At 45.4% G+C, this 288,358-nt stretch overlaps 2 protein-coding genes, 2 long non-coding RNA genes and 4 gene segments (V, D, J or C); 4 read left to right on the forward strand and 4 right to left on the reverse strand.

Moving 5' to 3' along the window:
* Positions 1-12,566: 12,566 nt before the first annotated feature.
* Positions 12,567-18,557, forward strand: LOC127047299 (uncharacterized). The gene is made up of 3 exons (XR_007773381.1): positions 12,567-12,743; positions 12,837-12,968; positions 18,511-18,557. It is a non-coding gene; the product is annotated as an uncharacterized LOC127047299 (long non-coding RNA).
* A 28,624-nt stretch (positions 18,558-47,181) lies between these two features.
* Positions 47,182-198,468, forward strand: LOC127046890 (T-cell receptor beta-2 chain C region-like). The segment is given in 7 exon segments: positions 47,182-47,269; positions 47,582-47,880; positions 189,462-189,513; positions 194,792-195,124; positions 195,560-195,577; positions 196,348-196,454; positions 198,156-198,468. Coding segments are annotated over 7 exon segments (894 nt in total).
* Positions 60,699-70,009, reverse strand: LOC127038678 (trypsin I-P1-like). The gene is made up of 6 exons (XM_050931452.1): positions 69,989-70,009; positions 68,584-68,653; positions 65,273-65,438; positions 63,314-63,567; positions 61,999-62,135; positions 60,699-60,892 (listed from the first exon to the last, which is right to left on the reverse strand). The coding sequence occupies exons 1-6, from the start codon at positions 70,007-70,009 to the stop codon at positions 60,743-60,745; spliced, it is 798 nt and encodes a 265-aa protein (XP_050787409.1). The 3' UTR covers positions 60,699-60,742.
* On the reverse strand, positions 166,464-185,220 carry LOC127047251 (uncharacterized). 2 transcript variants are annotated; one of them, XR_007773360.1, is made up of 4 exons: positions 185,136-185,220; positions 183,003-183,162; positions 168,197-168,298; positions 166,464-167,015 (listed from the first exon to the last, which is right to left on the reverse strand). It is a non-coding gene; the product is annotated as an uncharacterized LOC127047251 (long non-coding RNA). The 2 variants fall into 2 exon arrangements; XR_007773361.1 differs by lacking the exon at positions 168,197-168,298.
* On the forward strand, positions 178,529-183,858 carry LOC127047188 (anionic trypsin-like). Its single transcript, XM_050945229.1, has 5 exons — positions 178,529-178,580; positions 180,533-180,683; positions 181,957-182,210; positions 182,932-183,068; positions 183,655-183,858. The coding sequence occupies exons 1-5, from the start codon at positions 178,529-178,531 to the stop codon at positions 183,802-183,804; spliced, it is 744 nt and encodes a 247-aa protein (XP_050801186.1). The 3' UTR covers positions 183,805-183,858.
* Positions 198,469-208,194: 9,726 nt separating the features above from the next.
* On the forward strand, positions 208,195-222,079 carry LOC127046838 (T-cell receptor beta-2 chain C region-like). The segment is given in 5 exon segments: positions 208,195-208,743; positions 218,350-218,685; positions 219,116-219,133; positions 219,883-219,989; positions 221,857-222,079. Coding segments are annotated over 5 exon segments (732 nt in total).
* A 16,117-nt stretch (positions 222,080-238,196) lies between these two features.
* LOC127047124 (T cell receptor beta variable 6-6-like) lies at positions 238,197-239,575 on the reverse strand. The segment is given in 2 exon segments: positions 238,197-239,390; positions 239,488-239,575. Coding segments are annotated over 2 exon segments (429 nt in total).
* Positions 239,576-269,057: 29,482 nt separating this feature from the next.
* LOC127043111 (T cell receptor beta variable 19-like) lies at positions 269,058-269,728 on the reverse strand. The segment is given in 2 exon segments: positions 269,058-269,560; positions 269,658-269,728. Coding segments are annotated over 2 exon segments (555 nt in total).
* Between the last annotated feature and the right edge of the window lie 18,630 nt (positions 269,729-288,358).

The raw sequence follows: 288,358 nt of genomic DNA on the forward strand, positions 1-288,358 counted from the left end.
CTGGGTCTGCACAGGGACCTGGGCCATAGGCAGGGCGAGGGGCCTCACCCCAGGGAACTTTACCCAGGTCCCACAGTCCCTCAGCATCTGGGGCTGCACCACCACAGTTCTCTCTGTCCCAGGGTCTCGCCCCCGCAGGCGTGTTTCCCCACTGACCCTTGGGCAGCCCCCTATGTCTCTCTGCTCCACCATCACCAGTCCACGCGGCTGCTGCTTCTCCTGCAGCTTTTCCTCGGGCTCTTGCTTTCTCTCACGGTCCTCTCGCTCTCTTTGGCTCTGCTCCCATCCCATCCGTCTCCAATCTCCTGATGGGGAACCCAATTGTGAAGACCCTTGTCTGATTGGGGACCAGACTCCCGGGGATGCCTGGCTGATGCTCCAGCTGCTCTCAGATCCTCTTGTAGCCCCATCTGGGCCAGGAATCTGCTCCTCAGAGCGGTCCTTCTCCTCCAACTGCACGATTAACTGTGCCTTGGTGAATTTCCCCATGCGTAACCCTCTCTTTGTGCACAGGATCACAATGTCCTTCTCAAGGAGATGGTAATAGGCCATCACTTCATCATTCCCAAGTGGCTCTGGACTCACAGGCCTGTGTGCTCTTGGCTCCCCCATGGTTTCCAGGAAGAACCCCTGGTGTGCCAGCCCTTCTCGTGATCACCACCTCTTTGCCACGGTCGAGCTGCAGACTCCTCTGCCCCTGGGACTGCTCCTGCAATCCCCAGGGGAACCCTGCTACTGCAAAAATCCTTCTCTCTCCCAGGGTCGAGCGGCAAGCTCCTCTGCCCCTGAGACTGCTCACTGCAGTCCTCAGGAGGACCCCGTTACTCCAACAGTCCTTCTCGCTGGTCACACACTCCCAGAGGTTAACCGCCCCCTGAAACCATCCCTCTCTGAGCCTTCAGCACGCCTGGTCCTCATTATCCCTCCTTTGTTTTACTGCTCCCCAGTCAGTTACTGCAAGCAGCGCCATTCACGGGGTGCAGTACATCCCACCTCTGCCACCAGTTGTCACGGAGTCACCGGGCGATGCTCTGGAACTGCTCCCCACCAAGCCAGTCAGGCTCTGGGGAGCCTCCTCTCCCTTGGAGCAGACTTGTTCAGGGCAAGAAGCTCACACGTCTTCACCTCCTGGGTCTCTCCTTGGAGCATTCAGCATCCTCTGCCCCTCCGTGCGCTTCCCACAGAGAGCCCACCCAGGCGGGGTCCTGGGGAAGCCACAGGGTCCTGCACCCCCACTTTGCAGTCAGACGTGAATCTCAGCCAGCCAGTAAAACAGAGGTTTATTCAATGACAGGAACAGGGTCTAAAACAGAGCTTGTAGGTACCACGAACCGGACCCCTCGGCCGGGTCCATTCTGGGGGTCAGTGAGCCAGACCCCCACGTCTGCCCTCAGCCAGCTCCAGACTAACAACCCCTCCCAGCCCCTCTTCTCTGCTCAGCTCCTTTCCCGGGCCAGGAGGTCACCTGATCCCTTTGTCTCCAACACCTTCAGCTGGCACCTTTGCAGAGGAAGGACCCAGGCCATCAGCTGCTAGGAGACAAAGTGTCAGGCATTTAGGTGCACTGGCCCTTTGCTCTGCCAGATACTTAAGAACTGCCTAGGGTACACTGAGGCACCAATACAGTATTCAGAGAAAACATTAAGAACATTCCCAGTTCATCACAGGGAGATTCCCAAACCTGAGCTATTCTTTTTAGATGACAGATCTGAGGAACTGTCCCAGATTGAGGTATCATTAGAAGAGGTTTTGATACAAATCAATAAATTGAAAAGAAATAAGTCAGCAGTACCAGCTGGTATTTACCCAAGAGGAACTCAAATGTGAAATTGCAGAACTACTAATTGTAGTATGTAAGCTATCATTTAAATCAGCTTCTCTACCGGATGACTGGAGGATAGCTAATGTGATGCCAATTTTTAAAACGGGCTCCAGAGGTGGTCCTGAAAATCACAGGCCTGTAAGTCTGACTTCAATACTGAGCAAATGGGTTGAAACTATAATAAAGAACAATATTGTCAGACATATAGATGAAAATAATTTGTTGAGGCAGTCAACATGGTTTAAGTAAAGGGATATCATGCCTCACCAATCTACTAGAATTATTTGAGGTGGTCAATAAGCATGTGGACCAAGGGGATCCAGTGGATATAGTATACTTAGATTTTCAGAAAGCCTTTGACAAGATCAAAGGCTCTTATACAAAGTAAGCTGCCACTGAATCTGAACACAATGGAAGTTTAGGGAAGTTCCGATCCAAACGTAGATCCAAACTCTGCAGGGCTGGTCCCTTTCTAGGTTAAACCATGATGGAAGAACTATTTCTCATTTCGTGTTGCACATCCACAACAAATTATGTTCATCACAGCAGTTAGCTCTGGGTGTTAAGAACTGGGCCATGCAACATTTCACATCTCAGGCTCTGCTTACATTAAGAAAGTACATACAGGAGTAACCAAGTTAAATATATTACAGTAAGATGTATCACTGTAAGACCTGTTTTGCATCAGCACAGTACCTTGTATTAGGGTGTGCATCAGTGTCATTATATCAGTGTAACAACACCCCTGAAAATTGCTCTCACGCAGAGAGATCCTAGGACACAGGTGTGTGGAGCAGCAGCTACTGTTGTGGTAGGGTGTGGAATGAGGTTAGACAGTTCACAGAGTCACTTTCATTTAGCAATGCAAGGCTTGGAATTTTGCTGTGATCCAAGAGCTCCCTCACAGGCTCCCCACACAGGACATTAGCCAGGTGTGCTCTCTCCTATCTCCCTCATCCTCTCATCAGCTCTGCCAGCCAGTCGCTAGAGGGAGCCATGATCACATGCACTAACCGTGTGTTACACTGACGTGCCCCAGACTTCTTAGTATTCTCATCACTTCATGTGGAATTTGCTCAGAGCAGGGGTGGCCAACCTAAGCCTGAGAAGGAGTCAGAATTTACTAATGTACATTGCAAAGAGTGACAGTAATTCATCAGCAGCTCCCCATCAGCTCCCACCCCCCCAGCTCCCAGCGCCTCCCACTCCCGCCAGCCTTGCTGATCAGCACCTCCCCCTCACGTCCTGATTAGCTGTTTTGTGGTGTGCAAGAGGCTCTGGAGAAGAAGCGAGGAATGAGGACACTGTCGACTCAGGGTAGAGGGTGGGAAGCGGTGGAGTGAGGGCAGGGCCTGTGGCAGAGCCAGGGGTTGAGCAGTGAGCAACCCCCAGCACATTGGAAAGTTGGCGCCTGTAGCTCCAGCCCTAGAGTCGGTGCCTATACAAGGAGACACATATTAACTTCTGAAGAGCTGCATGTGGCTCCGGAGCCACAGTTTGGTCACTCCTGGCTCAGAGCAATAACCTTGAACAAGCTTGGTTTTCATTTAGGGATTCTGGGAAACTGATTGGAATAGCTATTCCAGAATAGCTCCCTGTGTGGATACTCTTATTCCAGGATAGCTATTGCCCTTCAAATTCACACTCTACTTTATTCTGGAATAACTTCTGACAAAACCTCAGAGATGATCATCTTCTTCATGCTTTATGCTAATTTCAAGAAAACAGACTGATGGGTTCTAGTACTAACACACATTCACAGAGAGATAATATAAACCTATCCTTCTGATTATAGCAATATTGTATTAAACAATAAATATAATCCATGTTCTGTCATTCTGTGAATAATCCAGCCTCAGTACCTGAAACCCATTGAGCCTCAAGGGGTCACTCTAGTCTCCTGTCAGGAGCTCCTGTCCATACCTTCTAGGTTATGTACCTTGCTACATGGCAAAAGTCGTCTCCTGTGATAGCATCTTCTCCCTCATCATTCCTGAGGAGAAATTCTCATCTCTGTGTTAGTGGCAAGAAGGCATAATCCAGGCAAAGGGGACAATAGTCTCCAAGGGATTCATGAAACTGGCTGTGGAGGAAGCAGAGAGAGAAGAAGAAATAGGCAGTCATAACTCTCTCCATAAAGGGGTACCACCTTGTTTCTCCTCCCACTGAGGAGTATATTTGCTCTTCAACTTGCTTTCGACTTGAGGCGCAGAGAGGAGGAAACCCACAGTGCGGTGGAGACAAAGCAGGGGAAAGTTGCCAGCATGTGGCAAAATCTTATGCTTTCAGCACTGCTCCTCTGGGTCCCAGGTACAGTCTGAGTGACCATAGGAATAGGTTGAGGCAGGGTGGCCCAGAATTCCAAGTTGATCCCAAGTTAAGGGACACATTCTCCTCACTGAGACTGAGGTATAAGGGGATATTTGAAAACCACTTCTCCTCTTCTTTGAGACGCTGGGAGGAATGGAGAGAAACACCAAGGACCAGAGATTTATGGGTTAAAATACGCCCACCTGAGACTGTCAGAACCAAGAGTGAATACCATATGTGAGACTCCTAATGCCTGTTCAGTCAATTCAATCCACGGGGAAGGCAAATCTCAGTCAAGAATTTTGCACAAGGATCCCTATTTGTTTGTCTTTTCCATTTTCTGTCTTCTTCTCCTTCTCATTTTTCTCTGTGTTTCTCTCTTTCAAAGTTTTTTTCTCTCCCTCCCCAACTTCCTCATTTTCTGCATTCATTCGTCCCTCATATTTCTGTCAAGTTTTTTTTAATGCTTCTTTTCCAGGTATGGGGTCAGTCTATGTGGAGCAACCGCCCTTTGTCACAGCGGCTCTGGAGAATCCTAAAACCCTGGAGTGTACATTGAAACAAAGCAGCTGCAACTGGATGTTCTGGTATAGGCAACGGGAAGGAAGGGAGCTGGAGGGACTCTTCAACTCTTTAGGAGATGGACCAGGCACCAACTTCACAGCTGAGCCCATGACAGCCCAGAGGAGAAACACAAAATGGGACCTAACATGGAGAAGCCTTTCACTGTCAGACTCGGCTGTGTATTACTGTGCATGCAGCACTGCACAGTGACACAGAGCCCTGACACAGCCAGCACAAAGCCAGAGAGATGGGAGGAAACAGAGGAAGTGCATGTGCCTATGAGTCAGAAGATTATTGCTGGGCCATGGTTCCTAGATGAATTGTCTAGGATACATTTGGTATCTCCAGATGGGCTGTAAAGATCCCCAAGAACTGTCATGCCATACATGTCAGGATATGGCTCTTTCTCTCTCCTGCCATCCTTTTTCTTTCCAAATGATTTTCTCTTAGAATAGTAGAGAGGACAAGGACTTTCTTTCTTTCTTTCTTTCTTTCTTTCTTTCTTTCTTTCTTTCTTTCTATTCCTCAATCCAGTCATTAAGCCCATTCCTACTTCCCTGCAATGCTATCATGTTCTGGCCCTCCCTGACCTCCTGTCCTGTCTACAGTGGTTGAGACAAGTGCTCTAGTGTGTTGTATAATAAGATAAGGCTCTGAAACACAAACCCTTATCAGAGGACCAGTATGATGCCTAAGGCCTGAACTAAAGTAATGGTCAAGACTTTGCTAACATAAAGCAAAGTTAAGCATGGGGGCCAGAGGGAGGTCCTGCTCACAGAAGCTTGCAAGAAAAGGGCTAATATTGCAAAAAGATACATACCTAAAAGGTCCTGGACACTGGAGATACCAGAACTCTTTGATACTTTCACATTCCACACAGATAACAAGGAACAGGCTGACCCATCCTAAAGACAGGGCAAAAGGGTAATATGATGGATGGGGTTCTTTTGTTCTAACCAACATGTACAAGGTCAGAGGTAGTACCTTGCTACGTAGAGGGGTTGCACCTCAATACGTCAGGAATGATGTGTAACTTCTTTGCACCTGTGTATAAGAATACATTCCTGGGCTGGTCTCTCTGTCCAGCCTAGAGGGCAGTAGAGAGTCCTGCCACTGACTGAGCTGTGTCCATTGTCAGGGAGCACTTATTCGTAGTATGTCCTGTAGAGCCTGCTGGAAACTATTACTGTGTTTCGTTTGACAATATACCTGGCTGGGTGCCTTCGTACCTTACTAGAGTCTGTGGTCTTTGGGGGTTCTCTCGGGGTCTGCTGTGTCAGCGATCTGCAGAGCCAGGGCAGCACACAGAGGAAACACACACACACAGCCGACTGTTATCAACATTGAATAGAGCGGAGCACCACACCAGTGGTGTCTGACAACAGGGGGATGGTTACAGTCTGTGGAGCTGCCTTCGCATCTCCATGGGTTTCTGGGTGTCCCCTCTCTTCCTATGGACAGTATGTTTGACTTCATATACTAGAAGAGTCAGGCAGTGGAAGGAATGCTGGAAGTCCTCTTCATTCCCTAAGAGGTGCAGTCAACACATCACATCTGACCCCAGATAACTACATAATCAAGAGGAACATCACAAAGCCTTTCATTCTGGTGATTCCTAGCTGCACTCACATCACACAGCCCTGTGTTGCTGGCCTGCAGCCGACAAGGGCAGTGAATGAGAGCTCCAGAGAGGTGCAGCAAAAGGAAATGGAGAGAAAGAGAGGGAGAGATATATATATAGAGAGAGCAGCTCCCCATCCCAGTCCCTGGCAGGTGCCTTTTCCTCCTGCTGGGCATCGCTGTAGGGGGAGAGGAACAGATTTGGTGGCCCCCTTCTTCTATGCCCTAATGAGAGCACTGACCGTCTAACAAATCTGCAATGTGACCAGAAGCAAATGAGGGTGGTGTCAGTGGGAAGGAAGTTCCATATGAGGGAGTGTGAGTGTGGATAACGAGCCTGCAAAAATACCTTCATCAAGGGCATCAGGAGACCGTAACACATCAAACTGTCCATGTCACAGCCACCAGCTCATGTGTGTAAACTCCATTATGCATAGCGCTGAAAAGAGGCAGAGGGTGTTATTGGAAAGTTCAGAGTCTCACTGTCACATAGAAATGTCGAGATAACTTGGAACTGGAAGGCGGCTGTGATCAGAAAGTTGCCTGCTGCAGCTGAGAGCAGGCACTGTGCTGTTAGGTGAATGTAAAGTTATAAATAAAGGCATTTATTTGTTTAACACAAGTTCTTATTGAGTTCATGTGGAGAATAACACAACAGGTTCCAGTCCAGCTCTGGTACAGAACGAAGCCATTCCTAGCTGCTGACTGTTCAGATCTCATGTGATATGAATGGGCAGATCTCAAGGGTATGAAAAATTTGATGAGCCCATTCAAAAAACTCGAAGGTATGTTGTGTGATCTCTCTGTAGCTTGCATGTTTAGTGGGAGTCTTGAGAGGAGAGAAAAAATAGTTTTGCTCTCATGGTGGCTCTTTCCTCCAGCTCCTAGTTCTGTTACTGAACTGAAGACAAATAAACACCCCAAATGCCCCTACTCTTCCACACAAATACCCTCACAGTAACAATTAGGATCATACATACAGCTATGTAAGGCTCATATCTCCTGCTAACGTGTATTACAGTGATTCAACTGCTGTCTCATTTAATATTCTCACTCTGCCTCCCCACCCCCTCCCTGAACAAAACTCTCTCGCTGTCTCATCACTTCCTGTCTCACAGTCTCTGCTAGCTCTGCGAGAGGTCGGAAGTTCTGACTCATGCTCAGGCTGTGTGCGTCTATGCAGCTGTCTCAGATCCGCAGCCAGACGAGCAGGTACCCAATGGTTCCCTGTTTGCTCTGCATTGTTGTCCTGTCCCCTTTGGGTAAGTGAACACCATTGAAACCCATTAAATTAACCAACAGCTCCTAAAGGAGTGGGCAGACCTGTTCGCTCTTATCAAAGACAATAGAGATGGGACAACTTTTAGAGGGCATTTTTCCCATTGTGCACAGTCCCCAGTCCCTGTGGGGTGGATTCCAATGTTATATTCTCTAAGGATGTCTACAGTGAGGTTATAAAATGAAGGTGTTATGAAGCTTCCACCCCCTAGTAGACCCCTCACCTTTGGAAATGTTATCTGATCTCTAGCCAGAATGCCATCCCTCACCCATGTCCCCAATTTCATCACACTAAACCCTCATCTAATTTCATTTCCATTTCCTCACAGGATTGGCCATCCATCAGCCGCCAGACATGGTGGTCATTCTGGGAAAGCCACTGACACTGAACTGCTCTCTATCAAAAACAACCCAAATCATGACCATGTACTGGTACAAGCAGGCCGTGGGGAAGGACGCAAGGCTGCAGCTGGTCGTGTTTTCTACGGAAGGCTCTGATGCAAATGTTGAGAAGCCATTTGAAGGTCACTTCCAGAGCAATGGGACAAAAAACTATGTCCTGTCTTTGTATGCAGAGAGTGCCCAGATGCAAGATTCAGGCACATATTACTGTGCTAAGCAAGATCACACAGTGACTCAACTGCCAAAAGCACTTAGCATAAACCTCCCAGCAAAGGGAAAGAACTTCGCTTCTCCCACACCCATGCACAGCCCTGCCTCCTGCATAAGATGCACTCCATCTAGCTCTAACACCTCTCTCCCCATCCCTATGTATCCTCCTCTCCCTTCCCTAACTTCTCTTCTGCCTCTGTTTTCCACTTTTCCTGAACTTTTCCTTTTTCCTTCTTCTCTCCTACTAAGGCTAGGTCTATACTATAGCTTATGTCAGCATAAATTATGTCTCTTGGAGGGCTGAGTAAATCACCTCCCTGAGCAACATGAGTTACACTGCCGCTAGCGCCGGTGTGGACAACCGCTCTCTGGGACTTGAGTAGTTAAGCTGATGGGAGAGCTCTCTCCAGGTTGGCTTAGAGTGGTTACATTAGAGACCTTAAGGTGGCACAGGGGAATCGGTGCAGCTGCGCTGCTGTAAACTCTCTAGCGGAGCCATGTGTGACAAAATTGGGGATTTTTGTGAAGTTTTACATGGATAGTGTGTGTGCCTCAGTTTCCCTGTGTGCTATATGTTTAACAAGGTGGTGGGAGAGGGTTTGTTGTGGCAGAGGACTAGGTGTGACCTCACCTAGCAGCTGGGACCCCTGGACAACAGCCTGGAGAAGGGAACCCTAACAACCGGTGACCTCGAGACTAAGAGGCCCACCCTAGCTTGGCCGTCAGCTGGTTCTGGCCAGTGGGAGGACAATGGGCTGAGGAAAGAGGACGCTGGTGACCTGACCAACCAGTTCAAGCCAGACGGGAACAAAGCCTGAGCCAGAACTTCCGACCTCTGGGAGAGCTGGCAGAGACTGTGAGACAGGAAGTGATGAGACAGCAACCTTTTTACCTGGGATGGAAGTCAAAGGACAGGGGATAAGCTGTTGGGGATGGTGATCTCGGATGCCCAGCTAGAAAGTGCAGGGTCCCTGGACTTGAGAGAGAGAGAGCAGGCAGAGCCCACCTGGATGCAGAAGAGACTTAGATGTACTGTGCTGAGGGAGGCCAGGCCTGAGGGCCCTGAGAATTTCCTATGTTGTGTTCAGATACTCAATAAACCCTCCTGTTTTATGCTGGCTCTGAGTTACACTGGTCTAGAGAACAGGGTTACATTATTCCCACTGGGAGTGGAGACCCCAGAGGTCCAGAGCAAGTGGACTCCCTGAGGGGGCCCATAGTGAGAGACAGGCATACTAAGGCTCAGAGAGTTGCGGTTCCAGGAGGTGGAGGGGCTTAACTCCCAAAAGAGAGAGTGGACCCGCGAGAAGGGCTCTCACACTTGAAGGGGTTTCCCCTCAGGGACCGTAAGGGCCAAGAATGGGCACGACCTGTGAGTCTGTGACACCGTGCCCTTAATCTTGTTCTGGTCCTCTCTCCTTTTCTCTCTTCACCCTCCTGGTGTTCTTTTCTCCTTCTTGTCTCTATTCCATACACTCACTTTTCATTTCTTACTCTTTCCCCCTTTTCTCTCCTCTTCTCCCACACCTTCTCTTCCCCATTCTCCCTGTTGCCTCAGTCACTCCTCCCTCTTTTTCTCCTCCTTTCAATGGAATGAAATTGGGCAATGGGAGCCATTTCAAGCTGGATGTAGGAGATCTTTCCGTCCTTCTAAGCTCTTCTGCTTTCTCCCCTCTCTTCCCTCCCCTCATTTCCCCTCCTTTATCCCATTTCTCCCTTCCCCTCCTTATTTCTACACCTCTCCTCTTTCATTCCCCATAGTCTCTCCCCCATTACAAATTAAGGGCCTGGCCTCAAGGCTGTTTCCCTGTGACATCTGTGAACCTCAAAGTCAATTTTTCCCTGGAGTACAACAATTCCAGCCCCAGGGACAGCACAAATGACTTCTGCCTTGCAGGGAGCCATAGTGCAGGAGACAACAGGGCCACAGTATGACCCCCAGCCTGTCAGCCTGCTTGGTCAGAGACTTCTCCTTTCAATCCTGTCTCTCTTCATTATGGCCAATACTGAGCTGGGGACATGTATTTCAGATTAGAAGCAGGATAATTTTCTAACAATGAGCTTGTTAGGCTATTGGATTGTGCCGCTCCACCATTAGAAGCCAGCAGAGGAAGATAGTACAGACCTTAGCAGCTCTGACATATTCCTCCCAGCAGGGGGCAGTGGTGTATAGACACACAAGCCAGAACATGACCAAATGGATTCTGCAGGGTTCAGTAATAAAAAATAACCTCCCTGTACTCTCTGCTGACACTGGTGGGTTTATGGGGACCAATAATAGGACATGTAGCCTTTCATCCCAGGTCAAAGGTTTGATTTCACTCAGCCACAAATGGAAACCCAAGTGGGTGGGGCTGTAGGGTTTGTAGCCCTGTTGGCAGCAGGAGATCACTTCTTGTGTGTATTAGGCCATCCCCTTCACTCCCCCTAAGAGACAGACAGATGAGGAAGCAGAACTGGGAGACACTACTGCAGGGATGTGGAGACATCTCTTCCCTGTACTGCTCATCTGGGTCACAGGTATGTGCTGAGAAACACAAGGAATGGGGTTAGCATGGAGGGGATGTCTGCTCCCCCGATTTTATCTGCTCTGAGACCCTGGGAGGAATACAGAGCATAACTAAGGAGTGGGGGAACTAAAGCAAAAATATCCCTCCCATTTGGAACACCCTTAGCATAGCCCCTACTGAGTCAGTGCATGAGAGCCTGAACTCCATTTGTTTGCTCATAGAAGTCACTGGTTTTGTTTCCTTTTCATTTTCTCCACTCGTCACTCTCTCTGGGTTTCCCTTCATTCTTCTCTCTCTCTCTCTCGTTCTGTCCTCTCACTCTCTGCCCTCGGGGTTCTGTCATGTAGTTTCCCATTTTCTTCCAGGTGTGGGCTCAGAGTATGTGGAGCAGCTGCCCTTCCTTACTGGGTGCCAAGGACACTCCATGGCTCTGCAGTGTACACTCAAACAGTCCAACTGTGACAGGATGTTCTGGTACCGGCAGCGGGAAGGCAGGGAGTTGGAGGGGCTCTTCTACTCTTATGGAGACCAACTGGTGAATTTCACCGCTTAGCTCTTGACAGCCCAGAGGAGCAACAGAAACTGGGACCTAAAATGGAACAAACTTTCACAGTCGGAGTCAGCTGTGTATTTCTGTGCCTGCAGCACTGCACAGTGAGACAGAGCCCTGAGACAGCCAGCAAAATCCCACAGAGACAGAGAGAGGGGAGGAAATAGAGGCAGCTGTGTGTGCCTAGACATTGGAAGGACAATGCAGGGTGCACTTCCAAGGTGAAGTGTCTGAAACATACATTGTCTTCAGAAGAAGCGTAAGGATCATCAGGAGCACCCACACCAGATCAGTGACCATGTTGCACCCTTGAGATGTAATTGGCTCTATTAATAGCAATGGAGTTTTGCCCTCATGGGACCAGGATTTCGCTCTTGGTCTCTTGAAATTTGACATTGATCACTATTACGAACACTTTTCTCTCTTCCTTGACATTTTCTTCCATTTCTTTCTTATTCTCTCTTATTCTCTCTCACTATTCCCTTTGCTCCAGTTCTCTCACTTTTCATTTCTTTCTCTTCATTTTTTCTATTTCTTTAAATTAAATCCCCAAATCCATTTGCTGACCCAGCCCTCACCCTGTGGTTTGGTCTCACTGTGTCTCTGGGGACTGTTCTGACCTGACTGTGATGCCTTATTCACATGATTGCTGAGCCATGGATGTCTAAGCAGGGGACTATAGAGTAAGAGCAGGAAGGTGGTATTACCGATGATGTGCAGAGAGATGAGACCATTACTGGAATTACCTGCCTAGTCTGGTGCCCACAATTGAACAAGGATGATGATAAATTGGTGAGGGTTCAGAGAAGAGCCATGAGAATGACTAAAGAATTAGAAAACCTGGTTTATAATGATAGGCTCAAGGAGCTCAATCTTAACAAAATAAGGTTAAGCTTTGACTTGATTACAGTCTATGAGTACCTATAATGGGGAAAATATTTGATAATGGGCTCTTCAATCTAGCAGAGAGAGGCATAACCTGATCCAGTGGCTGGAAGTTGAAGTTACATAAATTCTGATTGAAATTGAGGCATTTTTTTTTAACAGTGAGAGTAATTAACCACTGGAACAATTTACCAGGGTCATGGTGGATACTTCAGTGCAGAACTGCAAGACTGGATAGACTGGACAAAGTGCATCTGTGTACTGTGTTCACATGAAATTCTCACTGTATTCTAGGAGATGGCATGTGCCTGAGTTCCTTAAGCTTTAGCAATTCCCTGTACTGTCCAGGAGGGCAGAGCGGTTCATGTCAGTACGGGAGTGTCACACACAAACAGCAGGCATGCTGAGCTAGCACATTTATCAGTAGTGTTACCTCTGGCAATGCTATTTACTACTGGACTCCTCCCCTCTCCTCCCCTAGGCTCTGCAACCCCCTTCCTCCCAGACATCTCCCAGTGCAGATACTGACGGGACATGGAGCTGCTGCAGCTCCTGTCTCTGCTAATAGGGCTGTTGGCCACTGCCCTCTCAGGTGAGGCCTGGGCTCCTTACAGTAGCCATCCAGTAGGATCAGGTTCCCTGGGGAGGTTTCTCACCTATTGGTTGTGACCCCTTTGTCTTCCAGGTGCAAAGGGCAGATTAGTGAAGGAGTCACCCCCCTATTTCATGGTGAGGACAGAAGTGTCACAGTCAGTGACCTGCATCTTGAAGAACACAACCTACCCCTGGATGAGCTGGTACCGGCAGGATATCCAAGGTCATCTGCATTTTCTGGTGCAATCAGGAACCAAGGGTGACCAGGAGAAAATAATCCAGGAGGGAACATCCTATCGGTCTGAGCGGGTCAGTAGCACAGAGCTCAGTTTGGAGATGCAGAATGTGACTGAGTCCCAGACCATCTACTGCACCTGCAGTAAGGGCACAGTGAGAGATTAGAGTGGAGATGGTGACAAAAACCTCCCCTAGTTCAGAAACAAAGAGGCTGTAAGGAAACTGCACAGTTATCCAGCAGGAAGGAGATGGAATAACACCAACTGTGCAGACTCTTCAAGGGAGACCCCGTCTCAATGTCAGGGGCAGGACTGGCTCTAGGCACTAGCAAACTAAGCACATGGTTGAGGTGGCACAATTCCAGGGCCAGAACTTGCGCTCTCTGAGATTTTTTGTTTTTTTTTTGGCTTGGGGCAGCAAAACACTTAGAGCCAGCCCTGGTCTGGGCACTGTAATCCTTTAAATCAACAGCAGCCTGCTTTGAACATCCTGCTAATTCTCTCCTTTAGGTCCCCTCAGGGTGCTGGAACAGTTTGCACAGTCGGGGTGCTAAGAGCCACGGAACCTAACTTTAAACCCTGTATATGATTTAAACCACTTCAATCCAGGAGGTGCAGCAGCACCCCCAGTTCCAGCACCTATGGTTCCCCACACACAGGACACACCTGCACTTTGGTTATGTGTACTCTCTTCTGTTTCCCACACACTTTCATGCATTAACTGGTGTGTTACACTGACACTCCCCAGATTGCTATCCGCAAATGAGGGGTAACATGCTCAGAGCTGTAACCTTAAACCAGCTACAGTTTTAATTTAGAAACTGTGTTTTTTCTGCTTTCTTTTTCTTGTTCAGGAAAGAGCCAGACATATACCTGCACTCACATAGATACGTACAGGGAGAGAGATAACACAACAGTGAACTGCAGTAGGGAAATGTAGTTTAAATAACAGATATAGTATCCACCCTGTTCAAACCTAAGATCTGTAGTGTGCTATGTAAATACAAGTGTCCTCTCCTCTGATGCTGTCTTCCCCATCATCATTCCTCAGGAGGAATTCTCATTCCTGTGTTAATTCAGGAAGGTTTCATCCAGGAGATGGGGGCACAAACACCAGTGTCATGGACATTCATGAAACTGGCCAGTAAGAAAATACAGTGTGGGTTGATGTGGGAAATGAGTAAGTCTCTCCTGTGAAATAACACCACAGAGTTTCTCCTCCTGCTGAGAAGTGTATTTGCTCTTCCCTCTCACTCCTCTTGAAGCAGAGAGAGAAGAAAACATAGAGCATAGAGGAGCCAGAGCAGGGGAAAGCTGCCACCATGTGGAGACATCTCCTGCTCTCAGCACTGCTCCTCTGGACCACAGGTACTGTCTGAATGACCATGGGGATGGGGTGGGGCAGGCAGGCTCAGAATCCCAAGCTGAGAAAGCACACACACCTCACCAAGACTGAGATGTGAGGGTATCTCTGGAGACCAAGTCTCATCAGCTCTGAGTCTCTGAGATGGACAGAGAGAACCAGTGATGAGCAAGTTCTGGTCTCCCATTTTTAAGAAGGATGAATTCAAACTGGAACAGGTACAGAGACGGGTTACTAGGATGATCCGAGGAATGGAAAACCTGTCTTATGAAAGGAGACTCAAAGAGCTTGGCTTGTTTAGCTTAACCAAAAGAAGCTAACGGGAGATATGATTGCTTTTTATAAATATATCAAAGGAATAAATATTAGGGAGGGAGAGGAATTATTTAAGCTTAGTACCATTGTGGACACAAGAACAAATGGATATAAACTGGACACTAGGAAGTTTAGACTTGAAGTTAGACGAAGGTTTCTAACCATTAGAGGAGGGAAGTTCTGGAACAGCCTTCCAACAGGAGTAGTGGGGGAAAAAGACATATCTGGCTTCAAGACTAAGCTTGATAAGTTTATGGAAGGGATGGTATGATGGGATAGCCTAATTTTGGCAATTAATTTGGCGATTGATCTTTGATTATCAGCAGGTAAGTATGCCCAGTGGTCTGTGATGGGATGTTAGATGGGGTGGGATCTGAGTTACTACAGATAATTCTTTTCTGGGTGCTGGCTGGTGAGTTTTGCTCACATGCTCAGGGTTTAACTGATCGCCATATTTGGGGTCGGGAAGGAATTTTCCTCCAGGAAAGAGTGGCAGAGGCCCTGGAGGTTTTTCACCTTCCTCTGCAGCATGGGGCACAGGTCACTTGCTGGAGGATTCTCTGCAGCTTGAGGTCTTCGAACCACGATTTGAGGACTTCAGTAACTCAGATATAGGTTAGGGGTTTGTTTCAGGAGCGGGTGGGTGAGATTCAGTGGCCTGCATTGTGCAGGAGGTCAGATGATCATAATGGTCCCTTCTGACCTTAAAGTCTATGAGTCTATAAGCACTTATGGATAAAAATGTCTCCACCTGAGATTGTTGGATCTTGAACGATAGCAGTGTTGATGTTCAGGGTCTGGCTGGATTTTGGACTCCAGGTTCCAACCTGAGCGGGAACATCTGCACTGAAGTTTTTAGCCCTATGGCACTAACCCTACAAGTCTGAGTCAGTTGGACCAGGCTCTGAGACTCACTGCCAATGTTATTTATTTATTTATGTATTTATTTGCTGTGTAGATGTAGCCATACTGTTTCTTGTTTCCTTTCTGGTGTGGGTTCCACCTACGTAGACCAGCCACCCTTCTTCACAAGGTTTCCATGAGACTCCATTTTAAGAAGTCTGAATATTACCAAATGTACTGATACTGGCAGCAGGAAGGCTGGAGGGGCTCTTCTACTCTGGAGTGAATGGACATGGGAACATGGGAACAACCTCACACTGAAGAGGAACAACAATTGGTAGCAAACATGGAAAAACCTTTCACGGTCAGACTTAGCTGATTATTACTGTACTGCACAGTGACACAGAGCCCTGAGACAGCCAGCAGAAACCCACGGACAAAGACAGGGGAGGAGATGTAGGGAGCTGTGTGCGCTTATGAGTCAGAAGGACACTTAGGGAGTGACTCTGGCTCTATTAATAACAATCTGAGTTAAGACATTGATTCCAGTGGTTCTAGGATTTCACTGTTGGTCTCTCAAAATTGGACACATCTTTCTACTACTTGTACTTTTCTTTCTTGCTTCCCCACTTCCTTCTGTTCCTTTCCTATTCTCTCTCATTCTATTTCCTTTTCTCCATCTCCTCACTTTCCCTTTCTTTCCTCTTCATTTTTTTCCTATTTGTTTAGATTAAACACACAACTCCAATCAGTGACCCAGCCCTTGCTCCTCTGTAGTTTGGTCTGACTTTGTTTCTGGGACTGTCTTTATATGACTCTAATGGCCTTATTCTCATGATTGCTGAGCCATGGATGTCTAAGCAGGGGAATATGGGGTAGGAGCAGCAAGATGCACACAGCATTGGATAAACCATTACTGGAATACTGAGTCTGGTTCTGGTGTCCACTTTTCAAAAAAAGTGTTGGAATATAACAAAAGTTCCGGAAAAAACCTACAAAAAGAATTCAGGGTCTGGAAAATCTGCCTTAAAAGAGAGACTAATGCTGTGTCTACACTATGAGCTAGTGGTGTGATTCTCCTGCTTGGCTACTCATACTTGCACTCATTCCCGTTGTACTACAGTGAGTATAAATAGCTGTGTAGCTGCAGTATTAAGGATAGTGGGACCGGAGTCATAGCTTAGCTAGCTGTGCCGAGTATGTACCCATGAGGTTCAGGTGGGTTTGTACTGCCAGAACTCTGGCACCTGTGCTACCACAGCTACACTGCTATTTACACCCATGCTAGATTGAGGAAAGCTAGCCCAAGTATGTGTATGTGAGTGGGGGAATCACACCCCTATCTCATAATGTAGATGTAGCCTAAAGCTCATTCTATTTAATTTATCCAAGGGAAAGTGAAGGAGTAATTTGATCACAGTCAATAAATACCTACATAGAGAGAAGATTTCTGAGGAATCTTTGTGAGGAATGTCAGGAATGGTGTCTTCCCACTAGTGCTCAGGATGCTGGAAATGAAGTGAACAATAACAGTTGATCAAGAACCTTTAGTAAAACATTTAATGAACAGAAACCATTTTCATAGCAGAGAGTCGACCATTCAGAGGCAAACCTGTAATGACGGCAGTCTCCAAGGTTCAGACAGATTATTCTGTCAGCCTAGGGTGAGTGTGACAAATATAAGGAATCCACATGTTATATTACTGTTATGGTCATAGCCTAAACACAGGGAAATTAAATAAATACAATAAATATTCTTGATGGCTGATTGGACATAACAGTGCTTTATTTCTTAGAATTCAGAACAACACCACACAAGAACTTGAAAACAGAGAGAGATAAAACAGGCTGCTCCCTAAAGACAGAGAGGTACAACCTCATCCACTTTACTCTAGGCTGGCTGGCTGCAGCTTGACTGTTGCTAGGCCCAAATCACATGCTTCCCTACAGAGCACCATAGCATGCAAGCAGGACCAGGAACAACCCCTGAAATTTAAAATGATAGCTTATAATTTTAAACACAGTTTAAATATACCACAATTACAGGAATCACGGATAGTCCTGTGACAGTCAACATCACCACCAATATCTGCTGTGGTCTCATGTACCAAGCAACTATGAACCAAGGAAAGCTGCATGTTCCCTTTTGTTTACAGGTTCTATAGGCTATCATTTTCAGTTCAGCCAAACCCATACCACATTCTGGTGGGCCATTACCAAACTTATACAAGATGTTAAAAAATAACAATTTTTGTGCACAGCATTATGTCCTAGCTCTGCTATGGCAGAATAATAACACGGTCTCTTTTCTTTGTGTAACTCATGTCCTTCCCAAATGCTCATATCTACACACCTTGCATGATTTTGCCAAGTATAGCACATGCACTGCACACGATGGGATAATGGGACTATGTACAAAAAGGCTTCCTGTGACCTCTTAGTGCAGCAATGCCTGGTAGGACAGACTGCATAAGGTAGCCTGTGGGAACACAGGAGTGTGTGCGTGTGTGTGTGTGTGTGGTATGTGCACAAGAAATTGGCACTGTCCTCTAGGAGTTGGATTGTGCCTGAGTTCCTCAAGGTTTAGCAATTCCATCTACTGTCCAGGTGGGCAGAGATCCCCCTCTCAATACGAGAGTGTTACACACAAACATCAGGCACACTCAGCTTAATACATTTATTAACACTGTTACGTCTGGCAAAAACCTATTTTCTACATACAAGGAATATGTGAGTCTCATTTTCTCCCTTGGACTCTGCAACCCACCTACAGACACCTCCCTGTGCAGACGTGGAGAGGGACATGGGGATGCTGCAGCTCCTCTCTCTGCTTATGGGGCTGCTGGTCACTGCCTTCAGCAGCCACCCGGGTGGACTCAGGATCCTTGAAGAAGTTCATCATCTCATGGGGCATCCCCCTTTTGTTTTTCAGGTACATGGGGCAGATTTGTGAAGTAGTTACCTCCATATTTCATGGTAAGGCTGGGAGTGCCTGCAGAATGTCCAAGGCCCTCTGCACTTCCTGGTGCAATCAGGAACCAAGGGTAACTAGGAGGAAATACCTTGTGTGGGAACATCCTACAGGTCTGAGTGGGTTAGTAGCACAGAACTCAGACTGGAGATGAAGAATGTGACAGTCCCAAACCATCTACTGCACCTGCAACACAGGACACAGTGAGAAAGCAGAGTGGATATAGCAACTGTTGTCAGACGCCAACGGTGTGGTGCTCTGCTCTATCCAAGGTTGATAAGAGTTGGCTGCATGCGTGTGTTCCCTCTGTGTGCTGCCCAGATAGCTGACACAGCAGACCCCGAGAGAACCCCCAATGACCACAGATTCCGGTAAGGTATGAAGGCCCCTGGCCATGTTTATTGTCAAACGAAACACAGTCTCTAGCTTCCCTGATCAGATGTCTACAGTTCTGCAAGTACATATGTGCTCCCTGACAATGGACACAGCTCAGTCAGTGGCAGGACACTACACTGCCCCCAGGCCAACAGAGACACTGCCCCAGGAATGTATTCTTATACACAGGTACAAACAAGTTACACATCACTCTTGATGTATTGAGGTGCAACCCCTCTACGTAGCAAGGTGCCACCTCTCACTTTGTACATGTTGGTTTGAACAGAACAACTCTTTCCATCATATTACCCTTCTGCCCCTGTCCTTAGGATTGGTCAGCTTGTTCCTTGTTATGTGTGTGGGATGTGCAAGTATTGGAGTGTTCTGGTATCGCTATTGTCCAGTACCTTTTAAGTATGTATCTTTTTGCAGCATCAGCTCTTTCCTTGCCAGCTTCTGTGAGCAGGACCCACCTCTGGCTCACACATTCACTTTGCTTTATGTTAGCAAAGTCTTGACCACTACTTTCGTTCAGCCTCAAACCAGGCCTCGGATAAGGGTTTATGTTTTAGGGCTTCATCTTACTACACTCCCCAATTTTTAATCTTTTTATGGGTAGGATGTTTACCCATCTGTGGTGTTTAGATGTGCTTGTAATTATTAGAACTGGGAGCACTGGATGTTGGGAGTCTGAAAGGACAGGAAACAGAAAGGAGGGAGGAGGAGTTGAGGAGGCTGAGTGAGAGTTACAGAATGTGCAGCAGCAGCTTGGTAAAGAGGTTTCCACTGTAAAAATAAAGTGCTGTTGAAGCTCGTTAGTACCTTGCCTGCTTGCTACAACATTTTGGCAACGAGGATGGATCTTGTGCCTCTGAACCTACCAGCACCCTTTCTGCAAAGCCCAGGTGAGCCTCCAATTGCTTTTACTCTCTGGATCCATATGTTTGAGACTTATTTACTTTCAGTCAGTGCCACAGAGATTTCTGAAGTAAGAAAGCGTGCTCTGCTAATCCATTGCCTTGGAGCAGAGGGGAAGATGATAAATATGAGATTGCACTCACTGCATTAAAGAACTTTTTTGTGCCAAAAGTGAATGTAGTAGCTAATCGCTACAGATTTCGCCAGCATGAGCAGAAACCAGGGGACACTATAATGCAGTATATTGCTTCTCTCAGGAGTCTGATTGTAACTTGTGACTTTGGGAATATGGCAAATGAGATGATTAGAGACCAGCTCATTGAGAAAACAACCATGCTTAGTGTAAGAGAATGCTTACTTCTAGAACCACAACTTACACTAGAAAAAGCAATAACCATTGCTACTCAGATTGAGTCAGCTACAGTTGAAGCCAAAATAATAAGCAAAGATACAGAAGGCACAGTCCACGCTGTGAATCCTTTGCAGAAAAGTTCACTATCGCTGCTGAGAAACAATTGCAAGAGGAAAACTAATAAAAAGCCACTGAATCAGCAAATGCAAAATACAGTAAAAGTGTGCTTTCACTGTGGATCCCCACAACATCTTGCAAGCTACACAGGATGTCCAGCAAAAATAGCTCAGTGCAATCATTGCAAAAAAATTGGGCATTTTGCTAAAGTATGTTGCAATGGCCAGTTCAATCAACAGGTGCATGCAGTTACAATACCAGATGTTACTGTGCTGAGTGTGGACAAAATCACTACTGCACATATCCAGAACAGATAAAAGCAGCAAAGAGTCCTGTGGCACCTTATAGACTAACAGACGTATTGGAGCATGAGCTTTCGTGGGTGAATACCCACTTCGTCGGATGCACGAAAGCTCATGCTCCAATACATCTGTTAGTCTATAAGGTGCCACTGGACTCTTTGCTGCTTTTACAGATCCAGACTAACATGGCTACCCCTCTCATACAGAACAGATAAAGTGCACTGTAAACATTTCCACCATACCCTCAGGCAAATCACACTCTATTCAGCTAATGTTGGACACTGGCTCATCAGTATCTATACTACCTGATTCCATTTATTTGCATTACTTTAAAGATGTGCCTCTTACTGATCCCAAACTTCAGGTGGTGTACTGTTTGAAAAACCATATTCCAGTACATGGCTGCCTGCCAGCAATAGTTACTTTTGGTGATTGCTGTGTAACTGCAGAGTTCTACATTGTCCACAAAGGCACTCCTATCCTTGGCAGAGATTTATTGGCTGCTTTAAATCTCAGTGTAGTTAATGGATGAATTGATCTTCCTCAGCAAAGCTCTCTTGCGGTACACACACCAGTTTCAGCTGGGACCCAACACCAAGTTGAGGAGAAACTCGGCTGTGCTTATGGGTTTCTGCATAAAGTTAAAATGCGGAATAATGGGATGCCTGTACAACAGAAATTACGGCGCTTACCATTTTCAGTCAGGGAAGCTATTTCAGAGGAATTTAGAAAACTTGTCCAAAATTACATTATTGAAGAGATTAATTCCTTGGAATGGGTTTCACCTATAGGAGTGACGCAGAAGAAGGGTGGAGGCATTTGCCTTTGTGTGGACTTAAGGGAGCCAAATAAAGCTAATGGGATTGACAGCCATCCTCTTCCTCGCATAGAAGAAGAATTTGCAGAACTCTGTGGAGCAAAGATATTTTCTACTCTTGAGTTTCAGAGTGCATACCACCAGGTTATGTTGCATTAAGACAGCAGAGACCTCACAGCATTTGTTACACATGAGGGACTATTTCATTTTAAATGTGTTCTATACGGTCTCGCATCAGCCCCAAATGCCTCCAAAAGATGATGTATTGATTCTGAAGAATCAACATGGAGTTCAGTGATATTTGGATGATATTATCGTGTTTGGAAATACTACTGAGGAGCATGACAGTAACCTGCAGTCTGTACTAAACTGTATCAGCAAAGCATGCCAGTGCTGCCCAGAGGATTCAGGGACCCTGGGGCAAAGCAATTTCGGGGGCCCCTCCCATAAAAAAATTGCAATACTATACAATACTATATTCTCATGGGGGCCCCTGCAGGGCCCGGCACAAATTGCCCCACTTGCCTCTCCCCCCGCCCCACGGGCAGCCCTGGGAAAAATAAACCTTCTGCATCTTGGCACAAAGAAGTTTTGGGAAAACTTCTTTACAAGGTATCACTGGTTCTCAGCATCAGCTAGTGCTAAAAGGCACTAAAGCTCATTAAAAGGGTTGGACAAATATTTTCTGTCAAAACTTTTTCTGGATCGAAAACTAGGGGTTTTTAAAAAGCAGAAAAAAATCACGAACAATGTCTGCTTTCCTTCAAAATTTGTTGTGGTTTTTTTAATTGAAAAGCTGAAATTAGTCTGCCAAAACCTGAAGATGGTTTGGGGTTTCAGAAGTGTGTGGCCAAATATTTGCTGCTTGCTGTGTTTGATTGTTTAAAGAAACAATACAAAAATTTTGCTTAAAGAAAATCCGAAACTTCTGAACCACCTCAGCTTGTGCCCAAATGCCTGAGCCCATCCAGTCAGAGATTTTTGCAGGTTTCTGATACTCTGCTAGCTTCCTTGACTCATATCTGTCTGCATAACTTTGGGTTCATTTAGGTTAGAACATAAGAACAGCCATACTGGGTCAAACCAAAGGTCCATCCAGCCCAGTATCCTGTCTATCAACAATGAGCAATGTCAAGTGCCCCAGAGAGAGTAAACCCAACAGGTAATGATCAAATGATCTCTTTCCTGCCATCCATCTCCACCTTCTGATAAACAGAGGCTAGGGACACCATTCCTTACCTGTCCTGGCTAATAGCCATTAATGGACTTAACCCCCATGCATTTATCTGTTTCCTAGAGACTGGCTCCATGGGGTCCCTCACAAACTGGAGACGGTCACTGTGGGTTAGTCTTTAGTTCAGCTTATGTACATACTCCACAAACTGAGCATTTGAGCTTGTTCCAGAATCTAGGATAAGCCTATGTTGTGAAAACTGAAATGCTCAAAATAGCACATGCATGTGAATGGACACAGGGTGCTAAAATTAAATTAACCCAGGGGTTCTCAAACTCGGGGTCAGGACCCCTTAGGGGGTCACGAGGCTATTACTGGGGGTTGCGAGCTGTCAGCCTCCATCTCAAACCCCGCTTTGCCTCCAGCATTTATAACAGTGTTAAATATATTAAAAAAGTGTTTTTAATTTATAAGGGGGGGTTGCACTCAGAGGTTTGCTATGTGAAGGGGTCACCAGTATAAAAGTTTGAGAACCACTGAATTAACCCCTCTGGAGCATCAGGGAATGCAGGGGAGGGGGGTCTCCCTTGGTAGGGTTGGGAAGGATATTGCTCTTCTCATGTGATCCCTCCCCCAGTGGCTAATTTTAAATGAAGCTACCTTCCCCTGACATGAATCTCCCTATGGCACTGAAATTAAATATAGACTATAATTTGGCATTTGAGAAGTGAAAGGGATGGTAGCCGTAATGGAAAAGCTAACAGCTTGGCTCTTCTGCAAGCCACAAACTGCTGAATAAGCTTTAGGGTAGGGAAGGCTGTGCCTTCCAAACAGCCTGGCCCTGCCCCCTATCCAACTCCCACCCACTTTCTGCCCCCCGACTGCACCCTAAGAATCCTGGACCCATCCTGTTCCTTTTCCCCTTACCATCCCCTAGAGACCCCATCACCACCATCCCGGGACACCACCCCTACTCCCTGTCCCCTGACTGCCCTAATCCCTATCCAACTCCCCGCTGAGTCCTGACAGACCCCCAGAATGCCCACGTTCCAACCCCCCCATTCCCTGTCCCCTGACCGCCTCCCACAGCCTCTGCCCCCTCCCTGTGCCCTGACTGTCCCTGGGACTTCCTGCCCCTTAGCCAACACCCCAGCACTGGCCCCTTACCCCCAGCTCCCCCCTCACCCGGAGCCTCAGCGCATCCAGGAGCTTCCCTCAACAGTGGCAGCATGGCTCCAGCGGGGCCTGAGCCCCTCCTCGCTCAGAGTGGCATGGTAAGGGGGTGGGGCTGCGAGTTCCAGGGTGAGCTCAGCTTCCTCCACTCAGCTGGACCTCGCAGCCCCACCCCCTTACCATGCTGCTCTGAGCGGGAGGGACTCAGGCCCTGCCGAAGCCATGCTGCAGCGTGGTTCAGGGATGCTCCTGGATGCGCTGAGGCTCCAGGAGAGGGGCAGAGATGGGGTTGGGTCGGGTCGGGCTGGGGCCAGGGAAGGAGCCTCAGCCATTCTAGTGGGGGCCCCTGCGGAGCCCGGGGCCTGGGGCAAATTGCCCCACTTGCCCCCCCACCCCTGGGCGGCCCTGAAGCAGGCCTCAAGCTCAATAGGTCCAAATGCAAATTTGGACAAACTGAACTCTCCTTTCTGGAGCATACAATTTCACAGGCTGGACTAAAACCTGATCCAGATCATATCCTGGCAATTTCAAATGCTCCTTCTCCAACAGATTTGCAAACCTTACTTTCCTTCTTGGGTCTTACCTCCTCATATGCAAAATTCATTCCCAGTTATGCTTCTGTCATTGAACCATTACAAGAATTACTACAGAGAAGTTCAACCTTAATGTGGACAACGGATGCACAAGCTAGTTTCGAAACGGTGAAAGACTTGATTGTACATAGTCCAGTACTTGCACTATTCAGTCCCGCATTGTCCACAGCTGTAACTACTGATGCTTCTGATTATGGACTGGGGCCGTCCTCACACAACTTCATGAGGACAACACAGAAAGGACTGTTGCATTTGCTTCAAGGACACTACGTAATGCTAAGAGAAAATATTCTACAGTCGAAAAAGAAGCACTTGCTTGTTTCTGGGCTACTGAAAAATGGAGAACTTATCTGTGTGGCCGCAAGTTCAAGTTGCGCACAGACCACAGCCCTTTGATGACATTGCTCACCACGAAAGGACCGGGAAGAGCAGGATATCATATTGCTAGATGGTCTGCAAGACTACTCTCTTTCAATTATGAACTGGAATATAAGCCTGGAAACAAAAAAGTGGTAGCTGATTGCCTCTCTCGCCTGCCTTTGCCTTCACCAGATGGTCCACCGGAAGATGAGGATGTAGTAGTTGCGCTTATTACAAGCACCCTTACTGCAGTTACAAGAGAACAATTTCAAGCTGCTTGTTCAGCATGTCCAATTCAACCAAACTAAGGGAATTTCTGACAAAGAGAGGCCCCAGTAACCCTAAAAACCTTGATCCAGTTTTGCTGCCCTATTTTAGAGTTCAGGATGAACTTTCTTTGCTCGATGGCTGTGTGCTAGGAGGTACACACCGGCTACTTGTTCCAGAAGAATTACAGTCAAAACTCATACATCTGGCACACGATACTCATCAAGGAATTATCAGAACCAAACAATGACTATGGGATCTGTATTGGTAGCCAGGGATGGACTCTCAAACTGAAAGCACTCATAAAATCCTGTGTCACTTGCCAAATGCATGATAAGACAGCAGTGACATGTACCCCTCCATTATAGCCTGTTCCTCTTCCTGAATCTGTAAGAGAAAAAGTGGCGATTGACATTGTAGGATCCTTTGATACTGCTCCAATTGACTGTCATTATGCCATCACTTTAATAGACTATTTCAGTAAATGGCCTGAGGTAGCATTTACATTGCAAATTTCTTCTGCTACAGTAATTGAGTTCCTCTCTTCAGTTTTTAGCAGGAAAGATAACCCCAAAGAACTGGTTTCTGATAATGGTAGTCAATTTACTTCCCTGGCGTTTGAAACCTTTCTAGCAGAGAGGAACATTCTAGCAGTAAGTCATCCATATATTACCCTCAAGCCAATGGGGAAATTGAACGGTTTAACGGAAGTTTGAAAGAGAGTTTGCAAACAGCTAAACTGGAAGGGTGATTGCGGATACCCTTCACTACTGATTTCTTGTAAGCATACTGGGCTACACGACATGCCACAATGCAAAGATCACCTGCAGAGTTACTGCATGGAAAACAGATGAATACTAAACTGAACATTGCTGGATTGTTAAAGGCACGACCTGATGCCCCAAACGAGGATGATGTGAGAAAAACAGTTGAACAGAAACAAGCAAAGTATAAGGCTTCCACAGACAAGCGGTGGAAGTTTGACTGTGGTTCCTTCGTTAGAATACAAAAACCTGGAATTTTACGCAAAAGGGACCATAAATTCACAGCTCCTCTTAAAATCATAGAGAAGAAGGGACTTTACACCTATTGACCTTCTGATGGGTGGGTATGGAATGCTTCTTATCTTGCACCTGCCTATGCACCGAAAGGAGATTATGCCAACACCCAGTCTGCATTGAATGACTTCACCATAGAACCAATGCAATAAGACATTGCACTGGAACTGCGGCTTGAGAGAAGGCCTATCAGACCCAGACGACCACCTGTCTGGACTAAAGACTGTGTTATGTAGTATCGAAAGTGTTTCCAGTGTAATATTTCTGCCTATAGTATAGTGTCTTGTTTCCTATTTGTTCCTGTGGTTAAAACAACATTTATTTTAATTGGGAGAGGTTTTTAAGAGAGGAGGGAATGTGGTGTTTAAATGTGCTTGTAATTATTAGAACTGGGAGCACTGGCTGTTGGGAGTCTGAAAGGACAGGAAACAGGAAGGAGGGGGGAGGAGCTGAGGAGGCTGTGTGAGAGTTACAGAGTGTGCAGCAGCAGCTTGGTAAAGAGGTTTCCACTGTAAAAATAAAGTCCTGTCGAAGCTTGTTAGTACCTTGCCTGCTTGATACAACACCATCATACCGGAAAAGCATAATGTTTGGACTGAGGATAACCCCGTGGGCTATCTACTGTTATGTGGTTACCTCATTTTACCATCCATACACTCATGCCCCATCTGTCTTTTTAGTCTGGACGTTCCCTTGTACAACTGATAGACAGATTTTATTATCCTATCATTTTTAGTCCCTTATGGTGGGCCTGGGAATGTTAGGTCCGGGACCATGACTGAGGAATTTAGTATTATAATTGAGCCTTAGAGGCACTCCCAAATAATTAATATATGTAAATACTATGGATGTGGCATATATATTTGTATTCTATATGGGCATATATGTATAGTATGTATGTATATATATAACAGCACTTTATATCCAAGCATAACAATTCTTTTCCAATCTGTTGTTGTAGTTTGGCCCTTGTGGTACTGCAGATAGCAACCCACTTTTATTATGGCAATTACAGTTACCATTATTAGTAGTAGGCTGAGTGTTTTGAAATACTGGGACAGGGATTGTGATAATATGCCCCACAGTGCTATGTATATGAGAAGTAAAACAAAAATTTGGAGTAATGACACTACCACTGAGGCCTTTATATATAAATATATTGTAATAAGTTACTACATAGTACTGTCCATTCATGTTATAGATTACCCTTATTGATCGTTGTCACCCTCTGGTAAGTTTCACTGTGCAGGAAACAGGAACTGCTAGCTTCTCTGTTCCATGGATTGCATTGCCCCGTGATACACCATTAGTTGACAAAGATCCAGTTGTTTTTATGGATGTTGTTTTTCAGAAAACATACTGAACTGATAGTAACCAATTTCTCAAATATTGCTGTGTCAGGATTAGTACTGGTACGCAGACACTGAACAAAATGCTTTGAATAACATGTGCCTTAGTTAGGATGCAGTGTCAGTAACCCAAATTATGACTGGTACTAACAGGGTATTTGTTTACCCAATTTGTAGTTGCTGTGCAACTTAATTTCTGTACTAATTTGTTTTTTCCTTGCCTTCCTTCATGTTGTTTGCTGCCATTCATTTGTTGATTTTTACCTGGGTGTTGGTTAAACAGTTTAGCAAGGTTAGGCACATTGTAAATGTTGTACAGCAATAATACAGCAGTACTGCAATAATACAGTTGTTTTTACAAAATAACCAAGTTGAAATTAAATGACAATTTATCCTGGTTCAGCTAGTGGTTTTTAGCTGATTGTTAACTTAATTCTCCATATATGGTAGATAGTGATGTATTTGACCAGACTCTTATTTATAAAGCATTTCATTTTTCTTTTCCTGATGCTTGGGGGTTTCTTCACTTTATACTGATATCATCTGGTATTTTTGTGGTGTGATATCTTCTGGTGTCTTTAGTCTGTGGGATGCAACTTAAATAGCTAGTTAGTTAACATAATAAAGATGGTTTTTTTTTTTACATTTCTCTTGTTTTTAGTAACCCAAATTTAATACATAGATTAATTTAGTGTGTTTATAATGTAATAGGGACCATATCTTCAAGAAAGTTAGGAATAATTCCAGCTGTTGCATTCCTGAAAGTTAAAATAATTAATTTACTGGATTTATGTAAAGTAAAGTTTTTACCTTGTTTTCTCTGTTTGTTGTTTTGTCCTGTTTTCAATTGCTTTATCCTTTGGAGGTTTCTGTGAAAACTATAACTTTTAACTTTTAAAACAAAGAGAGAAAGCTGAAGTGAGGAGAGGTGGGGTGAAGAGCAACCTAGGAAGGTAGCGAGATTGGAGCCAAGAGAGATTAACTCTATCAAAGTGTTTGAAAGTACAGGCAGCAGCAGCGAGTGTAGCAAACTGAGAAAGCATATAAAGGACAAAACTTAACTGATATGTAAAAATATTTGAGAAAGAAGGTTATATTTGTAGATATCAGTGTGAAGTGTGGTTCTGTGGGTCAAAGAAGTTGGGAACTGTGCCCCTGGTTTTCACTCTGGCTTTGAGAGGAGAGTGGGGGTAGTTACCTGCTATTGTAAAACCTGAATTTGTTCCCTCAGCATCTGTTGCTCTTGTGTGCATGCCAAATGAATGGCGGGAATGTTCTTTTTTGCTGTAGTTAACTGGTTTTGGGCAACTCCATGTGTTAATGCATCATACAGCAAAACAGAGACAATGGATTTCAGGAAGGCGGATTTTGGTAAGCTCAGAGAGCTGATAGGTAAGGTCCCATGGGAATCAAGACTGAGGGGAAAAACAACTGAGGAGAGTTGGCAGTTTTTCAAAGGGACACTATTAAGGGCCCAAAAGCAAGCTATTCCGATGGGTAGGAAAGATAGAAAATGTGGCAAAAGACCACCTTGGCTTAACCATGAGATCTTGCATGACCTACAAAAAAAAAAGGAGTCATATAAAAAATGGAAACTAGGTCAGATTACAAAGGATGAATATATGCAAACAACACAGGCTTGCAGGGGCAAGATTAGAAAGGCAAAGGCACAAAATGAGCTCAAACTAGCTATGAGAATAAAGGGAAACAAGAAGACTTTTTTTATCAATTCATTAGAAGCAAGAGGAAGACCAAGGGCAGGGTAGGCCCATTGCTCAGTGAGGAGGGAGAAACAGTAACAGGAAACTTGGAAATGGCAGAGATGCTTAATGACTTCTTTGTTTCGGTCTTCACTGAGAAGTCTGAATGAATGTTTAACGTAGTGAATGCTTATGGGAAGCGGGTAGGTTTAGAAGATAAAATTAAAAAAGAGCAAGTTAAAAATCACTTAGAAAAGTTAGATGCCTGCAAGTCACCAGGGCCTGATGAAATGCATCCTAGAATACTCAAGGAGTTAATAGAGGAGGTATCTGAGCCTCTAGCTATTATCTTTGGAAAGTCATGGGAGACGGGAGAGATTCCAGAAGACTGGAAAAGGGCAAATATAGTGCTCATCTATAAAAAGGGAAATAAAAACAACCCAGGAAACTACAGACCAGTTAATTTAACTTCTGTGCCTGGGAAGATAATGGAGCAAGTAATTAAAGAAATCATCTGCAAACACTTGGAAGGTGGTAAGGTGATAGGGAATAACAGCATGGATTTGTAAAGAACAAATCGTGTCAAATCAATCTGATAGTTTTCTTTGATAGGATAAGGAGTCTTGTGGATAAGGGAGAAGCAGTGGATGTGGTATACCTAGACTTTAGTAAGGCATTTGATACGATCTTTCATGATATCCTTATAGATAAACTAGGCAAATACAATTTAGATGGGGCTACTATAAGGTGGGTGCATAACTGGCTGGATACCCGTACTCAGAGAGTAGTTATTAATGGCTCGCAATCCTGCTGGAAAGGTATAACAAGTGGGGTTCCGCAGGGGTCTGTTTTGGGACCGGCTCTGTTCAATATCTTCATCAACCACTTAGATGTTGGCATAGAAAGTATGCTTATTAAGTTTGCAGACGATACCAAACTGGGAGGGATTGCAACTGCTCTGGAGGACAGGGTCAAAATTCAAAATGATCTGGACAAATTGGAGAAATGGTCAGAGGTAAACCGGATGAAGTTCAATAAAGACAAATGCAAAGTGCTCCACTTAGGAAGGAACAATCAGTTTCACACATACAGAATGGGAAGAGACTGTCTAGGAAGGAGTATGGCAGAAAGAGATCTAAGGGTGATAGTGAACCACAAGCTTAATATGAGTCAACAGTGTGATACTGTTGCAAAAAAAGCAAACGTGATTCTGGGATGCATTAACAGGTGTGTTGTAAACAAGACACGAGAAGTCATTCTTCCACTCTACTCTGCGCTGGTTAGGCCTCAGCTGGAGTATTGTGTCCAGTTCTGGGCACTGCATTTCAAGAAGGATGTGGAAAAATTGGAGAGGGTCCAGAGAAAAGCAACAAGAATGATTAAAGGTCTTGAGAACATGACCTATGAAGGAAGGCTGAAAGAATTGGGTTTATTTAGTTTGGAAAAGAGAAAACTGAGAGGGGCCATGATAGCAGTTTTCAGGTATCTAAAAGGGTGTCATCAGGAGGAGGGAGAAAACTTGTTCACCTTAGCCTCTAATGATAGAACAAGAAGGAATGGGCTTAAACTGCAGCAAGGGAGATTTAGGTTGGACATTAGGAAAAAGTTCCTAACTGTCAGGGTAGTTAAACACTGGAATAAATTGCCTAGAGAGGTTGTGGAATCTCCATCTCTGGAGATATTTAAGAGTAGGTTAGATAAATGTCTATTAGGGATGGTCTAGACAGTATTTGGTCCTGCCATGAGGGCAGGGGCCTGGACTCGATGACCTCTCGAGGTCCCTTCTAGTCCTAGAGTCTATGAATATATGAATTCTAGGTGTTAACCCACTTAATTTTGTATTTTTACTTCGAAATTCTTTTTTATTCACTCCCCTGCAATCAAGTCATAGCTCCTGTCTTTTAATGTGCTCTGTGAACTGTTCCATTTTTTCCTTCATTTGATTTATCAATTCAGTGACAGTATTGTGTGCTACTTTTTCCATTTGTGCACTTGTGCCATTTTAACAGGCACCAGTCCAAGTCTCAGTTTAAGTTTAACTGGAACTTGGCTTTTATTATAAGGTGATGGTTGCAATGCAGTGGACCCAGTTTCATCTTAATTTTGCAAGGGCTACCTTTTACCATTTCTGTCCCCATTCTTCAGGCACAGGATAGCTACCTGAAGCCTGTTGTTTACCAAAAACATTTATAACAGGGGACAGTCCAAGTATATTTTGTAGGTTCCTTGCAGCTGTTTCCAATGTTTTATTCTGTTCCTGTGCTGGTTGTCTCTGGGCTGCTTGCCACCTGCAAGGGGTGTGGGAGTATTCCAGGGCTATGTAGCTTCTTTTGATTTTTTTAACTCCTTCTTTGTTACTGTTACTCAACCGCCAATTTTGTGGCATGTTGTCAACCATTTAGCAGCCATGGTTATAGTTTGTAGTATTTTACATTTTAAAGCTACAGTCTCCGCCCTAGTCTTACAAATTTCATTCCATGTTTCTTCTCCATTATATTTTTTAAACTCTGTGGGTATTTGCAGGGAGGAGTTAAGGGGGTTCCCTAGTTCATGATTTTCTGTCATGTTAGATCACAATTCCTACAGTAAACAGCTTGCTTACTCACCAGATCAGCAGTTGGGGTCACCAATGTTGTCAGATGCCACCGGTGTGGTGCTCTGCTCTATCCAATGTTGATAACAGTTGGATGAGTGCGTGTGTTCCCTCTATGTGCTTCCTCGGCTCTGCACAGATAGCTGACACAGCAGACCCCGAGAGAAGTCCCAAAGACCACACACCCCGATAAGGTATGAAGGCATCCGGCCAGGTGTATTGACAAACGAAACACAGTCTCTAGCTCCCTAAATCAGATGTCTACAGTTCTGCTAGTACATATGTGTTCCCTGACAATGGACACAGTTCAGTCAGTGGCGGGACACCACTCCTCCTAGGCTGGACAGAGATGTTGCCCCAGGGATGTATTCTTATACACAGGTACAAACAAGTTACTCATCACTCTTGACATATTAAGGTGCAACCTATCTACGTAGCAAGGTGCCTTCTCTCACCTTGTACATGTTGATTCGAACATAACAACTCTATCCACCATATTCCCCTTTTGCCCATCTTTAGGATAGGTCAGCTTGTTTCTTGTTATCTGTGTGGAATGTGCAAGCATTGGAGTGTTCTGGTATCTCTAGTGTCCAGTACCTTTTAGGTATGTATCTTTTTGCAGCATCAGCCCTTTCCTTGCCAGCTTTTGTGAGCAGGGCCTGCCTCTGGCTCAAAGCTCAACTTTGCCTTATGTTAGCAAAGCTTTCACCATTACTTTAATTCAGGCTTTAGGCCTTATACCAGGCCTTGGATAAGGGTTTATGTTTCAGGGCCTCATCTTACTACAAGAGCTAGCCCTCCTTTCCCTCCTACTGTCGTTTCTCCTGGTTCAGCACTGCTCTTACTGAGGCAGCCTCAGTGCTTAATTTGTGCAGGGGCTTGCCAGGACTGAGCCCCGGCACCTCTAGCCCTGGCAGTTCATAGCTCTGGCACCTCTGCACTTGCCATGTTTCCTAATATCCAACCTAGACCTCTCCCACTGCAAACTGAGACCATTACTCCTTGTTCTGTCATCAGGTATCACTGAGAACACTCTAGATCCATCCTCTTTGGAACCCCCTTTCAGGTAGTTGAAAGCAGCTATCAAATCCATTCTTTATGTCCTGCACCACCCATAGCCTGCCTCCCTCCCTCTCTCCCATTTCTTCTAATTTGCTGTCCTGCATTCCACGGTTGCCAGTCTTTTCACTCTGGAGGCCACATGGGGCTTTGGTTATATGAATCCCTGTGTGGTTTTCTGAGCACACTATAATGAATCACTTTCTTAAATGTTTTTTTCTGATGTACACCAGGGGATGGACACATATAGATCTAGAAACTGAGACACATTGCACATGGCTCTGCTTTCACTTGCACTGGCTGTACACCTGCGGAACTGACCTCAGTAGGGCTACTCCTGATTTACAGCAGAGACACAAAGTCCCATAAAGAGAGAAAAACAGAAACATGCAGACAGAAACTCACAAATGGAAATGCAAGTGGGTGGGTCTCCAGGGTTTGCAGCCCCTCTCCTTGTGGAATGTATAAGCCCATCTCCTGCACTCCCCCTAAAGCACAAACAGATGGCAACTCACAGCATGGAGAAAACAGAACTGGTGGAAACTAATTCTGGATGTGGAGACAACTCCTCCTCCCTGTGCTGATCATCTGGGTCCCAGGTTCGAGCTGAGTGATGCAAGGACTGGGGATGGGAAAAGTAGGTGCAGAGTCCCTTGTCCAGGAGACGCACTCATCTCTGAGACTGAGAAGAAGGGGAGGTTTGGAACTCATGTCTCATCTGCTTTGAAATCTTGGGAGACTTGGTGACTGGGCAATCAAATGGCAGATTAAATTTAATGTTGTTCATCTCTCCCTAGACTGTGAGATCTGTGGGGAGTGATTCCCAGACAAGACATGCTTAGCGCAACTCCCACTAGTTTAGTGCATGGCAGACTCAACTCAACTCACAGACAGGACTCACTCAGGAGAAATGAAAAGGTTCTCTGAGAGAAGGCAACTTTTTTCCTTTCCTTTCACATTTTATTTGCTTCTGACTTTGTGTTTCCTTCTTTTCACACTCCCTAGAACTCTACCTCTGGCCTCTCATTTTCCTCATGTTGTTTCCCATTTCCTGCCAGATGTCAACTCAGCCTATGTGGAGCAGCCCGCTTTCCTCCCAGGGTACTCAGGAAACTACCCAACCCTGCAATGTACACTGACACAATCCAACTGTGACAAGATATACTGGCATAGGCAACAGGGAGACAGGCAGCTGGAGGGGCTCTTCTATTCTTATGAAGATTGTTTGGTGAACTTCACAGCTGAGCCCATGACAGCCCTGAAGAGGAACAAAAAATGGAACCTAAACTGAACAAACTTTTTATGGTCTGACTCAGCTGTGTATTACTGCACCTGCAGCACTGCACGGTGACACCGAGCCCCGAGACAGCCAGCAAAACCCCTGAGACAGAGCATGAGATTGAGACACTTTGATGACTTGCAGCATTTCACATCTCAGGCCCTGCCTGCATTAAGGAAGTAAACACCGGAGTAGCCACATTGAAGATACCAGAGTAAGAATCACCACTATAAGCCCTGATTTGCATCAGCGCAGCACTTTTGTATTAGGGCTGTGTAGCAACACCGCAGCAAATTACTCTCATGCTGAGAAAGCCTAGGCCACAGGTTAGGCTCAGCAGCTGTGGTTATGGCAGAGTTTGGATTGTGGTTGGAAAGTTCATATAGAGTAACCTTCACTAGCAAAGCAGAGCTTGGAATGCTGCTGTGATCAGCCCCCTCACAGGCACACACAGGACACTAGCCAGGTGTGCTCTCCCCTATCTCCCTCATCCTCTCATCAGCTCTGCCAGCCAGTCGCTAGAGGGACTCCTGATCACATGCACTAACTAGAGTGTTACACTGACATGCCCCAGACTTCTTAGTATTCTCATCACTTGATGTATAATTTGCTCAGAGCAGGGGTGGCCAACCTGTGTCTGAGAAGGAGTCAGAATTTACTAATGTACATTGCTCAGTAGACTGTAACCCTGGCCCTAGAGAGAAGGGCTACATGGAGGGTCACAGTGAGCCACTGAGGCTAGCAAAAGCCGCCTGGAAGTGCAGAATCCACGGGGGCAATGTCAGAGCTCTGCCACAGCTTATATACCAGTGCTAGAAGTCTAAATAATAAAATGGGTGAACTAGAGTGCTTTGTATAAAATGAGCCTATTGATATAATAATCATCACAGAAGCTTGATGGAATGAGGATAATCAATGGGATACAGAAATACCAGGGTACAAAGTATATCTGAAGGACAGAACAGGTTGTGCTGATGAGGGAGTGGCATTATATGTGAAAGAAAGCGTAGAATCAAATGAAGTAAAAATTGTAAATGAATCAAACTGTACCATAGAATCTCTGTGAATAGGAATTCCATACTCTAATAATAAGAATATAACAGTAGGGATACATTACAGACCACCTGACCAGGATGATAATAGTGACGGTGAAATTCTCAGGGAGGTTAGAGAGGCTATTAAAATAAAAAAAAACCTCAATAATAATAATGGGAGATTTCAGTTATTCCCATAGGAATGGGACTAGGTACATGTCACCTCAGGATGGGATGCACAGATAAACTTTCTTGACACCTTAAATAACTGCTTCTTGGAGCAGCTGGTCCTGGAACCCACCAGAGGAGATGCAATTCTTGATTTAGTCCTAAATGGAGCACAGGATCTGATCCAAGAGGTGAGTATAGCTGGACCGCTTTGTATTAGTCACCATACTATAACTTAATTTAATATCCCTGTAGCGGGAAAAACTCCACAGTGGTCCAACACTGTAGCATTTAATTTCAGAAAGGAGAAGTACACAACAATGTGGTTAGTTAAACAGAAATTAAAGGGTGCAGTGCCAAAAGTGAAATCTCTGCAAGCTGCTTGGAAACTTTTTAAAGACACCAAAATAGAGGCTCAACTTAAATATGTACCCCAAATTAAAAAGCATAGTAAGAGAACTAAAAAAGAGCCACTGTGGCAAAACAATAACGTAAAAGAAGCAGTGAGAGGCAAAAAGGCATCCTTTAAAAAGTGGAAGTTAAATTCTAGTGAGGAAAATAGAAAGGAGCATAAACACTGGCAAATGAAGTGTAAAAATACAAGTAGGAAGGCCAAAAAAGAATTTGAGGAATAGATAACCAAAGACTCAAAAAGTAATACCATTTTTTTTAACGTACATCAGAAGCAAGAAGCCTGCAAGACAACCTGTGGGGCACTGGATGACTGAGGTGCTAACAGAACACTCAAGGACGATAAGGCCATTGTGGAGAAACTAAAAGAATTCTTTGCATCAGTCTTCACGGCTGAGGATGTGAGGGAGATTCCCAAACCTGAGCCATTCTTTTTAGGTGACAGATCTGAGGAACTGTCCCAGATTGAGATATCATTAGAGGAGGTTCTGGAACAAAATGATAAATTAAGCAGCAATAGGTCAGCAGGACCAGCTGGTATTCACCCAAGAGTTCTGAAGGAACTCAAATGTGAAATTGCAGAACTACTAACGGTAGTCTGTAAGCTATCATTTAAATCAGCTTCTGTACTGGATAACTAGAGGATAGCTAATGCAACATCAATTTTAAAAAGGGCTCCAGAGGTGATCCCGGCAATTACAGGCCTGTAAGCCTGACTTCAATACCAGGCAAACTGGTTGAAATTATAATAAACAGCAATATTGTCAGACATATAGATGAACACGATTTGTTAAGGAAGAGTCAACATGGTTTTAGTAAAGGGAAATCATGCCTCACTAATCTACTAGAATTATTTGAGGGGGTCAACAAGCATGTGGACCAAGGGGATCCAGTGGATATAGTATACTTAGATTTTCAGAAAGCCTTTGACAAGGTACCTCATCAAAGGCTCTTACACAAAGTAAGCTGCCACAGGATAAGAGGGAAGAGACTCTCATGGATTGGTAACTGGTTAAAAGATAGGAAACAAAGGGTAGGTCAGTTTTCAGAATGCAGAGAGGTAAATAGTGGTATCCCCCAGGTGTCCGTTCTGGGACCAGTCCTATTCAACATATTCATAAATGATCCTGAAAAAAGAGATAAACAGTGAGGTGGCAAAATTTGCAGATGATACAAAATTACTAAAGATAGTTAAGACCCAGGCATACTGCAAAGAGCTGCAAAAGGATCTCTCAAAACTTGGTGACTGGGCAATCAAATGGCAGATTAAATTTAATGTTGATTAATGTAAAGTAACGCACATTGGAAAGCATAATCCTAAATTTATGTATAAAATTATGGGGTCTAAAATAGCTGTTAGCACTCAAGAAAGAGATCTTGGAGTCATTGTAGATAGTTCTCTGAAAACATCCATTCAATGTGCAGTGGCAGTCAAAAAAGTGAACAGAATGCTGGGAATAATTAAGAAAGGGATAGATAATAGGATCGAAAATATCATGTTGCCTCTATATAAATCCATGGTATGCCCACATCTTGAATACATGTGTGCAGATGTGGTCACCCCATCTCAGAAAAGATATGCTGGAATTGGAAAAGGTTCAGAAAAGAGCAACAAAAATGATTAGGGATATGGAATGACTTCTGTATGAGGACAGATTAATAAAACTGGGACCTTTCAGCTTGGAAAAGAGATGGCTAAGGGGAGATATTATTGAGGTCTATAAAATCATGACTGATGTAGAGAAAGTAGATCAAGAAGTGTTGTTTACTATTTCTCATAACACAAGAACTAGAGGTCACTCAATGAAATTAATAGGCAGCAGGTTTAAAACAAATAAAAGGAAGTATTTCTTCACACAATGCACAACCTGTGGAGCTCCTTGCCAGAGAATGTTGTGAAGGCCAAGACCATAAAAGGGTTCAAAAAAGAGCTAAATAAATTCATGGAGGGTAGGTCCATCAATTGCTATTAGCCAGGATGGGCAGGGACGATGTTCCTAGCCTCCGTTTGCCAGAAACTGGGCATGAGCAACAGGGGATGGATCATTTGATGATTACCTGTTCTGCTCATTCCCTCTGAGGCACCTGGCATTGGCCATTGTCGGAAGACAGGATCCTGAGCTACATGACCTTTGGTTTGACCCTGTAAGGCCATTCTTATGTTCTTATGCCCCCCCCTCAGTATCTCTCCTTTATTTCTTTGTTCGGGGAGGAGGACAGTTATCCAGGGGAAGGAAGACTCCTGCTGCAAATGGCTTAATGCACTGGAGATGGGCCCCAACCGCTCGCCCAGACTCAAGTCAGCACACGAGTAGCAAATCCCCCCACCTTCCTGTGTCAGGTCTGCCTCTATGAAAGACCCAAACTACATCACTGAATCTGAACACAATGGAAGATTAGGGAAGTTCCAATCCAAATGTAGATCCAAACTCTGCAGGGTTGGTCCCATTTCTAGGTTAAACCAAGATGGAAGAACTATTTCTCATTTCATGTTGCACATCCACAACAAATTATGTTCAGCACAGCAATTAGCTCTGGGAGTTAAGAATTGGGCCATGCAACATTTCACATCTTAGGCTCTGCTTACATTAAGAAAGTACATACTGGAGTAATCAAGTTAAATATATTACAATAAGATGTATCACTGTAAGCCCTGTTTTGCATCAGCACAGCACTCTGTATTAGAGGTGTGCATCAGTGTCATTATATCAGAGTTGCAACACCTCTGCAAATTGCTCTCATGCAGAGAAAGCCTAGGACACAGGTGTGTGGAGCAGCAGCTACTGTTGTGGTAGGATGTGGAATGAGGTTAGACAGTTCACAGAGTCACCTTCATTTAGCAATGCAAGGCTTGGAATATTGCTGTGATCTGAGAGCTCCCTCACAGGCTCTCCACACAGGACATTAGCCAGGTGTGCTCTCTCCTATCTCCCTCATCCTCTCATCAGCTCTGCCAGCCAGTCACTAGAGGGAGCAATGATCACATGCACTAACCAGAGTGTTACACTGACATGCCCCAGACTTCTTAGTATTCTCATCACTTGATGTATAATTTGCTCAGAGCAGGAGTGGTCAACCTGAGCCTGAGAAGGAGTCAGAATTTATTAATGTACATTGTAAAGAGCCACAGTAATACGCCAGCAGCCCCACATCAACTCCACAGCCGCCACCCCCCACACACTGCCAGCGCCTCCCACCCACCGACAGCCCCGCTGATCAGCACCTCCCCCTCACATCCCGATCAGCAGTTTCGTGGTGTGCAGGAGGTTCTGGGGGAGAAGTGAGGAGCAAGGACACTGTTGACTCAGGGTAGAAGGTGGGATGGGGTGGAGTGGGGACAGGGCCTGTGGCAGAGCCAGGGGTTGAGCAGTGAGCACCCCCCAGCACATTGGAAAGTTGGCGCCTGTAGCTCCAGCCCTGGAGTCGGTGCCTATACAAGGAGACACATATTAACTTCTGAAGAGCTGCATGTGGCTCCGGAGCCACAGTCTGGTCACTCCTGGCTCAGAGCAATAACCTTGAACCAGCTTGGTTTTCTTTTAGGGATTCTGGGAAGCTGATTGGAATAGCTATTCCAGAATAGCTCCCTGTGTGGATATTCTTATTCCAAATAGCTATTGCCTTTCAAATTCACACTCTACTTTATTCTGGAATAACTTCTGACAAAACCTCAGAGATGATCATCTTCTTCATGCTTTATGCTAATTTCCAGAAAACAGACTGATGGGTTCTAGTACTAACACACATTCACAGAGAGATAATATAAACCTATCCTTCTGATTATAGCAATATTGTATTAAGCAATAAATATAATCCATGTTCTGTCATTCTGTGAATAATCCAGCCTCAGTACCTGAAACCCATTAAGCCTCAAGGAGTCACTCTAGTCACCTGTCAGGAGCTCCTGTCCATACCTTCTAGGTTATGTACCTTGCTACATGACATAAGTCGTCTCCTGTGATAGCATCTTCTCCCTCATTATTCCTGAGGAGAAATTCTCATCTCTGTGTTAGTGGCAAGAAGGCATAATCCAGGCAAAGGGCACAAGAGTCTCCAAGGGATTCATGAAACTGGCTGTCCAGGAAGCAGAGAGAGAAGAGGACATAGGCAGCCATAACTCTCTCCATAAGGGGGCACCACCTTGTTTCTCCTCCCACTGAGGAGCATATTTGCTCTTCAACTTGCTTTCAACTTGAGGCGCAGAGAGGAGGAAACCCACAGTGCGGTGGAGACAAAGCAGGGGAAAGTTGCCAGCATGTGGCAAAATCTCATGCTTTCAGCACTGCTCCTCTGGGTCCCAGGTACAGTCTGAGTGACCATAGGAATGGGGTGAGGCAGGCTGTCCCAGAATCCCAAGTTGAGAGACACATTCTCCTCACTGAGACTGAGGTATAAGGGGATATTTGAAAACCACTTCTCTTCTTTGAGACGCTGGGAGGAATGGAGAGAAACACCAAGGACCAGAGATTTATGGGTTAAAATACACCCACCTGAGACTGTCAGAACCAAGCATGAATCCCATTTGGGAGACTTTTAATGCCAGTTCAGTCCCTTCAGTCCACAGGGAAGGCAAATCTCAGTCAAGAATATTGCACAAGGATCCCTGTTTGTCTTTTCAATTTTCTGTCTTTTTCTCCTTCTCATTTTTCTCTCTGTGTTTCTCTCTTTCAAAGTTTTTTCTCTCCCTCCCCCATCTCACCATTTTCTGCATTCACTCGTCCCTCATGTTTTTGTCAAGTTTTTAATGCTTGTTTTCCAGGTATGGGGTCAGTCTATGTGGAGCAACCGCCCTTTGTCACAGGGGCTCAGAAGAATCCTAAAACCCTGGAGTGTACATTGAAACAAAGCAGCTACAACTGGATGTATTGGTATAGGCAACGGGAAGGAAGAGAGCTGGAGGGACTCTTCAACTCTGTAGGAGATGGACCAGGCACCAACTTCACAGCTGAGCCCATGACAGCACTGAGGAGCAACACAAAATGGGACCTAACATGGAGAAGCCTTTCACTGTCAGACTCGGCTGTGTATTACTGTGCATGCAGCACTGCACAGTGACACAGAGCCCTGAGACAGCCAGCAAAAACCCAGAGAGATGGGAGGAAACAGAGGGAGTGCATGTGCCTATGAGTCAGAAGGTTATTGCTGGGCCATGGTTCCTAGACGAATTGTCTAGGATACATTTGGTGTCTCCAGATGGGCTGTAAAGATCCCCAGGAACTGTCATGCCATACATGTCAGGATATGGTTCTTTCTCTCTCCTGCCATCTTTTTTCTTTCCAAAAGTATTTCTTTTAGTCCCTGTCCTCTCTACTATTCTCTTTCTTTCTTTTCCCCAATCCAGTCATTAAGCCCATTCCTACTTCCCTGCAATGCTATCATGTTCTTGCGCTCCCATACCTCCTGTCCTGGCTACAGTGGTTGAGACAAATGCTCTAGTGTGTTGTAAGGGGTATAGTAAGATAAGGCATGGGCCTGCCATGGGGTCCCCTGTCATTGAGGGGCCCCAAGCCAGGGAACCCTATGTTTTACTGTAAATCCACCTCTGCTCCTAAGGTCTCTTCCAACTCTAGTTTTCTATGATTCTATGGTTCTATGAAATGCTCAGGTGAGTTGGGGATAAGTGCACACAAACACCACTGCTGTGTACCATGTCTGAGAAGCTGCCCATACAGTGTTATTTCTGCTAGAACAGTATGTCCTTGTGAGCTCACGAATGATGTCTTTGCATTGAGGTACATGGTGCTGGAAATACAATGACCAGTTACAGACAATCAAATGTCTTGCAAACCTAGGCCATGGGTGCGTGGAGCAGCAGCTATAGTTGTGTCAGGTGTGGCAAAGTACCTTCTTTTCCTCAGCTGGCTCGGCTTTTTTTAGCCTTGGAGACACAGGCTTGGGCAAGGCAAATCCTTACAGGTAGCACAGCTATTCCTTTCCTCAGTCAGTCTCTTGTGCTTGTTTTCCTTCCTGTCTGGGGAGGGAGTGCAGCCTTCCTTCCTGGAAGGGTTTGGTCTCTTGCTGTACTCAGCCTACTGGCAGCTTCCCTGCTTCTCTCACTCTCTCGCCCCCCCCACTCCTTCTGTGCAGGGGAGGGTTTAAAAAGGTCTCAAGCAGTTGGAGCCAGCTGAACCTAATTAGTTCCCTAGTAACCCCTTTTCCTGCTGAACCTTATTTCCCTGTGGTTATCTCTCCTCAGTGGATAGAGAGAGACTTTTTAACCCCTTGGGACTAATTACTACCCCACCCCCACTTGTAGCTCTTTGTCCTGGGTTTACCACATATCTTCCCCCTCCCCCGCCCTCCACACCCCACTCAACACTACGGGGTTGGCCTAGTTGGGTTGGAAAGCAGTGCACTCTTGATAGGTCATTCGCATTGACATGTTGGATTCCAGTCTTATGGTGTACTGTGAAGTGGAAGGTCTGAAGCCACAAGAACCATCTTGTTACTCTCGCATTTTTGTCTTTGTTTTGGTGCATCCACTGCAGAGGGGTATGGTCCATGACAAGGGTAAACCTCCGTCCCAGTAGATAGTAGCGGAGGCTTTCTAAGGCCCATTTTACCACCAAGCATTCCTTTTCCACTATGGCGTATTTCCGTTCCCTAGGCAGGAGTTTCCTACTGAGGAAGAGGACAGAGTGTTCGTTGTCTCCAACCATTTGTGAAAGTATCGCCCCTAACTCTACATCAGAAGCGCTGGTTTGTAGGATAGACTCCTTCCCCTATTTTGGGGCTACTAGTACAGAGCCTGTGCAGAGGCCGTCCTCAGATCTTTAAAAGCGACTTTGGCCACAGTAGACCTTTTTCACTATGTTTGGACCCTGAGCTTTTGTTAGGTCCATTAATGGGCATGCCCTGGTGGTGAAGTGGGGAATGAACCGTCTATAGTACCCCACTAGTTCCAGGAATGCTCTGACTTGTTTTTTCAGAGTGGTCGGGGCCACTTCTGTAAAGCTTCTAACTTGTTGAGTTGGGGCTTCACCATGCCCCTCCCCACTAAATACCCGAGGTACTTGGCCTCAGCTACCCTGATAGAACATTTGGAGGCATTTGCAGTCAGTCCCGCCTTCCTCAGGGTGTCCAGGACCACTTCCACCTTCTCCAAGTGCATCTCCCAGTCAGGGCTATATATAATGATGTTGTCAAGATAGGCTGCTGCGTACTTGCCATATGGTCATAATAGTTTGTCCGTGAGCCGCTGGAAGCCCGATGCAACCCAAAGGGGAGGATGGTGTACTGATACAGACCTTCTGGAGTGGCAAAGGCTGTCTTCTCTTTGTTGGCCTTGGCCAAGGGGATCTGCAAATAGCCGTTGGTCAGAGCAAGGGTAGATATAAACCAGTATCTCAGTTAGATCATCTATCTGAGGTATAGGGTACGCATCAAATTGGAACACCTCATTCAGCTTGCGGAAGTTGTTGCAGAACCTCATACTGCCGTCAGGCTTAGGCACTAAAACCATGGGACTTGACCTTTGGCTATGAGATTCTTCGATGACTTCTAAGGTCAGCATTTTCCTGACTTCTGTCCTGATCTCTTCTCTTTTGGCCTCTGGGATCCGGTATGGCTTAACGTTCACCTTCGCTCCAGGCTCTGTGAGGATGTGATGGTGAACCTCAGTAGTCCTGCCTGGTTTTTCCGAGAACACATTCTGGTTGCATTTGATCAGGCTGATAACTTCCGATCGTTGTTCTGGAGTCAACTCCAGGGATATTCTCACCCGGTTTAGCTGGTTGCTTTTAGGGAGTGGTGCCCCTAGTGCAACCATAGGAGCTTCTCTATCCTGCCATGGTTTCAGCAGATTTATACGGTAGATCTGCTCCAGCTTCCGGCGACCCGGCTGTTGGACTTTATAGTCAACTTTTCCTATAGCTTCTATTATCTCATATGGCCCCTGCCACCTGGCCAGGAGCTTGCTCTCTGCCATGGGTATGAGCACCATCACCTGGTCCCCTACCTGGAACTTCCGAGTTGTTGCTTGGCAATTGTAGTATGTCTGTTGTGCCCCTTGTGCCTTCTTCATGCTTTAGCACACAACAGGGGCTACTTGGGATATCCTGTCTTTCATCTGCAACACATGTTCAACGATGTTTCTCTTTGGGTTCAGCTGTTCTTCCCAGCCTTCTTTGGCCAGGTTCATTATGCACCTGGGGTGGCGACCATTTAATAGCTTGAAGGGGGAGAATCCGGTGGAAGCCAGAGGAACCTCCCATACGTCAAACAGCACATAAGGTAGCAGGGCATCCCAGTCTTTCCCTTCATGACTAATCACTTTCCGTAACATGTTTTTCAAAGTCCTATTAAAACGTTTGACAAAGCCATCAGTCTGGAGATGGTAGACCGATGTCCTGAGGGTCCGTATGTGGAGCATTGTATACAGGTCCTTCATCAGCTTAGACACAAAGGGGGTCCCTTGGTCCGTCAAGATCTCCTTAGGTATCCCTACTCTGGAAAAAATCTGGACTAATTCTTTGGCTATGATCTTGGACATGGTGTTCCATAGGGGTATGGCCTTGGGGTATCAGGTGGCATAATCTAGTACTATCAGAATGTACTGATGGCCCCAGGCTGACTTCTCCAATGGCCCTATTAGGTCCATAGCTATTCGCTCAAATGGGATCCCAATAATTGGCAGAGGTACCAAAGGGGCCCTTAAATGTGGTCGGGGCCCATGTATCTGGCATTCAGGATAGGATGTATAATATCGCCGGACTGCCACATAAATGCAGGGCCAAAAAAACCTCTGCAGAATCCGATCCTAGATGGCCCCCAAACAGATGGCTGTTGGCCAGATCCATCACAACCCACTGATGCTGCTGTGGGACCAAGAGTTGTTATACGACTTGCTCTTGGACCCAAACTATTCTGTATAGCAGATTGTTCTTAATCACATAATATGGCCCTGGGCCCTTAACTATCCCTTCCAGAGGGACCCCATTTACCTCAACTACTTCTTTATGAATATTGTTGTATATGGGATCATTGGCCTGATCCCAAAATTTCCCAGTGTGGTCTCCATTTGTCCAAACTCAAGGGGGTCTACCTCCGTCTCCCCCTCAGGGAAAGCCCCCTGGGAACCAGGTCTGGCGATAGGGTTGTTGATTGCTGGCCTAGTACCACTGTCCGTTGAGCCACCTCTTTCTCCTACAAGCGCAGACTACTGGTACTGGTTCACGATCCTCGTCCCCGTCCTTTTATTAGCCCTCCATTCCCTCCAAGTCTTCCTGGAATTCCCCAGCGGGGAGAACAAATCCTGGCCAAATTCATGGTAGGGCGGGAGAGGGGGTTAACTATCTGGGTCATCCCCTGGGTCCTGGGGTCATTATTTTCTTTTACCTCCTCCCCGGGGAGTAGGCTATCAAATCCTGGGAAGTCTCGTCCGATAAGGACTGGGTAGGGGAGTTTCAGAACTACTCCCACCATCACCTTAGTGGGGTTTCTGAGAACTTCTATTTTTATGGGGATGGTTGGATAATAGTTGATATCCCCATGCACACAGGATATTCCTGAGCACTTGGCCCATGATAGTTGATCCTGCCCAACCAGCTTCACCGAGACCAACATGATCACACTTCCCCAGTCTACTAATGCGGTGGTCTCTATACCATTCATCTTAACGGGCCTAGTATATCTATGAGGGATCATCATAACCCTGACTAGACGTATTAGATCATATGGTTCCCCTATATCTCCCAGTTCACATTGCATGGGCTCTTCTAGATTTGGGCATTGGGCAGCGATATGCCCCAATTCACCACAGGTATAACATCGGTACCCCGCTCGGGGCAGCCCTCTATTTTTCAGGCTGCTGGGCTTTATCTCCCAAGTCTTTCTCCCTGAGCCCTCCAATCTCACCAGGACCGCCAGCTGCTCTTCTGCCTCCTTCCTCCCCTCCATAGTGCAGCCTGCACTAGGGCAAACAGGGGCCTCAGAGCAGAGACTTGTCTCCAATTCTGGCGCCTTCCTTCCCTGGGGGTCCAAGAAAGTTCTTGGTTTGCTAAGTGTCTCTCTACAAAGGCAACTAATTCATCATAGGAGGAGGGATCATTTTGGTGGACCCACCCTCATATGTCTGGCAGCAACCTCTTTATGTACCTGTCCAACACTAGGATTTCCACTACTTTCTCCGGCCCATGGGTCTTGGGGTGGAGCCACTTCCAGGTGAGGTGAATTAAGTCAAATAGCTGGGACTTCGGCGCTTTGTTGTCCCAGTATTTCCACTCATGGAAGTTCTAGGCCCTTATGGCTGGTGTCACGCCTGACCTCGCTAGGATTTCCCCCTTCAACTGGGGGTAATCCATAGCTGTTTCTGTGGTCATGTCGAAATAGGCCTTCTGGGCCTCCCCGCACAGACATGGAGCCAGGATACCTGCCCACTGGTCTTGAGGCCAGGCCTCCCGCAGACCTGTCCTCTCAAAAGTGGGGAGATATGCCTCTATATGGTCCTTCTTTGTCATCTTCTGTAAATAGTTGCTTGCCCGCAGCGGCAAGATCCCCTGGGGCCCGTGCGTCAGCTTGGTCAGGGCTTTCAACTGGTTCATTACTTCATTCAGGGTGGCTCGATCCTGGGCCACCTGGTTCATTAGTAATTGTTTTGTCTCCTGTTGGACGTGTACTGACTCTTGCTGGGCAGCCATCTGTATACTGATAGCCTCCTGCTGGGCTGCAGTGTCCTGTATCAACGTCTTTACTATGTCCTCCATTTAAAATTTATTATTATATATTTTTTCCCGATATACCCTGCCTTGAGATGGCTTGCCACAGATCCTCACTCACTCACCAATCGTTACAGGTAGCACAGTTATTCCTTTCCTCAGTCAGTCCCTTGTGCTTGTTTTCCTTCCCTTCTGGGGAGGGAGTGCAGCCTTCCTTCCTGGAAGGGTTTGGTGTCTTGCTGCACTCAGGCTACTGGCAGCTTCCCTGCTTCTCTCTCTCTCTCTCTCTCTCTCTCTCACTCTCACTCTCACTCTCACTCTCACTCTCTTCCATGCAGAGGAGGGTTTAAAAAGGTCTGGTGCAGCTGGAGCCAGCTGAACCTAATTAGTTCCCTAGTAACCCCTGTTCCAGCTGTACCTTATTTCCCTGTGGTTATCTCTCCTCAGTGGATAGGGAGAGGCCATTTAACCTCCTGGGACTAATTACTACCCCCCACCCCCTTGTAGCTGTTTGTCCTGGGTTTACCACACAAGGTTTGGTATGTGGTTGGAGAATTCAAAGAGTCACCTTCATATAGCAATGCAGGGCTTGAAATACTCCTGTGATCAGAAAGCTGTCTGCTGCAGCTAAGAGCAGGCCCTGGTCTGTGCTGTCAGGTGAATGTAAAGTTATCAGTGAAGAAACATATTTGTTTAGCACAAGTTTTTCTTGTGTTCATGTGGAGAACAACAGAACAGGTTCCAGCCCAGCTCAACTGTTGTGCCATTTAATATCCTCATTCTGCCTAGCTCCCCTCAGTACAAAATTCTCTCACATTCTTTTTTCCTCTTTCAATGCAGATTTGTTTTTTTTGGCTTCTTGCTCTCTCATATCATTTCCTGTCTCACATGTCTCTGCCCCCTGGTTGGCCAGTGGCTGGAAGTTCTGGCTCAGGCTCAGGCTGTGTGGGTCTATGCAGCTATCTCAGACAGATCCCCAGCCAGATGAGCAGCTACCTAATGATTCCTCATTTGCTCTTTATTGTTGGCCTGCCCCCCTTGGGTAAGTGAAATATTTTAAATTAAGGAAAAGCACACGAAGGAGTCTATGGATCTGTTTATTTTTAGAGACAGTAGAGATGGTACAGACCATCTTTCCCATTTCCCCCATCCCTAGCCCCTGCGGGGTGGTTTCCAGTGTTATATTCGCCAACACTTTCTTCAGTGAGATTATAAAATGAAATTGGCAATAAGGCTCCCACCTCTTCTCATGAAGAGATTAGGAATGTTTCCTGATCATGAGCCAGAAATTTCCCCATTTCTACAATATAATCCCATTAAACCCTCATCTCATTTTATTTCTGTTTCCTCACAGGATGGGCCATCCGTCAGCCCCCAGACATGGTGGTCAGTCAGGGACAGCAGCTGACACTGAACTGCTCCCAAAAATCAACCCGTTTAATCAACATGTACTGGTACAAGCAGGCCGTGGGGAAGGACATAAGGCTGCACCTGGTCGTGTTTTCTACGGAAGGCTCTGGTGCAAATGTTGAGAAGCCATTTGAAGGTCACTTCCAGAGCAATGGGACAAAAAACTATGTCCTGTCTCTGACTGCAGAGAGTGCACAGGTGCAAGACTCAGGCACATATTACTGTGCTAAGCAAGATCACACAGTGACTCATCTGCCGAAAGTGCTTAGCATAAACCACCCAGCAAAGGGAAAGGATTTCCCTTCCCCCATACCCATGCACAGCCCTGTCTCCTGCATAAGATGCACTCCATCTTGCTTTAACACCTACCTCCCCTGACCCTATGTATCCTCCTCTCCCTTCCCTAACTTCTCTTCTGCCTCTTTCCTCCTCTTTTTTTGAACCTTTTCTTTTTCCTTCTTCTCTCCTACTAAGGCTATGTCTACACTATAACTTATGTCAGCGTAAATTATGTCTCTCAGGGGGCTGAGTAAATCACCTCCCTGAGCAACATAAGTTACACTGCCGTGAGTGCAGGCCTGGACAACCTCTCTCTGGGAATAGAGTAGTTAAGCTGATGGGAGAACTCTCTCCAGGTCGGCTTAGAGAGGCTACATTAGAGAGCAGCAAAGAATCCTGTGGCACCTTATAGACTAAGGTGTTTTGGAGCATGAGCTTTCGTGGGTGAATACCCACTTCGTCAGATGCATGTAGTGGAAATTTCCAGGGGTAGGTATATATATGCAGGCAAGCTAGAGATAATGAGGTTAGTTCAATCAGGGAGGATAAAGCCCTGTTCTAGCAGTTGAGATGTGAAAACCAAGGGAAAAGAAACTGGTTTTGTAATTGGCAAGCCATTCACAGTCTTTGTTTAATCCTGAGCTGATGGTGTCAAGTTTACAGATGAACTAAAGCTCAGCAGTTTCTCTTTGAAGTCTGGTCCTGAAGTTTTTTTGCTGCAGGATGGCCACCTTTAGGTCTGCTATAGTGTGTTCAGGGAGGTTGAAGTGTTCTTCTACAGGTTTTTGTATATTGCCATTCCTAATATCTGATTTGTGTCTGTTTATCCTTTTCCGTAGTGATGTCCAGTTTGGCAGATGTACATAGCAGAGGGGCATTGCTGGCATATGATGGCATATATTACATTGGTGGACGTGCAGGTGAATGAACCGGTGACGGTATGGCTGATCCGGTTAGGTCCTGTGATGGTGTCGCTGGTGTAGATATGTGGGCAGAGTTGGCATCGATGTTTGTTGCATGGATTGGTTCCTGAGCTAGAGTTACTATGGTGCGGTGTGCAGTTACTGGTGAGAATATGTTTCAGGTGGCAGGTTGCCTGTGGGCGAGGACTGGCCTGCCACCCAAGGCCTGTGAAAGTGTGGGATCATTGTCCAGGATGGGTTGTAGATCCCTGATGATGCATTGGAGGGGTTTTAGCTGGGGACTGTATGTGATGGCCAGTGGAGTCCTGTTGGTTTATTTCTTGGGTTTGTCTTGCAGTAGGAGGCTTCTGGGTACACATCTGGCTCTGTTGATCTGTTTCCTTATTTCCTCTTGCGGGTATTGTAGTTTTGAGAATGCTTGGTGGAGATTTTGTAGGTGTTGGTCTCTGTCTGAGGGGTTAGAGCGGATGCGATTGTACCTCAGTGCTTGGCTGTAGACAATGGATCATGTGATGTGCCCGGGATGGAAGCTGGAGGCATGAAGGTAGGCATAGCAGTCGGTAGGTTTTCGGTATAGGGTGGTGTTAATGTGACCATCACTTATTTGCACCGTAGTGTCTAGGAAGTGGACCTCCCATGTAGATTGGTCCAGGCTGAGGTTGATGGTGGAGTGGAAGCTGTTGAAATCGTGGTGGAATTTTTCCAGAGTCTCCTTCCCATGAGTTCAGATGATGAAGATGTCATCAATGTAGCACAGGTAGAGAAGGAGCGTGAGTGGACGAGAGCCGAGGAAGCGTTGTTCCAGGTCGGCCATAAAAATATTGTCATATTGTGGGGCCATGAGGGTGCCCATAGCGGTGCCACTGATCTGGAGATATATATTGTTATCAAATTTGAAATAGTTGTGTGTGAGGATAAAGGCACAGAGCTCAGCAGCCAGTAGTGCTGTGGCATCATCAGGGATACTGTTCCTGACAGCTTGTATTCCATCTGTGTGTGGGATGTTCGTGTAGAGAGCCTCTACGTCCATGGTGGCTAGGATGGTGTTTTCTGGAAGGTCACCAATGCATTGTAGTTTCCTCAGGAAATCAGTGGTGTCACGGAGATAGCTGGGAGTGCTGATGGCATAGGGTCTGAGTAGAGAGTCCACATATCCAGACAGTCCTTCAGTGAGAGTGCCAATGCTCGAGATGATGGGGAATCCAGGATTTCCGGGTTTGTGGATCTTGGGTAGTAGATAGAATAACCCTGGTCGGGGCTCTAAGGGTATGTTGGTTTGTTCTGGTGTTAGTGTAGGGAGTGTCCTGAGTAGATGTTGCAGTTTCTTAGTGTATTCCTCAGTGGGATCTGAGGGAAGTGGCCTGTAGAATTTGGTGTTGGAGAGTTGTCTGGCGGCCTCCTTTTGGTAGTCAGACCTGTTCATGATGACAACAGCACCTCCTTTATCAGCCTCTTTGATGATAATGTCAGGGTGGTTTCTGAGGCTGTGGATGGCATTGCGTTCTGCACGACTTAGATTATGAGGCAAGCGATGTTGTTTTTCCACAATTTCTGCCTGTGCACGTCAGTGGAAGCATTCAATGTATAGGTCCAGACTGTCATTTCAACCCTCAGGAGGAGTCCATGTGGAGTTCTTCTTCTTGTGCCGTTGGTGGGAGGGTACCTGTGTATCAGTGCGCTGTTCAGTGTTGTCCTGAAAGTATTCTTTGAGTCGGAGACGACGAAAGTAGGCTTCCAGATCGCCGCAGAACTGTATCATGTTGGTGGAGGTGGCAGGGCAGAAAGATAGTCCCCGAGATAGGACAGACTTTTCTTCTGGGCTGAGTGTGTAGTTGGATAGATTGACGATATTGCTGGGTGGGTTGGGGGTACCACGGTTGTGGCCCCATGAGGCAAGTAGGAGTTTAGACAGCTTACAGTCCTTTTTCCTTTGTAGAGAGGTGAAGTGAGTAATGTAGATCTCCTGTCTTATTTTAGTGAAGTCCATTTGTATGGAAGTTTGGTTATTAATGATAGTCTCCAGGTTGGAGAGCTCTTTTTTGATGTTTTCCTGTTTGCTGTATAGGATGCTGATCAGGTGGTTCCTCAGTTTCTTTGATAGAGTATGGCATAATCTCTCACTGTGGTCTGTGTAGTATGTAGATAGCAGTGGATTTTTTACCTTTAGTCCATTTGGTATGATGTCTGTCCATTAGAGAGCTTGCCGTGGCACAGGTGCATCGGTGAAGCTGTACCACTGTAAACTCTCTAGTGTAGCCATGTGTGACAAAGTTGGGGATTTTGGTAGTGTTCTACATGGATAGCAAGTATGTACCTCAGTTTCCCTTTGTGCTGCATGTTTAACAAGGTGGTGGGAGAGGGTTTGTTGTTGCAGAGGACCATTTATGACCTTGCCTAGCAGCCGGAACCCCAGAAAACAACCTGGAGAAGGGGTATCCTAACAACTGGTGACCTGGTGACTAAGAGGCCTACTCTAGCTTGGTCGTCAGCTGGGTTTTGGCCAGTGGGAGTGTCATAGTATGATTCCCCTCTCTGAACCTTAGCGTCCAAAGGATGGGGTACCAGCATGAATTCCTCTAAGCTCAATTACCAGCTTAGTACTTGTAGCACTGCCACCAACCAGGAATTCCAGTGCCTGGTACACTCCGGTCCCCCCCAAAACCTTGCCCGGGGACCCCCAAGACCCAGTCCCTCTGGATCTTAACACAAGGAAAGTAAACCCTTTCCCTCACTGTTGCCTCTCCCAGACTTCCCCTCCCTGAGTTACCCTGGAAGATCACTGTGATTCAAACTCCTTGAATCTCAAAACAGAGAGGAAAATTCACCTTCCCCCCTCCTTCTCTCTCCCTCTCCCAGACTCTCCCTGAGAGAGAAAGTAATCCTAACACAGAGAGAAAATTAACCTCTCTCTCCCTCTTCCCTCCTTTCTCCACATCAATTCCCTGGTGGATCCAGACTCAGTCCCCTGGGATCTCACCAGAATAAAAAAACAATCAGCTCTTAAACAAGAAAAGCTTTCAATTAAAGAAAGAAAAAACAGTAAAAAATTATCTTTGTAAATTTAAGATGGAATATGTGACAGGGTCTTTCAGCTATGGACACTGGGAATACCCTCCCAGCCTAAGTATACAAGTACAAATTAAAATCCTTTCAGCAAAATACAAATTTGAACTCCTTCCAGCCAAATACACATTTGCAAATAAAGAAAACAAACACAGGCCTAACTTGCCTTATCTACCTAGTACTCACTATTCTGGACATATAAGAGACTGTAACAGAGAGATTGGAGAGAAACCTGGTTGCACGTCTGGTCACTCTCAGAACCCAGAGAGAACAACAACCAAATTATAACAGCACACGCACAAACTTCCCTCCCCCAAGATTTGAAAGTATCCTGTCCCCTGATTGGTCCTCTGGTCAGGAGACAGCCAGGCTCACTGATCTTGTTAACCCTTTACAGCCAAAAGAGATATGAAGTACTTCTGTTCTATTAACTCTTACTTATCTGTTTATGACAGGGAGGACATAGGGATGAGTAGAGAGGACTCCGGCGACCTGACCAATCAGTTCCAGCCACTGGGGAACAAAAGATGGAAGAGAGAGGGCCCCAGCAACCTGTTTACCTGGGATGAAAGACAAAGGACAGGGGAGAAGCTGTTGGGGACGATGATATTGGATGCCCAGCTAGAAAGCACAGGGCCCCAGGACTGGAGAGAGAGAGCAGGCAGAGCCCACCTGGATGCAGGGGAGACTTAGATGTTCTGTGCTGAGGAAGGCCAGGCCTGAGGGCCCTGAGAATTTCCTATGCTGTGTTCAGATGCTCAATAAACCCTCTTGTTTTACGCTGGCTGAGAGTTGCACCAGTCTAGAGAACAGGGTTGCATTATTCCTTCTGGGAGTGGAGACCCCGGGGGTCCAGAGTGAGTGGACTCCCTGAAGGGGCCCATAGTGAGAGACAGGCATGCTAAGGCTCAGAGAGTTGCAGTTCCAGGAGGTGGAGGGGCTTAAACCAAAAAAGAGAGTGGACTCGCGAGAAGGGCTGTCACACTTGAAGGGGGTTCCCCCCAGGGACCATACGGGGCCAAGAGTGGGCACGACCTGTGAGTCTGTGACACCGTGTGTCATAGTATAATTCCCAAATCTGGACCTTAGCGTCCAGGATATGGGTACTAGCATAAAGTCCTCTAAGCTTAATTACCAGCTTAGATTCTGTAGCGCTGCCACCAATCAGGAATTTCCAGGGCCTGATACCCTCTGGTCCCACAAAAAACTTCCCTGGGGACCCCCAAGACCCAGATTCCTTGAGTCTCACAACAGAGGGGAAAAAACCATTTCCCTTCTCCCTCCTTTCCTCCTCCCAGATTATCCCCGCCCTGGGTACTCTAGGAGAGATAGACAGATTCCAGGTTCGTGAATCTAAACAAAGGGATTCCACCCTTCTCCCCTCCCTTCCCTCTCTCCTGGAGAGAGACACAGAGACGCAGAGAGCAGGTTTTTCTTCCCTCCTCCCTTTCCTTTTTCCCACCAATTCCCTGGTGAGTGCAGACTCCCTTCCCTGGAGTCTTACAGAAGATAACCCCCAAAAAATCAATTAGGTTCTAAAAAAGAGGAAAACTTTGATAAAGAAGGAAAAAACATAAAAATTTGTCTCTGTAATCAAGATGGTAAATATACAGGGTTTTTTAGCTTATAGACAATAGAAAGAAGCTTTCTCCAGCAGAAACACAATTTAAGCTACTTCCAGCAAGTACACATCTGCAAATGAAAAAAAACAAGTTAAAAGACTATAACCACCTTTGGTACTTACTTACTGTTCTGAATAGATAAGAGACTGTAGCAGGGAGATTGGCAGATACCTGGTTGCACCTCTAGTCCCGTCCAGGACCCTGAGAAAACAACGCACAAACCCAAAACCCACAAACAAAGGTTTCCCTCCATCCAGATTTGAAAGTATCTTGTCTCCTGATTGGTCCTCTGGTCAGGTGTTGCAGGTCACTGTTTGTTAACCCTTTACAGGTGAAAGAGACATTAACCCTTAGCTATCTGTTTATGACACCGTGCCTTAAATCTTCTTCTGTTCTTCTGGACCTCTCTCCTCCTTCTCTCTCTTCACCCTCCTGGTGTTCTTTTCTCCTTCTTTTCTCTATTCTATACACTCACTTTTCATTTCTTTCTTTTTCCCTCTTTTCTCTCCTCATCTCTCACACCTTCCCTTCCCCATTCTCTCTGTCGCCTCAGTCACTCCTCCCTCTTTTTCTCCTCCTTTCAATGTAATTAAATTGGCAATCGGAGCCATTTCAAGCTGGATGTAGGAGACCTTTCCATCCTTTTGAGCTCTTCTGCTTTCTCCCCTCTGCTCCCTCCCCTCACTTCCCCTCCTTTATCCCATTCCTCCCTTCCCCTCCTTATTTCTACACCTCTCCTCTCTCATTCTCCATAGTCTCTCCCCCATTACAAATTAAGGGCCTGGCCTCAAGGCTGTTTCCCAGTGACATCTGTGAACGCCAAAGTCAGTTTTTCTCTGAAGTAAAATAATTCCAGCCCCAGGACAGTACCACTGACTTCTGCCTTTCAGGGAGCCATAGTGCAGGAGACAACAGGGCCAAAGATGGACCCTTGGCTTGCCTGTCTGCTTGGTCAGAGACTCCTCCTCCTTTCAATCCTGTCTCTCTTCATTATGGGCAATACTGAGCTGGGGACACGTATTTCAGATTAGAAAGCAGGATAATTTTCTAACAATGAGCTTGTTAGGCTGTTGGATTGTGGCACTCCACCAGTAGCAGCCAGCAGAGGAAGCTAGTACATGCTTTAGCACCTGTGACATATTCCTCCCAGCAGGGGGCAGCGATGTATAGACACACAAGCCAGACCATGACCAGATTGGTTCTGCAGGGTTCAGTAATAAAAATAACCTCCCTGTACTCTCTGCTGACACTGGCGGGCTTATGGGGACCAAGAATAAGACATGCAGCCTTTCATCCCAGGTCACAGGTTTGATTTCACCCAGGCTGGAAGTTAATGACTCTGGGGGCTATTCAGGGCTTTGGTCATATTCCATGTGTAGGTTTCTGAGTGCAGTGCAGTGAATCGCTCTCTAAAAAACTGTGTTATTTCTGATCCAGGCTTGGTGATGGACACAAAGAGCCTTAGAAACAGAGACACACAATGCACTCTGCTTTCACTTGACTGGCTGTACTTATGTAGAATTGATTTGACTTCAGTGAGGTTACTCCTCACTTACATCAGGAACAGTGAGAACAGAATAAGACCTAAAGAGAAAGAACACCAGAAACATGCAGAGAGAGAGAGACACACACACACACAAATGGAAACCCAAGTGGGTGGGGTTGCGGGGTTTGTAGCCCTGTTGGCAGCTAGAGATCACTTGTTGTGTGTATTAGCCCATCCCCTTCACTCTCCCTAAGGGACAGACAGATGGTAACTCACATTATGGAAGAAACAGAACTGGGAGACACTACTGCAGGGGTATGGAGACATCTCCTCCCTGTACTGCTCATCTGGGTCCCAGGTACGGGCTGAGAAACACAAAGAATGGGGTTAGGGGTAAAGAGGTGCAGAGTCCCAAGTCCAGGGGACACATTCTCTTCTCTGAGACTGAGGGTGGAGGGGATGTCTGCTCCCCACATTTTATCTGCTGTGAGACCCTGGAAGGAATAGAAAGCATTACTAAGGAGTGGGGGAACTAAAGCAAAAATATCCCTTCCAGTTGGGACACCCTTAGCATAGCCCATACAGACTCAGTGCATGAGAGCCTGAACTTACAGACAGGAGCAGCTCAGTGCAGATCCATTTGTTTGCTCACAGAAGTCGCTGGTTTTGTTTCCTTTTCATCCTGTCTGCTCGTCACTCCCTCTGGGTTTCCAGTCATTCTTTTCTCTCTCTCTCTCTCTCTCTTTCTGTCCTCTCACTCTCTGCCCTCAGGGTTCTGTCATGTACTTTCCCATTTCCTTCCAGGTGTGGGCTCAGCGTATGTGGAGCAGCTCCCCTTCCTTACTGGGCACCAAGGACACTCCCTGGCTCTGCATTGTACATTCAAACAGTCCAACTGTGGCAGGATGTTCTGGTACCGGCAGTGGGGAGGCAGGGAGCTGGAGGGGCTCTTCTACTCTTATGGAGGCCAACTGGTGAATTTCACAGCAGAGCTCTTGACAGCCCAGAGGAGCGACAAAAACTGGGACCTAAAATGGAACAAACTTTCACTGTCAGATTCAGCTGTGTATTACTGTGCCTGCAGCACTGCACAGTGACACAGAGCCCTGAGACAGCCAGCAAAATCCCATAGAGACAGAGAGAGGGGCGGAAATAGAGGCAGCTGTGCGTGCCTAGATGTTGGAAGGACAATGCAAGGATGCACTTCCAAGATGAAGTGTCTGGAACATACAGTGTCTCCAGAAGGAATGTAAGGATCATCAGGAGCACCCACACCAGATCAGTGACCATGTTGCACACTTGAGATGTAATGGGCTCTATTAATAACAATGGGAGTTTTGCCCTAGTGGGACCAGGATTTCACTGTTGGTCTCTTGAAATTGGACATTGATCACCAGGGGCGGCTCTAGCTTTTTTGCTGCCCCAAGCATGGCAGGCAGGCTACCTTCGACGGCATGCCTGCGGGAAGTCCCCAGTCATGCAGATTTGGTGGCATGCCTGCGGGAGGTCCGCCGGTCCAGCGGCTTCAGCATACCTGCCGCCGAATTACAGCCAAATCTGCAGGACCAGCAGACCTCATGCAGGCAAGCTGCTGAAGGCTGCCTGACTGCCGCCCTCGCAGGGACCAACAGGGCGCCCCCCTTAGGGCCCCGCTGTTGATCACTATTACAAACACTTTTCTCTCTTCCTTGACATTTTCTTCCATTTCTTTCCTATTCTCTTTCATTCTCCCTTGCTATTCCCTGTGCTCCAGCTCTCTCACTTTCCATTTCTTTCTCTTCATTTTTTTTCTATTTCTTTAAATTAACCCCCCCAAATCCAGTTGCTGACCCAAGCCCTCGCCCTGTGGTTTGGTCTCACTGTGTCTCTGGGGACTGTTCTTACCTGACTATGATGCCTTATTCACATGATTGCTGAGCCATGGATTCTAAGCAGGGGAATGTAGAGTAAAAGCAGGAAGGTGGTATTACCAATGCTGTATACAGAGGTGAGACCATTACTGGAATTACCTGCCTAGTCTAGTGCCCACAATTGAACAAGGATGATGATAAATTTTCTCTTTTTATCTCCACTTCTTAATTTTTAATTTCCCCTTTCTCTCCTTTACCCTTTCCTTCTTTTTTATTCCTTTCTTTCTGTTGCTCTCTCTCTTTTTCATCTCAATTTGTGCCCTGAGTTGGCACCACCTGGTTCTTTCCTGGATATGTCTACACTGCAAAAAAACTCAAACAAAACCTTATGGCAGCGAGTCTCAGAGACAAGGCAACTGACTTGGACTCATTGGGCTTGTGCTACAGGGCTAAAAATAGCAATGTAGATGTTGGGGCTCCAGTAATTTTGGAGTCCAGGTTACAGCCTGATCGGGAACATCTGCACTGAAGTTTTAGTCCTATAGCACTAGCCCCGCAAGCCTGAGTCAGTTGAACGAGGCTCTGAGACTCACTGCCAAGGTCATTTATTTATTTGCCTTGTAGATGTACCCATGCTGTTTCTTGTTTCCTTCCAGGTGTGGGTTCCACCTACATAGAGCAGCCACCCTTCTTCACAGGGGTGTGCATCAGTGTCATTATATCATTGTAGCAACATCTCTGCAAATTGCTTTTATGCAGAAAAAGCCTAGGCCACAGGTACATGGAGCAGCAGCTACTGTTGTGGTAGGATGTGGAATGAGGTTAGACAGTACACAGAGTCAACTTCATTTAGCAATGCAAGGCTTAGAATATTGCTGTGATCTGAGAGCTCCCTCGCAGACTCTCCACACACAGGACACTAGCCAGGTGTACTCTCTCCTATCTCCCTCACCCTGTCATCAGCTCTGCCGGACAGCCGCTAAAGGGAGCCATAATCACATGCACCAACCAGAGTGTTACACTAACATGCCCCAGACTTCTTAGTATCCTCATCACTTGATCGATAATTTGCTCAGAGAAATAACCATGAACCAGCTAGGTTTTTATTTAGGAATTCTGGGAAACGGACTGGAATAGCTATTCCAGAATAGCTCCCTGAGAGGACATTCTTATTCCAGAATAGCTATTGCCCTTCAGATTCACACTCTAGTTTATTGTGGAATAACTGCTGACAAAACCCTAGAGATGATCTTTTTCTTCATGCTTTATCCTAATTTCCAGAAAACACACTGATGGGCTCCAGTACTAACACACATTCACAGAGAGATAATATAAACCTATCCTTCTGATTATAACAATACTGTATTAAGCAATAAATATAATCCACGTTAAGTCATTCTGTGAATAATCCAGCCTCAGTACCTGAAACCCATTAAGCCTCAAGGGGTCACTCTAGTCACCTGTCAGGAGCTCCTGTCCATACCTTCTAGGTTATGTACTTTGCTACATGGCATAAGTTGTCTCCTGTGATAGCATCTTCTCCCTCATCATTCCTGAGGAGAAATTCTCATCTCTGTGTTAGTGGCAAGAAGGCATAATCCAGGCAAAGGGCACAAGAGTCTCCAAGGGATTCATGAAACTGGCTGTCCAGGAAGCAGAGAGAGAAGAGGACATAGGCAGCCATAACTCTCTCCATAAAGGGACACCACCTTGCAGCAGCAGCTTCAGGCACCAGTGCTCCAAGCGCGTCCCTGGGGCAATAAGCCATGGGGGTGCCCTGCCGGTCGCTGTGAGGGTGGCAGTCAGGCAGCCTTAGGCGGCGTGCCTGCGGGTGGTCCTGTGGATTCGTCAGCAATTCGGTGGCAGGTACGTCGAAGCCACACGACCGGTGGAACTCCCACAGGCAAGCCGCTGAAGGCAGCCTACCTGCCATGCTTGAGGTGGCAAAAAAGCTAGAGCCGCCTCTGCCACCTTGTTTCTCCTCCCACTGAGGAGAGTATTTGCTCTTCAACTTGCTTTCAACTTGAGGTGCTGAGAGGAGGAAACCCACAGTGTGGTGGGGACAAAGCTGGGGAAAGTTACCAGCATGTGGCAAAATCTTGTGCTTTCAGCACTGCTCCTCTGGGTCCCAGGTACAGTCTGAGTGACAACAGGAATGGGGTGAGACAGGCCGGCCCAGAATCCCAAGTTGGTTCCAAGTTGAGGGACACATTCTTGTCACTGAGACTGAGCTATGACGAGATATTTGGAGACCACGTCTCATCTGCTTTGAGACACTGGGAGGAATTGAGAGAATCACCAAGGATCAGCGATTTATGGGTTAAAACACACCCACCTTAGACTGTCAGAACCAAGAGTGAATCCCATTTGGGAGACTCCTAATGCCTGTCCCGTCCCTTCAGTCCACAGGGAAGGCAAATCTCAGTCAAGAATATTGCACAAAGATCCCTGTTTGTTTGCACAAGCAAGGTCTTTTCCATTTTCTGTCTTTTTCTCCTTCTCATTTTTCTCTCTGTGTTTCTCTCTTTCAAAGTTTTTTCTCTCCCTCCCCCACCTCCCCATTTTCTGCATTCACTCATCCCTCATATTTCTGTCAAGTTTTTTTAATGCTTCTTTTCCAGGTATGGGGTCAGCCTGGTGATAGTAGGTGATTCATTCCCCACTTTGCTACCAGAGCATACCTGTTGAGGGGCCTGATAAAAGTCCGAGGCCCAGACATAGTGAAACGGACCAGCACGGCTGAAGAAGTGTTTACAGATCTGAGGACTGCCCTTCATAGTAATCCAGTTCTTGTAGTCTTGTAGACTTTGAGAAAAAGTTTGTACTACAAACAGATGCCTCCAAGGTCAGATTGGGAGCCATACTTTTTCAAATGCTAGGAGAAGAAGAATATCCAGTACTGTTCCTTAGTAGGAAACTCTTGCCCAGAAAACAAAGGTATGCCCTGGTAGAGAAGGAATGCCTTGTTGTAAAGTTGGCCATGGAAACCCTATGCTACTACCTACTTGGACAGAGATTTACCCTCATTACTGACCATGCCCCCCCTAAAATGGATGCATTGGAACAAGGAACAAAGTGCAAGGGTAACAAGGGGTGGGGGGGATCAGAGGAGGAAACAAACTGCTGCAAGGCTGGAGGCAGCAGGGAGCTAGGCTTCTCCAGTGTGAGAGACTGCGCTCCTCCCCATAGGGGAGACACCCTGTTTAGGGGAAGGACTGACACCTTAGGGCCAGCGACAGGACAACTGCCCCAGTGAGGGGGCCAGGGAAAGGTATTCCCCTTTTGTTTCAGTGCATTATAGACTTTTTCCCTTTGTTTGGCTGAGGAGCACTCCTCAGGCCTACCCTGAGGCCTTCTGGGAAGGCTCAGAGAAACAAACCCTGAAGAGGGAAGACAGACACACTCCACAGTGGAGGGCTGATTTACCCCTGGCCCTGTCCCTGCCAGAGGAAGGAATGGTAAGTCTGGCGAAGCAGAAAGGGTGCTTTTCCACATCTATTTTGGATAAAGTTTTCTTCTTCAGCTTTTCTCTTAAACAGTTGTGCGGCATTAATCTGACTGAGCACTGTTAAACTGCTTCTTCATTCCTCTCCAGAAGTGGTTGCACTTCAATACTGGCTGAGTGAATACTAGAATTACAGACTGTAAAGTGTTTTGAGACCCTTGTATCTGGAAGTTATTACAAAACTATGTGATGACTTTTGTTTCAGTAAGATTACTTGCTACCATGCAGTATACGTAAGCAGAGAAACAATCAAAGAACATTTACACAAACACAGTGTTGCATCAAACTCTATTTATTCCATAGAGTTGGAAAGTCTAATATATGGCTGAGGAAATGAGGTGTGGAAAATAGTACTGGTCACATGGCATGAGATCATCTCAGTTGGCAGCGATGGTATTTTGGATCCAGGAGACATAGTTGCACACTTTAGTATAGACCCCGGGATATCCTTTCTGTGCACAACCAATTCCCCAGGAGACAATCCCCTGCAGTGCCTTATTGCAGACTACTGGGCCACCGGAATCCCCCTGCAAAAAAGATTGTGAAATGGTGTTTAGCAGGCATTACAATCAAGAGGAGATTCTGCCTTTTTGACAAAGCAGCAGAGATACTAAGTCCTTTTGGTGGCTTATGGGAAAGTCTAGTAATAAGAGAGGCAGTTTGAGCGTGCGGATCTCATGTCAGCCTTGTTATCACACTTTAAGTGAAAGGTACTAGATGAAAAGCCCACAGGATGGGAATGTTACGTTTCTTCAGAGAGGAAGTATGGCACAGACAGCCTCACATAAGTCCCCCTGTCTCATGTTAATGTGGTGTGGCCTGGAGACACTGTATCTAAGTGCCAAAAGGGAATTAGTTTTTCACGGGTTAGAGACAAAGGACAATCTGCTGGTTCTAAGTATTTGGCTGGGATTCAGGAGAAGTGAGTTGTGCTCATGTTTCTGCCAGGAACTTTCCAAGTCATCCACATACTGATTTGCAAGCTCCCTTGACCTCAAGACAAGTTGAGCTGAAAACTGGGCTATCGAATCATCCTGTACTTCAGCGTCCCATCAGTACCTATGAATTGTGAGGATCAATCCATTCATGTGTTCTGTTTGGCTTGAATGTACATGATGATACATCCCTCAGAACAATCCACAAAGCCAACATTTCTAAAGTGGCCATTGATTTTGGATATCTCCACTTTGGGGACCCACCTCAAGACACCTTGATACTGATTTTAACGTATGCTAAGCACCTGCATCTTTTAAAGTCTTAAGTTGGGGAAGCAGATGTTCACCACCTCTGAAATCCAGGGCCAAGGTGTCTCAAGTCTGGAATCAAAAAGTGGAGGCATTCAAAATCCATGACTAATATTGAAAACTTTAGTCTAACTAACTAAATAAAAAACAGCCCTTGGCCTCTGCTGAGACTGCCAAGAACGGGGCCAAGAAGCACCACCAAAAATGGAGAGTTATGAGGCGAGGACAAGTTTCCAACTAGGAAATAGACCAAGAGTGAGCAACAAATCAGCCACCAACAGATTTCAGTCCTTCAGGCAATAACTAACCACGTGTGATGCCTATTTTGCAGAGGGTTGAATGGTGGTGGAGGGTAGAGACAAATGAGAGGTGTGTGGGAGCTGTTTTACCTGGCAGGAATCTTTGCCCCCCTCCAGGTATCCAATACAGATCATGTTGCTAGTGATTTGTCCTGGATAGGCACTGCTGCACTGGCTGGAGGACAGGACAGGAGCGTTTAGGCACTGCAGGAGGTCAGGGTAGTTAGCTACAAGAAAGAGGAGGCAAATTAATAATGGAAATCCTTGAATTCATTGTGAAATTACAGCTCATCTTTCAGTAACTGGAACAGTGCCCTCTCTCTAAGCGGCATTTCTATCCCCTTGGCTTTTTCTCCAGCAACTCCCAGCTTTCCCACAGGATCGTTATCATAGCATAGGGACTCCCTTCCTCCAGAGGGATCAGAATCCATAAAAGGGGATTTGTTCAGACTGATCCATTGCACAGATTAAACTCTCTGGATTCCAGAAAATGGACAGCCAATAGGACTAAGAAAAGAGCAGCACAAAGATCAGAGGAAACTAGTGAATGGAAAAGACCAGTTGGATCACTCTGAGCCAGCTTCTGCACTGGAGTCATGTGTGGAGTCATAGTGTAGCCTATGGATAAGTAGCCAGATACTCCAAGTAGATTTGGCTCATTCTGTCCATCCCTCTTCCTGCTCCCTAGGCTAATGCAGGAGTTATAATGTAATAATCTTACATTTGCACTAAAATATTTTGTCATCTTTAGAGGTGTGGATAAACCATTGAGTTCATTGATCTCTGGGGGAACTGTGGGATGCTCAGCAACCAGGGGCTGCTCCAGGCATCAGAGCAGCAAGCATGTGCCTGGGGCGGCGAGCCGTGGGGGGGCGGCCTGCCAGTTGCCGTGAGGTCCACTGGTCCCATGGTTGTGTCGGCAATTCGGCGGTGGATATGCCAAAGCCGTGGGACCAGCTGATCACCAGCAGAAACGCCACCAAAGCTGCTTGACTGTGGACCGCCCGCAGGCATGCCGCCAAAGGCTGCCTGACTGCCGTGCTTGGGGTGGCAAAGCAACTCTCAGGAACTGGCCCATTCAATGTCCCATATAATGGTGATGGAGAGTTTCCTCCTGAATATCATAGAGAAACAGGTTTAGTGCTTCAGCCTGCCCCATGCCAATAATAAAGAACAAGAGAAAATCAAGGATATTAGAAGAGAACATATTTAAATCAGATAAAGGTCCCCTGCTTTCCACAGGCTTTTCCCTTTGAGCCATGATCCCCCACATGGGTTCTCTCTTCAAACCACCTCCCCTACAAGTGCTCTCCCTTCCCCATACTGTCTTCCCTGGGGCCCACTACTGGGTCAATAAAGGTCTCCAGGGTCCTAGAGAAGCTTTACACTCCCACAGAGCACTCACTGCCACTGCTGAGGGTGTTGCCCCAGCCAGAGATCAGGCACTGGGTGCCAGTGGTCACACAGCTGGTTGGCAGGGCAATTGTGTTGACGTAAGAGTTGAGAGTTGCTGCACTGGCAAGCTTGATGAGCATGATGTCATTGTTCAGTGTCTGGGAGCTGTAGCTGGGGTGACGGATGACTTTGGATGAACTGATGAACTGCTCAGTGCCTTCACTGACTGCCAGGTTGTGTTCTCCAAGCCTCACCTGAATAGAGCTGGAAAAGAGGAAGGAATAACAGCATCCTCACCAGCATGGTCACCATCTTTATTCATCATCATTATCGTAACAACCCTCACCATCACTATGTATAGTACCACAACTACAGTTGCTGTCAACAACAGCACTAAGGTCTCTGTTGCTCTAGTTCAGCAGGTAGCTCTCTGGCTTTGAATTCGCACACCAGGATTTAGATTCATACCCAATCCATAGTGCAGGGAAGTCCTGGGAGCACTGCTTTGGCTGAAGCATGACATGGGGAGTGGGGAGAGGAGACCTGGGTGATATTCTGATTGGCCTACACCACTCTGCGCATGTCACAGAACTAGAGATGGTCAACATGGGGGACAAATTTCCACAAAAATTGTTTAAAATTGGTTCTTTTATTCTTTGAAAAATATCAACATTTGAAAATTCTGGTCAGTTCTATAGATATCTCTCCGTGCTTTATTTTTTTCTATTTCTAAAAATTGCTAATAATTCCTACCTCACAAGTTTTGAGGCTTAATCCAAGGGCTTTGACCTTCTCAGGCAAAGGTGCTGTAGAAGTGAAAAGTACTATTCTTTCTGGGGGGAAAGGGAGCTGAGTGGCAAGAAGGTCTGTGCTTTAAAGGAGACAGTACACTGAGCTCCTACCTACTCCTCTTTGGTGGGTTGCCAATGATGGCCCTACAAGGCAGCACTGAAGAAGCAGTGGGTATTGCACTGTTTTAAGACCTGCCCCACAGTGGATATGTCTGATAACCTGGCATGTTGCAAATTAAAGATATAAAGGTGATTTACAGAAATAGTCTGGGAAAACCCTGGTGTCCCCATCAAACCATTCCCCCATCCCAACAGTCAATAAAACAGACTCTAACAAGGCTGCAAGTTCAAGAAAAGAACTGTGCCACATAGTCCCTGCACGACCACTGTATTGTCATCAGGCAAAGTGCTTTGGCATCCCAACAATGTGTATAGTGGTGGAGAGATGCCCATTTTGCTCTGCTCTGCTATTCATTCATTCATTGTTAGTCTATCACTCCACATTTTGCAACATTGCTTCATGATCCAACTCCCACAAAGCCTGTTTCGTCCCTAAGGAAAAAAAAGAGAATTCCAAAGAAACTACTAGACCTCTGTAGGGCATGTTGATCTGGAGGGGTGAATCCAAGCTCAGGGATACATTATTGTGGTAGCATGCTAAAAGTAAGAGTGAAGCCATGGCAGTGCAAGTGGTGGGAGGGACTAGTAGACCCAAGTATGTTCCTATGGGCTTGGATGAGTAAGTGCTTGGGAGTGGTTAACCCTTCCTACCGCTCACACTGCTACAGCTACACTTTATTTTCAGCATATATTTCTTCTTGAGTTGGGAATCACACCTCCAGCTCAAAGTGCAGACATATCCATCAATGGTCACCAGGACCGGTGCCTCATGCTAGGGCATTAGATTCAGTACTAACTCAGAAAAAAGGGTCACCCAGTACTGAATCATCACCTCATGCAGCACAGTATCCTCCTCTTATGCCAGGCTGCTGGAGCACTGCCGTCAGTACTGACGCAGAAACCAGAGCCTCTCCCCACCTCTTGAAGGACTCAGGCATTCCTTGACAGTCTCCCCTGACCTATGCTTAGTTAATCAAATGTGACACTCTCAGAACCAACAGGGGCATTAGGGCTGGAGAGGAAGCAGTAGTTTAATAGCCCAAATATTTTCTACTCACGATTTGTAGCAGTGAGCGGCTGAGACAACCCATCTGCTGTTAATGAGGGCACCTCCACAGAAATGGTACCCGATGTTCAGGGATGCCTGGTAGGGCAAAGAGTTCTTTGAACAGGTGTAACCTCCCACGATCTTGTCATCATCAGCATCATCGATGGGGAAGGCAACTGGGTGAAAGAGGAAGATATAAATTAATATCCATTATGGGAATCATGGAGCCAGTCTGGATGAGGGGATTGGGAACGGGATCTGAAGCCTCACACTTTTAGAACACTGACTCTGCTTCAAGCTCAAACTAGTGGTGGCCGAAAGGTCTCCACACCTGATGGCTTTTTGATGGTTGCTCTATTGAGTCAGGCTGTGGTACTGAAGCAGTCCAGCTTTTAGTGCTCATGTGTCCATATTATAATCAAACACTGTGATAATTAGCCCGTGGCTGATAGTCTTAGCAGAGCGGTCAGGGTTTGTGCATGTTTGGAGGTCAAGGTAGATTGCACTAGTGTTGCCTTGACAATTTGGGGGATAAAATAGGACTTCACCCTCCAGCACTATGCAGTCTGGCACTTTTCATCACATCTAAACTTCACTGTAAAGTACAATAAAAAATGAACTTACCAGCTGCTCCCAGAAAAGCTACAACCAGGATGTATTTCATGGTCTACCTATGGATTCCAACACAACTATGTAAACTGGAGGAGGGCATTGCTGGGTATTTATCCTCCTGAACAGGCCTTATCTCCAGCCCAAGGATTTCATCAAAGGAAAATACGCAATGGAAAGTTTGAAAACCCAACTTTAGGCGTTTATCAGGCAAATAATTAAAAAAAAACCCAACCCCCAGAGTTAATCATAAACTTTCATCATTTGCACAGCTATTTTTAAAATTATTAAAAGAGTCAGCCTTCAATTTAAGAATTAAATGAGAGCTTTGGACAATTTTTCTTTGATCTGGGTAAATAGTGCACTAACAAAACCTGGAATAAAATCAAAGCTCAAAACCTTTTGAGATTCATCTGCCTTTCTAGAATGAATATTTTCTTTCCAGTAGTTAAAAGATCCTATAAATCAGAGTTGGAGAAGATCTTTTATTAGGTTGTCTCCTGTCCATGTCCTCTTCCTGGCCAATGCAGGTTTATTTTTATACAGTAGAACCTCAGAGTTACGAACACCAGAGTTACAAACTGACTGGTCAACCACACACCTCATTTGGAACCAGAAGTATGGAATCAGGCAGCAAAGACGAATAAAAAAGCAAATACTATACAGTACTGTGTTAAATGTAAGCTACTAAAAAAAGGGAACTTTTTTTAAAAAAAGATGACAAGGTAAGGTAACTGTTTCTGTGCTTGTTTCATTTAAATTAAGATGGTTAAAAGTAGCATTTTTCTTCTGCATAGTAAAGTTTTAAAGATGTATTAAATCAATGTTTAGTTCTAAACTTTTGAAAAAACCATAACATTCTGTTCAGAGTTACGAACATTTCAGAGTTATGAACAACCTCCATTCCCAAAGTGTTCTTAACTCCGAGGTTCTACTCTAATATACTATCCCTGTGGTGGTGATTTTCCCACTTCTAAAAACCCAGATTATGGGGCTTTCACAACTTCACTTTGGAGACAATTCTTCACTCTAATAAATCTCCCCAGACTCATCAATCTAGCCAAGTACTGCATCTCAGTTTGGATTTTTAAGATTTTTTTAGCATGTTCTATAGAAATGTAACATTCCAATAAAAATATAGAACTCTCAATATAATAATGATAGTGATAAATTAATGAATGAGTAGGAAAGTAGGCAATCAGGTCCACCACACAGCTAGGAGGGAAACTGAAGGCAATGCCTTTTACATTGATAAAAAGTATTTTTAAAATAATTAGCCTGTGGAGCAATCAGTTGCAATGTATTCTTGAAACACATTGCTAAGGTCCCAGTGCTGCCACCTTAATACTCTTTGAGTAATATCTTACTACATGAGTACTCCCATTGATATCAGTGGGAGCTGCTGCACTTTTGAAAACCAGGTCACTATTCTAGATGCCTAAGTATGGATTTGGAAGGTTAACCCTTGTGACCATTTTTGAAAATCTTGGTCAGTGCATCACTTGAGTCTCAGCATGCATTTAAGTTGATTTAGTAGGGTGTATAGATAATAATAACAACACCCCCAAATCCCTGGCTGAAGTGAGCACTCATTTCTGCAAGGACACTGGCCACCAAAGATTAAAATGTTTGTTTACACAGCTGCCAACTACACTGAGTAAGCGCCTGACTTCCGTGGAATGACAGCAGGTGGTTGTTGGCTCAGGATAATCCCAGGTGATTGTTGGCTCAGGATAATCCCAGGTGGTTGTATACCTGGCCACACTCTAAGTTTTCATAGGACACTGAAAGTTCTGCTTTACTCTTGGTCTTCTGGTCAGGGCTGAGAGACCTGGTCTGGGGAAGGTATTTGGAAGGGAGGGGAGTTTAGAGTGGAATATTCCTAAGCCCCTAAAGTGAGTTAGGAGCACAACTTTATTGTCCAAGACGAGCTCATCCTATGTTTGAGATTAATTGTGTAAGGTTGTAAATTTGTACCTCTGCATGGGGTTCCTTTTGGGCACTTTTTAAATCTAAACAAACAGAAAAGGATGAGAGGGTTTTTTTTTAAAAAAGAAAAGGTTCTGTATCGACAGTAGCCATGATAAAAATTACCTGGGCCATCCAATCTCATGCTGCAAGATCTATGCTCATCACCAGCCAGGGCTGGTGCTGAGGCAGTTGAGAAAGGAAAGTATAATATTGTCCAATTTGATCCATTTGAGACGTTTTATTTCCTCTCCCCCCGGAACAAGAGGCATTGGCGCAGGAACAGGATGCTGGACAAGATGGAAAACAGCTCTGTTTCAGTGAGGCTCTTATTTTGTATCAGGTGTCTCCTGAGTATGTGCACTAAAGAACTGCTCCAGTAGAAAAGGTGTTGGGGGAACTGGGAAGGAGGAAGCTATTTTTGGACCATTGTACATTAGACCAACTCACCCTTGGTGTAGGTTCAATTTCTTTCACTTGGATAAGTTTTTCTCCTTGTGGCTGAAGTCTTATCTTATACTGGTTTGGATTCAGACAAATATTCCTTCAGATCAGTGTGCCTTGATAACTCCTTAGATTATCTTTATAAATGCTCAAGTGAATCACTTTTCTTCCTTCTGGCCTGGGTTGTAACTTTCCTCATTTTGAGACTGTGCTTCTCCAATCAACTGTTTGGTCTCCCACTGAGATCCAAATCAGGAAAGTGACACTATATTTGTCCAGAATGAAACCAGCTACACTTACATGTACTGGTACAAGCAGCTCCAAGGAGAAGGTCCAAGGTTAATAGTCTGAAGTGTGCATGGGTCCGATACTACTTAAGAGGAGGAGTGTAATGCACCCAAGTTTACCAGCAAGTTAAAGAAGTATGGGATGAATTAATGGACTAGAAGGTGGATAGAAAGCTGGCTAGATTGTCGGGCTCAACGGGTAGTGATCAATGGTTCCATGTCTAGTTGTTAGCTGGTATCAAGCGGAGTGCCCCAAGGGTCAGTCTTGGGGCCAGTTTTGTTCAACATCTTTATTAATGATCTAGAGGATGCTGTGGACTGCACCCTCAGCAAGTTTGCAAATGACACTAAATTAGGAGGAGTGGTAGATATGCTGGAGGGTAGGGATAGGATACAGAGAGACCTAGACAAATTAGAGGACTGGTCCAAAAGAAATCTGATGAGGTTCAACAAGGACAAGTGCAGAGTCCCGCACTTAGGAAGGAAGAATCCCATGCACTGCTACAGACTAGGGACCGAAAGGTTAGGCAGCAGTTCTGCAGAAAAGGACTTAGGGGTTACAGTGAATGAGAAGCTGGATATGAGTCAACAGTGTGCCCTTGTTGCCAAGAAGGCTAACAGCATTTGGGGCTATATAAGTAGGGGCATTGCCAGCAGATAGAGGGACATGATCATGCCACTCTATTTGGCATTGGTGAGGCCTCATCTGGAGTACTGTGTCCAGTTTTGGCCCCCACACTACAAGAAGGATGTGGAAAAATTGGAAAGAGGCCAGTGGAGGGCAATGAAAATTATTAGGGCCCTGGAACACATGACTTATGAGGAGAGGTTGAGGGAACTAGGGTTTGTTTAGTCTGCAGAAGAGAAGAATGAGGGATGATTTGATAGCTGCTTTCAGCTACCTGAAAGAGGGTTCCAAAGAGGATGAATCTAGACTGTTCTCAGTTGTAGCAGATGACAGAACAAGGAGTAATGGTCTCAAGTTGCAGTGGGGGAGGTCAAGGTTGGATATTAGGAAAAACTTTTTCACTAGGAGGGTGGTGAAGCACTGGAATGGGTTACCTAGGGAGATGGTGGAATCTCCTTCCTTAGAGGTTTTTAAGATCAGACTTGACAAAGGCCTGGCTGGGATGATTTAGTTGGGGATTGGTTCTGCTTTAGAATAATAGAATATCACGGTTGGAAGGGAACTCAGGAGATCATCTAGTTCAACCCCCTCCTCAAATTAGGACCAATCCCCAGACAGATTTTTGCCCCAGATCCCTGAATGGCCCCCTCAAGGATTGAATTTACAACGCTGGCTTTTGCAGGCCAATGCTTAAACCACTGAGCAGGGAGTTGGACTAGATGACCCTCAGCTGTCCCTTCCAACCCGGATATTCTAGGATTTTATGATTTCCAGTCACTAGACCCAATACCAGGATCTCTTCCGTGAGCATTGTGGATCAGAGAACCCAGGATTCAGCCAACTACTTCTTTGCCGCCAATGAGCACACTGTGCTGTGAGGAGATCAGCAACTCGTTCAAAAACTTGCTCTGCCCATGAGACACATCCAACAATAATGGATTAGAGAGCAAGCGAGAGAGAGAGAGAGAGAAAGAGAAAGACGTTGTGAGGTCAAAGCATAACTAGATTGAAAGACTAACACCAGAGGCAAAATTAAAGACTAATGTCGGGGGACAGGGGGGCTTAAGAATGACTCTATAGCCTTGTGGTTAGAGCCCTCACCCAAGATGTGAGTGTGACGGTTTGAATCACAGTAACCCCCTTGGGAGCTGCCAACGGATGTGCCAAGACTACTTCGGCCCGTCAGCTCAGGACCCCAGCACACTGACTTGCTGAGCCAGACATGCCAGTCTGCTCCAACATAGACCCAGGGTCTGAATTACTTGCTCCAAAGCTGCAGACTTGACTGAAAGCAGCTAACAGAACTCCCAATAGGGTGTAAACCCAAATAAATCCATTTTACCCTGTATAAAGCTTATACAGGGTAAACTAATGAATTTTTCACCCTCTATAACAGTAATAGAGAGATTTGCACAGCTGTTTGCCCACCCAGGTATTAACACATACTCTGGGTTAATTAATAAGTAAAAGGTGATTTTATTAAATACAGAAAGTAGGATTTAAGTAGTTCCAAGTAGTAACAGACAGAACAAAGTGAGTTACCAAGCAAAATAAAATAAAACACACAAATATAAGCTTAATACAGTAATACAATTGAGAACAGGTAATATCTCACCCTGAAAGATGGTTCAATATGTTTCTTTCATAGACTGGATGCCTTCCTAGTCTGGGCACAATCCTTTCCCCTGGTACACCCCTTGTTCCAGCTCAGGTGGTGGCTCATGATGGCTCCTCCTTTATTCTGTTCCACCCATTTATACATCTTTTGCATAAGGCAGGAAACCTTTGTCCCTCTGGGTTCCCATTCCCTTTCTCAATGGAAAAGCACTAGTTTAAAGATGGATTCCAGTTCACGTGATATGATCATATGTCACTGTAAGGCTTCATTACCCACTTGCTAGCACACACGTATACAGGAGGACTTACAGGTAAAACACACTCATCTGCAGACAGTTGTCCTGGTTAATGGGAGTCATCAAGATTCCAAACCACCATTAATGGCCCACACTTTGCATCATTACAACAGGATCTCAGAGTTATAGTTCATATTTCTAGTTTCAGATACAAGAGTGGTACATTTATACAAATAGGATGATCACACTCAGTAGATTATAAGCTTTGTAATGATACCTCACAAGAGACCTTTTGTATAAAGCATATTCCAGTTATATTAGCATATTTTCATAAAATCATATAGAGTGCAATGTCACAGTGGGTGACCCTGGTTCAAAGTCTTCTGCTCCAATAACTCTTTCATAATTTATCCACAGTGCAACAGCTTTAATGGGAGAAAATGAGGGAGCCCCACAACCGAATATCCTATAGCCCAGTGGTTAGATCAAATACTGGAGAGGTTGGATATCCCTGTTCATATAGATTCTCCCCTTCTGACAGAGAGGGAGGAATTGAACATGGGTCTCCTACATCCCAGGTGAATGCTCTAACCACTGAAACAAAAGTTAAAAGGTGGGCAACACCAACTACTCTGGACCTTTTGTATGGAGTAGCACAGCTACTGGACGAGGCCCTGCATAGTCTTCCAGTAGTTTGTGAATTGCTCTGGGGCTTAGGTGTGAGATAGACTTCTGGGTGCCAAAAGTAAGGCAGTTATGCTCATGGTGAGAGGCAAAAACATAGGAGATGCAGAGATTATAAAAAGCTCCCACATTTCTCTAGTGCCCTTCTTCCTCCTGACAGAACTCAAAAGATGTTGCATTCTAACTCTAGGGAATTCTCACCTGTCACTGAAATGAAACCAGTGCTGTGGTGGAACATGGCAGCTGTCCTCTGCTACAAAACAGTGACATGACGAGAGAAGTGAGGACTGACTGACTTCTCTAGATCACTCTTGCAGTTTCAATAAGAGGAGTAGAAATAGATCACAACTTGGCAAGGACATTGACAGAGCAGAAAACTCACATTTCCCCAAATCCTCACAAGACTATGCAACCCTAACAACAAAATATTTACATTGATCAATCTGAAGCAGCAGGAGGATTTGTGCAGTGAGAAATGGGCCTAAGCAACATATTTTGGATCAGAATTTCTGGCCATCACTGTCACGGAGTCCCCGGGTGATGCTCTGGAACTGCTCCCCACAAAGCCAGTCAGGACTTTGGAGAGCCTCCTCTCCTTTGGAGCAGACTATCTTTAGGGCAGGAAGCTCACATGTAGCATTCAGCATGTGCCCCTCTGTGTGCTTCCCACAGCGAGTCCACTCAGTCGGGGTCCTGGGGAAGCCAAAGGGTCCTGCACCCTTACCTTGCAGTCAGACTGACGATCAGCCAGCCAGTAAAACAGGTTTATTTAGACGACAGGAACACAGTCCAAAACAGGTCTTGCCAGTACAGACAACAAGACCCCCCGTTAGTTAGGTCCATCTGGGGCCCCAGGGAGGCCACAGTCCCTCTGGGAAGCCCGAGCCTCCTCAGGGCTCCCCTCCATTTTCCAGTCAGCTTCCAAAAAACTCCCAAACCCCCTCCAGCCCCTCCTCTCTGGGCTTTGTCTCTTTCCTGGGCCAGGAGGTCACCTGATCTCTCTGTCACCAACATCTTTAGCATCCCCTTGCAGGGGGGAAGGGCCTGGAGATTAGTTGCTAGGCGACAGAGGGTCGGCCAGAGCTGATGCCTCCACATAGTATTCAGAGAGAACATTAAAACCAGTCCCACTTCATCACAATCACATTTCTGGGCTGTTTGGATCCAGGCTTTGAGTTCTGTCCAGAACAGAATGAGAGACAGCTGCAAAATTCTGATCCAGATAAGAGTCAGCTTTACCACCTCCAGTAGTGGCTCTGTCTTATGAACATCAGCTTCTCCTCCTTTTGCGGTTTCACAGAACTTTGGCATTTTAAGATTACACAGCACATTGTTCAATGAAAATGACCACTCTGGCTTGTCTTTGCTGCAGATGCCATGTGGAAGGCATTTGGTGTCTTCTTTGGCTTCCAGCTGCTGGCAGGTGAGAAACTGTCTCTGATAAATGTTTTGACTCCAGGATGGTACAGCTTTACTTTAGTGTCTGAGATGGGAAGCAGAATGTGGGGAGGAGGGTGTGATGCTCTGTACCTCAGGGGAAGACCCTTCTCCCCCATGTTCATCCTTATAATATGATTGTGCGGTATCCAAGGAAAAGTGTTTGTCATGTCAGGCATCTTCAGAAGGCTCTCGATGTACTGAGCATTGTTGTAATAATAATGTTATAGTAGTGTTATAGGTTGTAATTTTATGTATATAGTTATGATGCTGAAAATGTGTCCTTGTGGCTTAAAACAAGCCTGGGCAAAAATTCTCCAAGAGCAGAGGGACAGTCCACACCTCATCAGGGCATATATGGGACAAACCTAGCCCAGCCTCACAGGAACAAGGGACACTGGCCTACGCAGCAACAAAGAGTCTGTTGGACTCTTGAGTGAGTCACCTGCCTTCCCTTGGTCAGTTTGGGACTACAATAACATAATGCTCACCCGACTCTGAGGGCGGTTGGGGGGAAAAGCCAAGAGGGAAGAAAGAACATGATAAAAGGGAGAGACATTTGCCGTGCTTCCACCTCCGTCTACAGACACCACCACCAAGTGACTGAAGAGCTGATCAAAGGGGAGAGCCTAGCTGAAGGGCAGCCAGTCAGCCTGTGGAGAGAAGCATCTGAGTTTGTAAGGGCACTGAAAGTGCTAAAATCAGCTTAGAATGTGTTTTGCTTTTATTTCATTTGACCAAATCTGACTTGTTGTGCTTTGACTTATAATCACTTAAAATCTATCTTTGTGGTCAATACATTTGTTTGTTTATTCTACCTGAAGCAGTGCGTTTGGTCTGAAGCATGTCAGAGACTGCCCTTGGGATAACAAGCCTGGTACATATCAATTTCTTTGTTAAATTGACAAACTCATATAAGCTTGCAGTATCCAGTGGACATAACTGGACACTACAAGACAGAGGTTCCTAGGGCTGTGTCTGGGACCGGAGATATTGGCTAGTGTCATTCAGTTGCAATTAGCTGGGAGAAGCTTACACGCCAGAGACTGTGTGTCAACAGCCCCGGAGTGGGGATTCTCACAGCAGAGCAGAGTAAGGCTGGCTCCCAGAGATGAGGATTGGAGTGACCTAGAAGATCACAGGTCCGGATAACACCAGAGCAGAATGTCACATATTGGTTAGTGTCATTTGGTTGCACAATCCAAGGAGCAGCTTACATGCCAGAGGCTGTGCATGAACAGCCCAGGAGCGGGGGTTCTCACAGCAGAGCAGGGTAAGGCTGGCTCCCAGAGTCAAGGATTAGAGTGATCTAGCAGATCACCGGTCTGGATAACACCAGGGGAACATCACAGAGTGTATTTGTTGCAAATGATGGAAGCTTCAAAGGAGAAGGCTCCAGTACCAAACTGTCAAGAACACATGAAGGGAGAAAGGGAGAAAACCTTTGTTAGATAAGTGGAGGAAGCAGGGAGGGATACAAAGGAGCTGCTTCCAGATAGCAGGAAGTGCACAGGAGTGGGCTTATGTACCAACTGTGGTAAGGTTTTGTGACGTGACAGAGGTTAGGCCATTGATTGAAGGTGGGAGAGAGCAGTATAAACGTAAGGTCAGTGAGGTGATTAGATCAGTTCATGGAGGCATTTAAAATCAAAGAAGGAGTTTTGGAACTGGATCCTGAAATGTACGTAGACCAGGTGAGGTGTGTTCCATCCTTCATGGCCCTCATTCACCTGTCCCCTCCACTTTCCTTTGCAGGTCTTTGCAGTGGGATGATGGTGATGCAGAAGAAGTTTATAGCCATCCAGAATGGGAGCAAGGCAAGAATCCCATGTGACAGATCCAACTATAATGTCCAGTGGTGTCAACAGAAAGTTGCAGAAAGGCAGTTGCAGTTTGTAGCCACTTCCATAGGGCACCACAGCTACAAGGGAGAGGGTCATTTGCCAGGTGTAGTACAATGACATCTGGGCTCTGCTCCCACATCTACCACTGACTTGCCCTCCCTGTGCCTCTGATTCACCTTGTAAAACAGAACAAATGATGCTCACCTACCTTTGGAAAGTGCTTGGAGATGAAATCTGCTAAGTGTTCATTAGCAGTGATGGAGTAAATTCAGTCTATGGGACATTCAGTCTTTGGCCAACTAGTGAAGGGGACTCCGCTTTATGGACACCTGTCCCAGCTGGAAATGGGCTGAGAGCCAGCGAATGGTTTCACATAGTCTGAAAGACTGTAATGATGTAGGTGACAACTGACATGGGTGCAGGTAGACATTAGTGAGCTAGAGATGAACGGTTTACAAAACCTTTCTCAATCTTTCTGCCCCCACAGATCGTTGCCCCAATATATGCCTACCTTGGAATCATAGAATCATAAAATGACAGGGATGGAAGGGACCTCGGGAGGTCATCTAGTCCAACCCCCTGCTCAAAGCAGGTCCAACAGCAACTAAATCATCCCAGCCAGGGCTTTGTCAAGCCTGATCTTAAAAACCTCTAAGGAAGGAGATTCCACCATCTCCCTAGGTAACCCATTCCAGTGCTTCATCACCCTCCTAGTGAAAATTTTTTTCCTAATATCCAACCTAGACCTCCGCCACTGCAACTTGAGACCATTGCTTCTTGTTCTGTCATCTGCTACCACTGAGAACAGTCTAGATCCATTCTCTTTGGAACCCCCTTTCAGGTAGTTTAAAGCAGTTACCAAATCCCGCCTCATTCTTCTCTTCTGCAGACTAAACAAACTCCAGTTCCCTCAACTTCTCCTCATAAGACATGTGTTCCAGGGCCCTAATCATTTTCATTGCCCTCCACTGGACTCTTTCCAATTTTTCCACATCCTTCTTGTAGGTACTCCAGATGAGGCCTCACCAATGTTGAATAGAGGGGAATGATCACGTCCCTCAATCTGCTGGCAATGGCCCTATTTATATAGCCTGTAGCAGGGTGGATACTCGCTCTTGCCTGGGAGGGCTTGAAAGCAGCCCTGGATAGGGCTGCAGCTCCAAAGCTGGGCTGATTGGGGAAGCAGCTGCAGCTGAGCCACACCCCAATCAGGCCACAGCTGGCCTATATAAAAAGGCCAGGGAAGCCAGGAGCAAACAGTCTCTCTCTAACTGTAGAGGGAGACAGGTCTGGCTGCAGGGAGCTAGAGACCGGGTTCCTGAGTGGAGCAGGGCTGGGGAAAGGCTGGGGAGCTCCAGCCTGGAAAGCCCCAGGCTGCGGCCTAGCAGAAGGCCAAGGGGTACTGGGGGTTGCAGAGGTCAGCCCAGGGGTAGGCCAAGGCAGCAGGTCCAAACCCAACCTTGCCAGTGATGAGTAGGCTGATGCTGCAGTCTGCCCCAGGTCGTGGGGCTAGACAATGACTGGCAGTAGCCTTATACTGAGGCAAGGTGGGACTAGTGGGTGGGGGTTCCCCGGGAAAGGGAGACCATAAGACTGAGGGGCTACTGCTAGGGGGCAGCGCCCCAGATAACACAGCACTGGGTCTGGGAGGGACATGGGGGGCCAAGTGGCAGTGGGACACTGGTCTGCAGAGGGCGCTCCAGAGCTGGGATGAGCTAATTCCCAAGGATGACTGGCAGGAGGCGCCGCGGGGGTGAGTCCGCACAGCTACATAGCCCAAAATGCTGTTAGCCTTCCTGGAAACAAGGGCACACTGTTGACTCATATCCAGCTTCTCATCCACTGTATCCCCTAGGTCCTTTTCTGCAGAACTGCTGCCTAGCCATTCGGTCCCTAGTCTGTAGCAGTGCATAGGATTCTTCCTCCCTACGTGCGGGACTCTGCACTTGTCCTTGTTGAACCTCATCAGATTTCTTTTGGCCCAATCCTCTAATTTGTCTAGGTCCCTCTGTATCCCATCCCTACCCTCCAGTGTATCTACCACTCCTCCCAGTTTAGTGTTATTTGCAAACTTGCTGAGGGTGCAGTCCACACCATCCTCCAGATCGTTAATGAAGATATTGAACAAAACTGGCCCTAGTACCCACCTTTGGGACACTCCGCTTGATACAGGCTGACAACTAGACATGGAGCCATTGGTCCCTACCCACTGAGCCCGACAATCTAGCCAGCTTTCTATCCACCTTCTAGTCCATTCATCCAGCCCATACTTCTTTAACTTGCTGGCAAGAATACTGTGGGAGACTGTATCAAAACCTTTGCTAAAGTCAAGGAATAACATATCTACTGCATTCCCCCTCATCTACAGACCCAGTTATCTCCTCATAGAAGGCATTTAGCTTAGTTAGGCATGACTTGCCCTTGGTGAATCCGTGCTGACTCTTCCTGATCACTTTCCTCTCTCTAAGTGCTTCCCCAACTAATTCTTCCCTGTTTGTGAGCAGCAGGTCAAGAAGAGCTCTGCCCTTAGTTGGTTCCTCCAGGACTTGCACCAGGAAATTGTCCCCTACACTTTCCAAAAACTTTCTGGATTGTCTGTGATCCACCAGATATCAGGGTGATTGATGTCTCCCAAGAGAACCAGGGGCTGTGATCTAGTAACTTCTGTTAGTTGCTGGAAGACAGCCTCATCCACCTCATCCCCCTGGTCTGGTGGTCTATAGCAGACTCCCACCACGACATCATCCTTGTTGCTCACACTTCTAAACTTAATCCAGAGATGCTCAGGTTTTTCTGTTGTTTCATACTGGAGCTCTGAGCAGTCATATTGCTCTCTTACATACAATGCAACTCTCTCACCTTTTCTGTCCTTTCTCAACAGTTTATATCCATCCATGACAGTACTCCAGCCATGTGAGTTATCCCACCAATATCCAACCTAAACCTCCCCCACTGCAACTTGAGACCTTGTTCTATCATCTGGGTGACCGGATGTGGAAGCTGTGGGATGTACATTATCCTGCAGTGGATACCCAAGAAGAGCTTTGTTTGTATGAAAGTCTCACTGATAGAGTTCGTGAAAGAGACGATCCAAGGTTTGGAGATGCAGGTGGAAACTATGGTTGAGTTTTGAAGGGGATTCAAGGAGATGATGGAGGGAAGATGAAAGGAGGCTAAAGGAAAAACCCAAGAATTGCAGATGCAAGCTGGACTGAAGAACTCTGAGGGGAGACTGCTGGATGAGGAAAGTAGCCAGTGAAAGCATGTAACTGTGAGAACCAGGCAAAGGAAAAGACCGGCCAGTGAAGGAGAAATGGAGCTCAGGAACAGGTTTGCTGAGTGGAGAATGAAGAAGGGGCACAGCAGGCAATAACAGAAGGTGGGAAGGCAAGGAAGAAGAGGAAAGCAGGTAGTCCTACAAAAAGAGCGGAAGAATCATTGGAGATACTCAGAGCCTCTGGAGAATAGAGGATGACTCATGGAAGATTGCAACTGAGAACAAAAGACAAGAGGACTTGCAGCCAGAAAGAACATGATGGAGAAGGCTGGAGAATCACCCCATCACCAGGAAGAGGCAGGTCTATGTGACTGGTGACTCACTACTAAGAAGAATAGACAGGCCTGTCACTAGAGCTGATCCGGAGAACAGAAACCTGAGGCTGAAAAGGATCCTAGTGGGACCAGTAAAGAATTCACTGATTTCCCCACAAATGGGAACAAGAGATACAGCTAGACTTTCACTGTAATGCATCAAGGGAGATTGTGTCAGGATGGGGAAGATGTTTAAAGAAATAGAGGCTCAGGTGATCTTCAGTGGGATTCAACCTGTCCCTAGAGGAGCAGAGAAAAGCAAGACAAGATCGTGATGATCAATGGATGGCTCGGGCAGTGATGCTATAAGGAGGGCTTTGGGATGTTCAACCACTGGGAGGCATTCACAGACAGAGGATGTTCTCATGGGATTAACTCCACCTGAGTGGGGGGAGGGGGGAGAAATAGATATCTGGGATGGAGATTGACACAACTGATTAAAAGAGCTTTAAACTAGGAATTCAGAGGAGACAGCTGACAGATGCTCATATAGTATCCACTTCTGATTTTAATATTAACCAGAAAGAAAATCGAGTAAGAAAACATACAGCAATGCAGAAAAGAGCAACAGAAAGTAGGAGAATGAACATTAAAAGGAAAGACAGTGCCAATACTAATTACACTAACAGTCATGTAGATGATACTGGCAGTAGAATGACTGTACCTAATCAGGCTAGGAACCTGGGCAAAGCCAAGCAGAAACAAATAAGATGTACACCAATGCAAGGAGCCTGGGTAACAAAATAAAGGAACTGTAACTACTGGCTCAGGAAATGAAACCAGATGTTATAGGATAACAGAAATAGAATAGGAGTCATGACTGGAATACAGGTGTTGAAAGGTATGTGCTGTTCAGGAATAACGGTAAAGATGGTGGAGTAGTGTATATAATACTGTAAAGAAATTAGAAGTGATGGAATGGATAAGACAGAATCTGTTTCAGACAAAATTACTTTGGGGAAGAAAGCTACCAGATGCTTCATTGGGATCGTGCTTGGAATATGCTATAGACTCCCAGGATCTGATTTGGATATAGATAGAGACCTCTTAAATATTTTAATTAAATAAATACTACTGTGAATTGTGTGATTATGAAAAATTTTAATTTCCCAGATATAGATTGGAGGACAAGTGCTACTAATAATGGTATGCCCAGACATTCCTGGTTGTGATAGCTGACAGATTTCTTCACCACGTAGTCACCAAACCAACAAGAGGTGATGCCATTTTAGATTTAGTATTGGTAAACAGTGAGTTTCAAACTATTTGTAGTGGTTCACAAACATGGATGCCAGCCTCGGAACAGACTGTCAAGAAGCCGGACATAAACCTCAAATTGGTTCTGAGTTCTATACTTAGAATTTATCAGCCAAGTAAGAAGTGTGAACTCCTTGAGCACTATAACAGAATAAACATGGAGTCACACTTGGACACTCCGGTTTATCTTGATATCTAGGCAAGCCTGCCTTTGTGATAGATGGTCCCTTACACCAAAAATCACAACAATATTCAAGTTACTCTCAGTCCCAAAAGACCAATCACTTAAACCAGATCAATTGCACTTTAGATTTTACACTGAAGACAACACTTGTAGCCAATCTTATATTAACCAACCAAAGATTTATTAACTATGAAATGAAAGTTATTTACAAGATTAAAACAGGTAAACATACACACACAAATGAATTACAGTCTTAGGTTCCAAAAGGTAATAGAAGCTGTTGCATTATGCAAGCATTCTGTGTCCTTTAGCGCTAACTCAAGCTAAGCAGCTTGGGGATCCCTTGCTTAAGCTTAGAAATATTGCCTTCTCCAAATTCCAAGATGCACAGTGATAAAAATTCCTTCTCTAAATGGATTTTTATTCCCTTCCTGCATCATTCAAGCTGTGATGGGATGAGTGCTTGTGCACATCCCCTCTTCATGAGCAAGAGGGAAGCAGTCAACAAAGTCTTTTGTTCACTGATGTTCCACAATGGTTTGTCAGGTGTCTGTAGGCCTTCTTTGGTTGGAGAGGCATTTCACCTCTTGTGGTAAACTAATATTTCACATTTGGTAATGCTCCTTTCCTGAGTGTATGGTTTTTTTATAGTTAGAGAGCAAACACTTAAATATTACCTTAGAACATGGGATATAGATATTATAAGTAACATTAATACATGCAGCTTCATACAAGCCCCATTTCATAAACTCTAAACACTAAACACATTCTTATAAATCTAATACCTGTTTTAGCAATGCTAATGCACAGGTGAGCCAGATTGGTTTCCAGCTATGCATTTGTCAATGTTCACGGAGGCCTATGGGCTTTGGCATGAGCTGGAACCTGGTCTACCAGCATCACAGTGAAGACCTCATAGAAGAACTGGTTATAGCGGACAACTGTTGCGTGACATCATGTACCCCATGTAAAACCCTGTATTCCATATTCACCACTTGTATATGGTTATATTATATTTTATACAAAGTATGCCTTGTGAGATATCATTTCAAAACTCATAATCTGATGAACATCATTGGACTGTTATTATGTGTGTAACAACACTACATATGAAACTATGAGATTTTACTTGTATTGCTACTAAAATGGTTCAGAGGAATGCCCACAGAATAGCTCTTCAGAGACAACAAAAGACTGAGCACAGATGTTGAGAAACTATTAACTGCTTAATTACCAGCAGGAGAGTTGTAAGCAAGACATTTACAATTCCCCTGAAGGACAGTTGGCAGCTCACAAACACCATGGAATGGCCTGACCCCATGATCCAGCAAGAATTTTTCCAGTGCAAGGGGCTGGAAAATAAGAATGAAAACACACAACACACAGATTACTTCTCCTCCCCCATGGCAGCAAGACTGTTTGAAAGACAAAGAACCATCATTGAACTAGGGGGAGTGGACCTAACTGGAAGGCTTTCAAGGGAGCATGGACTGCTGAAAGTTATTGACTGAGAGATACCTTTTTGCTTTCAAATCTTATTTAACTTGGTAAAGCTTAGGAATTAGAGTGCAGTTTTTATCGCTTTATTTCTTTTGTAACCAATTCTGACCTTTATGCCTTACCACTTGTAAATCACTTAAAATCTATCTTTCTCTAGTAAATAAAGTTGTTTTATTGTTTTATCTAAACCAGTGTGTTTTAATTGATGTGCTGGGGAATCTCTACTCATGTTAGCATAATCATTACCCTTTGATGGAATGACAAACTATTTATGAGCTTCTATAGTTCAGTAGGTCACTGGAGAGTACAAGACACACATTTTTGGGTGCAAGGCTGGGTCTAGGGAATGTGTAGGTGTTGCCCTGTATGTAGTTCATGAGTGACTGGGAGAGTATTCTTGTATTTAGCTTGGTGTGACTTTGCAGGCTAGTGGCTCTGTGTGAGCAGAGCCCCAAGGGGTTTGTTGTTCACGAGCAGAACAGTGTGAAAAGCACCCTGGGCTGGAGAGTTAAGGGAACACAGCAGTTCAACAGTCCAGCTTGCATCCTGGGGAACGTCACATTTGCTTTGAGTGATTATGAGCTAATACAGTTTAAACTAAAAGGACGGACAAATAAAAATAGATCTGCAACTATGGTCACTGATTTCAACAGGTCAAACTTTAAAAAATTAAGGGAAGCAGTTACGGAAGTGGACAGAACTGAAGAACTCTGGATATAAATTTGAAGGATACTTGGAATTACTTTAAATCAAAGTTGCGGAAGTTCTCTGAAGCCAGCATCTCAAGCAAGGGGAAAAATTCATAGGGAAGGGTTGCAAACCAAACTGGTTAAACAACCATTTCAAACAGGTTGTTAAAACAAAGCATAAAGCCTACAATGAATGGAAGATGGGATGGATCACAAGGTCAGTGCCAAGGTTTTTTCCCCCATGTTGAACTTTAGGGTACAAAAAGTGGGGACCTGCATGAACACTTTTAAGCTTAATTACTAGCTTAAATCTGGTACGCTGCCACCAGCCAGAATTTAGTGTCTGGCACACTTTCTGTTCCCCCAAAACCTTCCCTGGGGAACCCAGACTCAAATCCCTTGGGTCTTAAAACAAGGATAAATTAATCATTCCCCTCCTTTTCCCCCCAGACTTTCCCCTCCCTGGGTTGCCTTGAGAGGCTTCACACCGATCCAAACTCCTTGGATCTTAAAATAAGGAGGAATTAACCATCCCCTCTCCTTTCCCCCCACCAATCCCTGGTGAGTTCAGACTCAATCCCTTGGATTTTAAAATAAGGAAAAATCAATCAGGTTCATAAAAAGAAAACTTTTAATTAAAGAAAGAAAAAAGTAAAAGTTATCTCTGTAAAATCAGGATGGAAAATGCTTTACAGAGTACTCAGATTCATATAGACCAGAGGGGACCTCCCCCCCCGCAGCCTTAGATTCAAAGTTACAGCAAACAGAGGTAAAAATCCTTCCAGCAAAAAGAAACATTTACAGGTTGAGAAAACAAACATAAGACTAATCCACCTTGCCTGGCTGCTACTTACAATTTTGAAACATGAAAGACTGATTCAGAAAGATTTGGAGAACCTGGAATGATGTCCCCTCCCTCTCAGTCCCGAGAGCGAACAATGAACCAAACAAAAAAAAAAAAAACAAAGACTTCCCTCCACCAAGATTTGAAAGTATCTTGTCCCCCTATTGGTCCTCTGGTCAGGTGTCAGCCAGGTTTACCGAGCTTCTTAACCCTTTACAGGTAAAAGAAACATTAACCCTTAACCATCTGTTTATGACAGTCAGCCTCAACTTGGAAGTCAGAAAGTTTAGGGGAAAAGAATTGCCCTAAGCCAAGCAGAACTGGAACTTGCAAATGTAGCCCCCCTCCTGTTCACTGGCCCAGGATGAGATTGTTCAAGATAGGGAAATCTGCCCTGGGGCTTTTTATACAACATTAGGAAACTAGGCCTGAGGCTCCTCTGTGTTGTGTGTGCTCACCTCAGACCAGTGATGTAAGTAAGCAGGTAAGGTTAAGTATGCCATACTATTAAGATATTTATTGCCAGTACACCATACCGGTAAGACAGATTTTCCGAACCGTAGGGGTATCCCAGGAACCACAGTGACAAAAGGGGCAGAGTGTGGGGCCATGGAGGTTGGAACACACCTCATCTGGTCTATGTGCATTTTAGGATCCAGTTCCAAAATTCTCTGTTTGGTTTTAAATTCCTCCACACACTGGTCTAATCATCTCACTGACTTTGAGTTTGTATTGCTCCCTCCTCACTTCTATCATGCATCAGTGGGCTCCTCTCACCCATTTTCACTCTCTGCCTCTCTCTCTTTCTGGGAGCACGAAACTGGCATTCATTGCCTAACACAGACAAATCTCTCTGAACCCTAGTTCATTTTGTAGACACAGACTGGGTGTCAGTAACATCTGCTTATATTGATGCCTGCAGCACTTTGCACAAACACCCATATTTAGCCTCCAGCACTAAAATGATAGGTAATAGTTCTCCTGATACATGCAGGTCCTTCGAATAGTGCCTTTGCTCTGCTTTATTTCCAAAGAGCTCCCTATAGTGTTGTCTTGCCTCTGAGCCTGAAATCTGAGCACCACTGAACTACAGGATCCGTATCAGGCAATGCTAGACAGATGCCAGTAAACACTGAAATTCCCACAGCACCTCCCAGCCTTGAGAACTCCACAACTGACTGTAGTTTGCTCATCCAGTGATCTCCAAAATGCAGTAACACATAGGATTTGCATTTTCTCACCATTGCAAGTAGGGAGGTGAAAGAAGATAATTTCTACAGGGAGAGGATGGGGAATCTGAAGAAAGTGAAAGATCTAAGCAGGAAGATCTCAAGGAAAGCAAAGAAAGATCTCTCAGTGGGAGTATTTGTTCTAATGTACTCAAAGAGTGACAGTGAATCAATATATATGAAAAACTACTAACAAATTTAAAAATAATTTACTAAACAACTGTGTATTTCCGTTTATGTTTTGACTGTATTTTTTAAAGTATCCCTGGCTCTCCAATGTGTTCCACAGATTCTGAGAAAACTGGAAACATTTCCAGGGCACTGCTAATGCACCCCTAAGACTGCAATACACTCAGCATATGGTTCAGTCTTCCAAGAAAGGTAGTGAAGAATAACTTCTACTAACATGGGAAGCAGACAAAATGAAATTACATGAGTTGGAATTTACCCAAGAGCTGGGGTTAACACTCTTGCATTTCTTGTAAAAAGTGCCAAATAATTTTTTGTGACTATGAGTATGGAGGAGATCAGTTTTATATCTCATCTGGAAGAATATTATACATCATTCATCATGAAGGTTTTCCCCCTCCTTAGGTCTTCAAAGGTGAAGTCATAGCAGCAGGAGGGGCTCTGGCCTTCTTATCACTTCCTGTCACCTTCATAAGTTCCAAGAGGTTAAAAAAGAGAAGAATAAAATTTGCTGGTAAAAATATTGAGATTCCTGCTACTTCTGGTGCCTGGTAAGAATCTAGAAATCCTGCCCAAGCCCTACAAAAAACAGAGTCAATCCAGGTGCACAGGAAGAGCACAGCTTCCCTACACGTGTACAAACTTCCCCTTGCACTGGATCTCAGATCCTCTTGTCTGAGTCCAGCTTGAGTCCAAACGTCTACACAGCAATTTTTAGCCCCGCAGGCTGAGCCCCGCAAGCCTAAGTCAGCTGGCCTGGGCCAGCTGCGGGTCTTTTATTGAAGTGTATATGCTGAGAGGCTAAAGAACACCTGATTTCAAAGAACCAAAATCACAGAGGAATTCTTCATTTCCAAGGGAAATAGACTTTTTGCTGCTGACTGGAACAGACACTGGCATTTAAGTGAAAGGCCTTTCAGGAAAATCAGGGGAAAAATCTTGTCACTTTATGAGCTTTGCGTATGAAATAATAAACTGTGTCATGAGGAAAAGGCCTAAAAGAAACTGAGACATGGTGTTAGACTTTCCTGACTGGGAAAAACAGGCTGGCATGCCTCCAGTTGTATACAAATATTGCAGCATGCAATACCAGGGACAACCACTGGGGGTCAAGTATTAGTTAAGTTGGCCTTCTCTGTCTCTGTTCCTCTTTGAGAATGTATATGTGTGCGTGTTTTTGCATATGTGCATGCAACTGTTTTCACTATTGTAATGATCAAGTGACTGTATGAATCCTAGTTTATGTTAACTATGCGCTAGGTGCTCACAACACTTCCTGGTAAAGCTCCCTGTCACAGAAGCAGAATTGTTCAAACTGACACTTAAGTTTGATCTTGGCACTAAAATAATGTATTTTCATTTTTTATTACAGAAGCACATACAGGCCTCAACCAAGATCAAGGCCCCACTGTGCCAGGCCTTATACAAACCCATAATAAGAGACTGGTTCCTGTCTGAAAAGTTCAACATCTAAACAGAGAAGACAGACAAAGGGTTGGGGGAGAAACAAGCACAGAGAGGGGACTGGCCTGCTTGGCCTCCTTTTCCTCCCATGGCTGGGAATGGGCAGGAGCACTTGGCCCATCCTCCTCCACAACCCTGACTATCTTGTAGAGCTGGTAGAAAGGATACCATGAGAGGGAACAGGCATATAGCATTTTCTCTACATGGTACAGTCAGTTGGGTTGGTCTGCAACTGGCATCCAATATCCTCTATGGGTTGGAGAATGGGAATGGGACAGTCCTTCCTGGTTCCCATCAGCTGATGAATCTAATAAGATCAGACTTTCTCTCATGGTAATTGCGGTGCTCCAGCTCCTAGCCAAGACACACTAGTGCTGAGGCCACTGCAGAAATGAGAAAACTCCAGTGAGAACAAGAGTTAACAAAAACTTTTTGAGACATAATACTGGTAGTTTTGGGTCTATTTTTATTATATCCACATCTTGGGTCTATAGCTAACCATAGTGGTCTATTGGAGAGTGCAACTGTCTCCCCAAGGGATGTGGTGGAGGCCCCATTACTTGAGATATAAACATAAGGCTGGACAAAGCATTGGTTTATAGTATGTAAGAGCTTTTCCCAGCTTTGGCTTTTATGATTGGTTTGCTTCTTTTCTAGAGTCTCAGTTTATGATTTCACCAGGCAGTAATTTGCAGGAAGTAAATCATGGGTTCAGCACCAAGCAGTTGCTAGAAGAAACTAGGACTGATGGAGGAAGGTAAACTTAGGTTTCAACAGGTGATGTCATTAACAAGGGTCAGGTGGGCGGCTGCATGTGGGGCTGTGCAAGAGGCATCCCCGAGCAGAAAATCTGATGTGTTCTCTAACTGTCCATTTCATTATGCCTTAGGCAGGAGCTTTCAAACTGGGGGCCAGAACCCCTCAGGGGGTCGTGAGGTTATTACCTGGGGTGTCGCGAGCTTTCAGCCTCCACCCTTAGACCCCACTTTTACTCCATCATTTATAATGGTGTTAAATATATTAAAAAGTGTTTTTAATTTATTGGAGGGGGGTCGCACACAGAGGCTTGTTATGTGAAAGGGGCACCAGTACAAAAGTTTGAGAACCACTGGTCTTAGGTGACTCAAATGTTCAAAAGTTTAGGATTTCAAGGTGAACATGAAGACCAGGTACAGGCATCTGAAAGATCTGAACACCTAGGGGAAAGAGGAATTACTTTGGATGGTACAAAGGGGCCATAACTTGGTGGGAATTAGATTAAATTGGATGGAAAAGAAAGATTTAGGCTAGACAAACAGTTAACATTTCCTCAGATTGAGGTCTTACTGGGCTGTGGAATAATGTACCCCAGGGAAGTGGTGGAAGCCCTATAATTTAAAAGTAGGAGTAAATAAAGCCCAAGAAATATACTGTAGGGAAAAAACTCATTCTGTTTTGGGGTGGGATGAGCAAGATGTGAATTTTCTCCAACTCTAATTTCAACAATTTTAGTTTGTGTCTAACAATGCACAGGATGAGCTGGAAAAAACGGCTGAATTTTCTTGGATAGACTCCAAGTGGTTCACGATACAGCCATTGCGGTATTTTCTACATTGTAAAGTTCTGGAATTAACAGTATGACATTATTTTCCATCTCTAATTGTCACAGTAGGAAAAAGCTTTTCTTTTACTGGTGTGTCTTGGTGTCAGCGAAAGGTACTAGATATGACAGCTCCCTAATCTTTTTGCTTCAGTTGAGATTTGATGATACCTCAACACAGTTTGCCACCACCTCTCTGGAAAAGTCTCTCTCTCTCTCTGTCTCATACAGCACCCAAACAATATGTCAGACAGATATGTATAATTAAATAGATATATTAGTGGACTATCCTGCAACTCTCCTCCTGTATTTATATTCCTGGCATATAGTTGATCATCAATTGAATGACTGAACATTTTAAAAAAGAACAATAAAGGATGAATGACTGCAAAAATAGTAAATAGTAAATAGTACCATTAAATAGTAAATAGTAAATAGTACCATTCATACACACAAAAACTGCCTCCATACACCTAAGCATGTGACTATTTATTTAACAGCACATATTCAGGATAGCAACCCCTAACCACTGATACAGACTAAAGCTCTTCCACTAGAATGTTCATTGATAGCAAATACGTTGCAGAAAGATGGTTAAACCGAAGAGCCATTCAAATATTGGATGAATTAATATTCATAAATACTGTTTTATCTGCACTTAGATAGATAGATAGATAGATAGATAGATAGATAGATAGATAGATAGATAATCATTTTCATACCTATATAAATTCCTACCACAAAAGATTTCACAGCAATCTGCAAACTCTGAACACAGGGAACATTCCCTCACTTCTGGAGAGGAACAGGTCAGCCATTCTGGCCAGTACAGTACATGACATTAGCATAGGATGGGAAATCAAGATAAATACTGTATAGCAGGAGTGATTTTGAGAACACACAAAAACCTTTTACCTTGTTGGAATTCTCAGTCCAGAGGTCTGTTGGAGGCAAACACAGCAGTAGATAGAATGCTCTGGGATCTTTAACCACCATGAATGCTGAGACCTTAGTTTTAAAGGCTCATTGAGAAGAATGCAATTTATAGGTAAATATCTGACACAAAGTGTCATTTTTTTCTTCCCTGACACACTTTTCAAAGACAAACTAGCAGCAGGAGGAGGGGTATTGCACTCCTCTCACTTCCTGTTGCCTTAGCACAGCGGTTCTCAAACTGTGGATTGGGACCCCAAAGTGGGTCACAACCTCATTTTAATGGGGTCACCAGGGCTGGTGTTAGACTTGCTGGGGCCCAGGGCCAAAGCCAAGGACTGAGCACCACTGCCCAGGGCCGAAGCCCAAGGCCTTCAGCCCTGGGTGGCAGGGTTCAGGCTTCAGCTTCAGGCCTGGGTGGCAGGGCTCAGGTTACAGCCCCCACTCCCCAGGGCTGAAGCACTTGGGGTTTGACTTTGGTCCTCAGGGGTGGTGGGACTCAGGCTTCGGTCCCCCTTTCTGCAGTCTTGTAGTAATTTTTGTTATCAGAAGGCGGTCATGGTGCAATTAAGTTTGATAACCCCTGCTTTAGCAAATCCAAGTGCTATAAGAACCAATCCTGTAACATTTGTTGGTAGAGATGTTGAAAATTCTTCTCCTTTTGATGCCTGGGAAGATCCCATAACTCCCAATCTGCAATAGGGGTACAGCAGCATGGCTGGGAACAGACAGGGGTGGCATTGGGCAGAGGCCCTTTTCATGCCCGGTTAATGTATCTCTGATCCTTTCCCCCTTGCTCACACAGGTGTTGGGATTGGAGACCTCATCTCGCAGTGGCCAAGAGCAGTCATCCAGAAATCAAGGGGAGGCCGTGATCATGAGCTGTTACTAGAACAACACTGCCCGCATAAACCTATTCGCTACCAGCAACCCCAGGGAGCAGTGGCAGATTAGCCACTGGATCGACCGAGTCTGTGCCCAGGAGCCCTGGCCAACTGGGGAACCTCAGAAAAATGATCACCCCTGTGCCCTGACCGCACTCCCTGCATGTTTCAGGCCCAGCAGCAGGACAGAGCAGCTTTTCCCAGGCACTCTGTGTTCTGCCTCAGCAGCTGGAGGCCACCTCCTGGGTCCTAGTGCCAGCCTGTTTCCTCTACAACGAGTACAGTGACGGGTGGCGGATGAGAACAAGAGGGGTGGGTTGAGGAGAAGAGAAGGGGATACAGGAATGAGTGGAGGTGCGGGGAGGAAGTAGGAGCCCAGCATGTGGCATTCCCTGATCATCAGCAGCCCCAGAAGGGAGACAACTGCAGCAGCATCACAGTGAGGGATATTGCTGTAGCAGCCGGTATGGGAGTGGTCACTAGCAGCAGCTGTGGCTCCCCTCATATGGCATCCTCCCTCCCGCCCGTGCAGCATGTGCAGCCCAGGTACCACTGTAGGTGGGGAGAAAGCCAGTGAACCAAGGGGACTGGCTTCAGCATGCACGGGTGGTTATGTGCATGTGCATGGGTGTGCTTTGCCCACCACCAAATATAGCAGTCAAACTATACCTATTGCCCTGGGCTTGGAGGAGCTCTGGCTCCCTGCTGCAGCTTCAGGGCTGGGGGAGATCTAACTCTCCACTGCAGCCTGGGATCATGGTGGTGGGAGGGGAGACAGAGCTTCTCCAGTCTTCCAGCTGCAGTGGAGAGAGTGAGAGATATGCTGACTAATCAGCCTGCACCTGAGATCACAGACTTATGGCCTTCAAAAGTATGAACAACAGCAGCATTGACAGTGACACTAGCTATGGAGCTGCATCTAGGCACTCAGACACCCCTGAGATTGGTGCTAGACAGAAAGTAACAATTAACAGGGGCATCAATACTCCTGCATAAACTATTCAGGACCTAATGACAGAAATAATATTAATATTTAACAAATAATTGCTCCTCCACACACCTGTGTGAACAGTATTGTGCAAAGAGGTTAGTTATGGGGGACTTAACATCTTCCTTTAAGCACTGCCCATTCTCACAGATAGTCTATCTCTGCCTGTGCTGCTGGAATTTAACTTTCCATTGCCTACAATGCATTGAATTACCGGGAAAGGAGAAGAAGAAAGTAGCTAGACCAGGGGTCGGCAACCTTTCAGAAGTAGAGTGCCGAGTCTTCATTTATTCTCTCTAATTTAAGGTTTCACGTACCAGTAATACATTTTAACGTTTTTAGAAGGTCTTTTTCTATAAGTCTATAATATGTAACTGAACTATTGTTGTATGTAAAGTAAATAAAGTTTTTAAAATGTTAAGAAGCTTCATTTAAAATTAAATTAAATGCAGATCCCTCTCCCCCCCAGGACCAGTAGCTAGGACCTGGGCCATGTGAGTGCTACTGAAAATCAGCTCGCATGCCACCTTCAACACATGTACCATAGGTTGGCTATCAGAATAGTCTAATATTAGCCTTCCCCGTTCTGGCCACTTGAGGGCAGTGTAGTGCTAACAAACCAAAGCATCCAAGAGCAAAACAAGAAAAAGAATCAACAATCTTCTGGGCCTTGTCTATAGCTACACCTCGTAACATACAGCCAGTTACCAACTGTGGAGTGGATGAGACTATCTGGAAACAGGAGTGATGGGGAGAGTCAGAGAGTAGAGAGTCCTTATCTTACTGGAAACTCTGAGTTTGTAGATGCAGAGATTATTAAAAGCACCCACACTTCTCTAGCATCTTCCATCCTTCTAACAGATCCTAAAGCATGTATAAGGGGACTGTTGCCCCTTTACTAACATTCAGTGGGGTGTTTTGGTTGCTAGTTCCCAGCACTAAAAGAGGGAGGATCCATGGGAAATCAGGACCCTGAGACTGACAGTCCCCAAGAACAATGGCGAGAGGCCAATGCTACAGGTCAGCCTGATTGACAGGGTGGACAGGCTAATCAGGGAGACAGAAGGCCAGGATGGGTCCCATCCTCCATGTGAGCTGGAATTCCCTGGGTCAGACAGAGTGGGGCTGAGCTAAGGAGAAAACAGAGGCTCAAAGCTGAGCTGGAGAGCAGAGCCGGGCCAGATCCAGAGGAGCCAGAGCTGCAGCCACAGAGCCAGAGACACAGCCCAGGGAGAGCAGATCCTGTACTGGGAGCAGAGCTGCAGGCATAGAGCCAAGTGTGGTGAGCAACTGGGGACAGCCAAGGGGGGGACCTTGGGCAAAGGGCCCAGCGCAAAAAGACGCCCCCAGCCAAGGGTCCTTGCAGGCCAGGCTGGGAGGGGGTTCTTAATCCAGTAGGGGGCTGATGCTGGGAAGAAGGGTCATACCACCCAAAGCCCGGAGGTGTGTAGCCACCACCAAAGCAAGTGTCCAATCCACAGCATCCCTGCAGCACAGCCAGGGCCTGAGACAGAGGCCTGGGCCCTACAAGGAACAGACTGTGAACTGTCTTGATGTCCAGAGACACTCTTTGTAATGTTCCCTGCCACGGAGCACGGTGATGTGTTTTCCTGTAACCTTTCCCATTTTTCCTTATTCTTTTTTAAAATTAATTGTTAATTAAACAACTTGTATTTGCTTTAAATTGTATGGAATAATCAGTGGGTCAGGGAGGTGCCCAGTGCAGAGGTGGTACCCCGGAGTGGGGACACCATAGCCCCTGTCCTAGGTGACCACAGCAGGGTTCGGAGTCGAGCCCCCCAGGAATCCTGGGCCCAGCCTTGTTGGGGTTACGAGAACTCTGCCAGACAGGAAAGTGGAAGGGGAGTCCTCAAGGGCAGGGAGGCCTCTGGATAAAGGAAGTGGGAGTGAGGACTCAGATCCTTTTGCTAGCCCACTTCACCGGGGTAGTGCAGAAGCCAGGAAAGTTCCCCATAATAGCGGGACCATTCCCCCACTTACACATGCTGTATTCTAACACTAGGAAATTCTCACCCACCACTAAAATGTAGCCAATGCAGGAATGGAAGATGGCAGCTGTCCTTTGCCAATAATGCCACAAAGAGAGTCATGTGACTTTTCCCTTTGGAACTGCAAGGGGGATTTAGAGAAGCAGAAAGAGATCAAGATTTGGCCAGGACACTGACTGAGCAGGAAACAGACATATCCCAGAATGCTCACTGTCAGGATCACACAACCCAAATGTAAAAATATTTTCACTGATCACTGTGAAGCAGCAGCAGACTTTGTGTACAGGAAGAGGGGCCCAAGCCACACATTTTGCATCAGAATGTTTAACCACCACAATTCCGAGGTGTGCAGATGTGGGCTTGGAGTTTTATCCATAATGGAAAGAGAGGCAGTTGCACACTTCAGATCCACATCTGGACCCAGCTTTACTACCTCCCATATTTGCATGGCCTCATGATCAACAGTTCTTCCTCCTTTTGTGGTCTTACAGAGCTCCGCCTGCTAAAGGCACACACAACTTTATTCAATGGAAATGATCACTCTGGCTTCTCTTTGCTGCAGATGCCATGTGGAGGGCATTGGGTGTCTTCCTTGGCTTCCAGCTGCTGGCAGGTAAAAAACTGTCTTTGATAAATGTTTTGACTTCAGGATGGTACAGCTTTACTTTAGCGTCTGAGATCTACCTTATATACCGACTGTGGTAAGGTTGTGTGAAGAGACTGAGGTCAGGCCATTGATAGAAGTGAGGAGAGAGCAGAACAAACATAAGGTCAGTGAGGTGTTTAAAACCAAAGAAAGAGTTTTAGAACTGGATCCTGAAATGCACATAGACCGAGTGAGCTGTGTTCCATCCTCCATGGCCCTCATTCACCCTGTCCCTCCACTCTCCTTTACAGGTCTTTGCAGTGGGGTGACAGTGCTGCAGAAGGAGAAGTTTATAGTCATCCAGAATGAGAACAAGGCAAGAATCCCATGTGAACATGACGACAGCTCCTACTATACTGTCCTGTGGTATCAGCAGAAGCAGGGTGCAGAAAGGCAACTGCAGTTAGTAGCCACCTCCAGAGATGTGAATTCATCAGAAATAGAAAAAGAGTTCCAAACCAGATACAGTGTGACACGGCCAGCAATTCTAAACACCTCTCTGATAATCAACCCGGGGATGGTTGAAGACACTGCAGTGTATTTCTGTGTCGCTAGTAAAGCACAGTGAGAGCTTTGTGCCTCACAGCTGTGCAATAACCCACCAGTGCTGCTCGTCCCTCACAGCAAACACACCTCAGGCATAGCCACATACAGAAATGATGTGACAGGGGACAGAGATGTCATTTAGCACTTAACAATGGTGAAGGGTACCAGTCACCAGCTGTGGAAGCCAAGCCGTTTAGTTAGCCAGAGATAGAGGCAAAGCAGAGGTCTGTCACTGTGAAGATACCCCTGTATTTATGCCACATAGACCCATTAACCTGGAAGGGATCTGTCTCTTTGCAGGGAAACCTGTGAGTGCAGGAGCCTGGAGACAAATCTAGGGTGACCACATGTCCTGATTTTATAGGAACAGTCCCAATTTTTGGGTCTTTTTCTTATATAGGCTCCTATTACCCCGCCTTCCCATCCCCCACCCAGGACAAATCACAAATGGATCCTGTTTATTGTCTCCAGCGGTAGGGGAGCAACCCTACATAGCAGAGCTGTGTAAAATTCAATGCAAGGAAGTGTTCCTGCTCAGTGAGATAGAGACGGAGATGCATATACTTTGATACATGGCCATTTGTTTCATGGTAGCAAGTAAGTCATTCGCTGAGACATGAATCTCCATCCCCGTGTTTACAGGGCATGGTTCTGGACGTTTCTCACAGAGCCATGTGTTTCACTGTCTCTGTAGCCTGTGTTTTATCTCTTTTTCTCACAAGATGCTCAGGTGCTCAGATCGACCAAATCCAGAGTTTGATCCTGTAGAAGGGACACCGAGCCCAGCTCACATGTGAACTAACCTCTGGGCAGAACAGCATGTTCTAGTACCAGCAGGATCTGGGGCAGGGCCTGCAGCTGCTCATTTCCTTCTGTGACACCAAACTAAGAGACAAAGGCAACATCACTGATCGATTCCAAGCTGAAATGCTGCAGACTGAGCTCCTTCACTTGGACATCTCACCCATGGAGCTAGAGAACTTGGCTGTGTATTTCTGTGCCAGCAGCCTAGACACAGTGCTTCAGAGTCATGTCCTCCCCCTGCAAAGACCTCCTCCCTCTGCTACTGCAGCTGCCTTCCCAGAGAGGAGCTTCCCCCTGCATCTCTACCCACAACCGATGCAGGAAGAGGGAAGAATGCAGGAGAAAGTCATGGTCTCTTTCTGCTCTGAATTACACCTATGAGAACAAGGGGAATTGATGCCCATGCCTCTGGGTAAGAGGAAATGGGATAGGAGTGCTCTCCTGGGAGAGCCACGGAGAAAACACAAACTCCCAGTGTTGCCAAACCCAAAGGTTCAAACATCATCAGTCAGAACCCAAAAAATCATGAGTTTTTTAATGTGTGTTTTATTATATTTTGGTCTCTTTGATTATTGACCTTTCTCTTCCCCTCTGTCCATCCCTCCCTGCAGCATATCTGTCACTGTTAATGTTACAAAAGTTCCCAAATTCAATACAGTGATTTTGACCCTGTCTGCAGGAGCTCCCACCCCATATCTGCCTCCTCCCTTACCAGCAATCTGTTCTGCCCCTCAACTCCCCACTGACTGTGTCCCCACATCAGTTCTTCTCCTCCCCCCAACACAGTGTCACTTCTGCCTCTTCTAGGTCCTTCCCTCTCTTCTCCCAGGCATCAGAGGGAGGGCTGCAACAGAGTCCCCTGTCCCCCTTCCCTATCTGAGTGCTGAAGGGAAGAGAGGGGTGGGGGAAGCAACATGGGAGCCACACCATTGTGCACTGCACGAGGGCTTAAAGGGTGGAGCCATCCTGACTTGCTGGGATCTTTCTGCTCCCTTCCTCCCCTCTATTGAGGGGCTTGTCAGCACCTGAGGGGAATGGAGAGAGCTTTGCCTTCTTCTTGCAGCAACTCTGATTGTCTGCCCCTCTCCAGAAGTTAGGGCAGTAAGCAAGGCAGTGAATCAGAGGGGGATTTACCCCCAGGCAGGGCTGAAATTTGCCAGAGAGTTACAGCTTCCCTATCATCACAGACTGGCTGCAGCCCTGGTCCAAACCCCATCACTGGTGAAGAAATCATGAGAGCTAGTAACACTTGGCAGCATGAGGGATTAGAACCCATGACCTCCCAGTTTCAAAATGCTGGCCTCAGTCAAGTATTGAACAGACCTGACCAGCCTGCTCTGCCCCAGAAGGAGCTGGCATAGAAGGCTTGGCCTATCCCAGCTAATAGGGGGTGTCACATACAGATAAATAGCCCACACAGAGGCACATGGTCCCCAACAGCAAATCTCCCTCTCTTGGGCCAAGTGAGGTTCAGGTGCTCCTGCATCACTGCCCAGGCACTGTCCCTAGTGCTCCAGAGGAAGAGACTCTCATTGCAGAGTAGCAAGGGGAGGCAAAGAGCATCCACATGCCTTTGTCCTAGGAGCTATGTGCCCTTGAACCTTCCTGTTAGGATATAGATATTCAGGCCTGTCTGCAAAGGCCTATACTTTAAGAATTTAGGTGTATTCTTATCACTTAGCTAGTTATAGAGGTATAAAAGAAAGAATGAAAAATCACATCTGTGTAATGGCCTTTTTTTACTGCGACAGTCTGAGGCCAGGTTCTTTGGCTAAGCAGCAAAGGCAGCCATAAGCTGGGAAGTGTATGGTCACATCCTCACATTCCAAACTAGTCACATTGAAATAAGGTGCTATTGGGTTGTTAGGAATACAATCCTGCCCTGATATTCCTATCACCTCCAGAGAAAGGGAAGAACCTAGAAGATGTAAAAGGAAATTTACTTTGATAGCATCCCATCTGGCAAGAACTTACTTATCAATAGACACAGCTGGAAAACCCTTATGTCTGTATAAATGTAATTGTGAAATCCTTACTTCTGTATTGTTTTATATGTTTATTTGCATGGTGTCTATCTGGTTCTGTAATTATTTCTGTGTGCTGTATAATTAATTTTGTTGGGTGTAAACCAATTAAGGTGGTGGGATATAATTGGTTAAATAACCATGTTGCAATATGTTAGGATTGGTTAGTTAAATTTTAGTAAAATGATTGGTTAAGGTATAGCTAAGCAGAATTCAAGTTTTACTATATAGTCTGCAGTCAATCAGGAAGTAAAAGGAGGGGGGAATGGGAACAGGGACTGGGGATGGGGGAATTGGGATCATGATTTGCTAAAGGAGGAAATGAAAACGGGATGGGAACAGAAACAGGGACACAGACAAGGCTCTATGGTGTCAGAGCTGGGAAGGAGACACTGAGGAAGGAAACTGGAATCATTGCTTGCTGGAAGTTCACCCCAATAAACATCGAACTGTTTGCACCTTTGGACTTCGGATATTGTTGCTCTCTGTTCATGCAAGAAGGACCAGGGAAGTGAGAGGGTGAAGGAATAAGCCCCCTAACACTTCCATCTATGCTGATTGCACAGGGACATTTGTCTAGTGGGGAGCTGTGGGGAGCAGCCTTCATCCTCACTTCTCTTCATTCCTGTCTGCTCCCTCCTTTGCCTATCCCACATCCTTTTCTGTTCTCATGTACCCTCCTAGATCTCTCTTGTATAACTCTGGTGGGCTGTCTACATAGAATTTGAAATTCCTCAAACGATTTCTTGAGTTACAGGATAACCCTGTGCCCTGGCTGAAATTCCCTCTCTCAGTAAAGTAGCTTTTAAAGCCTGAGGCTGCTGTGAGCTGATGCTCAACACAAAGGCATCTGCACTAGAACGTATATTGTGCTTATTCCCTAAACATCTTATCTCAATAAAGGTTTCCATCCCACATATGGGAATCAAGTTCACCTTCAAAGGCACTGGAGGATGAGCCTTGATCTGCCTACAAGGTATGCCTGGGTCTGCACGTGCAGGAGCTAATAGTGACCTTGACATAATAGGTCTTCCCTACTATAAATTTTGTAATAAATTGTGTGTGTGTGTGTGTGTGTCTATACATATAGATAGATAGACACACACATAACTATCTGTCATCCACATGCCTTATTAAAGAATAGACAGATGAAATCTACACTCAACTATATAGTATTTTAGGGCGAACTTTACACATCAGCCTTTCTCTAGTACTGATGGACGAAGAGCAGATAATCTCATTCACACACAAACATTCCTGCTCAGGTACAGTTCAGCATGTGATTACATATATAAATGCAAGTACTCAGCATAACCACCCCTAGCCCCCTCCTCCCCAACCACTGAAACAGACAAAAGCTCTTAAGAACGACCATATAATGTCATCCCAATGGTTCATCTAGCCCAATGGTTCATCTCTTCTGTCAGTGGCCATGCCAGATACTTCAGAGGGAACGTACAGAACAGGGCAATCATCAAGTGATCCATCCCCTGTCATCCAGTCCCAGCATCTGGAATTCAGAAGCTTAGGGGCACGCAGAGCATGAGATTGCATCCCTGTCCATCCTGGCTACTAGCCACTGATGGACCTTTCCTCCATGAACTTATCTAATTCTTTTTTGAATCCAGTTATAGTTTTGTCTTTCACACAACATCCCCTGGTAATGAGTTCCACAGGTTGACCTGAGACAGGTGAGGGTACTCCAGCTGCCTGCCTGACCAGTGCCTTTTGTAACCTGAGACTCAGGAGGGGGATTCAACCAGGTGACTCGTTGCCTGGGAAGTGAGACAAAGACAAGGAGGAGCAACGGCGGTGTCTGAGGTCAGGTCACTGGAAGCTGGGCAGTTTGTTTGGGGAGACTGGAAGAGGGGAAGTTCAGAGATTCTGGCCCAGGACTCCCCAAGATGGATTTAGCTGACAGTCACTGATTTCTGTGCTAACAAGTTCTGTTCTATACTGTGTTCCTGTCGACTAAAAAGCCTTCCATTTTACACTGGCTGAGAGTCACGTCTTACTGTGGAGTTGGAGTGCAGAGCCCTCTGACTTCCCCAGGAACCCTGCCCAGGCGAACGCGCTGTGGGAAGCATACGTTGTGGAAGGGGACGCTGAATGCTCCAAGGTCAGATCTAGGAAGGTTGAAGCTGTGTAAGCTTCTTGCCCTGGCGACAGTATGCTCAGAGAGAGGAGGCATGCTACACCAGAGTCCTGACTGGCTTCATATGGAGTGATTCCAGAGCATTGCCCGGTGACTACTTGACATTTTGCATTAATTAGCATTGAATTTCATCTGCCATTTTGCTGCCCAGTCACCTAGTTTTGTGAGATACCTTTGTAACTCCTCTAGTCTGCTTTGGACTTAACTATTTTGAGTAATTTTGTATCATCTTCAAACTTTGCCCCTCACTGAGTGTTTTGACTGAGGGTTCTCTGGTACCAAATAAGTTGCACAAATGGTTAAACTGAAGAGCTATTCAGAATAGTGGGTAAATTAATATTCATGAATACTGTTTTGGCTGCATTAGACCAGCTCATTCATAGATAGATAGATAAAGTGTGTATATACATGTGTGTGTGTGACATACCAATTTGTATTCATAGTCTGAAGGATCTCACAGCATTTTGCAGGTTCTGAATATGGGAACACTCAGCCACTTCTGGCCAGTGACAGTACAGAACATTGTCACAGGATTGGAAGTGAAGTAGAATATAGCAATGAAATTGCCAAGGTGATTTTGAAAAGGCAAAACATCATTACCTCAGTTGGAATTTGTCAAGGAGAAAAAAAGGGAGAGCTAGTCTGAGAGGTCAAACAGCAGCTAGCACCAAATACAGCCTTCAGAATGATGGACAATAGCTTCATTGACAGTGAAATTAGCTATGGCTCTGTATCTAAACACTCAGATACTGATGTTGGCACTGGACAGACAGACAAGCAGAAAGTAACAGTTACCAGAGCCATCAGTCCACCTGCTTCAGGACATAAACTCTTGAGGAGCCAGGGAGAGAAATAATGTAGAGTGTTTAGTGAATAAATGTCTTTCCTCCACCCCCGCATCTGCACTCTATGTATGTTTGTGTGCAAACAGATTCATTGTGGGGGACATGACACCTTTTCAGCACGGGCCAATGTTACAGACGGTCCACTCCATGTTCACTTGTGCTGCTGACATTTAACTAACTCCCCAGTAACTACAGTGTTTTGGATTCCCAGGAAAGCAGAATAAGAAATGAAACAGGCTATCAGAAATATCTTCTATTAACCTTCCTGGTAATGGCCACTGAAGGGGGATCAGAGACACGGGGAACCAAAGACAAACACTTGATAAGACTTAAATGAGATGTTAGAGGGCAGTGAGAAGGGTAACACACGTGGAATGATGTCACCAGGAGTGAGACCAAGATCCAGAGTGTCAGAGAGAAGTTGCGAGAAAGAAGGCTGAGATGGTATGGGCATCTACTAAGGATGGACAAAGGAAATCATGTTAGGGAGGCACTTGAGAATAGAATTCATGGGCGGAGAACAAGAGGATGGCCAAGAAAATGGTGGTGGACTGTATATGGTAGGATGGAGTGAGCAGGGAGCGAGCTTTCCACCAGCAAACTGGGAAAAGATCAGAGACCTGACCCCAGCTAGCTGAGAAAAGAAGAAGATGAGGGCCAAGAATTGGTTTGTGACCCAGTGGCTAGGGTACTCACTCAGGGGGTTAAAGATCCCTGTTTAAATCCCTTGTCATCATCAGGCAGAGAGGAGACTTGACCTAGGGGTGTCTTCCATACCCCAGGTGAGTACCCTAACCACTGGCCAGTTATGAAGGAGGTTGTCCTCCTCCATCCATTTGTGTGGAGCTAGGCAGCCTCAGAGTACATCTACCAGATTGGGCCCACAGGCAAGCTAAGCAGTCAGACACCTGTCATACCTCAGTTCATGAATCACTCTGGAGCTCAGACATTTGGACCTCTTGAATGAGGCAGCAGTGTGCACATCAGGAGGAAAAAAAATAGACCTCAGGCACAATTTTACTCTCAAAACTTTGGGCATTTACAGGGTTAGGTAGCAGGCAAGCAGGAGTTTTGTGCATTGCAATAGTGTCTCAATCTGGGATTTAGGTACCTATGTATCTTAGTGGATCCAGGCCTTTGTGCCTGAAACCCTATCTGATAAAAGTCTGGAACAAGCAACATATTCCTTCAAGTCAATCTGCCTTGATAACTCCTCATATTGTCTTTATAGAGTCTCGTGTGCCTCTGCCTTCTCCCTTTGGTTTTAACTTTCCTCTTTCAGAGAATATGCTTCTCCAACCAATTCCTTCCAGTCTCCCTCTGATATCTGATTCAGGGAAGAGAGTTTATATTTGACTGCATATTTGTTCATTTATTTGTTTTTGTTTTGTAAAATAATCACTTAGATTAAAAAAGAATTAGACTAGATTTTGTGACCTGGAAAAATCTGACCCTAAATGCTGACATCCAACAACTTTCAAGAGCAGTAAAATTCCCTAAAAAAATAAATGGATCAGAACTCGGGTTCTATAGATGAAAAGGTCCAGATCCCATTCTGCTCTTTCCTTGACCCATTTTGATATCTTGCAGAAACATTTTAGGTCAGTTTCAATGTGGCATTTATAGTGTAACCCTTCTGCCAGGTGGAGCCTGCAGCAACCAGGATATCTAGGGTTTCCCTTTCAACAATACCTAGGAGTTCCTTTTCAACAATACAATACAGAACCAGCTCAAGGCCTACCCAGTAACCTGGGAAAATTACACACCACCCCTGTGTGCCTCTGAGAGGCAACATTTCCTCATTGGCAAGCACAGAGTCTGAGTATAGAAGAGAAATTTTAATGAAAAGAGGGAAGTTATCTGACATTGAGTATGGAAAATGCCACGAGCAGGATTCATAATCATAGAACTGTGAGCAGGACACCCACCCCAGAGTGTGTGGGGCAGAGTTTTCTGCCTCATGTTCTTGAGTTCTACAACCAACAGTTCCTTTTCTGTGTCCCCCGGGCTCCTTCCCCATACCCTGTGCACAGTGTCCTTGGTGAGTTAGGAGTAGGACCCAGGGTTCAGAGGTGCATTTTGTGAGTTTACCTCCCACTCAGGGAAGAATGCATTTTGCTTGTTCTGCCATCTGAGCACTTGCTCTGGATGGCTGCCCCACCAGCCACTGTTCCTCATCACCTGTCTGCCCTACTAGCCACAGTTCCTCTCCGGTGGTTGCCTCACCATCCACTTGCTCTTTTCTGCTGGCCATCCCAACAGCTGCTGTCCCACTCCACTGGCCACCCCACCAGCTGCTCATTCCACTTTGCTGGCCACCCCACCAGCCACCTGCTTCCTCTGGCTGCTCCCAGCAGCCACTTGCCTCTCTGCTGGTGAGGCAGAAGCTCTTTAAGTCAGTCTCTTAAGATTCCACCCAAAGCTTAGTGATTGTCAGCGCTTAGTGGGGAAAACCTGAAGCAGGCTGGGAGGAAATCACCACAAGTGATTTCAGGTCTATTGAGCACTAAAGTAACAAAGGACTTCTAATAAAACTGATTTAGCTCTATCTTTGAACAGTGGGGAGAAACAGGTTAAACCAGACCAGGGAACTTTGGAGAGAGTCTGCAGCTGCTGGCTGGGCCACTTATCCCCTCCCCTCTTACAGTGACAGGGATCTGGTATTTGAGCCTTGGCTTAATGAGTTGCTTTTAGTTGAGGGTGACCCCCTCATTCAGGACAGGTTAAGCACAGTTCTGCTCCCCTTTATTCATACAATAAAGATAACAATATTGATAACAACATTTCTCTACTCCTGCATTCAGTATTTAAGTGATTTGTAACTCAACACTAGCCAAAATTGATCACTTTGAGCTCTGTCTGCTGGATATCTAAGCAGAACAGGGTATGTTCATGTAAATACAGTCTGCATCTGAAGTCTCTCCTCATCCCCAACTAGCTGTCAAGGGAGAGCTCATTCAGACCCTGCTTATTTCAAGGTGCAATGCCAAGGAGAAGCATTAGAAGTCAAGCGTTAACTTCATGAGGCTCCTCTTACCCACTCTATCTCTGTGTGCATGAAACTGGCTTTTATTTTCTCATACGGATGAGTCTCTCTGAATGCTAGTGAATGTTACAGACACAGACTGAGTGTCAGTAACACTTGCTGGTGTCGATGTCTGCAGGAGAATTTGCATAAACACCCATATTTAGCCATTGGCACTAAAACAAGCTTCTCATGGGTAAGAGTTCTCCTGATACACCCAGCTACTTCCAATAGTGCCCTTGCTCTGCTTTATTCCAATGAGCTCCATATAACGTTATCTTCCCTCTGAGCCTGAAGTCTGAGCACCACTGAACTACAGGATCCATATCAGGCAATGCTAGACAGATGCCAATAAACACTGAAATCCCCACAATGCGTCCCAGCCTCGAGAGCTCAACAGTTGACTGTAGACTGTTCATGTAGCGATCTCCAAAATGCAGTAACACATAGGATTTGGGATTTTCTCACTGTTTCAGGTAGGGAGGTGAAGGGAGACAACTTCTACAGGGAGGGGATGGGGAAACTGAAGGAAGTGAACGATCTAGGCAGGAAGATCTCAAGGAAAATAAAGAAACATCTCTCAGTGGGAGGGGAGTATTTGTTCAAATGAACTCAAAGGTCTGGTCTACACTACGCATTTAAACCGATATTAGCAGCGTTAAACCGATTTAATGCTGTACCCATGCACACTACGAGGCCTTTTTATCCATATAAAGGGCTCTTTAAACCGATTTCTGTACTCCTTCCCGACGAGAGGAGTAGCGCTAAAATCGGTATTACCATATCAGATTAGGGTTAGTGTGGCCGCAAATCGACGGTATTGGCCTCCGGGCGGTATCCCACAGTGCACCACTGTGACTGCTCCGGACAGCAATCTGAACTCAGATTCAGTGGCCAGGTAAACAGGAAAAGCCCCGTGAAATTTTGATTTTCATTTCCTGTTTGCCCAGCGTGGAGCTCTGATCACCACGGGTGGCAATGCAGTCCCAAATCCAAAAAGAGCTCCAGCATGGACCGTACAGGAGATACTGGATCTGATCGCTGTATGCGGAAACAAATCTGTTCTATCAAAGCTCTGTTACAGAAGACGAAATGCCAAAGCGTTTGAAAAAAAAATCTCCAGGCTACACAGTGCTGCGTGACAAGCGTAACGGGAAGCCAGAGACTCAAATGGACACTCATGGAGGGAGGGAGGGGGTACTGAGGACTCCAGCTATCCCACAGTTCCTATCAGTCTCCGAAAAGTATTTGCATTCTTGGCTGAGCTCCCAATGCCTGTAGGTTCAAACACATTGTCCGGCGTTGTTCAGGGAATAGATCGTCAATTTACTCCTCCTCTCACGTGAAAGAAAAAGGAAAAAAATCGTTTCTTGACTTCTTTCAATGTCACCCTATGTCTACTGAATGCTGCTGGTAGACACGATGCTGCAGCAGTGAAGAGCAGTATCCACTCCTCTCCCCTGCCCGGTGGCAAAGGGTTTAGTAGGACTAGTAACTGTTCTTATTATCAACCTTTGAGTGCTTCTGGCTGGCTTCAGGTGAGGCTGGCCGGGGGTGCCTGGGTGAAAATAAGAATGATTCTTGCTCATTCCAAGCAGATGGGACAGAATGGTTGGTAACTGTTCTCATCATAGCAACTGGGGTCTGAGTTCTATCAGCCCCCTCCCTTTCCTGTGTAAAGAAAAGATTCTGTCCTGCCTGGACTATCATAGCAGTAGGATGCTGGGCTCCTCTCCCCTGCACGGCTTAATGTCCTGCCTGGACTGTCATAGCTCCGGGAGACTGCCTCCCCCTCATTTTATCTCACTAACAAGTCATTGTTTCTTATTCCTGCATTCTTTATAACTTCATGACACAAATGGGGGGGGGACACTGCCATGGTAGCCCAGGAAGGTTGGGGGAGCAGGGAAGCAACTGGTGGGGTTGTTGCAGAGACACCTCCTGTGAATGGCATGTAGCTCATCATTTCTGCAGGATCTGACACAGAGCAGCTGTGCTCTCTGATACACTGGTTCTCTAGTACACTTGCCCCGTATTCTAGGCAGGACTGACTCTATTTTTAGAAACCATAAAGGAGGGATTGACTCAAGAAGTCATTCCCCATTTTGCCTTTGCACCCCCAGCCAATCTCAGCCAGGGGCATCTATGATAGCAGCACAGAAGGACAGATAACCATCTCTACTATCATGCAAAAGCAAATGAATGCGGCTGTGAAGCGCTGGAGTATCACCTTTGTCCGCAGCATCCAGTACACATAGGGTGACTGTAAAAAAAAAAAAGCTGAACGGGCTCCATGGTTGCCGTGCTATGACGTCTGCCAGGGCAATCCAGGAAAAAAGGGAGCTAAATGATTGCCTGCCGTTGCTTTCCCGGAGGAAGGAATGACTAACGACATTTACCCAGAACCACCAGCAACAATGATTTTTGCCCCATCAGCCACTGGGCTCTCAACCCAGAATTCTAAGGGGCGGGGGAGACTGTGGGAACTATGGGATAGCTACGGAATAGCTACTCACAGTGTAACGCTCTGGAAATTGACGCTAGCCTCGGACCATGGAGGCACACCGTCGAATTAATGTGCTTAGCGTGGCCGCATGCACTCGACTTTATACAATCTGTTTTATAAAACCGGTTTATGTACAATCGGAATAATCCCGTAGTGTAGACATATCCAAAGAGAAGCCTGAGTGAAAATAAATCAATATATAAAAAACTACTAACGAATTTAAAACTAATTTACTAAATAACTGTGTCTTGCCATCGAGTTTTGACTGAATTTGTTTTAAAAATATCTCTGGATTTCCAAAATATTCCACAGATTCTGAGGAAAAAATTGTGGAAAACAAGAAACATTTTCATAACCCTGGTATTGCAACAATAAAACTTCAACATGCTCAGCATATGGCTGAATCTTTCAGGAATGGAAGGAAAGAATAACTTCAGCTATACTACTGGGGGCAGAATGCAATAACATGAGTTAGGATTTGCCCGGGAGCCAGAGTTAACACCTCTGAATCTCTTCTATAAAGTGCTGAAGAAATGTTTGTGATCAAGAGTGCTCAGGCAACCAGTTTCGCATGTCATCTGGAAGAACATAGCCCAGAATGGTGGAGTGGAAGGTGTAAGGAGTTGTTCATTCCCAACCCGTTGTGCTGGTGTGAGGGATGGTTTTAGTCCTTACACGCCTGGCCTACAGAGACTGAGGTATCTAGTACAATGAGTAAGATCATCCTCAGACTGTAGTGCCAACAGCAGCTATGCAGATCTCTGGCCAACCTGGTTTTCTGTGATTCATTTTCCTGTTTCAGATGAAAGAAATTGCCTAGGGAGGTTGTGGAATCTCCATCTCTGGAGATATTTAAGAGTAGGTTAGATAAATGTCTATCAGGGATGGTCTAGACAGTATTTGGTCCTGCCATGAGGGCAGAGGACTGGACTTGATGACCTCTCGAGGTCCCTTCCAGTCCTAGAGTCTATGAATCTATGAACATTATACACCATTCCAATTTCTTCCCTACCCAGGTTTTCACAGGGGAAGTCATAGTAGGGGGAGGGGCTCCGACCTCCTCATCACTTCCTGTCACCTTCATAAAAACCAAGAAATAAACAAGACAGAAGAATAAAATTCACTGGCAAAAATGTTGAGATTGTTGCTGCTTCTGGCACCTGGTAAGAACCTAGAAATTCTGCCCCAAGCCTGGTGCACAGCCTCCCTACAGATATGCACAGGCCAGGAGATCAGTGAGGATGTTTGCAGAGTTCTTGGAACCTGATGCAGAAGAGACATGAACAAGCTGGAGAGAGTTCTGAGAATATCAGTGAAAGTCTTGGGGGCACCTAGGGACTATCTAATGAAGAAGGGTTAATGGAATTTAATCTGTACAGCTCAGTCAAACTGCTAGTGACATGAGAACTAGGCACTATTACACAACTATGTGGAGGGTTACTTGTCTGTCAAGGAGGAAGAAGAATTGCTTTGGGTGGGACAAGGTTATGTAACTAGAGGGGTGAAACTGTGTAAAAGGGGGAAATATCAGTTTAGAACCCAGGAAAACCTTTCTAACAATGATGCTAGGCTAGGCTGTGCAGTAGTCTCCTAAGGGAAGAGGAAGAAAATCCATGGATTGGTACTTAGAAACTGGACTGATGAGTCCATGGAGATGATGCTATAGGGAGCAACCCTACAGTGGCTGAGGGAGAGGGAGGCATTTAGAATGTGAATTTAAAGGATTTTTACATCTCTAATTTCTAGAGTTTTTGTCTCTGCTTCCATCACACAGGTTCTGGGCTGGGAGTTCTCATCTCTCAGTTCCCAAGAACAGCACCTGGGAGACCTGGAGAAACCATAAAGATAACCTGCGTTCAGAATGAAACCAGCTATACTTACATGTACTGGTACAAGCAGCTCCAAGGAGAAGGTCCAAGGTTAATAGCCCAAAGCGTGCATGGGTCTGATGCTACTTATGAGAAGGGGTATAATGCATCCAAGTTTCCAATCACTAGGCTCGATACCAGGATTTCTTCCATGAGCATTTTGGATCCGAGAACCCAGGATTCAGCCAACTACTTCTGTGCTGCCAGCGAGCACACAGTGCTGTGTGGAGATCAGCAACTCATTCAGAGACTTGCCCCGTAAATGAGAGAGAGCTGACAACAATGAGAGAGAGAGAGAGAGAGAGAGAGAGAGAGAGAGAGATGCTGACAGGCCAAAGCACACCTGGCCTCAAAACCACATAGGTATTGTTTACTTCCTATGGAAACAGACATTTTGCAGCTGTCAGCGGCATGCCAAGTAAAAGGCCTCCCACAGCCTGTATTGTTCAGGGGAACAGCTTTGTTTTGTGTTATTTTCTGAGTTTTCTGTTTGAATTAATAAACTGTGTCCTGAAGAAAGACCTGAAAGATATTTAGGCATTAATCCCTCCTAGACTTTCAGGCCAGCATTTCTACAAACCAATAAAATATTGTAGAGTGCAATGCTAGGGGCAACCACTGGGAATTAATCTTGAAATACAAACGGCTCCTCTCTCTTTCTCTCTTTGTGAATGTGTATGTGTTTGTAATGTTCAAGTGACTCTAGGAATCCTAGTTTATGTTACCTATGGATTAGAGGCCAGTAACATTGCCTGGTAAAGCTCCCTGTCTCAGAAGCACAATTGTTCACACTGACATCCAAGATTGATCTTGGCACTAAAATCATTTATTCTTATTTTTTTTTAATTACAGAAACACATAAAGGCCTCTCAATTAAGGCCCCACTGTGCCAGGCCTTGTACAAACTCATAGTAAGAGACTGGTCCCTGCTCTGATGAGTTCAAAATCTGAACAGACAAGAAAGACAAAGGATGAGGGAAGAAACAGAAGCTGAGAGGGGGACTGACCTGCATGGCCTCCTTCTCCTCCCACAGCTGAGAGGGAGCAGGCATCCTTGACTCAATCTCTTCCATATCCATGACTCTATTGGAGAGCTGGCAGAAAGGATACCATGAGAGGGAACAGGCATATGGCACTTTCTCTATCATGGGAGTAGAAGGCTCTCTACATGGTACAGACTTGTGGGTTATTCTGGGACAGGCATCCAATATCCTCTTTGGCTTGGAGAATGAGAATGGGACAGTCATTCTTGGTTCCCATCAGCTGGTGAACATAATAAGAGCAGAATTTCTCTAATGCCAGTTAGGTGCTCCAGCTCCCAGCCAGGAGACACAAGTTCTGAGGTCACCAGAGAAATGGGGAAAACTCCTGTAAGAAAAATAATTAATGAAACCTTTCTGAGACCTAATAGGAAGTTTGGATTAATTCTTACATCTTGGGTCTAGAACTAACCATAAGTGGTCTACTGGAACGTGCAACTATCCCCCTAAGGGATGTGATGGAGGCCCCATTGCTTGAGACATCGAACACCAGGATGGACAAAGAATTAGTCTATAGTCTGTAAGAGTTCTTCCCAGCTCTGGCTTTTGATTCATTTGCTTATATGATTTGCAGGAACTAAACTGTGGGTTCAGCACTAGGCAGCTGATAGAATAAACTAGGACTGATGGAGGAAGGTGAACTTAGGTTCAACATCCAGTGCCAGGTGGGCAGCTGCTTGTGGGGCTGTGCAAGATGCATCCCTGAGCAGAAAATCTGATGTGTTCTCTAACTGCCCATTTCATTTTGTCTTAGGCGACTCAAATGTTCAAAAGTTTAGGACCTCAAGGATGAATATGAAAACCAGCTACAGGCATCTGAAAGGTCTGAACATCTAGGGGGAAGAGGAATTACTTTGGATGGGTACAAAGGGGCCATAACTTGGAAGGAATGAGATTAAATTGGATGGAAAGGAAAAATTTAGGCTAAACTATCAGGAAACATTTCCTCAGATTGAGGTTTTACTGGGCTGTGGAATAATGTATCCCAGGAAAATGGTGGAAGCCCCATAATTTAAAAGTAGGAGTAGATAAAGTCAAAGAAAATATACTGTAGGGAAAACAACCCATTCTGTTTTGGGGTGGGATGAGCAAGATGTGAGTTTTCCCCAACTCTAATTTCTATGATTTTAGTACATATGTCAAACAATGCACAGGATAGGTTGGAAAAAAACCCTTTTCTTTTCTTTTCTTTTCTTTTCTTTTCTTTTCTTTTCTTTTCTTTTCTTTTCTTTTCTTTTCTTTTCTTTTCTGACTATAAGTGGCTCATGTTACAGCCATTGGGGTGTTTTTTCCATTGTAAAGCTCTGGAAATAACAATGCTGCATTATTTTTCATTGTCAGTTGTCATGGTAAATACACAGTAACAAAAAGCTTTTCTTTTACTGGTGAATCTTGGTGCCAGGGAAAGGTGCTGGACATGACAGCTCCCAGAAACTGAACGATAATCTTTAACCAGAGCATACATACATCCCTTTGCTTCCACTGACGTTTGATGAGACCTCAACAGAGTTCTCCTTCACCTCTCTGGAACAGGCTCTCTCTCTTACAACATGCAAACAGTATGTCAGACACGTGTATAATTAAATAAACATATTAGTGGACTGTAATTGAGCCGTCTCCTGTATTTGTAATTCAAGTTCATAACTGGCTACTCAGATAGCGTGACTGAATATTTTTAAATAGAACACACACAAACTGCTTCTTGGATAAACCTAAGCATGCGACTATGTATGTAACTGCATTTATTCAGCACACCCACCACCAAACACTGACACAAACTAAATCTCTTTTGCCCGAATGCTCACTGATCACAAAAAAGTTGCGTAAAAATAGTTTAACCAAAGAGGCATTCAGAATATTGGAAGAATGAATATATTCATGAATATTGTTTTTGCTTCATTTGACCAGCTCATTCTCACTTAGATAGATAGACAGAATGTGTATCACTTTAAGACCCATATGAATTCTTATCCCAAAGGATCTTCTACAGGCTCTGAACACAGGGACCATTCACTCACTTCTGGGGAGGAACAGGCCTTCCATTCTGGCCAGTACAGTACATGCCATTGGCATAGGATGGGAAATCAAGTTGAATACTGTATAGCAATGAAATTGCAGGGGTGATTTTGAGAACACATAAAAACCTTTAACCCTGTGGGAATTGTCCAGGGATTTGCTGGAGGCAAACACAGCGGTAGACAGAATGTTCTGGAATCTTTAATCACCATGAATGCTCAGGCCTTGGGTTAAAAGATTCATTGGGAAGACTGAAATATAGAGGTAAATATCTGAGACAAACTGTCATTTCTTTTTTCCCTGACACACTTTTCAGAGACAAACTGGCAGCAATGCGAGGGGTATTGCACTTCTCTCACTTCCTGTTCCCTTAGCAAAATCCAAGTGCTACAAGAACCAATCCTGTAACATTTCTTGATAGAGATGTTGAAAATTCTTTTCCTTCTGTTGCTGAGAGATCAGCCTGCACTTGAGATTACATTTCGAAACTATGAACAGCAGCAGCATAGACAGTGACTCTATATATGGAGCTGCTTCGAGGCACTCAAACATCCCTGAGATTGGTGCTAGACAGAGAGTAATAACTAACAGGGGCATCAATACTCCTGCATAAACTGTTAAGGACCTAATGACAGAAATAATATTAATATTTAACAAATAATTGCCCCTCCACACACCTGCATCTCCACTTCATGTACAGTATTGTGCAAAAAGTTTAGTTACGGGGGACTTAACATCTTCCTTTAAGCACTGACCAGTCTCACAGATAGTCCACTCTGTGCCTGTGCTGCTGGAATTTAACTAACTCTCCACTGCGTACAATGCGTTGAATTCCCGGGAAAGGAGAAGAAGAAAGTAGCTAGACTATCAGAATAGTCTAATATTAGCCTTCCCCACTATGGCCATTTGAGGGCAGTGCAGTGCTAACAAACCAAAGCTTCCAAGCGCAAAACCAGAAAATAAGTTAACAATCTTCCTGGCTGAGTCTATAGCTTCACCACTGTAACATACAGCCAACTATCAACTGTGGAGGAGAATATCTGGACACAGGAGAGATGGGAAGAGTCAGGGAGGAGGGTATCCTTGTCTGAGAGTTTGCAGATGCAGAGATTATTTAAAGCACCAACATTTATCTAGTGTCTTCCATTCTCCTGACAGATCCTAAAGCATGCTGCATTCTAACACTAGGAAATTCTCACCCACTATTGAAATGTAGACAATACAAGGATGGAACATGGCAGCTGTCCTTTGCCAGTAATTCTACAAACAGTGTCATGTGACTGCTCCCTTTGGAACTGCAAGGGGGATTTAGAGAAGCAGAAGGAGATCAAGATTTGGCCAGGACACTGACTGAGCAGGAAAGAGGCATATCCCAGAATGCTCACTGTCAGGACCACACAACCCTAATGTAAAAATATTTTCACTGAAGCAGCAGCAGGTTTCGTATACAAGGAGAGGGGCCCAAGCCACACATTTTGCATCAGAATGTCTAACGACCACAATTCCGAGGTGTGCAGATGTGGGCTTGGAGTTTGATCCATAATGGAAAGAAAGGCAGTTGTACATTTCAGATCCACATCTGGACCCAGCTTTACTACCTCTCATATTTGCACAGCCTCATGATCAACAGTTCTTCCCCCTTTTGTGGTCTTACAGAGCTCCGCCTGCTAAAGGCACACAGAACTTTGTTCAATGGAAATGATCACTCTGGCTTCTCTTTGCTGCAGATGCTATGTGGAGGGCATTGGGTGTCTTCCTTGGCTTCCAGCTGCTGGCAGGTAAGAAATTGTCTCTGATAAATGTTTTAACTCCAGGATGGTACAGCTTTACTTTAGCATCTGAGATGAGAAGCAGAATGTGGGGAGGAGGGAGTTTGCTGCAGATGTTGGAAGCTTCACAGGAGAAGGCTCCAGTACTGTGGACCATACTGACAGGAACTTGTAAAGGGACAAAGGGAAGAAACTTTTGCTAGATGAGTGGTGAAAGCAGGGAAGGTTATAGAGGAGTTGCTTCCAGAAGGCAGGAACTGCTCAGGAGTGGGCTTATGTACCGACTGTGGTAAGGTTGTGTGAAGAGACTGAGGTCAGGCCATTGATGGAAGTGAAGAGGAAACAGAACAAACACCAGGTCAGTGATGTGATCAGACCAGTCTGCATTGGGATTGAAAAAAAAGGCAGGAGTTTTGGAATTGGAGCCTGAAATGCACATAGACCAGAGGAAGTGTGTTCCATCCTCCATGGCCCTCATTCACTCTGTCTCCTCCACTCTCCTTTGCAGGTCTTTGCAGGGGGGTGATGGTGATGCAGAAGGAGAAGTTTATAGCCATCCAGAATGGCAGAGAGGCCAGAATCCCATGTGAACATGATGACGAATCTTACCTGACTGTCCTGTGGTATCAGCAGAAAGGTGCAGAAAGGCAGCTGCAGTTAATAGCCACCTCCATATTTGGGAATTCAGCAGAAATGGAAAAAGAGTTCCAAACTGGATACAGTGTGGCACGGCCAGGAAACCTGAACACCTCTCTGACAATCAACTCGGGGATGGCTGAAGACACTGCAGTGTATTTCTGTGCAGCTAGCAAAGCACAGTGAAAGTTTCATTTCTCACAGCTGTGCAATAACCCCCCAGTGCTGCTCGTCCCTTGCAACACACGCACCTCAGGCCCAACCACTCAGAGAAATGGTGTGACAGGGGACAGAGATGTCACTTAGCACTTAACAATGGTGAAGGGTACCTAGTCATCAGCCCTGGAAGCCAGACCCTTTAGTTAGCCAGAGGCAGTTGCAGAGCAGTGCAAACTTCCTTTCCCCCCACTCATACTTCCTCATGAACATGCTGCTTAGTCGATGCCCTGAGGGCACCACAGCTACAAGGGAGAGTGACATTTGCCAGGGAGTCAGTGTAGTCCAATGGATAGGAACTCCAGACACCTGGGCTCTGCTCCCACATCTACCAATAGGGCAAGTCACTTACTCTCCCTGTGCCGCCGATTCCCCTTATAAAACAGAATGAATGATGCTCACCTACCTTTGGAAAGTGCTTGGAGATGAAATCTGCTAAGTGTTCATTAGCAGTGACATTAGGAGTAAATTTAGTCTATGGGACTCTGCTTTATGAATACCTGTCTGAGCTAGATTTGGGCTGAGAGCCATCAGATGGTTTCACACAGTCTGACAGACTGTAATGACTTGAGTCATGATTTATGTGGGTACAGGTAGCAATTGGTGAGCTAGAGGTGAAAGGTTCTGTAAACCATTCTCAACCTCTCTGCCTTCAAGGATCTTTGCCCCAATATATACCTGCCCTACAGAGCATCCACTGGTAGCTCCTCCACAGGGAAACACCAGTGGAGCAACTTGCGTAGATTCCAAGAAATAAATAACACCAAGAACAATGTAACTGGGTCTCTTGACTCATAAGGGTTGGAGAGCCTGGAGCTAGCCACCACTGGCTACTAAATGATTCACACCTGGGAGAACAGGTGATTTCCTTGTAAAGAGCAGCAGGACACTGCGGGGCATGGGGGGTGCTCAGGATGCTGTGGCAGAGACTGAGGAAAGGCTCCTGCAGGAAAGACCGTGAGATCAGAGCAGTTGCCCTAGCTACGAGGGCTGGGAGTAGCCTGCTATGGCCGGAGGAGGACCCTGAAACCTGGGCAGTTTGGAGAAGTCTGAGGTCCAGCCAGGCTAGGAGTGGTGATTAATATGGTGATCTCCCATCTCTGGGGAGTATGGCTGGGGACTCCCTACCAAGTACAGAGACACTGAACAGGGGTTGGGGCCTGCAGGGCCAGTGTGTACCCAGAGGACTGAATTAATTGGTCCCCAAGAGGGGAATGTTTGAAATTACCTTAGGATTCGGGGTGTGGACTTTGTTTAAGAAGCCCCTGAAGCAGAGGAACCAGAGCCATGTGCCCAGTTCAGTCCTTGTGCTCCCTGCTCAGATGATCGTTTAGGCCTGTCACTGTAAAGTCACCCCTGTATTTATGTCACACAGACCCACTGACTTGCAGGGGATCTGTCTCTTTGCAGGGAAACAAGATCAGTGCTCCCAAGGGCAGGGAGGAAGGTGTGCAGGCCTCTCTGGCACAGCCGCTGCATCTGGATCCTGCAGATCCTATCTATTGTCTCCAGGCACAGGGGAGGAGTAAGTCCTACAGAGCAGAGCTGTGTAAAACCCAGTGCAAGGGAGTGTCCCTGCTCAGTGAGGCAGAGATGGGGATGCACATACTTTGGTACATGGCCACTTGTTTCATGGTAGTACGTAAATCATTGGCTGAGTCATGAATCCCTATCACCGTGTTTATAGTACACTGCTCTATACGTTTCTCACAGAGCCATGTGTTTCACTGTCTCTGTAGCATGTATTTATTATCTCTTTTTCTCACAGGATGCTCAGGTGTCCGGATAAATCAAGCCCAGAATCTGATCCTGTAGAAGGGACACTGATCCCAGCTAACATGTGAACTAACCTCTGGGCACAATTATATGTTCTGGTACAGACAGACTCTAGGACAGGGCCTGCAACTGCTAATTTTTTTCTGTAACAAAGAACTAAGAGACAAAGGCAATGTCATTGTTCGATTTCAAGTTGAAAGACCGCAGACTGAGCTCCTTCACTTGGACATCTCACCCATGGAGCCAGAGGACTCAGCTGTGTGTTTCTGTGCAAGCAGTCTAGCCATAGAGTCACCTTCTCCACCTGCAAAAACCTCATCCCCCTGCTACTGCATTCCCAGAGAGGAGCTTCCCCCTATATCTCTGCCCACAACTGATTCAGGAAGAGAGAAGAGTGCAGGAGGAGTTATAGTCTATTTTCACTCTGAATTCCACCTATGGGAGCTAGGGGGATTGAGGCTCATACCTCCAGGTAAAAGGAAATGGGATAGGAGTGCTCCCCTGGGAGAGCCACCAAGAAAACACAAACTTCCTGCTGGGAGTTCTACAATAAAGTCTGGGCTGATGGCAGAGCAAGGCCTAACCAGAGACTGCAGAGGTACTAATGAGCCAAGGGGTCTGCTTCAGGGTGTCTTGGTACATGTACAGCATTCACAGGAGTCTATATATGCTTGGACCTCAGCCTGCATGTAGGCTCACGAGAAAAAACAGGCAATGAGGAAGGAGGTCTTCCACTGGCCAAGTGACCTGCCAGCTGAGCATCACGCCACAGCCATAGCATCTCCAGTCAGCTGCACATATGTGTACTCATTGAAATACATTACCCGAGGGGTCCTAAAACTTCATTGTTCCATGGCCCCCTTCTGACAACAAAACTTACTCCACGACCCTAGGAGGGAGGACGGAAGCCCCAGCCCACCTGAGTCCCATCACCCCAGGTGGAGGGGAGGGGGACAAAGACAAAGCCCAAGGGCTTTAGCCCCAGGCAGGGGGCCTGTAACCTGAGCCCTGCCACCCAGGGCTAAAGCCCTTGGCCTTCAGCTTCGGCACTGGGTTGTGGGACTTGGGATTCAGTTTTGGTCCTTGGCAGTGGGGCTCGGGCTTTGGCCCTGGGCAGTGGGGCTTGACTTTGGTTTCAGCCCCGGGCCCCACCAAGTGTAAAACCAGTCTTGGTGACCCCATTAAAAGTTCCCCATTGAGGTCCCGATCCACAGTTTGAGAACTGCTGATCTAGGCTATCAGGACTGTTCAATCCCTCTAGGACACCTGGCACTGGCCACTGTCAGAAGACAGGATACTGGGCTAGATGGACCTTTGGTCTGACCCAGTATGGTCATTCTCATGTTCTTATGTAAATATCTTTTATTAGCCTTCCTGGTGATGGTCACTGGAGAGGGATCAGAGACATGGGCCATCAAAGAGAAGTACTTGAAAAGACTTGAAGCCATTTAAATGAGATGTCTGAGGCCAGTGAGAGAGGGTGACCATGCTCGACCACATGCAGAAAGGTGTCATCAGGAGTGAGACTTGCAATATTAGAGAGAAGTTGCAGAAAAGGAGGCTGCAATGGTATGGGCTTGTTAAGGAGGCACTAGAGACTAGAGTTCATGGGTGGAGAACAAAAAGATGGCCAAGAAAATTGTGGATAGACTATATATGGGAGTATGGAGTAGGCATAGGGCGAGCACTGGACAGGCAAGCCTGCAAAAGTGTGATCCAGTAACATGTGAAAAGCTTGCCAGGAAAAGGGGAAGAAGAAAGAAAAGAATGACAATTGATTTCTTGTCCAGTGTTTAGGGCACTCACCTGGGGGGTTAAAGATCCCTTTTCAGATCCCTTATCCCCATCAGGCAGAGGGGAGTGATAGGTGGCCAAACACTTATCTTACCCTGGATCGCTCTGGGCCTTAGGTATTCAGGCACCTAAAGCGTGACAGGAGTGGATATGCCCAGAGGCAGAGAAACATAGGCACCTAAGGAAGGTTTACTCTGAAAACTTAGGTGCCAACTGAGTTCAGGGATAGGCTGCAGCCAAGAAGGAGTTTTGTGCATCACAGTAGTATCTAAAAATGAGAGTTAGACACCTAAATCTGGGATTTAGGTGCCTATGTACCTGTGTGGATCCAGGCCTTTGTGCTCAAAACACTACCTGATAAAGGTTTGGAATCAGCTAAATATTTCTTCAGGTTAGTCTGCCTTGATAACTCCTTATGTTGTCTTTATGAACTCCCAAGTGCATCACTCTTCTTCCTTGCCCCTCGTGTTTTAACTTCTGTGTTTTACAGAATGCGCTTTTTCAAAAAAATGCCTTCATGTCTGCCTTTGAGATCTGAATCAGGAAAATCACTTTATATTTGATCTTTCTTTGTTTTTCTTTTCCTTAATCTAAAGTAAAATAATCACTTAGATTGAAAGAGCATTGGACTGGATTTTATGAACTCGAAAAACTTTACTCCAAGTACTGTCAATGCAATAACTCAAGAGCACTAAAATTCCCTAAAACAATAAATGGATCAGAACATAGGTGTGACCGGGATTGCCCAGGGCAGCCCTCATTGGAAATGCCAAGGTCAGGGCAGGCTGCAAAAGGGAGAGCAGATACTCCCAAGACTGGTGGGTAATACTGAAGTTAAATCTCCCAACCAGTCACAAACTGTGCTTCTGATCTCCCACATGGATTATCAAGAAGCAAAAAAAAAGAAAAAGAAGACATCACACAGCCCCCTTTATTGCATTCCTGTCTTTGGGTCCCAATCAGCACCTACGTCCAGTACAGTGAGAGGTTATTTTAAACTATGCTCACATATATAAAATGTTCTTCTGACCCCAAAGGGTCAACCAGGTCACCAGGTCAGCATAGGTTTGTCTCTTACTCAAAATACCACACTGCCAGCCAATCCTTTAGTATCTAAAACTAAAGGTGTATTATAAAGAAAAAAGAAAGAACAAGAAGAGATATTTTAAGTGGCAAAGCAGTCACATACATACAAAGACTTCAGAGTCCATATATCAGGTTTCTAGCAGTATTGGTGCGTTTGCTGGTTTGAAAGTCCATCTGGAACACATCCACAGCTTGGATGGGTCATTAAGTCCTTTGTTCAGAGCTTCAGTTTGTAGCAAAGTTCCTCCAGAAATAGAAAGCAGGATTGAAGACAAAATGGAGAAGATGCAGCTGCCTTTTATAGTCTCTTGACATGTGGCCTGTGCTTCCTTTGTTTCAAACACGAGCTGCCCAGCACATGGCCTGTGTATCTGCCTTCTTTCAATGGGTCAGTTGTATAGTTGTTGGTTCTCAATGGGCCATCAAACAGACCAGGCAGTGCTGCTGCCAAACTATCAGGGGCTGACACCCAAAAGCATAGCACAAGTTTGAAATACAGACATACATATCTATATCTCATAATACAAAGGTGATACAGACACATAAAGGAGATTATCATATCTGGCAAATCATAACATTTTTGCAGATACCTTACATGGCATATCTGTCATAACTCATTACAATTTTACAATATTAATATTCATAATACCCTCAAGTGTCCCCCAGGTTCTATACAGTGTCACACTACACTAGGTCCTAGAGACGAAAGGCTCCAGATCCCATTCTGCAGATTCTTTGGCCCTTTCTAGTGTCTCACAAAAACATTTTAGGTCAGTTTCAAAGTGGCATTTATATCAAAACAATATTTCAAGATGCAATGCCAAGGAGAGGCACTAGAGGCCATGCATTGACTTCACTGGGCTCCTCTCCTCCACTTTCATGCTCTGCCTCTCTCTGTGAGTGTGAAATTGGTTTTTATTTTCCAACTCTCTAGTTCCTAGTTAATGTTATAGACACAGATTGAATGTCAGTAACACCTGCTGATATCGATGCCTGCAGCAGAATTTGCACAAATATCCATATTTAGCCACCAGCACTAAAATGATCTCCCCAGGGGTAAGACCTACACCTAGCTACTTCCAATAGTGCCCTTGCTATGCTTTATTTCCCAAGCACTGTATAAAATATTCTCTTCCCTTATTATCCAAAGTCTGTACACCGCAGAACTACAGGATCCATATCAGGCAATGATAGATAGATGCTAATAAACAATTCCTATAGATACTCCCAGCCACAAAAACCCACAGCCGATAGTAGGTTGTTCATTTGTAGGCTGTTCATTTAGTGATCATAGCCAGAGTGACCACAGTTGATGTCATTGCACCAGACATCATCTAATGAAGTCCCCAGATCTGGCTCAATCCTGTGAACCCACAAATCTCATGGGTGGCCCTGAGGGCAGCGTCAGGTGGATTCATGGCATATACCCCTTTGTGCGTTGATGGAGAGTTTGAAAGCATGGTGTGAGCTGGGGTGTTTTTGTCCCTTATGGTAACTCAGCTGAAAAGCATGCAATTCTCCTTTGGAATATAATGAGTGACTAAAGGAAGGCCAGATCTTTGTAAGACTGTGACATTTTGCACAAGGTCAATCCACTTTATGCTCAGGATTTGGCATTGACAGCTCATATGGAATGCTTCTATCCACTTCAAGTCTGAATGTAAGAGGGTGCAGGTTTCTGATCCATATAGCAATACAAGTAGTACATAGATGTGATAGATCCTGAACTTTGTATCAGTGCAAAGATATTTTTGCATTCATAAGCTAGACATGGGCTTCATTCAGGAGAAGGCGACACCTATTCATTGAAGAAGACCCTGTTTGCTGCTACCATTTGATCTCTGCTTTGCAGCCTATGTAAATGAACTCATCAACATTCTCCATGGTACTTGACCCCATCTGCACTGGGGTTTCTGGTGACCTAGCTCCAAGGTTCTGGACTTTGGTCTTCTGCCATGAGATGTTCAACCCCATAGTGTGGGAAGTGTCTTGGAGACCTTGAAGGACAAGGCTGAAATTCTCTGGCTTCTCTGTAAGCAAGGCAGCAGCATTGATGTAGTCTTGGTTGGCAAACTCTTCTTGACCAACCTTTATGTGGAGTAGCAGGTCCTAATATCTAGTCAATAGCTCAACAGAATAGCGGCTGGGCAAGATTTCATTCCTGCCGCACAACTGAGGTTGTGTAGAAACATGGTCAGAGCTGTGAACAAATGTGTTCTCTTACACCAGTACTGGTGGGAAGATCATACACCAGATTTAGCAGAATAATTGGAATACCAGCTCTTTTTGGTGCTAGCCAATGTGCTGACCTGTCTACCAAATCAAAAGCAGCTTTGATGTTGATATATACCATATGAAGTGGGTGGTTAAGTTCTCAGTGCAGCTCAACCAGAAGCTGAAGAGTAATGGCAGCATCTATTGTTGACTGCCCTGCAGTGAAACCTGACTTCTGTGGACAACGGTGTCTGTTAAGGAGCAGCTGCATCGTACCAAGCAGAAATGTGAGCAAAGACATTTCCAGGGATGGATAACAATAAGATTGGCCTGTAGTTGCCACATGTGAGATGTGAGATGTGAGATGCTTTGCCCTTGGCCCGGGGCACTATGATGCCAACTTTTCATTCTGCTGGTACTTTGATGCCCACACTTGTTGAACAGTTGATACAGACTGAAGTTCATTGTTTTCAAGGCACCTATGAGCAGTTCAGGTGGAATACCATCAAGTCCACCAACATGTCCATTCTGTAATTTTTGGATGACCTTTCATAATTCCTTGAGTGACAGAGGATTAGGGTTCATCCCTGGGTCTGCAGCTCTGTGGTTTGCCAGGTCACATAGCTCTAGACACTCATCAACAGGTTTGTGGTCAGTGTGCTTTCATAATGTGTTTTCCATCTGTCCAGAACCTCTTCTGTCAATGAGCAGGGAGAACAATCTGGTTTTATAAGGAGGATGATAGAAGGCTGTTTATGGCTGCCAGCCAGGTGTATAATGGCACTGTAGGCAGGATGCAGATTGTCATTTTTTAGGCTATCTGCTTTGTCAGCCAGGGAGCTGACATAGATCTCAAAGTCAAATTTTGCCATGACCCAGAAAATACTTTTCAGACATTTACATTCTTGGACATCTTCCTGGTTATGCGCTTCTGCCATTTTTGTTAATATACCTCTACCCCGATATAACACTGTCCTCGGGAGCCAAAAAATCTTACTGTGTTATAGGTGAAATTACATTATATTGAACTTGCTTTGATCCATCGGAGTGCACAGCCCCGCCTCCCTGGAGTGCTGCTTTACCGCATTATATCCAAATTCACGGTATATCAGGTTGCGTTATATCAGGGTAGAGGTGTATATCAAAGGCCTCTTCAGGAAGCTGAAGTTTCTTGCATAACCGTGTGAAGATGATTGTTGGAGCAGCAGCATGTAATGTAGCATTATGTATACCATGCCAGGCAATCTCCATGTCATCTGAGAGGGTACCAAAGGTATGTCTGTGACCCTTGATGGCCTGTGTGTATTTCCTGGCTTCAACAAGATCCTCAGAAAGATGACCATTGTACTGTTTGTGAACAAGCTTGTGAGGAGCTGGAAGAAAGCAGTGAGAGCTGAGTGATAACTAGTCTATGGTCTGAGTTGGCTCATGCTTCTGTGCCACTGAAAACCCAGTGAGATTTCACTATAGAATGATTTCTGATGAGGATGTGGTCAGTTTCCTTCATGGCACATCGACTGATTCAAATCCAGGTCCAGCAATAGTTGTTAAAGTGCCTAAACCAGGAGCCCACAACAAACAAGGCCTTGGCGGCACACAATGTCAAACACCAGGTGGTGATGTCCAAAGGAAACTATCATGGTTTCATATCCAGTTCAATCACAGTCAGTCATGGCACTGAAATCTCTGAGCACTATCAATGTATCATGTGGCAGAGCTGACTGGATTTTTGTTGCTAGCTGGTGGTAGAAAGCATCCTTTTCTGCAAGTGAGGCATCTTCTATTGGCACATAGGCCAAAATGACAGTAAGTGTCCATAATGACATTGGAGCCTAGCATACCATACATGTGTAGAGATGGGGTTCCATGTGATTAAACTCCGTGCTAAAGGTTGTCTAATAACATGTGCCAAATCTTGAGTTTGCAGTGGACTACTGGTGTGAAGGAAGGTTGCTCCTTCCACAATAACTAAATATGTCAGGCAGGCCTCTATGGTGCCAGTAATTGTGATCTCATAATGGGTGAGTTCTTTGACAAGAGCTGTCTTGTACCTAGTCCCTTTCTGTGTCAGCACATTCCACATGGCAACATGGAACACACCTACAGGAAGTTGGTTGTTGGGGCTGTGTTTTCCTTAAGTGGGGTTTGGGTCACACATGTCCTATGTGTGCAGAACATGCTCCTCCTCTTGGAGTTGGTAATAGTAGGGGCTTTAACCCTGGTGTAGTTGTTTCAATCTGTTATGGCTGGTTGCCCTGTCATTTCATTTTGCCTCCTTGGCACATGGGAGAGATAGAGGGGTTCGTGGAGGATAGAAAGATGCTAATATACATTGACATTCCAGGCTATGACGATGGGAGAAGGTCCAACCCTTGGCAAATTTCAGCCCTTCCTGGAGAAAGCTCCCTGTGATTGACTGGCTTCCCTAGTGCCCTGCCTCCTGGGGAAGAACAGCCAACCACAGCTTCTGCAGGAAGCTGGCAAAGCTCCTCCACACACCAGCAACCAACATCTTTGGGAGCAAAGGTGGGAACAAGGAGACCTGCAGCTCAGAGTGGCTTCACCCCTGCCTCCCCACTCATGAACAATGGGATGGCTCTTATGATCTTTCCCTCTTCCCCTCTCTTCCCTGCAGCACCTGGTCCCAAGAACCCTACAGTTGATTGTGGATTGTTCATCTACCAAACACCAAAATGCAGTTACATGACAGATTTGGATTCTCTCTCTGTTGCAGAAAGAGAGGAGATGGGAGAAGATTTCCACAGTGAGGGGATGGAGAGACTGAGAGAAGTGAAAGAGCTAGGCAGAAAGGTCTCAAGAAAGGTAAAGAAAGATCTCAGGGTGAAAGGGGCATATGTGTTACAACATTTTGAAAGAGAAGCCAGAATGAAAGTGAATCATTATATAAAAATCTAGCAATGAATTTAAAACTAATTTATTAAACAACTGGGTGTTATCATTTGTGTTTTGATTGCATTTGTTTTCAAAGTAGCCCCATTTTCCAAAATATTCCACAGATTCTGAGGAGAAAATTCTGGAAAAACTAGAAACATTTCCATAGCCCTGGTGATGCACCAATAAAACTGCAATACATTAGCATGTGGCTCAGTCTTTCAGGAAAGAAAGTGCAGAATAACATCTGCTACACTGCTGGAGGACAGAATGGAATAACATGAGATAGGATTTGCCCAGGCAGCAGGGTAACCACTCCTGCTTCTCTTCTATAAAGTGCTGAAGGATCTTTTGTGACCACAAATACTCAGGAGAACAGTTTTACATCTCATCTATAAGAACTTTATACATCTCTCATAGTACAGGTTTCTCTCCGCCCCGGGTTTTCAAAGGTAAGCCAGAGGTGAAGGAGGAGCTCTGGCCTCCTCACCACTTCCTGTCACCTTCATAAAAACCAAGAAGTAAAAAAAGAGACGAATAAAATTCATTGGCAAAAATGTTGTGTTTCCTGCTGCTTCTGCTGCCTGGTAAGAACCCAGAAATTCTGCCCTGACCCCTACAAAAGACGGAATCCAGCCAGGTGCTCAAGAAGAGCACAGCTTCCCTACAGATGTGTACAGGCCAGGACATCAATATGGATCTTTCCAGAGTTCTGGGAATTGGATGCAGAAGCAATGTCAACAAACTGGAAAGAGTTCTGAGAATATCAGTGAAAGTGTTGAGGGGATCTAGGGACTATCTATTGAAAAAGGGTTAATGGAATTTAATCTGTACAGCTCAGCCAAACTGCTAGTGAGAAGAGAACTAGGTACAATGACAACAATATTTGGAGTGTTACATATCAGGAAGGAAGGAGAATTGTTTTGGGTGGGCAAGGTGATGTAACTAGAGGTAAATGGGGTGAAACTGTGTAAAAGGGGGAAATGATAGTCTAGAAACTGGGGAACCTTTCCTAATAATGAGGATAGGCTAGGCTGTGCAATAATCTCCCAAGGGAAGAGGCAGAAATGCTACAGCTGTAATAATTAGAGCCTGAATGGTTGATGCCATGGAGATTATGCTATAGGAGCAATCCTACATTGGAAGAGGAAGTGGGAGGCATTTTGAATGTGATTTCATTGGACTTTTAATTGCTAATTTCCAGGCTTTGGCTCTGCTTCTCTCGCACAGGCTCTGGACTGGGAGTTCTCATCTCTCAGTTCCCTAGAACTTTAACCCAGAGACCTGGAGAAACCATGAAGATAACCTGTGTCCAGAATGAAACCAGCTACCCTTACATGTACTGGAACAAGCAGCTCCGGGGAGACGGTCCAAAGTTAATAGCCCAAAGTGTGGATGGGTTCAATGCTACTTATGAGGAGAGTTATAATGAAACCAAGTTTCCAATCACTACACTCAATACCAGGATCTCTTCCATGAGCATTGTGGATCTGAGAACTCAAGATTCAGCCAACTACTTCTGTGCTGCCAGTGAGCACACAGTGCTAGGAGGAGATCAGCAACTCATTCAGAAACCTGATCCCCAAATGAGAGAGAAATGACAATAATGGAAGAGAGAGAGAGACATGATGCTGACAGGCCAAAGCACACCTGGCTTCAAAACTGCAGAGGCATTGTCGGCATCCCAGAGAAACAGACTTTTTGCATCAGAGGGTAGCCGTGTTAGTCTGGATCTGTAAAAGCAGCAAAGAATCCTGTGGCACCTTATAGACTAACAGATGTTTTGGAGCATGAGCTTTCGTGGGTGAATACCCACTTCCTCAGATGCATGTCCCCTGACATGCATCTGAGGAAGTGGGTATTCACCCACGAAAGCTCATGCTCCAAAACGTCTGTTAGACTTTTTGCAGCAGACACATGCATGCAAACTGAAAGGCCTCTTGGCACTTGTAGCCTGTATTGTTCAGGGGAACAGCTTAGTTTTCTGTTACTTTGTGAGTTTTGTGTTTGAATTACTATAAAGATTATAACAGGGCTCAAAAAAGAACTAGATAAATTTATGAAGGATAGGTCCATCAATGGCTATTAGTCATTGTGTCCCTAGCCTCTGTTTGCCTGAACTTGGGAATGGGCGACAGGGGATGGATCACTTGATGATGGGGACAGACTATTTAACAGGCAATTCTGCAGGAAAGGACCTGGGGATTATAGTGGATGACAAGCTGGATATGAGTCAACAGTGTGCCCTTATAGACTAACAGACGTTTTGGAGCATGAGCTTTCGTGGGTGAATACCCACTTCCTCAGACGCATGTAATGGAAATTTCCAGGGGCAGGTATATATATGCTAGCTTCTGGGTACATGTAGCCTCCTAGTGCAAGACAAACCCAAAAAAGAAACCAACAGGACTCCACTGGCCATCACATACAGCCCCCAGCTAAAACCCCTCCAACGCATCATCAAGGATCTACAACCCATCCTGGACAATGATCCCACACTTTCACAGGCCTTGGGTGGCAGGCCAGTCCTTGCCCACAGACAACCTGCCAACCTGAAACATATTCTCACCAGTAACTGCACACCGCACCATAATAACTCTAGCTCAGGAACCAATCCATGCAACAAACCTCGATGCCAACTCTGCCCACATATCTACACCAGCGACACCATCACAGGACCTAACCAAATCAGCCACACCATCACTGGTTCATTCACCTGCACATCCACCAATGTAATATACGCCATCATATGCCAGCAATGCCCCTCTGCTATGTACACCGGCCAAACTGGACAGTCTCTACGGAAAAGGATAAATGGACACAAATCAGACATTAGGAATGGCAATATACAAAAACCTGTAGGAGAGCACTTCAACCTCCCTGGCCACACTATAGCAGACCTTAAGGTGGCCATCCTGCAGCAAAAAAACTTCAGGACCAGACTTCAAAGAGAAACTGCTGAGCTTCAGTTCATCTGCAAATTTGACACCATCAGCTCAGCTCAGGATTGAACAAAGACTGTGAATGGCTTGCCAATTACAGAACCAGTTTCTCCTCTCTTGGTTTTCACACCTCAACTGCTAGAACAGGGCCTCATCCTCCCTGATTAAACTGACCTTGTTATCTCTAGCTTGCTTGCTAGCATATATATACCTGTCCCTGGAAATTTCCATTACATGCATCTGAGGAAGTGGATATTCACCCACGAAAGCTCATGCTCCAAAACGTCTTTTAGTCTATAAGGTGCCACAGAATTCTTTGCTGCTTTTACAGATCCAGACTAACACGGCTACCCCTCTGATACTTGACACCAGTGTGCCCTTGTTGCCAAGAAAGCTAACGTCATATTGGGCTACATAAGTAGGAGCATTGCCAGCAGATCAACTGAAGTGATTATTCCCCTCTATTCAACATTGGTGAGGCCCCATCTGGAGTATTGCATCCAGTTTTGGGCCCTCCACTACAGAAAGGATGTGGACAAATTGGAGAGAGTCCAGCAGAGGGCAACAAAAATTATTAGAGGTCTGGGGCACATGACTTATGAGGAGAGACTGAGGGAACTGGGATTATTTAGTTTGCAGAAGAGAAGAGTGGGGGGGGGGATTTAATAGCAGCCTTCAACTACCTGAACGGGGTTCCAAAGAAGATGGATCTAGGCTGTTCTCAGTGGTGGCAGATGACAGAACAGGGGGAGCAATGGTCTCAAGTTGCAGTGCGGGTGGTCTAAGTTGGCTATTAAGAAAACCTATTTCACTAGAAGGGTAGTGAAGCACTGGAATGGGTTACCTAGTGAATTGCTTGAATCTCCATCCTCAGAGGTTTTTAAGGCCTGGCTTGACAAAGCCCTGTCTGGGATGATTTAGTTGGTGTTGGTCCTGCTTTGAGCAGGGAGTTGGACTAGATGATCTCCTGACGTCTCTTCCAACCCTAACATTCTATGATTCTGTGATTACCTGTTCTGTTCATTCCCTCTGGGGCACCTGGCATTGGCCACTGTTGGAAGACAGGATATGGGGCTAGATGGACCTTTGGTCTGACCCAGTATGGCCGTTCTTATGTTCTTAATTAATAAACTATGCCCTGAGGGAAAGGCCTTAAAGAGACTTAGTTGTTAGACCCACCTAGACTGGGGAAAACAGGCAACCAATTCCACAGTCTCATATAAATATTGTAGAGTGCAATGCCCACTGGGGGTCAAGCTTGAATTACAACGGGCTCTTCTCTCTTTGTGAATGTATGTGTGTATGTGTTTGCATATGCGTATGCAACTGGGTTTCACTTTTGTAATATGCAGGTGCTCTATGAATCCTAGTTATTGTTAACTATGGATTGGGACCAGTAACATTTCCTGGGAAAGTTCCCTGTCTCAGAAGCATAATTGTTCACACAGACACCCATGTTTGATCTTGATACTAACATCATGTATTCTTATTTTTATTACAGAAACATATAAAGGCTTCAACCAATATCAGGGCCCCACTGTGCCAGGCCCTGTGGCAACTCATAATAAGAGACTCTTCCCTCATCTGGGGAGCTCAAAATCTAAACAGACAAGACAAACAAAGGGTGGAAGGAGAAACAGAAGGACAGAGAAGGGGAGTGGCCAGCATGGCCTCCTCTTCCCATAGCTAGGAGTGGACCGGAGTCCTCAGCACAACCTCCTCCACATCCCTGACTATCTTGTACAGCTGGTAGAAAGGATACCATGAGGGGGAACAGGTATATGGCGCTTTCTCTATCATAGCGGTAGGAGGTTCTCTACATGGTACAGCCTCCTGGGTTACTCTGCGGCTGGCATCCAATATCCTCTTTGGCTTGGAGAATGGGAATGGGACAGTTGTTCCTGATTCCTGTCAGCTGGTGAATATAATGAGCTCAGCCATTCTCCCATGTGTGTGGTGGTGCACCTGCTCCCATCCAGGACACACCAGTGCTGAGGCCACCACAGAAACAGGGGAAAACTCCTGTGAGAACAAGAGTTAACAAAACATTGAACATTGGGTTGGACAAAGAATTGGTCTATGGTCTGGAAAGGCTTTTCTCAGCTCTGGCTTCTCTTATTTGTTTGCTTCTTTTTTACAGTCTAGTCAGTTTGTGATTTTACCAGGTAATAATTTGCAAGAATTAAACTGTGGGTTCAGCACTAGGCAGCTGCTAGAAAAAGCTAGGACTGATGGCAAAATGTGAACTTAGAGCTGAGCGAGCGATACAGGTTGGTTTTTAGAGCTCATCAGGAGGCACCAGGTGTCCGTTAGCACTTCCAGTTACTAAGCAGAAATGATAACCAACCACACAGATGACAGGAAGCTCAGGAAGGCTGTTTGTGAGGCTGAGCAAAATGCAGCCCCTTGTGGAAAATCTGATGTTTTCTCTAACTGCCCATCTCCTTTTTTCTTGGGTGAATGTAATGTTCAAAGGTTTAGGATCTCAAGGGTGAATATGAAAGCAATGCTGCAACACTGTCCCCACATCAGGTCTAAGCCTGTCTCTAGGCCTTCTTACCAATGATTTCAGCTCTAGTAATCATTAAACAGAAACAAGACCTCTCAACTGATGGTGATCAGCCCTATCCTACAACACTGGAGAGGGTCAAATGGTTTGTAGGATTCTTAAACAGAGTTCGCATCACCAGATAGGAACAACTGTCCCCAACACTGTTCTGACTTTCATTTGGATTTTGCATCCCAACTCCCTGCTTAGTAAGTGTGGTTCAGTATAAAGAGACCCCCTCAGTCAGCACAGGCCAAGCATCGTTCTGCTGCCCTTTACTCATACAGTAAGGATGACAACATTTCATTTCCACACCATTCAATATTAAAATGATTTTAAACCAAAAAAGCCAAAATTGATCACTTTGGCAAAGCAGCTCTCTCTGCTGAACACCTAGGCAAAGTAGGTGTCTCTAAGCAAATAGATGCACTGTTTCTGAAGTCTTTTCCCCCAGTTCATAATAAATGGCAGGGCAGACCTCATTCAGACCCTGGCTTACACCTGCAACACTCAAACAGTATGTCAGACACATATGTATAATTAAATAGAGGTAACAGTGGACGTATTTCAGCCTTGTATTTAAATTCATGGCATGTAACTTGTCACTCTGATTGAGTGTTTTCAAAAAGAAGAATAAAGAAGAAGGATGAAGAATGATAAGAATGAGTAAATAATCTCATTCACATGCGAAGATTCCTGTTTGCCTACACCTAAGCATGTGACTATGTATGTAACTGCTTTTCTTCAGCACAGCTGTTAGGGGGCTTATTCCTTCACCCTCTCACTTCCCTGGTTCTTCTCGCATGAACAGAGAGCAACAATACCCAAAGTCCAGAGGAGCAAACAATTCAATGTTTATTGGGGTGAACTTCCAGCAAGCATGATTTCCGTTTCCTTCCTTAGTGTCCCCTTCCCAGCTCTGACACCGCAGAGCCTTGTCTGTGTCCCTGTTTCTGTTCCCATCCCCTGTTCCCATTTCCCTCTTTAGCAAAACATGATCCCAATTCCACCACCTCCATCCCCAGTCCCTGTTCCCATTCCCCCCTCCTTTTACTTCCTGATTGACTGCAGACTATATAGTAAAACTTGAGTTCTGCTTAGCTATACCTTAACCAATCATGTTACTGAAATTTAACTAACCAATCCTAACATACTGTAACATGGTTGGTTATTTAACCAATTATATCCCTCCACCTTAATTGGTTTACACCCAACACAATTAATTATACAGCAGACAGAAACAATCACAGAACCAGACAAAGACCATGCAAATAAACATACAAAACAATACAGAAGTAAGGATTTCACAACTACATCTATACAGACATAAGGGTTTTCCAGCTGTGTCTATTGATAAGTGAGTTCTTACCAGACAGGATGCGATCAAACTAAGTTTCCTTTTACATCTTCTAGGCTCTTCCCTTTCTCTGGAGGTGATAGATTGGATCACCTTCCTAACAGTCCCAGATTGCCTTATTTCAATGTGACTAGTTTGAAGTGTGAGGATGTGACCATACACTTCCCAGCTTATGGCTGCCTCTGCTGCTTAGTCAAAGAACCAAGCCTCAGATTGTCACAGTAAAAGAAGGCCATTACACAGACAGACAGTGATTTTTGATTCTTTCTTTTATACCTCTATAACTAGCTAAGTGATAAGAATACACCTAAATTCTTAAAGTATAGGCCTTTGCAGACAGGCCTGAATATCTGTATTCTAACAACATCCACCCCCCAACCACTGATACAAACTAAAGCTCTTCAGCCCATATGTTCACTGAGAGCAAACTGGTTACATAAGGGTGGTTAAACCAATGAGTCATTCAGAATACCGGATGAATAAATATTTATGAATACTGTTTTGGCTATATTTGGCCAGCTCATTCATAGATAGAGCGAGTGAATATCACTGACATACCAATATGAATTCCTATCCCAAAGGATCTCATGGAATTCTACAGGATCTGAACACAGGGACCATTCACTCACTTCTGGGGAGGAACAGGCCAGCCATTCTGGCCAGTACAGCACGTGACATTGGCATAGGATGGGAAATCAAGATGAATACTGTATAGCAATGAAATTGCAGGGGTGATTTTGAGAACACATAAAAACCTTTAACCCTGTTGGAATTGTCCAGGGGTCTGTTGGAGGCAAACACAGCGGTAGATAGAATGTTCTGGGATCTTTAACCACCATGAATGCTCAGGCCTTGGGTTAAAAGGGTCATTGGGAAGTCTGTAATATAGAGGTAAATATCTGAGACAAACTGTCATTTCTTTCTTCCCTGACACACTTTTCAACCAAGTGGCAGCAGTGGGAGGAGTATTGCACTCTTATCATTTCCTGTTGCCTTAGCAAAATTCAAGTGCTACAAGAACCAATCTTGTAACACGTGTTGTTAGAGATGTTGAAAATTCTTCTCCTTCTGATGCCTGGTAAGAACCCAGAACTCCCAACCTGCAATGGGGGTACAGCAGCATGGCCGTGCACAGACAGGGGTGGTGTTGGGCAGAGGACCCTTTGGTGCCTGGCTAATGAATCTCTGCTCCTCTCCACCTCACTCACACAGATACTGGAATTGGAGACCTCATCTCGCAGTGGCCAAGATGAGCAATCCAGAAACCAGGGGAGGCTGTGACCATGAACTGTTACCAGAATGGCACTGCCCACACAAACATGCTCTGGTACCAGCAACCTCAGGGAGAAGGTCTGAAGTTAATAGCCATTATTCATATTGGGTTAAGTCCCTCTTATGAGAAAGACTTCAATGAGAGCAAGTTCATAATCCGCAGAGCAAGAGAGGTTGTCTGTCATGACTGTGAAGAAAGTGACAGCCAGGGATGCAGCCACCTACTTCTGTGCTGCCAGTGAGCACACGCTGCTGTGAGCGGATTAGTGACTCAAGCAAAAACTTGTCCTCCCCTTAATGAGAGATATTATAAGGGCGAGGGAGAAGAGTATATGAGAGAGATGCGAGAGATCAACTTGCAGCTGAGATCAAAGACTCTCAGCCTTCAAAACTATGAACAGCAGCCTTGATAGTGATGCCAGCTATGGATCTGCATTTAAGCACTCAAATAGCACTGTGATTGGTGCTAGACAGACAGAGAGTAACAATGATCAGGGCCATTGATGCTCCTACTCGGGCATAAGCTGCTCAGGACCTGGGGACAGAAATAATATTTAATATTTAATGAATTATTGTCACGCCACACAAACACATCTCCATTTCACATATAGCATTGTGAAAAGAGGTTAGTTATGGGGGCCTAACATCTTCCTTTAAGCACTAGCCACTCTCACAGACAGTGCACCCTGTCTTTGCCTACACTGCTGGAATTTAACTAACTCCCCTGTGGGTACAATGCTTTGGATTTCCAGGAAAGGAGAAGAAAGAAGCTAGACTACCAGAACTGTCTTCTATTAGCCTTCTTGGCTGTGGCCACTGGAGAGCAACATAGTACTAACAAAACAAAGTAGCAAAGAGCAAAATCAGAGAAAGAGTCAACAGTCTTCCTGGCTGTGTCTATTTTGTCTCTAGCTTCACCCCTGTAAAACACAGCCAATGACCAGATTTGGATTAGAATGTCTGGGCACAGGAGAGATGGGGAGAGTCATAGAGTAGAGTGTCCTTGACTTATTGTAAACCCCGAGCGTTTGCAGATGCAAATTTCTAAAAACTCCCACATTTCTCTGGTGCCTTGCAAAAGCATGGTGCATTCTAACTAGGAAATTGTCACCTATCACCAACATTTAGCCAATACAGGGATGGAACATGGCAGCTGTCCTTTGCCAGTAATGCTACAAACAGGGTCATGTGACTTCTTTCACTGGAACTGCAAAGGAGTTTCAGAGAGCAGAAAGATCACCACTTGGCCAGCACACTGACTGAGCAGAAAACTGACATTTCCCAGAAAGCTCACTATCAAGACCAAGAAACCTTAATGTCAAAATATTGACACTCTTTAATGTGAAGCATCAGCAAACTTTTTGTAGTGGGAGATGGGCTCAAGGTGAACACTTCACATACAAATGTCTAATCACCATAATTCTGGGGTGTGTGGATCTGGGTTTTAAGTTCTATCCTAAATGGAACACAACATGTCTTCCAACTTGTTCTGGACGCTTCACCCCCTCCAATATGTGCTCTGCCGTATGATCACCCCTTGAGCAGTTTTACAGAGCTCCGCCTCCTGAAAGGCATGCAGCTCCTTGTTCAATTACTGGGAATCATCACTCTGGCTTGTCTTTGCTGCAGACGCCATGTGGAGGGCATTGGCTGTCTTCCTTGGCTTCCAGATGCTGGCCGGTAAGAAACTGTCTCTGGTATACTTTGCTGACTCCAAGATGATGCAGTTTTACTTTGTTTAGCATCTGAAATGAGATGTAGCATTAGCGGGAGAAGATGTTTGCTGAATACAGGGCCACCCAGAGGATTCAGGGGGCCTGCGGCAAAGCAATTTCAGGGGCCCCTTCCATAAAAAAATTGCAATACTATACAATGCTATATTCTTGTGGGGGCTCCTGTGAGGCCCAGTGGAAATTGCCCCACTTGCTCCCCCCACGGGCAGCCCTGGGAAAAATAAACCTTCTGCATCTCGGCACAAACCCAGTTTTGAGAAAACTTCTTTACAAGGTATCACTGGTTCTCAGCATCAACTAGTGTTAAAAGGCACTAAAGCTCATTAGAAGGGTTGGACAAATATTTTCTGTCAAAACTTTTACTGGATCGAAAACTAGGGGGGGTTAAAAAGCATAAAAATCAAGGACAATGTTCTCTTTCTTTCAAAATGTGTTGTGGTTTTTTTAATTGAAAAGCTGAAATTAGTCTGCCAAAACCTGAAGATGGTTTGGGGTTTCAGAAGCAGGTGGCCAAATATTTGCTGCTTGCTGTGTTTGATTGTTTAAAGAAACAATAAAAAAATTCTGCTTAAAAAAAATCCAAAACTTTTGAACCACCTCAGCTTGTGACCAAACACCTGAGCCCATCTAGTCAGAGATTTTTCCAGGTTTCTGATACTCTACTGGCTTCCTTGCCTCATATCTCCATAACTTTCAGTTCATTTAGGTTAGAACATAAGAACAGCCATACTGGGTCAAACCAAAGGTCCATCCAGCTCAGTATTCTGTCTACCAACAATGGCCAATGCCAAGTGTCCCAGAGAGAGTGAACCTAACAGGTAATATCAAATGATCTCTCTCCTGCCATCCATCTCCAATTTGTCCACATCCTTTCTGTAGTGGGGAGCCCAAAACTGGATGCAATACTCCAGATGTGGCCTCACCAGTGCTAAATAGAGGGGAATAATCACTTCCTTTGATCTGCTGGCAATACTCAGACTCATACAGCTCAATATGCCATTAGTCTTCTTGGGAACAAGGGCACACTGTTGACTCATACCCAGCTTCTCGTCCATTGTAAGCCCTTTTCTGGAGAACTGCTGCTTAGCCAGTCGGTCCCCAGCCTGTAGCAGTGCATGCAATTCTTCCTTCCTAAGTGCAGGACTCTGCACTTGTCCTTGTTGAACCTCATCAGATTTCTTTTGGTGAAATCCTCCAATTTGTCTAGGTCATTCTGGACCCTATCTCTACCCTCCAACATATCTACCTCTTCCCTCAAACTTAGTGTCATCTGTGAACTTGCTGAGGGTGCAACCCATCCCATCATCCAGATAATTAATGAAGATGTTGAACAAAACCGGCCCCAGGACTGACCCCTGGGGCACTCTGGTTGAAATCAGATGACAACTAGACATTGAGCTGCTGATCACTACCCATTGAGCCAGATGATCTAGCCAGCTTTCTATCCACCTTATAGATCAGAAGAAACTTTTGTTTGATTAAATTGGTTGTCAGTAACTACTCATAGTGACTGAGTGGCGAAACATGGGCTAGAATGTCACAGCAGTGGGTGGTGAATTGGCCTCTGTTCACTTCCTGTTACCTTAGCATAATCTGAGTGTTAATGAACATTTGTTGTTAGAAATGCTGAAAATTCTGCTCCTTCCAATATCTGGTAAGGTCCCAGAAATCCCAGACTGCCCTGGGGGTGAAGCAGCACAGTTTTTCTGCAGCTGATGAACACCCTAAACCTGGGTAGCCGGTGACCCTGTCATTGGAGGAGGCTAGGCCCCGGCTGCTGCCCTTGTGCCAAAGGCCTCACCCCTCCTCATCTGCCCCTCCATCTGCCCACCCTTTTCTGCAGGATCCCAGAGTACACCCAGCCAGGGCTGGGCAGCCAGGGAGTGAGACCTCAGCCCCAGTGCTCTGGGCAGCACAGCCAGCCCCAGTTGCCCGGGTGGCAGCACTATTGGTTCCGGTGCTCTGGGCTGCCAGGTGGCATGGCCAGTCCTGTTGTTCCAGGAGGCTGGGCAGCCTGTCCAGCCCCAGTTTACCAGGCGGCGCAGCCCCAGCCCGAGCCACCCTGACTCCCTGTGGGAGGCAGGCTAGGCGGCCCTAGCCAGCCTGGACCAGCCAAGGCAGAGTGCTGGGAACCATAGGAGTGGGTGTGGCCCTGGGGCAGAGCACGGGCAGGGCATGCTAGGCTGTTTGGTAACGCACAGCCTACCCCTGCCTATGATACCCACTGCCCATTACCCTTAGTATGGACAGAGGAAGTGGAGGACCCTTTGGTGCCAGTCCAATATATTTCTGTTCCGTTAACTTTTGCTCTCACAGGTGCTGAGGTCGGAGACTGCATCTTGCAGCAGCCAAAAGTAGCAATCCAGAAACCTGGGGAGGCTGTGACCATGAGTTGTTACCAGAACAACACTGCCCACACAAACATATATGGTACCAGCAAACCCAGGGAGAAAGGATGAAGTAAATAGCTACTGATATCATTGCATCACCACCTGTCTGTGTGAAGGGCTACAAGGAGAGCTGTGATGGGTTGGATCACAGAAACCCCTTTGGGACTGCCTCCTGATGTGCCTAGACTACCTCTGAGCCTGTTTTCCTTGCCAGCTTGTGACTTCAGTACCTTGCCTTGTTTGAGAAAGTAATCTCCCACCAGTTCTAATTCTGCCATTTTCCCTGATAACAAATCCTTCTCTTGTATCAGGTCCCTCCTGATCACTGCATCCATGTCCCTCACTCCTAGGAGTATTTTCCCATTAAGCTTAACAGCATGCATATGCTCACTGCTTGGTTACAAATCCTGTGCGGAAAGAGGTAGCAACCTGGCTCTGAGAAGCAGCAGCTTCATGTGTAACCTGCTGCCTGTTCCCCCCAGGTATTAATACTTATTCTGGGTTAATTAATAAGTAAAAGTGATTTTATTAATTATGAAAAGTAGGCTTTAAGTGGTTCCAAGTAATAACAGACAGAATAGAGTAAATTACCAAACAAAATAAAATAAAACACAGAAGTCTAAACCTAATTCAGTAGGAAACTAAATGCAGGTAAATCTCACCCTGAGATGTTCCAACAAGCTTCTTTGATAGACTAGCCTTCCTTCCTTCTAGTCTGGGTCCAGCAATCATTCACACCCCTGTAGTTACTGTCCTTTGTTCCAGTTTCTTTCAGGTATCCTTTGGGGTGGAGAGGCCATTTCTTGAACCAGCTGAAGACAAAATGGAGGTGTTTCCCCAGGGGCTTATATAGTCTCTCTCATGGGTGGAAACCCCTTCTCCTCTCCTATGCAGAATCCAGCTACCAGATGGACTTTTGGAGTCACATGGGCTAGTCATATGTCCATGCTTGATTCAGTTCTTTACAAGTTAATGACACATTCCAAGGAAAGCTCAAATGTGGATTGATATCACTCAACATTCATTGTCAGCTTAAGTGTTTCTTGATTGGGCACTTACCGAGAACAGTCTTTTCTCAAGAAGCTGACCAAATGCTTCACTGAGGCTACTTAAAATCAAACAAGTACATAGCCAATATTCATAACTTGGAATACAAAGATGATACATGCATACAAATTGGATGAATATATCCAGTAGCTCATAACCTTTGCAGTGATATGTTACATGGCATATCTAGCATAAAACATATTCTGGTTATGTTGTATTTACACTCATAAACATATTTCTATAAAGCATTATAGGGTGCAATGTTACAGAGCAAGTTTCTGAACAGAAGGAAACAAGAAGGGCTGTCTGCTATAACTGAAAAGAAGATGACATCTCAGGATGCAGCTACCGATTTTTTTGCTGCCTGTGAGCACGCAGTGTGGTAAGGGGATCCAGAACTCAAGCACACATCTGCCCTCCCTTGAGAAAGAGAGAGAAACTGAGGAGAGGAGGAGGGGAGGAAGAAAGAGAGAGAGATGCTGAGAGCTCCAACAGCACCTGACATCAAAGACAAATGTTTTCAAAACTATGAATAATAGCAGCCTTGACAGTGGCACTAGCTATGGATCTGCATAGAATCATAGGACTGGAAGGGACCTCGAGAGGTCATCTTGTCTAGTCCCCTGCACTCCTGGCAGGACTAAGTATTATCTAGACCATCCCTGAGAGGTATTTATTTAACTTGCTCTTAAAAAACTCCAGTGATGGAAATTCCACAATCAACCTAGGCAATTTATTCCATTACTTAACCACCCTGCTACTTAAGAAGTTTTTCCTAACCACCAACCAAAATCTCCCTTGCTATAATTTAAGTCCATTGCTTCTTGTCCTATCCTCAGACGTTAAGAAGAACAATTCTTCTCCCTCCTTCTTGTAACAACCTTTTATGTACTTGAAAACTGTCATCATGTCCCCTTTCAGTCTTCTCTTTTCTAGACTAAACAAACCCATTTTTTTTCAATCTTCCCTCATAGGTCATGTTTTCTAGACCTTTAATAATTTTTGTTCTTCTTCCCTGAACTGTCTCCAATTTGTCCACAGCTTTCCTGAAATGTGGCACCCATAACCAGACACAACACTTCACCTGATGTCTAATCAGTGAGGAGTAGAGTGGAAGAATTACTTCTCGTGTCTTGCCTACAACACTCCTGCTAATACATCCCAGAATGATGTCCACTTTCCATGCAATAGTGTTACACTGTTGACTCATATTTAGCTTGTGGTCCACTATGACCCCCAGATCCCTTTCCTCAGTACTCCTTCCTAGTCAGCATTTCCCATTTTGTATGTGTGCAACTGATTGTTCATTCCTAAGTGGAGCACTTTGCACCTGTCCTTATTGAACTTCAACCTATTTACTTCAGACCATTTCTCCAGTTTGTCCATTTCATTTTGAATTTTAATCATATCCTCCAAAGCACCTGCAATCCCTCCCAGCTTGGTATCATATGCAAACTTTATAAGTGTACTGTCTATACCTTTATCTATATCATTGATGAAGATATTGAACTGAACCCGACCCAGAACTGATCCCTGTGGGACCTGACTCATTATGCCCTTCCAGCATGACTGTGAACCATTGATAACTACTCTCTGGGAATGGTTTTCCAACCAGTTTTGCACCCATCTTATAGTAGATCCATCTAGGTTGCATTTTCCTAGTTTGTTTATGAGAAGGTCATGCAAGACAGTATCAACAGCTTTACTAAAGTCAAGATATACCACATCTACTGCTTCCTCCCATCCACAAGGCTTGTTACCCTCTCAAAGAAAGCTATCAGGTTGGTTTGACACGATTCATTCTTGACAAATCCATTCTAACTGTTATTTATCTCCTTATTATCTTCTAGATGTTTGCAAGTTGATTGCTTAATTTTTGCTCCATTATCTTTCCAGGTATAGAATTTAAGCTGATTGTGTCTGTAATTCCCCAGGTTGTCCTTACTTTCCTTTTTGTAGATTGGCACTATATTTTCTCTTTTCCAGTCTTCTGGAATCACTCCTGTCTTCCACGGCTTTTTAAAGATAATTGCTAATGGCTCAGATATCTCCTCAGTCAGCTCCTTGAGTATTCTAGGATGCATTTCATCAGGCCCTGGTGACTTGAAGACATCTAACTTGTCTAAGTAATTTTTAACTTGTTCTTTCCCTATTTTAGCCTTTTCTGATCCTACCTCATTTTTGTTGGCATTCACTATATTAAATGTCCAATCACCACCAACTTTCTTGGTGAAAACCAAAACTAAGAAGTCATTAAGCACCTCTGCCATTTCCACATTTTCTGTTATTGTTCCCCTCCCCCACCATTGAGTAATGGGCCTATCCTGTCCTTGGTCTTTCTCTTGCTTCTAATGTATTTATAGAATGTTTTCTTGTTACCCTTTATGCCTCTAGCTAGTTTGATCTCATTTTGTACCTTGGCCTTTCTAGTTTTGTCCCTACCTACTTGTGTTATTTGTTTATATTCACCCTTTGTAATTTAACCTAGTTTTCTCTTTTTGTAGGACTCTCTTGATTTTTAGATCATTGAAGCTCTCCTGGTTAAGTCAGAACAGTCTCTTGCCATACTTATGATCTTTCTTATGCAGTGGGATAGTTTGCTTTTGTGCCCTTAATAACGTTACTTTGAAAACCTGCCAATTGTCTTCAATTGTTTTTCCCCTTAGACTTGCCTCCCTTGGGATCTCACATACCAACTCCCTGAGATTGCTAAAGTCAATCTTCTTGAAATCCATTGTCTTTATTTTACTGTTCTCCCTCCTACCATTCCCTAGAATCATGAACTCTACCATTTCACAATCACTTTCACCCAAGCTGCCTTCCACTTTCAAATTCTCAACCAGTTCCTCCCTATTTGTCAAAATCAAATTTAGAACAGCCTCTCCCCTAGTAGCTTTTTCCACCTTCTAAAATAAAAAAAAAATTGTCTCCAATACATTCCAAGAACTTGTTGGATAATCTGTACCCTGCTGTGTTATTTTCACAACAGATGTCTGGGTAGTTGAAGTCCCCCATCAGCATCAGGTTCTGTGCTTTGGATAATTTTGTTAACTGTTTAAAAAAAAGCCTCATCTACCTCTTCTTCCTGTTTAGGTGACCTGTAGTAGACCCCTACCATGACACCACCTTCATTTTTTACCCTTTTTATCCTTACCTAGAGACTACGAACATGTCTGTCTCCTATTTCCATCTTAACCTCAGTCTACGTGTGTACATTTTTAATATATAAGGCAACACCTACTTCCTTTTTTCCCTTCCTATCCTTCTTGAGCAAGCTGTACCCCTCTATACCAATATTACAGTCATGCATATTATCCCACCAAGTCTCTGTGATGCCAGCTATGTCACAGTGGTGTTTATTTACTTCTATTTCCAGTTCTGTCTTGTCTCTCCCTTATCCCTGCTATAACAGCCCATGACTCCCCCAAATTCCAACCCTTCTCCCAGGTCTCCATGCTGTTGACTTACCTTTGGGCTTTGGTCACCTGTCCCCTTCAAACCTAGTTTAAAGCCCTTCTCACTAGGTTAACCAGTCTGTATCCAAATATGCTCTTCCCCTTCCTTGATAGGTGGACCCTATCTCTGCTTAGCAGTCCTTCTTCCTGGAACAGCATCCCATGGACAAGGAAGCTGAAGCCCTCCTGGCAACTCCATCCTCGCAGCCAGGCATTCACCTCCAGGATGCATCTGTCTGCCTGGGATCATACTCTTGACTGGAAGAATCGAAGAGAATACAACTTGTGCTCCCAACTCCTTCAATCTTACTCCCAAAGTCCTGTAGTCACTTCTGATCTGCTGAGGATCAGACCTTGCAGAATCATTAGTGCCCACATGGATAAGTAGCATAGGGTAGTAGTCAGAGGGCCGGATGATCCTCGACAATCCCTCCGTAATGTCCCAGGTATGGGCCCCTAGCAGGCAGCATACCTCCTGGAATACCATGTCAGGGCAACAAATGGGTGCCTCTGTCTCCCTCAGAAAAGAGACACCAGTCACCACTATCCTACGTATCCTCCTGGGACTGGTAGCTGTGATCCTCCCAGCCTTGGGGGTACAGGGCTTCTTCTCCTCCAACTTTGGGAGTGATTCCCCATCGCTCATTGCCAGGGCAGCATAATGGTTTTCCATCATGCATCTAAGCATGCAGATAGCACTCAGATTGGCGCTAGACAGAAAGCAACAATTATTGGGGCCATTGATCCTCCTGATTCAGGGCATAAACTACTACATGAATAAATGCCCTTTCCTCCCCCTGCCCAACACACATCCAGACTCCATGTATTGTGTTATGAAGAGGCTCATTATGGGGGACTTTAAACCTTCATTTTGCATTGAACACCCTGTGTTCACCTGCACTGCTGGCATTTAACTAACCCCACAGTGCCTACGGTGCTTTGGATTCCCATGAACGGAGAAGAAGAAAGGGCCTAGATTACCAGGACTACCTTCTATTAACGTTCTAGGCTATGGCCACTGGAGGGTGATGTAGTACCAACAAAACAAAGCAGTAATGAGTAAACCAAGAGGTTGAAACAATCTTTCAGGGAGTGTTTGTAAATACAGGAGAGTGGCTGGAGGAAAGAGAGATAGGGAGATTCACATAGCATGGTTTCTTTTTCTGACTGTAGAGTTTGCGAGTTTGGAGATGCAGATATAATGAAAAGCTCCTAAAACTAGTTTGTGATAATCAGTGGATGGAATCACAGTGCAGATATTCCCCTGCTGTGTGTATAAATAGTAGGGGAAAGGTCACTGACTGCACTTGGAGACAGACACACTCCTTGCACAAAGTATGTGTCGCAGGAATTTCATTCTCACACAAACAAGCTCATAAGCCTTGACTCCTACAGTCACTCTGGAATTGGTTTATCAATGGCTAAATAATGAATTTCACAACAGGAGCACAGACGTCATGGCAACTGTGATCTATTGTGGTCTTCGCTGTGCCAATGGGTGTGGCTATTTAGTCAGTGTGATCATTTCTCTGTATTATTCCCTATGTACAGGCAAAGAGTAAGATTGTGGAAGAGTACAGGCTTGAAACAGGAATGAAGAAACAGGCAGCACTAGTGCAGGCTGCATCTATACTTGACACATCCACCCACCACCTCCTCACTAATGTATGTCACTCAAGAGGGTGGAGTCAGAGCTCATTCAAAAAGCCCTTTTTAGTGGTTGATCTCTCTGCTCAGATGACCATTGACGGTGTTGTGAAGTCACCCCTGTAGTCATATGACATAGGCCCACTGACTTGCAGATGATCTGTGTCTCAGCTGTGAATCCAGATCACTGCTCCTAGGCAGGGAGGAATGTGCGCAGGCCCCTCTGGTTCAGCTGTTGTGTCTGTGAGTGTCAGAGCCTGGATCCAAACCATAAACAGATCTCTTCTGTTGTCTCCAGGTGTAGGAGAAGAACCAGTCCTACAGAGCAAAGCTGTATAAAGGGCAGTGCTGGGGGAACATTCCTGCTAGTGAGGCAGAGATGGGTATGCAAATGGTCTGGTATCTGTTCACCTGTTTCATGGCAGCAAGTAAGTCTTTGGCTGAAAGGTGAATCCCCATCCTGTGTTTGCAGGACACGGCTCTGAACATTTACCTCTGTGACATTTCTTTTGTCACCGTCTCACATGTTTTGTCTCTTTCCCTCACAGGATGCTCAAGTGCTCAGATCAACCAAACCCCGAGTCTGGTCCTGGAAAAGGGACACCAAGCCCAGCTCATATGTAAACAAACCTATGGGCATAACAGCATGTTCTGGTACCGGCAGGACCCAGGACAGGGTTTGCAGCTGCTCTTCCTCTTTGTTAATAAACAACAAATAGATAAAGGCAATGTCACTGATCGATTCCAAGCTAAAAGTCCGCAGACTGAGCTCCTTCACTTGGACATCTCACCCGTGAAGCCAGAGGACTCGGCTGTGTATTTCTGTGCCAGCAGTCTAGACACAGTGCTTCAGAGTCACCTCCTTCCCCAGCAAAAACCTCCTCCCCTTGTTACTGCAACTCCCTTCCCAGAGAGGGGCTTCCCCCTGCATCTCTACCCACAGTCAGTACAGTAATAGGGAGGAGAGGAAGAGGAAGTCACAATCTATGTCAATACTATATGGGTACCTACAGGAATGAGGAGGGGATTAAGGCCCACTCCTCTGGGTAAAAGGAAATGGGATAGGACAACTCCCCTGGGAGATCCATGCAGGACACACAGGCTCAGCACTAATATAATCTGCCACTGTGTCCTGGCCCTGTGTCCAAAGATACATCTGAACCCCAAATCCTTAACTAACCAGTCATGTGCAGCATCTGGGAGCAGAACCCACACTCTCCGACTCGAAAAGAGCAGGCCTCAGCCTGCCGCGTGAGCAGTGTTGAACCACTTGCTCTTTCCTCAGTGGGAACTGATACAAACAGAAGGTTTGGCATATCCCATCCAGTAGGAGGCATCAGCACATACATGGGGCATGTGATCCTGTACACAGTCCTTAGTACCGTAGAAGCCAGTCTCATAGCAGAGCAGTAATGGGAGCAGAAAAACGGCTGCATGGTTTTTGCTCAGGAGTCCTCTGCCCTTGGATTTTCCATCAGTGGTGAGTGCACAGGAACATTTCTCTCTGTGTGGAGTAACACACTTCCATCTCCTTTGTTCTCTCCATGTTTGTCAGCACCCTTCCATCCTTGTCTGTTCTCATGTTCCCCTACCACCACCTTGAGAGCTCTCACCTACTTTCCATGCCACCCCTTCCAAATGAAAAACTAAAACTGTATCTTAGTTCCTTACTTTGTAAAGTAAGACTTGTAACTAACAGTTTACTTGTCAAATATTTAGATTGAAAGCTCACTGGGACAGGTGCTGTGTCGGTCTTATTTGTCTGCAAAGTGCATAGCACATTTTTGGACCCAATGGCTAAGGTCATGTCTACATTGCACTTTTGTCAGTAAAACTTTTGTTGCTCAGGGGTGGACAGCTCTCTCTTGCCAACAAAAGAGCAGCAACACTGCGTACCTTACAGCGGCACAGCTGTAGCAGCACAGCTGTGCAACTGTAAGGAGCACAGTGTAGACATAGCCTTAGATTGTGTGTTTGAGTTTCTTTGTGTCCACCATGAGACATGTTAAAGAGGATTGGTTTTCAAACGTAAGATACTTAAGACTTCTTAAAAATCAGACCCTTTTACACTGTTTTAAGTTAGATATACATGTGAGGGTGCCCCCCATAAGGCTTTATGGAATATGTTTATGAATGTATGTGTGACATTACTAGAATATGTTTTAGGCTACATATGCCATGTAACATATCTATGTAAAGGTTAAGATATACTGAGTGCATTCATCCTATCTGTATGCATGTGTCATTTTTGTATTTGTAGTTATGAATATTGGCTGTGTACTGGCTTGATTTTAACTAGCCTAGTAGAGCATTTGGTCAGCTTCTTGAGATAAATGCAAATTAAGTGCCCAATCAAAAAACAATTAAGCCAACAATGAACTTTAAGATGTCAATCCATATCTGAGCTTTCCCAGGAGTGTGGCTTGGCTGGTAAAAACTGAGTCATGCATGGACATGTGGCTTGCCCATGTGACTCCAAAACTCCATCTTGGAACTGGACTTTGCATAGGTGAGAGGAGGGACTCTTCACCCACAAGAGAAAATCTATTTAAGCCTGTGGGAGACTCCTCCATTTTGGTCTTCAGCTGGCTAAAGAGAGAGCCAAAGCCTCTCCCCATCTTTCCCCCGAATAACCACTCAGGTTATGTCTCGACTGAAAATACAAGGTGTGATTGCAGCTCAAGATGACATACTCGAGTGAGCTTTAATCTAGCTAGTTTAGGTCCTGGGGCAGTGAAGCTGCAGTAGTGCAAGCTTCGATCAAGGCTAGCCCCACCAGTAATTACCCAGGGTTCCGGGCAGGTTTGTTCTGAAACTCACGTGGATGCAGCTTAACTACCCAAGCTAGTGAAATTAAAGCATGGCCATTTGTCTCTTGGGAACATATATGTTATCAGCTGAGATATCAGACCTCATCCTTCTGTTTGCAGGATACAACTCTATTGCCATGAGCCATTTGTTTGACTAGCTCTGTAGGCGTGTGCTGTTGGGGTCACCCTTTCTGGGGCAGCTGTGAGCCAGGCTGCCTCACTACACAAGTCTGGTGAGTCGGCGAATTAGCCTGGTGGGGCAAGAAACAGTCAAAGGCTCAGACCCTCCGGCACGGGCTAAGCATAGAGTTCAGTAACAAGCCCAGGCCCTGGGTCAGGGCAGGGCAGCAAAGAAACAGTTCAGGGCTCAGACCCTCAGGCAGGGGCTGAGCACAGAGCTCAGTAATAAGCCCAGGCCCTGGGTCAAGGTGGGGCAACAAACAAACAGTTCAAGAGCAAAGCCCAGGCTTCTGGTCCAGAGCATCAGAGCAAGGGGGGAGACTGCCACTCATGAGTGGGGTGGCAGGGGGGTTGCAGGCCTGCCCACTCCACTGCATCCCAGCCCAGGGCCCTGACAGTGGCAGGCGGCCTGCTGCTGTGTCAGTGGGCATCCTGGCCACAACACACTGACATCAGCTCTGGGTGTGCCACAGCCAGACTAGGGTCAGCTGCCCCAGGGCTACTTCTGACCTCCTCCTCTAGCAGTACCTGCATCTGGTTGGCATCTTCCATGGCATCAAGCGCTATGGGCTCCCCAGGGTACTCCATGAGCGGTAAGCTGGGCAGCTCCTCTGGGTCCCCACTCACTGGTAGGCTTACTGGCTTCTCGTCGGCATCCACCCTCAACAGGTATGGTCAGTCCTCGGGGCGGTTACAGGCGTCAGGAGTCTCCCCATCAGGAGCTAGAGCACTAGCATCCAGCCTCTCTGGTGGCCAGGCAGTTTTTGAGTCCTGGGGTTCGGCTTTTATACTTCCTGTCCTGCACCTTGATCTCTGGGGAGCGGGCAAAGGCTCCAGTGGCTCCGCCCACTTTGGCATCCGGAGGGGCTCGTCCCTCTCTGGGGCAGCTGGGAGCCAAGCCGCCTCACTACAAATACATCTCTTGTATTTTGTCTTTTTCCCTCCTCAGGACACATAGGGAGTCTGACAATGGAGAGCAGTAAGGACAGCTGTCTTGGAAACTAAATGATAGGTATGATAGTCTACCTGGTACTAGCAGACTCTGTGAAAAGCTCTTCAATTGATCTCCTGGTCTGGTGCCATAGAATATGTAGAGAAATGTGGTGTTCCAGAGGGATTTGCAGGTGCTCACTGGGATACCTGGTTCTTTCAGTCAAATCCCTCTCCAATAAAGTGAATGACTTAGCTGTGTGTTTCTGCACCAACATGTAGACATATAGCACCTTAAAAGCTTCCTCCTATGTAGTAAAACTTCTCCTCCCTCCTTTGGGAGAGCAGCTCTCTCTCACCAGCCCTGCCCAGGAAGCAGTGCTGGAAGTGACAGGGTGCCACACCACGGGGTGACACTAGCTATGCTCTAGATTAACTTTTAAAACAAGTAAGTTGCAACTGCAGATAAGTCAAGTTGCTTAAGTAACACTGGCAGACCCCAATCATCAGTGGACAGGATTGAACTTGGGACCTCAAAAGGTGGGTGGCTTACGCTTACATAGTGCTCCCAAAGCACACCCCTACCAGCTGTTTACTTATCCTGCACAGTCCCCTCAGTGCCAAGCACCCAAAACTGTGCTCCAAAGTGCTGAAGCTGCTTACAGTGCCTTCTTTACTTCTGGTCTTCATTTCTTCCAGACACTGAATCCTTACTTAACTACCAGTAACAACCAGGCCTTGTCTAGACCTGGGGAAAAGGTGAGTTTTTTTCAATTGTATTAGTCCAATCAGCTAGCTGGACTCCATAGAAACCCCACTTAACTCCAGTGCAGGCACAGTTTAATGCTTCTAGTTCAGTTTTATCAGATCCATCCCAGGCTCCCCTGGGCATAAACTCCATCAGTTTAACATATATTAAAGTACAATTGCTTTGTCCTGACTTGAGTTTTAGGTGGTGTTAATTAGACTGAGCTAGGTAACTGGACCCAACTTCACACCTTTTAATCCTGATCTAAACCCAGCTGGTTAACCCTTATTCAGCCCTCCTAACAGACATCTCAAAACTTTACTCCCAGCTTGAATCTCCCCTTAACCACCTTGTAGAGGTCCCAGCTCCCATGTGGGGAGGGAGGCCAAACTGCCTCGCTATATCACAACAGCCCTGTGAGGAGAGGAAGTATTATCTCAATTTTATAGATCAGAAATCTGAGACCCAGAGAGATTAAGGTCAAAACTTTTCACAAGGGGGCAGTTTGAAATGCCTAGCTCCTGATTTTTCAGAGTACTTAGCATGTTGTAACACTTCATATCTTCAAGCATAGCTCCCTCAGACTTTGTTGCATCTGTGATTGGTCTAAACCTCTACAAATCAGAATCCAAAGTCTCAAGTTGGACAATTCTGAAAATAAGGAAGCCTGATTTAAGTGACTTACCCAGCATCACAGAGGAACTCTGTGGCAGAAGCCAGGATGAATCCAGTTCACAAGGGTAGCATTTAAGTTCCTTAATCATTAGACTATCCTTTCCCTTCCTGAAACCCCTGTCCTTATTCACTACACACCTTCTTGTTTCTGTAACAAATGAGGCAGACAACAGGTTCACCTACTCCACAACCTTGATTCATCCCCAGAATAGGTCCATCTTGTGCACTGAATGAGGCAAAGATCCTGCAGAACATTTCACAATGAGCAACAAAGGTCATCAAAGTGAGTGTGGCCACACACCCTTACCACTGGTTCCTACAGTGGTGAATACCCTTCACCTAATCTCCCTGCTCCTCCCACAATCATCCTAGAAAAAGCTCATCCCTCAAGAGAGATGATCCCCATTTTATCTAATTTGTAATGGGGTATCAGAATGGAAGTCTGCGGAGAAGTGCAGACCTATTCTGAAGGCTTGTGACAAAAGGGGCTAGAGACACCTCCCTGAAGTACCAGGACTGTATGCTGAGTCCAATGGGGGCTGATGGTTGGATTTCCTTTTTATTTTTCCTTATCTGGGATCAGAAGCGAAGGGGGCAGTGGTCGGAAGCAACCCAGGGAGGGTAACTAAGGTGGTCCACCTCCCCCAGGGGTGGATGCTGCTGACCCTTCTAGGTCAGAGGCTGGTGAAGTGGGTGGGCCTGGGCTCCCCTACTACCACTTTTTTCTCCCTTTTGTTGCCCTCTCCCACAGCTCTGTGACAACACTTAGTTGCCCTGGTTTCTATATATAAAATCTGGTGACCATACGCATCACAGGTGGCTATGACATCAGATTGATTGTACTGATGTGTTGTTTGGTATTGAGATATTGTATTTTTTACTGTATTGGTATATTGATATATTCTATTGATTTGTTGTATTTTATTGATGATTATATTGTAATGATGTATTGCATAGATTATTAATTTGCTTTATAATACTGTACTAAAGTTTAGATTGTGTTGTATTGATATACTGATGTATAGTGTTGTATAAATGTATTTTATGATATTCATATACTATAATGTACTGATGTATTATTGTTTTGATGTAGTCCATTGCATTGATTATCATATAATATTGCATAGATTATTGTAATGATATATTGCATTGCATTCATTATTATATTGTAGCGATGTGTAATATTATATTGATGCATATATGTTGTATTTTATTGATATTTGAATTTATTGATTGTATTAATGTACTGTATAAAAGTAGTCAATGTATATCATTTTATTGATGTATCAATGTATTTTATTGATGTATTATTCTATACTGATATTTTAACTTTATATGTTATATAGATGTATTGTATGTAATATACTGATGTATTGTATTGATTATTGATGTACTGGTGTATTCTATTCCATTGATTACACTTTCTATATTGCCCTTATTGTATAGTAATGATGGCTAATATTGTATAGTATTGTGTAGACTTATTGTACTGATGTATTATATTGATGTATTGGTGTATTATATTGCATCAATGTATTTTATGGATGTATTATATCGTGCTGATTGTTCACATATCAATGAGTTAATATAATGTACTGAAGTTCTAGAATATTGGCTTGTCTTGGTGGATTGTATTCATGTAGTAATATACTTCCTTCATGTAATATATTTCTATATTGATGGATTGATTTGGATTAATGGATTATGTTGATGGAGTGTATTCTAGTGATATACTGATATATTGAACTGATGTGTTGTATTGATGTGTTGCTGAAGTCTATTGTATTGATGTATTGTAGAGTATAGATTATTATATAGCATTGAGTATTATATTGTATTGAAATAATGTATTGATAACTAGTATTGAACTGATATGTGTTGTCTAGGTGTATTCATGTATTGCATTATAGATATATATTGATTCATCTGTTGCATTATATTGATATATTTATGTATTGTATTGTTGAACTGTACTGGTATATTGAATTATTGTATTATATTGTATTGATGTATCTCTAATTATTGTATTATATTAAACTGATTATTATATTAATAGTTTTGTATTGCATTGCTTATTCTATTTTATAGGTGTATAACATTCTATTGATATAAAGCTTTATTGAAATAAATATATGTATTTGTATGTTGAATTACATGTACTGCATTGATGTATTGTGCTGTATAGACATATTTAATTGATGAGTTCATGTATTGTATTGGGCTGATGTATTAACGTAGCAAAGTATTGCATTTATATTTGTATAGTACTGATATATTGTATTACATAGATTATTCTAGTATCAGAGGGGCAGCCGTGTTAGTCTGGATCTGTAAAAGCAGCAGAGGGTCCTGTGGCTTCGTCGGATGCATTCACCCACAAAAGCTCATGCTCCAATACGTCTGTTAGTCTGTAAGGTGCCACAGGACTCTTTGCTGCTTTTATAGATTATTCTATTGTATTGCCATGATTATTGTATTATATTGCATTAATGCAATCTGTTGATTTATTGCATTTTTTTATATTGTGTTGATGGATTGTTGTAGCATATTGAAATGATGTACTGATGGATTGTTTTGTATTGATGTATTATATTAATGTGTTGTATTGTATTGACTTATGGTACTGAAGTATAATATTGTACTGGTATTTGCATGTATTTCATTGTATGGCACTGTATTAATGAATTCTATAGATTTTTATTATCATATTCATGTATAGTAATTTATTGTATTGATGTATTGCGTTATATTGCATTGATTATTGTAACGGCGAATTCTATTTGTACTGTATTGCAGATGTATATAGGTATTATATTTTATAGATATATTAACATATTGATGTATAATAATGGAGAGCTAAACTCCCAAAGAAACTGAGGAGTGGTGTTGTCAGTGCTTAGGCTACTCCCCTGAGATGTGGAGACCCCCTATACAAGACCCTCCTTTACTTCAGGGGAAGAAAATATTTGAACAGTGCTCTGCCACGTTAGGTGAATGCCCACACCACCAAGCTATGGGATATTCTTATACAGATAGCCCCTCACTCTCTCCTTTTGAAAATGTCACACTTTTGGGTGAATAATCAAAGAACCACTGGTCCAGATAACAAGAGAGAATAACTCAGTAGCCTGGTAATTAGAGCACTTGGGACGTGAGTGACCTAATCTTCCTACTCCAATGACTTTTCAAAATTATTATTCACAGTGGAGCAGCTTCAACAGAAAAGCATGAGGAAAACTCCATACCAGAATATCCTATTGTCCAGTGACTAGGACATTCACCTGAGAGGTAGCAAGTTCCTTCTCCCGGCTAGGTGGAGGAGGTCTCCCATATTCCAACCACTGGGCTAAAAAGCACCAGAGAAGTCTTCCTTCTCTCCCACTCTCTTTAAGTATCCCAAAAATTCCTGAGCTGGTAAGTGAATTCTCAGCACATTTACTGGATCAGGCCCTGCTGGCAAGTTAGGCAAAGGAACACCTTTTTTCCCTAGTTCTTGCATTGCTTTGAGGCTTAGGCATCTGGATGCCTGGTTTAGGGTCAGAGTGTGCACGCAGATAGTCACTGAAGGAATTGCTACTGCAAAAATTTAGCTGCTGGTCAAGTTTATGTGCCTATGGGGTTCGGTGGCAGCTAAGGAGAGATTTTGTGAATTTCAGTGGAGCCTGATTCTGGGATTTAGGTAACTAAACCGTTTTGTGAATCTAGCCCATAACATAAAGTATTGATGTATGGTACAGATGAATTACATTGATGTATATGTATTGATTATCTACTTATTGATGCATTAATGTATTGTGTTGATATATTGTTGAGACCATCGATATATTGTACTGTATCCTGTTAATGTACTCATTGATTAAATGATTTGATGTATTGTATAGAATTATTGTATTATACCTTTACCCTGATATAATGCAACTCGATATAACACGAATTTGGATATAACGTGGCAAAGCAGTGCTGGGGGGGCAGGGCTGCGCACTCCAGCAGATCAAAGCAAGTTGGATATAATGCGGTTTCACCTATAACATGGTAAGATTTTTTTGGCTCCCGAGGACAGCATTATATCAGAGTAGAGGTGTATATTGCACTGATTATTGTATTGTAATGATGTATGTGTGCATGTTATTAAGGTATTATATTGTATAGACATATTTTATTCATGTATTATGTGTTGCATAGTACTGATGCGTTTTATGTATGTATTCTATTGATTATTGACATATTGATGTATTCATCATACTTTTTGTTATATTGAAGTTTTGAAGTATTGTGTTGTATGGTATTGATGGATTGTACTGAGGTATTGTGTTGAATTGTATTGATGGACTGATATATTGCATTGATGTATTTTATTAGATTTAACTGATTATTTATGTATACTATTCATAGAATCATAGGACTGGAAGGGACCTTATCTAGGCCAATCCCATGCACTCAAGGCAGAACTAAGTATTATCTAGACCATGCCTGATAGGTGTTTGTCTAACTTGTTCTTTCAAATCTCCAATGACAAAGATTCCACAACCTCCCTAGGCAATTTATTCAAGTGCTTAACCATCCTGACAGTTAGGTAGTTTTTTCCTAATGTCCAACCTGAACCGCTCTTGCTGCAATTTAAGCCCATTGCTTCTTGTCGTATCCTCAGAGGTTAAAGAGAACAATTTTTCTCCCTCCTCCTTGTAACAACCTTTTATGTACTTGAAAACTGTTAGCATTCCCCCCTCCCTTAGTCTTCTATTCTCCAGACTAAACAAACTCATTTTTTTCAATTATCAGCAAAAATGAAGAGTCCTTGTGGCACCTTAGAGACTAACACATTTATTTGGGCATAAGCTTTCATGGGCTAAAACCCACTTCATCAGATGCATGGAGTGAAAAAATGAAGTGGGTTTTCGCCTATGAAAGCTTATGCCCAGATACATTTGATAGTCTTAAAGGTGCCACAAGGACTCCTTGTTGTTTTTTCTAATGCTCCAGTTGAGGCCTAATCAATGTGGAGTAGCGCAGAAGAATTTCTTCTTGTGTCTTGCTTATACCACTCCTGCTAATACATCCCAGAATGATATTTGCTTTTTTTTGCAACAGTGTTACACTCTTGCTTCATATCTAGCTTGTGATCCACTATGACCCCCAAGACCCCTTTCCTCAGCACTCCTTCCTAGGCAGTCATTGCCCATTCTGCATGTGTGCAACTGATTGTTCCTTCCTAAGTGGAGTACTTTGCATTTGTCCTTATTGAATTTCATCCTATTTACTTCAGACTGTTTCTCCAGTTTGTCCAGATCATTATGAATGTTACTCCTGTCCTCCAAAGCACTTTGCAGCCCCTCTCATCTTGGTATCATCCGCAGATTTTTTATGTGTACTCTCTAGTCCATAATCTAAATCATTAATGAAGACATTGAACAGAACCAGACCCGGAACTGATCCCTGCAGGACCCCACTCATTATGCCCTTCCAGCTTGTCTGTGAACCACTGATAACTACTCTCTGGGAATGGTTTTCCAAACAGTTATGCACACACACACATCTCATAGTAGCTCAATCTAGGTTGTATTTCCCTAGTACTGTCATGCGAGACAGTATCAAAAGCAGAGGTGGTGGAGCCCTCCCAAAAGTGGGGGGTCAGGGGCTCTGTTCCCTATGTGGCCACACCCCTGCCCTGACTCATCCCCCTGAGGCCTTGCCCCTGGCCATGCCAAAAGCTGAAGCAGGGCCGGAGAGACCTCCACCTTCCCGGGATGGGCGGCCAACAGTAGCCTCCAGGCTGTGTCTTCACCCTCTGTACCTGCCACCCAGGGCAGGTGGAGAATCTTACCCCAACCTGGCTCTGGCTGGGGGCAGGACCTTGGAGCCGCAGCCCAGTCATATAAGAGCTGTCCAGGTAGTTCTGAGGAGCCATGGATCCTCCACCTGCCCTGGGAGGGAGGCCCAGGGGGGCGAGGACATGGGCTAGGGGTTGCTCTCGGGCCCTTCCACCCCGTGACTGTGGCTGGTCCGCAGCTCCCCACAGCTGCATGGGCTCCCCAAGTGGGCTCCAACTGCTGGCCATGCCAGGACGTGGGGCCTCAGGAAAATGAGGAGGGGCAGGGGTGGGGCTTCTGGCAAAAAATCCACAAGCCAGGCCTGTCCACTTTCAACAAGTGGAAGGACCATGGCCCCTTGGCCCCCTGCTCTGATGGCCCTGATCAAAAGCCTTTCTAAAGGGAAGATATACCACATCTACTGTTTCCCCCCATTGTACTGATGTTTTCTATTGTAATGTACTGACGTATTGATTAATTATATAGACTTATTGATGTATTGATTTTTGTGAATGTATTTTACTGATATAGCACATTGTATTGATAATGTATTGAAGTGCTCTATTGTATTGATTGATCATGTATTCTACTGATGTATTGAAGAATTGTAGTATAGTGATGTATTGTATTGTAACGTTTTAATATAATGAATTGCATTTCTGTATTACACTGATGTACTGAAATATACTATTATATTAATGTATCGTGTTGATATATAGTATTGTGTTGACATATACTGTTATATTGTATTAATGTATTAATATATTGTGTTGTGTGATATTGATGAATTGGTCTATTGTATGTTCTTGATGTATAATATTGTAACATATTTATGAATTATTTTGTATAAATGTATTAATGTTTTATCTTAATGTAGTCTACTGTATTGATGTATTGCACTGATGTATTGAACTGACATATTATATTGCATTAGTTATTGCATTGTATTGGTGTATTTTATTGAATTATTCTATTGTACTGATATATTGTATTATACTGATGTTTTATATTGATGGATTGATGTATTGTATTGGGGTATACTATAGTTTTGCAGCACTGTATGGAACCCTTATATTGATGCATTGTACTTCTGATGTGATGTATTGATGTATTGTAAGGATTTACCAATACATTACATTGATTATTTGATTTGACTGATTGATTGATTTTATGGCTGGACTGATGTATTGCATTGATTAATCAATGGATTGTAGTGTAATGATATATTGCACTGATGTATCAATCTTGTGCTCCTAACCTTCCTGCTTCCCCCAAATCCTGCTAGGCAGGCTGCCTACTTGACCAGCTCCCTGGGCTGTCTGGAACCTGGTTGGTGGGTGGGTAGCCAGGCTCCCCAGGCTAACCATTTATGGATGGGTAGGCTGACTAGTTCCCCAGACTGACAGGCTAACTGGCAGGCTTGCCAGCTGATGAGTCCAGACAAAACATTTTCAAAACAATTCCATGTTGGAATTTTTGGAACATTTCTGTTCTGTGGAAAACTTGGCATTTCCAACATTTTGTTCCGATTTGGAAAATACATTTTTCAGAAATGAGCCTTGCAATATTTTATTTTTTACTTTAAGCCCCAGCTTCTGGAGTCCTGTGATTATGACAGAATCACAGCTTTCATTGAAAAAAAAAGCAAATTTCTCACTGTGATGGTTTGAGGAATCTGTCAATATGCTTTTTATGGATACCAGTTTGAGATTATGAATTCTTTCTATATGTAACCCTTCTGCCAGTTGTAGTCGGCAGCAACAAGGGTCAGGTTCAATATATAGGAGTTCCTTTTAAATAATACAACGCAAAACTAGCTTGAGCCTCTACCCAGTTACCTGGGAAAATTACGCACCACACCTGGTCACTTCTCAGAGGCAATACTTCCCCACTCGCAAACACGGAGTTTGAGCATAAAGAAGAAACTTTTAATAAAGGAGGGAAGTAAACCATCATAAGTTGGGAAAACGCCACAAGCAGGATTTATAAAAATAAACCCAGGAACAAAACACCCACCCCAGAGTTAGTTAGGCAGTGTCATTTTGCCTCAGGTTCTTAAGTCCAGCAATCAAAAGTTCCTTAAATATGTCCTTCCCTTCACCACACCCTAGTCACAGTTGTTGTCCCTGGGCAATGCAGACCCAGAGTTCAGAGGTGCATCTGCTGAATTCACTTCCCACCTTTTGTGGGGGCAGAAGGCAAGAAGGCACCTTGCTTGCTCCGCTGTCTGGGTGCTTGCTCACTGCTCCACTATGCTAGCCACCCTGCCAGCACTCTCTCCAATCTGTCGGTGGCTCTAGAATGTTTTGAGGTCCTGCCACTTAACACAGCTCTCAGTGATTTCAGCTATTAGTGTGGGATCTTCACTGCTAATGTACACTGGGAAGCCTCTTGCATCAGAGGCACTGTCCCAAAGCAGATCTAATGCTTAGATCCCGTTATCAGTGAGTTCATCTCTGTGGTGTGTAACAAGGCTCTCAACTGACTCTTAATCAGCTCTTTTACTACACAATGGAGAAAGGAAGGGTCAAGTGGTGTCTAGGACCTTAAGCAAGGCACAGCTCAACCCAGCACAAGTACCTGTCTCCACCCTCTTTCAACTCCACTGGGCTTTGGCACACATGTTCCCTGCCTAGTGAGTGCAATTTAGTTGGGGGTCAGTCCCTTAATCAGGGTATGCCAAGCATAGTTCTGCTGTCCTTGATTCACAGAACAAGGATAACAACGCTTTAGTGCCACTGTCTCAAAAGTGATTTGTGATCCAACACCAGCCAAAAATGATCATTTGGGCAAAACAGTCCTGTCATGATGAGCACCTAGGCAGAGTGGGTGAGCCCATACAAACAAGGTTGGTTCCTGAAATCCTCTTAGGCTACGTCTACACTACAGCATAAATTCAAATTAGCTTAAACTGATTTTATAAAACAGATATTATAAAGTCGATTGTGTGCGTCCACACTAGGCACATTAATTCGATGGTGTGCGTCCATGGTCCGAGGCTAGTGTCGATTTCTGGAGTGGTGCACTGTGGGTAGCTACTGTAAAATAATGAGGCCAATAACTTCGATTTGCTTCCACACTAACCCTAATCTGATATAATAATATCGATTTTAGCATTACTCCTCTCGTTTTGTAGGAGTACAGAAATCTATTTAAAGAACCCTTTAAATCGATATAAAGAGCAGTGTAGTGTGGACGGGTGCAGCTTTAAATAGATTTAACGCTGTTAAAATCAGTTTAACAGCGTAGTGTGGACCAGGCCTCAGAATCACAGAAGCTTAGAGCTGGAAGAGACCTCAGGAGGTCATCTAATCCAACCCCCTGCTCAAAGCAGGACCAACACCAATTAAACCATCCCAGCCAGGGATTTGTCAAGCCTGACCTTAAAAACCTATAAGGATGGAGATTCCACCACCTCCCTAGGTAACTCATTCCAGTGCTTCACCACCCTCCTAGTGAAAAAGTTTTTCCTAGTATTCAAACTAAACCTCCCCCACTGCAACTTGAGACCATTACTCCTTGTTCTGTCATTTGCCACCACTGAGAACAGCCTAGATCCATCTTCTTTGGAATCCCCTTTCAGGTAGCTGAAAGCAGCTATCAAATCCCCCCTCATTTTTCTCTTCTGCAGACTCAACAATCCCAGTTCCCTCAGCCTCTCCTCATAAGTCATGAACTCCAACCTCCTAATCATTTTTGCTGTCCTCTGCTGGACTCCTTCCAATTTTTCCACATCCTTCTTGTAGTGTGGGGCCCAAAACTGGACACAGTACTCCAGATGAGGCCTCACAAATGCCAAATAGAAGGGAATGATCATGTCCCTCTATCAGCACAAGTCCATGGGTCCAGATCTATTGTAACCAAAGGTGCTGAGGGAGTTGGCTAACGTGATTGCAGAGCGATTTGCCCTTATCTTTGAAAACTCGTGGTGATTGACGAAGGTCTTGGATGATTGAAAAAAGGCAAATGTAGTGCCAATCTTTTCAAAAGGGAAGAAAAAGAACCCAGGAAATTACAGACCAGTCAGCTTCAGCTCAGTCCCTGGAAAAATCATGTAGCAGGTCCTCAAGGAATCAGTTCTGATGCACTTAGAGGAGAGGAAAGTGATCAGGAACAGTCAGCATGGATTCACTGAGGGCAAGTCATGCCTGACTAAACTAATTGCCTTCTATCATGAGATAACTGTTTCTGTGAATGAGGGGAAATCAGTGCATGTGTTATTCCTTGACTTTAGCAAAGCTTTTGATACAGTCTCCCACAGTTTTCTTGCTGGCAAGTCAAAGAAGTATGGATTGGATGAATGGACTGTAAGATGAATAGAAAGCTGGCTAAATCATCGGGCTCAAGGGGAGTGATCAATGGCTCCATGTCTAGTTGGCAGCCGGTATCAAGGGTCAGTCCTGGGACTGGTTTTGTTCAATATCTTCATTAATGATCTGGAGTATGGTGTGGACTGCACCCTCAGCAAGTTTGCAGATGACACTAAACTTGGAGGACTGGTAGATACACTGGAGCGTAGGGATAGGATACAGAGGGACCTAGACAAATTAGAGCAGGGGTTGGCAACCTATGGCATGTGAGCCGATTTTTAATGGCACACTGGGGCCTGCCGGGACTCCAGTGTGCCAATAAAAATCCTGCCAGCGTGGCAAGCCGCTGGGTCTGCGCTCCGGGGCCAGAGCGTCCAGCCAAACGCAGCAAGCCACCGACCCCTCCCCCGCCATTCCCCCCTTCCCCTGGAGCCCTGCTGCTGTGCACAGCGCTCTGGGGGCTGGGGCTGCGCACTCCCATGGAGCAGTATTTCTTTCCATGGGGAGGGAAAGATGCTCCCCACTCATCTGGAGCCCTGCCGCTGCGCGCAGCATTCTGAGGGGCGAGGCTGCACGTGCGGCAGTGGCAGGGCTCCGGCTGAGAGGGGACCCTCATGGTAAGGGGTCTGGGGCCGGGGCAGGGGTTGGATAAGGAGTGGGGGCAGTCAGGAGACAGGGAGCAGGGTGAGTTGGATGGAGGGGGTGGGATCCCGGGGGGGTGGTTGAGGCTGGGGTCTCTGGAGGGGGCAGTCAGGGATTGGAGGAGTGGATGGGGCACGGGAGTCCTGGGATCTGTTAGGGGGTGCAGGGTGAATAGGGGTCAGGGCAGTCAGGTGACAGGGAGCAAGAAGGGTCCTGGGGGAGCAGTTAGGGTGGGAGGGGTCTCTGAAGGAGGTGGTCAGGGGACAAGGAGCTGGGGGGGTTGGAACAGTCGGGATTTCTGGGGGGTCTTTCAGGAGGTAGGGGTGTGGAGAGGGGTTGGAGAAAGCAGGGAGCAAGGGGGGGTTGTATAGGTCCAGAGTTCTGGGAGTCCTGTCAGGGGGCAGGGAGAGGTTAGATAGACATGGGAGTCTGGGGGTTCTGTCTGGGTGTGGGGGTGTGGATAAGGGTTGGGGCAGTCAGGGGACAGGTAGGGAGGTAGGGTTCTATGAGAGCAGTCAGGGGACAAGAAGAAGGGAGGCTTATATAGGGGATAGGGTCCTGGGGGCAGTTAGGGGCAGGGGTCCCAGGAGGGGATAGTCAGGGGACAAGGAGCAGGGGGGTTGGGGGTTTTGAGGGGGCAGAAACCCAGCCCTCTGCCCTGAGCCCTGCACCCCGACACACCCCCAGGCCTCTGCCCTGAGCCTGTACCACCCAGCCCTCTGTTGACTCATTCACCCGCCCCATACGACTTTGGCACACCCACACATACTGGAAGACAGGAAATTCCCAGTAAGAAAGGGCCTGATGATAGAGACCTAAATCCAGGGACTACTGAAGGTGCTGGTTTAGGAGTAGACTTGGGTCAATTAGGCCCACTAGCAGGGGCAGCTCTAGGCCCCAGCACGTCAAGCACGTGCTTGGGGCGGCAAGCCGCATGGGGAGCTTTGCCGGTCGCCGGGAGGGCGGCAGGCAGGGTGCCTTCGGCGGCATGCCTGTGGAGGGTCCACTGTTCCCGCGGCTCCGGTCGACTTCCCACAGGCATGCCTGCAGAGGGTTCACTGTTCCTGCTGCTCCACCTAAGCCATGGAACCAGTGGACCCTCCGCTGGCACTCCTGTGGGAGGTCGACCGGAGCCGCGGGACCGGCGACCGGCAGAGCGCCCCCCACGGCTTGTCGCCATGCTTGGGGTGGCAAAATGTCTAGACCTGCCCCTTCCCACTAGGCTAACCGTCAAAGAGGAGACACGCTCCAGAGACTTTAGGATTCTAATTTGGAGAAACTCTGTCTTAACCCAAATCCTGTGGAACACGTATATTTATGGGAGTTTAGTCGAAGTGTAGACCAAAAACATTAGCTGTGACCAGCCAGTTTCTATTAGTACTGTGAACTGGGTGGTGCCCTTAGACTATTCACAGTTTCAGGTTTTTTAGTGTAACCCCTGTAGCTGAATTTACCTACACTCTAAGTAACCCACATATATTACTAGATCTCTGTCACACTGTTTATGTGACCTCTGAGTACAAACGACATTCCTGGGCAATCCCTCTACATATAAAGTGCTGATGTGGCTCTAATAGAAGCACCTATAGCACTTGCCTCCAGGATTTGCGGTGTGGTTATCCTAGCTAACAACATGAATTCTGCGCACCTCTGCTCATTTCATCGCTATTGGGGCCAAAGATATTAAAGGATTATTATCATCGCTGTAATACTGGTGGGGAAGCTGAGGCAAGAAGCAATAAAGCTACTTGAACAAAGTAACACAGTAAGCAAGTTTCAGAGCTGGAGCAGAATCCCAGAATCCTGACTATCAGGCTGCCTGCTTTGCCTTCTGGACAACACTACCTGTAACAGTGCCATGGTGAAACAACTCAGTCATATAAGGCCCATCTCCTCTCCCAAAATTACCATGTGAACTTTCTAGAGAGTGCCTTTCTGTCTGTAGGTTTGAGAGCCAGTGCTTACAATAAGACAAGAACTTGCCTACCAGTGCCTCTGGCACGACCAGAGCTACAGAACAGAGCTGTATATAACCCATTGTGGAGGAAACACTCCCTGCTTAGTGGGACAGACATGGGGATTCAAATAGTTTGGTATGTGGCCGTTGGTCTCATGGCAGCAAGCAAGTCAATAGCTGAAACGTGAATCCTTGTCTTGGAATTTTCAGGGCACCGCTCTAAATGTTTCCACTAGAGCCATTTGCTTTATTGTATCTGTTTCAAATGATGGTTTTTCCCCTGCAGGAGGCACAGATGCTGGATTAACACAAATGCCAAATCTGATACTGGCAACAGAACAGACAGCTCATCTGAGATGAGAACAAACTGATGAGGATTACATTATTTATTGGTACCGGCTGCAGCAAAGGAAGGGTCTGCAGCTGATCTATTTTTCTGTAATAAACTCTGTGCAGTCAGGGGACTGGACCACCTGATTTGTGAGGAGAGGCTGAGGGAACTGGGATTATTTAGTCTGCAGAAGAGACGAATGAGGGGGGATTAGATAGCTGCTTTCAACTACCTGAAAGGGGGTTCCAAAGAGGATGGAACCAGACTGTTCTCAGTGGTAGCAGATGACAGAACAAGGAGTAATGGTCTCAAGTTGCAGTGGGCTAGGTTTAGTTTGAATATTAGGAAAAATTTTTTCACTAGGGTGGTGAAGTACTGGAATGGGTTACCTAGGAAGGTGGTGGAATCTCCTTCCTTATGGGTTTTTAAGGTCAGGCTTGACAAATCCCTGGCTAGGATGATTTAGTTGGTGTTGCTCCTGCTTTGAGCCGGGGGTTGGACTAGATGACCTCCTGAGGTCTCTTCCAACCCTGATATTCTATGATTTTATGAGAGGGTGAAGATAGTGCAGAGGGATTCACAACCTCCCACCCCTGAGATTGCCCTCTTTCACTTGACTATCTACCCTGTGAAAGCGAATCACTCTGCTGTTTTTCTGCACCAACAGCAGACTGATATCAGAGCTACACAGTGCTCCAGAATCACCTCCTCTCTGGACAAATTCCTCCATCTCCCAGGAGAGAGGTCAGTGCCCCCAGCACAGGAAGTGGGAGTTTCTCAGCATGAACAGATATTGAGAATGGAGAGGTGAATAAAGGGGTGAGGACTATGTTTAAATATAAAAATATACTTCAGAATTTTCCTAAGTGGCCACTAATGTTTGGCGCTTCCATTTCTGCATGCAAAAGCTGTGGCCACTGTGACCCCAGGTGCCTGGGGTAGCCCTCACTGAAAATGCAAAGGTCAGACAGGCTGCAAAAGGGAGAGCCGATAACCACCAGTTTTGGGAGGAACGCTGAAGTTAGATTCACCAACCAGTCACAAACTGTGCTTCTGATCCCTAACACTGGTTATTGAGAAGTTGAAAAAAGAAATCACGCAATCCCTTTATTACATTCCAGTTCTCTGGCTCCCATTCAGCACCTAGGCCCAGTACAGTGAGAAGTTACTTAAAAACTCTACTCATATATACTAAATCAGGGGTAGGCAACCCATAGTATGCGTGCCAAAGATGGCATGCGAGCTGATTTTCAGTGGCATTCACACTGCCCGGGTCCTGGCCACAGGTCTGGGGGGACTCTACATTTTAATTTAATTTTAAATTATGCTTCTTAAACATTTTAAAAACCTTATTTACTTTACATACAACAATAGTTTAGTTATATATTATAGGCTTATAGAAAGAGACCTTCTAAAAACTTTAAAATGTATTACTGGCACGCAAAACCCTAAATTAAAGTGAATAAATGAAGACTCGGCACACCACTTCTGAAAGGTTGCCGACTCCTATACTAAATGTTCTTCTGAACCCCAGAGGGCCAGCCACATTGCCAGGTCAATATTAGCTTGGATCTTACCCAAAATACCAGGCTACCAGCCAATCCTTTAGTGTTTAAAACTAAAGGCTTATTATAAAGAAAAAAGAAAATATAAGAAGAGTTGTTAAATGGTAAAGCAATCAGATACATACAGAGACTTCAAAGTCTATTATCAGGTTCTTAGCAGTAGAAGTGAATTTGTTGGCTTAAAAGTCCCCCTGGAATCATCCAAAACTTGGATGGTTCATTCAGCTTAATAGCTCATGTTTTGCTTTAATTTCTAGGTGATTCTAATACTGTGTGAGTTATGTGGTCTCTCAGATTTCTTAGACTTAACAGTAGTGTTCTCCTCTTTTTCTGTTTTGTCAGATGACCTTCCAGAACTCCTACAGTGTGTGGATGTTCAGTGATTTTGCAATACAGGCAAAACCACTGAAAATATGATATTCCTGGGATAGCTGGAGGGTGGCAAAGACTCCTGCCAGGTGAGATGTGTTCCTCTGTCTTCTCTTTCTGCACAGACATGGTTCAGCTACTCTCATGCCACTTCTTCCACTGTTAGTGCCTAAGTTACTTTATGTTATAAGCTAACTCAGTTTTGTAGTGATACAACAGCAGCAAATCGTTAGAAGGGAGCAGAACGTAAAGAAGGATGGGGAGCTTGGCAAGTAGGAATTGGACATGATGGACAGTATGGAAAAAGGCATGAAAACAGACTGGGTGTCTATATGCCAGCATTGCTGGTGCAGAGGAGGGGGCAAAGGTGGACTGCACTGCAAGGGGTTTGGGATATGGCAGAGCTGAATCAAGGGATGAGAAGTTTGAATCAGATCTGCAAGGTTTGGGGTAGCCCCTGGATGAACTTAGTGATGGCGGAAGGGGAAAATGGGATGAGAGGGTCTGAAGATGAAGTGAAGCTCTGATCAGCTCTGAGCATCTGCAAAGAATTAACTGCAGTTTAATAGGAGAAAGAATTTGCTGAAGATGATATGGCTTTAACTTTGGGGGACAAGCTTTGATCCAGGCTCTGATTGCATGGACAGATTGGATACCATATTGAGGATTGAAGCACAGGATTCAAATCTCTTCTTTTAGTTCTCTTGATCCAGGCCAGTCTCAATTCAGAGTATTGTGGGATGCACCATTATGGAGCTTTGACACTCTAGGATAGTATTTCCTGCTGCTGATGAGAAGATAAAGGGATCAGATGGTCTGGAAAAGAAACTCATTGAGTTGGGAAGAGGGATTTTGAGGTCTTTTTTCACCTTTCCTCCTTCCAACCCATCTGACACATCAGACCCTGTTTAGTTCAAGTATCTTAACCAAAGCTTTCAAAATTCCCCTCTAATTAATTGAAAACATGCCTGAATTAGCTTGTGTCCGTAACACGCAAACCCTTTCCCTCACAGGGCAATTCTGGTGTCCCAGTAATGTGCAATGGCAAGCTCCAGGGAGTCATGTCCTGGGGGGCTGGGTGTGTGTGACAGGGTCCCCAGGGTGCAGCCTGGAACTGTGGGACCACTGTGCTCCCTTAACTCTCCAACCTGGGCTGTCTCTCGCAATGCATTGCTAGGAACCAGTAGCAAACCCCTCCAGGTGCTGTTATCATTCAGCATAACTGCATGTGGAGCCCCACACCCAGCTAGTTTGCATGAATGCTCCCAAAGCCACTCATGAGTCATACAAAGAAAGGCACCAGCCAAATCCCCTCAGCTCCCAGCTTTGTACTCAGGAATATATTGTCTTGCATTGCTCAAGACGAGCAGTGCAAATTTATTAATTAGCTCACCACTTCATCAATGGAAAGTGGATATACACCAGCCTTTGTAAACCTGAGCAAGCATCCTTACCAAACACTTCAGGCAAAGTCACTGGTAAAGATAAACAGTTAAATTAGTTTATTGACTACAAAAGATAGATTTTAAGTGATTATAAGTGATAGGCAAAAGGTCAGAGTTAGTTACCAAAATGAAATAAAATATAAGCACGCAGTCTAAACTCTCAACCAATTAGACTGGGAAACATCTAGATTAAGCAGTTTTTCTCACCTCATTGTAGTACATTGTATATTGTAGTACACAGTTTCATCCTTGAAACCTGGGCCAGTCCCCTCTGTTGGAGTCTTCAGTCTTCTCGGTGTCTTTGTTGCTTGCAGCATAGCTGAAGGAAGGAGAAAGGCCAAGTATAGGTCCACTGTGTTCTGTTTTATACCCTTGGTCCATGTGTTTGGAGAACACAAGTCCAGGCACGTCTGGTTGGCATTGCTCACTCACAAGGTGAAACAATAACCCTGTGTGTCTTCTGTGAATGAGTCATTGAATTGTAACTCCTCTGCTGGACATTGGCTGGTGATGCGTTGTTACTTTCCTTGCTGTTGTCTCTGGGAAACTAATATCTGGCCGATTCATAGATTCATAGATTCTAGGGTCAGAAGGGACCAATGTGATCATCTAGTCCGACCCCCTGCACAAAGCAGGCCACAGAACCCTACCCATCTACTTCTATAACAAACCCCTAACCTATGTCTGAGTTATTGAAGTCTTCAAATTGTGGTTTGAAGATCTCAAGCTGCAGAGAATCCACCAGCAAGTGACCCATGCCCCACGCTGCAGGGGAAGGCGAAAAACCTCCAGGGCCTCTGCCAATCTGCCTTGGAGGAAAATTCCCTCCCAACCCCAAATATGGCGATCAGCTAAACCCTGAGCATGTGGGCAAGACTCACCAGCCAGCACTCAGAAAAGAATTCTCTGCAGTAACTCAGATCCCATCCCATACAACATCCCATCACCAACCATTGGGCATACTTTATCTGGCAATAATCAAAGATCAATTGCCAAAATTTGGCTCTCCCATCATACCATCCCTTCCATAAACTTATCAAGCTTAATCTTAAAGCCAGATATGTCTTTTGCCCCCACTACTCCCCTTGGAAGGCTGTTCCAGAACTTCACTCCTCTAATGGTTAGAAAACTTTGTCTAATTTCAAGTCTAAACTTCCTAGTGTCCAGTTTATACCCATTCGTTCTTGTGTCTACATTGGTACTAAGCTTAAATAATTCCTCTCCCTCCCTAATATTAAACCCTCTGATATATTTATAAAGAGCAAGCATATCCCCCCTCAGCCTTCTTTTGGCTAGACTAAACAAGCCAAGCTCTTTGAGTCTCCTTTCATATGACAGGTTTTCCATTCCTCGAATCATCCTAGTAGCCCGTCTCTGAACCTGTTCCAGTTTGAATTCATCCTTCTTAAACATGGGAGACCAGAACTGCACATAGTATTCCAGGCGGGGTCTCACCAGCGCCTTATATAATGGTACTAACACCTCCTTATCTTTGCTGGAAATACCTCGCCTGATGCATCCTAAAACCACATTAGCTTTTTTCACGGCCATATCACATTGGCGGCTCATAGTCATCCTGTGATCTACCAATACCCCAAGGTCCTTCTCCTGCTCTGTTGCTTCCAACTGATGCATCCCCAATCTATATCTAAAGTTCTTATTATTAATCCCTAAGTGCATGACCTTGCACTTTTCACTATTAAATTTCATCCTATTACTATTTCTCCAGTTTACAAGGTTGTCCAGATCTTCCTGTATGATATCCCGGTCCTTCTCCGTGTTAGCAATACCCCCCAGCTTTGTGTCATCCGCAAACTTTATTAGCACATTCCCGCTTTTTGTGCCAAGGTCGGTAATAAAAAGGTTAAATAAGATTGGTCCCAGAACCGATCCTTGAGGAACTCCACTTGTAACCTCCTTCCAGCCTGACAGTTCACCCTTCAGCACGACCTGTTGTAGTCTCCCCTTTAACCAGTTCCTTATCCACCTTTCAATTCTCATATTGATCCCCATCTTTTCCAATTTGACTAATAATTCCACATGTGGAACCGTGTCAAATGCCTTACTGAAATCGAGGTAAATTAGGTTTGGCACGATCTACCTTTAGTAAAACCATGTTGTACTTTGTCCCAATTACCATTGACCTCAATGTCCTTGACTACTTTCTCCTTCAAAATTTGTTCCAAGACCTTACATACTACAGATGTCAAACTAACAGGCCTATAGTTACTCGGATCACTCTTTCTCCCTTTCTTAAAGATAGGAACTACGCTAGCAATTCTCCAGCCGTACGGTACAACCCCTGAGTTTACTGATTCATTAAAAATTCTCTCTAACGGGCTTGCAATTTCATGCGCCAGTTCCTTTAATATTCTCCAATGAAGATTGTCCGGGCCCTCCGATTTTGTCCCATTAAGCTGTTCAAGGTTGGCTTCTACCTCAGATGTGGTAATATCCACCTCCATATCCTCATTCCCGTTTGTCATCCTTCCATTACCCCTAAGCTCCCCATTAACCTTATTAAAGACTGAGACAAAGTACTTATTTAGATATTGGGCCATGCCTAGGTTATCCTTAACCTCCTTTCCATCCTCAGTGTGTAGCGGTCTCACTTCTTCTTTCTTTGTTTTCTTCTTATTTATATGGTTTTAGAACCTTTTACTATTGGTTTTAATTCCCTTTGCAAGGTTCAACTGTACTTGGCTTTTAGCCTTTCTCACTTTATCCCTACAAGTTCTGACCTCACTAAGGCAGCTTTCCTTGCTAATCCCACCTTTCTTCCACTCCTTGTAGGCTTTCTGCTTTTTCTTAATCACCTCTCTGAGATGTTTGCTCATCCAGCTTGGTCTACAACTCCTGCCTATGGTTTTTTTCCCCTTTCTTGGGATGCAGGCTTCCGATAGTTTCTGCAGCTGTGACTTAAAGTAATTCCAGGCCTCTTCCGCATTTAGATCCACAAGTTCTTCAGTCCAATCCACTTCCCTAACTAATTTCCTTAATTCTTTAAAGTTAGCCCTTTTGAAATCAAAAACCCTAGTCCCAGATCTATTTTTGTTTATCCTTCCATCTAGTTTGAACTGAATTAGCTCATGATCACTCGAACAAAGGTTGTCCCCTACAACCATTTCTTCTATGAGGTCCTCACTGCTCACCAAAACCAAATCTAAAATGGCATCCCCTCTTGTCGGTTCTTCAACTACTTGGTGAAGGAATCCATCAGCTATCACATCCAGAAAAATCTGATCCCTACTATTCTTGCTAGCACTTGTACTCCAGTCTATATCTGGGAAGTTAAAGTCTCCCATGATCACACATTTGCCATTAGTGTTTACTTCCTTAAAAACATTAAAGAGGTCTCTATCCTTATCCAAATCAGATCCCGGCAGTCTGTAGCACACCCCAAGCACTATCTCAGGGAGGCTCTAGTAGCTTTCTTTCCCAGTATGATTTTTGCCCAGACAGACTCTGTCTTGTCCATTCCATCACTTCTTCTTTCTTTACAGTTAACCTCCTCATTGATGTACAATGCTACTCCACCACCTTTGCCTTTATTTCTATCTTTCCTAAACAGCACATAGCCTTCAATACCTGTACTCCAGTTATGACTACTATTCCACCACGTTTCTGTTATCCCTATAATTTCTGGTTTCACTTCCTGCACCAGTAGCTCTAGTTCCTCCATTTTGTTCCCTAGGCTCCTCGCATTAGTGTACAGACATCTTAATTTTTGCCGTTTGGCTTCACTCACATTCTGTACCCTGTTAGGCATGGACATTCTACCACCAACATCACCTGTTAGTCTGTTATCTACACTACCCTTCCTCCTTATGCCAATTCTTCTGTCCATGGCTGTATCCCCTCTTACTTTGTTTACTTCCCTCTCAAGGTTAAATTCCGGCATGGAGATCTCCCAAACATCTCCCAACCATCTCCCCCAAATTTCTAGTTTAAAGCTCTCTTAATCAGGTCGGCGAGCCTCCATCCTAGAAGTCTATTTCCCTCCTTGCTCAGGTGAAGTCCATCCCGAGAGAAGAGTCTTCTGTCCATAAATGCTTCCCAGTGGCCATACATCCCAAAGCCCTCCTTATAGCACCACTGCCTGAGCCATCTGTTGATCGCCATAATCTTGTCACACTTTTGTCACCCTTCTCTAGGAACCGGCAGAATCCCACTGAAGATCACCTGAGCCTCGATTTCCTTAAGCGTCTTCCCCAGTCTGGCATAGTCTCCCTTGATACATTCCAGAGAGTATCTAGCCGTATCATTCGTTCCCACATGAAGGACAATCAACGAATTCTTCCCCGCTCCCTCTAGTATCCTTTTCAGCCTCAGGTCCACATCCTGTATCTTAGCACCCGGCATACAGCACACCCTTCTGTTCTCCCGATCAGCTCTAGTCACAGGCCTATCTATTCTTCTCAGTAAGGAGTCCCCAATCACGTAGACCTGCCTTTTCCTGGTGACAGTGCGCTTCTCCGGTCTATCTCCCGCACCCACCGGCTGCAAGTCCTCTCAATTCCTATTCCCCCTTGCAATCCGCCTGGGGCTTATATTTAGCGTTGCCTCCATTGACTCCTCCCCTCCTCTTGCAGGACTATCAGCTCTTCTCTTTTTCCTTGCCCTCTCTCCTTCAGCGACCACCTGCAATATACAACATGTTTTACTGACAATCATACAACACAATCTCATAACTTCATATTTATTATATTCATACTTATTTAGATAGAACAGTGACTTTCACCAGATCATAACCTTTACCCTGATACCCCACATGGCATGCTTTATATGCAAGATCACAATTATATATAAATGAGGAATATAGGGGGTTACAGGGCATTCCCCAAGGTATAGAATGTCACAGTGTGCTCTGCAGGTTTACCCGGGAGTCCACACCCAGGTCTGCAACTAGGTTGACTAGATCGAGGAGACCGTTGCCAACAACTTAAATATGCATCTCCTGCTGGTTTCCCGTATAACCCATTTCAAACAGAAAGGAAATAAGCTGTTTAACAAGTTAAAATTGATACAAGGTAAGCTATCTATATATCTACAGTGTCTTTTTGTCTCAATGTTTTCACATCACCAACCGAAATATTTTTATTCCCACCCAAACTCTGATGGGATTTTTGCTCCCTGGTGGACTTTTTTTCATCCACTAGGAATGAGGGCCTATCAATCAGACTCTGAAGAATGCCTGTTGTTTCTGTGCAATTTGCTGGCTAAGGCAGCCCCTGCCCTGCCCATTCTGTTTGAATGGGGAATTTGGCTCTGTAGCAACTTTTCCAGCCTCAACTTCAACAACTACATTCTCAGATATGGGGGGCAGCCACTATGAAATTCTCTATCCCAAACTGTAAGAACTGGCATTTGTGTAAAAGATTAAATGGGTCTTGAAACGGATAGGCCAAGAAAGGAGCAGTCCCAAGAGCCTTTTTCATCTCTGAAAATGCTGAATCACACCCTGCTGACCACTGAAATGGGCTCTCTTTTTTTACTATTTACTGCTTGCCAGAAACATTCAGCAAATGAACAGGGTTTCATCCTTGTTTCAGATCTACAAGAGCTTTAGCAGCTAATATTCTTCCAAGAACCTGGGTCTCAAAAAAGGTTTCAACCATTCCCGATCTCTTCCTTGCTGGAAAGCTATCATAGCACATGTAATTGAAATGATTTCTGCCGCTGGGGGCAGGACAATTCACTCACTGCAAACCAGCTGTCTATAAATCATGTGCACCTGGGCCATATCTTTAGGGAATTTACACAGACTGAATTTGCAAGACACCTTTCCTGGCATTGATTGCACATTATTAGCCATAACTTACCTACTATTTGAGCCATTCAGACTTCTTGCTGAAATTCCAGAGGTCCAATCTTCAAACCCAATTTTCCTAGTTTTTGGATGGTGCCCTTGTCCCAGTCATTGTCTGCATTTGAGACCAATTAGGTGGTGCAGTTTCGGATCCCCTATTCCCTAGCATCTTTAGTATGTCTTGTCTAATACCTTTTATGTTTGAGCTTTTGTGAGCTATCCTTATATATATCACAGATCCTAAAACTCGCTTAATAGCTAAATTGTTGTTTAACTGCCCAGAGCAAAACAAAAATTGTGAGGCTGATTCTTGTACATATAAGCTTTACCCCTTCAGCTTAATGTTCCTCTGTTTCCCAAACTGTGAGAGAAATATTCACTGAACACTTTGTGACAGCCCGCCTTGTCCTGCTTTAAACTTATAACACTCCTTTTTGCGGCCAGTTTTGTCACAGTCCTAGCATTTAATTGAATAGTTTCCTTTAATTTTTGCATTATTGCCAAATTCCCTTATTTTACAAACCAAATTTATCATTTCTTCCAGTGATTCAATAAAGTCATAAACCAGGTTAGAATCCCCTCTTTCATCATACATATTAGGCCTGGTCTACACTGGGGGGAGAGGGGGAATAACCTCTCTGGTAATTTCCAGAAGACTGGGAGATCCTCAGTACATTGTTCAAAATACTCCTTTTAATTGTAAATCCATAGTCCAGAGAATTGGAACAGGAATTAGGCAAAATGGAGACGTCTCGGGTGTCTTTTATATCCTCTGCCATGTGCATGGAAATTTACTTTCCCAAACAACAACCACAGACAATTTATATGGAAAGTTACTGACAAAGTTGGAGTCCAATGTCATGTGTCCACATCACATGTTCTTACATGATTTTCTGAATCACAGAGGTGACCACTGGCTCCTTGCTGTCTGAGGCTTCTTCAGAAAGAGCTATTCGGAGAGTTGATTCTTTTAATGGCCCATCAAGCTGGAATAGTCCATTCACAATGGGCTGGTGAAACTGGATGTAAACTACTTTGTGGTGTCACATCAAAAGCAAACACATCCGAGACACAAATACATAGCCAATATTCATAACTTCAGATACAGTGATGAAACATAGATTTAACCAGGATAATCATAATTGAGAGATTGTAACTTTTCCATTGACACCTTACATGTGTGATACAGCATGGCCAGAGGGCAGCAGGAGAGTGTTAGCAGGGAGCCTTATTCCGTGCAAGGGGAGGAAGGTTTGTTATAGATTAACTAGAGCACCTGAAGCCAATTAGAGCACCAGCAGTCAGTCATGTGATAAAAACCCCCTGCTTCAACCAGACAGTGTGGGAGTTGGAGCAGAGAGCAGTTTGAAGAAGTTGGAGAAGAGAACAGTTTTGAAGAGAGAAAAAAGGAAAGAAGTTTGGAGGAGTGCTGCGGTGGGCTGAGAAATCCAAAAGAAATCCTAGGTAAGAGGCACCTGGCTTGTGTAAAAGGAGGGCAAGAAGCCCCTCCCAAGCTGAAGGGCAGGAGAGGGAAGTAGCCCAGGGGAAGGAACCACTAGTCCAAGTGGTTCATCACAAACCTCAGGGCCCCTGGGTTGGGACCTGGAGAAGAGGGCAGGCCCAGGTCCCTCCCTCTCCACTCCCCTCCTCAAGGACACTTGTGGGGTAATTAAAATACAGGTTCAGAGGCAAGCAATGGTGCCTTGAACCTTCTCCAAAGTAGAGAAAGCGTGAGACCCAGCATAACAGTACCGGAAATTTGCCACACATGATATACTTTGTATCAAATTTAGTGCAATTGTGCAACATTAGTAGCAATAATGATATAAATGGTCACCTTCAATCATACAGCATCAGAGCTTCATACATCACCAGTAAGAAATAACTATTAATGAAATAACACAAAAAAATTTGTATATACCTCTGTACCACTATTTCATTATTCCATTCAGGGTATAATGTTAATATTATTATATACTTCAGGGATAAGATCAGTAGGATTGCTGTATATGCAAACCTCTCTCTGTGCCACCGTCAATCACACAGATAATCAGGCTTTACAGACTTGTAACATTTTGGTTGGTTAGCCATAAAAATGTAAACTTCACATTGGCTTCTCAACATACCATTTGAATGTATCAGCTTCTTTAATACAAAGCAAATATGTTTTATATATACCTTTGTTAAACATCAGTTATCTATTTCTTAATGATTGATTTCTATTTAAATAGACTGCATAGTCCATATTATTTGAAAAAGTTTGTGTTCAGGTTGCCTGGGCAGCAAAACTTCCTCAAATTGAAAGGGTGTGTTACAGAATGGTTCTAGATAACTTTAATTTTCTGACATAGTTTCTGAAATCTTTTTTTATTTATTTTATTTAATAATAAAATTATACTTTATAATACTTTGTCAAATAGTATAGATTGTTCTACTATATCTCTATTACAAACTTATAGAAATATGGCATAGGAAATGAAAAGAGGAAGTTATTTCACAATTTAGTAAGAGTTTGTGGTTAAATCTAGCTAGTTAGCTGTTGTAGTTATTCAACCCACATCTCCTTTGTGTGAATCACAGAAACAGCATTGCTACTTGACATATTTTAAAGGCTTATGTCTAAGTTATGCCAAGCTTCTGGCTTATGTATAGCTATCTATATCATTATTGTTATTATTAAGATCCATATTTTCTGTATCATTAAAAGGATGTATGTGACAATAACAGAAACATGGTTGCAGATATTAGCTAAATCTACAATTTGGAGGCTTTATTGTGATTTGTTTTATTTTTAACATAAGATAAGTGAAGGAGAGATGTTAATGACTCACTAGCAGGCCACCTGCTTTGTCATTAGACAGCTTACCATGCGTGTCAGCTGTCAGTGCCTGCAGAAAGCTCTCTGTATTTCAATGGTGTTCAAAGGTATAGCTTCACCCCTTCCCCTTGTTGAATATTCCACTGCTAGGTCTGTAAAGATGACCAAAGAACAGGCTAGATGGTGCCAGTATGGGCACCAGTCCTACAAGGTGCTGGACTGAGAACTACCAAGGCAGTTTATGCCGACCAAAGAGCCATCAGGTGGTAGCAACTTATGATCACTATTGATCTGGACCAAATATCAATCCTAATTCTAATAGTGGTGAACATGTATTTAGCTCTGGATGCCTTTGCTTTCCATGCTTGACAAATGTCATTTTTCCCCACCCAGTGCTGACCTATTCATGCCACTGTTTTCAATAGCATCTACATCAGATATTGACCAACTCTCTGCATATATATTAAATAATGTTCCTCACTTGGTTAAACTGGAAACCTTCCATTGCTGACCTTTTTATCTTTGTTTTCTGACCTCTTATGTTTAGCTAGGAGACCTCTCCCCTGCAAATTCACTTGCTTTAGGCTCTCTGCTGTTTTAGATCCCATCCTCATTGCCAGAATTCTTGCTGTGGATTTTTTTCAGACACAAACCTTACTCTGTCAGTCAGACTCACCTTTACTTTAGTTTAAGTGAAAAAAACAAAACAAAGAACAAAAGTAAAGTCTCTATGGAACAAAGCGAGAGAACACATTGTGTTTGTGTATCACCACAATGACAGTCTGAGCACGAAACACAAAACGTCTACTTCTCTGATACGACCATCCGTACAATTTTAAAGGTGCAATACGCAAAAAACAGTGGCATAACAGTTACATAGATAGATACATCATACACCCAACTCCTGTGGAAACTAGTGTTTAGCATCTCTCAGGCTCAAGGGCAGAGCTGGACAAGCTGGAGTTTCTCTGTGACCTACACTGATAACTCCATGTAAAAAGTATTACAGTTTTCCAGCCATGACTAGACCAACATGAGGAACAAGGTTGATAGATCCCTGCTTCTTGAGCAATGGGTGTAATCTCCTGGCTCTCCACAGGGGGAGAGTTGTTCCCGGATCACTTGGTTCCCAAAGAAGAGGGACAAGACAATGAAGGGCCTAATTATGGGTTTTTCAGGCTCCTCAGATTGTTTCCCAGCTTCACTTCCATCTCATCTGGGTTGAATTTCAGCCCGCTGTATCCCATCAAGGTGCTTTATCTCTCATGGATACCATTACATCCATGTGGTAGTGTTGGCCAATTTCACAGAGAATAAGATAGAAAATTATATAAATAATTTCATAAAAAAATGTTAAATTCTAAAGCTGAGAAATGCTTGAATTACAGTTGCCTGTGCAGCCTCAATTCAACCCCTTGTATGTGTGCAATATGATACATATATTGTGATGCTGTGATTACATGATCACATGCTATTTTTCCACACAACCCGTGCCACAGAATGGATGGTGCTCAGGGAATGAGGCAGCTGTTCAACTTTTCTTTGCATCGTCATCATTCACTAGGTAGCACCTGCCTTTTTTTTTAAATCAAAGTCTGCATTGAAAACAGCATTCTGAATTTCTTCATGGGCTTTCCTACAGCTCTCATCTGCACAGAATCTAAGAGCTTCACAAATGGTACATTTCACTCTTTGTGGGTGGAAATGTGGCAGGAGGAGGCATGGAGAGCAGCAGGGCACAGAAGGGGCAGGACCAGTGTTGATCAGAGGTGTGCAAATGATGTTGCTACAAACCCCATCTCACCAGGCTTGGGGAGTGCTGAAGACCTGTCACTTAAGAGGAGGGTGGCTCTTGCTTCTGTGCCTGCACATTGACCCCTAAAGGCATAATGGTGTTATTGGAGATTGGGGGTGAAGTTCAGCTAGGGGGAATTTGGAAGTGCTGGAAAGAGAGTTATTCAAGTTCTCTTCTCCCATCTGCTCTTCAGAAGAAATGTGCATTAATCTCTGACCTTGCTGTTTAGTTTGTACTTTAATATGGAAAGGCAGGTTTGATGTGTGGAAATTTTCCTTCACCTCATTTGTCCTACCTGGCTTTATGCAAGGTTAACTCTTTCATTTACAAATCACCTTTCTCAAACTGCTCTACATGCATTAATTAAGCCTTACAAAACACATATGAGATAGACATTATTAGAAGGGAGGAAATTTGAGGGACACACAAATCTGACCATTAGCACAGAGCAATTCAGTGACAGAGCTGGGAATAGTGACTGACTCCCAATCTCCTGCTCCAACTAGGTAACATTGCTTGACTCATGCAAAACCAATCACTGTGGACTTGAGGTGGGGGTGGGGACACAAATGGGAACCATTCACAATATATTTGCCTGTTTGGATGCGACTTCACACGGTATCTGAGATTACAAATGAAATGAGCTTGTTGAGTCTCATATGAGTCTCTCATTTGAGAATATCACCAAACCTCTACCGCAGGATTTTGCAGTGATTGTGCTAGAGAGGCCCAAGATGAGTTTCAAAGAGCAGGGTTCAGCACAGAGTGACTTTAGCAGAGTTCTGAAGGTTGGTGTGACTGGAATAGACAAACACACTGCAAGTGATAATTAACTTAACAGGTGGTGCTGCTGGTCAGAATTCAAATGCTTCAAAGGAGTTGTTTCATGTACCACGTGCTCAGCAAAAACATGAAAGGACTCCATGCTTGTAAAACTAAATGGGCTTTTCATTAAAAGAACTATTTACAGAGATGCTGCAGCTAGCATTCCAGCCATGTGCACACAGATTGACTTCCTGACAACTTGTGCTTCTCCCTCCAAATACCATGCAGGTTGCTACAAGCCCCATCGCTCAGATGGCAAGAGGTCCTACAGGGTAGGACTGAGGGTCATTGGCAGAATGGTGTGGGGAACTGCAATGTGTACAAAGGTTCTGCACTCTGCCAGTGTCTTTAACCAGTCTCCTGGGACTAACCCCTTTAGTGATCTGGATCCCAAGGATCCAGTATTCCACAAGGGCAGGCCCATAGCCTCCATGACTCCAAAACTGGGTCTTCAGATGCCAGCAAACCCTGTCTCTCTGTGTCTCTCTGCAGCAAGTCTAGCTGAGCCAGACTCCTGTGAGAGACTTTTTCCCTCTTTCAGGGTGTAATGGTCTTCAGTAAGTATCTGCAGCAACACCAGGCACTCTTTTGAGAATAACATAACCTTTTTAGCCACCTGGAATACTGCACCAAAACTCTTCATGTTAGCATGAGAGAGGCAGGGTTAGGACAGCATTCATAGCACTGAAAGCCAGGTCTTTGCCATGCCCTCTTTCTTCCTGAGCTCCATCTTCACTCTCTCCCAGCCCTTTTTCTCTTCGCCTGTCCCAAATTTCCCACTGTTTGTCTGTGAAACCTCTTCTTAGCCCTAACTCCTGACATACTTTGTCTATTATCCTCCTACTGCATGCCACACTGAGTTCACATGGACATCCAGCCTTGGACTCTCAGTTGTTAGATGCTAAAATTCTGGTCACCAGCTCTTCCATTGTATCCTCCAGATCCTTCACTTACATTTGTAGGTCATATGTAGTTCATGTTATTGACTCTGGTCTCCATCCATGCAGCTAAAGTGACTCAAGCACCCGTTGCTTCCCTTTACACTCAGGGTATGTCTTCTCTATGGGATTATTCTAACTTTACAGAAACTGGTTTTTGGAAACAGATTTTATAAAGTTGAGTGCACACGGCCACACTAAGCACATTAATTTTGTGGGGTGTGTCCATGTACCGAGGCTAGAGTCGATTTCTGGAGCGTTGCACTGTGGGTGGCTATCCCATAGCTATCCCATAGTTCCTGCAGTCTCCTCCACTCATTGGAATTCTGGATTGAGATCCCAGTGAATGATGGGGCAAAAAACATTGTCACTGGTGGTTCTAGGTACAGCCTCATTCCTCCCTCCGTGAAAGCAGCAGCCAACAACCGTTTTGCGCCTTTTTTTCCTGGGTGAACTGTGCAGATGCCATACCTCGGCAAGCATGGAGCCAGCTCAGCTCAAGACAGCAATCATGAACATTGTAAACATCTTACTCATTCTCATGCAGTTTATGCTGAACCAGGACCTGAAAAACCAGGCGAGGAGGAGGCAGTTACAGCAGTGCGGCGATGAGAGTGATGAGGACATGGACACAGAATTCTTTCAAATCCCAGACCCCAGCACTTTGGAGATCATGCTGATAATGGGGCAGGTTCTAGCCACTGAACGCCGATTTTGGGCCTGGGAAGCAAGCACAGACTGGTGGGACCGCATAGCGTTAAAGGTGTGTGATGAGTCCCAGTGGCTGCAAAACTTTTGCATGTGTAAGGGCACTTTCATGGAACTCTGTGACTTGCTTTCCCCTGCCCTAAAATTCCAGAACACCAAGATGAGAGCAGCCCTCACAGTTGAGAAGCGAGTGGCTATAGCTCTCTGGAAGCTTGTAATGTCAGACAGCTACCAGTCAGTTGGGAATCAATTTGGAGTGGGAAAATCTACTATGGGGGCTGCTGTGATGCAAGTAGCCAAAGCAATCACTAAGCTGCTGCTACCAAAGGTGGTGACTCTGGGAAATGTGCAGGTCATAGTGAATGGCTTTACTGCAATGGGATTCCCTAACTGTGGTGGAGCGATAGATGGAACCCATATCCTTATCTTGGCATCCTCCCCCTTAGATTACAGCTTGCTTTCTAAGGAAATAAAGTCACTATTGTTTAAAAATCATGTATTCTTTATTAATTGATTATAAAAAGAGGGAGAGAACTGACAAGGTAGCCCGGGTGGGGTTTGGGAGGAGGATAGGAGTGAAGGAAGAGGCCACTAAAAGAGTTAAAAATAATGACAGCCTTTTGGTTGAGTTGTACACTGGAGTGGAGTGAGCGGGTGCTCGGAGCCTGTCCCCATGTGTTCTTACACATCTGGGTGAGGAGGCTAAGGAACATGGTGAGGGGGGAGGGCAGTTAGACAGAGGCTGCAGTGGCACTCTGTGATCCTGCTGCCATTCCTGAAGCTCCACCAGATGCCAGAGAATGTCAGTTTGATCATGCAGCAGCCCCAGCATTGCATCATGCCTCCTCTGATCTTCCTGCCGCCACATCTCATCTCGAGTGTCCCTCCTGTCCTCACATTGGTCCCTCCTGTCCTCACGTTCACTGGCATCTTTTCTGTACTTTGATACCACTTTATTCCACTCATTCAGATGAGCTCTTTCATTGCAGGTTTCTTGCATGATTTCCGAGAACATTTTCATCACGCGTCCTTTTTTTTCACCGCCTTATCTAAGATAGACTTTGGGAAGGAGGAGGGAGGCTTGAAAAATTTGCAGCTGCAGGAGGGAAGGAAAAAAGGGAGATAAGTATTTAAAAAGATAAATTTTACAGAACAATGGTTATACTCTTTCATGGTGAACAACACTATTCACATTACATAGCACATGTGATTTCATGCATCTTAATATTGAGTGCCTGCGGCTTTGGTGTTAGAGATCACAGACGCAGGTCCGGGTAACAGAATTTGGCTTGCATGCGGCCATGGTAAGCCATTGTCTTTCTGCAGCCTTCATATATCCAGCGCCCTCCTTTCCCAAATACCAAGCAAAGTCCATTGAGTGCTGCATCTTTCCTGTTAATGTGCAGCAGCAGAAACCAAGCTCCCCCCCCACATCAAATTCTCTAGGATGATCGCTTTACCCCTCCTCCCATCGCATGGCTGGTATCAGGGAAGATCACTCTCCTGAGGATAACACAGCAAGATAAAGAACAGATGTTGCTTCAATGCAGCAAACACTGGGACCATATGCTGCCAGGCTTTGTCATCCAATGATACCAGATTACTTGCTACTAGCATGGCATGGTTAAGTGTCCCAGCATGGAGGACGGAAAAAGGCTGCACTGCCCAGAAATCTTCTGCAAAGGCTTTTAGAGTACCTCCAGGAGAGCTTCATGGAGATGTCCCTGGAGGATTTCCGCTCCATTCCCAGACACGTTAACCAACTTTTCCAGTAGTTGTACTGGCCGCGAATGCATCCCAAGTCCTCAGGGCAAATTAATTATTAAAAAACGCTTGCTTTTAAACCATGTTTTAAATTTACAAAGGCACACTCACCAGAGGTCCCTTCCATGGCTTCATCGTCTGGGATACCGCCTTGGGAGGGCTGGGAGGGTACTTCTGTCAGGCTGAGAAAAAGCTCCGGGTTGTTGGGGAGAACGGAGTGCTGTGTGCTCTCTGTAAGTTCGTCCTCCTCTTCCTCCTCTCTTCCCCATCCGCAGAATTCTCAGGAATGGCTGAGATTATCCCCACCTCGGAATCTACGGACAGGGGTGAGGTAGTGGTGGTGGACCCCCCTAGAATTGCATGCAGTTCAGCGTAGAAGCAGCATGTTTGTGGCGCTGCCCTGGACCTTCCGTTTGCTTCTTTCTGGTGGGCTTATCTGAGCTCCTTAAGTTTCACACGGCATTGTACTGAGTCCCTAGTGTGGACTCCCTCCATCATGTCCTTGGAGATTTTTTGAAATGTTTTTTCATTTCGTCTTTTGGAACGGAGTTTTGCTAGCACGCAATCATCTCTCCATATAGCAATCAGATCTGGTACCTCCCGTACGGTCCATGCTGGAGCTCTTTTTTGATTCTCAGACTGCATGCTTACCTGTGCTGATGAGCTCTGCATGGTCACCTGTGCTGATCAGCTCTCCACGCTGGGCAAACAGGAAATGAAATTCAAAAGTTTGCGGGGCTTTTCCTGTCTACCTGCCAGTGCATCCGAGTTCAGATTGCTGTCCAGAGAGGTCACAATGGTGCACTGGGGGATAGCGCCTGGAGGCCAATACCATCAAATTGCGGCCACACTAACCCTAATTCAACATGGCAATTTCGATTTCAGCACTACTCCCCTCGTTGGGGAGGATTACAGATACCAGTATTAAGAGCCCTTTATATCGATATAAAGGGCTTCGTTGTGTGGATGGGTGCACGGTTAATTCAATTTAACGCTGCTAAATTCAATATAAACTCGTAGTGTAGGCCAGGCCTCTGTGTATGGCAATACAAAGCTCACAGAGAAACCAAGCTCCATCTATGGACCATACAAATATTGCCAACAATTTTCACATTCATCACAAGACCCAGGACTGGCATAGCAGGGGGCTGCAGGGCAGGGCTCAAGGGCATTGGCTGAGCTGTGTGGGTATCCCAGCACTGGAATAGCAGGAGTGTGCAAGGTAGGATTAAGCACATCAGCAGGGCTGTATAGAATTGGACATTTGCTCTTTTAATTTCAGGAAATGCTTGTTCCGGTCTCTGTGGCACCCACAGTCACTTTATTACCTTTTTAGCTCAATAAGGTAACTATATTTGTCTGAACTGATGTAAGACCGTGGGAAGTGAGAACCTGGTGGGACCTTGGGTTGGGGAGAACCTCTCTGAGAGGTATAAAGTAGAGTGATTTCTTCAGTAAAACCTGTCACAGCTGACAGTGCTCACTAACAGTAGCACCATGAAGTTTCTCCTGATTCTTGCCTGCTTAGGAGCAGGAATTTTCCAAAGCAGTTTAATTCTCCTGAACCTCTGATGCTCTCCAGGGATCACTGGTGCTCTACCACAAATGTACTGTTTTCCTCTTTTCTTCAGGTTTCCCTATCTCTCTGTCTCTCTTTCAGTCTGTCCCTTCTGTCTCCCTTTCTGCTTCTCTCCCTTTTTCTGTCCCCTTCAGACTTCTAAGTTTCTGCTCCCTCTCTGAGACACTGTTTTTCTCTGCATTTGCTTCTCTCTCTTTGTCTCTCTCTCTCTCTCTCTCTCTGTCTTTTCTCTGTACTTCTGTCTCCTTGCAATGAAACAAAAAATTCCAGTGGCAGTTTCAATTGTTCTTGACATTCTTCTTCATTTCTTGCCCTAAACTGATGTGTATTGTTTCTGTTCACTGTTAAACAGCTATTGTATTTCATGTCAGATGTGGCAGTCCTTTAGCTGTGAGTGCCATAATTCTTATATATATATATAGTGATACAGGAGGGCCAGGGAGCAGTGGTAGAGGGGAAGTATATAACTCCTAGGCTAATTAAGGCGTGGTTCCCTGTAGAATAGGGAGGGTTGCTACAGGTTAATTGGAGCACCCATAGTAAATTAAGGCCCTGTTAGCAACCTAATAAAACCCCCTGCTTCAGGCAGTCAGAGGAGAAGGAGGAAGGAGAGAGGATGGGAGCTTGGAGGGGTGCTGTGAGACTTGAAAGATCAGAAAACCAGAGTAAGGGAGACTCCCTTCCCCAGCATTTAAGGACAGAAGGTACCCCACCCAAGGGGGAAGAGGGTAAGAACCCTCAGGGGTTGAGAGGGGCTGGGGCTCACAGTAAGCAGCAAACCCAGACCCCTTCCCTGCTTCCCTCCTTTACCACCTTCCCAGGCCACTAGCAGGGCCCTTGGTGCCCCAAAATCAGGGGCCAGGGGTGTTATCTTAGCCCTCTGCCAAGGGAAGCTCAGGACCCACTATACTACATCGGCCATCTTGTTACTATATATATATATATATATATATGTGTGTGTTTGTAAAACACTTTGAGGTCTTTCAGGGTTTGCGATCTGAAAGAAATCTCCATCATTATTTTACTGGGCAATGAAGGAACAGAGTTGATGAGACCAAACTTGCTTTCTTCCAGAACCAGGATAGTTGTCACAGCCTCATGCCTTAGAGCAAGGGAGGGTAAACTACAGCCCGTGGACCGGATCTGGCCTGAGGCCTTTCAATCTGGCCCGTGGGATTGCCAGGCCTGTGGCGCAGTGGGGCTACGGCAGGCTGCTTGCCTGCCCTGGCCCAGTGCACTCCTGGAAGAGGCTGGCACCATGTCCCTGTAGCCACTGTGGGGGTTGGGGGGGGCGGCCATAGTGCTCCGTGTGCAGCCCTCTCCTGTAGGCACTGCCCCCCGCAGCTCCCATTGGCTGGGAATGGGGAACCGCGGTCAATAGGAGCTTCAGGGGTGATATCACAGGTGAGGGCAGTGCATGGCATAGCCACCTGCCCCACCTCATCCCCAGAAGCCACTGCCAGACATGCTGGCCATCTCTGGGAGCAGCATGGGGCCAGGGCAGGCAGGGAGCCTGCCTTAGCCCCACTGCATGCTGCTGCCATCCCAGAGTTTCTTGAGGTAAGGGGTGCCAGGCAGAAGCCCACACCCCAAACCCTCCTGCGCGCCCTCCTGCAGCCCACACCCCATCCCACACCACAACCTCCTGCCCCAGCCCTACATTCATGGCCCTGCATACAATTTCCCCACCCAGATGTGTTCCTCGGGCCAAAAGGTTTGCCCACCCATGTCTTAGAGGGTGGTGGGCATGAAACATGGAAAATTTGAGAAGAGAGGGCTTCAAGAGATGTGGAGAAGACTCCTGTAAACCAAAGCTTTTAAGAGTATGGTTAAATAATTTGCTGCTCATTAGCTGCTGCTGCATTTCAGATCACTGGATTCCATGTTATTTTTTTAACACCTGATTTCCCCATTTCCCTCAGTTGCTGTCCCTGTTGATGATGATGACAAAATTGTGGGGGGCTACACCTGCTCTGTCCTCTACCAGGTGTCCCTGAACTCTGGGTACCACTTCTGCGGGGGCTCTCTCCTCAACAACCAGTGGGTCGTGTCAGCTGCTCACTGCTACAAATCGTGAGTGAAGGTTAATACATTATATATTGCCTATGGCCATGCAGCCTCTGGCTGAGATCTTGTCAGATCTAATCAGACCTGCCCAGTATGTGGATAGCAGAGCAATAAAGGAAAATCCATGTTGCAGGGTGAGCTCCCAGTGCCCAAGCATGGTATCAGGAGATGTTTCTGACCACTATGAAAGTTCCCACAACACTTTTCTCTGTAGTAGGGTTGACAGTCCTTCTGTCCAGGCCAATTTTCAAAATTGTTAGTTAATTACTTTCTGTTCTCCTTTAATTCCCCCAGAATTCTCAATTGGATCCATTCTTCTTCTTCTTTGTCTCTTGACCTAAAGTGTTAAGTAACCCTGCTAGACACCTGCCCCAAGCTTCCCTAGAGGTGGTTATATATCTGTGGAGGGGGTGACTTGATCCCTATATATACTTTCTATACAGAGCCTAGTTCTGCCCTTCAGTATCCAGATGCAACTGCCATTGCAGTTCATACTGGCTGACGACAGAACTGGATCCACCTTTAGGGACATAATTGACCTTGGGATGAAAATTTGTTACTGAAATGCAATATGTTATTGCTACTCCCACAACACTAAAGAAACTAAACCAGTCACCATTCCTGAGTTCAGGAAGGCTCTGGAGAGCTCAGCATACTGTAAGGACCATTCTGAGCTGATTCTGGGGGATGATCTAGATCAGGGGTTCTCCAGCATACTCATTCTGCAGAGCATTTCACAAGTGAAGGGTCCTCTCCTGTACACATCCCACCAATGTATTCTCAGAACCTTTCATTCTTTTCACCCTGGGCCACAGCTGGAGATCTACTGGACAGGTAGAGATTTCCCATCTCGATCTTTTATGATTAGAACTGACAGAGCTCATGAATTTCAATTTGTGTCATGTAAACAAATATTCAACCAGAGCAAGAATCAGTCCTCCTGCCTCTGGACATCTGTCACTCCCATTTGGGATTAAGAATCAAAATTCCTCTTCCTGGTATGAATTAGGCTCACTGGGAGGATTTAAGACCTTACTCTGAAGCGTCTAGCTTGTGCCCCTGTTGCAGATGGGATACCAAACTTGATGGCCCATTGGTTTGATTTCAGTATGAAGACTATTATGAAAGCCAGTCACAATTATTTCACTTCTGATCTATGATAGAATTTGAATGTCATCACTACACAGTGCACTGAACTATGTAGTACCACCTAGTGGTCACATCTTATCATGCTAATTGTGGTTAACTGCCCTCCATGTTGCCTGGTTGATTTATGCAGCCGCATCCAGGTGAGGCTTGGTGAATACAACATCGATGTGTTGGAAGGGGACGAGCAGTTCATCAACTCCGTTAAAGTAATTCGCCACCCCAAATACAACTCGCGGGTCCTGGATAATGACATAATGCTGATCAAGCTGGCAACCTCAGCTGCCTTGAACTCCCGTGTTGCAACCATCTCTCTTCCTTCTGCCTGTGTGGCTGCTGGGACTCAGTGCCTGATTTCTGGGTGGGGAAACACCCTCAGCAGTGGCTGTGAGTATGAATGTGCCTCATACATGACACGCAGCCCCCTTATCTTATTACAGTTATGGGACCTAGATACATCTCAGTCTTGACCTGCAGCTCTTTTTGCTTTTGCAGTCTTTGAGTCCACATGCTTAGTCTGCCAATTACCCTCACTCCTGACTAGCAGCCCCCTGCTATTCCAGTCCTGGGCTCCCCACACAGCTCTGCCAATGCCCCTCAGTCCTGCTCTATAACCAGGGGCGGCTCCAGGCCCCAGCACACCAAGCGCGTGCTTGGGGCGGCATGCCATGGGGGTGCTCTGCTGGTCACTGGGAGGGCGGCAGGTGGCTCTGGTGGACCTCCAGCAGTCCACCGGAGCTGCAGAACCAGAGGACCCTCCGAAGGCACGACTGCGGGAGGTCCACTGGAGCCAGCGATCAGCAGAATGCCCCCTGTGGCATGACACCGTGCTTGGGGTGGCGAAATGTCTAGAGCTGCCCTTGCCTACAGCCCCCTGCTATTTCAGTCCTGGGCTCCCCATACAGCTCTGCCAATGTCCCTCAGTCCTTTCCTGAAATAACCCCTGTTATTCTATTCTAGTAATTGAGGTCCTCCTCACAGATGGTGCAGTAGTTTTTACTGACCTCTTCTTTATTGAATTCTCTAGCCCAGAAATCTACCAGTCTTTGTATTAATTGGCCTCTGCTTTCTAAGATGAATCTTACTGTTCTCCCCTCTGTGTTGGCAGCTAACTACCCTGAGCTTCTTCAGTGTGTGGATGCTCCAGTCCTGACTGAGGCTGAATGCAGTGATGCTTACCCAGGACAAATCACTACAAACATGATCTGCGTGGGATTCCTGGAAGGTGGCAAAGACTCCTGCCAGGTAAGCTGCCTTTCATTTTCTCTTGTTCTGCAGAGACAGGGCTCAGCTACTCTTGTCCCTCCTGTTCCAACCTTAGTGCCAGAACTCTGAGAACCTGCAAAGAATTAACCACAAGATGTGATGAGGAAAAGAATGTGCTCAGGAGTTTGGAAGGTGTGTTTGGAGGTGTGAACTGGATGGCTCAAAAGATCAAGCTGTGAACTGCAGGGCATTTCACCTCTGGCTTATAAATGCAATTCAGTCTCTGACTGAGTTGAATAGGATGGACAAAACAAGGATAGAGGCAGGTGTCTGCTTCCAATCCAGTCTCAGATCAGCAGATTTGGATATATTAGGCTTTTTACCGCAATTAGCATTGTTCCAGGCACTGCTAATGAGTGTTAGGTGCGTAATGGTCAACAGAGGAAACTGGGAATTTTGAGCTATTCCCTGCCCATCAGACATATCAGAGCATATGGACTCTGCTGCTGCTTACCTAGCGCTTTCAAGATTCACTTGCTAGTTGAAGCCTTTTTCCGATTAGCTGAATAGATTCCTCTGCCTGAATTAGCTTGTGTCTGTAACACCCAAATCTTTTCCCTCACAGGGCGATTCTGGTGGCCCAGTCGTGTGCAACGGTGAGCTCCAAGGAATTGTGTCCTGGGGGATCGGATGTGCTCTGGAGGGTTACCCTGGAGTCTACACCAAGGTCTGCAACTATGTTGACTGGATCGAGGAGACCATTGCCGCCAACTAAGACATGCATCTCCTGCTAGTCTCCTGATGACATTTCCTTTCCTCCCCCTTTAATTCATCTTTGAAAAGAACATAGCACAAATAAAGAGATATATTAGCTGTATCAAGTACTTTCTCAGTGCCAGTGTTTTTTTTCTCCGGGTTTTTCATAACAACATCTCTCATTGCTAAAGTGCTGTGTAGATGGTGCATAATGGGATCACTGCCCCCACGCTGAAGTGATCTACCTTTGAGTGAAACACAGCAATACTCTGCATGAAAAACTAGCTCAGGAAGTGAGGCAGGAGAATGGATCCAGTTGTACTTGCTGGAGGAAATTTAGGGAGGCTGTATTTCTTCAGGATGGACTAAGGTCAGGATTTCTTTAAACATACAAAATGGTTCATGGGTCTTTTAAAATAAGATTTAGTAGTTTGTGCAAAGTGGTGACTGATAGCCCTAAAGATTGATTCACAATAGGAGACAAAACACAGGCAGCAACAGAACAGCACTTTCCTTCTCTCCCGTCCCCCCCCCCCCCCCCCCCGCCACATACAGGATTGTTCTGTAGAGTGTATTCTCTAGTGCAGAGTCCAGTGCTGTCCTAAATGACTTGAGTGATGGGGCCACCATTTCCCTGGGAGACCATTCCACAATCTAACAGATCTGTTAGAAAATATTTCCAGAAATCTCCCCCCTTTGCTTAGTTTTGCCACATTTATTTGTGTACTTCTGGTCCTTTCTTCTCATTGAAATAGATTTAAGATGTCTTGCCTGCAGCAGTTCCACTAAAGGTACACAAAGCATAACTGAAGCCCTCTCTTCCTCTTCATCCTTTTCTGTCTCTCTCCGTGTCTTCTCTTTGAATTCATGCAGGATACACTCAGTGGCGCTGGAACACTTTTTGTAATCGGGGTACTGAAAGCCAGTGGTCCCAAAACTTTTTATGTCACCCCCTCCTTGCCCCTGTCCATGCCTCCTCTTCCCAAAGCTGGGACCAGAACTGAGCCATGGCTCTGGGAGATGGGGGGACAAGGGTAAGGAGGCTGAGGCTGGGCGAGGGGCCAGCAGCAGGACCCCAGCTTTGGGGCCAGGAGCGGAGCCCCAGGCACAGGGCTAGCAGTGCTGGGACCCTGGGCATGGGGCCGGTGGCCTGGACACTGTACAAAACCTGGGGGTGCTGAAGCAGCCCCCGCACCCTTAGTTCCCATGCCTATGGATACACTTGCACTCCTGTACCTTTGACTATCTGGGGGCTGGTCCACACTACGGGGGGAAATCGATCTTAGATACGCAACTTCAGCTACGTGAATAACGTAGCTGAAGTCGAATATCTAAGATAGGATTACTCACCTGTCCTCACCGCGCGGGATCGATGTTCGCGGCTCTCCCTGTCGATTCCGCAACTCCGTTGGGGTTGATGGAGTTCCGGAATCGATATAAGAGCGCTCGGGGATTGATATATCGCGTCTAGATGAGACGCAGTATATCGATCCCCGAGCAATCGATTTTAACCCGCCGATTCGGCGCGTAGTCTGGACGTAGCCACACACACAATCTGAAACCATGACAATTTCAAACCCAAAGTGGAGGACGGTTTCCCTCTGCTGGCACTCTGGAGAATTACCTCTTAAAGTTAACATACAAGTGAGGCAACACCACCATCCACAGGAATCATGACACAAAATGAAATGGAAACAAAGGGAGCAAAGTGATTGACCAAAGGCTCTCCATCTCACAGGACAGGTAGCTTGTGGGCTGGGGCTCATTAGTGACATTAAGGACATTAACAGCCACAAAGTCACTTCATTATTATCCTGAAAACTCTCCTTTGCCCTGACTAGAAAAAACTTAACAACGGTTATGCTGCTGCTATGCAGAAACCACAGCCCGTCATGCTAACCAGTATTGTTTCCATGTACTTACTGTAGCCATCTGTTTTCTCTTGGTTTGCACTTAGATTGTAAGCTCTCTAGGGAAGGCACTGTCTTTTTGTTCTGTGTTTGTACAGCACCTGGCACAATGCAGTCCTGGGGCACGACTGGGGCTCTGAATACAAGTCATGCAAATGCCTCTTTATATACTAATAATAGTTGTTATTATTAATAATAATAAAGTAGTATCAGAGGGGTAGCCATGTTAGTCTGAATCTGTAAAAAGCAACAAAGAGTCCTGTGGCACTTTATAGACTAACAGAAGTATTGGAGCATAAGCTTTTGTGAGTGAATATCCACTTTGTCAGATGCATAAAGTAGTAGTAGTCCAGAAAAGGTAAAATCAAAAAATAATTTTATAGAGACTTCGCTATTGTGATAATGGTCCCTGTATTAATACCTAGAGAGACAGAAAGGCAAAAACAGATAAATTACACACTGTCCAGAGACGAGACAGCAACAAATGGGCAGTTAGATAATGTCCCAAAATAATATTTTTTTTAATGTAATCCACTTTGAAAAGACAAACATACACACAATTGTTCCCACAGGTTAGTGGCCCCCAAGTGTGCAGAAGCACAAAGCTTTGGTGGTGCAGAACATTTGCTGCTGCAGAGGTGCTTACATTTCACTAGTGCTAAAAACCCTTCATTACTGTAGAGATGCACAGATCCAGCTAGTGTTTAAAGTGGTCTGAAAAAGTATGTCTGAAAAAAATGTGGGAATGGCAGGTTTGGTAAGACTGTTAAGGTGTGCCCCTGAACAACCCAGCTCGCTCTATCTATCTAGGGCAAATCTGTGACCCCCTTGTGACACCCCCCTATGCGCATGCATCCCTCACCCCCCAAACACATACAAACGCTCTCTTTAAGCGCTGCATTTTGCCAGCATTATAAATGGCCAGCTGGCCCCCCTGCTCTGATGCTAAGTACTGCTGAAAGCCCCTCTCTCCTCTGCAAACCTGTTGAGGTCTTACCAGCTACTCCCTACTGAATAGTCTATGTCAGGATTTCTTGTGTGTGTATCGCTTCCTAGAGTTGGCTGCCTGAGAAGACCTGATTTCATAGGTAAGAGGGCTGGACTGGCTTTGTGCGTGTGCGTGTGCATGTGTGTGCGCGCGCCCCCTACTGGATGATTCTGTTAGAGCTTTTTCATGTGTCTGCTCCTTCCCTCGCCTGGCTCAGTACGTGCAGGTTTTAGAGTTAGCTGACATGACATATTCCTTCCTGGGATGCATCACAACTGCCCTGCAAACAAGCCTCTGGGGAAGGGCTCACCTCCAAGGGCTATTTTATGTGTGATGTAGGTAAACAGGATGTCATGTGATCTGATCTCATGCCCACTGAGAACATCTATATAACGGTGATGCTTGGCAGAATCGACCATCGTCTCTGTTGCTTGACCCCATTACTGATAGTCTCAGCAAAGAAGTGAAGGACTGAATGGGTGACGGCGGCTCAGCTCTCTTCATGTTCCCAGATGAGATCTCTTCAGGGTAGGGATTGCAAAACATTGGGCATGAAAGAAACCTGCATTGACGCTGCCTATGGTATGCCACTCAGAGATTTGCCATTCCGAGGATAAAGAGAAGTCTCAGACTCCTGGGACTATCAATCTAGCTCGTCTCTCTAGCACTGTGCTCACAAATCTGGGCATAAACAAGTACAAGGCTCAGGAAAAGCCGTGAATAAAAGTTCCAATCTGGCCCGTGGCTCAGTGCTAACAGATCTATGGTGGATTTGAACATGGGCTGCTGGTCTCACAGGGAATGAGAAAGGCAAAGGGACAGAGGGGTGTGAAAGGAACATGCAGAATGCTGTGGAGGTAGAAAAAAGCTGTCTGAAAACAGCTCACTAATGAAAAAGCTTGTCACTGTTTTATTCTAGCCATGGAATAAGGCATCTGCTAAAAATATGTGTTATGAAGAGATGGCTATGGTTAGACATAATCCTTCCTTCACACACACACACACACACACACACACACATTTCCTCCACAAATGTCGTAACAGAGCTGCTGAGGAAATAGATTGTGGTTTCAGAGAAGCTCTCTGATGGTGATTGGCTGATGTCATGGAGGGGTGGAGCCTTGGGTGGGATTGTTTTTGTATGAGATTGTAACGTTGTGGGGACAGGGGGACCACGGTGATACATTCCCTACGGAGGCCTTTACAAAAACCTCCCTGGGGGTTATCCCATTTGAGCATGTGCCAGGACAGATATAGCACAGTCTGCAGCACAGCAGGCACTTTCTGCCTGGGCTGTGCCTAGAATGTGCAGTAGCGAGGCATGTGGATGGCATCTGGGACATACATAGGCCATTCTACAGCACACAGGCACTTTCCACCTGGGTCTGATATATATATATATATATAGAGAGAGAGAGAGAGAGAGAAGATGGCAGCACAGCATGAGTTCTACCTGGGACGTACCTAGAGCATTTGACTCCACTCCATCGGGGATGCAACAGAAAGATCAACAGCTCTGCCTGCAGATTCTACCTGAGAAGTATTTATGTTTGGTAGGACAGCCCATCCTGGGCTGGAGCTAAAACATTTGTGAGCAGAACAGATTCAGCTGGGATATACCTGAAATGCATGTCAGTGCAAAAGGGAGAGATTTCGTATTTTGCTGGTGTGATAACCTCTTGCAATAAGTGGCCCATTACTTATGTGAAAACCCTCCCAGAAAAAGACAACCCAAAACATAACAGAGACCTGACAGAAATGTGACTTGCTGTGTTAGCTGCAAAACACAAAGGTAATAGTGATTTAAGTGTAAAACTCTGTTGGATCTTTCAGACTCCATTTCAGCTTCCTGTATCCTGTGGGCTTGGCTGATCATAGTGACAGGATTAAGGCTTCTCTTTGACCCTCCTCATTATTAACTCAGGGATGGCAGTGACTGAACCTCCAGGACTATCTTTGGGATTTGGGGTTGATTTCTTTAATCTACTAGGAAACACCATAGTGTTCTATCAGAGTCTTCCTAGAACTTTGGCACTCTGATAGCAGAGGAGATGAAATCAAGAGCTCTTTGCTTTAATTCAGGGATGAAATTCACTCTCTGCAAGCACCTGTTTATAGTTATGCCTAGGTCCCATTAAGTAACTACTTCATAGAACATTGTACACCCACTAGTTATAGAGCAAATGGCTGCCTACTCCTTAGAACACAGGACTGGGAATCTGGAGCTACTAGTCACCAAGAGGTTATGTTCTTGGCACTGTCTCTGACTTGCTTGATAACTTTGGGCACCTCAGTTTCCCCATCTGTAAAATGGGGACAATATATATTGATCTCACCGGGGTAGATGAGGACTGTTTAGATAATGTCTGTAAAGCAACTGGAGTGTGAAATTTAAATAAAACAATAATAGGACCAATAACTAACGAACAGTACTCTAGTGAATGCTTGGTATTGCACAGAAGCAATGCAGGCTGTTTTTATGCCACTGATCACTAAACTAGGGCTGAGTGGCCCTCACAGCTCTGGGATTTTAGATAAAGTAAACACCTCTTATGTCTGTCCACATCATCTGGAGCATGTCCCTTTCTTCTGCTTATGATGCAACCCCTTGTCACTGTGACCAACGATAAAGTCTATTTTGGCGCAGGCACAAAACTTACTGTGTTAGGTAAGAAAATCCCATTTTTTTTAATAATCCCTTGAAATCCCAGATCTCCCTTTTTGAGAACAACCCCCCATCCACATCCCCCTTTGGTTATTGAGCTGGTGTTTTCCCAGTGTGTCAATTATCAAGCCTACTTCGGAGAAGGGACTAAACTCACCATTCTAGGTAAGGACAAAAAATTCCTTGTGGGTTGCTGAATGAATGTAATGTATGCAAATAATGGGGCTGCCCTGGCAAAGAATTAGGAAGGGTGAAGGACTGTGATATATCTGTGTATACATAACAACCTCTGAAAAATCTCTCTGATCCACAAAGGTGTAAGTATTCCTCTAGAGAGCTAGTTATTCTGGGGCTACAGAGCATTAAAAATCAACACATGCATCAGCGCATCTGTCCAGCGGGGACTGAGTTACAATCACGTTTTAGACAGCACAAACAATAGTGTATAGGGATCAAACCAGAGTCCATTAACTTCAGTAACTCTGGTCCCTTTGGGATTGACATACACATGTTTTGTCTGGGATGACAGAGTAAGCCAAACAAATATGCATGATATTTTTAACAGACAAAATAGAACAACAAACATACGATCGGTTATGTCACAAGCAGATGCTGCTTACTGACAATAGAAAGCTAGGTCTAATGCATGTGGTTCAAACACAATAAAAGGCTTTTTGGGTATACTCCCATGTAGGCCCCCCATTTGGATTTGGATGTCCCCAACTTTGATGAGCAAAACAAGACTGCCTTTATAACCCTGAAAAATGATCACTGTGTTGTCATTGGCAATTCTCCCCTGGGTCAATGTACTTGCTAGCAGCAGTCTTTTGATTGCACAAGCCCTCTTGTAATGAGGACGTAGAAGGATTCTGAGTTATTGATGATGATTTCCACAACAGAGACAGTCACAGAGAGTCGTATAATAATTTTTAAGTGATTAATAAATATTTATCAGATATGAGTAAGTCTCAGGTACCTGGCCTGAAGGAATTCAAGGCGTAGGACCCAGACTGACTGCAGCCAACAATGTTGCAAAGTGCACTTTGAAGGTTTCTGGTCAAGATAGGGAAGAAAACCTAGTGGAGCACAGAGGATCTCCCCTCCATGCTTGCTGAAAAACCTTTATCCTTATTGTGTTCGGGAAATTCTGAACAGCCTGGGGGATGGGACAAGCTGCTAAGGAATGATGTGGAATCACTACCTCTGGAGATCAAGGCAGAGACTAGAAGCCCATCTATTAGGGATGGTTTAGGGATAGTGAACTCAGTCCTGCCATGACGGAGGGGAATGGACCGGATGGTCCTTGCTAACCTTATATGAATCAATATTTGTTTTAACAGAGTGTAAACATCAAGTAAGATAAGACTTTAGATGGGGGAGGGGGTGAGAGATACATGAGCAAAGGGAAGGATTCTGAATAGATATTAGAAAGCATTTCCTACAGTGAGTCTGACTGAATCTCCCATCAGTTGAGTCATTTAAACCTGGAGTAGACAGAGCCCTGAAGAAGACACTGCAGGGACCAGTCTTGTATTGGCCCCCAGTAAGGATGGACATGGTGTGACCTAACAGATGGTTTCCATCTCTTATTTCAATGGCATTATAATTTGCTGTGCCTTTGGTTTCTCCTTCTGTTTGTGATGGCAAGGAGGGGGATAGATTGCAGGGTGGGTTGAGCAGAATGAGTTTGGAGGGAGGTTTTCCTGCAGCTGCATAATGGTGTGAACTCTGAAAGACAGTACTTTGGCGATGGCACCAAACTCACTGTCCTAGGTAAGACAGAAGCCTAAGTTGTGTGTTGTTTGTGATATTATTGAGGTATTGCCATATGAGACCTGACCAATGCTTCACCTAGTCCTGTGTCCCACTTACTGGAACAGACCTCTGGTCCATCTAGTCCAATGACCCATGGCTAATACCAGATGCTTCAGAGACATGTGTGACCCCCACCCCATCCATAAAGAAGCTGCTAGTGCCATCTGTTATCATAGCGGCAGGCCTGACACCAAGCAATGACCAAGACAAGCCCTGGAGCCTGTGGATTGATAGCCTGTGTGTTTACCGTAGCTGGTGTTATTGCATGTTGTACTCTGAGCTACATGTGTGCTTAATTCGTTTTGGATTTACCCATGGTGCTAGGTCAATCCCCTCACTCTATAGAGCAATTACATAGGGTTAAAAAGATAAAATGAGATGGTGTGTGTGTGTGTGGGGGGGGGGAATATTGCAGTGACTCACTCTTTGTGTCCTCACTGGGCTGAGATGTATTATAACATGAACATTCACTGGGAGTCCTGTGACAGGAGAAAGGAAGAAGTAACAACTCTCTCCAGCCATTCCTGAAGGGAGTAAGGAGGTTGCGGGGGGGAGGGACTCGTCCCTAGTCCATGTGGTGTTTGCAACTCTCCTGCCTCGCTGTGTAACTAGAGCAGTTCTTCGGAGATGGGACCAGGCTCATGGTGTTGGGTAAGGAATGGGCTACTGGGGATAGAGATGGTGTGTGTGGCGGCGGTGTCTGGGAGAGCTTAGCCTGACGGTATCTCTGGGACTATTGCACTCCACAACATTCTTCTCTCACTGACCCCAGTAAAATGTCTGACTGACTGTCTGTCACTCTATCTTTGTCTGGATTTTCCTCTCTCTGTAATGTTCTTATTCCCTCTCTCTCTTTGTCTCTCTGTGTCTTCTGCACACAGTTCTCTCTTGTCCTGCTCTTTCATCCTCCCTGGGGGCTGTTTTGAGAAAGATAAGATAGAAAGGACGTTGTAGAATCATACACTCCTTTTTGCCGCTTGTCTTTTGCTGTCTAATGTCAGAGCTTAGTCTGATTGTAGTCTCCAGTGATACAATCTGGCCGTGATCACTACAAAGTTTCCTGAGTTGGGAAGCAGTGGAGGCTGGGCTAGGCTTTAACAGTTGTGGGTTTTATTCTGACAGTTTACAGCTGTGTTCTAATACTTCTCCCCTTATCTTCGGAGCTGGCACTGTGCTCACTGTTACAGGTAAGAGGTCATCTCCCCACTCCCCTGAAGGACGCTTAAAAGTTTCCCTTATGCTAGTGACAGGTGGCATTCACACAAGTGGAGGTGAGGGAAAACTGGCAAGACAATTATTCAAGGCACAATCTCTACCCAATTGGGCTTGCCATGAAGATAAGAGGGGGGCAAAAACGATGATAATGTACTCACCCATCAAAAAACATTGACTTTGGAAGTGGGTATATAAAATAGACTATTCCTAGGCTACTGTATCAATAGATTTCGTTCAGATTCTCTCTTTCTGCATGTCTGCCTGTATGTTTCAATCTCTGTTTCATTCCTAGTCTATCCATTTCTCTGGCCTTCTATGTTTTCTGTGTGTTTTGCAGTGTTGTTGCAGCTGTGTTGGTCCCAGGATATTAGAGTGACAAGGGAGGAGAGGTAATATCTTTTATTAGACCAACTTCTGTTGGTGAGAAAGGTCTGATTCCAGGCCTGAAGAAGATCTTTGTGGAGCTTGAAAGCTTGTCTCTCTCACCAACAGAAGTTGTTCCAATCAGGGCTGCCCAGAGGATTCAGGGGGCCTAAGGTCTTTGGCGGCACAGGGCCCCCGCTGCCAAATTGCCGCTGAAGACCTGGCACTTCGTTGGCAGGTCCCGAGGCGGAAGGATCCCCCACTGCAAGTCTTCGAGGCACTTCAGCAGCAGGTCCCAAGGCAGAAGGACCCCCACCGTGGGTCTTTGGGGAACTTCATTGGTGGGTCCCATAGTGAAGGACGCCCCGCGACCAAGTTGCTGCCCAAGACCCGGAGCGGAAGAAGCTCCAGGGACCCAGGCCCTGCAAGAGTTTTCCAGGGTCCCCAGAGCGAGTGAAGAACTCCGCTCCAGGGGTCCCGAAAAACTCTTGTGGGGGCCTGGGGCAAATTGCGGGCGGCCCTGGTTCCAATAAAAGATATTATCTCACCTACCTTGTCTCTTTGTTTTATCCTTCTCTAGCTCTGTCTCTTTCTTTGCCTTTCTTTCTCTAGCTCTTTCTCTAGCTCTGTCTCTCCTGCCCTCTCTCTTTGTCCTCCTTTGTCCTCCTTTTTCTTCTCATCTGTTTGTCTTTGTTTCTCTCTTTGTTTCCATGTCTCCTCGAGGGCAGGATCTGAAGAGCACACTGAGCATTTACATATGCCAGAGAGGCTTTGAAGACAACAGAAAACAGTTGTAAAACAAAACACTAATTATGATGGTGAGGACAATAAAAGGGATCATATGGCAGAGAGGTGCCTACAAGGAAGAGGAAAATAATAGATACTGTGGCTTCAAAACCAATGCTAGCATTTTAAGGGGAGAATAAGATGATGTGAGCTTATCATCAGTAACTCAGGGCATGTTGTATCTCAGAATGCCACATTCCCAAAGGGTGCTTTCTGTCTGTATACCTCTATCTGTTTCCATATGTCCACTCTCTATTCCTCGAGGGTTTGACACGATAGGCCAGCCAAGGCAGGAAAAGATTCTACATCTCTAGCAGGAGTTTGACATCTATGTAATAAAACAGAGAAGCTTATGTAAGGAATGTGATGCCCCTTTAAGAGCCAAGCACAGATACAACAGCCAAATCTGAAAGTCAAGATGTAAGGCTGTGCCAGTTAAGGCCAAAACAGTGACATGGAGTTGCTCAATTTGGTGAGGGTCCATCTCTCAGGGCAGCTCCAGGCCTCTTCCTGGAGAGCCTTCCTCCAGCCAAAGGGGAAAGGTTAACTCCTTCCCTGCCAATGCCTGAATGGGGCCTGTGTAGTATAATTCTGAGTAATACACTATTATGTCTTAAGTATCAGAGGGGTAGCCGTGTTAGTCTGGATCTATAAAAGCAGCAAAGAGTCCTGTGGCACCGTATAGACTAACAGACGTATTGGAGCATGAGCTTTCGTGCATCCGAAGAAGTGGGTATTCACTCACGAAAGCTCATGCTCCAATACGTCTGTTAGTCTATAAGGTGCCACAGGACTCTGCTGCTTTTATTGTGTCTTATTACAGCTCCCCAAACACTCTGTAATTGCTATGAACATATAGCTTCTTGTGTCTTACAATGCAGTACACTGCATACAAGGAACAAACTGCATGTTTTGTCTGATAACACCCATGGATACATTTCCCTGTCAGTATGGAAGCATGGGTTCGGTAGTATCCCTTTAAATAATTTGGGAGTTTGGAGTCCCCTAGTGTGCCTCCCAGTGTTCTGTTGCAGAAGGCACCAGAACTCTGTCTCAGCCATAGTCTGTCTGTAGCTAGGCCTGCTATGTTCTGATCTAGTTAGTAAACATGGTGCCTTGGGGTCTAGCCGTGTTTGTGTGGTTTTCTTGCATTATTAATGTTGTATTGAGAGCAAAGACACAATCAGTACTCTGAGAGGTTGTTGGCACAAGGCAGGAGAGTGTTTGTTCAGGGCTGTCTGTGCCATGTTGCTTTCTTTTCCAGAGGTTGGGCTCAATATCACCTCCCCCAAAGTGGCCATCTTTCCCCCATCAAAGCAGGAGATCAAAGAGAAGGGGAAGGCCACTCTGGTGTGCCTGGCCAGAGATTTCTACCCCGACCACATCAAGCTGGTCTGGCAGGTGAATGATGCTGACAGGGAAGATGGGGTGAGGACAGATGAGTTTTCCACTTGGGATAACACATCAAAATCATACTCGCTGACCAGCCGCCTGAGGATCTCAACCCAAGAGTGGTTCAACTCCAAGAACAGTTTCCGGTGTGCTGTGAAGTTCCACCTGGATGAGATCCAGTATGAAGTGATCAGAGGTGGAGATGGTGAGTAGTGATTGAGCATTACACTATCGTATTAAATGGAAAACAATCAAAGTGGAAACAAAAGCAAAAGGAGATGAAAGAGAGAGAAAATAATCCCCACAGAAATACAAAGAGAAAGACAGCGTTCATCTGCAAATGTGCAGGTTCATGGACACACATATATGTGTACATGTAAGAGTATGTGCCAGGAGTATATGTATATGTTCACAGGGATACATATTTTCATGTGCATAATATTTTTATACATGTATATAGTCAAGTACATTTTCATAGCTCTTTATAGAATTTAGCTAAGAAACACTCTGAAGAGTCTATCTAAATAATATGAGTAAGTACCACTAATACCAACAGTATGTAACATCCCAGAAACTCTGAAGTCTATATTCTTTCAGCACTGAGAAAACTGTGACTTACAATCCTTTCTTTGCCTTTCAGGATGTGGCATCACTGAAGGTAGGCATTTCCTCTCATTGCCTCTATCTCTCCACGAATTTAAACTCCCTTACTAGCAGACACTATGTACAGGGTGTGTCAGGAAGCGTTTAAGGCCACAAGGGACCACTGGATCATCTATATATGAATATCACAAGCCACCAACAAGCAAAATTAGACCAAAGTACTACAGCCCACAGGAGACTAGACTATTATGTGGGGGAAAAGTGTTATGTTTCTCTGCACTAAGAGAGAAGCAAGAACTTCCGGCCTAAAATGTCCGGTAGAGTATATGAATAAAAGATAACTAAAAAGTGCAAAAGAAAAACCTGCATGTGAGACACAGTGCACTGAGAATGCCTCCTCCGGAGGCTCCCTTTGTAAATTACACAAAGGGGATCATGGGACCTTCCTCATCCAATCAGATTTGCTCCCTCGGTCTTCCCTCTCCTTCAGTATAATTATAAACAGAAGATGTCTTCAGACTGGAAAGTTACCAGCTTAGTCATTACTCATAAAAGGCCCATCTGTGAAACAGGTATTCTCCAAATGGCTCTGTGAGGCATTAAAAGCATTAAAGAGCCAGTGAATATCAGGAATATAAATACAAATGCCATGCTATTCAGTTTTATTTCGGTGCCTGGTGTAACCAGATATCCAGCCCAGTTTTTCAGTGATGTATATTAAGACCTTCTATTCCTCATTGTGGATTTCTTATTTGACTGTTGATATTCTAGATGCCGATTCTCCAGATTATATAATTCCATAAATAATCAGTGTTTGATTTACAGAATCCTACATGCGATCTGGCAACTCTACAAAGCTCACCTACCTGGTGCTCTTGTGGAAGGCCATGCTCTATGCCTTGCTGGTGAGTGCTCTGGTGTGGAGAGTCAAGGTAAGCTAGCTAGCTGGTTTTTGTTTGGGTTGGCAAAATCAGAGGTTCAAGGATGCAACAGGGACATTGGATGCAGAGAACGCTAGCAATGAGCAAAGATCTACAATCTTGTCGTTCCTTCTCCCAGCCACTGAAAGGTTGTTTTCCATATATATTGCAGGCTTTGTCTAGTCTAGTATAATGTCCCAAATGATGAGGTTTCCACCACTTCCCTTTCACAGTCTAATAGAAACTCACTGTTAGGAAAGGTTTCCTGATACCCAACACAAATATTCCTTTTCAGGGCACTTGTTAACACATGAAGAAAGCTCAAAATAATTAACTATAGCTTCTCCAGAGTATGATTAAGGTGGCTATGTCAACATTCTATGGGTATTGGAAAGAGTGCACATGGAGAGGAATAGCTAAGTGGTTTTTGAGGAGATCCTGGGGTTAATGGGATGAATTTGAATACAGGGGAAAGTTTTGATTGTTGAAAGATGTTTGGTTGAATGATCTCCTTAAGGGGTGTGGTGGAAGTGCCATTACATGACTCATTTAAACCTCGGCTCGGACAAAGCACTAGAACATAGACCGTATGGACCGATCCAGGGAGTTATGGACAGATGGACAGTCTTTCCCATCTCTATTTTCTCACTGAGTCTTTGTTCTGTGTTTGTACAGTACCTAGAACAGTGGGGTCCTGGTCCATGGCTGGGGCTCTTAGGCACAATGGCAATACAAACAATAAAAAATAATAATACACTTATGTGATGGCACTGGACTTTTTCATTACATTTTGGATGACTCTTGTATGTGGCTCAGTTTACCCTATGTGAGGCATGTTTAAATAGGTGGGAGGAAAAGGATGTTTACTCATTGCAGAAACTCAGAGATATAGGTGTGACTGATGCCTGCCTGCCTGGGTCCCAGTCCCCATGCCCATGGATTGTCCCCGAAGACACTGGCCACTCCAATTGCCCGGACATTTGGCACCTTGCAACAATAGACCATGGATCGGCCACCCTCCTTAGGAAGCCTGCTGGGTGTGACCAACTGGAAAACAAAGGACTGGAGAGGGAGTGGGGGGTTGTAGCATATGGGCTACTGGAGTCAGAGGACAGCTTCTGTACTGGGACTAAAGAGGCATCAGTGGGCTCTGGGTTCTAGACTGACCTGGATGGACTTTGCTGTAACTTTCCATTCTCTGTGCTAATTAAGGACTTTCTATGCTGGCTGAGAGTCACTGTAGAGTCAGGAAGTTGGAGGTGCATTGCTCCTTTTGAGTGTGTAAGTCTCCCTTGTGTATCCAACACAGGTGGACTTGCTGAAGGGAGCTCACGGCATGAAGCAGGGGTGCTGAAGGCTCTGAGGTTGGGTCCCAGGAGGCGGTGAAGCCGAGTGGCTTACCCCAGTGAAAGAGTGTGACCCTAAGGGGACTGACATACTGAAGGGGTCCTCCCAGGAACTGTTCCAGAGCCATTTGAGAGCACTGGACCTGTGGATCCGTGAAAAGTTGGGTGTAAAACTCTACCGAATCAGAATGGCAGTGACACCAGATGTAAGGCAGTGGAAACTCTACTGGCAACAAAGAGGGGAAGTGCACTGGGCCAGATGATGCGCTGTTTTGCATTGCTCTGTGATGCACAGCACCTTGTAAATCTAGACCATTGTTTCTATTGGGTGGTCACTTTTGTTTGTGTTTTTCTTTCTTCTGTTTAGGCTAGTGACAAGCTGAGCAGAGAATAGATTGGAACTCATCTCCAGCACCTCAGGAGGAGCACAGCTAAATTTTTCTACTGCCCCAGATCCTCCAGGGAGAAGGATTTTGCTTCTGCCTGCACACTGCCAATATCCATTCCGTGGAGGGGTTTGATGGGTAGAGTAGTTGCTCTTTATCCATCTCTTTCAGTAGTCACTGATGGCTCCCCCTACCCACAGAGCTTTAAAAGCTAGATAACTACTCATAGTTAGGGACTGAGGGGTCTGCCCTCTGAAGCCATAATAAAGTCTTGGTTTCTTTTCATTTGAAAAACCTGAGTTTGTGTCTTTTCTCTGATAGCTACAGGACTGGAATCCACACACTGCAGCATGGAATGACACCCATCACCATGCAGAGCCCATGTTAGTCTGCATTTATTGACAGGGATTAGAAAAATATCTCATCTGCAGTTAGGATAATACAGGGGTCTTTGAGTTCTCATGCATCAGGGTGTACACTGAAATCCTACCCCCACCCCCACCCCTTGCTGACCTCCCTCCTGGAATAAAGTGGTATGATATTGTCAAAGCCTTTCTTTTTCAGCTTTGGTTTTGTGTTTTAATATCCTGGGAATGTATTGGTGTTTATTCAAAAATTTAAAAAACATGAGAAAATCAGTAGAAATCAAAAATGAAGGGCAATGGGTGAGTGGAGGAAGAGTGCTCAATACTCACATGGAGGGGAGGGGTGTGTGGTACTCACAGGGTGCAGTGGGCAGGGTGTGGGGGAGAGTATTTACCCTAAGGACGCCTTCCACTCCCTCCAATGGTCAGGTGGTCTCAGCTTCCGAGACCCATCTCCATGCCCCTCTCACTTCCCTACTGTGGAGAAGCAGTTGGGGCTGCGCAGAAATGCCAGGGTCAGGAGGGGAGCAGGAGGCTGCACCCCCATAAGTATGGATCCCTCTGCTGGACAGAGCCCTCTGCTGACCTCAGCCCTTCAGCACAGTCCTGTCCAGTTCCCTTGCACAGGCTCTGTCCAGCAGGGGAAGTGGATGGGACTCTGTGCCCTGGGCCATGCCGAAGGGCTAGTATCACAAAAGAAACTTCTCCAAAGCAATGTCAGGTGCGTAAAAGCAAAAATTGGAGTGAAAATCAGTAAAAGTGACATCAGTAATATCAGTAAAACTGAAATATTGGCTTTTTGAACACCTGGGAATTTTTCAGTGAAAATCAATAAATAGCAAAAATGAAGGCCTTGAATTCTGTATCATTAGGTGCTTTATTATTTATATCTAAGATTAGACTGTTAGCTCTCCTGGGCATGGACTGCATCTTTCTATTCAGCAAAGTACCTTATATAGTTTGGACAAAGTAAAAAATAATAATAATGAGAGGTATTGCAGTTTCCTTTGAAGCTTTCAGCATTGATCCTATCAGGGACAGTATACTGGACAAGATGGTCATCGTATACCTAGATGGCATTCTCCCAGGGCTTTGCAGCTGGGGAAGCTATACAAAGACCAAGACCCTCAAAGGTATTTAGGCACCTACTTTCACTTAACTACTGAAAAACTATGGAAAATGTCCTATTTTAAGACTATGCTTTTTTCTTCTCTTTTGCTTTGTTCTATGTAAGCAAAGGAATGGATGGGCTCAGGTGGATCAGGGTAGGAACATCTTGGGCCCAGTTCTCCCTTCCACCAGATTGAAGCTGAGCTTAGGGAACAAGGGGAAGGGAGCAAAGATGGCTTTATACCACTATTTTAGGCCAGACCCAGCCATGGATGGCAAAAAGGCAGGCACAGAAACTAGCCTGCGGATGCCAGGACCAAGGGGTGAAAGTAGATCAGAGAACTGGATTAGTAAAAAGGGACAAGCTGGGAGACAACTGAAGTAGGTACAGTAACTCCTCACTTAAAGTCATCCCGGTTAACATTGTGTTGTTGCTGATCAAATACAGAACATGCTAGTTTAAAGGTGCTCAGTGCTCCCTTATAACGTTGTTTGGCAGCCACCTGCTTTGTCCACTGCTTGCAGAAAGAGCAGTCCGTTGCAGCTAGCTGGTGGTGGCTTAGAACCAGCGTGGGCCAGCAGCCCCCCATCAGCTCTCCACTCCCCTAAGTTCCCTGTGCAGCAGCTGCCCAGCAGGCTATCAGGTGCCAGGCAGTTCAGCTGTCCCTTCCCCCACTGCCATGTGCTGCTCCTGCCCTCTGCCTTGGAGCTGCTCCTGGGAGCCTTCTGCTTGCTGTGCAGGGGGGTGGGTGGGAAGGGGTGCTAATGTCAGGGTGTCCCCCTCCCCCTGCTCCTGCCCCCCCACTCCTTTACCCCATCCACAGAGCTGGGGTGGGAGGGGAGAGGGGCATGACAGGGCTCAGGACCTGGCAGTAGCTGCTGTCTCAACTTGCTGATCTACTTAAAAAGGCAATGTACTTAGAGTGGGGTCAGCATACTTAAAGGGACAATGCACATCTCTCTTTCACACATGGTGTGGTGTGTGTCTCGGTCTCTCTTCGCCATGCTGTCTCCCCTCCCCCCATTCGAGATGCCTTGTAGAATGTGAGGCTACATTAACAACGTGTTAACCCTTGAGGGCTCTGCCAAGTGCTAGTTCATCATTTAGCAGTAAGGCATTCCCTGGGAAATATCCCACCCTCTGACTTCACCACCTCAACCAAGCTTCACAATAGTCGTTGCTGTGTACATTATTACATTGTTTAAAATGTATATGATATAAAATATAGTCTTTTGTCTGGTGAAAAAAATTTCCCTGGAACCTAACCCCCTCTAGTTATATTAATTCTTATGGGGAAATTGGATTCGCTTAACATTGTTTCGCTTAAAGTCACATTTTTCAGGAACATAACTAAAATGTTAACCGAGGAGTTACTGTAGTTTAGTCTCCATTCTGTGCCCCAGAAAGACCCACACAAGATGCCTGACTTCCAGTTTTCTAGACAGCACAAGTCAACTAAAGGGATCAGAAGAAAATCTCCAGCTAGTGAGTCAGCCAAGATCTGAACCTCCTGCAAATAGGTGACACCTCACCCAAGCATCTTTAAAGACCACTAAGGGCAGATAGACAGACAGGCAGACAGTGGTCTCTTTGTTTTATTGTGACTGAACATCCATTGTGAAATCATTTGATGTATTCTCTCCAGGATACGTCATTGGGCAGGGGTGACTGTGCACAGGCTAACAGTCACTGTTTAGTAACCCCTCTTACATGTGCAGTTTTGTCATCGTCCACCAAGTAGCTCATGAACATGTTTGGCTACATTCAGTGTTTTGGATTGTTACAATGAGCTAAGTCTCTGCCTTGCCTAGGGAGCCAACTGGGACTGGGTACTCCACCGCCAACACTAATGAGCAGGGATGGGGCCCTGTACTAGGAATCCCATGGCTATTCCTCAAAACCTCATGGTGTGTACAAGCCAAGAGGTGGAGAGGAAGGGCAACTAACCAAGGAGGGAGTGGGGACGGAAATGCACCTGTACCATGGCCTGTGGGTGCCACAGAAACACACATAAAACTTGGAGTGACGCTGTCTGGTGTGTGAATGTGGCATGGGACCCAGAAGTATGTGGGCCAAATGCAACTGCACAGGTTACATAGCCCTAAAGTTGCCACAGCATGGGATCTCCAATTATTACAAATAATTAGGATCTTGGCTTTACCTCTCAGCTCTAGCCACACTGTTTCACCCAGCAATATGGTAGGACACTGGGGTCAGTAATGACTTAGATGGGAGAAAGTAACCTCCTGAGTCACCCACATCCTTTCTTGCAGCCCTGCACCCCTTAGCACCATTCAAGGACCTTTGGGTCAATGCTGCCTTACAGGAGATAGGGCCCCTTACTGAGTCACCCAAACTACTCCCTGTGCCAACTGCTTTCTCCTTGAAAGTCTTCCACTGAAATACTGACCATTCCTAGCACAAGAAACCTGACTCAATCTTAGCCCATGTCAGTTAGCCTGAAGACAAGGGAAGGGAGACAAGAAGATGTGTGGCGGGAAGCAGCAGAGAGCGATGAGGATGTGGTGAAGACAGAGAGCATAGTGGATGTGGGGAGGAGGTGTTCATATTGTGTCAATGCAGAATTGAAAAGGCAGTAGAAGTTTCAATAACAAGGCCCTGGGGGGTTGGTTTCTGCATGTGGTTAAACGCTCGGAGTCACAAGTGATTGGTGAGTCACCATTCCATTCCACCTGTGAGCCAATGTAGGTCTCATTCTCAAAACCATATGCAACACTAAGATGACAATGATACAAAGCATTACCAAGAGGTCACAGCGCAGGTGGTACTGTTCCGCTGGCCATGCTTCCGAGCATTGTTCTCTCTGTGGTTTACAGATAATAAACAGGGTGTCATGTGACCCAGTATTGCTCTCACTCTGGTCATGGAAAACCCCACAGTCTATATACCAGGCACACATCACAAACCCCACCCCCTACAGGTGCTATTATTTGGCCTCCTTGCTGCCATTCTCAACAGAGAAGCTTGGAGTAAATGGGTCATGGAGACTTAACACCCCTTTCACTCATGGAGGTGGTCACTTCAAGTCAGAGATGGGGCATTCTGACAGAGCAGTGTGTGAAGAAGCCTGCACCAACCACTGCCCATGCTGTCCCTGTTGGGTGCACTTCAGGCTCCAAAGAATGTCAGTCCAGCATCTTTTCCCAGCATCAAATTCACTGTAGGCTTAAAACCAATTAGTGGGATCATTAAACCACTTCAATCATCATCTGTGATTGGAAAGAAGGAGGTGATATTTTGTTTCTAGTTAACTAGGGAATAAACTCACAGTTCTGCTATGCCTGACACTGCTTTGAATTGGGGTGAGGGATCATAAAAAGTCATAGAAATTGGAGTAACTGACCCTTCTGAGAAAGGCTGGAAAGAAATGAAAAGGGAAACTGGATCTGGAAGAACTGTCTAAGAAAACAGAAGATATAATAACTCTTGAAGAGATAAGTTTCAAGGTAACAGATTATGGCTACCATTGAGGAAAGTTCAAAAAGTAAGGACCAAATACATGCCCTCAACTCATACCCCAAAAGAGCAGAGAAGCATTAAGAGGCCCAGTTCATTCCTATGCTGTACCACCTTAACACTGTGCCAGCATAAATGAACTGCCACACTGATGGATCTGGCCCTGCATAGAATTCCCCGGATGTATGTGTCATGCCAGGGACATTCTTGAGCACTACAGGAGCAGGTCTGGAGCACTGTGTACTCTGGCTATTCCCAGCTGCTGCAATGCCCCCTTAGAGGCTGTGTATGCATCGAGCACAAGTTAGCACAACGCTTGGGATATTGAAGCAGGCCTTCCCCAGTCTAGAATATGTAAGGTCCAGAGGTGACATAAAGCATCCTTTGATTCCCTTCCCAAAACCAAACTCAGTCTGGCCTAAGGATGAACTGGGCCAAAGATGTCAATTTTTGTTGGTTTAGGTAACCTGTGTGTAGACTCAGTGTTTCAGTAGATGGCAGCAAAGAGTATAAGGAAACCTTATCTGCAAAGCCTTTATTTGTATAGTTGAGATGATGTGACTCAGAAGCAATGTAAAGATGAGTGTTAGGATATAGATATTCAGGTCTGTCTGCAAAGGCCTAAACTTTTAAGAATTTAGTTGTATTCTTATCATAGGCACCAACTTTCTCCGGCGCCGGTAGGTGCTCATGCCCTCCTGCCTCTGGCCCTGCCCCAACTCCACCCTTTCCCTGGCCCCACCTCCATTCCAATCCCTTCCCCAAAGTCCCCGCCCCAACTCCACCCACTCCCAGCCCCTATAGGATCCCTTCCCCAAATTCCTGCACCAACCCTGCCTCTTCCCCCAGCGTGCCACATACCCCCTCTTCCCCCTCTCTCCCTGCCCCATGAAACAGCTGTTTTGCAGCACAAGCACTGGGAGGGAGGGGAGAGAAGTAGGACATGGTGGCACTCATGGAGGAGGTGGAGGCGGAGATGAGCTGGAGCAGGGGGGCAGGGCAGGGCCATGGGGAGCTGCCAGTGGGAGTTCAGCACCCACTAATTTTTTGAGTTGGCGCCTATGATTCTTATCACTTAGCTAGTCATAGAGGTGTAATAGAAAGACTCAAAATCACTGTCTGCCAGTGTAAGGGCCTTCTCTTACTCTGACAGTCTGAGGCCCTGTTCTTAGGCTAAGGCCTTTGGCTAAGCAGTAGAAGCCAGCCATAAGCTGGGAAGCGAATGGTCACATCCTCTCGACCAGTCACACTGAAATAAGGTGCTGTTGGGCTGTTAGGAATACAATCCTGTCCTGATAATACCTATCACCTCCAGAGAAAGGGAAGAGCCTAGAAGATTTAAAGAAAACTTAGTTTGATAGCATCCTGTCTGGCAAGAACTCACTTATCAATAGTTGGGATGTGAAATCCTCATTTTGCTGTTCTATCAATGTCGTTCCCATTTCCCGAATGTTTGTCTGTATAATCTCTGTCTGGTTCTGTGATTGTTTCTGTCCGCTGTATAATTAATTTTGTTGGGTGTAAACTAATTAAGGTGGTGGGATATAATTGGTTAAATAATCATGTTACAATATGTTAGGATTGGTTACTTAAATTTCAGTAAAATGATTGGTTAAGGTATAGCTAAGCAGAACTCAAGTTTTACTACATAGTCTGCAGTCAATCAGGAAGCGGGGTGGGTAGGAACAGGGACTGGGGTGGGGGAATTGGAATTATGTTTCAATAAGGGGGGAATGGGAACAGGGAATGGGAACAGGAACACAGGCAAGGCTTTGTGATGTCAGAGCTGGGAAGGGGGACACTGAGGAAGGAAACTGGAATCATTGCTTGCTGGAAGTTCACCCCAATAAAAATTGAATTGTTTGCACCTTCGGACTTTGGGTATTGTTGCTCTCTGTTCAAGCAAGAAGGACCAAGGAAGTAAATGGGTGAAGGAATAAGCCCTCTAACAATATCAGGATTTTTGGGGAGTTCTGATTAAATAAGTGCCATTCCTGTTATGACCTGATCAAACCACCAATACCTCTCATTCCTGTCCTGCAGCCCCCTGCTATTCCAGTCTTGGGCTCCCCACACAGCTCTGCTGATTCCCTCAATTGTGATTTTTTTTTCTGTTCATGTATCAGGCTTCTCTAGGGTAGAATTCGATAATTATAATGAACAGAAGGGTTTGTTTGTTTGTTTCTATCTATGACTGGGATTCACTGATGTAATTTCACTCTGAGGGACATTGTTCACCTAGTCCTGTGGAGGGGAAAGATGCCTAGCACTCATTAGACCATTCTGTACTAACGTCTTATTTTTATTTAGTTCAATTCTACCTTGGTTTTGTACCCCTTCCCTCATGCAGGAGAAAAGTTATGACCTGGTACAAGATGGATGAGCATTTTCCAGATTACCCTGATGTCACTTCCTGCCTCTACTCTACAAGTAACACATTTCTGTTGTGATTCAAGTTAAGTACTGTATGCAAAGAGAAGTATGTCCCAGCTCTACGCTGTGGCTCCTCATCACTTCTTGTAAGTGTTTATAGAGACTTATTCAAAGAGAATAAAGAAAGAAGAGCAAGAGAGGGGGGAGGTGGAAGAAATTAAAGGACAGTGACAGATAAATAGATAGATAGATAGATAGATAGATAGATAGATAGATAGATAGATAGATCAAGCAAACATGCAAGAAAACAATGACAGACTGAGAAAATAAGAGAGCCTGCAGACAGGCAGACACAGGACATCCAGGACATGGGTCTCCCAATGAAGTTGATATTCTCTTGTATCTTTAATTTCTCCCTTGTTCTCGTGCTTTCTGATTGCAGAGGATAGTATAGACACTTTCTACAAATCCCTAACCCTTTGCTCTTACTATCTCTCCATCAGTTCTCTGTGAAGAGAGGGAGCAGGTGGTACTGTCCCAGGTAGCTAGGTGGGTGACACAGAAGACTGAGACCATGACCAAACTGCACTGCTATCAGAACAACACAGATCATGGCTGGATGTACTGGTACCAACAACCGGTAGCACAGCGGGGGCTGGAGCTCATAGGAGTGCTAATTAAAGGAACCCCAGAACCCTCTTTTAAGGTGCATTTCAGGGACAACAGATTCGGTATGGTACGTGACAATGACAGACACTGCGCACTGCAGATAGATCCACTGAAGACCAGGGACTCAGCCTTGTATTTTTGTGCCACCAGTCACACACTGTTGCAAAATCCTGAAGCTGCCAGACAAAAACTGGACTTGGGACTCAAAATATACTACCTTGGATAGCTGTGATCTGTTCAGAACTCATACACTAAGCAGGACTAGCCCTGATCAGCATATAAATGGGAGCCTTCCAAGCAAATCCAAGGCAATGCAGTGAGTGGTGTCAGTGACTTCTTCTCCTTTAGTCAGTACGGTTCCCAATGCCCCAGGGTGATACTAAGGATGCTCTGCTGCTGGGGGTGCCATTGATTGGAAGCAATATAAGAGTTAAAGCCCAGGGCCAGTCATGATGCTTAAAGGTCACAAAGCAATTGAATAGACCACATGCATCTGACGAAGTGGGTATTCACCCACGAAAGCTCATGCTCCAATATGTCTGTTAGTCTATAAGGTGTCACAGGACTCTTTGCTGCTTTTACAGATCCAGACTAACATGGCTACCCCTCTGATACTGGGTTCAAAGACACTGTAGGAATGCTGGTCCCTCGGTCATGTGGGCCCAGATCCTCAAAGGTATTTAGATTTGAAGAGCTAGGCCATGGTGCTTATACAAATGGATGAAGGAACCACATGAGTAAAAGAGACAGGCTTCTTGGGATGAAATGAGCCAGGATAGAAAACCATGCCCTGCATGCACACACACACACACATGCGTGCGCGCACACACATACACACACCACACAGTTGTTAAACCTCTACATAGGCTTGGTGGGTGGCTTTTTATTTCTTCTGACCTGGTTCTCCCCATCCCTGACTTATTCCATTAAACTAAGTGCTGAGAGTCTGAGTTCATGCTCAAAGGATAAAAAAGCCATAGTGTCTTCCCAGTATTCTCACCTGATCTCATGGATCCTGTATGAATAATCACCTGTTCTGCTGGGATTGAGTGGGATTTCATGCATCTGTGTCTGTGCTGAATTTCTAGAGCTAATCAAAACCCAGGAAACATTTTTATTCAAAGCTTTGTCAGATAAAATTCCCTATGAACATTTTCTGACCAGCTCGGCCTAGTTCTCTGTGGGTGAAAGTCTAACTAGGTATGTGCATGTTTGTTTGTGACTTTACATGTGCACCTATACATATAATTCGGGGGGGGGGGCATTCAAGTGACTCTCCATACCTGCCTCTGAATGTGTGTGACAGCACACATCCTTCTTCAGTGTATTTGTGCCTTTGCTATTCTCTGCATGTTCTTGGGTATGTGTCCGCACATGCTTCTCTGTGTATATGCCTGAGTAACCACTCAGTACTATGTGTCATTTGTATCATGTGTTTGTGCTTGTATTCTTGTCTCTATGTGTATCTGAGAAAACAGGTGGGTTAGGTGATATCTTTTATTGGACCAACTTCTTTGGGTGAGAGAGACAAGTTTTCCAGCTACACAAAGCTCTTCTTTGGGTCTGTGAAAATTACTTAGTGTGTCATAGCTACATATAATTTCCTGGGACTGACATGACATGACTACAACAACACTGCCTACAATTTATTTGTATCTGCACAGCTGTCTGTGCACGAGTGTCTAGGCAGGGTACCTCTGTGTGGTTTCCCACCTGTCACAGCTCCCCTCTCCCTCTCGTAAGCTATAAATACCAGTTTGGCTTAGTGAGGGGTAGTAGGGAGGGAGCAGAGAGAGCACAACAAGTTCCTGCTTAGAGAAACTCAGGAACCCCTCTATCCGGCCAGGTGTCTGTTTGGTACAATCATCCCCTAGCAACATCATCTGTTTCCCCTTGTTTATTCAGTATAAGCACAAACCCTGCCATTTCCCCAGGCCCTGCCTCTGCTGGGTGTCTCTGGGGCGGGGCTGAGGGAGGAGATGTTTTTGTATGAGGTTGAATGGTTGTGGGGACAGCAGGGCCACAGTGATACGTTCCTTAGGGAGGCCTTTACAAAAACCTTCCTCATGTTGTGGATAGGATGCAAGGGCCCCTGGGGTATGTGCTCTTCTTGACACCCAGGGCTTTACTGGGAGCTGCCTGCACATTTTCAAAGATTTGTTCATCCCAACCCTGAAGTGTTCCTGTGCCAGATCCACAAAGGATGACTCCCAACCAAGACCACACAGCAGACCCCGGTGGGAGGAGATTCCCTTTGGCTCACCCAATAGCTCTTCTATCTATGAGACCCCCCAGGACAGGACAGTCTGCACCAGATGGGCATCCTCTGTGAAGGAATAAAATGTGGGTGGTTGCCTTTGAAAGTCAAGCCACAAGGCAGCCACGTTCCTCCACATGCCACCTTTCTGCACCTTCCATCAGTGTCTCAAAGTGTTTTTCCCAGAGGGGCCAGTGTCACCGGAATCCAACCCCAAGGTGGCTGGGGAAAACTGTGGTTGATTTCACCAGGCCTAGCAACACTGTGTTCTGGCGGCATCGTGTACTTTGGAGAGGGCACCAGACTCACTGTTTTAGGTAAGTGACTTCAGGAATTAGGGATCTAAAAAACCTATCACCTGCCATCTTCTCCATCCTCCCACCCCCAGCTCTCCCAGGTGAGAGTATACCCTACAGGAGATTCTCCAGGATGCTCTCCAGACCAGTTTTCAGTGTCTCATATGAGCGGCTTCCACCACTTCCCTTTGGGAGACCGTCCCACAGCCTAATTCATCTTATCATTAGACAATATTTCGCAACACAGCCAGCCATACTTTGGCCTGGGGGCCAGGCTGACAGTGTTGGATAAGTTTCCTCTGGGCCATTCTATTATCCCAAACAGGGTCTGTTTCCTCTCCTCTCTGGGTGTTACAAGATGATTATCACAGTTCCTCCTCCCCACCTTTGCTCTGGGGAGCAGTATATTTTGAGATGGTCTGTGTAGTGCTGTGATTCATCTCCAGCACAATTTGGTTCCGGGACACGAGTGACTGTATTAGGTAAGGAAAGAAGCTCAGGCATTAAATAATTGATGACAATGAAATATCTTTTTCAAGAGTAAATGAAAAAGTCATTTGTGCAAATTTGTTCAGAATAGGGTCTGAAGGAACAGGTTGCAGCATGGTGTGGGTGAAATCCAGAAGAAGACCCCCTCCCTTCCCCATGCACACCACCACGACAGCCCTTTGACTGCAGGAAAGGGTCACTGCTTTTAAAATTACATGAGAACAGGAGTCTCAACCTGGGCTCGGTTTGGGGGTGGGGTTGAGATAGATAGATAGATAGATAGATAGATAGATAGAAAGATAGATAGATATTCCAAGTGAACGCAGGGTTTTTTCATCATATCCGTCCTCCCTAAAAACATCATAAAAACTCAGTACTTGGAGGTTGTTGTGGGGACGGGGAGCAACAGACACATTATCTTATATAAGATTACCTAAATCTGTTGTGTCTCCTTAGATAATCCACATCCTCTCCCCCAACTGGTAACTTCCCTGAGGCTGCCTTATTCCCATAGCTGAGGGCAGGTGATTCCTGTACCCCTTCATAGCACTGTGTAAATACACCACAGTACTTTGGCGAGGGTACTAGGCTGACAGTGTTGGGTAAGTTTCTTCATGGACATTCTGTCTATTATCCCAAGCAAGATACATTAGTGAAGGGATGTCTGACAACAGCAGCAAACGGCAGTGAGGGTTTGATTTACTAGACAGGAATAAATGAATGTAATAGCTAGGATAAAGGGGACTAACGGTAGGTATGAGAACCATTTGCAAGGGTGCAAAGACGGAAAGGAGGCCCCATTTCTAGGATCATTTAAAGTGAGTACCGGGACAAAGCCCTAGAGACTGCACTGCAGGGGGTAATCCTGTCCTGGCTATAGGATTGGGGAAGGAAGGTAAATCTTTGCCATCTCTAACTTCTATGATGTGACTCAAACATCCAAATTCCCAGAGGCTTGCAAATAGGCATCGGGCTGACATTTCACCAGGTAAATTCAGCATTCAAGGAAGGGTAAAAGGAGCAGAGAACAGGGTCCACATGAGAAATGGCAGACCTTTGGGGGGCAGTGGTGTTTCTAGGCTGTGGGGTGTTTCTAGGCTCTTTGTCTATCACTGTGTAACTACGCTGAAGCTTACTTTGGCGAGGGCACCAGGCTCACAGTGCTAGGTAAGCGAAATCCAAGCAGATTAAAAGTCACTGCTGTAAAGGTGCTGGCAAATTTTTGCAAGGGATCAGGCTGGGGAGAGTCAGGGGTGTCCTGGAATATCTCCTCTAGTGCCTGTATAACCTGAAAAGGAGGTAGGTGGGCAAAGAGTCCATGGGTAGATCTAGAGAAGGATTGTTTTTCTCTCAAAGCTTGTCACTTTCCTTGTCTCCCCAAAGCACTTTAAGTGCAGCATATTGTGCAAACAAATGTAGCTGATGTTCTGAGCTCAACTATCACTGGTATGTAGCCTCTGGCATTACAACAAGTTTTAGCTGAAAGAGAAGAAATGTTGTCTGGACAGCAGTTCTTTCCAATAAGTGCCCTGTGGTTCTCAAATTTCCACCTGGAACAGCCCATGAGGGTTGAGCAGAAGGGAACTCAGTTTAATGTCTCCTCCAAAGCAGTTTAATGTGCTTTCCAATGGGGCATCATCCCCTCTTCCCCATAGCACTGATGCTATGCCAGCACTGGGTGCTCCAATTAGAGGTTAGAAGAAAGCCTGGTTTAATGTCTCCTTCACCTTAACAGAAATTTCAGGATAATAATCACTGCCATTTGGGATGCTGCCTGGAAGTTTTAGCAGTGAGTAAATTGGCTGTGTAAACACACAGCCGGTATATTTTGGAGAGGGGACCAAGCTCACAGTTCTAGGTAAGAAAATGCATCTTCCAAAGTATCTGTGAACCAAACTTAGCAAAATCTACAATTCCTGTCTGGGGGAATTTGTCCCCATATAACTATTTCTTTTGTGGTTAGACACATTGCAGAGACAGCGGATATTTTCCCATTTAACCCAGATAAGATCAGTGTTTAATATGCAACCATGAGAAAGTTGGACATTCTACCTTATCATTTCAATTTTACCTTAGAAGCTAACTTTTCCCACAGTTGCACTGATTTCAGTGGGTAGCAGGATAAAAAGTGGTCCTTGGTCATTTAAGTAAACAAAGAAATGGAGAGAAAAGGGAAAATGCACAGAAGAATCCAGACAGGGACAGAGGCAAAGACACATGTGGAGTCAGAGAATGTGAATGTGGAAGCCATTCGGAGAAGGGATGAGAATTCGCCAAAACATCTTGCTAGTTGAACTAAAAATAATAAAGCTGGAGATAATATAGAAAGCAAGGCAATAAACCTTTGTGCCATGATTTGAATTTTCCAAGAGAGAGAATGAGGGAGCTCAGTGTATGTAACCCAGAGGAGAGCTGGCTCAAGGTGGTGGTGGGACTCTATCAGAGTCTGTAGATCCTTCCAAAGGAACAGGGAATTATCTACATAAATGGAGACAGAAAGAACAGGAGGCAGCTGCCTGAAGCAAAGGTTGGAAAGGTTTAGGGCAGGCTATTAACAGACATTTCTGTGCTAGTGTTACATGGCATGGGGGACAATTCCTGCTGACACAAGCCAGTGAGCAGCTTGTGCCCTGAGAACACAAAATGTACAGATTCCCCCCATCGTCCTGTGACTAGTGTTTACTAGCCTCCAGCAACTGCTGCAGGAGAGGAGATCAAGGCTCCCATGGGCTTTACATTTTGGGCTGCCTCTGCCTTTGAAGACGTTCACTTTGATTATAACAGTTTCATGCTGTGTTCTTACAATTCCCCGCTGAACTTCGGCCAAGGGACCCAAGTGACTGTCTTAGGTAAGTGGAGGCAGCCAGCAAAACTGCGGGGATCTAACAATTGTCTGCCACTGTCCCTGGGAGAGGCTTCTATAGGGACACATTGTCATCTGCCACACAGATAGACAGAGACCAGTATTTACTAGTCAGTGGTGCTCAGACCCTACTGAGAATGCCATGCACGGTATAGACCCCCGCTCTACAGCTCCGCTGAGACCCTACCTCGAAAACTCCATTCAGTTCTGGGTCCCTCAATGCCAGAAAGATATTGACAGAGCAGGAAGGGGGCTGAAGGATGACAAATGATTAAGAGAAAATATGTTTCACTTGACTAAATGCCAGCAAAGCATTATACATGCATGGGAAGGGTAAGCAGAGGGAGGAATTATTTAGGATGCTCCAAGAGGGTAAGTATAGCATCAACAGGATAAAACTGAGGAAAAGGAGGGAATGCCAGGCTGCAAAGGGGTGAGTAGTCTTAACAGGCAGATCAGAAGATCTGTTAGGCTGTGCAGTGGCAGGGGATGGGATGAGGAGTGGCCCAAGGGAAGTGAGACTTGCTTAGGACAATGAAGGCTAGGATTGCATAAAGCATTATCCAAACAGGATACAAGTAACTCACGCTGGGAGTAACTCCCACTCCTTATGCAAGGAGAAGCCCTCCTGTGTGGGCTTGGAGGAGTGGGTGGAAAGAAGGTGGAAAGCTGGAAAGGATTAAAGCTGGATGGAATATGACCTGATTCTAGGACCACAATGCTGTGTTCAGCATTCCCAAACAGGCAGATTCCCTCATCACCCAGAGGCCAAGAATTGCTCTCCTGGGGAAGGACAGATGGGAGGTTTCAGGGTCTTTGGCTGACAGTAAAGAGGAGGAAGAGAACTTCTCCTTCACTGCAGCCCACCACCTCCTTCCCTCTCCTCCCGTCTTCAGCGGCAACTTTGCTGATAGGGGTGTCAGGCTGTGTTCTGCAAATATACTGTACTTCGGAGAGGGAACACGGCTCACAGTTCTTGGTAAGAGATATCAGAAATACTGTCTGGGCTAAAGCTAGCAGGGCATAGGCTGGCGAATACAGCAATAAAAAGGTTTGGGGAAAGACAGTGAGAGAGACAGAAGGAGAGGAAAGGAGTTGATGACTGGGGAAGAGAACAAACTAATCAGCCCCATTACTGCTATTAATCTTGTCCTGGGTATAGACAACCGCAGTATTAACTTTGCCAACATTTTCATGCTAATAAAGTTATTGGCAAAGAAAGAAAGAAAGAAAGAAAGAAAGACTGTATATGGTTCTAATCTCATGTGGTTAGTGGCTGGAGCATCTCCTTTAAGTCTGGAATGGGAGGAGATCTCATATCTAATCAGGGAAAAAAGGGAGAGCACATGGGCCCCTAGAGTGATACTCTATATCTAGATTGCCATATACATCTGATGGAAACATCTGGAACCCCTGCTCAGTGCCCACTTAGGGTGCTAGCTGGACTGTCTTAGAAATGAAGCCCATGCAGTGCCAGCACCCAACAATTAGACTACACCTATTCAGAGGTGGTGCATCAGCCCCCTCCCCCACCCCAATCCAGTATAATTCCTGGGATGACTCTATCTTCCGATTGCAATATCTAAGGTAACATCTGTCCCTGAAGAGGAGGTGAAGGGAAGAAGATTGAGGTCAGGGTACAGACATTCATTAGCAATAGTACTATTCTGTAGCAGCTGGGAGAACAAACAGAAAGATTGGATGAGGGTATAAAGGAGAGGGGAGGTGGGAGAAGGAACTTGGAGGATAAACGCTGACCCTGGGAATGTGTGGTGATGCTGAGGCTGAAGTGCAGAAACAGGAGATGAGGTGCTTTACTGTGGAAAGGGAAATGAGGGATCTTTTGAAATATGAGGTCTGATCCAAATCATCATTGGGGAGCACATACAGTATATTAGTCTTCTAAATGCTGCTGAGACAGCACAGCTAGATGGCTAGATGCACATACTTTCTCCTGAGCATGCCTTTGGCTATGATTCTGGAGAGTCCAGCATTTTAAGGGTTAACAATGGCATCTCATGGGGAGCAGCCCAGGACTGGGTAGTAAATAGTTTTGATGTTGCAATGCAAAGCTGTGCTCCACAGACATCCAGTATTTTGGAGCCGGAACTCGACTGACAGTTCTGGGTGAGTGAAAATAATGACAAAATAGCATAACATACACTCCATGCTGGGAGAGGACTGGGTTTGGGAGTGTGAAAGGGGCAGGATTCTTGAAGCATGGATCGGTGAAACTGAATGAAGAGGGAAGTCTTTGAGGTAGATAGCAGAATGTAGAATATTCTCCGCAAGTGTCATTGCATGAGTTATTTAAAACTAGGGCAGGACAAAGCCCAGGAGACTAGAATATAGAGAACAATTCTGCAGTGGCTAGGAGAAAATAAACTAAATACAATCTAACAGCACTTTATGGAGATGGCAGCATTCCCTAGCCCCACCAAAGCAGCCCTGTTCTGCCCAATCGCTAAGGAGCGTAGAGTGGTTTTGGTGGGATTTGGATGGGGAGGAGAATTGGGAAGGATGGTTTTGGTGCAGCTCCAAGAGGCTGTGAACTGGAGCAAGCATACAGTATTTTGGAGCAGGGACACAGCTGACAGTTCTGGGTGAGTGGAAAGAGAAAGAAAGAAAGAAAAAAAAGAGAAAGAAAGAAAGAAAGAAAAGCAGGCAAAGAGACTAGAATAAAAACCAGTTTTTAGAAGCATTTCTAGTGGCAGCCAAATTGATGAACTTGTCTCTAATGGAGTTAATCCAGAGGAAAAAAGGGACAGAGAAACAGACAGACAGAGATTAAGTCAGACAGTGAGGGACAAAGCAGAGGAACATGAAATAATGAAAAGCAGGAAAGTAGATATGAGTCCCTGTTCCAGGGCATTTGTAGCATGCGGGGGAAATGCTGTGCTCTGGTTCTGGCTCAGTGCAATATTTTGAAGATGGGACTCGACTCACAGTTCTAGGTAAGAAAAATGAATAGTTTTATCAACTCATGATCTGTCCCTAGCAGCCCAGTGGGATCTTTACATTTCCTAAGAAACCCATAGTCAATAAAAGGCATTTTCATTTTGGGAAGATAGGATCCGCAAAAGGAAGGTGAAAAACACTTGGATGAAATTGCAACTCCCTTGGCATCAATGGAAAAACTCCCACTGACTTAAATAAGGCCAGCATTTCACCCCCAGAGTTTTTTTACTTGCTGGTTTGTGATAGCACCAATATATATGAGAAAAGATAATTCTTTGCCTAATGTTATGTGACATGTCTGGAGAGGATATTTAAGGAACGTGTACTGGATTTGTAATAAAAAGGTGACGAAAAAAGGAATAAAGAAGGAAACAGACAAAGAAGACATATAAGGAAGAAAGACAGGGAATGATGAAATAATAAGGAGGAAGATGATTTTTGTTAAGTGTAGTCCATGAGGGAATAATTAGGGATAAAGGGGCTGGAACTGAATTAAAGAGAAATCCTTCACATAATGTACTGGGAATTATTTCTAGTGTGTGGGGGGAGAGATCTTGAAATAATTTCCAAAGGGAAATGGTCGAAGCCCCTTGAGAGTGTGCTGTAAGGCAGTGGTTTGCAACAAGGGGTACACATCCCCCAGGGGGTGTGCAGAGGTTTTCCAGCGGATTTGTCAACTCACTTAGATATTTGCCTAGTTTTACAACGGGCCACTTGAAAAGCTCTAGCAAAGTCAGTACAAACTAAAATTTCATACAGACAATGATTTGTTTATACTGCATTATGTACTATATCAGTGTTTCTCAAACTGGGGCTCATGATTTAGTTTATAATTATATGGTAAAAATGAGAAAGGCTAGAGACAGATCATGAGCAATTTTTCAGTATTAGTGTGCTGTGACACTTTTGTATTTTTGTCTGATTTTGTGAGCAAGTAGTTTTTAAGTGAGATGCAACTTGGGGGTATGCAAGACAAACAACCTCCTGAAAGGGGTATAATAGTCTGGAAAGGTTGAGAGTCACTGCTGTAAGGAATAGTCTTGCTCTGCTTGAGAAGAGGGGGTACAGTAAGTGTAATAAAACAAGTCTTTTCCCCATGTCTAAGGGCTGAAATTCTGCTCACTCAGGCACACTTGTTTTCAGACACAACTTAACAGACCTTCACCATGAGGAAATGTTGTTGAGTGGTGAGCCTTATTTTTTCTATTCACAATTCTTATCCATGTGTTTCTGGTTCTGCAATATATTACAGCAGCCCATTCAATCTCTCTGTAATGCTGGTAGAAGAGACACGGGGATGGTTGGATGAATAGGAGCACTAGTTAAAAATAGGAATTCTTTTATCAGAAAAATTGTGAAGGAAACAATAAAACATTATTTCACTCAACATTTCTATAGAATGTTTCCAATTTTTTGATAAAACAATTAGAAACAAAAAAAATTCAACCATCCGTAATTAATAGCTTGATTTTTAGGCTATATTCATACAAGTTCACAGATAACATGTTAATTTAATCATATATACTAGGAATGTGGTACGAAAACTCTTCATAATAATATGTAGTATTTTGCTTCCATAAATTTCAAAGCACTTCACTAGGGTGGGTGGACATTATAAGTTTTACAGCTTGGGAAATTGAGGCACGGATCAGGTAAGTGACTTGCCTAACATCACATAATAGGTATGGTCTAGTTAGGAACAGAACCCAAGCCTCTTTATTCATGGCCCAATTTTCAAAAGAGCTCTCCACCCAACATGCTGAGTCTTTGAAATTCTGGCCTCCTAGTTTGCTGAATAAATGTAAGTTAAGCTCTTTTGAAAATCTGGCCCACAGAGTCTGGTGCTCTGTTCATTGCAACCCACCTCCTCCTCTGTCCAGTAAGGCACTGTCTAGACATCATTCCCCTGAAGAAATAATATATGTGGAGGAAAAATGGGGATCTCTTTCAGAAGGTGGCAGGACAAAGATGGAAAACCTAGGGTCCAGGAAGGAAAATCTAGTATTAAACAATATGAAACAATTATTATGAACCAGAGGAAGTGGGCCATGGATTTAACTCCCCTTATGGAATGGGTGAAGAGTCCCCTCTGCCACTGCAAAGTCAAGAGCAGGATAAAGAAAACTGTAGTGGAAGCGATGAAGCTGATGAGTCCTGTGAAAGTGGGAAGTATATCAATAGCAAAGGTCCTCCCTATGTGCCTTTCATGGCCATATACAGGGCCAGCTCCAGGCCTCAACATGCCAAGCGTGTGCTTGGGGCGGCATGCTGCAGGGGGCGCTCTGCTGGTCGCCGGGAGGGCAGCAGGCAGCTCCGGTGGACCTCCCATGGCTCTGGTGGAGCATCCGCAGGCACGCCTGCGGGAGGTCCACCGGAGTGGCGGATCGGAGAGCAGCAGAGTGCCCCCTGCGGCGTGCCGCTGTGCTTTGGGCAACGAAATGGCTAGAGCCGGCCCTGGTCATATAGGTTTGTTCTCATGTGTTCATTTTGTCTCTATAGAGAGACACCACAGGCCTAGCCCTGCAGTCCCTATTCAGGCAAAACTTCCATTGACTACAATGAATGTTCAGCCTGTGTGAGGAGTGTGTAGAGTCAAGCCCTTGAACTGCAAGTTGCTACTTTGCTCAGTTTTACTACTGCCCTGTGTCTCTGTGCTCTGGATATGAACAGTATTTTGGCACAGGAACCAAACTGACTGTCCTGGGTAAGGAAGGGTTTGTTTGTTTGCTAAATAACAAAACATTCACGGTCCTGGGCTTCTGTCTCAATCTTCTCTTTGGATATTTGTGGGCTGGATTTTTTATTTCTTTTGTCCTTTTTAAATTGCGGGAGAGAAAGCAAGGAGAGCTTGCTGAGAGATTGGAAAGTTTGGGTTAGCAAAAGGAGGGTGCAGTCTTCAGCATCTTTTTCTGAGGTGAAACACAGAGCACCCCAATATAGTAAGGAATTGCGGAGCAACAGGGCTCAATGAATGACTAGATATAGAGACTTTACATTTGCTCTGTAGCTGTCTTTTTTAAATATGGGGGCCAGAATCTACAGCCAAAACTTTCTATTGACTTTAGTGGAAATTGTACATATACAGTGGTTACTGATTCAGACTCGAGTACAGTATAATAAAAAAATATAATTTTCTCTTTTGATTTAAAATGATGGGCCTCCTGTGTAGAGTTCTAAAGAGGGCACTGAATCTGCCTGTAGAAGCATCTCCTTCCTCCCACAACAGAGTCAGATACATGGATCCGAGAGGGGTTGTTGGCAGAAGGCATGAGAGGGTTTGTGCAGGGCTCTCTGTGTCATCTTGATTTCTGTTCCAGAGGATTTGTCCAAAATCACTGCCCCTGAAGTGGCCATCTTTCCCCCGTCGAAGCAGGAGATCAAAGAGAAGAGGAAGGCCACCCTGGTGTGCCTGGCCACAGGTTTCTACCCTGACCACATCAAGCTGGTTTGGCAGGTGAACGGTGTTGAGAGGAAAGAGGGGGTGAGGACAGATGAATCTCTACTGGACAAAAACAAAGAAAAATACTCACTGACCAGCCGCTTGAGGATCTCACATCAGGAATGGTCCAATTCCAAGAACAGATTCCAGTGCTTTGTTGAGTTCTACGGGAATGAGACAAAATTATATGATAAATTCATCAATGGTGTAGCTGGTGAGTACTGAGAGCAAAAGCCCTAGTGTGCTGGGGTCTAGCCTCTGCAGCCTTCCCACCCCTGGGGTTAGGAGTTGCAATGGAAGGCAGGGCTCCTGTCCAGCACACCAGGGCATCACCACTTAAATCACTGCTGTCCCAAGAGACAGAACGAGAGTGGGAATTGTCACTGCAGAGTTCTGCAAAGCAGAGCAATTTCCTAAACCCTGGGACACTAGCATCACTATTTGCCACACTCCAGCCTCTGCCAGCCTTTGGATCTGAGACAGGAACTGGAATCCAAATCAGCTGTCCTACAAGCTAGTGAATAGACACATAATTCTCCCTCCCCCCTTCCTCCACCCAATTAATTGTGGGAAACTGGGAGTTCCTTGTAAAAGGCACAGACAGCTGATCTCAGATACTAACTTCTGCTTGTTTCTCCTTTCAGATTGCAGCATCTCAGAAGGTCAGTTAAAGCCCCTTCTCCCTCTGTACTGTATGCATGTGTGCATGTGCACATGAATGTTCAGGTGTGCATGCTTGTATGTATGCACTGATGTACTGCTGTGGATGTTTGTGCATGTGAGCATGTGTATTCATGCTGTCATGCACAGGTGTGCATGTGCTTATGTGCATATTTGTATGTGTGGGTGCACATGTGTACGTGTTTCTTGGTTCACAGAGATGTGAATGTGCACATGTCAGTATGTGCATAGGCACACACACTGGGACTCACACCCCTCCACTCACAAAAAGTTCTGTGGGACCTGTACTAACCACCAGTGGTCAGGACCTCAGCTTTAGATTTCATTCTAAAGATATAACCTTCAGCAGCACAGAGCCCCTAAGCCCACACTGGGTCATTAGGATCAGTACTGACTCAGAAGGGAATGCACCCCTATTGAGTCACATACCCCACTCTCTGCAGCATAGCACCCCCTTGCACCACACTGATGTATTGGGATCAATGTTATCTTTTTGGGGGAAGGCTGCCACCTTCTGAGTCACCACCACTTCTTCAGATTCTTTCGTTTTTCTTAGAAGTCTTCAAACCAATTTGGAGATCCAGCCCTCCCAGGCAGCCAAATGGGCAGTCAGTGGATTTTACAGATAAGCATTGCACCATCTTCTGCTAATCTACAGGATTACCCAGTCTGGGCTGGGTAAATTCTCCAAAGAAATCTTTGATGTATTATTTTTCCCCTTGTTTTTCAGAGTCATATCTGAGAAGTGCCATGGCAGGCATGAGTGTGTATGTTCTGCTCATTTTCAAGAGCGTTTTGTATGGGGTCTTTGTGATGGGGCTAATGCTAAGGAACAAGGTGAGAGGAGGTTTCTTATTCTATGCACTCTGGGTCAGGTCCATTCTAACTAGAATAGAGATGGTGGGTGGGGAGGGGACTAGTTTAGACAAAACAAGAACAGCCATGAATCTCTGCCACCACCACCCCAAATGAAATCTCCACAACTTTTAAGATGCAGAAAAGTTCAGTTAAGCATTTTTCCCCCTCATGTCTCTGCACCTCCTGGTTTGCAAGAGAGTAAGCTAGAATGATGGAGAGACTGCAAGTGTTGAGAGAGAAAGGGAGAGAGAGAATGCAAGAGAGAGACAAGAGAAGGAAGAAGAAGAGTGAAATGTGACAAAGACAAAAGATGGGAATGAGACAAAACTGAGAGAAGATGAAGAAAGATGAGAAAGAAACAGTAGAGGAAAAATGAGAGAACAGAAAGAGCAGGGGTTCGCAAACTGGGGTTCAGGACTCCTCGTGGTCGCAAGGTTATTACATGGGGGGTCGCAAGCTGTCAGCCTCCACCCCAAACCCCGCTTTGCATCCAACATTTATAATGGTGTTAAATATATTAAAAAGTATTTTTAATGTATAAGGGTTTGGGGGGGATCTCACTCAGAGCTTGCTATGTGAAAGGGGTCACCAGTACAAAAGTTTGAGAACCCCTGAGAAAGAGAATCAGAAAAGATGTGAGGGAAAGAGAAAGAAAAAGAGAGATTAACAGATATGTAGAGAGAAAGAATAAAAAATGAAAGAGAGAGTGAGTTAAGAAAGCTTATTTATCTAGTGGTGTGCTTGCAGTCATCCATTCTCTCTCATTTTTAACAGTGCTTATCGGAAATATCTTGAGGCCATCTGAGCTGACTCTTTCTTTTCCAATCACACATGAGGCCTTCAGTATAGTCAAACAGAAACCACACTGTTTCTGTTGCAAAAAAACTTTCATAGCCTTAAGTGACTGAATGGGAAAATTCAGTGTAAGGTTTCACCCATCAGATACCCCCCTGACCATTACTTAACAGGAAGCACCAACAATAAAATAGCAGTGAATCCTCTCCAGCTATAGCACTTGCTGATGGCAGTGGGAATCTGAGAAATTACAGATAAAAAGACACATTTGGTCACAATTTGTCCATTTTCTTCCCCCTCACCAGCTAATAGAGGGTTGTTCCGCGAGGTCTAGTCCCAGGGTCAATTTGTGTCTCTCCTTGAGGTGTACATCACAGTGACCCTGATTTTTCTGTTACTAAGGGTTTCTCTACACTTAAAATGCAGCAGCACTTCAGTGAAGACACTACCTACACTGGTGAGAATGGTTCTCCTGTAAGAGGAGGTAATCCACCTCCCCAAGAGGTGGTAGCTATGTCAATGGGAAAATTCTTCTGATGACCTAGTGCTGTCTGTATCAGGGGTTAGGTCAGTTTAACTCTGTCACTCAGGAGTGTGGATTTTTCACACCCCTGAACAGCATAGTTATACTGACCTAATTTTCTAATGTAGACTAGTCCTTACACCAGTATTATGTTGGTGTGATTCCATTAATGTAAATGGAGTTATTCCTGATTTAAGCCAGCATAAGTGAAAGGAGAACCAGCTGATCAATCAATTGATAGATCGATCTATTAAAATATTGATCTAATTTAATCAACTTTCTGTCAGTTAGGTACCCAGTACATATTTAGTTCCTTTAATGTCGCCTCATGAATTAATCTATCTAGATCCTTAATCTATGACCCAGAATGGAGATGGGATGGCTGTGCATGAAGAAGCTGCACTATGGAAAACTTGACTGTTTGCTCCTCCCCCTGGTGTTTTAATCACAGGATGATCATTGCTTGGTTCTCAGTGGTTAGTGGTGACCCATGACTAATCGCCAGTTCTATTCCCTTCCCTCCCACAGCAAATGCAGTAGAAGAAGCTGTCCTGAGGTGGATGACACAGCTACCTGGAGAAAGAAGGAGCTGCAGCTGCATTAGTTTTACAAGTCCTGATTTTTTTCAGAAACCAGCACAGCACCTAGGCTTTTGTTACAATAGATGTACAAAGACAGCAATGTGGGATTGTCTGGCTGTATTTGCTTGTTTGAAACAGCAGCTTTTAATAAACACTTTTGAAATCCTTAATGAAGTTTTCTGCATTTTTTTGTCTGCCGTTGAAGTATGAAACAAAAATGCCTGTAATGTTCACAGAACTTTGAGAACATAGTGTGTTAGACTGGCTTTATTTGTGAATACATGAGAGAATGATGTCAGGCCACGGAAAGGATAAGGGACCTAACGCTACTGCCGGCTAAGTAGGGAAGTGGGATTGAGTTGTCGCTCTTAGTGTAAATGGAAGAGGCCTGTGTTTCTCGAGCTGAAGAGCTAGAATTGTAGTCTAATCTCTCAAGGGGTCTCTATGTGTGTCTCTATGTGTGAATTATGTAGCAATTGTATTGGCTGCAGTATATGAGTCCATTACAGTAGGGAGTCTCCATGCAACATCATCCCACTGTGCCCCTACTCTCGTATCACACCTTCTGCTTTGCCAAGAGGAACCCACTTCCTGCTTTACTGAAAGAAACTCATTGTTCCTACTAGTCAGGTTTTCTCCTTCCTGTTACAGTGGCTCAAAGCATTGGGCCATCTAGTCTAGCATCATCCCATCTACTAGTTTACCAAGAGACAACCATGCATCCATCTACACTAGTATCTTACTTCTTGCTATGTTGGGAAAAAAACACTGTTCCATCTCATTCAGTCCCATTTTTGATAATGGAGAATATCACATGCTTCAAATGAAAGCTTAACTCTCTCTCCCCCATTTTGTCCATCTATCTAAATATCTATCTTAAGTATCTTTACAGAAACCCACAGGAGTACATGGCACTCTACAGGTAAAAAGATAAGAGTCCTGACACTAGGTGCTTACACTCTCAGGCTTGATCTATACTTAAAAGTTATATTGGCATAGCTATGTCAGTCAGGGATATGAAAAAAACACAGCCCTAACAGACATATCTACGCAGACAAAATACCCAGTGTAGTCAGGGCTGCCCAGAGGAGGGGGGCAAGTGGGGCAATTTGACCAAGGCCTCGGGTCCCATAGGGGCCCCCATGAGAGTTTTTCGGGGCCCCTGGAGTGGGCTTCTTGACTCGCTCCGGGAGCCCCGGAAAACTTTCACGGGGCCCGGGCCCCCGGAGCTTCTTCCTCTCCGGGGCTTCAGCAGCAGGGGAATTCCCCCCTGCTGAATTATAGCCGAAGTGGGACCCGCTGTCGAAGTGCAGCCAGGTTTTTGGCGGTACTTTGGAGGCAGGGGTCCTTCTGCTTTGGGACCCCCCGCCGCCGAAGTGCCTCGAAGACCCACGGTGGGGTCTCCCTGCCACAGACCCAGCTGCACTTCAGCAGCAATTCAACTGAGGGGGGCCCCTCCACGGGTCTTTGGGGCCCTTCGGTGGCGAGTTCTGGAGCGGAAGGACCCCCCTGCTGCCGAATTACTGCCGAAGTGGGGGGCTCCTGCCGCCGAGGACCCCAGGCCCCCGGAATTCTCTGGGCAGCCCTGAGTGTAGTTGCAGCTATGCCTGTAGAAGATTGTTTCTTTTGAAATAACTAACATCATTGAGGGAGGGTGGATACTTACATGGACACAAAAACTTCTGTTGGTATGGGCTACATATACACAAGGAGGCTATGCTGAGATAGCTATGCCAGCATAGCCTCTGTAGAGTAGACACAGGTGAAATTTGGAAGATAACACAAGAAATAATGACACCAGGCTATGGTGGATTTTGTAGTGAAGAGGCAGCCATTTTGGCTCACTTCTTTCACCATGTAACATTTTGAGTTGCACTACATGTAAAATAGCATTGCTACCACTTGAAGGACCCTCATAATAGTAATGGCACATTTTGTTTCAAGCCGTTTATTATTATAGTGGTGTGGAAGTAAGGAAGGGAAAGGGACAATAGTGAAAAATGGGAGCCATATACTGCTTAGCGGTCAGTGCTGTTTTAAGCTTGAAAAATAGATAACACACGTTGTTCTGTTTCATACATTTCTTGGTTTTTAATGGGGATTAGTAGTGGAAACCAGCTAAAAATGGTACAGTATTATACAACAAGAGGAGTTTCTTCCTCATCACAGACAATGAAGCAGGAGAACTGATAACTCTAGGTAATGTCCCTACAAATACCATCATTCATAAGATTATCTAACCTTTTTTTTTGCTCTTACTAAATTAATATCCTTTGGCAGTGGGTTCCTCAGGTTAAATACTGAGTGAATCAGAGGCAGCTCACTTAATCCCAAGGCAAGGTGAGGGGAAGCAAGGACATCTGTTGTGTAGAGATATATCCAGGCCAAAGCCCAGGATCAAAACACCCCCAGATTCTATAAGTTCAAATCCAGATCTGAATTTTGTGACTCATGCCCATCTCTAGTTTTACGTTTTCATAAATTCATAAATTTCAAAGCTAGAAGGGACCATTGTGATCATCTAGTCTGAAATTCTGTATAACATAGGCCATAGAACTTACCCCAAATAATTCCTAGAGCAGATCTTTTAGAAAAACATTTAATTTTGATTTTAAAATGATCAGTGATGGAGAATCCACCACAATCTTTGGTAAATTGTTCCAATGGTTAATTACTCTCACTCTTAAAGATTTACGCCTTATTTCCAATCTGAATTTGTCTAGATCCAACTTCCAGCCATTGGATCATGTTACACCTTTCTCTGCTATATTAAAGATCCCATTATTAAATATTTGTTTCCTGTGTAGATACTTATAGACTGTAATCAAATTATCCCTTAAACTTCTCTTTGTGAAGCTAAATGAATTGAGCCTTTTGCATCTATAAGGCAGGTTTTTTAATCCTTTAATCATTCTGGTGGCACGTCTCTGAACTCTTTCCAATTTATCAACGTATTCCTTGAATTATGGACAAGAGAAATGCACACAGTACTCCAGCAGCAGTTGTAAAAATACCAAATACAGAGATAAAATCATTTCTCTGCTCTTACTTGAGGTTCTCCTGATTATACAACACACATTTCATTAGGTTTTTTGGCACAGAGTCACACTGGGAGCTCATGTTCGTCTGATTAACCCCAATGATCCCCAAATCTTTTTCAGAGTCATTGCTTCCCAGGATAGTCACTCATTATGTAAGATCTTTATTCCCAGATGTATACATGTATGTTTAGTCATATTAAAACACATATTGTTTGCTTGTTCCCAGTTTAGCAAGCAATCCACATTGTTCTCAACCTGTTGTCTTTGTTATTTTTCTATTGTCTGCAATTTTTATATAGTCTGCAAATGTTATCAGTTAAGATGTTATGTTTTCTTCCAGGTCATTGACAAAATGTTAAATAGCATAGGGCCAAGAACTGATTCCATGTGACCCCACTTGAAACACATTCACTCAATGACTATTTCCAGTTTACAATTACATTTTGAGACCTATGCAATGTAGTTGTACCTGTGTTGGTCATAGAATATTAGGTAGTCAGAAGACAAGATGAGTGACGTAATATCTTTTATTGGACTAACTTCTGTTGGCGAGAGAGACAAGATTTAGGCCACTCTACCTGGAATGGTCCCCTTACAATATGTGTTAACTACTTATGCTAAACAACCTGTTCCACTTTGCATTTTGCTGTGATGCTGGGAGTTCCTTTCCCAGACCTGAAAATGAGGTCTGTGTAGCCTGAAGACTTGTCTCCCTCACCAACACAGTTTGTGCTAATAAAAATATTACCTCACCCGCATTGTCTCTCTCATTTTGAAAACTATCCGTTAGTCAGTTTTTAGTACATCATTCTAGTCTAGTCAAAACATTAGGCAGTGCCAGATCAAACACATTATAGAAATCTAAATATATTGTCACCCTATTACCTTTATCAAAAACTTGTCATGTTATCAAAAAAAGAGATCAAGTTAGTTTGACAGGATCTGTTTCCCATAAACCCAAGGTGATTTGCATTAACTACATTACTCACATTTAATTCTTTATTAATCAAGTCCTGTATCAGCCTGCCCATTATCTTGCCCAGGATCTATGTCAGACTCACTGGTCTGTAATTACCCGGGTCATCCTGTTTACCCTTTTTAAAAATTGGCACAACATTAGTTTCCTTCCAGTCTTCTGGAACTTCCAGAGAGCTACAAGACCTATTGAAAATCAATGTTAATGGTCCACTAAGTGCTCTTCAGTCAGATCTTTTCAAATTCTCGCGTGCAAGTTATCTGGACCTGCTATTTAAAAAATATCTAACTTTAGTACATTCTGTTTAACATCTGCCAGAGATACTGGTGGAATGGAAAGAGTGTTATCATCACTGTATGATTAGACTGCATCATCTGTTTCTTCCCCAAATACAGAACAGAAATATTCATTGAACACTTCTGTCTTTTCTGCATTATTATTGATAATTCTACCTTTTCCATCTAGTAATGCAACAATATCATTGCCATGTTTGTGGTAATGAGCAGGGATTCAGACGGCAATACTCTCTCTTGGGCAGATAAATTCTTACTTATAGAGACATAACTTCCATATCTTTTTAAAGAGTTCAATCATTATTGTCAAAGGGCTTCAATGCAATACTGATCTAAGGACAGCATCAAAAAGGCTAAGGGAAAATGATAATGTACAAAGCTGCCTAGACAGGCTTGGTTAAAATCACTGTAGTCCTCATTTGTGCACTTCAATATTATTAGTAATGTTTCCTAGAAAAGGGAAGTGAATAGCAGGGACTCGAATATCAGGGGAGCTACAGGGCAGAACTGAAGGGCATTGGCAGAGCTGTGTGGGGAGCCCAACACTGGAATACCAGAGGGCTGCAGGGCAGGACTGAGGGGCATTGGCAGAGCTGTGTGGGGAGCCCAGGATTGGAATGGAAGGGGACTGGAGGGCAGAACTGAGGGGCATTGGCAGAGCTGTGTGGGGAACCTAGGACTGGACTAGCAGGGGGTGGTTCTAGGGCAGGACTGAGGGGCACTGGTAGAGCTGTGTGGGGAACCCAAGGCGGCAACAGTAGCAGGTGCTGCAGTTCAAGGGTGAGATGGAGCTGGAGAGCTCCGCATGGGATGGCAGAGAACATTTCAAAAGGCCTTGTACGCAGATTAAGAGAGGCAAGGGAATGGCTTAAATTATGAGCTTAACCAACCTTGATATTGTTCATTTATGAGAATAGCAGTTGAATTTTATACATAACAGGATGCGGTTTAACATTTGCTTGTGAAACCGTTTCTGTAACTCATCATCACCTCTTTCCACAGCACCCCCCGCACTCCACTCTGAGGCACATGTTAGACTGAAATAGCAGTGCCTATCCGTCCCACCTAGGCTGGTGGTTTTGCTGCTTTGTGTTATCACATAATCTTGCTGCACAGAAGGCTGCAGCGGGTGTTTGCAGAAGCAGCCGTTGCTCCTGATATGTCACATGAAAACTAGGGGTTTGTGGGTCTTTGTAGGTCACTGACCTGTTTTCAAAAATGAGAAAAACATGATTTTTCTGGGTCTCCCTTGAATGACAAACATGAGGCATTGAAAGAGAACTGCTGATTGCATATTGCCTCAACACCCCCTCTTTCCTCACAGTCACTGAAGGATTGTTCCCTACTCTCTGTTCTCCAGGGCTGCCTCTAGGCTAGTTTTAGGTAACAGGGATTCCACCTTTCCCCCAGTTAACTAGAGCACAGGATAATACATTTTCTCACTGTGAGGGAATGTTTTCTAGTTATCCACCCTGATATTTTCCCTCATAGCTCAATGTCATTATTACTCTGTATATATGAAACAGCACCATAGGTGTATGATGCTTTATGGCATGAAAAATTTGACTTAAGCGATCACAATTTAATTAAACAGAATTCAGCAAGGGACGACAAGAAACAAACAATCTGAAAGTGCTGTACACGTGTCTATAACTGTTAGGATTTTATTTTCCACGCACTGCACCTTTATCTTTCCAGAAATCTACAGTTTGCTGCAGCCAGGAGCTTCTTTGGGTATGTCTGCACTATGGGATTATTCCAATTTTACATAAACTGATTTTTTAAAACAGATTGTATAAAGTCGAGTGTACGCGGCCACAGTAAGCACATTAATTCGGTGGTGAGCGTCCATGTACTGAGGCTAGCATCAATTTCCAGAGCGTTGCATTGTGGGTAGCTATCCCATAGCTATCCCATAGTTCCCGCAGTCTCCCCCGCCCATTGGAATTCTGGGTTGAGATCACAATGCATGATGGAGAAAAAACAGTGTTGTGGGTGATTCTGGGTAAATGTCGTCACTCAATCCTTCCTCTGTGAGAGCAATGGCATACAATCATTTTGCGCCCTTTTTCTCTGGATTGCCCTGTCAGACACCATAGAATGGTAATCATGGAGCCCGTTTAGCGTTTTTTTCACTGTCACCGTATGTGTACTGGATGCTGCTGACAGACGCGGTACTGCAGTGCTACACAGCAGCATTCATTTGCCTTTGCAAGACAGCAGAGACAGTTACCAGCCCTATTGCATTGTCTGCTGCTTTGGAAATTGATGATGACCATTCCCAGTCATATTGTACAGTCTGCTGCTGTCATGGGTGCTCCTGGCTAGCCTCATTGAGGTCGGCCGAGGGTGCATGGACAAAAATGGGAATGACTTCCCAGGTCATTCCCTTCTTTATGTTTTGTGTAAAAATAGAGTCACACCTGCCTAGAATATGGGGCAAGTCTACTAGAGAACCAAAGAGCACAGCCGCTCCGGGTCAGAGCCCCAGATATCTCGCAGAAATGATGAGCTGCATGCCTTTCTAGGGGGTACCCCTGCAACAACCCCACCCATTGCTTCCCTCCTCCCACACCCCTCCCGGGCTACTGTGGCAGTTATCCCCCATTTGTGTGATGAAGTAATAAAGAATGCAGGAGTAAGAAATGCTGACTCTTTAGTGAGATAAAATGAGGGGGAGGCAGCCTCCAGCTGCTATGATATTCCAGGCAGGACATCTTCATTACTCATTAAAGTGTGGCAGGGAAGAGGAGCTCAGCCTCCAGCTGCTATGATGAGGACGGTTACCAGCCCTATTGCGCCATCTGCCAGGACTGAATCTCCAGGAGACAAAGCTTAAAGAAGGGAATGACCGTGAGTCATTTCTATTTTTATCCAGGCACCCCTGGCCAACTTCACTGAGGCCAGCCAGGAGCACTCACAGAATGATGACAAGGACAGCTATCAGTCATATTGTACCATACCATGTACTGGAGAGGAGAGGAGAGGAGAGGATGCTGCTGATTAGCGCTGCAGCACCCCGTCTACCAGCAGCATTCAGTAGACATATGGTGACGTTGAAAAGAGGAGAGAAATGATTTTTTTCCCTTTTCTTTGAGGGAGGGAAGGGGGGGGGGTAAATTGACGACATATTCCCTGAACCACTGATGACAATGTTTTTGACTCTTCAGGCTTTGAGAGCTCAGCCAAGAATGCAAATGCTTTTTGGAGACTGCAGGAACTGTGGGATAGCTTGAGTCCACAGTCCCCCTCCCTCCCTCCATGAGCATCCATTTGATTCTTGGCTTTCCATTATGCTTGTCACACAGCACTGCTTTGAGTCCCTGCTGTGGCCTCTGTCTATCATAGCCTGGAGATTTTTTCAAACGCTTTGGCATTTTGTCCTCTGGAACGGACCTCTGATAGAACAGATTTGTCTCCCCATACAGCGATCAGATCCAGTATCTCCCGTATGGTCCATGATGGAGCTCTTTTTGGATTTGGGACTGCATGGCCACCTGTACTGATCAGCGCTCCACACTGGGCAAACAGGAAATGAAATTCAAAAGTTCGCAGGGCTTTTCCTGTCTACCTGGGCAGTGCATCCGAGTTCAGATTGCTTTCCAGAGCGGTCACAATGGTGCACCATGGGATACCACCCGGAGGCCAATATCATCGAATTGCAGCCACACTAACCCTAATCCAACATGGTAATACCAATTTCAGCACTACTCCCCTCGTCAGGGAGGCATACAGAATCGGTTTTAAGAGCCCTTTATATCAATATAAAGGGCTTCATTGTGTGGATGGGTGCAGAGTTAAATTGGTTTAACCGCTGCTAAATTCGGTATAAAAGTGTAGTGTAGACCAGGCCTTTGTGTTTAGTTCAGATGCAGCATGTTCCACATGTGACACACACACCATACTCTCTTACGGAGACTTTATTTTTGTGTTTTCTTATTTTGCAGCCATTTAGGGCTGGTTTTTTGTTTTTTTTTTTGGCTCCCTAACATCAAAGGGTACTTCATGCCATGAATCGTACCACTAAAGTCAATGGCACTACTTGTGAAACATGGTACTATTCAAGGGTACTATAATCTACCTCTCACACTGAAAACTTATGATAGCTCTTGAGGTATGGAAAACATTTTGGTGAGGACAAGAGGGAATGAGAGTTCCAACAGTGGGAGATCATGCAATGCATATAATTACACATGCATCTTGTTGGTTTCACCCTTTGTTTTTTTATCATCAGCATTGGAAAACCGTTCCCAGAGAGTAGTTATCAGTGGTTCACAGTCATTCTGGAAGGGCATATCAAATGGAGTCCCACAGGGATCAGTTCTGGGTCCAGTTCTGTTCAATATCTTCATCAATGATTTAAATAATGGCATAGAAAGTATACTTATAAAGTTTGTGGATGATACCAAGCTGAGAGGGGTTGCACGTACTTTGGAGGACAGGATTAAAATTCAAAATGATCTGGTCACACTGGCTAAATGGTCTGAAGTAAATAGAATGAAATTCAGTAAGGACAAATGCAAACTACTCCACTCTAGAAGGAACAATCAGTTGCACACAAACAAAATAGGAAATGACTGCCTAGGAAGGAGTGCTGCGGAAAGGGATCTGGGGGGGTGATAGTCAGGGCCAGCTCTAGGTGTTTTGCCGCCCCAAGCAAAAAAATTTTTTGGCTGTTCCCCACCCCAGCCCTGGGCTCTCCCCCTCCACCAGTGCCCTCCCCCACCCGCACCCCCTACCACCCCAGCCCTGGGCTCCCCACCACAAACGTGACCTTCTTATTCACCACAGCAATCCCCATTTACACATGCAGTTGGGATCAAACTGTTGCTCCTATTTTTATTTCACTTTAGTATTAATCTCACCCCCTCGGTCCCCGCAACCCCATCTTTAATGCTCCAAATGCACATGGAAGGCATAGGGACTAACCCTCAAACCTTGTACCCCGAAACGGATGGGGATCTAGTAAAGAGGGCTCAGGCAGAGGAGTGGGTGTGAGGGTGCTTGGGGGCTCTACACTGGCAGAGAAGCTGGGTGTGATGTACTCACGGAGGAGGAGAGGGGGTATCAGGAGGGTTGTGGGAGAAGAGGTGCAGGGGAAGGGGGAGGTGTGGGAGGAGAGGGCTGGGGGAGGGTACAAGGGGAGAGGTGCGAGTGAAGGGAGAGTACAAGGGGAAGGGGTGCGGTGAAGGAGCGATGGGGGGAGGTACAAGTGGAGGGGCTGCAAGCGGGATGGGGGGTGCAAGGGCTGAGAGAGGCAGGCACTGACAGCTGCTTCCCCAGCCCCCTGCAGGCAGAGCCGAGAGGATAGACACTGACCCCCCCAGGTGCCCGAGCCGCGGGGGTCCCCCGGCAGGGCAGTATCCCCCTCTGCCCCGCTCGGAGCTGGGCTCTGCCTCTCTGCACCCGGGGCAGGCAGCGCGGGGCTGAGGCGTGCGGGGGGGGGGGGTGCGCAGAAGGCTGTGTCCGGGGGCAGGAGGTGGCAGTTCCTTGGCAGCTCTGGCCACTCGCCCCGTCAGCGCGGGAGCCGGGAGCCGCGCCCCCTGCACAGCCCAGAGGCGCCCTGCACAGCCCACTCCCGCGGGGAAACGCCGCGCCGCCCTGGGGAGACCCGGAGCAGAGCAGCAGCGGTGGCGGCAGCAGGATCCCTCCCCCTCCCTGCATCCCGGGCCCCAATTCCCTCCCTCCCCGGCTCCTCACACCCAGGCTGGACTGCAGTTCAGTCTGCCCTGCCGCTGGGGAGCCAGAGCATCATCCCCGGAGCTGAGCCCCTCTCGCCGCCGCAGCCCGGGCCGGATCCGGGGGATGATGCTCAGGCTCCCCAGCGGCAGGGCATCCTGAACTGCAGTCCAGCCTGTGCGACTCAGGCTGCCGTGAGCGCCATCTAGCGACTGCAGCCAGAACTGCAGTGTCAGTTCCAGCTCAGCCTGAAAGCCTCAGCTGACAGGGAACAGGTTGGTTCAGGGCCTGCTCCTGGCTTTTTGCTCCCCAAGGGAAAAAAAAAAGGGGGAGCGGGAATGACGCCCCTTGGAAAGTGCAGCCTCAAACACATGTCTGGAGCGCTGGTGCCTAGAGCCGGCCCTAGTGATAGTGGATCATAAGCTAAATATGAGTCAACAGTGTTAACGGTGTTACAAAAAAAGCAAACATATTTCTGAGATGTATTAGCAGGACTATTGTAAGCAAGACACAAGAAGTAATTCTTCTGCTCTACTCTGCACTAATTAGGCCTCAACTGGAGAAGTGTGTCCAGTTCTGGGTGCCACATTTCAGGAAGGACATGGACAAACTGGAGACAGTCCAGAGAAGAGTGACAAAAATGATTAAAGGTCTAGAAATCATGGCCTACGAGGGAAGATTGAAAAAACTGGGTTTGTTTCATCTAGAAAAGAGAAGACTGAGAGGGGACAGTTTTTAAGTATATACAAAAGTTGTTACAAGGAGGAGGAAGAAAAATTGTTTTTCTTAACCTCTAAAGATAGGACAAGAAGCAAGGGGCTTAAATTGCAGCAAGGGAGGTTTAGGTTGGACATTAGAAAAAACTTCCTAACTGTCAAGGTGGTTAAGTACTGGAATAAATTGCCTAGGGAGGTTGTGGAGATTTTTAAAAACAGGTTATACAAACACCTGTCAGGAATGATCTACATAATAATTAATCCTACCACAAGTGCAGGGGACCAGACTAGATGACCTCTTGAAGTCCCTTCTGATTCTATGATTTCTATGATTATAGCAGAGTGGCATTTAAGATTAAGAGTTACTTGCTAATTAAAGTATGATGCTTTGAAGTGCTCTAAAATCCTCATGGTTAATCAGAATACCTTGAAATTTGATGTGCCTCATGGGAGTGTGGGGTAGGGTTAGTGATCCAAATTTACAGTCATTTTGACCAAGGGGTCTCCAAGATACAGACTCTGAAAAAACAGCTTTTCTTGAAGTTCACAGTTTTTACAAATTTTTTGATTGCAGACTGGGTTTTTAAAGTACTAATGGCTTAATGGGATGGGAAGGGGAAGGTGAGCTGGGAATGATGGTATGGAGTTATAGGTTGCGGGGGATGGTGAGGGAGGGTGTGGAGATGGTGAGAGATACACCAGTCTTTTTGCATGTGCTTAAAGTGACTATAATGCCCATGTAAAAAAACAGTCAAGTTTTGGGGATGGAGATCATACTTGAGTTTTCTCTCACCAGCCTTGTAAGAAACAACACACTCCAAACAGTTAAAAGCCAGACCATTACCCCATTCTACAATAACAAGACAGAGAGAGAGAGAGAGAGAGAGAGACTGCAACTCAGACAGCATGGGTTCTGTTCCTGGCTCTGCCATAGGCCTGCTATATGGCTTTGGCTAGGTAATTTCAACTTGCTTTGCCTCAGCTTCCCCATTTATACAAGAGGGATAATGATGTTTCCCTCCTTGGTAAAGTTCTTTGAGATGTACTGATGAAAAATACTATGGCAGAGGCCTGGTCTACACTACATATTTATGATGAATTTATCAGCGTTAAACCGAATTAACGCTGCATCCATCCACACAACGAAGCCCTTTATATCAATATAAAGGGCTCTTAAAAATGATTTCTGTACTCCTCCTCTATGAGGGGAGTAGCGCTGAAATCAGTATTGCCATATTGGATTAGGGTTAGTGTGGCCGCAATTCGACGGTATTGGCGTCCGGGCGCTATCCCACAGAGCACCATTGTAACCACTCTAGAAAGCAATCTGAACTCGGATGCACTGCCCAGGTAGACAGGAAAAGCCCTGCAAACTTTTGAATTTCATTTCCTGTTTGCCCAGCATGAGGCTCTGATCAGCACGGGTGGCCATACAGTCTCAAATCCAAAAAGAGCTCCATCATGGACCGTACGGGAGATACTGGATCTGATCGCTGTATGGGGAGACAAATCTGTTCTATCAGAGGTCCGTTCCAGAAGACAAAATGCCAAAGCATTTGAAAAAATCTCCAGGCTATGGTAGACAGAGGCCACAGCAGGGACTCAACACAGTGCTTCGTGACAAGCGTAATGGAAAGCCAAAGAATCAAATGGACGCTCATGGAGGGAGGGAAGGGGACTGAGGACTTGAGCTATCCCACAGTCCCCACAGTCTCCGAAAAGCATTTGCAATCTTGGCTGAGCTCCCAGTGCCTGAAGGGTCAAAAACATTGTCCCAGGTGGTTCAGGGTATATGTTGTCAATTTACATTCTTCCCTCCCCATGAAAGAAAAGGGAAAAAAATAGCTTCTCTCCTTTTTTCAATGTCACCCTATGTCTACTGCATGCTGCTGGTAGATGGGGTGCTGCAGCACTGAACAGCAGCATCCTCTCCCCTACTTTTCTTGATGGCAGATGGTACAAAAGGCTTGAAAACTGTCCTCATCATCTCGTGAGTGCTCCTGGCTGGCCTCGGTAAGGTCGGCCGGGAGCGCCTAGGCAAAAATGGGAATGACTCCTGGTCATTCCAGACAGATGGTGCAGAAGGATTGAAATCCATTCTCATCATGGCAGCTGGAGGCAGAGCTCCTCTCCCCCCTCCTTTCATGTCTAAAGAAGATTCTGTACTGACTGGACTATCATAGCAGCGGGAGGATGCCTCCCCCTCATTTTATCTCACTAAAAAGTCTGTGTTTCTTATTCCTGCATTCTTTATAACTTCATCACACAAATGGGGGGACACTGCCAGGGTAGCCCAGGAGGGGTAGGGGAGGAGGCAAGCAATGGGCAGGGTTGTTGCAAGGGCACCCCCTAGATTGGCATGCAGCTTATCATTTCTGCAAGATCTCTGGGGCTCTGACCCAGAGCAGCTGTGTTCTCTGATTCTTTAGTAGACTTGCCCCATACTCTAGGCAGGAGTGACTCTATTTTTAGACAAAACATAAAGAAGAGAATGACCTGGGGAGTCAATCCCAATTTTGTCCGTGCACTCCCAGCCTACCTCAGCAAGGCCAGCCAGGAGCATCCATGACAGCAGCAGATGGTGCAAAAGGACTGATAACCATCATCACCAATTTCCAATTGCAGACAGTGCTATAATTAGTAATCAACTTTGCTACCTTGCAAAGGCAAATGAATGCTGCTGTGTAGCACTGCAGTACTGTGTCTGTCAGCAGCTTCCAGTACACACACAGTGACAGTGACAAAAGGCTCAACGGGCTCCATGGTTGCAATGCTATGGCGTCTGCCAGGGCAATCCAGGGAAAAAGAGAGAGAAATGATTGTCTGCCGTTGCTTTCACGGAGGAAGGATTGAGTGACGACATTTACCCAGAATCACCCATGACATTGTTTTTGCATTGGGATCTTAACGCAGAATTCCAATGGGCAGGGGAGACTGCGGGAACTATGGGATAGCTATGGGATAGCTACCCACAGTGCAACGCTCTGGAAATCGATGCTAGCCTCGGAACATGGACGCACACAACTCCAAATTACTGTGCTTAGTGTGGCCACATGCACTCAACTTTAAACAATCTGTTTTAAAAAAATGGTTTCTGCAAAATTGGAATAATCCCGTTGTGCAGACATACTCAGAGTTAGCTATTATTCTCATTACTTGGCCAAAGTAGCAACTCAGCTGCTTACCTGTGTAACCCTTCTGCCCCTCTGAGTTGGCAGCAACAAGGGCCGGGTTCAGTATCCAGAGGTTCCTTTTCAATAACACAATGCATAACTGGCTCAAGCCCTCACCCAGTGACTTGAGACAATTACATACCACTCCCCCGGGCTCCTCTAGGAGGCAATACTTCCCCTCTCGCAAGCACGGAGTCTGAGTGTAGCAAAATCCTTTTAATAAAGGAGGTAAACAATGCAGCATCACATTGGAGAAACACCACAAACAGAATTATAACACAAACCATAAGCAAAAACCCACCTCCAAGTACGTTTGGCAATGTCCTTTCCCCCTTAGGGTCTTAAGTCCAATCACCCCAAAGTCCAACAACCTGAAAGTCTCTGGTCAGTGCCACCTCAGAGTTCAAAAGTTTACCTGCAGAGTTTTACACCTCCAGCCTGGGTGGAAATGGGAGGGGGGACCCACACAGGGTGTTAAGGGGCAACTTCCATGGGCCAGGGCCAACTGCTCCACCTCACTGTGGAGTTCTTCTGCAGCCTTCACCACGACCAGCTCCACTACACCAGCTGTGCCACTCCTCCAGCCATCCTCACAAACCGCTCTGCTCCACTCACTGTTCCATAGGCTGCTCCAACATGCTGCAAACGGCTCTGCCAGCTGCTTAGCAATAGATCTTCAGGCTTCCCCACTAGTTAACACAGCACTCAGTGATTTCAGCTTTTAGTAGGGGAGCTCCAGTGCTGGTGCACTATTGGCCCAATGTGAATTCAGCTCAGCAATCTTTCAATGGACTCCTAATGGAATCAAAATTAGCTCTACTTTTTAACAGTAGAGAGGAGAATGTGCAATTGATGTTCCAGGCCTTCAAAAGGGGGCCCATACCACCAGGTACACACACCAGTCCCCAATCTTTCTCCATTCACTGTGGGTTGGAACGCATGTCCCTTGTCTAGCAAGTACTACTTAATTGAGGTTGAGACATCTCTGTCATAATGCAGTCTCATAGTTCCTCATTCACATAATCAGAGTGACACACTTTATTCCTCCTGCCCCAATAACAAAGAAATTGGGGATCCCAGAGCTGTCAAAATAACCATCCCAGGCTGCCGTGGGCTATGCTAGGTGGGGTGGGTGTGCCAATGCAAATACCTGAAATTCCTTTCCACACTCCCTGAAACTCTTTCCACACACTCCATAATTCACCACCAGATGTCATGGTAGAGCTCATCCTGACTCTGCTTACACCTGCATGATAACTACAGAAACCTAAATGACCACAAACTCCTACCAACAACTTTTCGCTTTCTGTTAAGAAGACAAAACAAACTAGGACATTTTGTGCCCTTCCAGAACATTGAGTGCAACAAAGCACAAACTTGTGAAAACCAGAAAAGGAAAAGTTAAGGTAAATGCCCATGTAACCTTAACTCTGTCCTCTCCCCAACACAACATGACATATACTCACCACCCTACCTTTGCACTGTACTGAACAGGAGCTCCATATACCTGTCTTACACTCGAATGATTAGTGTACACACACAGCCAGAACACCAGGACTGCTAAATTTTATGACCCCCTTTATAACCCCTTCACTGTTATACACATGATGCCATCTACCATTCTGCTTTCACTGACCTTTCATTAAATTCACAGCACACAGTCATCTCCTGAATCCCACCTAACTGCTGACAGTCCCCATGGCAAGAAGATCCCTGTGTCCCACAGCTGGTATGACCTACACAAAGCTGAAACAAGGCATTCTGGATCTCTCAAGGTATGTGCACACCACTTTCCTTTGATTACACACACGGGGGTCAGGGAGAGGGCTTTCCCTCAAGCAGCACAGCTTTCCCCAGATACTCTCGTCTCACAAACACAGCTCTGCCAAGCTGCTCCAACTAATCCCTCTACCATTCATTACGGCTAACCCTAACCCAATGAATGCAGCTGTAGCACATGCGAATCATTCCCAGCTGCTATTGCCAGCTCCAGGGAGGTGGAGTGAAGGTTGTTCTAAGGGTGACTTACACATACTTAGTTCTTTTCAGCTTTCCTGCTATAACGTCTTTCCTGAAGACAACTTAATGAATTTTTTGGTTGTTCTCTAATTTCCCATGTCTATTGAACTCTTCCTGGCTGGGGTGAACTTTCCAAGTGCTGTGCAGAATGTATGTCCTGAGATTGCCTTGACTTGTAATAATCTGACATATATGTGTCCATGGATGGCTGTCACTGTCCCTACTGGACAGGCTGTTTCAGACCTGTAACCTTTTATTGTTCACTTTCGTTACTCATTATTGAAGGGGTTCCCAAACTGTGGTATGGTTATCGCTGCAGGTACATGAGACATCTCCGGGGGGATACATGGGAGACATTTTGTAATGGTGGATTTTATTGAATTTATTTATTGCATTTTCATAATAGGCTACTCAGATGAAGCTTTAAAACTCTGTGGGAATTCGTTATATAAAATATGGTAATTAATTTACTTCAAGATGTACCAATGATAGAACAGATACACAGAGACACTGATGTACAGTGCCCTCACCTCCAATCACCATACAGTACAGGTTCAGTTGTCCAGCAATTGTCTGAGCTGGGTTGTTGGTTTTTTTCTGGTTGTGTGCATTGCACTATATCTGTACATAACAGTGAAATAGAGACAGATGGCTAAAGACAGGTAGTGTTAAGAATAACACAGGATCAGGGTGCAGGGGCTCCTCTGCTCCCTATAGGAGTGCAGAGTGGACAGAGCAGGGCAAGCCCCGAACCCTGCTCCCCGACAGAAGCACTGGGGAGACAGGGAGGGACTGAAGGTGGAAGGGATGGGAGGGACTCCCACTTTCTGTGGCCCAGGGCCCCACAAACATTAATCTGCTCTGTGTGTAAGGAGGTGGTACACAATAAGAAAAGTTTCGATACCTCTGCTCTGTTGGCTATGAGAACAGCCCTAAGGAGAGCATTGTTTTTTTTGGAACACAAAGTTAGGATTTCTATTTGCCCTGTCTCATGCCTGCATGATAGGAACTGCATGGTTGCAGCTGTGACATCTTGAAGATGGGACTAGCCAGGTGAACACCAGAGGATGTATATGGTTTGGGAAATAACCCATACTTAAGAGAGCTGCTCTGCCTTTGATTCCCTGCTCACCTCAGAAGCACTTTGCTGGTATTTCTATGCATAATAAGCTGTTCCTGTCTGCATGAGAGCAGCCTGATCTCTCTCTTACATAGACATGGGAGGAGAAGCTCTCTTGGAGGGGGGAGGTTTTTGTAGAGGGATGAGGTGACTCTGAAGTGCTGTGTCTAAACTGCTGGCACAGAAATACACAGCCGAGTGCTCCATCTTCACAGAGGTGATGTTCAAGCCAAAGACTTCGATCTTTGGTCGATAGGCTGTGAAATCATTTTTAATGTCACTGTCGCCGTCTTCCTTGTTGTCTTTACCAAGAGAGTAATAGATCAGCTGCAGCCCCTTCCCCTGCTGCTGCTGATACCAGTACATATAGTTATGATTATCAGTTTGTGTGCATGTCAGCTGGGCTGTCTGTCCTCTCTTCAGTACCAGGCTTGGTGTTTGGGTGATTTTAGCATCTGTATGTCCTGTGAGACAAAACAAAAGAAACAAACACAGTAAAACAAAGGAGCTGTAACCTGCAGACACCAGAAAGGGGATTTCAGGGCTCCGCCAAAGACTTACTTGCTCTCAAGAAGCACAGGGCTGCCGTGCACCAGATTAACCACATCCCCATCTCTGGGGCCTTTCCCCAGCAAAGGGTTTTATATGGCTCTGCTCTGTAGGGCTGCTTCTGCACTGATTCTCACCAGAGGGGTGCACACATCGAAACTGATATAGGCAAACTCAGGGCCACCCTCCCATTCCTCCTTGTTTCAGGGAATCCCTGAAATTCTCCCCTTCATGCCTGGAACTTTCTGTGACCTCCATTTTTACTCCCTCATAGCAGGGTCCTCATTTCTCTCCCTCTCATACCAGTAGCTCTGTATTATGTGTGTACCCCCTTCCTCTATGCCATACCAGGGCCGACTAGAGAATTCTGGGGGCCTGGGGGCCTCCCACTTTGGCAGTAATTCGGTGGTGGCGGTGTCTTTCCACTCCAGGACCAGCCACCGAAGGGCCCTGAAGACCCGCAGCGGGGCTCCCCTCCACCGAATTGCCGCCGAAGTGCAACTGGGTCTTCGGTGGGAAGCCCCCACCGTGGGTCTTCGAGGCACTTCGACGGCGGGGGGTCTCGGAGCGGAAGGACCCCCACCTCCGAATTACCGCCGAAGACCCGGCTGCACTTCGGCAGCGAGTCCCACTTTGGCAATAATTCAGCAGCGAGGGAATCTCCCGCCGCCGAAGATCCGGAGCGGAAGAAGCTCCGGGGGCCCAGGCCGCGTGAGAGTTTTCTGGGGCCCCCGGAGCGAGTGAAAGACCCAGCTCCAGGGGCCCAGAAAAACTCTCATGGGGGCCCCTGCAGGACCTGGGGCAAATTGCCCCACTTGCCTCCCCCTCTGGGCGGCCCTGTGCCATACCCTCATTCCCCTAATCTCCTCCCCTGCCTGCTGTGCCCCCATTCTCCTTCTTCCCCATTACTCTCTTCCCCTCCATGCCAGGGGCTCTGCGTGGGCTCTCTTCCCCCATGTTCCCCATTCCCTCCCCACCACTGCATGGCAGGGGCTCTATGTGAAAACTTATTCCCCCATGTTGCAATTCTCCCCATGCTAGGGTCCCCCATTCTTCCCCTTGGCAGAGTCTCTGTGTCTAACTCCCTTCCCACTTCCCACAGTTTCCCTCACCCTCATTAAGGGGCTGTATCCTGCTTTCTCCTCTTTCCACCTACCCACCAATGCTAGGCACTCTGTGTGTCCCTCTACCTCCATATCAGTATCCCCTAATCTGACTCCACAATGTTTCTATTTGCTCCATTGTCCTCTGCCCCCCACACTAAGGCCCCCATTTTTCCCCCATGCCAGAGACTGTGTGCATGCCCCCCTCCTCACATGTGCCCCATTCTCTCTCTCCCTCACACCATCGTTATTATTCTTCTTGTCTCAGGCTGTCAATATGCTAAACTCTATTGGAAGGGTAAACAGGGATGAGATGAGATACTGATATGCTGGAAACCATTGATGGATGCCAACAACCAGATATTAAAGGTTCTTGAATCTGTGGCTGTGCTAATGATCTTGTGGGGGCTTCATGTGTTCCCCTTTTTGTTTTCCAGTCCTCCCCAAAATCAATAAGATTCTCACCGTTCATGTATAGAACATTCCCTGAAATCCTGGAACAGATCAGATGTAATATTGACAAGTTAGAGAGAGAGAGATGCTGTTGAGTTAAATGTAAGTCCTTTGCAAGTTCAACTAAGAACTATTATCATTAGATGGAAAACCAGATTTTCTCTCTCAAAAACCCAATAATTTTTGTGCCCATTTTTCTATCAACATGATGCAATATTTTTCTATTGACCTAAAATGTCCATTTTCGTTTAATTTTGCCTTACAGTGTCATTTATTTTAAGTTATCCAGTTTTAAAAAGCCAAAGTGACATTTTAAGTTGGAAAGAAATTAAAATTCTTTTTTCAAATCAAGATTTTGACATAAAATGTCATTTTCTTTTCTCTTTTTTAACCAAAAAGCCGAAATGAAATAAGTTTTACTCAATACAAAAAGAACACTTTAGTTTTGACATTTCCTGTGAGAAAATAGAAAGTTTTCATTGGAATTGACATTTTCCCTTTAAAAAAATCCCATTTTTTTAAAATCATGGTGGGAAAACTTTCCAAATGAAAATGTTGTTCCACTCCAGTCACTGTTGACTCCTGCAGCCATAACCCTAGTGATGCCCTTCGGAGGAGGCTAGGATCATTCCATGGGACCCTTGGGAGAGCAGATCTGTAGCCCCCAAAATCAAGAGCACTGAATGGACCTGTGTGCACAAATACAGTAAGTAAGTATAAGACAGTGTGGACTAGTGAATAGCACACTAGACTGGGACTCAGCAGATCTTGGGTCTATTCCTGGCACTGCCTGCTGGGAGACGTTGGGCAAGTCCTTTCACCTCCCTGTGTCTCAGATTCACCATCTGTCAAATGGGGATAATAGAGTGACAAGGTGAGTGAGGCATTGGTTAGAGAGACAAGCTTTTGAGCCACATTGAGCTCCCCTTCAGGGGACATGAGGATAATGACACTGATCTCCTTTGTAAAGTACTGTGAGATCTACCAATGAAAAGCATTGGATAGGAGTTAGGTCTTGTTATTAAGGGAATCCTTAATACAGGGGATGTATGTGCAAACCACAGCAGCCATTCCATCTTCAGTGTTAGCTCACAGACTCTCAGACACCATTAGCTCTTTCACTTCCTTTGAACAGCCCACAAGATACAGGAAGATCAGAAGTTATCATCTCCTCTTAGGGGCAGCCCATGGCTGTGTGTGGGACACCCTTGCAACGTGAGCACAGAGCACCCACCAAAAGCAGAAGGGACCTGGGCTGGATACCAAAAGAGAGTAATTCAAATAAATCATTTCCCCTTAGGGCTGTCGTGCAGTGCCAATGCTATATATAAACCTAAGTCCTGGTAAGTCTACTGGTCCGTATGTAAGAGCATTATCCACTAACCTGCAAAGTCACTTTAAAACCTGTCAGAAATGCACACTGGGTTGCGCTGAGGGTTTCCATCTCTGCCTCTGAAATGAGACCCAGTTCCCTGCCCTACTGCAGAAACCAGAGACACTTAGAGTCTCCTCTGTTGAAACTCTCTCTTCATTTCGAAAGGGAAAGGGTACCACCTAGGGGTATGGATGGATTTTACATTGATATGTAGTGCTGTACTTCCCACGGTCCTCCCTCCATATGAGGAAATCTGCTGACAGCCCTGACTGGACAAGGGCAAAGATCATTCAAAGGCTGGAGAAAATTGTATTCTTACTTTGAGAAGGTCACTCTGAAGTGCTGAGTTGAAACTGCTGGCTCAGAAACACACAAGCCATGACAGAGAGTCAAGCAACGGATCATATTCTCCAGTCAGGATACTGTGACTCCCCCAGGGCTGGCTCCAGGCACCAATGAAGGAAACAGGTGCTTGGAAAGGGGTTTGGAAAGGGGAAACACTTCCAGGTCTTCGGTGGAAATTAGGCGGCTGGTCCCTCAGTCCCTCTCAGAGTGAAGAACCCGCCGCCGAAGAATGGAGCAGAGCGGTTGAGCTGCCACCGAAGTGCAGCCACCGATCAGGGCTATATCTTTTTTATTTTTCGCTTCACTGCTTCGGGCGGCAAAAAAGCCCTGAACTCCCCTCCGTAAGGTCACCATTGCAGTGTCATTATAGGCCATAAGTCACATGCTGACCTCCTCACTGGGGATGGAAGTGACACATGGTGTATATCAATGGATTTGTGAACCAGTCCCAGTCAACAGCCCTAAATAATCTGCACCATTGATTCATATTCTTAGCCCCTGTGGATTCTAATTTGCCCTGCCCCAATACCACTGACAGTGCATCTGTCAAGCCAGGTATCAATGTTTGTGAATCTGCACCTTTGAGCTCCCGCAGTTCTGCCATCTGAAACAATAATCCTTCCCTATCACCCTGACTGATGTTGTGGGGCTATTTTCACTAATATGTGCAACACACTCTGAGATCCTCAGATGGAAGGCCTTGTGAAAGTGTTGTTCTTACATGACAACTGAGGATCTTCATACCAGGTGAGCACATCCCAGAGAGATGGATTCCCCCCTTCCCAGTCCCCTCTCCCACCGTGCACCTTTTTAGTGCTAAAAGAGGCAAGTAGCTTGTTGCCTGCACTAGCAGCCAGCCTCTTGCTTCTGGTGCTGGGGGCTGCAGGGAAGGGGAGGGAAGAGGAGATTTTTGTAGCAGGAGAGCAGATGACTGAACCCCTGTGTCTGAACTGCTGGAGCAGAAATACACAGATTCAGAGTCACAGATGAGATGGTGACATAGAAGAGCTGAGCCTGCAGCCAGAAGGCTGTGATTCTCTCTCTCTCTAGTGTCACCACTCTGCATATCTTTTACATGAAGCGAATAAAAAGGCAGCTGCAGTCCCTGCTCCTGAACCTGTCGGTACCAGAGCATTTGAGTGTGATTGTAAGTTAGTTTGCATTTCAGGTGGGCTGGATGCCCCTTCTCTAGGACCAGGCCCTGGGTTTGGTTGATCTGAGCATCCTGCAGGGGAAAGAGACAAAGCACATGAGGAAGAGAGCATAAAAGAAATGGCTCAGAGGGAAACATTTGCAGCCACATCCCACAAACATCTGGATTGAGATTTCATGCCTCAGCCAATGATGTATTTGGTCCCAAGAGGCATATAGCCAGCACCAGGCAATCCCCATCCTCACCTCTGTCTAACTGAGCAGCGGAGTTTCCCTGGGCACAATTTTATACAGCTGCTCTGTAGGCCTGGTTCTGCCCTCAGGAGTAAGTGATGGGTATCTGAGGGCTTGTCTACATCAGAAAGTTGCAGCGCTGGTGAGGGAGTTACAGCGCTGCAACTTAGGAGGTGTACACATCTGCAGGGCACCACCAGCGCTGCAACTCCCTGTTTGCAGCGCTGGCCGTACTCCCGTTTTGTCTCGGGTGTAGAGGATCCAGCGCTGGTGATCCAGCGCTGGTAATCAAGTATAGACACTTACCAGCGCTTTTCTTGACCTCCGTGGAATAAGCAGGTATCCCAGCATACCTGAGGAAGCCTCCGGTAATCAAGCTGGTCTCCTTCCCCGGCTTGCTCTCGCGTTCCCCGAACCCCGAGCAAGCAGGTCTCAGTCCCTGCGGTTTGCAGGGTGGTTCCGGGAACGCGAGAGCAAAGCGGGGAAGGAGACCAGCTTCGCCGCGGTTTGCTCTCGCGTTCCCCGAACAAGCAGGTCTCCTTCCCTGCAGTTTGCAGGGTGGTTCGCGGAACGCGAGAGCAACCGCGGCGAAGCTGGTCTCCTTTCCCGGTTTGCTCTCGCGTTCCCCGAACCCCCGAGCAAGCAGGTCTCCTTCCCTCCGGTTTGCAGGGTGGTTCGCGGAACGCGAGAGCAACCGCGGCGAAGCTGGTCTCCTTTCCCGGTTTGCTCTCGCGTTCCCCGAACCCCCGAGCAAGCAGGTCTCCTTCCCTCCGGTTTGCAGGGTGGTTCGCGGAACGCGAGAGCAAACCGCGGCGAAGCTGGTCTCCTTCCCCGGTTTGCTCTCGCGTTCCCCGAAACCCCTTGAAGCCGCCCAACAGCGCTGCAGTGTGGCCACATCTAACACCACTTGCAGCGCTGGTTGCTGTAAGTGTGGCCACTCTGCAGCGCTGGCCCTATACAGCTGTACTAATACAGCTGTAACAACCAGCGCTGCAAAATTTTAGATGTAGACATGGCCTGAGTTGTATTGTTACTGGTCAATTACATTATCCCTTTTTTCTGCAGCCACAGACCTGGATTGCTCCAGGCTCATTGCACAGGGGCTTGATGAGGGGATCTGAGGTCTTAACTGGGAGCTGGACTCTGGGACTGGGATGGGTATGTGGGGTATTATTACAGTGAGGCATTTCTGAGCGCAGGGACTACAAAAGCCAACACAACAGCTGTTCTGCCTTCAACAGTAGCTCACGTGCAGCCTTGGATGCTATGGATTTGTGCACTTTCACACGAATACCTTTTTAGTTCCAGAATGGTCTGAGGTCACCTGAGCCTATATGGCTACTAACTTATGCAAATAATCCCACGTTTACTGTTCCCTCAAACTCTTGGCACGTTTGCCTTTTTTGACCTCCAGCATGCTGTCAAAATCCTAGACTGTGACCTCCCTGGGGCTGGGACCCTCTTTGTGTTACTTTTAAAGCAGCAAAGGGTCCTGTGGCACCTTATAGACTAACAGACATATTGGAGCCTGAGCTATCGTGGGTGAATACCCACTTAGTCAAATGCATGTAATGGAAATTTCCAGAGGCAGGTATATATATGCAAGCAAGCTAGAGATAACGAGGTTAGTTCAATCAGGGAGGATGAGGCCCTCTTCTAGCAGTTGAGGTGTGAAAACCAAGGGAGGAGAAACTGCTTTTGTAGTTGGCTAGCCATTCACAGTCTTTGTTTAATCCTGAGCTGATGGTGTCAAATTTGCAGATGAACTGAAGCTCAGCAGTTTCCCTTTGGAGTCTGGTCCTCAAGTCTTTTTTGCTGCAGGATGGCCACCTTTAGATCTGCTATAGTGTGGCCAGGGAGGTTGAAGTGTTCTTCTACAAGTTTTTGTGTATTGCCATTCCTAATACCTGATTTGTGTCCATTTATCCTTTTCCGTAGAGACTGTCCAGTTTGGCTGATGTACATAGCAGAGGGGCATTGCTGGCATATAATGGCATATATTACATTGGTGGACTTGCAGGTGAATGAACCAGTGATGGTGTGGCTGATCTGGTTAGGTCCTGTGATGGTGTCGCTGGTGTAGATGTGGGCAGAGTTGGCATCGACGTTTGTTGCATGGATTGGTTCTTGAGTTGTGTTACTTGTTTATGCAGTGCCTAGTGCAATTGGGCCCTGCTCCCTGACTAGGTCCCTTAGGCACTGCCACAATAGATACAATTTGAACAAGCTCAGTATCACATCTCTTGTCAGGGACAGCCCCACACTGAATGTTGCCCCCTGTCTCTACTGCTCCCTTGTGGACTAATGCTGAGTACTCAGCAGAGACAGGCAGAAGGAGTTTTGCTTTGGTGCTGCTTACACACCATGGCACTGCTAACAATGCAGCATCCCCTCTCCCCAGGGCCCCTGCACTGCTAGCAGTAGGTGCGAGCCCAGGCTGGGGTGGGGATTTGACACTTCCCTATAAACTGCACTGACCCTTCCCCCTGCGCAATCTCCCAGGCACTCACACTTAGTGAAGCACTCATGGGGTGATGGTTCCAATCTCTGTCTCTCAGCTGAGTCCCTGCACTACTGCCCAGTGGAGTTACAGCTGGGCAGCCTGCTTCTCCATTGCTCAGCTCCTGGTTTGTATTCATTCAGGGAGGAGTAAATCACTATACAAGGTGCAGCAACTAGGGTTGCCAATTTTCTACTCCCACAAAACCGAATACCATTGACCGCCCCTGAGGCCCTGCCCCTGCTCACTCCATTCCCCCCCTCCATTGCTCACTCTTCCCACCCTCCCTCATTTGCTTATTTTCACCAGGCTGGCTCAGGGGGCTGGCTTGCAAGAGGGGTTGGGGGCTGGGTGGAGCCAGAAATGAGGGGTTAAGGGTGTGGAAGGGGGCTCCAGGCTGGGGCAGGGTGTTGGGGTTCGGGGTGGTGAGTACTCTGGTTTGGGGTGCAGACACTGGGGTGGGGCTGGAGATGAGGGATTTGGGATTTAGGAGGGTCCTCCAGGCAGGGACCGAGGAATCTGGAGGGCAGGAGGGGGATCAGGGCTGAGGCAATGGGTTGGGGCACAGGACGGTGTCAGGGGTGCAGGCTCTGGGCGGTGCTTACCTCAAGCAGCTCCCAGAAACAGCAGCATGTCCTCCATCCGGCTCCTACGTAGAGGTGCGGCCAGCAACTCTGCATACTGCCTCATCTGCAGGTGCCACCCCCGCAGTTCTCCTAGGCTTTGGTTCCTGGGCAATGGGAGCTGCAGGGGTGGCGCTTGGGGTGGGAGCAGTGCGCAGAGCTCCCTGGCTGCCCCTCCTTGTAGGAGCCAGAGGCATGACATGCCAGCTGCTTCCTGGGAGCCATGAAGCACAGACGCTAGCCAGGAGCCTACCAGCCCCGCTGCACGGCCCCGCCAATCAAACAGTCAACACCATGGTCAGCGATACTGACTGGAGCCACCATGATACCTTTTTGAATGGATGTTCTGGTTGAAAACTGGACACCTGGTTACTCTATACAGCACTGGTCAGTGTGACCAGGCATCTCCTCTGTATAAGCTCCACTTCTATTCGTAGGATCATAGAATACAGAATATCAGGATTGGAAGGGACCTCATGAGGTCATCTAGTCCAACCCCCTGCTAAAGTATCTGTACACCAAACCCTAAGCTTTGTCAAGCCTGACTTTACAAACCTCTCAGGAAGAAGATTCCACCACCTCCCTAGGTAACCCATTCCAGTGCTTCACCACCCTCCTAGTGAAAAAGTTTTTCCTAATATCCAACATAAACCTCCCCCACTGCAACCTGAGACCATTACTCCTTGTTCTGTCATCTGCTACCACTGGGAACAGTCTAGATCCATCCTCTTTGGAACCCCCTTTCAGGTAGTTGAAAGCAGCTATCAAATCCCCCCACATTCTTCTTTTCTGCAGACTAAATAATCCCAGTTCCCTCAGGCTCTCCTCATAAATCATGTGCTCCAGCCCCCTACACATTTTTGTTGCTCTCTGCTGGACTCTTTCCAATTTTTCCACATCCTTCTTGTAGTGTGGGGCCCAACACTGCACACAGTACTGGAGATGAGGCCTCTCCAATGCCGAATAGAGAGGAATGATCACGTCCCTCAATCTGCTGGCAATGTCCCTACTTATACAGCTCAAAATGCTGTTAGCCTTCTTGACAACAAGGGCACACTGTTGACTCATATCCAGCTTCTCATCCACTGTAACCGCTAGGTCCTTTTCTGCAGGATTGCTGCCTAGCCGCTTTGTCCCTAGTCTGTAGCAGTGCATGGGATTCTTCTGTCCTAAGTGCAGGACTCTGCACTTGTCCTTGTTAAACCTCATCAGGTTTCTTTTGGCCCAATTTTCTAATTTGTCTAGGTCCCTCTGTGTCCTATCTCTACCCTCCAGCATATCTACCACTCCTCCCAGTTTAGTGTCCTCTGCAAACTTGCCACATTTGCCCCAGGGAGAAGTGCCGTAGAGAATAGAAATGGATTTGTACATAGGAATTCACCAACCGCTACAAGATTTACACATATACACATGCTCCAGTGGAAAGAGGTGACTGTAATGCTGCCAGATAAAGCTCTTCTTCAGAATATGGATTGAATCCAGGCTGGTAACTCCTTCTGGAGCCCCTGTGGTTTGATGTCAAGCAACATTTCATTTTAACATGGAACAGTTTTATGGGCAAGCTTATGTATGGTTATTTGTGGGGTACTGCTCTCCCTTCCTGGATTGATTATGACAAACAAGTCATTTGCATGTGAGTGAGTTTCCACCCAGGGCCGGCTCCAGGCACCAGCCCAGCAAGCAGGTGCTTGAGGCAGCCAACGGAGAGGGGCGGCATGTCCAGCTCTGCGGCGGCAATTTGGCGGCAGGTCCCTCACTCCCTCTTGGAGCAAAGGACCAGCCACCGAATTGCTGCTGAAGACTGAAGCAGTGGCACTAATGCTGATCATGATCGTGGCTTTTTTTTTTTTTTTTTTTTGCTGCTGCTTGGGGCGGCCAAAACCTTGGAGCCGGCCCTTTTATAACTGGAACTACTGCTTAATGTGATGAGAAAAAAACCTGGGTTTTGGGAAGACTTGATTTCCAGTGTCCACGCATATTTGTGTGGTGAGCTGAGAACCAGGGGGTCAGTAATAATAACTGGGGACTAGCAGGCCTACCCCATTTGCGAGCCTGTACTCTGGGAAAGTAAAAACAAGTTTACAAAGCATCACCATAACCTGTAACTATTTGATAGAAAAGGTGCAAAAGGGAGACACAGGGACTAAATCGGTCCAAACAAAAAGGACATACTCAGGAGTATGTGTTAAAATCATGTCTGTCAAACAAAAGAAGTGTGGGATAAGAAATCAATAAACCAAAGTTATTGTGTTGAAAATTAGGCCAAATTAGTGAACAAAATAATGAGAGGATAGGCTGTTCTGCCTATCCCTCCTCTTTTGGGGGGTTTAAAATAAAACAAATTTTGGGAGGAAAATATGAACAGTTGACTGACTGAAGGATGGAAGAAAAGGAAGAGTCTACAGAAGAGAAGAGTGAGGGGGATTTTATAGCAGCCTTCAACTACTTGAAGGGGGGTTCCAAAGAGGATTAAGCTAAGCTTTTCTCAGTGGTGGCAGATGACAGAACAAGGAGCAATGGTCTCAAGTTGCAGTGAGGAAGGTCTAGGTTGGATATTAGGAAACACTATTTCACTAGGAGGATGGTGAAGCACTGGAATGGGTTACCTAGGGAGGTAGTGGAATCTCCATCCTTAGAGGTTTTTAAGACTTGGCTTGACAAAGCCTTGGCTGGGATGATTTAGTTGGGGATTGGTCCTGCTTTGAGCAGGGGGTTGGACTAGATGACCTCCTGAGGTCTCTTTCAACACTGATTTTCTATGATTCTACGAAGGAGCAAGCTTCACCATCGTGGTTGCTTCTCTCACAGTCTTTTGAGATCCCAGGATTCACCATAACACCATACGGCCTTTGTCATCCTGATCTAGAAAAAATGTCCTGACCAGACTGCTGGGCCAAGGAGAGGGACCTGGATAACACTGCTACTTCCAGTGACTCCGGCTAAACCCTGAACACTTCTTGGAATGTAAGATTTTATCATCCTCCCTCCCCCGTTAATGCTTTCTTTTCCTTCCTCATCTTTTTTCTTTCATATCTTTCTCTTTTTACCATTTGATTATTAAAAGTGTGCAACATGGCTGCAAGCCTGTGTCCAGAAAGGAAGCTAGAACAATGCCATAACAGCCCAATATTGGTACAAGTTTGCCACGTCTGGAGGTGGCTGATGAGATGTGCCTGTGTTTCTCCAGCAGCAAGGTTTCCAGTAGGAGTCAACACTAAAATCAGAAGCTGCATTTTATATCTTTGCTGTCCCCCTTTTTGTGTGTTTGTTCTGTTTTGTCTTCTAACAGAATTGGACTTTAACAACAACAGCTCCAGCCCATCTCAACTAACTTCTCTTTTCTCCAAAATTGGATGGGGCAGAGACGGGTGTTGTTTTTAAAAAGACTCTCAACTGAAGGAAAAGGAAACAAGGGATGTCATTAAAATGAAAATTTTTGTTAATAATTTACATTTGAAATGCTTCAACTGTTTTTCCTTCTTTTTCTGTATCTTTAATAAAAGGTTAACAAGAATTTTTAATAGTACATTTGCCATGGCTCTAAGCAGGCTGAAGTCTCTGTATACCAAACCCTAAGCCTTGTTTAATACTGTTTTACATTGGAGAGCGACAAGATCATGTTAACACCTTTGATTCTTTGGGCCCATATATTTCATCAAAAGTAATGCAACAGGCTGTGTGTTTCCAGACACATGGGAAAGGATCATGGTGGTTTAATCCAAGAAGCATCTGTCAGCATACATGAGATTTATTTCTTCTTCTGCTTCTGCACTGACACCTTTTTAGCCCTTAGGAAAGTCACACAAACCTTGCTGTGCTTCTGTTTCCCCATCTGTAAAGTTGGGATATGAATCCTTCCTCATGACACAGGATGGTGTTATGGAGCTATAGTCCATTATGTCTGAAAAGTGTTTTGAGATTCTTAGATATTGGGTGCTCTATAAAGGCCAAAGATTATTATTCTTACACCCACTAGCTGTGTCCATGGCAGGGGTGTATATTGTGTGTAACCCAGATGGCTCCCGTTACTGAAAGGTGTTACTCTATTCCCCATTCTGCTCTCTCCCTCTGGCCCATCTGCAGCACTCACAGAGAATGTGCCTTGTGCCGTCCCTGTGGCAGGGCTGCAGAGTGACAAGGAACAGATGAGGTTTTTGTAGAGGGAGGAAGTGACTCTGAAGTGCTGTGTCTAAGCTGCTGGCGCAGAAATACACAGCAGAATGCTCTGGCTGCACAGATGAGATGTTTAAGCGAAAGAGATCATCCTGCGGCTGATCGGCCTGGAAGTGACTAGAACTTGTGCCTTTCTCTCTTTCTTCTTTATAGTAGAAGTTAAAGAGCAGCTGCAGTCCCTGCCCTGGATCCTGCCGGAACCAGAACATGCTGTCATGCCCATAGGTTTGCTGACATCTGAGATAGGCAGTCTGTCCTCTCTCCAGCACCAGACTCGGTGTCTGGGTTATTTTAGCATTAGTTTGGCCTGTGAGGGAAACAGATAAAATACACAGGACAGACAGAATAAAACAATCAACTCAGAGGGAAATGTGAAGAGTAGAATCCTGCAAATGCTAGGACAGGCATTTCTTTTCCCAGCCAACGACTTACTTGCTCCCAAGAGATACATGGCTGCACACCAGACTATGCACATCCCCATCTCTGTCTCACTGAACAGGGGGCAGTCCCGCAGCATGGGATTTTACTTAGATTTGGTTGCTTCCTGGTACTAGAGGGCAGGATCTGTTTGTGTTTCCCCACAGACACAGGGGGCCCCTTGTGTGGAGGTCTGGTTATCTCTGGCCTTGACCCTGGGAAAAGTGTGAGGTACTTGGAACTGTATCTTTAAGTGAGCTAGCGTCTGAAGCAGGCAGTCTGGTGGAAGAGCACTGCAGGAGCTCATACTCTGTTATGCAGAGGTAGTTGAGGAGCTATATCACTGAATAAAGAGCTTCTGTCTGAAGTACCTCAGGCCCAGAGTGATCACTGGACACCACGTGGTATCAGGAGCAAACAGAAATTAAAGAAGTAACATGAGAGGAAGAAGAGAGCAACTAAAAACTCCACTAGAAGTGAAACACTCTGGAAATATGGAGGACACCACATGTGATTGCAGCTGGATCTGACATACATGAGCTACGTTTAATTTTGCTAGTTCGGGTACTGGAAGAGTGAAGTTGCAGCAGAACAAGCTTCAGCACAGGCTGGCCCTGAGAATAATTATCCAGGGTTCTGAGTGGGTTTTTCCAGCCTATTCTTAAGTTTGCGCTGTTGTGGCTTCACTGCTCCTGTACCCGAGCTAGTGAAATTAGAGCTAGACCTGGTAGGTTTACCTGAGCTGCAATCACATTCAGTAACTACAGTCTGGATATACCCAGACAAAGAGAGAGAGAGAAAAATCCACACAGAAAACTGGATCTTTTTTTACTAGAAAAGGGACAGTTTTGGCACAATTCCATTTTGTAGAAACATTTGAACATTTTGTATTCATTCTGGTGAAGAACAAAAATGAATTTTGAAAGCCCAAAAGACATAGCAGAAAAGATTTGTCCCGTAGTAGCCAGTTCTATTCAGACCACAAGAGTTCTTTGATTTTCTAGAGTAGAGGAGGAGCACCACCTAGTGGCTGGTGAGGAATTTTTACATGGAGGCTTTGCCTTTCAAGCAGTCACTCTTGCTAGTTGTGGACCAGTCTGACCAATTACATTTTAAAAAATAATAGTATCCAAACCTCTCTGCTGCTGCTTCCTTCCTTTCCTTGTTGGGATTTTCCTTGATGTCAATTCAGCTGTGACCAAATTTGTGTAAGATACTGAAATCAGCATGTCAGTAAACAGCCAGGAGGACAGAACCAAAGAACAATGACCTGGAGACATCATAGCAGAGGGAGCTGCAGGCAATGGGAGAAGACACAGTCCCAGTAGATATAAAGTCACAACACAGGTGAAAAATGGAGGGATGTAACCAGGAGCCTCCCTCATCAAATTAAGCAAGGTCACTTTACTTGTTTTCTTTGTCATAATTTTTGTATTGTGAGAGCTGCCACTGATAAGGTGTGAGATGAAGCAGTTGGGAGTGGAGATGTGCATGTGATGGACGTGGTCTACGTATAGAATAGTAATAGGCTGAGAATGGCAGCCATACAGCCATAGGGCCTATTCCCCAGGGCTCTGTCCAGTCACATTTTAAATTACTCAAAAAGTGAAGATTCCAGCTTCTCCTGTATGGAGCTGTAGATGGTACTGTTATAAAATATGTATCTTGCTATCCTGCCCGTAATTTCTTAGTTTCACCACATCAGTTATGCCCCCTCAGCTCACCCTACTCCTCCCTTTGTCAAAATCATTTATCTCATTCCTTGATTTCAAAGGAATCTACTGTGGCAATTCTCTTGCCAAGAGATTCTCTGCTAAAATGTTCAGGGAGTGTATGTGTTTTTCACTGCCCAGTCAGGACATGGTTGATGTTGCTTTCATTTCCTGTGATGTTATCAACGACACTCAGGGCCGACTCCAGGTTTTCTGCCACCCCAAACAGAAAAAAAAAGCAGCAGCGCAATTGCGCTGCTTCGTTCTTCAGCAGCAATTCGGTTCAGGTCCTTCGCTCTGAGAGGGACTGAGGGACCTGGTGCCAAAGACCCGGAGGTGCTGCCTCTTGGTATTGGCCGACCCAAGCACCTGCTTCTTTAGCTGGTGCCTAGAGCTGGCCCTGACAACACTGACACCCCAAATCTGTGTTCCTACTGACTTTTGTGATCTCCTCTATTCACATGCCACTGCTGAACTGTGCTGGAAGGGGTGAGTGGACAGGCCTGTGTGCGTGGGGAAGAGGGAGAGTTTTGTCCAGGTGCTGCAAACACTTGGCCCTGTGTTGACTCCAAGCACATAATACACTCCTGTGTCATTGGCATAGAGACAGTCAGTGTTCAGGACGAACTCCTCATCCTTGGATCTGCTTGCTTTGAAGTGGCTTGGACCAGAATCTTATACTTGATTTCTTCTTACTGAGTAGGCGAGCATGTGGATCTGTCTACTAGGAAGCTGTCTATACCAGTAGAAGTTGGGGTCAGATGACCCTTCCAAAGAACATTCTAGGGAAGTCTGTCTGCCCAGTTGTTCCACCACTGACTGCAGACTCTGGACGATGGTTGCAGAGCAATCTGCTAAAATCCTACAGGGAAACCAAGGACTATTAGCACAATGAATAGACTCCCCCATACTCCCTTGCAACTGAGATCAATGCAATGGTAGGAAATTAAGTACAGAAGAGAGTATTAATTAATTATTAGTGCCTAATTCTTCATGATTGATGGTTAATCATTTTGTATTTTTTTCCTAAGGGACAGTCTACACACAAATTTAAACTAAAATACACCTCTACCCTAAATAATGCTGTCCTTGGAAGCCAAAAAATCTTATCAAGTTATAGGTGAAACTGCATTATATCGAACTTGCTTTGATCCACCGGACAGCGCAACCCCACCACCCAGAGCATGGCTTTACCGCATTATATCTGAATTTGTGTTATATCAGGGTAGAGGTGTAACTAAATAACTTGTAAATAACAAACAATTATTGGGAATAAAAATGCTCTATGGATTTATCTTAAACTGATAAAAACACAGTGTCATGGTTTTACGCTGTATTGTGCATAGCCAGTTTAGAATTTCCCTTTCCTATAAAGTTAAGAACATAAGAACATAAGAATGGCCAAAAGTCCATCCAGCCCAGTATCCTGTCTACCGACAGTGGCCAATGCCAGGTGCCCCAGAGAGAGTGAACCTAACAGGTAATAGTGGCAAAGAGTCCTGTGGCACCTTATAGACTAACAGACGTATTGGAGCATGAGCTTTTGTGGGTGAAAACTCCCTGCAATGAATGCATCTGACGAAGTGAGTATTCACCCACGAAAGCTCATGCTTCAAAATGTCTGTTAGTCTATAAGGTGCCACAGGACTCTTTGCCACTTTTACAGATCCAGACTAACATGGCTACCCCTCTGATCTCTCTCCTGCCGTCCATCACCACCATCCGACAAACAGAGGCTAGGGATACCATTCCTTACCCATCCTGACTAATAGCCATTAATGGACTTAACCTCCAAAAATTTATCCAGTTCTCTTTTAAACCCTGTTATAGTCCTAGCCCTCATAACCTCCTCAGGCAAGGAGTTCCACAAGTTGACTGTGCGCTGTGTGAAGAAGAACTTCCTTATATTTGTTTTAAAACTGCTGCCCATTAATTTAATTTGGTGGCCCCTAGTTCTTATCTTATGGGGACAAGTAAATAACTTTTCCTTATTCACTTTCTCCACACCTCTCATGATTTTATATACTTCTATCATATCCTTCCTTAGGGTATGTCTTCACTACCAGCCGTATCGGTGGGTAGCAATTGATTTCTCAGGGATCAATATATCGTGTCTCATCTAGACGTGATATATCAATCCCCGAATGCGCTCCTGTCGGCTCTGGAACTCCACCAACGCGAAAGGTGGTAGCGAAGTTGACATGGGGAGCTGCAGACATCGATCCCGTGCCGTGAGGATGGTAGGTAATTCGATCTAAGATACTTCGACTTCAGCTACGCTATTTACGTAACTGAAGTTGTGTATCTTAGATCGATCCCCCCCCCAGTGTAGACCAGCCGTAAGTCTCCTCTTTTCCAAACTGAAAAGTCCTAGCCTCTTTAATCTCTCTTCATATGGGACCTGTTCCAAACCCCTAATCATTTTAGTTGCCCTTCTCTGAACCTTTTCTAACGCCAGTATATCTTTTTTGAGATGAGGAGATCAAATCTGTACTCAGTATTCGAGATGTGGGCGTACCATCAATTTATGTAAGGGCAATACTATATTCTCAGTCTTATTCTCTATCCCCTTTTTAATGATTCCTAACATCCTGTTTGCTTTTTTGACCACCTCTGCACACTGCATGGCCATCTTCAGAGAACTATCCATGATGACTCCAAGATCTTTTTCCTGACTCATTGTAGCTAAATTATCTCCCATCATATTGTATGTATAGTTGGAGTTATTTTTTCTGATGTGCATTACTTTACATTTATCCACATTAAATGTCATGTGCCATTTTGTTGCCCAATCACTTAGTTTTATGAGATCTTTTTGAAGTTCTTCACAGTCTGCTTTGGTCTTAACTATCTTGTGCAGTTTAGTATCATCTGCAAACTTTGCCACCTCACTGTTTACCCCTTTCTCCAGATCATTTATGAATAAGTTGAATAGGATTGGCATGAGGACTGACCCTTGGGGAACACCACTAGTTACCCCTCTCCATTCTGAAAATTTACCATTTATTCCTACCCTTTATTCCCTGTCTTTTAACCAGTTCTCAGTTCATGAAAGGGTCTTTCCTCTTATCCCATGATAGCTTAATTTACGTAAGAGCCTTTGGTGAGGGACCTTGTCAAAGGCTTTCTGGAAGTATAAGTACAATATGTCCACTGGATCCTCCTTGTCCACATGTTTGTTGACTCCTTCTAAGAACTCTAATAGATTAGTAAGACATGATTTCCCTTTACAGAAACCATGTTGACTTTTACTCAACAATTTATGTTAGTCTATGTGTCTGACAATTTTATTCTTTACGATTGTTTCAACTAATTTGCGCGGTACTGACGTTTGACTTATCGGTCTGTAATTGCCGGGATCACATCTTTAAGCCAACTTAAAGGGCAGGTTACAAACCAATTTCACATTTGAGTTGTTTCAGAACTCTTGAGTGAATGCCATCTTGTTCCGGTGACTTGTTACTGTTAAGTTTATCAATTAATTCCAAAACCTCCTCTAGTGAAACCTCAATCTGTGATAATTCCTCAGATTTGTCACCTACAAAAGCCAGCTTAGGTTCGGGAATCTCCCTAACATCCTCAGCCATGGAGACTGAAGCAAAAAATTCATTGAGTTTCTCCACAATTACTTTATCGTCTTTAAGTGCTCCTTTTGTATCTCAATCATCAAGGAGTCCCACTGGTTGTTTAGCAGGCTTCCTGCTTCTGATGTATTAAAAAAATTGTTATCTTTTAAGTTTTTGGCTAGCTGTTCTTCAAACTCCTTTTTGGCTTTTCTTATTACATTTTTACACTTAATTTGGCAGTGTTTATGCTCCTTTCTATTTACCTCACTAGGATCTGACTTCCACTTTTTAAAAGATGCCTTTTTATCTCCCACTGCTTCTTTTACATGATTGTAAAGCCACAGTGGCTCTTTTTAAGTTCTTTTACTGTGTTTTTTAATTTGGGGTATACATTTAAGTTGGACCTCTATTGTGGTGTCTTTGAAAAGTGTCCATGCAGCTTGCAGGGATTTCACTCTAGTCACTGTACCTTTAAATTTCTGTTTAACTAAACCCCTCATTTTTGCATAGTTCCTCTTTCTGAAGTTGGGGGGCCATTGAGGTGTTCTTCCCACCACAGGAATGTTAAAAGTTATTATATAATAGTCACGATTTCCAAGCAGTCCTGTTATAGTTACCTCTTGGACCAGCTCCTGTGCTCCACTCAGGACTAAATCGAGAGTTGCCTCTCTCCTTGTGGATTCCTGTACCAGCTGCTCCAAGAAGCAGTCATTTAAAGTATTGAGAAATTTTGTTTCTGCATTTCATCCTGAGGTGACATGTTCCCAGTCAATATGGAGATAACTGAAATCCCTCACTATTATTGAGTTCTTTATTTTGATAGCCTCTCTAATCTCCCTTAGCATTTCATTGTCACTATCACTATCCTGGTCAGGTGGTCGATAATAGATCCTTAATGTTATATTCTTATTAGAGCATGACATTCCTATCCATGGAGATTCTATGGAATATGTGGATTCACTTAAGATTTTTACTTCATTTGATTCTACATTTTCTTTCACATATAGTGCCACTCCCGCTCCCGCCCCTCCCTCATGACCTGCTCTGTCCTTCCAATATATTTTGTACCCCAGAATGATTGTGTCCCATAGATTGTCCTCACTCCATCAGGTTTCTGTGATGCCTATATCTGTGCTGGTTCCTCCCATAAAGCTTTATGGAAATATACTTAGAATGTGTTTTATGCTACATATGACATGTAAGATATCTCTGTAATGGTTATGGTCTACTGAATCTATTAATCCTATTTGCGTGCATGTATCATTTTGGTATTCAAAGTTATGAGTATTGGCTGTGCACTGGCTTGATTTCTAAATAACCTTAGTAGGGCATTTGGTCAGTTCCTGGAGAAAGGAAAGTTGAAATTAAGTAACTAATCGAGAAACACTTAAAGGACAATGCATCTTGGAATGCTCCAATCCACATAAGAAGTCTGCTTGAGGAAGTTCAAGGTAGCATATGACCCATGGCTGCTACCTGGTAAGAAACTGTGAGTCATGCATGGACATATGACTTGCCCAGGTGACTCCAGAACTCCATCTTGGAACTGGACTTTGCATAGGAGAGAGGAGGGGGGGTCTCCACCCAGAAGAGATAGTCTGTTTAAGCTCAGGGGAGACCACCCCATCTTGTCTTCAGCTGGCTAAAGAGAGAACCTCTCCACCCCACAAGGTACCTGAAAGAAACTGGGACAAAGGGCAGTGACTGCAAGGGGTGTGAGTGATTGCTGGACCCAGGCTAAAAGGAGATTAGTCTGTAAAAGGGAGCATTCTTGAACTGGTGAGGATCTTATCTGTATTCAGTTTGATTAGACATAGATTTGTGTGTTTTACTTTATTTTGCTTGGTGACTTACTTTGTTCTGTCTGTTACTACTTGGAACCACTTAAATCCTACTTTCTGTGTTTAATAAAATCATTTTTTGCTTATTAATTAACTCAGAGTATGTATTAATACCTGGGGGAGGCAAACAGCGGTGCATATCTTTCTATCAGTGTTATAGAAGTTATAAACTTTATACAGGGTAAAACAAATTTGTTTGGGTTTAGACCCCATTGAGAGTTGGGCATCTGGGCATTAAAGAAAGACAAGAACACTTCTGTTAGCTGCTTTCAGTGAAGCCTGCAGCTTTGGGGCAAGTAATTCAGACCCTGGGTCTTTGTTGAAGCAGACGGGTGTGTTTGGCTCAACAGACAGGGTGCTGGAGTCCCGAGCTGGCAGGGAAAGCAGGGGCAAAAGTAGTCTGGGCACATCAAGTGGCAGCTCCCAGGGGGTTTCTGTGATCTAGCTCATCACAATATCAATAGCCTCCTTTAATACGAGGCACTGTAGTTCACCTTTCTTATTATTTAGACTTCTAGCATTCATGTACAAGCACTTCAAGAATTTGTTAAAAAGAATACAAATTGCTTAAATGCTTTGTGGGATCAGGGACACACTTTTTAGAGCACCTTGCAGGACTGAACCTGGGGTAAACTTCTCAGTAACTCTTCTGTCTTTGTGAACTCTGTGTGAAAGCAAGGTGAGATCTTATATACATATTTATTTTATTAGCATATTATAGCTTCTAAAGTTTGTAAAGCATTTTTGAGATATTTTGTGTTCTAAAAATATAAGTATTATAATACTTATATATGAATTACATAATCATAAATAATTATAGTTATATTTTAATTAATAAAATAACACAAATTCATACACTACACATATTTAACATTATCTACTCTAATATAATGTTCATATAAACAAATATTGCTAGCTAGCTAGATTTTTCAAGGGCACTTCTGAAAGTCTACCTCAGAATGTGAACACCCTCCTTCCCGCCTTCCCCATCCTTTATGCAGATAGCTGTGTAACTGCCATTTCCCCTTTCACCGCATTCACAGCCATTCCCTACACTGACACCAGCTGTGCATTTCTGACAGAGCAGAGGCATGGAGTGGCTTAGGTCACAGACACATGGAGTGACGGATTGAAGATGCCAGCAGATCACCATCACCAGGATATAATTTAAAAAATGGACCTTGTTCAGCAACATTATCACAAGATTAAACAGTCATGGTTTCACTCTTAGGCAAGGTTCTGAACTGTACCGGGGTTAGGCCTATTCCACCAATTCCCCCGAATTGGGCCCCGTGCCTAAGAGGGCCCCGCGCCCAATGAGAATCCCTTCCCTGGCTATAGGCACCTTTTTAATTTTTACTCACCTGGCGGCGCTTTGGGTCTTCAGCGGCACTTTGGCGGCGGGTCCTTCAGTGCCACCAAAGACCTGAAGCAAGTGAAGGACCCACTGCCAAAGTGCCGCCGAAGACTCGGAGCACCGCACAGTGAGTACAAGCCCCACATGGTTTTTTACGTGATTTTTTTTTAAGTCATCCTTGCCGGGACCCCTTCGAAACTGTTTGAATTGGGCCCTGCACTTCCAAAAGCTGGCCCTGATTCTGAATATCCTTAAGTCCTCCTAACTTCAGTGACAAGTTACAGGATTGAGCCCTAGATGCGTAACTACTGGGGAATCCCTTACCCACACATGCACAATTCAACTGATCATCTGATTTGGTGTCTGGGAAGAACTCCCCAACCCCAGGGGCATATCAGCATGAATAAGGGTGTGGCTGTGGAGCTGTGAGCAGGAACCTCCATTAGGAACAGATGGGTACATCATAAACCATCACCTGCCATATCCTGAGACTATTGGAATGAGGGAATATTCTTGGACATTCTCATCTCTGATGTTTCTAAAAATTTGATTTCTTTTGAGATGTGTCATTATCTCATGACACTCACACACATTTTTTTACCTATACAGTTTTAATATAATACAGCACAGCAGAGGAAGGGAATAAGTGCTCCATCGGGAAGCCAGAATCCCATAAGCAGTTGCTAGATTTGGTCAAAAGATTCATATTCTCTTACTGAGACAACATGAGTGATTTTGTATCAGCCCATTTGGAGACAGCTCCACTGCCTGCAATGTAAAACTGTTCCAGTGCATAGAGAGCGTACATTGCCAACAAGAGATACAAACAGACGGGACAAATTCAGCCACAACATGAGCTGGCATAGATCTTTAAAAGGACATGCAACTGTTTAAAGCTGGGCAAAAACTGGTTTTCATTACTTTAGCTCATTTGTCAATCTCCAGCACACCCAGTACAAAAAGTGGTAGTTCTGCTGGGAAGGGCAGGAGACTGGGAGTCAGGACTCCAGTTTTTATCCCCTAGCTCTGTCAGCAAATCACTGCATGACCGTGGGCAGTTTAACCTATTTATTATGCGCTCTCTCTCTGAGCTTTCTTTCATGAATCCCTATTTTGTTTGGAGAAGTGGGAAATTTTCTCTGAAAATGAGGTGCTTGTTAGGGAGGCAATAGTCCACCTGGAGGGAGCAAAATAATGTCCATTTATATCTAGGCTGGTGAATACATCACAGGGAATAATCCTGCAGTGGCTGGAAAAGGGTTGGTTCAGCTGTGGCCTCAGACATCTCCTCCATCGCTAATAGCTATGATGAAACATGACACAGATGTTTCCCCTTCAAAGGAAGGAAAGAGAAGCTGGGGTTGTGACTCACAGGCCTTGGCTACACTTGCAGGTGTGCAGCGCTGGGAGTTACAGCTGTCTTCGTACAGCTGTGTAGGGAAAGTGCTGCAGTGTGGCCACACTGACAGCTACCAGCGCTGCAATGTGGCCACATTTGCAGCACTGTTGGGAGTGGTGCATTGTGGGCAGCTATCCCACAGAGCACCTTGTCCCATTTTGGCGCCGTGGGTTGTGGGAAGGGGGCGGAGGGTGCAGGTCATTCTACTTCCTGTCCCAACGCCCTGTGATGCATCGCTTCACAGCCCAGCAATCCCTGTTTTTCCATCCACGTTTGGCACCATCTTCACTCTCTCAACGGTTTCTGCACAGCGCAATTTCTGTGGGAAATGGAGCCCGAACTGCTGAGGAGTATGCTGACGAGTCTCGCCAGCACATCACATTTGTCAGTTGAGCTATTCCTTAAGATCCAAAGTGATGAGGAGTCCGATGATGATAGCGAGTCGCCTGCTGCGTACGACATGACATTGCTTCTGGCATTCACAGATATGCTCAGCACTGTGGAACGCTGCTTTTGGGCTCGGGAAACAAGCACTGAGTGGTGGGATCACATCGTCATGGAAGTCTGGGATGACGAGCAGTGGTTGCAGAACTTTCACATGAGAAAAGCCACTTTCATGGGACTGTGTTCTGAGCTCGCCCCCACCTTGTGGCGCAAGGACATGAGTTTGAGAGCTTCCCTGCCGGTGGAGAAGGGGGTGGCTATTGCAATCTGGAAGCTGGCAACTCCAGACAGCTAACGATCGGTCGGGAACCAGTTTGGAGTGGGAAAGTCGACTGTTGGAATCATTTTGATGCAAGTTTGCAGGGCCATTAATCGCATCCTGCTAAGAAGAACCATGACTCTGGGGAATGTGCAGGACGTTGTGGATGGCTTTGCACAAATGGGTTTCCGTAACTGTGGAGGGGCAATAGATGGGACGCATATTCCTATTCTGGCACCACCCCACCAGCATCCGAGTATGTTAATCGGAAGGAGTATTTCTCTATGGTTCTCCAGGCGCTTGTGGATCACCGTGGGCATTTCATTGACATTAACACAGGCTGGCCTGGAAGGTTACATGATGCATGCATCTTTCGGAATACTGACCTGTTCAGGAAGCTGCAGGCAGGGACTTTTTTCCCAGACCGGAAGATTGCAGTAGGGGACATTGAAATGCCCATTGTGATCCTTGGAGACCCCGCTTACCTGTTAATGCCTTGGCTCATGAAACCGTATACAGGGAAGCTTGACAGGAGTAAGGAACGGTTCAACTACAGGCTGAGCTGGTGCTGAATGACTGTGGAGTGTGCCTTTGGCCGTTTAAAGGGGCGCTGGAGATCTCTGTATGGGAAGCTAGACTTGGGGGAAAGCAGCATCCCTGTGGTTATATCCGCATGCTGTACCCTCCATAATATTTGTGAAGAGAAAGGTGAAACATTCAGTAAGGCATGGACCTCTGAGGTTCAATGCCTGGAGGCTGAATTTGCACAACCAGAGAGCAGGGCTACTAGAGAGGCCCAGCACAGGGCTTCAAGGATTAGGGATGCCTTGAGAGAGGAATTTGAGACTGAAAACCAACAGTAATATTTGGTGCCTTGCACAGAAGTGAAGTGCAGTGGTTACAATGTTAGTAGGAATCTGTGTTATCAAAGCTGATTTGCAGTGCCTGTTTCTTTCCTGGGCTAAGGTATCTTTGACTTTCTGCAATAATAAAGACTGTTTTCAAAGCCAAGAATTCATTTATTGAAAAGAAAATAACTTTATTGACAGACAGACACACAACATTTTGGGAACCTAAAAGGACAGGGGGGTGGGTGGGGAACTGTACAGTCACAGGTGTGAATATGTCATGTCTAGAGTGCTGTGCAATGACTGCTGCACTTCAGGATGCCTATACTGCATGGTGATGGAGATTGAGTGCAGAGGGTAAGGGTCGTAGTTCTCAGGGCTGGTTGGTGAACGTATAGGTGTTGGAGGCAGCTGGTGGAAGTAAGAACCTGTATGCTGGGGAAGGGGGTTTGGAGCTGACATTGGGGCACAAGGGAAAGAGCTTTGGGACGGGGTGTGGGGCGGCATGGTAGTGCTCTGCCTGAATGGCTACGAGCACCTGGATAGAGTCCACTTTGCGTGCCAGGATGCTTATCAGCTGCTTTGTGCTTTTCTTCCTGGCTGCTGCGTTTTTCTGGCAGATCCTGCTTTTCCTTTCCCTCCAGTGCTGCACTTTTTGATTCTCTCTGGCAGAGTGATCCATAACTGCTTGCAGCAGGTCGTCTTTGTTTTTTCACGGCTTCTTCCGGAGGTTTTGGAGTCTTTGAGCTGTTTATAACATGGGCAGCCAAGAACTCAAGGTCACTTGTGGAAAGGCAAAAAAGGCAATGGTTAACAGAGGCAGCATTGTTTATATCACATCAGACAGTTATTCCCACACAGTGAAGAAGTTTACAGTCTTCACAATAGCATACTTTTCCCATACCAAAGAGAGTGCACATAACCCACAGAAGCCCCGAAATGGTGAATAAGGGGGACTGATTGCTTCAGCCTTGTACTGAGCTTTCTGTGCATTGGGCTGTACTGGGGTTTCTGTGCATTGGGGAAAGCAAACAGCTGCAGGGGGCACCTACACTGAACACTTTCCCAACATTTTCCACAGGAGTTGATACTGGAGGATATCTCACTGCTGCGGGTCACCTGGGAAGGGGGAATGATTGCTTCAGGGCTGTACTGGGGTTTCTGTGCATTGGGGAAAGCAAACAGCTGCAGGGGCCACCTACACTGAACACTCTCCCAACATTTTCCACAGGAGTTGATCTTGGAAGATATCTCGCTGCTGCAGGTCACCTGGGAAGAGCGGGAGGGTCTTCTACAGCAATGTGGATTCCGCCCTGGCCCCTATACAGCTTGCCTGTGTGCCGCAATGGTCCCGCCACCCCTCGCGGCACAGTGGCGCGGACGCGTTAGCCTGACTGGGACAAGGACCACAGTGGCTCTCCCAATAAACTTGTGCAAGTGCACTGCCCACGCTCTGGCTGAAACTTTTGAAGAGATTACCGAGGCCAATTACCGCAACGTGATAGACCACATCAATGGGCTATTCCACATCTAGGCATGCATGCATGCAGCCCTAACCCTCCCTCCTCTCCCGAAACATTTCCATCCTGAAAATAAAAGCCGCTTACTGGGAACCCGCTCCTCTGCTTGTCCTTCACCAAGTACCGGCTGCTGCGACTGGCTACCTTCCTCCTGGCTTGAGAAGAGCTCCTGGCTGCCTGCCTCCTGGGACTCCGGGGTGTCTCCCCCCTGCCAGTACCCTTACTCTCAGTTTCCTCCCCCCCCCCCCGCGCTCTGAAGTGTCCATCTTGGTCCTCGGATTGGCGGTGGGGTCACCCCCAAGTATCGCGTCCAGCTCTTTGTAAAAACAGCAGGTCGTGAGGGCAGCACCAGAGCAGCGGTTTCCCTCATGGGCTTTGCAATAGGCACTCCGCAGCTCCTTCACTTTAACCCTGCACTGCAGCGCATCCTGGTCATGGCACCTTTCCAGGATGGCCCTTGATATCTGTCCATAGGTATCGTAATTCCTAAGGCTGGAGCACAGCTAGGACTGCACAGCTTCCTTCCCCTAAACACTGATGAGGTCCAGCAACTAGCCATTGCTCCATGCTGGGGCTCGTTTGGCGTGTGGAGGCATGGTCACTGATTGATTGCACTCCACATCTGGCTGAGCAAACAAGAAGGGGATTTTTAAAATTCCCGGAGCATTTAAAGGGCAGGTCACCTGAGGCCAGGGCAGTAGAGTTTGAACTGATGAGCAGAGTGGTTGAACAGGCATTCTGGGATACCTCCGAATACCTCTGGAGGCCAATAACAGCGCTTTTGGTGGCCACACTGGGGGAGCAGCGCTGCAGTCATTATTCCCCAGGGAGAGATGGAGTACAGCCAGCGCTGTATCCAGGGAGATACAGTGCTGGATGTGCCTTACAAGTGTGGATGGTGTGTGAGTTGCAGCGCTGTAAAGCCACCACCAACGCTGCAACTCTCCAGTGTAGCCAAGCCCACAGTGTCTGTGGGAGGGGGCAGGGCAGGGGACTGAGCTAGTGGGTGAAACCTGATCTCAGCTCAGCTCCTCACAGGGACAGGGGGAGGAGGAGTTTTTGTTCAGGGGCTGCACCCACTTGGCTCAGTGTACGGCTCCAGGCACAGTAATAGAGCCCCGTGTGGTTGGGGAAGAGGCTGTCTGTGCTCACAGTGAAGTTCTGCTGGGTTGGTCGGGCACCTATAAAGTGTTTCTCCAAACTGTTCTCAGTTGAATCCTTGCTTCTGTAGAGAAAGAGCATGTGCAGGGCTCCTCCCTGGAGAGGCTGCCGGTACCAGTACATCCAGGGGGTTGAACTGTATCTCTGCACATAGCAGTGCAGCTGGACAGAGGAGCCAGGGGGCAGAGAAATGAAGTGGGGGGTCTAGTGGAGAGTCTGAGAGCACCCGTCCATGAACGAGACACAGAGATGAACAGAGAAAGAAAGAGGAAAGGAGTCCGAAAGAAAGAAGGCAGGTAAATGGCAATGAGAAATATCGTTCAGTTCTTCTCTTATAGTGCAGGAGCGTCAGGAAGGTGAGTAGCAGCCACGGCCACTCTGGCATCTTCCTGCCCTGCAAACTCACTGATCGCAGAGCCTGATGCATCCTCTCTCTAAGGCCATTTATTCTGCTCTTCAGACATTTGACACCAATATTCAAATTCTCCTTTCACAGGGTCCCTCTCTCCCTCTCTTGACCCACAATTTGTGATGCTTGTTTCCTGGCCCTTTATACACCTCACTCTCTCCTTCTCTTTGACACTCCCTTCTATTCCACTCCTCCCTTTCCCCCAGTCTCCTCTCTCTGTCTCTCCTCTTCCCTCCCTCGAGCTGCTCAAGCACAAATCACATTATTTCTGTACCTCTGTCACTGTTCTTGTCACCCAGACCTTCCTACCCAAACCTCACCCACCAGTGGGCTCTGCCAAGCTCTCCAGGTTTGGTCAGGTTATAGAATTTCACCATCCAGCTAGCAGAGCTTCCTGTCCACCTCCCCTGTTCCTGGACCTTTCCCTCTAAAGCTTTTTGAAATTATCTTTCTCCCTCACACACACACTCATGACAGAACAGGAAAATGCTGCTGCCCTCTTCCCCTCTGGCTAGTCCAATACACTCCAGCCCCCAATAACAAGCCCAAATAACCCTATTTTGGGGCTACACATTGAAAGAGATTGGTGTCCTGGGGAGCCTACAAAAAACAGTGAACAGCACCTTCACCACTGTGTCACCCCAGCCACCAGCAACCAATGCCAGCACAGGGTCACTATTCAAGTGAGGGAAGAGGAGATCTCTCTGCACTGTGAAGAAGGGCAGAAGATGATGTTCACTAAAAGGTCAGCAGAGCCTGATGAAATTTACCCTAGAGTACTTAAGGAACTTGCTGGAGTAATATCTGAACAATCAGTGATTCTCTCTGAGAACTTAGGGAGGACAAATGAGGTCTCAGAAGAGGTGCAAACACAGTGCCTGTCTTGAAAAAGAGGAAGAAGGAGGATGCAGGGAATTATATATCTGCCAGCTTAACTTCAAAGTCTGAAATTTTAAAACAATTAATTTGTTCAAACCTGGAGGTTAATAAGGTGATAAAAATAGCCAATGTGAATTTGTCAAGCACAAATCATGACAAACCAACTTAATTTCCTTTTTTGACAGGACTTTAGTAAGGCTTTTGTCACAGTTCACAGGACATTTTGATAAGCATGCTAGGGAAATGTGATCGATATGAAGTTACTGTAAGATGGGCCATTCAACTGGTTGAAAGTCCATCCTCAAAAGAGTTCTTGTCAGTAGATCACTGACAAACCGTGGGGCAGGGACACATCAGGTGAAAACAAGAATAAGTTTATTATCAAAGAACTGAGATTCAAAGTCAGAATACTGGAAACAAATGGTTACATATAAAACAAAATCATAATATACTTTCTAGACCCTAAACTTAACTAACAAGGTATTCCCCTGTGTTTTCAAGTAGTTTGGCTGAGATCCCTTCTCATAAGATCAAACCCACTGTAAACTTGTCCTCACAGATTGAAGGATTTCCTGGCAGTTCATCTGCACTGTGGAGATACTTGAAAAAGTAAATTGTCTGAATCCTAAACAAGATCATCCTTGCTGTTTTTGTTTTTTCCTGAGGACCCCACAATTTATTGATTAGCAATTTGCTCAGACTGTAAATTGGCATCCTTTGTGAACCATACAAAACTGCACATGACCAGTCATCAGAATGAGATAAGAATCTTTTCCCTCCTCCCTGAAAGTAGTATGTGTACCACCTTTTGGTGACCTGTCTTAACTCACAGACCTATAGAATATCATTTTTTAAAGGATAAGTACATAACTCCTCACATATTTCCATACCTACATATCACAATGGTTATGATGACCTGTGTGACACAGGTTACCTTAGAGACCTTATCTGACCCTTTTGAGGTGAACTCAGGGTATCCCTGAACCACTATATACTCCATTGCCCTCGGTCAGTTGGAATCAAGAGGTCCTTGGGTCACAGGTAATAACTAGCTAGGCAGCAGTAGTGCAGAATAGGGTTTGGCGATTATAGTGAATCACAGACTGAATATGAGTTAATAGAGTAATGCTGCAACAGAAAGGCAAATGTCATTAATAGCAGTATTATCTGTAACATACAGGAGGCAATTGTTCCACTCTACTCAGCACTGCTGAGGCTTCCGCTGGAGTACTGTGTCCAGTTTTGGGCATCAACTTTAAGAAAGATGTGGACAGAGTCCAGAAGAGGGCACAAGTTTTTAAGAAGATATTAGGCAAACATTTGTCAGGGATGATCTAGGTATACTTAATCCTGCCTCAGCACAGGGGGATGGACTAGATGACCCCTTGAGATCACATCCAGCCCTATAGTCCAGTGATTTTGTGGAAGTTCTTTGTTTCCCCAAATATATTGACATCCTTATGGTTAGGGTGAACTTTCAAACTAAAAGTGCAAAATATATGTTCCATGACTGTCATTGACTTGTACCATTCTGACATGTACGTGGGTAGATGCCACTGCCCCCTACTTGGACAGGTTATTTCAGATCTGTAGCCTTTTGTTGTTCCCTTAATTTTCCTCTATTGGCTAAAGAATGGCTCTAAAGAGAGTCTTGGTTTTTTGGAACACAGAGTTGCAATTTCCATTGGCCCTGCCTTATGTCTTCATTTGACCGATAGGAACTATATAACTTCAACTGGAACATCTTGAAGCAGGTACTAATTAAGTGAACAACAGGTAGATATACGCTGTGAGGCTCTCACAGGGAAATAATCAATACTCAAGGGAGTTTTTCGGCCTTTGATCACTTTTCCCAAAGCAGCTCTTTGCTGTGGTTTCTATGCATAATGAGCTGTTTCTCTCTGTCTGATAGTAGCATGTTCTCCTTTTTGTATAGAGATGGGAGGAGCTGCTCTCTCTGAGGGAGTGTTGGGGGAAGCAGGGAGGTTTTTGTAGGGGGAGGAGGTGACTCTGAAGCACTGTGTCTAAACTGCTGGCACAGAGATACACAGCCGAGTGCTCAGTCTTCACAGAGGTGATGTTCAAGTCAAAGATTTCGGTCTGTTGCCGGGAGGCTGTGAATCCCTCTTTAATATCACCTTTCTCCTTGTTATTTACAGCAAATGAGTAATAGATCAGCTGCAGCCCCTTCCCCTGCTGCTGTTGATACCAGTACATATAACTATGACCATCAGTTTGTCTGCATGTCAGTTGGGCTGTCTGTCCTCTCTTCAGTACCAGGCTTGGTGTTTGGGTGATTTTAGCGTCTGTGTGTCCTGTGAGACAAAATAAAAGAAACAAATACAGTAAGATAAAGGAGCTGTATCCTGCAGACACCAGAACTAGAATTTCATGGCTCCATCAATGACTTACTTGCTCCCAAGAAGCACAGCACTGCTGTGCACCAGACTAACCACATCCCCATCTCTGGGGCAATGATCAGTAAGCATTTCCCCAGTGGACAGTTTTATATGGCTCCGCTCTGTAGGGCTGCTTCTGCACCAATAGGCACTAGGTGGTCACACACTTCAGAGAGGCTGTAGGCAGAGCTTATTGCACACACACGGCCACAGACACACAGCTTGTTTTTTTTTTTGGAGGGGGGGGAGGTTAGAGTTAAAAAATAAAATACTTGCTGTTGAATATCACTTTTATGAGTAGTTTTCTACCATGACTACATTTGCCCACTTTTAACAAAGAGATTAACAACCTTCTGTTCCATACTCAATGTTTCCTTTATTTCTCAACACAAACACTAATTTTAGAGCATCTAAAGCTCCCCTCAGTCCACCGTCGGGAACGCCCATGACACATCAGGGGCACTTTTCATCAATCCATTGCACCTGCCCAAACTTCCTGTGTTCCACTCTCCCAGTTAGGGTTGCCAATTTTCTAGTTATACAAAACCAAACACCCCTGCCTCTCCCCTTCTCTGAAGCCCATGCCCCATCTCTTCTCCAAGGTCCCGCACCCTGCTCACTCTTCCCCACCCTCAATCACTTTCACTGAGCTGAGGCAGTGGGTTGGGATACAGGAGTGGGTATGGGCTCTAATCTGGGGGTGCAGGCTCTGGGGTGGGGCTGAGGATGAGTAATTTTGGGGTACAGGAGGGGGTTCTGAGTTGTGGCAGGGTATTGGGGTGTGGAGGGTGAGGGCTTTGGCTGGGGATGTGGGCTCTGTGGGGTGTGGCAGAGAACTCCAGGCTGTGGCAGAGAGTTGGGTGAGGGGGAGCACAAATTAATCAATGTCCCCATATTGCTAATGCTGTGTGGTCCCCCATCCCAACAATCTAGGGTCCCCCATTCTCCTCCCCATCCAGGGCTTAATTTGTTCCCCAGCTTACCAGGGCTGAGTGAGTCTGTTGTGAAAAGTGATATCTGTATATTTGTTAATATCACTTTCCCTTGCCACTCAGCTAGCTAGCAAGTCTGCTGTTATGAAAAGTGATATTAAGAAACATACAAACAGCACTTTTCACAGAAGCAGACTTATTAACTAGCAAATCTAAAAAATAAGCAAGCAAAAGGTAAAAAGAACAAAAAAAGCAAGAATGTGTTTCTATTCTGCTTAGATCCAGAAAAGAATAGTGTCAATTGTACATTATTTTAATTATTGAGCCTGCAAAAAACCCTATATAATTAAATTACAATGTTTTGGACGTATATATGTGCATATCTATTTGTATTTCTTAAAGTTAATTAAGTATTTTAGGAAAAATTCTCAGACCTCACTTCGAGGCCACCAAAAAAATTGTTTTGAGAACCCCTGGGAGACTGTGGCTGTGTTAAAGAGCAGATCAGGGCTCCATGTGTTCCTCATTTTCCCCTTTTGGGTTTTCTAATTCTCCCCATTCTAAATAGGGTTTTGGCCACTGAGATCTAGAACATCCCATGAGATTTTGGAATTGATCAGAGGTTGCATTCAAAAGACATCATATTACAGACAGACAGAAGGACAGAGTTTGAGTTTCAGGGCTTTGGAAATGTGGCCAATCATTTGATGTTTCATATCACTATTACAGCTATTCAGAAAACTAACATTTTTCCTGAACAAAATTGGATCAAAAATCCTTTGTTTAAAATTTTTCTGTCAAAAAAAATTCTATTTTCCTGCAGAAAGTTTCAAACTGACTTGAAATGAAAAAAAAATTGTTTGAAATCAACATTTTGAGTGAAACTGGACAATTTCGTTTAGTTTTGACTTTAAATGTTTTTATTTCACTTTTTTAATTAAAAAAAATACAAGTGACATAAATATTCTTTCAAATTCCCATTTTGACCTAAATTTTCATTTCTTTACCCCAAAAGCAAAAATGCAATGACATTTCTAGTCAAAACAAACTTAACATTTCAGATTTGATATTTCCCACAGGAAAATATAACGTTTTTATTGGAATTGACATTTTCCCATAAAAAAATGCCATATTTTGGGTGAAGAAATTTTCGTATAAAACTGTTGTCCCACTTTAGTCCTATTGTTTCCTGCAGCCGCAGCCCCAGAGGGTGCCCTTTGGAGAAGTATAGACTCATTCCATGGGGCTTTTGGGAGAACTGATCTGCAGTCCCCAATATCAAGACCACTGAACAGGCCTGCGTGGCACAAATTTAGAAATTATGAGGCAGCACTGGACAGGGACTCCTCAGACCGGGGGTCTATTCCTGGCTCTGGCCTGTTGGGTGACATTAGGTAAGTCCCTTCACCTGCTTGTGGCCCTCTTTCCCCATCTGTACAATGGGGATAATCAGGGCTGGCCCTAGATTTTTTGCCACCCCAAGCAAAAAAAATTGGCTGCCCCTCGTCCCAGCCCTGGGCTCCTCACCGCACCCCCCTGCTGCCCTAGCCCTGGGCTCTCCCCCCACACCTACACCCCCTGCCGCTCCAGCTCTGGGCTCCCCTCTTACCTCGCACTTTTGCCCTCCCCCATACCTCCTGCTGCCCCAGCCCTGGGCTCCCCCAGCACCCTCCTTCCTCCGTAGCCCTGGGTCACTGGTAACTTGCTCCCAGGGTGGGTCATTCAGCAGGAATTTTAGATGTGCACAGAACACAGACAGGATTGGTTCCCATATGGTTACAGAACTGCAGTAAAGTGGAACAATTTTTGGCTTGTGTGATTGGAGGATATCTGGATGCATATTATAAGACTATCCTCCAAAAATGAGGAAAAGTTGAGGTGCCTTTATTATTCTTTTGTTCCACTCTTTCTTTCTATGGGGAATTTGCCAATGGAATATCACTGTCTTCCTTTCAAACAAACAAACAAACAAACAAACAAACAAACAAACAAACAAACAAACAAACCAAAAGGCAATGGCTGTTGAAAATAGCAATCCCAGTCCTAATAACCACTGGGGAGCATTTCTTGCTCAATTTTATCCTACTTTTCTAAGTAAGTTACCGTGGATCAGTATATTTGATTCAGGAGAAATGAAGTAACAGCTGCCCAAACTGAGCTTGAGCACTTCCGAATTTTGAGGTGTTCAAATCTGGAAGGCAGGTCCTTGGTGAGGGGTGGACGCTGTGGCTCCACGAGGGAGCATGGCAGCATGTATGCAGCTGCGTGTCTGGCACTGCGTGGAGCCAGACATGCTGGTCTGAGTGGCACGGTAAGGGGCGAGGGGGTTGGAGAAGAGGTAGTGGGTTCCAGGGGGGAAGTCAAGGGACAGGGAGCAGGGGGGGTTGGATGGGTGAGGAGTTCGGGGGGGAGTCAGGGGACAGGCAGATAGTTGGACAGGGGTTTGTCAAGGGACAGGTAGGGGGTGGGGACCTAGCAGAGAAGTTGGGGGGGGGTCTCCAGAGGGGGCAGTTGGGGACAAGGAGAAGGGAGGGTTAGATGGGGGGGAGTCCTGGGGGGCAGTTAGGGGCAGGGGTCCCAGGAGGGGGTGATCAGGAGACAGGGAGCAGAGGGCATTGGATGGGTTGGGGTTTCTGTGCGGGGCAGTCGGAGGGAGCGGATGGTGGCAGGGTGGGGCTACCGTCCCTCCCTATGGAGTGTCCTATTTTTTGAATGTTAAAATATGGTATCCCTACCAGTCACAGTGCAGCTCTCCATTCACAGCAAGCTGCAGCATGAGGTCTCAGCTAACTCACTCCCTCCCCCTTCCTTTCCCGTTAGTGGTGGCCAAGGGAATTCTGGGAAATGTAGTTCTTTCCCTGCTCCCTAACTGGCTCTATAGGCAGTGAGCTAACCAAGGAACTACAGTTCCCAGGGCCCCCTGTTGCTTCTCAACTCCCATGCTGGAGCCCCACCGCCCCTGCAAATGGGCTGCCCCAAACAGTTGCTTGCTTTGCTGGTGCAAGAGCTGCCCGGGGGATAACGATACTGAACTTTGTAAAGCAGTCTGAGATCTACCAATGGAAAGAGCTAGATAAGAGCTAGGTCTTGTTATTAAGAGAATCCTTAATGCAGGGGCAGAGGTGGGTTTATCACGAAACAAACAGCATGGTGGCACAGGGCCCCTAATAACGGGGGGCCCCCAAAATACAGGCTTAATCTCCCCTGAGTCCTGGCTGGTGGCACAGCAGGGTTCAGGCAGGCAGGCTGCCTGCATTCTGCATCTGGTGGCCCCACGCAGCTCCTGGAAGTGGCTGGCTACTGGCACATTCCTACATGGCCCTGGTGTGGGGAGGTGGCTCCATGTGCTGCCCCCACCTCAGGCAGTGCACAGAGACCCGCTGCCCCTCTCCCCCTATGGGGCACGCAGAGACGTGCCAGCAGCAGCACGGCAGGGTTAGGCGGCTCCCTGCCCACACTGCCTCACTCCCCCCAATGCTGCACCACTTCCTAAAGTGGCCAGCATGTCCCTGCAGCTCCTGTGGGGTGTTTTTGTGTCTCCGCACATTGCTCCTGCCTCGAGGGCCAACTCCACAGCTCCAATTGGCTGTGGTATGTAGCCAATGGGAACTGCGGGGAAGCACCTGTAGGCAGTGGCAAACAGAGACACTCTGCCTCCTCCCATCTCTCCCCCCACCTAGGAGCCGCTGCCAGAGGGGTGTGCCAGTCGCTTTGGGAGCCGTGCTGCCCAAGATAAGTGCCATCTCCCTGACCCCTCCTGCACTGCAACCCTCTGCTGCAGCTCAGAGCCCACACCCCAAAAGAAAAAGAAAAACGGGAGGGTGGGAGATAAGAGAGAATGTTCTTTTTCTTGGCTGGGACCAGAAAGTTAAGCTGTGCATAGGGCCCCACTAATTCTAAATCCGCCACTGTGGAGGGGCTCTATAGGCAAACACAGCAGCCGTTTCACCTTCAGCGTTAGCCCACAGAGCCTCCAACACCATTAGCTCTTTCACTTCCCTCTGAACAGCCCACAATATATAGAAAAGACAGAGCTTCTCCTCTCCTCCCAGGGGCAGCAAACAGCCATGTGTGCTGGACACCACTGCGACATTAGCTCAGAGCCCCCATCAAAAAGCAGAAGGGAGATGGGCTTAATACCAGAGCAGTGTACCCTAGGACCTCAGAGTTACAAACACCAGAGTTACAAAATACTTTTCAACCCCACACCTCATTTGGAACTGGAAATACACAATCAGGCAGCAAAAGAGACCCCCCCCACACACACACACACTAAATACAGCAAATACACTAAAGTACTATATTAAACAAAGTACTAAACAAAATAAAGGGAAAGTTTAAAAAAAAAGATTTGACAAAGTAAGGAAACTGTTTCTGTGCTGGTTTCATTTAATCAAGATGGTTAAAAGCAGCATTTTTCTTCTGCTTAGTAAAGTTTAAAGCTGTATTAAGTCAATGTTCAGTTGTAAACTTTTGAAAGAACAACCATAACATTTTGTTGAGATTTACAAATGTTTCAGAGTTAGGAACAAGCTCCATTCCTGAGGTAGACTCATAGACTCATAGACTTTAGGGTCAGAAGGGATCAATATGATCATCTAGTCTGACTTCCTGCACAAAGCAGGCCACAGAACCCTACCCATCCACTTCTATAACAAACCCCTAACCTATGTCCGAGTTATTGAAGGCTTCAAATTGTGGTTTGAAGACCTCAAGCTGCAGAGAATCCACCAGCAGATGTTCATAACTCCGAGGTTCAACTGCATCTTTAACAAGCCCTTTCCCCTGGGCTGTCCTGCAGAACCACTTCTGTGTATTTATCCATATCTTAGTATGGAGACTTGGCTCTACAGTCTTCTCTGGCCCACATGTAGGAAATGCACATTGGGCTGGACTGAGAGCTTTCATCTCTGATTCTGAATGAGATGCAGTCACCTTCCCTACTGCCAAAATCCGACACAGCTGGAGTCTGCTCTGCTGAAACTCTATTTCAAAAGGGAAAGGCACCACCTAGTGGCTATAGATGGATTTTTACATTGATACTTAAGGGTGGTAATTCCCACAAGCCTCCACGTGAGGAACTCCATTGACAGCACTGATATTGGGCTGAAGAGAATTATAGACTTGTATTGAGGAGGTGGCCTGAGGTGCTGGGTTGAAACTGCTGGCTCAGAAACATACAAGCCATGTCTCTGTCTCCACAGGAGAGATAGTTAAGCAAGAGATCATAGAACACAGTCTCCAGTCTCCAGGCAGGAGGTCGTGACTCTCCTCCATAAAGGCTATCTGGACGCAGTCTAGGGAGCTGTCAGGACAGAGAGACCAATGGGCTATTCTTCCTCCTCAGCAGTTAAAGTTGCTGTCATCATGGATATGGGCCCTAGGTCTGTTATGAGAGCTACTGCTGAATTGGCTTTACAAACTGCACTAAGAAATATCACCCATGACATCCAACCCCCAAGTACTGCAGTGTCATAATGGGCCTCAAGCCAATTTAGGAACTTATCATGCAGAGATGGAAGTGATGCACACACGTGGAGTATATCCATGTGTTTATGATCCAATCCAACTTGACAGCCCTAGATAATCTGCACCACTGGATCATCTTTGTAGCTCTGATGGGTTCTTATCTACCCTATCCCCATCCCACTGAGAGTGCATCTCTCAAGTCAGGTGTCAATGCTTGTGAATCTGCACCTTTGAGCTCCCCCCAGAAACATGAGGGCAATAATCCTTCCATAATTCCCAGACTGGTGTTGTGGGGCTATTTTCATTAATGTGTTCAACACACTCCGAGATTCTCAGATGGAAGGCCTTGTGAAAGTGTTATTCTTACATGTCAACTGGGGATCTTCATACCAGGTGAGCACATCCCAGAGAGATGGATTCCTCCCACCCCAGTCCCTTCTCCCACATTGCACCTCTCCAGTGCTAAGAGAGACAAATAGCTTGTTGCCTGCACTGGCAGCCAGCCTCTTGCTTCTCACGCTGGGGGCTGCAGGGAAGGGGAAGGAAGAGGAGATTTTTGTAGCAGGAGATTTCATGCCTCAGCCAATGATGTATTTGCTCCCAAGAGGCATATAGCCAGCACCAGGCAATCTCCATCCCCACCTCTGTCTAACTGAGCAGGGGAGTATCCCTGAGCACAATTTTATACAGTTGCTCTGTAGGCCTGGTTCTGCCCTCAGGAGCAAGACATAGGTCTCATAGTTGTTTTGTTACTGGTCAATTACATTATCCCTTTTTTCTGCAGCCACAGACCTGGATTGCTCCATGCTCATTGCATAGGGACTTGATGAGGGGATCTGAGGTCTTGAGTGGGAGCTGGACTGTTGGGACTGGGATGGGTGTGTGGGGTATTATTACAGTGAGGCATTTCTGAGCGCAGAGACTACAAAAGCCAACACAACAGCTGTTCTACCCTCAGCAGTAGCTCATGTGCCATCTTGGATGCTACAGGTTCATTTACATTCACTGAAACACTCTTCTAGGTCCGGGAAGGTATGTTGTCACCTGAGTCTTTGTGGCTACTAAGTTATGCAAATAAAGCTGTCTTCATTGTTACTTTGTCTTCTCTAGGACTCTTGGCACACGGTTGTTTTTATTTACTTTAAACTTGGTGTTAACATCTGAGACTGAGTCCTCTCTGGGAAAGGAATTGACTTTATGTTACCTGATTCACCATTGCCTTCACCTTTAGTGTACTACACTGGTGTAAAGTGAGTGTCAAATGCTGCCTTTCTGATTTTGATGCTGTTTTGTATTCACTTTTAATGGTGTAAATCACTGTACAAGGCTCAGGGCACTGGTGAACAGGAACAGGTATCTCTGGTGTAAAAGCTCCTTTTCTATTGCCACAGAGAGAAGTGCAATAGAATAAAAATGGATTTTTACAAAGAAATTCACCAACCACTTCAAGATTTACACTGTCACATACTCCGGTGGAAAGAGATGACTTAAATGGTTCCAGATAAAAGCTCTTCTTCTGAATGTGGATTGAATCTGGGCTGTTAGCACACTTTGGAGTAGCTGGTGGTTTGATGTCAAGCAACATTTCACATTAATATGGTGCAGCTTTATGGTCAGGCTTACATATGTATGTGTGGGTGAGCACAGCTGTCCCTTACTGGATTGGTGATGCAGATGAGTTATTTTCATGCGAGTGAGTTTTCATCACTACCAAAATAACTAGAACTGTAGCTTAACATAATGTGGAAGAAACCTGTGTTTTGGGAAAGTTGTGAGTTCCTGTGTCCATTCATATGTGTGTGGTGAGCTGAGGGCCACGGGGCCAGTTTCTTTACAGACACATGGAAAGGGATCATGGTGGTTAAAGCACGGAGCTAGATGTCAGGGCACATGCTGTTTATTCCTTCCTCTCCTTCTGACTTCCTTTTTAACCTTGGGAAAGTCACTTAACTGCTCTGTACCTCACAGTTCCCATATCTAAAGGGGAAAATAAACTTTTATTGCATCATAGGATATTGTTATGTAATTATATTCAGTGATGTCTGTAAAGCACTTTGGCATCCTCAGATATTAAATGTCTGACAAGAGTTAAATATTGTTATTCTCACACGACTGGCCGAGCGTGAGGGCCTTGTTGCTGTCCATGTCACGGCAGCCAGCCTGAGGCTTCCTGTGCTGGGGCTGCAGAGAGACAAGGAACAGATGAGGTTTTTGTAGAGGAAGGAGGTGACTCTGAAGTGCTGTGTCTAAGCTGCTGGCGCAGAAATACACAGCCGAGTGCTCTGGCTGCACAGACGAGATGTTCAAGCGAAAGAGATCATCCTGCGGCTGGTCAGCCTGGAAGTGACTAGAATTTGTGCCTTTCTCTTTTTCTTCTTTATAGTAGAAATTAAAGAGCAGCTTCAGTCCCTGCCCCAGATCTTGCTGGTACCAGAACATGTTTTTGTGCCCATCAGTTTGTTGACATGTGAGATAGGCAGTGTGTCCTCTCTCCAGCACCAGACTCGGTGTTTGGGTTATTTTAGCATCTATTTGTCACATAAAGGAAAAAGACAAAACACACAAGACAGACAACAGCAATCAACTCAGAGTAAAAAAAAAGTAGCGTCAAATCCTGCAAATGCTGTGACATGGAGTCCATCTCCCAGACAATGACTTACTTGTTCCCAGGAGATACATGACTACACAGCAGACTATGCACACACCCATTGCTGTCTCTCTGAGCTGGCGCAGTCCCCCAGCATGGGGTTTTACATAACTCTGGTTCCTTTCCAGCACTGGTGAGTGTGCTCTGTTTGTGTTTCCTTCATTCCAGGGGAACGCACTGGGGAGGGCTGGTTATCTCCTGCAGTGACCCTGACTAAGTGTTCAAGATTCCCAACCGAGGAATTTGGGAAGGGCAGCAGGTTTATCCCCGCTAATCTCTTGGGGGCTGAACAGCCCACCTGAGGCAGGGCAAAAGCAAGTTCAACTGACAATCTTTTGAAAAGGGCACCACACAAGTCCTTGTGTTGGGACTTTAATCCATGACTTTCTGACAAGGGCGCTAATTGCTGAGCCACATGTCTCTTAAAGGTACAATACATTGGCTGAGTTTGGATGGAATGACTGGCACGACAGCTGATAATCTTCACTGGAGCTGGTTGGAACAGTTTCACCAAAAAAGTTTTGTCATCAAACTATACTGTTTATTCAAAGCTGAATTATTGCACGGAAACGTTTTATTAAAAAAATGTTTTTGATGGGAAGGTATCTGAGGTCCAGAGTGGATTATACAGTCACCTCCAGAAAGAGAGAGCAAAAGAGGGTTCATTAGTGCAGCTCCTGTAGATATACCCAAGTCAGCTTTAATCTTGCTGGTTTGGGTATGGGAAGAGTGAAGACATGATAGCAACAACTTCAGCACAGGCTAGGCCTGTGAGCTATTATTTAGGTTTCCAGGTAGGCTTTTACAGACTGGGCTGAAGCACAGGCTGCCACCCATGCTAGCATGAAAGAGGGCAAATATAATTCCAGTCTATGAAAAGGGAAATGAGGACAACCCGGGGAATTACAAACCAGTCAGCTTAACTTCAGTACCTGAAAAGATAGTGGAGAAAATAATAAAGCAATTAATTTGCAAACACCTAGACGATGATAAGGTGATAAATAACAGTCAGTGTGGATTTGTCAAGATTAAATCATGTCAAACCAACCTAATAGCTTTCTTTGACAGGCCAACAAGCCTAGTGGATAGAGGGGAAGTGGTAGATGTGGATATCTTGACTTTAGTAAGGCTTTTGATACTGTCTTGCATGACATGGAGGACTGGGCCAAAAGAAATCTGATGAGGTTCAACAAGGACAAGTGAAGAGTCCTGCCCTTAGGAAGGAAGATCCTATGCACCGATATAGGCTGACGACCAACTGTTTAAGCAGCAGTTCTGCAGAAAAGGGGATTACAGTGGATGAGAAGCTGGATATCAGTCAGCTGAGTGCCCTTGTTGCCAAGCAGGCTAAAGGCATATTGGGCTGCATTACTAGGAGCATTGCCAGCAGATCGAGGGAACTGATTTTCCCCTCTGCTCAGCACTGGTGAGGCCACATCTGGAGTATTGCGTCCAGCTTTGGGCCCCCCACTGCAGAAAGGATGTGAACAAATTGGAGAGAATCCAGCAGAGAGCAAAGAAAATGATCAGGGGTCTGGTGCATATGACTTATGAGGAGAGACTGAGGGAACAGGGTTTGTTCAGTCTGCAGAAGAAAAGAGTGAGGGGGAGATTTAACAGTAGCCTTCAATTACCTGAAAGGGGATTCCAAAGAGGATGGATCTAGGCTGTTCTCAGTGGTGGCAGATGACAGAACAAGGAACAGTGGGCTCAAGTTGCAGTGGGGGAGGTTTAGGTTGGATATTAGAAAAAACTATTTCACTAGGAGGGTGGTGAAGCACTGGAATGGGTTCCCTAGGGAGGTGGTGGAATCTCCATCCTTAGAGGTTTTTAAGGCTCAGCTTGGGATAATTTAGTTGGGGGTTAGTCCTGCCTTGAGCAGGGGGTTGGACTAGATGACTTCCTGAGGTCTCTTCCAACTCTAATCTTCTATGATTTTCTCATAGACAAACTAGGGAAATGCAGTCTAGATGGAGCTACTATAAAGTGGGTGCAAAACTGGTTGGAAACCATTCCCAGTGAATCAGGAAAGGGTCCTGCAGGGATTGGTTCTGGGTCCGGTTCTGTTCAAAACCTTCATCAATGATTTAGATAATGGTATAGAGAGTACATTTATAAAATTTATGGATGATAACAAGATGGAAGGAGTTGCAAGTGCTTTGAAGGCTAGGATTAAAATTCAAAATGATCTGGACAAACTGAAGAAACAGTCTGAAGTAAATAGGATGAAATTCAATGAACTCCACTTAGGAAGGAACAATCAGTTGCACACGTACGAAATGAGAAATGATTGCCTACGAAGGAATACTACGAAGAGGGAGCTGGGGGTTATAGTGGATCACTAGCTAAATATGAGCATAACAGCATTGCAAAGAAAGCAGATATCATTCTGTGATGCATTATCAGAGTATTGTAAGAAAGACATGAGATGTGATTCTTCTGCTCTAATCCACACTGATATGGCTTCACTGTTCAGGAACCCAAATTAGCGAAATTAAAGCTACCTCACATATTTCAATTTAAGCTCTAATCAAACCCTGTGACTTCAGTCTAGACATACCCAAAGAGAGACCCACATTGAAAACTACACCTTTTCAACACCAAAATGGATATTTTCACACAATTCCCTTTTGCAGAAGCCATTTGAAAGGTTTTGATTTTATTCCAATGCAGAACAAAAATGAAATTTAAAAGCTCAAAAGTTGTGGCAAAACAGAATTGTTGTTCTCCTGCCAGTTCTACTCCTGCCTCAACAGCTCTGATTCCTCAGGTAGAGAAGGAGCACCACCTAGTGGCTGGAGGTGGGTTTTTATAGGACGATATCTTTCAAGCAGTCACTCTTGCTTATAGTGGCCCAGTCTTGGGCCATTTAGCACCTACAAATGCTTTTCTGACCAATTATATTTTAAAAAGTAATGGTATCAAACCCCTCTGCTGATGCTGATACTTCATATCTTTCCTTGTTGGGATTTTCCTTGATGTCAATTCAGCTGTGATCAAATGTGTGTAAGAAGCTGAAAACAGCATGTCAACAAATAGCCAGGGGAACAAAACTAAAGTACAGTGGTCTGGACAGACTGCAGGCCATGGGAGGAGACACATTACCAGTAGATATAAAGTCACAAAACAAGTAAAAACTGGAGAATTGTAACCAGGCAGTGTCCCCTATCACATTAAAGCAAATTCATTTTCTTCTTGTCTTCTTCACACTGTCCTAATTATTGTAACCCACTGTGATAGTGGCCACTGGCAAGAAGTGAGTTGAGGCAGCTGGGAGGAGGTGTCTGTGACATGCTATACCTTGGTGGAGTGTCTTGTAACCCCCATATGCCTCATCTGTACATAATTGTGATATTACATATAAAGTAGGCCATGTGAGGTATCAGGGAAAAGGTTATGATCAGCTGAAAGGTTCTATCTATATATGTATCATTAATGCATATGAAGTTATCAGACTTGTGCTGTATGGTTGTCACTAAAACATGCTGTAAATTGGGGAATCAGCCAGATATTAGCTTCCCAGAGGCAACAGCAAGGAAAGTAACCAATGCCCAGGTGGGGGGTCAAACAACCCATCAACAGCCATTGTCCAGCAAGGGAGCTACAATTCGATGACACACCTGCATGAGGGCAAACCAGGGGAATTGCTAAGCCTTGCCAGGAGACTGAGCAATGCCCACCGGACATGCCGGGACTTGTGTTTTCCAAACACATGGACTGAGGGTATAAAATGAAACACAGGCAGCCCATGCTTGGCCCTTCTCCTTCACCCACCTATGCTGCAAACAACAAGGACCCTCTGAAGACTCCAACTGAGGGGACTGGCCCAGATTTCAGGGCTGAAATCTGTGTACTGTGGACTTCAGTATCCAGTGGGGTGAGAAAAACTTCTTAGTCTAGATGTTGCCCAGTCTAATAGAGTTAAGAGTTTAGACTGTGTGCTTATATTTTATTTCTTTTGGTAACTAACTCTGACTTTTTGTCTCTCACTTAATATCACTTACAATCTTTTGTAATCAATAAATTTGTTTTACTGTTTATCTTTACCAGTGACTTTGCATGGAGTGAATGGTAAATGGGCTCAGGTTTCACAAAGGCTGGTGTATGTCCACTTTCCGTTGATGAAGTGGTGAACCAATTAATGGATCTGCATTGCTCATCTTGAGCAGTGCAAGACGGTATATTCCTCGGGTACAGTGCTGGGAGCTGGGGGAATTTGGCTCTGGTGCCTTTCTCTGTGAGATTCATGAGTGGCTCTGGGAGCACTCATGCAATCTAGCTGGCTGAGGGGGCTCCACATACTGTTGTGCTGAGTGATCACAGCATCTGGAGGGGCTTGGTGCTGGTCAGTAGCAAGGCATTTTGAGAGACAACCCAGGCTGGAGAGAGTTAAGGGGGCACAGCAGTCCCACAGTCCCATGCTGCATCCCAGGAATCCAGTCACAGTGTCCATATGATAAGAAGTGGTCTATGAATGGAAAAGTAGTTTGGAAACAGCAACCATATTGCCTATTCTTCAGGGCTTTGTCCAATCTAGTTTTAAATGATTCAAAAAATGGAGCTTCCAGCCCTTCCTTTAGGGAGTATTAGATCATAATGTTATAATATATGATCTTGCTTTCCTGCCCGTAATTTCCCCTCTTTTCTTAGTTCCATGACTTCAGTTAACCCCCTCAGCCTCTTTCTCCTTGATTTAAAAGGAGTTTGTTGTGGAGACTCTCTTGCCAAGAGATTCTCTGCTGAAAAGCTCAGAGGGGTTTATCATTGATGTGTCAGGTCATGGCTGATGATGCTTCCATTTCCTGTGACTTTACTCAGAGTCTTACTCTTCAAAGCTGTGTTCATAAACAGCTTTGCTATTCCCCCTCTTCACATGCAGCTGCTGCTTTCTGCACTACAGGGGATGGGCACAACGCAGGCCTGTGCCTGGGGAGGAGGGGGAGTTTTTGTCCAGGTGCTGCACACACTTGGCTCACTGTGCGGCTCCAAGCACAGTAATACACTCCTGTGTCATTAGCTAAGAGGCCATTGATGCTCAAGAGGAACTCGTCGTCTTTGGGTCTGCTTGCATTGAAGTGGCTGCTCAGCCCAGTATTATCTACTTGACCAAGGCTTATTGAGTAGGCGAGCATATGGATCTGTCTACCAGGGAGCTGCCTATACCAGTAGATGTAAGGATTAGATGTCCCTTCCAAGGAACATTCTAGGGAAATCTGTCCGCCCAGCTCTTCCACCACTGACTGCGGACTCTGGACAATGGTTGCAGAATGAATGCCTGCAATACAACAGGGAAAACAAGAACTGTTAGCATGTAGAAAGAGATAGAACCTCTTTTCCCATGAATGATTAAAGCAATGGTAGAAAATTAAGTTTAGAAGAGATTATTAATTAATTATTGGCCAATAGTTATTGATGATAGGTGGTTAATTATTATGCATTTATTGTTTCTCAGGGCTGGTCAACACACAAACTTAAACCAAATTAATGACATCATTTGTATGTTACACCTTTTATTATCTGAGGTAAACAATCTTATTAACAAATGAAAGTGTTCTATCAGTTTAGCTGAACTAATGTCATGGTTTTACAATGTAATGAGTGTGGCCAGTGTAGAATCTTCCTTTCCTATATTAAAAAAGGATCCCAACTGCTTAAAGCTTTGCAGGATCAGGGCCAGAGTTCTTAGCACCTTGCATGACTGATCCCTGGATGAACTGTTCAGTAACTCTTTCATCCTTTTAAACCCTACGTGTAAGAAAGCGGAGATTTTAAATTCATATATATTGTATTAGAATAGTATACCTTATCAACTGTGTAAAACATTTTCAGATATATAATTTTACACCAATATATATATTATAACATTTGATGTAGAAATTGCAATACAATCACAAATAATTATATTTTAATTAATAAAATAAAATGACTACATATATTTAAGAAAACTATGGTGATGTAATGTTATAAATCTACAAATATTAGATAGATACCAGAAGGGTGGTTTTAAAGATCTTCCCAATTAACAAAAAATATAAATGAGACATTTGTTTTACTTACATGAAACAATTGCTAGAAACCAGAGCAATGCAGGGACTGAATACATTGTCCCCTTTAGGTCGTCTTCTCATACTTTCCTCTGACTAAAACCTTAAACCTCTCCTCTCTTCTCTTTAGGTCAGCCAGCTGTGTAACTGCCATCTCCGACACTGACACCTACTGTGCATTTTTGAGGTAGCAGGGGCATGGAGTGGCTCAGGTCACAGTCAAACACAACGAATGATTGGAGATACTGGCAGAATCACCATCACCAGGTTATAATTAAAGAAAGGGACATGGTTCAGCAACAGTATCACAGGGTATAAACAGAGTTATGATCTGACTCTTGCAAGGTTCTGAGTGCCCTTAATTCCCCCTTACTTCAGTGAGGGCTGAGGGCATATAGCGCATTATACGATTGAGCCCTAGATGCTTAACTGCTAGGGAATCTCTCACCCTCGTGTTCAGGATTCAGTTGATCATCTGATTTGGTGTCTGGGAAGAATGCCTCATCTGCAGGGGATATCAGCGTGAATAAGCGAGTGTCTGTGAAGCTGGTGAATGTATCACAGGGAATAATCCTGTAGTAGTTGGAAAGGGGTTGGATGTCAGATGAGGCCTCAGACATTTCTTGCATCACAAATAGCTACAATGAAACATGACACAGCTGTTCCCCCTTCAAGGAAAGAATGATAAAATCATAGAATATCAGGGTTGGAAGAGACCTCAGGAGGTCATCTAGTCCAATCCCCTGCTCCAGGCAAGACCAACACCAGTATAGCCACACCAGTGCCGAATAATCACTTCCCTCAATCTGCTGACAATGCTTCTACTAATACAGCCCAATATGCCTTTGACCTTCTTGGCAACAAGGGCACACTGCTGACTCATATCCAGCTTCTCGTCCACTGTAATCCTCAGGTTCTTTTCTGCAGAACTGCTGCTTAGCTGGTCAGTCCGCAGCCTGTAGCAGTGCATGGGATTATTCTGTCCTAAATGCAGGACTCTGCACTTGTCCTTGTTGAACCCCATCAGATTTCTTTTGGCTCAATCCTCCAATTTGTCTAGGTAACTCTGGACACTATCCCTACCTCCAGCACATCTACCTCTCCCAGAGCTTAGTGTTATCTGCGAACTTGCTGTGAGTGCAATTCATCTCATCATCCAGATCATTAATAAAGATATTGAACAAAACCGGCCCCCCGGGCACTCTGCTTGATACCAGCTGCCAGTTAGGCCTGGTCTACACTAGGAGTTTAGGTCGAATTTAGCAGAGTTAAAAGGAAGCCATTTACTTTGACATAAAGGGCTCTTAAAATCGATATCTGTACTCTTCCCCGATGAAGGGAGTAGCGCTGAAATCGACATTCCTGGTTCGAATTAGGGTTAGTGTGGACACAATTTGATGGTATTGGCCTCCGGGAGCTATCCCACAGTGCACCATTGTGACCGCTCTGGACAGCAATCTGAACTCAGATGCACTAGCCAGGCAGACAGAAAAATCCCTGGGAACTTTTGAATTTCATTTCCTGTTTGCCCAGCGTGGAGAGCTCATCAGCACAGGTAACCATGCAATCCGAGAATTGAAAAAGAGCTCCAGCATGGACCTATGGGAGGTACTGGATCTGACTGCTGTATGGAGAGATGATTCTGTGCTAGCAGAACTATGTTCCAAAAGATGGAATACCAAAACATTTGAATAAGTCTCCAAGGGCATGATGGAGAGAGGACACAATAGGGACTCACTACAGTGCCGCGTGAAAGTTAAGGAGCTCAGACAAGCGTACCGGTGCAGAGCTGCAGACATGCTGCTTCTACGCTGAGCTGCAGTTCTAGGGGGGTCTGCCACCACTACCCCACCCCTGACCATGGATTCCGAGGAGGGGGTAATCTCAGCCATGGCTGAGGATTTTGTGGATAGGGAAGATGAGGAGAAGGACGAGCTTGCAGAGAGCACACAGCATTCCATTCTCCCCAAAAGCCAGGATCTTTTTCTCAGCCTGACTGAAGTAGCCTCCCAACCCTCCCAAGGCAATATCCTGGACCATGAAGCCATAGAAGGGACGTCTGGTGAGTGTACCTTTGTAAATATAAAACATAGTTTAAAAGCAAACATTTTTTAATGGTTAATTTGCCCTGAGGACTTGGGATGCATTCGCGGCCAGTACAGCTACTGGAAAAGTCTGTTAACATGTCTGGGGATGGAGCGGAAATCCTCCAGGGACATCTCTATGAAGCTGTCCTGGAGGTACTCCAAAAACCTTTGCAAGAGGTTTCTGGGAAGGGCAGCCTTATTCCGTCCACCATGGTAGGACACTTTACCATGCCATGCTAGTAGCAAGTAATCTGGTATCATTGCATGACAAAGCCTGGCAGCGTATGGTCCCGGTGATTGCTGGCATTCAAGCAACACCCATTCTCTATCTCGCTGTGTTATCTTCAGGAGAGTGATATCATTCATGGTAACCTGTTTGAAATATGGGAAATTAATTAAGGGGAAGGAGGTGGCCATTCCTATTGGGCTGTTTGCTTGTGGCTGAAAAGAAATCCTTCCCTATGGTTAGCCAAGCAGTGGCAGGGCGGGAGGCATTGGCACTGAGCTTTTTGTATTTGGCTAGTAGAGATCTTCCCTGATACCAGCCACGTGGTGCGGGGAGGGGTAAAGCGATCATCCCAGAGAATTGGATGGAGGCGAGGGTTAGTTTGGTTTCTACTGCTGCACGTTAACATGAAAACTGCAGCACTCAATGGGCTTTGCTTGGTATGGGAAAGAAGGGCGCTGCTTTTATGAAGGTTGCAGAAGCTGAAATTCAGTTGCTGGACCCTGCTTCTGTGATCTCTAACACCAAAGCTGCAGGCACTCAATATTATGATGCAAAATGTGACCGTGTACCAAAATCACACGTGCTATGTAATGTGAATAGTGTTGTTCACCATGAAAGAGTATACTCATTGTTCTGTAAAATACTTCTCTCCCCTTTTTCCCTCCCACAGCTGCAAATTTTTCACTCCTCCCTCCTCTGTCCCGAAGGCTATCTCAGATAAGGTGGTGAAAAAAACACATGCGACATGAAATGTTCTCTGAGATCATGCAATTGACCCGCAGTGAAAGAGCTCATTTGAATGAGTGGAAGGACACAGTATCACAGTACAGGAAAGCGGCCAACGAATGTAAAGACAGGAAGGATGCTTGAGATGAGAGGTGGCGGCAGGAAGATCAGAGAAGGCTGGATGCAAGACTGGAGCTAATGTGGGATCAAACGGACATGCTCAGATGCCTGGTGGAACTTCAGGAACTGCAGCAGGATCACAGAGTGCCACTGCATCCCCTGTATACCCGCCCTTGCCCTTCCCCGTGTTCCATAGCCTCCTCACCCAGATACCTAACAACGTGGGGGGAGGCTCCGTGCAGCCGGCCACTCCACCCCAGTGGACAGCCCAAGCAAAAGGCTGTCATTCAACAAGTTTTGAAGTGGCCTTTTCCTTCTCTCCTCCCCTCCTCCCACCCCCCACCCAGGCTACCTTGTCCATTCTCTCCCTATTTTTATAATCAATTAATAAAGAATACATGGTTTTTAAATGATAGTGACTTTATTTCCTTTGACGCAAGCTGTGATCAAAGAGGGGAAG

The sequence above is a fragment of the Gopherus flavomarginatus genome, chromosome 1, assembly GCF_025201925.1.
Source record: "Gopherus flavomarginatus isolate rGopFla2 chromosome 1, rGopFla2.mat.asm, whole genome shotgun sequence".
Taxonomy (NCBI): Eukaryota; Metazoa; Chordata; order Testudines; family Testudinidae; genus Gopherus; species Gopherus flavomarginatus.

Excerpts from the sequence above, each read along its gene's own strand:
- LOC127038678 (XM_050931452.1), bottom strand. The coding sequence starts at position 70,009 with ATGCTCACGGAAGAGATCCTG. Across the intron at positions 62,136-63,313 it reads CAACACCCTCAGCAGTGGCA|CTAACTACCCTGACCTCCTG; the intron begins GTGAGTGCTCTG and ends TCTTTCTTGTAG. Across the intron at positions 60,893-61,998 it reads GGGGCAAAGATTCCTGCCAG|GGGGATTCCGGTGGCCCAGT; the intron begins GTAAAACAGCTC and ends TCTTTTTTGCAG.
- LOC127047188 (XM_050945229.1), top strand. The coding sequence starts at position 178,529 with ATGAAGTTTCTCCTGATTCTTGCCTGCTTAGGAGCAGGAATTTTCCAA. Across the intron at positions 178,581-180,532 it reads AGCAGGAATTTTCCAAAGCA|TTGCTGTCCCTGTTGATGAT; the intron begins GTTTAATTCTCC and ends CATTTCCCTCAG. Across the intron at positions 180,684-181,956 it reads GCTGCTCACTGCTACAAATC|CCGCATCCAGGTGAGGCTTG; the intron begins GTGAGTGAAGGT and ends TGATTTATGCAG.